The sequence below is a fragment of the Phyllopteryx taeniolatus genome, chromosome 1 (genome assembly GCF_024500385.1).
Source record: "Phyllopteryx taeniolatus isolate TA_2022b chromosome 1, UOR_Ptae_1.2, whole genome shotgun sequence".
Lineage (NCBI taxonomy): Eukaryota > Metazoa > Chordata > Actinopteri > Syngnathiformes > Syngnathidae > Phyllopteryx > Phyllopteryx taeniolatus.
The window spans coordinates 6,271,844-6,557,159 of NC_084502.1; the positions used below are offsets into that span (position 1 = coordinate 6,271,844).

Genomic DNA, 285,316 nt, shown 5'->3' on the forward strand with positions numbered 1-285,316 from the left:
CCAGTAACACTAACACAATACCGTTGGTTCCAGAGATGCTTTCTCCCCCTCGTACCTCCTCTCATTTCAGATCAGTGCAGTCACAATCTCAGTCTGTCAGACTAAGTCCTCTACAAAGACATTCTCCTACTTCCTCAATACTGTCGCGCTCAAATTTAGCTTTACACAACAGCAGCAGCCCATTTGTACATGTAACCCCTACTCCTCTAGACAGGCATCATCCAACGGAGAATCACATTCCGACAACTGACACTGTTTCCCGGGTACTTTCACCGGAAGCATCGCCACAGAGCATGATCAGTAATGGCTCGTCCACATCAGACCTGTGTCACTCACAAGGCAGTGTTTCTGTGGCGTTATCCACCTCGCCAAAGCCTCTTGATCTTAGCAACCATGTTCTAGCGCTTCTTGCAGCATCATCAACTGTACGGCAGGAGGAAGGCAGCTTAGCTGACCATACAACAGATGCAGTGATGTCTTCCCAAGAAAATCACACCGCAGGTGAGTAATGTGCGCAGGATTTACAGTGCCGCCGGAAAGTGTTCCACACCCTTTCACATCTTCCACATTTTGGCTATGGTACAGACTTATTGTAAAGCTGATTTGAAAAATAAAAAATGCATAAAATAGCCCATAATGACAAAGTCAAAACATTCAAACATAATAGGCACATCAATATTTACACCCGCAATTGCATATCGACATATTACGATTACAGAATGATAATGTTTATCCGTACCACTGTGATCTTGCTGAAATAAATGGAAAAAATGGCATTCACTCAAAACATTGCAACAAACTATTCTGCATGCAAACATACAAATATAAACAGCAACCCTATACACGTTTTGCACAATAGAAATAGAAATAGACCCATAGTTGACCTCGAATTCACCTTCTCTTGGCCGAATCACTTCATGGTTTGTAAACAACAACGACCCCCCCCCCCAAGCAGACCAAAATGGATCAAAACAAACCACGTGACATCGTTCTCCTCTTTTATTGGTCACGAGAATGTAAACAGGAAGGTTTGCTGTATGGACTAGCGAGTAATACAACCGGAAATTCAACATTTCTAAATCGTTACAACATGCCAGCAAATGAGCCAAATACACTGAAAAAGAACGACTTGAAGACATCTGCAATGATGTGATGAAAAGCCGACATGCCAATACTATCACGCGCCAAGGCAGTCAATATTGAGCGTCTGTGATGATGCTATCTGCAAACATGCTAAACCAAGACATATGAGTGACGTCAACGGTCTAATCTGTGTACATGCCACTTGTGTGTACGTCACCATTAATGACGTTTTGCGCGGCGGGAGCATATCGATGACAACTCATGCTATCGCTAATGTTCCTGCAGACTGCAAAGAGGTGCTGGCTATACAGCCGTTTAGACTGCTGCTACTCTCAAGAGACACCAAATAGCGTACTAACAATAATTAGACTTTTTCATGCCAATGTACCATTAATGTTATTACACATTATTTCATCCTAGTTCCCCAGTATTTCTGAGACAAACGTGATAGAACCGATTAAGGCCATTTACACAGAGATGACGATGTTTTCCAGGATCCGGTGAATCTGGACGTTTGGACGTTAAGAGCTCCACATCAACAAAACCTCCCACACCCGCCAGCCCAGAAGTCGTGGCCTCCTCTCAGCTCGGGGATGACAGTCCTCAGACACCTTCAGCTCTGAGCGACTCGACTGCTCCTCTGCCCTTGGCAGAGGCCTTCCCGTTCATGAACCAAGATCAGCTGCTTCAACTGCTGTCTTCCTCAGGAGGCCTGCCATCCATCCTGGACCCTACAGTCCTGTCCTCGTTACACCTCGGAGGGCTGTGGTTGGGTGGGCAAAATGCACATGTACCTCCTGCCACTGCTGCAACACAAAATCTCGCAGAGCAGCAGCCATTACTGATACAACCGGAGACGCAGCAGCAAAGCCAGGACCAGCAACAGAAGCAGCAACAAATGAACAGCAATCCTCTCTTTCCGTTGTTGCCCCTGTTAAGTGGTGTGCAAGGGGACTTGCCTCTGAATCTTTTGGGTCTTCTGAACCCAATCCCACCTCCAGTCTCAGCCTCTGCCACAGGACAAGAACCTGATTTGGGGCTAACAGAAAAACCAAGTCTTCAAGCTCTGCTTATGGCTTCCTTGCTGTTTGGGCAACACCAGGCGCCACTGTTACCCCTATCTGGACTGAGTCAGTTGGGTCAAGTCAGCCTGGAGGTTCCTCTTCAGCAGCCGCCACAGCTCCCCGCCACTTTAGAGGGCCTCACCCTGGACAAGGCTGCTGCTCTCCTGGATCCGTCAACTCTCCACGGGCCGGGGCTTCTGGAAGTCACCCAGGGCCTTCCCCTCCCGCCTGGAGCGGAGGGGTCTATTCAAACTCTGCAGTCTCTGCTTCTTCCGGCTGCCCTTCCGCCTCACCCAGCTACCTTCCTGCCTTTTAGCTCCGCCCTCCTCCCAGCTGCTCTGAACACAGCTGACCTACCGCATAACCAACTAACTCCTGTTCAGCATACCCAACCTCAGGTAGGCTCCCTGTCTCCTTAGGTTCTTTCCTCTTACATCCTCATCCTCATAAGTGTCCTTCGATAAACCCATGAATTTCTTTCCTTACTGGGTTCATTATCTCTTATTAGCCCTGTATTTTCCATAATTACCCGCGTGTTGGTGATGGTTACATAATGCGAATAGAGAAAAGTGCCTCTTGAGTTTTTTTCCTTTATGTACTGTAATGCAAATTCTTAGGCCACCTAAAACGGCAGTTGCATTTTTTTTCTTTCATTTTCAAATGCAGCACTGGGGCAGATAATTAGTGTTACAGTGACAAGCTGTTTACAAAACCCTTACTTTACTTGGCTGAGGTCTGTGCGCTACTGAATAAAATTATAGTGATATTGTAAATTATACACAGTGCCTTGAAAAAGTACGCATACCCCTTGAACTTGATCCCATTTTCCCACTTTATGATCACAAACGTAAATGTTTTAAATTGATATTTTATGTGATCGACCAACACAATGTAGTACATAATTGTAAAGTGGAACGGAAATGATACATAGTTTTCAAAAGAAAAAAATCGGAAAAACGTGGTGCGCATTTGAATTGAGTCTCCCTGAATCAATACTCTGCGGGGTATCTTGACCTATTTTGTACAGCGAGGCACTAAGATTTTTGCCCATTCGTCTTTACAAAATAGCTCAAGCTCAGCCAGATTAAATGGGGAGTGTGTGTGAACAGCAATTTTCAAGTCTTGCAACAGATGCTCTATGGGATTTAGTTCTGGACTTTGACTTGGCCTTTCTTTGATCTGTTTGTACACTTTTCCTATTTAGATTTGCTTCAGATTTGATCATTTTTGTTCCACTTCACAATTGTGTGTTACTTTCTGTTGGTCTTTCACATCAAATCTCAACAAGATACATTTCCGTTGGTGATTCTAAGCTCTCAGAAGGTGAAAAGGTGAGAGGGTATGGCTATGAATACTTCCTCAAGGCACTGTACATACATGCATACAAATCTTATGGTGGCCGAAGACTTTTTTTTTTTTGTTTGTTTTTTTTCTTCCTTCTGTATGAAATTTTGATGAATGGATTGCGATTCTACAGGAACTGTCTGACGCTGGTGTGGACACCCTCATCCCCCTTTCTCTCCAAGGCAAAGAAAACCCCCTTCTCCAGCAATTGCTTCCTACTTTGCTTAACCCTGCTGTGTTAGGTGAGTTTGCGATCAGTAATATGTAACTCTAAAGCTGCATGTCCCATGGTTCTTAAAAACTATTGGCTACTAATGTCCCATTATATTACGTATTTACGGAACACTGCTTCGTAGGAGACATTTCTGGCATCGCCGGGCTCCATAACATGGTGGGTATTGGAGCCGGTTCCATCCTCTTACCCTCGGTCCAGACCTCATCTTTGGGCATGCCTCTCCTGCAAGGTCCTGATGGAACCATCAACTTGCTTAACAACGTACAGGTAAATCAATAACTGACGTATTAGTAAAAAGTTCAATGTAATCTCAGACACAACATTAGGTACATCTTCACAATCTAATTGTGGCCAGGGCCTCTTTCTGTGAGTTTTCAGTGGAGATGACATAATGTTAAGAGAAGCACATTGCTTTTTTTTTTTTTTTTTTTTTTTGCATTAGCTTTGAGAGTCCACAGGAAAAGACCTTGTTGTTCTTGCGCTACCGACATCGACGGGACTTAGGTCTCTTGATGTTTGCAGACAATGACTGTAACTCGAATGAGCACTAAAGCTGCGTCTCTGAGTTGATCTGTATAGTGGGAGCGCTTCACTCATAACCTTTGACTTGTCTGTCACAGATGATTAACTTTTATAATGTGAGTTGGAATTCAAAACAATCACTGGTAAAACTGTATCGTCTATGGCCAGCTTTACCTGCTTGCGTTCAAACAGTTACTTTCTTAACTTCTATTTGTATCTTCCTCAAGCTAAATCTCGCACCGTCCTCTGAGGGAGAGAAGTCCGACTCATTGCAGGAAGCACGGAGCCCCGCCTCTCACGGTGACATTCCAGCCTCTCAGATCTCTCCCGAAGAGGTTGCTAGTCCGGCTCCGACACCTGCCCAAGAACCGAGCCGACCGCCACAGCGAGGGTCCGACGGCAGGCCAGTTATCGACCCCTACACCTCTTTCATGGATACAATTTACACCTCCTTCCTTCAAATCAATGCTAAAGAGCAAGAAGACGGGGTCCCCTCTGGGCCGTCTGACCCTACGTCACCTTTCTGTGCCTTACCGCCTGTCACATTCCCCATGGAGCGCCACGCCCTCTCCACGCCTGCCCCAACTCAGCAGCAGGCGAGCGCCCCGGTCTCCCTCAGCCCACGCCGCGCTTGCTCCCTGCGAAACCCCGACTTGTCACGCCTCAGCTTGGAAGCGACAGCCCATTCTCCAGCCCAGGGTACACCCAAACCCACCGAGGATGTGGCCGCATCGCCTTTACAAAGAAAACCAGTCATGGTTGAGGGACACACCCACCCGGAGCCCCCTTTGCCATCCATATACTTGGAGGAAGCTAAAACAGACTGTACTGGTGTGGAGAGACAGGCAGGTTATCTGAGTCCCAGGAATGGTTGCAGTGGGAGGCCCCATGAGGATGCACCAGGGACATTGCTACGCAGTGAACAAGGAAGGGTGAGTGTCTGCCATTTCTGTTTTCGATCAGGCAGGTGTAACTTCCAAAGCCCACCACAATGCCACTTACCAAGACTGTTGAACAATATTCACATTTTGTCTGCGGAACCTATCGTCAAGTATCTGCTGCAAAAGGCACACATTTGCATTTGTAGCGCTCTTTCTAGAACACTCCCAGATGGCCCCGAAGGCCCTGGCCAATAGCAATAGAGTAATTAGGGACAAGTAAGTACGCTGGCAGGATTTGTGAAATAATCATTTTGATAACTGAAGTCACCCAAAGGGCGCTGATCAAAGGTTTGAATGTTTGCCCTAATAATATACACACGTTGACAAGTTGAATTAGCTAGCTATTAAAGGGGACTTTGCTGTGTGAAAACCGCTTGCAGGATTTGAATGTAGCCTTACTGCACAAATCGCTCTCTCCCCCATCGAGTCTTTGACGGAAGCCACGCCCCTCACTCACGTGCTCGAGCGCCATTCTCAAACGTGGACGTTCATAATGGCGAGCGTCATGCGATTATGTGCGTTGCAGTGATAAAAGGTCACAGAGAACGCTGTCCAGTTTCTGCAAAATAGCAGCGTTAGCAATGCTAAGCTAGCAGTCACGCTGTAAACAAAACAGTTGTTAGCCATAGCTGTTACATTGGTAGCATGACTACTTTGTCATGGAGTGTTACCACGATACTAAATGTTAATGGTTTGCAGTTTTATTTTTTGGAATGTACAGTCAATTAAAAATCAAAAAGAGGTGATGAACGTAGCTGTTGAGCAAAAATGTTGCTAATTGTGTCACATCTGAATCCTCACAGCTGCGCGAGGTTGCTTCTGCTTTACGAGTCTTATGCCCAGTTGTTGGCAAATGAGGGCTGGGCATTTTTTTTTTTTTTTTTTTTTCATTTTCTGGAAAGTTTCAACAAAGTTCCTGAAGCCCAAGGTAGCAAGTCAGCGTGAGGCAGCGGTGGTGTGACCGCTATGAGGGTGCCTGCAAGTGCACGGCAAACGATTGAAACCTGATCAGTCACGCCTTTTGTCTTCAGGCATGGTGGTGTCTTTTAAATCAAATGAGAGGCCCAAGATGGGCCAGAGAGCGTGCTGATCGAACTTTTATCCTCCAGAAAACCGATGGTCAGCAGAGGGATTGAAGTTATTCGGCGCCTTGAAACAACGCTGGCCCGGGAAATTTGAAAGGGAGACGGCTGTTGATGCCCCCCAAAACCCGTTTGCCTAATCCCCCCAGGTGGATGCACCCCACCCCCACCCCCACGCCCTTGCACACCACTAGCTTTTTAATACAACCAAGTATTAAAAAAGGAAAGTTTGATTTATGATTTTAACTGCTTAAAGTCAGCAGTTAAAGCACATCTTGTTCGTTTCATTTCAAATCTATTGTGGTGGTGATTAAAGCCGAATAGATGAATTGTTTCAATGTCCCAATATTTATGAACCTGACTATACGACTATGTGCTAAATTCAAGAATAGAGCAGAACATCAAAGGTTGTACAATATGATTTGGTCCTTGGTTGCTAGTGAGATCCATCCATCCATCCATCCTTATCCGAGGTCGGGTCGCGGGGGCAGTAGCTTTAGCAGGGACACCCGGGCTCCCCTCTCCCCAGCCACTTCATCCAGCTCTTCCGTGGCATCCCGGGGCGTTCACAGACATAGTCTCTCGAGCGTGTCCCGGGTCGTCCCCGGGGTCTCCTCCCGGTGGGATGTGCCCGGAACGCCTCACCGGGGAGGCGTCCGGGAGGCATCCGAATCAGATGCCCCGGCCACCTCATCTGGCTCCTCTCGATGCGGAGGAGCGGCGGCTCTACTCTGACATCCTCCCGGATGACCGAGCTTCTTGCCCTATTCTCTAAGGGAGAGCCCGGACACCCTGCGGCGGAAACTCATTTCGGCCGCTCGTATCCGGGATCTCGTTCTTTCGGTCACGACCCACAGCTCGTGACCATAGGTGAGGGGAGGAACGTAGATGGACCGGTAAATCGAGAGCTTCGCCTTTCGGCTTAGCTCCTTCTTTACCACAACGGACCGATACAAAGTCCGCATCACTGCAGACGCCGCACCGATCCGCCTGTCGATCTCCCGTTCCGTTCTTCCCTCACTCGTGAACAAGACCCCGAGATACTTGAACTCCTCCACTTGGGACGGGATCTCATTCCCGACCCGGAGAGGGAACGCCTCCCTTTTCCGACTGAGGACCACGGTCTCAGATTCGGAGGTGCTGATTCTCATCCCGGCCGTTTCACACTCGGCTGCGAACCGCTCCGGTGAGAGTTGGAGGTCACGGCTTGATGAAGCCAACAGAACCACATCTTCTGCAAAAAGCAGAGATGCAATACTGAGGCCACCAAACCGGACCGCCACTACCCCCCTCTATGCTGTTGAGGTTCCACTGTAAATCCCAAATGATCACATGATGAAAATTGTGTATTTAAAGCCGGCAGTTTCAGATCTTAATGTTTGTCAATGTGGCTTGAACTAGATGGCGAAACCATTGAGATTGACTGGAATGCTGCCTTTTTAAGCAACTGACTAATGTCATAATGATGGATTTTGCACCCAAGGAACAATCAGGAGCGGTGTCTGGAGCCCGTCGAGGGAGAAAAAGAAAACAAACGTAAGTTCCTTGCTCAGTAATGCTTGAGCTGAGCTTTGAGATGAGGGTTTTCGTTTCCGTTTGAATGTCTCACTGTTTCATATTTTGTGTGTCAGACTGCAGAACGTGTTGGAGGACTTCAGAGACGTGGATGCTACAACAGCACTCGAAGAAACAAAGGCTACTACGGTATTGATTTCAAAATTAGAAAACAATCACAAGCGATAAATGAATCTGTATTACAATAAATATCAGATTTATTATACATAAAATATTTGGTGTTGTAGGTTAGGTTTACGCTGAAATAAAGGCAAATGAACCATGAATTAATATGAAAGACAGTTTATCTGCGTCAATTACAGCTATAAACTTGGTAAACACTGACTTAATGTTCACTACGACAGCTTCACAAAAGTGACAAAAGTAAATGTCAGTATATAGCTTGGGTACAGAAAGTATTCAGCCCCCTTTCAATTTGTCGCTCTTTGTGAAATTGCAGCCATTTGCTAAAGATTTTTCCACATTCATGAACACAAAGCACTCCATGTTGACAGACAAAAAGGGAATTGTTGACATTTTTGCAGATTTATTAAAAAAGAAAAACTGAAATATCACACAGCCATGAGTATTCTTCAGACCCTTTGCTGAGTATTTAGTCGAAGCCCCTTTTGAGCTAATACAGCCATGAGTCTTTTTGGGCATGAAGCAACAAGCTTTTCACACCTGGATTTGGGGTGAAATCTGACATTCCTCCTTGCAGATCCTCTCCAGCTCTGTCAGGTTGGATGGGGAACGTTGGTGGGCAGCCATTTTCAGGTCTTTCCAGAGATGCTCAATTGGGTTTAAGTCAGGGCTCTGGCTGGGCCATTCAAGAACAGTCACAGAGTTGTTCTGAAGCCACTCCTTTGTTATTTTAGTTGTGTGCTTCGGGTCATTGTCTTGTTGGAAGGTGAACCTTCGGCCCAGTCTGAGGTCCTGAGCACTCTGGAGAAGGTTTTGGTCCAGGATATCCCCGTACTTGGCCGCATTCATCTTTTCTTCGATTGCAACCTGCAGCTGAAAAACACCCCCCACGGCATGATGCTGCCACCACCGTGCTTCACTGTTGGGACTGTATTGGACAGCTGATGAGCAGTGCCTGGTTTTCTCCACACATGACACTTACAATTAAGGCCAACAATTTCCATCTTGGTCTCATCGGACCAGAGAATCTTATTTCTCACCATCTTGGAGTCCTTCAGGTGTTTTTTTTTTTTTTTTTTTTGGCAAACTCCACACGGGCTTTCACGTGTCTCGCACCAAGGAGAGGCTTCCGTCGGGCCACTCTGCCATAAAGTCCCGACTGGTGGAGGGCTGCAGTGATGGTTGACTTTCTAGAACTTTCTCCCATCTCCCAACTGCATCTCTGGAGCTCGGCCACAGTGATCTTTGGGTTCTTCTTGACCTCTCTCACCAAGGCTCTTCTCCCCCGATTGCTCAGTTTGCCGGACGGCCAGCTCTACGAAGGGTTCTGGTGGTCCCAAACGTCTTCCGTTTCAGGATTATGGAGGCCACTGTGCTCTTAGGAACCTTAAGTGCAGCAGAAAGTTTTTTGTAACTTTGGCCAGATCTGTGCCTTGCCACAGTTCTGTCCTTTGACCTCGGGATTCTCATTTGCTCTGACATGCACTGTGAGCTGTAAGGTCTTCTATAGACAGGGGCGTGGCTTTCCTCATCAAGTCCAATCAGTATCATCAGACACAGCTGGACTCCAATGAAGGTGGAGAAGCATCTCAAGGACGATCCGAAGAAATGGACGGCACCCGAGTTCAATCTATGAGTGTCACGGCAAAGCGTCTGAATACTTACGGCTGTGTGATATTTCACTTTTTCTTTTTTTAATAAATACAATTTCAATAATTGTTTTTTCTGTCAATATGGGGTGCTGTGTATACATTAATGAGGAAAAAAATGCACTGAAATGATTTTAACAAAGAGTGAAAACTTTAAGGGGGTCTGAAAACTTTGTCAGATTACAACAATAATGCAAACAAATGTGTGCTTTTAATCACTTCGACTTTTTATGTTTCATGAAACATAATGTGGAAACGTGGACCGCACTTCTTAAACATTGAACTCATCTGGACAGTCTGTCTAAATATATGAATAAATAAAATATACTATGGAAACACGTCGGTCAATGATTTTTGTCGAGTGGTATTTGGACCACTTGGCACACTAGTGGTCCTTTTTTTTTTTTTTGCTAGGCCGTTGTCAGTTGCCAAACAGTGGCTGCCATCTTTGTGAAATGTTCTCAAAAAACAAAACAAAACAAAAAACCTTTCAATGCCTCTAAAAGGGAAAGAAACAATTGAATGGGGAAGTAAACGACCTATTCAACTGCCCGCACTGCTCTTCTTACCAATAATGTTCTATTTGCACGAGTTAAGTCGAGATTTTAGGGCAAATGACATCCGTTAGAAACGTGACGGTAATTTTTGTCTCCGAATTTCGGCCTGTACGAGCAATTGTATATTTGGAACTGAAACTTATCAGAAGAAAGGGTTCCACCAATAGCAGGTGAGACATTGAGACAATCGAGGAAATACCTGTTCGTTGAGAAATATTTTGTACTGTTTTACTCTAATTTGAAGGCCTTTTTTTTTTTTTTTAACCTGATTTTCTCTAGACGATATCACAGAAAAACGTTCCCCAAAAAGGCAAGAAAAAAAAATCCATTTGTCCGGAACCCATCATCGGATTTTCCAAATTCTTGCTGTGTTGCGCTCGGGTTGAAGTGGCGGTTCCAACCAGACCCAGCATTTGAACAGGCTGTCATTTTTGGGCAAATCTCGTCACGTCGCTTACTCGATATCGAATGTTCAAAGTGACAAAACTTTCAACAACACCCAGAAAGTGTTGCTTTTCAACAGCGAGGTCAACTTTTTGATGGAAAGTTTCAACTCGATGAAGCTTTTTCTCTCGGTCCTGTTGCAGACGGCGGCCCTGTCGAAGCCCGACGCGTCGGTCCGAGGCAGGAGGAGACGAGGGGTGAGGTCTCAGAGGCAGTGATGGGTGAAGGGAGCTGTCAGTCACAGCTGTTCGCCAATCACAGATGTCGCTCCCCGGCTCCACCCCTCCGCCCACCAACGTCACCAATGTTTGTTGTTTGTTTGTCATTCACAGCCAGCTGCACTAATTACGCCGTTCATGTTAACCAACCGGTGGAAAATAAAGCATAGGACGAGCTCTAGTCTGGGGGGAAAAAATATTTAATAGAAAGTTAAAAAAAAGAAAATGGAACAAAAAAACAAAAAACATGGATATTTTCTCACTCTTAGGTCTAGTTCACACAATAATGGTTGTTTGACGTGATCACAGGTCTTTTAATGATGTTAGCGTCATATCATTTTTCCACAAAAAAGCAAGAGTACTGTTCTCATCAATGTGTTACTGTGAGTCACAATGAAACCCGTCTACTTGAACCATGCTCTCTGTGGAAAGTGTGTATGTCGTTGTGTGCGTGCGTGCGTGCGTGCGTGCGCGCGCGTCTTAATATGTTGATTGTGTAGGACAACAGTGCTATTGCTGAGCCCCTCACTGTCTGGCCGTGGTTTATTTAGATTTCTGATCGTGTCATGAATCAGACCCTCTGTTTAAATACAGAAAGGACTCTTGTCAATCACCCCCCATGTTTTCAGATGGCGCTGGAATATTAGACTATCAGATTCTATTTTTCTTTCGTAGTATAAAGCCACCGTAATCGGGTTTCTTTATTTCCTCCATTCACAATACACCCATCCGTCATTTACACCACCCTTCATGAACAAACAATGGGGTTTCTTAAAAGCGGAGAGCCATGATATTTGATGTGGATTTGATGAGTCTTTGTCCAACTGTAGATTATGGAATAATATCCTCACACTGCCCTCCCATCAAAATACTGGCATCTCTAGCTGTATTTAACAAAAAACAAAAAACAAAACAAAAAAAAAGTGAAAAAGCAAATTATGCAATTTCTATACACTTGGAGATTTGTATATATGTACAGTTAATGTGTTTTATTATGATTTTATATGGTTTAGAGAAAAGAGATGAGCGCAAACAATTGTGAATTTTTCCGGGAGTATTTTTTCCTTCAACCCCCTTGCTTTCAATACTTATGTTAAAAAAAAGACAATTAAATTGTGGACTGTAGCTTTCTTTTTTTTATATGGGAGTCTTTTTTATTTAATATTAAAACTATTTACAGAAAATCTACTCTGTTGATTTCATTTTTACAATCAGTCACTGACAGTCAAAGTGAAGCACATTCATACAGTTTTATGTGAAACCGATGTTGAATTGAATTGGCTTCCTCAAAATTGTGTTGCACGTCAGTCGCGGAGACCAAATGTACGGCGGGTACGGAAAGTAGTCAGACCCCCTTCAATTTGTCACTCTTTGTTATTCCAGCCATTTAAGTAAATCATTGAAGTTCGTTTTTTTCCCCTCATTAATGTACACAATAGTATTTTATAGAAAGAAACCATACCGAATTAAATTAGGGGAAGGTCAGATGTATGTTCTGATGCGTTACATTAATATCAGAGCTTTTATTTTTTGCTTGCTTCGAATGTCTGCTCTCTTTTGTTTTTGTGGTAATGTATCGGCTGGCTTTAAATCATGGCAGCGATATGAATGCTGACGTCACGACGAGCCGCCTGCCGGTGGCTTTGTCAAATTTCCCTGGAGGAGGATGCTGAGCCGCAGCCGAGCGACGGGGATGAGCTCGGTACGACCATAGACATGTATACGTAGACGCTGCCTCCGCCATATTGGATGTCGCGAATATGCTCGGAAACGACTAATGCAAGTCGGTGGACTGGACGTAAGAAAATGCCAATCTACAAAGTGCACCAAAAAGTGAAACCCTCTAATTCACCTGTTTACAAACACACACACACACTAATATGATTGGGAAACGGGGTTGCCACAGCCGGTTACTACTATTGTTAATAATTTATTACTATTGTTTTACAAACATAATAAAACGGTCTTGGACAGGGGTTTCCTACCTTTTTAAATCTATCAGCTACTTCTTGGGTACAGATTCATGTTCCGTTTGATACACACTTCTGAAATAACACATTTACTTTTAGTGTCATTATTTAGCGTGAATGACATTCATCTGTGTGAAGACGTCGATCACGTTAATGTTTTCTCAAAATAATTGTAATGATTTGACCGATACGTATCAAAATGCAACCTTTTATTTTCTATAAATCGCTGCAAATGCTTCCATTTCCAAATCATTATTTCTACGAAAATCCTCGGAAATCACAATTTCCCTTCCCCGTTGACCTATTAGGAGCCATCAAAGCCGAGCCCCCAATTTTCCACATTCAATATGTCGCCGTCGTCGGCGTACAATTCAGCGACCACGGCGTGATCTAGGTAACGATGAAGTCTACGGGTGGCACTTTCACGGGGATGCAGGCCACGCCCTTCGCAGGCCCCGCCGACAGGGGGCGCTGTAGTCGCCTTGGACCTCACTGCCCTTCCAACAGCATCGCTCACCTTCAGCCGGCCTGACGCACCCAAAACAGGGGAAAGGCAGCCACGAATCTCGAATAGCTCTTCCAGTGCAGCGGAGGGGCCACATTTCTTCTTCTTCAGTTCTTTTAATAATGTAGGCCGGTCGTTTGCTATTTTGACAACTAATTAGCGCCGTCTTGGCTCACTGCGACACGGAAACGCCACCAGGCTTCTTCGCTTTTTCGACGCTTCAATAGTCCAAGGAGGGGAAAAAAAAAAGAACGAACACCCCAAGCTTGTCTGCAGTCCCTGTGGAAGAGGAAAGAGCGACCTCCGTGGATATCCCGTCGTGTCCTGACGCTTCGGGTCCTAGGCCGCCAGCAGCATCTTCGCCAGCCTCCTCCTCCTCCTCCTCCTCCTCCTCCTCATCCTCATCCAATCTGCGCCATGGCCGACGTCCCAGCCGAGTGCAACATCAAAGTGCTGTGTCGCTTTCGTCCTCTCAACCAGTCCGAGATCATTCGGGGGGACCTTTTCCTGCCCAAATTCCAAGGAGATGACACTGTCGTCGTCGGGGTAAGCAAAAAAAAAATAAAAAATAAAAATATATATGTATATATAGAAATAAAAAAAAAACCAGAACACACAAATACAAAAGGGAGTCGCCTTGTTGAGCACACAGGGCCCTTCATCAATTCATCATCATCATCATCATCATCATCATCACCTGTGTGTGTGTGTGGCACGTTATCATCTTGGGTTCGTAATATGTCCGCCGTCGACGCAAGTCAATGGGCCGACCGCCGCAATATTGCGAACAGACCTCAGTATGACGCTTTCGACTCCAAGCTAGCACAATCATAAATATGCTTCGCTATTGCTTTCAATACAGTTTGCATATTAGATTGGGAATACAGTAGAAAGACTACGATGTTGTTAACTGTCCCAACAGGGGTCTCCGCAGCAAATCACTCGCATCATTTCAAGCGGTACCGAAAATGGATGGATGGATGGCGTATGTCACTATGATTAAATGGAATCATCAGGGCTCTTAATCAGGGGGATAAAACAAAACAAAACAAATAACATTTGAATTTACTGTAATTCTCCCCTATAGTTGCATTCCCCCCCCCAGAATTTGTATTTCTTAAAGATAACAATAATGGGCATCGTAATCATGACTTGATGGCGAATAATTGTATTTTGTATAATTGATCGATTGTTGTTTAATAGCTTTACTAGTGTGCTGTCTGAAGAAGGCAAAATGACATCAGCTTTGTAGTTTTTGTCTTGGTGCAAAGAATTCTTTTTGTGATTTGCTTCTAAATTCATTCAACATGTTTGAATTGGTGAAAATGCGCGCAAAGACCGAGAACAATTTAGCGCTCAATTGTCCAGATATAGGTTCGCGTGAAAGTCCGATGCACCATTCCAATGGTCTGTATTTTTGGGGCGTGGCTAAAACCAAGTACGCACTCGGGCTTCCTGCCACGTGACACGAGTCGGCCGTCCGCCGCTAAATAAGGACCGAGCGCCGTCGTTCCGTCAGCGGCCGTCCAGTGCAATTGTGAGCTACTAAGCAGTAATAACTTAGCGTTGCCGTTAGCTGGCGGGAATTTGGTTGGCGTCGCTCAACAAGTCACCGCCTCGTTCTGCTCGTCCGCATCACAGAAACATCCGAGGCAAAGTCAAGTGTTGATGAAGTGCAGCCGCATTCGAGCGCACGCTGCATCTGTCCTGCGGGCCCAAACTATTTGAGTGACAGCTGAAGTTAAGAGGGGCATGTTTTGGGGGCCTCATTTTCTCTCTCATCTTCTCTGCGGTGTGTCAATTTTTTTTTGGTTTCTTTTCAACTTACAGGGATTTTCAAACAACTTTTGCTCATAAAATAATATCTAAGTGGAAAAAGCGGAACTATGTATGCATATACATTTGAAAACGACGTTTCATCCAATAAGTGATTCATTGATTGACATTTTTTTTTTGAATTCAAGTTTGAACTCATTACAAAAAGCCTTCTCGTCGTTCTCTGCGGTTTCCGTCTGGAACTCAAATGACCGCGTAGACGAGGGCCGAGGAAATGCGTCTTTTCTCTCCAATTTCTGCTTCCCGCGTCGTTGTTGTCTCATGAGCACCACACACATTTCGAATACGATGGACTGACTATCTGCGCTATACTACCGGTCAGCAATAATGGATTCCGAAAGTGACTTCTCAAATTAGGATCGATAATCTCCGAGCCTGCGCATTAGTGACTGACCTGCTTTCTCCCCGCTTATTGAATCTCCTGCCGTGCGTCTGACTCGTGATATCCCCCCCTCCCCCCCTTTGTTTTCATGCTATTGGGCCGATCTGCTAACGGCGCCTCGTGTGCCACGTTGGCGAATGACGCTGGGAAAAGTTCACTTTCTGCGTGAACTACTTCAACGTTCAGTTCACCGTTCCAAAAATGAACGTGTTCATAGTTCTTTTTCTTTTTCTGCATTTAAATGACTGAAAATGTCATTCACTCGTTGCAGTCCCCCCAACACCTCCCCAAAAACCCCTAACAGTCTCTGTGTATAACATCTATCTATCGATCTATCTATCGATCTATCTATCGATCTATCTATCGATCTATCTATCGATCGATCTATCTATCTATCGATCTATCTATCTATCGTCTCTAACGTGATGCATTTTTGCCGTTTTCAGGGCAAGTCCTACATGTTCGATCGAGTGTTTCCAACCAACACCACCCAGGAGCAGGTGTACAACACCTGTGCCAAGCAGATTGTCAAGGGTACGCACCCAGACCAGACGATGAGAGTATTTCACACGAGCGAAACGTTTTGCCATTTGCCTCCCTTGCAGATGTGCTGGGCGGCTACAACGGCACCATCTTCGCCTATGGGCAAACGTCTTCGGGCAAGACTCACACCATGGAGGTACAGTTAGCACAGTCGCTTTGTTTTGAATGCGGTTTGTGCTCGGCATCTTATCCAACCTGACCCTTTCTTCTTGCGCAATGTCAGCATAGCCACTGCTGGCGCGTTCGCATTTCAACCCGTTCCCATTGACGACAGTAACTAAAGTGTTAAACCCTTCGCAAGTCTGCCTTGGCATTTTCACTCCTCAGGTTGCTATCCGGCTATATAATAGCAATGCTCATTTAAAACAATATTCACCTACTGAAAAAAAAATAAATACAATCAAATTACCGATCTACATTAGCACTTTTGCTACTGGTTAGCATAGCAATCATTTGCATTTTAGCAGTTGCATTAGCACTATAATTGAGCTCTTTTATGTTTCTCAAATCTCACATTCTACATTTCAACATTGATTGGATGAATTCTTCCCAAGCAATTTGTAGCCAAAGGGTATTCTGTCCAACGTGCCGATTCTACAATGTGCCGACTGTTCCAGGGCAAGCTGCACGACCCTCACCAGATGGGCATCATCCCCCGCATTGCCGAGGACATCTTCAACCACATCTTTGCCATGGATGAAAACCTGGAATTCCACATCAAGGTTTTCATGTCAGCCCCCGTTGGCTGATTTTCTCTTTCCACCTTGTGCCGTTTCCCCGCTCGTGCCGCGAGCTCCTCAAAGCCGCCATTTGTTCGCTCGTTCGGAAAGTTTTCGCATACGCACATCATGTCAAATCCATTTTTCTCTGTCTTTCAAAGGTTTCCTATTTCGAAATCTACATGGACAAAATCCGTGACTTACTGGACGGTAAGTGCCCAAAACAAACATTTCATCATTTATTTTGATTGTCATCATTTGCAAATATATATATATATATATTTTTTTTTAGTGACAAAGACCAACCTGTCTGTCCACGAGGATAAGAACCGTGTGCCGTATGTCAAGGTGTGTGACAGTTAGGCCTTTTATACGACGATATGCCTCATCCCGCGATCATGCCGTGAATGTGTTTTTCAATCTGGTCTCATCCTCAGGGATGCACCGAGCGCTTTGTCTCCAGCCCGGACGAGGTGATGGACTTGATTGACGAGGGCAAATCAAACCGCCACGTCGCCGTTACCAGTAAGTCTATTTAACACAGTACAAAACAAGTGCACGCCATTATCAGCAAATACTGTGTTTGCATTCATTTCACGTCATTTAACTCTCGACTTCCCGTCGTCTATGCGCCGCGCGGATATCGTGTTTGAGGGACTGTGATGCCTCAGCCATAAACTAATTAGGGATTGTGTGTGCGTGAGAAAATGATAAGAACATTGATTGGATGGGGAGAACGTGTAGCCATGGCAACTTACTCACCGCATGACACAGCCGGTAAAGTGTGCCCGTGATGCCGTCGTCGCAGTCTTCTCCCGCTGACTCATTGCGCTGCAGGGACAGCGTTCTCCAACCTGAATGTTGTTTTAGGGAACGAGCTAGTGAGATAGTGCACGATGAGGTCACCTTGCCGCACTTCCTCCTGGGATCGGATGAGTCCATTTCACGTAAAAAGAGTCGCTTCTCAAACCACTGAATCACTCGAATCACCTGCTTATTTTTGCACCATTCACGGTCATTGTGAAATATCTATGAAATAGCAGAATTACATGACGAAGCCAAATCTTTCATCCATTTTCCGTAGACATATCCTCTCCAGGGTCACAGGGAAGCTCGGCCGTATCCCAGACGGCTTGGGCCATCGGTGTCAAACTCAAGGCCCAGGGGGCCAGAAGCGGCCCGCCATGTCATTTACGTGGTCCGCCAGAGCAAATGGTGCTCGTCAACTTCCGTGATTTTTGCTCAAATCTGTGCCCAAATTCCAAATTGTCATAATAATAAACAATAATGTTGAGATATTGCATTTTCCTGTTTCCAAACCCTTCGTCTACAGTAACGTAAACAATACTTGAACAAACTATTATCCTTGTCTTCTGATTTCAAAAGTAGTCATCCCTCAATTTGTTGTGTAATGGTAATAATAATATGATTTGGTGATTAAACATTGATTTGGTTTCACTGAGGGAAATCCTAACTCCAATGCGGCCGGAGCCAAAAATGAGTTTGACACCCCTGCCTCAAGCCAACAATCTAGCATTTCCCCCTCCCTTGGGATCAAAGTCAGCAAAGGCCCGGTTCTTGGATGAGTCTTAAAAAGATGAACCTTAGCAATTGTTCTGCGGTGTGGGCTGTATTAACAGTGATTCACCCCCCCCCCCACCGATCTGCTCGGATAACAGTTGGAGCTGACAATCGTAAACGTTAAAACTGTACACTAGTCACGATCCAACTCATCATTTTTGACCGAGTTGGGCTGAGCCACCGACTCGTGAAACTGAGCGATAGCCGATTCGGAAGAAACCTGGAACGCATCCGGATCCCCCGGAAACGCTGGATTACTTCTAACTGGCTATCACCCCGTTTCAGAATCAGAATCAGAATCAGAATCAGAATCAGAATCATCTTTATTTGCCAAGTATGTTCGTGTCAGATTCTCTGAGTCTGTGGCTGGGCCAAAGTTGGTTCGGACCACGCGCATACATTACGTAGTTGCGATCGTCAATAGGTTCAAGATTTACGATTGCCAGCTTGAATGTTTTCGGAGAAGATCTGCGAGGGGAAAACAAATCTCTGGTGACACACCCCACACCAAAGATTCCCTTCGCACGCTTGCAATACTGCGCACGTCCGAGAGAAGGGGCTGCGCGACCGTGCCCGAAGACGTCAAGAGTTTGGTGCGTTGCTCAAGGGCAACTTAGCAGTGCCGCAAAGCCAATTGGCCTCTCTCTCCGACAGCCAGCATCACATTCCGTAATTTTCCATGTGCAATGGCAATTCAACGGCTAGTCAGGAATATGATAATCCAAATCTTTAAAGTAGCAATAAGTCTGCTTATGCAAAATGACTCGAGCTAACTGTCATTATGCTTTTGTGTTACATACATGACATCATAATTGCATATACACCGTCCAATACATATACATAAACCAATGACACATTGGAAAGACAATATTAGTGTTTATTTGATTTGGTTTTGAAGAAGATGGACGGACGGACGGACGGACGGACAGATCGATGTACAGTATATAAACAACGGTGTTGTGTCTGTGTTTGCGCAGACATGAACGAGCACAGCTCTCGCAGCCACAGCATCTTCCTGATCAACATCAAGCAGGAGCACGTGGAGACCGAGCAGAAGCTTTGCGGAAAACTCTATCTGGTGGACCTGGCGGGAAGCGAGAAGGTGGGATAACTTCAAGTTCAACAGCTCCGAGGCTAACGAACGGAGGCAGATGGCTGTAGATACCTCAGTCTTAGTCAGTCTCCGTCGCAATGGGAATCCATGCGTGCAAGATGCATCGTCGGTAGGACAAAACGGCCGAGTGTGTAAAAGGTTCTACTGCGCTGTACCTTCGAGAATCAGTGGTCCCCAACCTCTAGATAGGAGACGTCAGGCGTTGTATTTGACTTGTGACCATCCACTGTGTGCACCAGGTCAGTAAGACGGGGGCCGCAGGAGCCGTGCTGGACGAGGCCAAAAACATCAACAAGTCTCTGTCGGCCCTGGGAAACGTCATCTCAGCCTTGGCCGAGGGCACGGTGAGTTTTCTCTCCTTTCTCCGCTCGCCCCCGCCTCCGCCTCCGCCTCCGCCTCTTATCCAACGGCGACGTGCCGATTTTCTCCTCTCCCAGAAAAGCCACGTGCCGTACCGTGACAGCAAAATGACCCGCATCCTGCAGGATTCTCTTGGCGGGAATTGTCGCACCACCATGTTCATCTGCTGTTCGCCCTCCAGCTATAATGACGCCGAGACTAAGTCCACACTGATGTTTGGGCAACGGTAGAAACTATATGGATTGTGTTTTTCACTGGGAAATTGTTCCTAAAAATGTGGACAAACTCCAAATCTATGAAGTAGTCAATCATAGTTTGGACTACATCCCATTGTTGTGACTCTTAATTCTTCATCTAAGCTCGATACTTCGGACATCTCCACGCACTAAAAGTCTTTTTTTTTTGTAAACTATTCACTCATTCAAATAACATCTAATTGCTAATCACCCGATTCCCAACAGCGCCAAGACTATCCGTAACACGGCTTCCATCAACTTGGAACTGACAGCTGAGCAGTGGAAGAGGAAGTACGAGAAGGTGAAGGAGAAGAGCAAGACCCTGAAGGAGAGCATCCAAAAGCTGGAGGCCGAGCTCAACCGCTGGAGGAACGGTGAGGACGATTAGAAGCCGACATCCCAGAAAAGAGATGCAATTCTTCTAAGCCTGCGCCATCGTCACTCCCTCCAGGAGAGGACGTACCCGAGACGGAGAGGACCCGGCCGGAGATCGCGACCCGTTACGAGTCGGCGGAGGAGCGGCCCGTTCTGGATAACGACACCTCTTCCATTGTGGTTCGCATTTCCGAGGAGGAGCGCCAGAAATATGAAGAGGAGATCCGCAAGCTGTACAAGCAGCTGGACGACAAGGTAGATGCAATTCCTCCGACGCGCGGATCACGCGTGGACACTTGACGATCGCAATCAAAGCCGGTATGAAAATAATTGGCACAGCCAGAGCCCAGACCTGAATCGACCTAAAATATGTAGAAGGGACCTATGCGCAATATATCAAACTTGATTCACGTAGCGTTAGCATTAGTCTGCCTGTCGCGCAAAGTCAGCTTCCAGCTCACCGTGACAATCAACAGGATAGCGCGGTCTAGAAAACTGATGAAAGTACATGTCGGCGGCTGTTGTCATGGACCTGCGGCGTGTATCGCAGGATGATGAGATCAACCTGCAGTGTCAGCTGGTGGAGAAACTGAAGCAGCAGATGTTGGACCAGGACGAGGTACACACCGGTTTACACGCACGCGCGCAGACTCGCACGCCAAGACCGCCAGAGTCTTCTGACGTGCGGCGCTTTTACCGGCAGCTGTTGGCGTCTTCGCGCGGGGACGGCGACAAGGTGCAGGCGGAGCTCGGCAGGCTGCAGGTGGAGAGCGACTGCGCTAAGGCGGAGGTGAAGGAGGTGCTGCAAGCTCTGGAGGAGCTGGCCATCAACTATGACCAAAAGAGCCAGGAGGTGGAGGAGAAAGGTCTGCAGAACCAGCTGCTGGCCGACCAGCTGGCTCAGAAAATGGTACGTTCAAGAGGAAGAGCGTGACACAAACAGCCTCTATTTACTAAGAAATGGGTACATTTCCATGCTAATGCGTGAAGGTAGTAAAGGTAGCGTAGGGGTCCATGCTGCTGCCTCCCGTGCAACCGGCGCCCCGCTAGCCAGCCGCTGTGGGCCACGTCCCGAGCCCGGATGGAAAAAATGGGTAGGTTGCGTCAGGAAGTATCTGCCGTAAAAACTGTGCCGAACAAGTCTTGCTGGCGACTCGCTGCGGCAGCCCTGCACGGGACGAGCCAAAAGTCCGATCCCCCGCTACAGAAGCTGGCCCTAGGGACGTGGAATGTCACCTGTCTGGCAGGGAAGGAGCCCGAGCCGGTGCGTGAGGTCGAGAAGTTCCGACTAGATATAGTCGGACTCGCCTCCACGCGCAGCTTGGGCTCTGGTACCAGTCCTCTCGAGAGGGGTTGGACTCTCTTCCACTCTGGAGTTGCCCACGGTGAGAGACGCCGAGCAGGTGTGGGTATACTTATTGCTCCCCGGCTCAGCGCCTGTACGTTGGGGTTATGCACCAAACACCAGTTCAGAGTCCCCACCCTTTTTGGAGTCCTTGCTGGAGGTTGCTGGAGAGCGCTCCCGCTGGGGACTCCATCGTTCTGTTGGGGGACTTCAATGCTCACGTGGGCAATGACCGTGAGACCTGGAAGGGCGTGATTGGGATGAACGCCCGGCCCCCCCCCCCCCCCCGATCAGAACCCGAGCGGTGTTCTGTTATTGGACTTCTGTGCTCGTCACGGATTGTCCATAACGAACACCATGTTCAAGCATAAGGGTGTCCACACGTGCACTTGGCACCAGGACACCCTAGGTCGCAGTTCGACGATCGGCTTTGCGGCCGTGTCATCGGACTTGCGGCCGCATGTCTCGGACACTCGGGTGAAGAGAGGGGCGCAGCTGTCAACGGATCACCACCTGGTGGTGTGTCGGCTCCGACGGTGGGGAAGGATTGCCGGTCCGACGTGGCGGGCCCAAACGTATTGTGAAGGTCTGCTGGGAACGTCTGGCGGAATCCCCTGTCAGAAGGAGTTTCAACTCCCACCTCCGACAGAACTTTGCTCATGTTTCGGGGGAGGCGGGGGACATCGAGTCCGAGCGGACCGTGTTCCGCGCCTCCATTGCTGAGGCGGCCGACCGGAGCTGCGGCCGTAAGGGGGTCGGTGGCTGTCGTGGCGGCAATCCCCGAACCCGTTGGTGGACACCAACGGTGAGGGATGCCGTCAAGCTGAAGAAGGAGTCCTGAAGCTCACTATGAGCCAGTAGAACTGAATGAGTTTGCCAATCCACTTAACATAGGAAAATCCTGATTCTAATTGTTATTATGGCAATAGTAAAAAGATCCTAAAATAGAATGAAAGAAAAATGACAGCATTACATGAATGAAGAGTTTCTGAAGCGCAGAATTATTTGCACCTGTGTTTACGAAGGCCCATAATATTTGTTTTCTAGAAGATGAAAATATTTCTCGTGCTATTCTATTTTCCTATTTCTAATCATGAAATGAGTGATGTGACAAGACTTCCAAATGTTGCGCCTGGTTGGAATGGCCACGTCAACCGATCTTTTTGAAAACAGGATCGTAGGTTCTGGAGAAATTGAGTTATTGTGTCGGGAAAAAAAAAAAGGCCTTTTGGGGACTATTTTTGTGTGATATTGTGTTCCAAAAAATGCCTTCGAATGAGTGTAAAACAGTATGACTTCATTATTTCTCAAGGCACGTCGAGTCATTCGAAGTGCTCATTCCATGTTTTCTAGAAAGCTCCGCAAGTTACGTCGCTCACGAGATGACATTGCAGATGTGTCATCATTGTGTTTGGTGTGCACTTGGTGTCCGTGTGTAACTAAACCGTGACATTCTTTCTCCCTTCTGTGGGCTCGCCGAACCAGGCAAGTCTGATGGAGCTGGAGGCGGAGCTATCTCGCATGCAGGAAGTGAGCGGTCAGCAGAGGAAACGTATCGCTGACGTCCTCAACGGGCTGATGAGGGACCTGAGCGAGTTCAGCTCCATTGTGGGCAACGGCGAAATCAAGCTGGTGAGAAGAAGAAGAATCGCATGACCTTCGGGGCGTTCTCTCTCACGGCGAATGGAGCTCAGTGTTTGGGAATCGGTGGTGTTCAAATGGATGTGTGGCACCTGAAAGCTGTCTTTCCTCCCACGCTCAGCCGGTGGAGATCAGCGGCGCCATCGAAGAGGAGTTCACAGTGGCTCGCCTCTACATTAGCAAGATCAAGTCGGAGGTGAAGAGCATGGTGAAGCGTTGCCGGCAGCTGGAGAACATGCAGCTGGAGTGCCACCGCAAGATGGAGGAGACCGGGAGGGAACTCTCCTCGTGCCACCTCCTCATCTCTCAGGTGAGGACGAGAACGAAAAGGGGCGGAGCGAACGAGAGAGGGTGTGACTTCGGCCGCCGCGCTCGCTTTGCTCCGCAGCACGAGGCTAAGATCCGCTCGCTGACGGAGTACATGCAGAGCGTGGAGCACAAGAAGAGGCTGCTGGAGGAAAGTCACGACTCTCTGAGCGAAGAGCTGGCCAAGCTGCAGGAGCGAGGTAACGCGCACCACGCGCTCGCCGTCACAAGATGACGGGAGCAAGCTACTATTTCTAAACTATCCGAATTGAATAATATCACTAGACCAACTATAAATTGCTCTCATAAGGTTTGATAGCGATATACGCATCTGAACAGGCGAGTTCACTTGTGAAATGAACTGAAAAGAATCCTTTTGAATTGCTCATCATGGACACGCAAACTTGGTTTGCGCTAACGTCTTCGGACGCTGCATACACACCCGTAAGGCGTTGCGAGAAAATCGAGGGGAAATACAAACATGTCGCGAAAGTCCTTTTTTAAAAACAACTGAAAACAAGACTTGGTGAGTGCGTGGGAACATCCTTGGGTGAATATCCACACACACAAAAACAGCATCATTTCATTTGCGTGTGCGTGTGTGTGTGTGTGTGTGTGTGTGTGTCCAACCTTTCCCCATTTCTCCTCTTCTATAAGACAATTCTCTTCTGGAGGAGAAAGACGGAGAGAAGGGGGAGACTGAAGATGGAAATGTGAAGGTAAATAAAACAACAGCAACCTCACGCTGCTTTGCATTTGTGCAGTTTTAGAATGCAAAACTGTTCCAAGGTGTCTTCATAAACGGTCGCCATCAAAATTCAATTCCATCCAATTTGGGTTCATAAAAATGTCGAGTTGCAAATTGGTACTGGTGCTCCAGTATTTCAGTTTACAAACTCCTCACCAATTTGACAATGAGCATCAGAATTTTTGTTTCCGTGTGCGCGCAAACCAATGGGCGACTGACGCCATCTGTTTGCTTCAAATGTTCTAGAAAGTCGCCCGTCAACAGGCGGAGTCTCACCGCGGCCTCCATCACAAGCAGCTGGCTCGACTGCGCGACGAGATCAACGAGAAGCAGCGACTCATCGACGAACTCACCGAGTCTGTAACTCCTGACATCCCAAATATTCTTTTCTCTATTAACATACATTGAGCTTCTTGTCATGATTAATGGAACATGAAATTAATAGAAGACGTGTCGTGTCTAGTCGGAATTCCAAGATGGAGCTGGAGCTGGCTCAGGTTCGCTCGGAATTTGAGCGTCTGAAGAGTCAGGACAGCAGCAAGAGCGAGCGCCTGGAGGAGCTCTCGTAAGTCAACTTCCAACTGGACTCAGTTGAGTGTGTGCGACGCCGGCGACTGCTAACGACATCGGGACATTAGAATTCGTAGAGTTCCCCCCAAAAAAAAATTCATTGGAACTCGAATGGTTGGGAAGTCCAAAATGTTGCGAACAAGAATCCAGGCCCGAAATGATGACGAGAAGAAAATATCTTTCCCTGCTTCATGAAGGGCTTACGTTGCTGAAATAGGTCTTTAAACAAGCAAGCAAACAAATATATTTTCTATTTTATTCTATGATGGCAAAGTCCGAATTCTGCTCGAGTTGTGGTTTTCTGAGGGTCCACTTGAATGCTCCTGATGAGTTTGGATATTTTTTTTTAATGTACACTTGAAGATAAATGAGTTGCGGTTCAGTCTGAGTCTTCCAGCATGTAACGACATCTCTGCTGATCATATTTTCTTTGTTTTGAAATACTGTATAGTACACAGTGGACCCCTGCCGGACCACGAATGGGCAAAATCCACGGATAATTGCAAAAGGATATTCATTATAATTACAATAGGAATTTTTACCCCCCCCCAAAAAAAAAAATATATATATATATTGAATACGCAGGGATAAGTGTTTTTGGGTTGGTAAAAAAATAATAATAAAACACATTTTTTTTGGTGGGGAAAAAACAAGTGAAACACAATCTGCAAATAGGTAACTCCACGGGTGCCAAACCGCGAGTATGCCGGCTCCACTGTATGATCATGGTTTTCATATTTTCTGTCAGATTCCGGCACGAGCGCCATGAGCAGACTAAACAGGACCTGAAGGGTCTGGAGGAGATTGTCGTGAGTAAAACTCCACTCAAAGCGCACTTTTGTTCCTCCACATCCACTTGTCACTCGTTGGATATCTTTTCGGATTGTAGGTTGGGCCTTCTAACTTTCTCTTGACTTGCCCTTCCCGCCAGGCCCGCGAACTCCAGACCCTCCACAACATCCGCAAGCTGTTCGTTCAAGACCTCACGTCGCGGGTTAAAAAAGTAAGTCGACGTGCTGCCGAAACTGGCGGCAAATTGTGCGCGAGCGATGAACTGTGCGAGCGGGTTATGTTGAAATGATCGAATGGGAGCGCATAACCCTAACCCTAACCCTATGACCCCAAAGATCCCAAACATTATTGATGGCACGGGACGTTCGAAGAGGACCAGCGGAAAAGTAAACTGTATATTGCTTTCTTCCATGACCACTCCAACCTACAGAGTTCCGAAATGGAACCTGATGATAGCGGGGGGTCGTGCACCCAGAAGCAGAAGATTTCCTTTCTTGAGAATAACCTGGACCAACTTACAAAGGTTCACAAACAGGTGAGCGCACGTGGCAGACTTTTGAAAAAAAAAATCTCTTCATCCATCAAATGACGTCGAGTTTGTCGTCCTCGTCCTCGCATCGCTCCAGCTGGTTCGTGACAATGCAGATCTGCGTTGTGAGCTTCCAAAGCTGGAGAAACGCCTTCGGTCTACTGCTGAGCGAGTTAAGGCCCTGGAGACTGCACTGAGGGATGCCAAGGAGGGCGCCATGATGGACCGCCGTCGCTACCAGCAGGAAGTCGACCGCATCAAAGATGCCATGAGGGCCAAGAACGCCTTGCGACGTCCTCATGCGGCGCAGATTGGTACTGATTCGAGAGTTTGATGAGACCGCGGAGCTCTCTAAGTTGTCTTTGTTTACAAAAGATGTATGTTAGTTTCATTGCAGACTCAAAATTGTCTTCAATGTTTACAAAAACCCGTCTTTTCTGATACGAATGTCTGAACAAGGTATCCTGTGTAGAAAAGGGGAAGGTTGAAAGAATGACAGGAACAAGTGACGCAGTTGTATGACAACCGTCCTCGCTTCATCCCTAGCCAAGCCCGTGAGGCCCAAGCAAATGCCCGTCTGCTCCCCCAGCAACCCGTTCTACTCGTACATCCGGGCCACCGAGCACGCCGACACCTTCAGCAACGCCGTCTTTCAGAGCAACGTGACGCCGACCAACTCCGCGAGCGTCAACTGCAACCCAAACTCTGTTCAGACCAACACGTGCGTTTCAAAGATTCTCTCTTGCCAAAGACCACCTTTTCACCAAGTCGGCTTAAGTTCACCGCGGGACCCAATTCTGATCCTTCCTTTGTTGTTTGCCAGAGTTTCCACAGCACTGGGCTACAGAGCGGGCAGATACAACGGAGACATACTGGAATCCTTCCCGCTTAACATTGACAATGGTGAGCATGCCGCCGCAACACAGGCGCAATATAGCCGAGGATCTTACAATAGCCAAAACTAATTTGAAGGCCAAATTATTATTATTTTCCATCATGTGGATTTCCCTCACCCTGTACTTCTTTAATCAGTCAATTCAATTTAGTAGTGTAACATAAATGATGTGAACATGCTTTTTGTTGTTGTTGTTGTTCCCAGCAGGGAACAGCATCAGTGACACAAGAGACATCAATGACAACAGGTAAGGATAATGATCTCGAACTAGAGCTCGAATAGGAACACGATCGGCAACGATTCGGCACAGCTGCGCAGTCGAGCAATGAAATGTGCACGGAGCGCTGGGGGAGACGTGGTTTCGTTGAGTCTTTGTGTCTTTCTAAACAGGAGCGATGTGCACTGCGGCAGCGAGGCGGACGACTCCAACAGACACTTCCTCGCTCACCGGGAGACGGCCGCGAGTTAATGCCGAGGTAACGACATACGGACATTAACATTCAATTCTTATGCGTTGTATTCATTGGGATTTTGCGTTGGTCTCTACCCAGGTGACGACCAAACTGTGTACATGTGACCCGCACCCTCCGCCCCAGCAATCTGCATGCAGCCCGCCTCTCCGTTCCTCCGCCGCACCGCCGATGAAGATGCTGACGATGGTGATCGATTGCTTTCTAGTCTCTTAAGTAGATAAAAGCTCCTCCTCTTCCTTCTACTAGCGCCATTTACTTCCATAGACGCGTGGCCTCCAATGAAGTCGGTGCAGCATTTTTGTTGTTGTAAATGTAAAACACTGCATGTCCCTCAGCCAATCAAGTTGCCCCTGGACTATTCTGGACTCTGACTACTACTACTACTGAAAAGTAGTTGGTGTGTACTCTAGTCCGGGTTTTTGACCAGCATCTTTTTTGTGTTAAAGCACAAGCTTCCCCTGCACACGTCGTCTTCTATCAGGGCCTCAGTCCTAAATAGGGCCACAGTGTCCAGAACCACACACACACACACACACACACACACACATTACGTACATGTCACTTAGCGGGTTAGCGGCCAAATATTCGCATGTGTTGTGATTCCAGTCAGGGGCGAAGCATCCGAGTGACCTGACCACATAACAGAAAGACGAAGGTGTTTTACATTATATAGAAAAACGACAACACACGGAGTCGGATAGCTTCAGATCTGTCATTCGTGGTAACAAAAATAAATAAAATGCAAAAAAAAGGATATGAACGGGATCTCTACGACTGCAGTGTAATTGGACAGATCGGATATCTCGTGTCACTACAAGGCAGACATCAGCGGAATATGTCAAGCGACGACTTACCGTCATTTGCGTGTCTATCCAAACGACAGCACGCTCAAAGCTCAGAAGACCGAAGAGCGGTGCTGTTTTTTTTGTTTTTACGTTCGCTTTGGATTCTTTTGAGCATTTATTACATGTAAGCATGTTGATCTCGCGTCTGGAAAGTAGAAAGCAACAAACCGTAGGCGCCGAATTGGAATTGGGCCTTAAGATCTGCAGAGTAAATCCAGCCAGGGAAGGCTTTTCATCCCCTATTCTGGTAGCGGTGCTTTGTTTAAGGCAGATGTCATCGCGCGGTATAAAGTAATCACACAAAAACACTCCACTCTTAAAAGGCAAAAGAAGATTAGACCGGCAAACCACTTGTGCGCTTTAATATTGTGACGCTTCAGCTTGTTTCCATTGCAGGGTCCGCTTACTGCGTTCAATGTTGACCGTTTCGGAGAAGTTCAGAAACTAGATTTCACCGTCGATGTTTAATTCATCAGAAAATATTAGAAAGCTGCCAATGAAATCAGAAGAGCGTCCCAGACATTGACTGTTAACCGGTCTTTGGGTCTTGAATTGAGAAGCGGGATAATAAGTCCCGTGCTGGGAGAATATTTGCAAGGAAGTCCCCAGCTGAGCACCCAGCAGTCTGGCTTGGACCAACAGGAGCGCATTTGTTGTATGAAAACAGTCAGGCTGTGATTCTTTCCTCGTAAATCCTGACCAGCCAATCAGGAGAAAAGAACACAGAAGAACATTGTAGGTGAACAGATGCATGTGGACTTCGCTCAGTTTCTCAATGAAAGAACTCGCGCCTAATCATACACATTCACGCATACGCCTCTTCTGCATATGTCGGAATTGTTTTTCATTCGGATTCGTTATTCCTCATTCACAGAGAAATTGGAGCAAAAAGCTTGTCTTGCGCCAAGATTTGACACAGACCCTACCGATGCATCCCGTACGACTATACGTGAGCAGAGCGTCGCCATTCTATCGTAATCGAGACGATATGTCGTATTGTCATTGCTACTTCCGCCGTCTAGTTTAAACATATCTTATAGAAATATATACAATATATATGTGCTATTTATTGCTCATCTTGTAATGAAGACATGGCGACCGACAGGAGAACGTTTCACTGGAAATCTGAAATATCTGTTGGATTTGTTTCTGTATGTCTGTACCGTAGCATCGACATCCTGTGATAATCACCGCGCGAGACTCCTGTATGTAAATACACATATTTACCGCGTTGTATTTCAGCCATTGTGTTGTCGTTAAAAGTTCAATAAACTTGGAGAAAGGGAATCACATTGTTCTGCATGAACGGCGACATCCACAAAAAGATGGAAGCAGATGGGACGGCCAAATCCGTCCCGGCGCTTACATTGTCGTGGCTCTCAAGAAGAACTCAATTAGAATTTGATCAGATGCAGAAATTGCAAAGTCAAGATAGCGTCGATGAAACCTCGTGTGTGCAGCGGTGGGACATAAACAATATGTTTTGACTGTACTTTTTCAGGTAGCTCTACTTTTCCCTGACTTTATTTTTTGATGACTTTGAGGATTTTGCATTTTTTATTTTTTTTTTGGTACTAGCCCCAAAAAAATGACCGTCTTTTGGCGTTTCAAACTTCTGTCTAATTGGACACAAACGTATACAGTTAAGGTGTGTGTTTTTTCCCCAGTAATTATCAGTATGTTAATATTTTTTGTGATTCAGTTCACAATGTTAGCAAAGCTATGGGAACACGTTTTAATGGCTTGTCCAGTGTGTTTTTTTTTTTGAGTACAATGCAAGTTAATAAATAGGGGAATCGGTTTAAGATTAGATCGATATAGATCTATCTATATAAGAGAATTTTTCTTCTTCCTGCTTTACCGAGGTATCCAAAGAGCCATTTTTACTTTTGCAATTAAGTACATTTAAGAGTGTACATTTTGACTTGTACTTATGGATTTGAATCAGTACTAGTAATGTTTACCCAAGTATTTGTACTTCTACTAAAGTACAGTGTGCGTGCACTTTTACCACTTCCGTGTATGTGACAGAAAACACACATAATTATAAAAAGCACTGATGTATTGTATATCAAATGTCTTGAATTCCTGTTGGAGTGCCCGCAGCTCTGGAGGACAGAGGAAATTCCTTTCTAATGAGCAGCTCATGTTTGGTTCTCATGAGAAAGGAAGCGGCGATGTAAACAGCGTTCGGAGAAGCGTCATCGTGAATGCACAATACGGTTTTGGGTCCTAAACTGAGACGCCTGATGCATTTTACACTGTAACGGCATGAGACTAAGCGACAATTGATGAGCAGGATGTTCTCAGAGGGAAGTGGCCACTGAGTTTAGTGTCTTGAGCAGGTTGCAAGAGCGATACGGAGACACTGGAAGAGTCACAGAAAGGCATAGAAGTTCTTGGGGGGGGAATCAGGAATTAAACATCTGCTGTGAATTTTGTTCATCTCCTTGTGAGAGAACCGCATCGAACACTACTGAAAAACTGAACACTGCTCAAATTCAGCTCACGGAGCATTTTATGTTCACCCTGAAATTCCATCCCAAAGCCCAATGCAACATTGGCCGAATAGGGCGTGAATGGAAATCTTGAGGGCATTTTCTTTCCCACGACCCGTCTCAATCACCTGCTCCGTGCTCGTGCACTGTTGCGCGTTCTCGCCGCCCTGTGGTTCCCGATGCCGGGGAGAGCAGCGAGACCGCCACCACCACCGCCGCCACCACCACCATCACCACCAACTCCCACCTCTCGTCCAAACTTCGAGGAAGACAACCACTAACTAACCCTGAACATTTTTGGACGTGTTTGTCGAGCTCCATTCAACTCCACGAGGCGTCAGGTACGACACACACACGCTACAATTCAGTCTGATTAGCTTCTGCTCGCCTTATAATGTCTTTTTCTTTTCAAACGACTCACAAAACTTGGTTTTGAAAGTCAAAGCGGGCATTGAGGAAGCATATTCATTCCTTAACTCTTGGAATGGGTTGACATTTGAGCAGGCTAACCAACTCTGACGCGATACGAACATTTGAATGGTAGCTAATGTGTACCGTATGCTATAACGTGTACAAAAGTATTGGACTCAAACCAACTACAGTAGCACCGTAACGGCATTAATGCGGTCTACCCCGAGATGGCGCTGTTTCCCTGTCTGTCTCATTTGTTTTAGCACTAATGTCCTGAATATGGGAATGATGTCAGTTTTATGTGACCATTTGAAGTGTAATACATACTTTTGATTGGACACTGACAATAGATAGATAGATACTGTATTGATCCCAGTGCATCTCATCCAATTAAAATATGGCAGAAAAGTTGATTCATTTCAGATATTTCACAACTCGTATATTTTATACATTCATTAATCACATTGGAAAATATTTTTTGAAAACCAAATCCTTGCTAATTTCCATATTAAAAAAAAAAAAAAAAAAAAAAAAACATTTTGATTGTTTCTTATGTCATGTTCAAATGTCTTGTGATGGTCCATTGAGTTTTTTCATCAATTAGTATAATCAGCCAAGTGATTAATAAAAATCATGAGATATGTAGTAAAACCGTATAATTTGCGAGTTTCACTTTTTGAATTACCATCGAAAATAATATCGTTTTCCATGATCTCATACTGTATATATCTAATTTACAGTTATGCTTGAACTGCTGGAGTCCGATCATACAACCCCACCCCTTTTTAAAAATCTTTTTTTTTTAATAATGTGCTCCGTTTGAAGTGCTTTTGCTGCCATCTTGTGGCATCTATAGGCAATTATAGTGCTTTTTATGGAGGCATCTGTGACCTATTACTGATGGATTTTCGCTAGTTGCGGCAGGGCTTAGCGAACCTTGTGGTGCCATTATGCTATTATCATTTAAGCTCCATGTAATAGAAGTGTTCAGTGCTCCTCCTGTGTGACCTGAACACTTCACCGGTGGAAGCAGCTGCTACTGTCTGTCTGCGTCTTCTCAGCCGTGAGGGCGAGGTTATAAATAAGAGGCTCGAGGTGTTATTTTTTTGCGTGTGTGTGTGTTGTTTGGCCAGCTGCTGTGAGTGTTTGTTTGTCTCCTCTCAGTGCAGGTGTACTCGCTGGCTGGCCTCTCGATGCTCTTCTCAGGCCTGTTGAAAGCTTACTTCAAGGCTTTGTGCTAGCTGCGCTATTTGTGCTCCATCTGCATCACCTGTCTCTGTGCTGTAGCGCAGTGTTTCTCAACCTTTGTTGAGCCGAGGCACATATTTTACATTCAGAAAAGTCCCAAAGCACACCACACATGTATGTGTGTGCGTGTGTGTGTCATTCACACTTATTTATGTAGCAGTATAGAAGCACCGTTAAAGCTGCCACAAGGATAAAAAAAAATGTTTTCATGTCTGTGTGAGGTGTTAAGCTTGTAATGCGACTGTTAGTACTTTCTTTCCAGTATGGTCAAAACAATTCTATTTTATTTTCCTGTCTGTCATCAGCTCTTCCATTGGTTTGAAGACTAAAATAAACGCTAAAAACCATCAGTGCAAGAGTGCAACCCAACTTTCAACTCATTAGGTGCCTCAATGTTGGCAGAGACGCATTTGATTGTTCCGCTCACCCAATTGGCTTGATTGAAGTTCCGTGCTGTGTAAACTGAGACTCGGAGCGGGAAGGAGCACGTCAGGCTTCTTTCTCCACAGCGTGAAAGCCTCCTTTGCACAACATCATCTTAATCCGAGTGTTGCACTGAGGTGACTGGTCATTTATTTGAACATGGTTAAGACACACTTGTGTTCACCGCTGCCGTTGGGCACAAGCACGTCTTCGAAATTTTTTAACTTGAACGATTCCGGGAGAACCGTAATGTTAGTCGCGGTTCCAATCGGTTCTCGATTCTCGATGCCCAACCCTACGGCTCGGTCTAATTGAATGTCTAATTTTTGTGTGTTTTTAATGTTTTTTTGCGTAATTCCCAAAAAGAAATGAAGGGAATCATTTTCAGATTGTTTTCTGTATGAAGAAAAAGGAGTCTGGTGGAAGGCCTGAACATTGCCCATTTATACTTCGCACTTCTCGACGTTTTGCAAACTTTTGACCCGAGGTATGTGCTTTCACTCTGTAAATATTTTGCTGTGGTTGCCTTACCTCACCTGTACAAATCTACATGAGAAAGGCCATAAGAGAGTTTAAGGGATTGGTGTGTTACAGTTCAATTAATAGACGGACCAGCAGAGCCACGCAAGTTTGATGGTTGATTTTATTTTATTAAATAAAAATGTTAATTTCTGTAGTATCCTGTTGATGTTCATACTATTTACGTGGATGTTGATGCAAGTTCATGTAGGGTGGAAAACTTTTTTCAAAGCTTGTTTGGTATCAAGAGAAATAAAGCAAAACCCAAAGGGTTTTGTTATTGTTGTTATTGTCACTTAAAGCTGAAATCCACAACTTTTTTTTGTTAAAAAAAACATTTTCTAGAGTAGATGAAACTATAATCCAAGAGGAGATGACAAAATGCTGATTAAGCCTGTCAGCTCCTCTAACATCTTGCTGTATTCTTTATATATATATATATATATATATATATGTATTTTTTGGATATTTGGTGAATGCCCAATTCATTTCCCACGCCGGCCCAGTTGGTGGCGCATCAAAAATGACGTAAAAGGAAGTGACAGCACGGAAATTGGGCATCTTGCTGAGCAATCGGCAGAGCGTAGTTGTAAAACGCTCGCTAAAAATATTTTGCGTTTCTGTAGCATAAAATAGTCATACAATAATGACTGTGTAAACAAAAACAATAATAAAAATTGCCGCAAATGAACACTATCGACCTGTTTTCGATGAGCCGTTGGCTACCAGCAGCTGTGTGGGTGGTCACAACCCAGCAACTCCTTTCGTCCTTACTGATCTCTTTTTATTGCTTTTGTTGATCGCAATTCTTTTAACGTGTGTGTGTGTGTGTTAACTTGCTAGTGACCCAGCAATGTGGTTCGGCAGAACTTTTACCCGCTGGATTATAACTTTGAGCGTCGTAACGCTGCTGCCGCTTCACGTCATGATGTGGAGAGGTTCTCCCAGCCGGCTGCTGCAACTTCCTTAATCTCTCTACGGACATCGATCTATGCCTTTGTTTTTTGTTAAAGACCACATCAGCTGCGTGGTTGACAGAGCCAATCATCTCATGATGATTTATGACCAGCAGGGTCACAAGGTTTCACAGCGTCAGTCCGGCGGCCAAAATAGACGGACGGTTCTCCTTTGCTCCTTTTGCGAGATCGGTCTGTCTCTCTTATAACCCCGAGCTGTCACTGCAGTACAAGCGTGTCACACATCTTACATCTCCTCAAGCTTGGTACACACGCACCGATATCGGACCAAATTTGAGCGTTTCCCTGCCTTGCGATCAAAGACCCGATTCTCTGATGTGTCTGAAAGAATATCCTGAGCGATTATCCTATGGTGTGGGCAAGGAGACGGATTTACAACAGGAAGGCAGTTAGCAGATAAGCTAACTATTAGCCTACCTCAGGGGTGTCAAACGTTTTTTTAGTTCACGGTATTGTAAATCATTGTCCCCCCCCATTTAAACATGCAATTTACAGGTCAAAGTGGATTACCAGCATGCACATTATGATTGCTTTCACTGTCACCTTAGCCCACCCAATATTCATAAACAAACACATCAAGGAACTTCAGTGTGTTTAATATTGCAACGTATTAACCCAAGACACAAAATGTATTCAATACATGCCTTTTTAAATGGCTTTTGTGTGCTGTACTCGGTTGAAATAAGCTTTATTGACACGTCATCGCAGTCAACGCGGAAGTACGTCCCGTCAGAGTTAATTATTAACACTCTAAAGCATAATCTAAAACAATGGAAAGTGAACCATATTCATCTGAGCAAAGCTTATGTATGTCTCAAATATTAATGAGAAATCCGACCATCTTAATTGCCAGGCATAAAAGAGCAACTAGAATAGCTTGTAAAAGGGCATCCTGGGCATTTTAAATCCAAACGATCTTGCAAACTCGATTAAAAAGACAACGATTATGAAAAATGTTCTAAAAAATCTATGACATGGGACCTTGAATAAAAACGTGCATTGTGAAATACGCCTTCCCGTCTTTTGTACCCTTCATAAAAAATATGATGCATCCGACTAGAATGTCGAGCCAGGCGCATCAAATCCGCCGATATCACAATTTTCATCATCCAAACTTAGTTATTGTTGCCCCCAAGCCCCCCTGGATACCTCCACATTTCCAGTTCCACTTCTTAAGGGCTGTGTCCCATGTAGTTCTTACATGGATGTGTCTCATGGTGGCAGCATAAACGGGTGCAGACCAACACCGGTGAGGGTTAGGCACACCCCACCCCAAAACATGCCCTACCCTGAAGTCTTGAAGCCTTTCCTTTAAAATACTACACACAGTCGAGTAAAACTAGCTGGGAAGATATCAGCCATAATTGTCTTGAGCTTAGAGATTTTGTGTTTCACTCGTCCAGGACAGTAAAACAGTCGTAGCGGTTTGGAGAGGCGCCGCATTGTACTGCCAGTGGATTGCAACCTCAGTTGTGGTGGGAGAAAAGACAAACGCGGGCACACAAATGCACTGTACCCAAAAAATCTTTTTTTTTTTATTGTCTGCTGACCACATGATTATACTACATACATATGAGGAGACAGCGCTGAAACGTTGTAAGTATTTTAAGTTCAAGCTGAATGCTTTGGAAATGGTGTCTTTTCCCCACCATTCAATTCTTTAGACTGTGTGGTTAAGTTGTGTTTCTTTGTGGTCCTTAGTTATGCAGTTTGCATGGCCGAGTAGCCGTTTTCAGCTAGTTTTGTGGTCTCCGTACAATGATATAGGACTTGTCCCTGTCCCTGTCCCTTTTTTACTCCCGGGCACTATAGGCTGAACGTCGTAACGGTACTTTCCCCCTGTGCCAATGACATTTCCATGTATTACTGTCCTGTATTCGTGAGGAAGAACCCAATCATTCATTTTGAATATCTGACAGTCACGCAACATAGTAGCAAATGTCAAATGGGTACATTTTACTTATCAGTATGCGTGTACCTTTTAAACACCCGAGAGTTGGAGAACCTACTGAGGTCGAATACGGTACATCTTCTTTCTCATCAGTCATCTGCACAGTTCTTCGTTTTCAAGTATCCAATATCAAGAGGTTTAGCTATAGCTATATGATAGACTTTACGCCGATCTGATCGGTGTGATCGGTATCGGCCGATAATTAGCATTTTATGCTGATCGGCTTTCATGTCATAATCCGCCGATCCGATCAATGACGTCATCGATCGGCTCCGCGCAAGAGTTTTAACTCCGCCTTGCCGTCTCGTATGAATCCAAAAGCTAGTTTATTTTTAGCCTTGTCACGTGTCTTGTGGCGAAGTATTGTAACTATCTGACGGCCAATACATTTTTTTCAATCTCGTCGGTGTGGAACTATTTTGTGGAAGTTATTTGCAGTGTGTGCACAACTGAATTACGTCGTGGGGAACGTCGTCTAAATGCTTCAACACAACTCATTTGATCGGGCACCTGAAGAATGTACACGAGGAGGAGCGTGCCGCGTTCAAGCAACGTAGCGTGGGGGGAAAAAAAAAAAAAAAAAAAAGCCAAACGGAGGCAGACTCTGGACAACACCCGTCCAAATAGCCGGGACAATGAGAAAGTTAGAGTAAGCATGTCATTAACAGTATTAATGAAAGTAATTTAATTGCAATAAAGTTATTTAATTACAGCAAATTAGCACTCATTCATTCTGTCATGTTGTAATGTTGATGTGACCTAAACTTATGTCAGTGGCCAATGCTTGAATGGCCCCCAGAGGTCATTGATGTTTTAACCTTTGTCTGAAATGCTAGAGAATCATTTGAGCTGGGACGGACGGCTCCAGCACGCCCGCGACCCTTGTGAGGATAAACGGAAAACGGATGAATACAGTACACAAGTAGATACGATAAATGAACAAGTCATGTAAATGGACACATGACATCTTGTGATCGGATCGGGAATCGTTTTTTTAAATCTTGGTGATTGGTGATCGGCCCCAAAAATCCTGCTTGTGTAAAGCCTACTATACGAGACCCCTATTCATTTTGAATATCTATCACAAGATGGTAAACTGAGGTTAAATCATTCTCAGTTCACCTATATACGTCTCAATTTTTCAACTTGTCTCTTTTGGCTGATTATATCCAACATGGGGGGCACAATGTAGATGTGGATAGCAATCAACCAATATGAATAAGAATTGTTATTTATACAGTATCAATTTCAGATAAAAGGTTTAAGAAAGTAGATGAGATGTTGCCCACAACAAAACTGATGGGGTGCAACACGAAGCCATTTTGGTCCTCAAAGCGTCAACTCCAAGCGCTTCCTACGTAGCCTTGCGTTGACCCCGGCCTTGCTCGCAGTAGGAGATTTATCTGCAGCTATGCTAAGTGTGGTACAGAATGCTAATGAGGTGCGAGCTGCTAAGTCAGAGCTTGAAGATGCAAGCTTGAAGTTCTGAGGATGTTTGGAGTTAAAAATAGACTGCCCTGGCTTGAGGTTAGTTCCATCATTGGCTGGGATTAGCAGCTTTAAGCACGCTGCTCCATTAAGGTTATAAAGCGCACGCACACACAAACGCGCGCACACACACACACACACAAAGCCAATACAGTACAGTCAGGCTTCTTTTAATGTCTGCTTGTATTCATCTCAACACATCAACATCACACATTCGAAGTGAAGATGAAAAAGATGACAGGCCGTGGGTTATATGATCATGCACCATAACAGCTATAAGGATTAAATGCTAGAGGCTGGAGAATACGATTTAGAACTCCCGTTCTCTCAAATGTATTCAAAATTTGCTGAGAAGCTTGAGGAAATTGTTGCCATATGTTTGATGATTAAAAGTAAATATTGGCATCAAAGTTCATGGTGACGTTGGAGTAACTCTCGCACACTTCTTTTCGTTTCCTTTGGGCTTGTCCCGTTAGGGGTCGCCACAGCGCGTCATCCTGTTCCATGTCAGCCTACCTCCTGCATCCTCCTCTCCAACACCAACTGCCCTCATGTCTTCCCTCACGACGTCCATCAACCTTCTCTTTGGTCTTCCTCTCGCTCTCTTGCCTGGCAGCTCCATCCTCATCATCCTTCTACCAATATACTCACTACTTCTCCTCTGGACGTGTCCAAACCATCCAAGTCTGCTCTCTCCAACTTTGTCTCCAAAACATCGAACCTTTGCTGTCCCTCTGATGAGCTCATTTCTAATTTCATCCAACCTGATCACTCCGAGAGCGAACCTCAACATCTTCATTTCCGCCACCTCCAGCTCTGCTTGCTGTCGTCTCTTCAGTGCCACTGTCTCGAATCCGTCCATCATGGCCGGCCTCACCACTGTTTTATAAACTTTGCCCTTCATCCTAGCAGAGACTCTTCTGTCACATAACACACCTGACACCTTCCTCCACCCGTTCCAACCTGCTTGGACCCGTTTCTTCACTTCCTGACCACACTCACCATTGCTCTGGACGGTTGACCCCAAGTATTTCAAGTCCTCCACCCTTGCTATCTCTTCTACCTGTAGCCTCACTCTTCCCCCACCACCCCTCTCATTCATGCACATTCTTCTTAGCTAACCTTTTTCCTTGTATGATTTCCTGTACTGCGAAGTTCCACCCCAAAGTCTCCTTCTCTCCTTTCCTGCCAGAAGATACACCAAGTACTCTCCTGCCTGCCTCTCTGATCACCTTGGCTGCAGCGGTCCAGTCTTCTGGAAGTTCCTCCCCCTCCACCGAGAGCCTCCCTCACCTCTTCCCGAAAAGCTGCACAACACTCGTCCTGTCTCAGCTTCCACCACATGGTTCTCTGCTCTGCCTTTGTCTTCCTAATCTTCCTCCCCACCACCAGAGTCATCTTCCACACCACCATCCTATGCTGTCTAGCCACACTCTCCCCTACCACTACCTTACAGTCGGTAACCTCCTTCAGATGACATCGTCTGCACAAGATGTAATCCACCTGCGTGCTTCTACCTCCGCTCTTGGAGGTCACCCTATGTTCCTGCCTCTTCTGGAAAAAAGTGTTCACTACAGCCATTTGCATCCTTTTTGCAAAGTCTACCAGCATCTGTCCCTCCAAGTTCCTCTCCTGGATGCCGTACTTACCCATCACTTCTTCATCACCCCCATTTCCTTCACCAACATGTCCATTACAATCTGCACCAATCACGACTCTCTCTCTGTCTGGGATGCTCAGAACTACTTCGTCTAGCTCCTTCCAGAATTTCTCTTTCACCTCAAGGTCACACCCTACCTGTGGGGTATAGCCACTAATCACATTATACATAACACCCTCAATTTCAAGTTTCAGCCTCATCACTCGATCTGATACTCTTTTCACCTCCAAGACATTCTGAGCCAACTCTTCTTTTAAAATAACCCCGACTCTTATTCGTAAAATTGCCTTTACGGTTATGACTGTGTACGAACCTAGGGCTGGCCAATATGGCAAAACGGTTTTAAAGCGTTTGTACTAAAAACTAAAGAAACTAGAGGATAGTTCAACATTCTATTAACATATGACGTAAATAAAAAAACAAATGAGATAAACATATACAAATATTAAAACTATATATATATTGATATTCCATGTTCTCTTGAAAAGCCACAAAAATCGTATTTATTTTTTCATTCATATTTTTGTTAAAAGATGGAACCAAGGAGGACAGTCCAGTAAAATGTAATGCTTATGTAATTAAAAATGTTGATGTAAGATGGGAAATGGGACAAGGGCAAAAAGGACTTCACTGTGTCCGCTTGATTCAACAACTTGTTTCCTCTGGCTCACGCACACGCACACACACACACACACACACACACACATGTACACACTCCAAACGTCACTCTCCATTGTGACTAGTGCATATTTGCCATGTCACCCAGAAGAGTCAGTGCATTAGCAGAGCCCGGAGGAGGACCAGAGCAACAATAAAACCTATAGCAACAAAAACAACAAAACATGCAAGAGTTGAGGCTTTATTTCCTTTCCATCACATTAGATATTGTTTTTTTTTTTTTTGCGTGTAACAAAAGCTCCACGGCCAACGGGGTACCAGATGATCAGTTCCACATGTCGTGAAAGGGTAATAAATCCAAACATCCAATTAACTGAACACGCTTTTGGGAGATCTATAGAAAACATTACTACAATTTACGTCAGCGCTTCTTTTTAAAAAGTGCCTCATAGAAAAAGCTTTAAGAGTGTGTTCTAAGAGAAGCTCAAGCACTGATTGTTTTTGTGTATTCCGTCGTTAGATAATTGGATTTGGAAAGAAATGGAAGACTTTTCAATGATAACACGTTCATCCGCAGGTTGCAGCCTTCTGATGGACTTCGGTGCCAGTCGGCGTCTTTTTTTGTCTGACTTTTGTCCGTCTGGTCAGTTCCCAAGCGACGATGATGAGACGTTCTCGCTGGTTCGCAGCAGCTGCGCACGGAATGACATTTCACCCAATACGGTTGCCACAAGTCTTTAAAACCCTTTTTGAGATTCATGCTCACCTCCATCTTAGTCTAAGCTTCATTTTTGGCCCTTTTGTGACTTTTACCCTGTTTCCCCATCACGTTTGTCGGAAGGCTTTAGGGGAACTATATAAACTGTTGTTGTTTTTGCTTAAGTGTTCCCCCTAAGTTGTAAAACTATCAATTAAGGAACTCTGTCAAATCTAACTGGAAAGTGCCCAACACGTATTTGTTTGGAGGCTATTATAGACGAGCGTATTTTGCTTGGTTCAAGAGAATTTAGGCCACTAAATGAGCTGATCTTCGGTTGCCACCGCAGCACCGCAGATGCTATTCTTCTTATTGCATTGTTACGAGCCGGTGTCGCATCACAATGATTCGGAATCTGGTGTTTTAATGTCCAATTTGTACATATTAATGCTTTAAAAGGTGTCCTTTTGTTTGAGTGTAGTTTTCATAGTATGTAAGTAAACCTGCACTGGAGGAGAAGTGGCTTAGTTGTGAATTTGATGCTATATAACTATAACCAGAGGTCATTGAACTTATTTGCATTTGTGCAGTGCCATCAGATGACAAAGCTACCTTCATTTTTTTATGCTGAATATTTCATACAGAGTAGTGATTCAATTGTGTAGTAAGAAACTAAGAGCTCGTCAATCTTATAGTGTTGTTTTTGATGTCATTTCCTTAGTTTGTCATTCACACAGCCTCGTAGGAGTGCCTGGTATCAAAAGTATCTTTGATCAAAACTGCTGTGTAGATTGAATGCATTATTATTATTATATGCCAGTTTGTTCATTGGGGCTTAGAACATTTATTATTGTGATGTATAAATATCTGCCGAGCTGCGCCAATATGATGAGACCAGGGAAAAAATATATAGATTTATTCTATTCTGAAGTTTTATAATGAGACATGAATAATTCAGGTTGTATTTTCTGCTTTTTGCTTTGCGTGGCTCGTCAAATATGAGCATTAATAAGCCCGTGTGTACGTTGAAGTGAAAAGAAAAGTACCAGTGCAAAAGAAAAAATATGTACTTGGACTTACTGCAAACTCTCTCCCTCCCTCCTCTCTCTCTCTCTTTCTCTTGCTCTCTCTCACTTCTACTTATGTTTGGTCACACTGTCACTTTCAGACCAACATAGCAGCCGCCATTCGACACGCAGCCGCAGAAAGAGAGCGCTCAGAGACGGACGGAGATACTGTACATAGAGGATACGGAGCCAGAGGGTAGAATTAAGAAACCACTGACTACATGAAGCTGACGCTGAGGACTTGGCCAAGGCATACAGCTTGTTGAAACTTGTCACAATGGCTCTCGAACCCAATTCTCGAGCTCGGACAGCTCGGGAGCGACGCGATGAAAAGCGGGAATGGCAGCGGGAGCATAGAAAGATGGTAATGTGACCGTCTCCTGTTAGTTGCGATCTTGTGTACCACTGAGCCTCGCCACACTTTCGAGTGACCTGCAACTTTCATGTTCTGAAAGTGTCAATTTTACAAATCACATCTGATTCTTCACTGGGATTCATTGATTCACCCTTTCACTCTTGGAAACACTTTTTTTTTTTTTTTTTAATGACAATTTTTCTATAAAACCAAAAAAGAGAGAGAAATAATTTCCTAGTTTATTCTTCCTGTCTAAAATTAATTTTTTTTAAACAAAAAAAAAAAACTCTAATTGAAGTACTTTCTTAACTTTAGAGGTAATGTTGCGTCGCTGATGTATCGCGATGATTTCTTTTATTAACACTATCGCCGACATCGAACACTAATCGACCTAAAATTGTAAAACCTAATACACAAAAAGAGCACTCTACGGTTTTGCTCTCAATTGACAAGCATATGGCAGCTAGCCAGTCATTGGCTAGGCGCCGAGCAGTCGGCATAAGAAGCAAGCTTACATTTTATCCTGTGCTACAAAAAGATGGACTTTAATGAACACCAGTCACAGAAGGTCCAAATCAAAGTCCTTTGTTCACGAAAGGCTGGAAACAAAAACATAAAGTCGAAAATTGCCAAAAGAAAACCAGTAGTGATCTTTTCCAACAGGCATGACACTGAAACACTTGCCAAAACTCTAAGAATGAGTGCTTTCTTCACCGTAACCTCGGGTTCTTTTTTTTTTTTTTTTTTCCTCTTCTGAAATACTTTTTCTTTTACCAAAATTCTTCTTTCAGAAAGTGACACAAAAAAACAAATTACATACGCACAGCTAATGTTTTGATGCTGGCTAAAATAAGGTTGAGTGAGGTGTACTGATGGCTCTCGTGATATGCGGAAAATGTAGCTGATGAAGAAAGTACAGCAGAACAAAAGTAAACAAAAAAACACTTCATTTATTTGGAGACTTGGCACACCAAAACGTTTGTGAACTGAAGCAATGTTTCCCATTAGATTGAATGGAAATAGAATTCATCTGTGCCACACCCAAAACCAAATTGGGTTTGCTTTTCAGAGTTTAGTCAAAAAGAAATGTAGTATGTAAAATGTGTATTTAAAGCCTGACACGCTGTTTATTTAGATTCTGGGGCCCAACACAATCAGAGTGTGAAAATGGCAGAGGTACACTGATAATAAGTTACGTAGTTTACGGTATGAAAATAAATGAAAACACACTAATTGTGAAGAAATAACTCAAAAATAAACACACAACTGTTCAGAAGGTCTGCCCCGTTTTAGACAAACCAAACTGCATAGCGAGATCAGAAACATGAACACCATTCTAACTTTTAGCTATTGTTCCCTTACACTGTTAGACGTTCCTGTAAATTTACCACATACCTTATAGTGAAATACATTTTGACGATAGTTTCCACTGCATCATGGGATTTTCGTTGACATCACACACAGTTACTGAATCTGCATGCAGCAGAATTGCGAAGTCGTGTGCTCCCAGAATGCATTGCGCCATAACATTTTTCACTGTTCTCGTAATCAAGATGTTAATCCTTTATGTTCAAGAACAATAAGGATTAACGTAACAATGATCATGTGTAGTTTGCTGAATGAAATTTTTTTTCATGAAACCCTGACTGTGGGTTGTGTGCCTTAGAGTGACATCCTGGTCAGTTTTGCAATACGGTAAGTAAAGCTAAACATGCTTTACTCGTCTTAATGATGTGCTTATAACAGTAATATGTTAAAGTTTCATCACAGTGCTATTACTTGAAGGTTTCAGTTTCCTTTGAGCCTTGTTGAGGGCTAATTTACATAAAAAAAAAAAACAAAAGCTCCAGAAGTACAGTGTTTCTCCTGGGTGTTGTGACAGTTAGCAAAATGAAGTTCATGAGCCGATGTACCGATTTGTTAGTGAACAGGGACACTCACTTGTTTGTTCAACAGTATGTTACTGCATGCTTATGAACTTTATACCGCTTTGTGTTTCTTTTTGTATCCATTCATACACACACACACGTTGTTGTTGTGACATAGTTATTGTTGTGAAGATGCCCCTCTGTTCGTGCGACAGTATTGTCTTCAAGTAGCCTGGCCGAGTCCTTTATTTATAACGTCTTGACAAGCGGCCATTTGTGTTGCCACATGCATGGAGTGTGACTGGCTGCCACACAGCGTTACCTCGAGGCTGTTTTGACTCAAGGTAAAGGTTTAACGTTGCTGAGCATCAGGCTGGATTTCACAAGCCTTCCCCGTGCATCTGCCGCACTTCCTGGTATGCGAGTCATGCAGGCGCGATGCCATACTGACAAAATGATCACTCTTCTGACTCTCAGTCCAATGACTAGCTGTCCCACTACAGCGTTACCTTGACTTGCGAGTTTAATTCCTCGCCTCGCTTGCAACTCAGTTTACTTGTACAGTATATCAAAACAATATTCAATATTATATTGAAATTGAAATTGAAACATGTTTTTGCTGCGTGCTGTTAATGACGAAAAATAGAACTGGACTGTATTAAAACATTCTAAAAAAGAATTTATAGCAATATACAGGTTGTAAAAAGTGTCACTACTGTATGTTGGGAAAAGCTGAGCCGCAACAACAAAAGCGGAACAAGCACGAGTCGTTACTGTTGTATGTGTGCCTTTAAGGGCCGTGGTCTCGTGAGTGACATCAGGAACTTTGCCGGGTAGCTTAGTCTACGTGTGAGCTTCTGGACGCGGTTTTTGGCCTACTGCAGCTCCTCGCGAGTGTTCTCATTTTGTATTTGTGGTTTTGGCTTTTTGTCACTTTTGTCCTGATAGTGAAGAAGGGTGTCAAACAAATTTTTGTCACGGGCCTTATTGTTGCCGCAGTTTTCCTCAGAGGGTACTCCCCGACTGTGTTTTTCCTTCTGAGTCGTTCCACCTTTTGGCTGCAAGAAGGGTGTGCCCGGCTTGCACATAAGGCTGATTTGTTTGCCACTGGCTCACTGGAATGATGTTACGCCGGGAAGTGAATTTTAAAATACCCGCCCAGCCCTTCTAGAGGTTTGACTTGGCGGGAACTTGTGAGTGAGTGTGTGCATTTATCCACCCGCCCTAGTTCTTAAATGTTTGCATGCCTGTGCCACCAGCATCCACTATTCCGACGATTCCCGCTTTGGGAGTGACCTCAGTGTTTGGGAATTAGCTCTTGTGCTGACCAGGTCACACAGAGCATCTTTTTTCTCGCTTCCGAAAGACATTCTTTGTGATTTAGGCAGCAGTCTGACTCTGTATGCTTACTTGCACTGTTTATTCATGCAAGCGCTTTAGCTACACTTGGGTCCATATTAATGTATTGGTATAGTATAGGATTATTGAGTCTTAGTTTTGTTCAGTTTCTTCCATTAGCATGCCGTTTCCATTGCTTGTTCGTGTGGGGTTCTTCAGACTCAAGGCCTTGATGCACATGTCTGCATTACTCAACTGTAGAGTCATGAACCTTATCCCCTCTTTTTTTTTTTTTTTTTTCAGGGAAACTAAAGCCAAATGTATTTCTTTATTGCAACGGTGCATTGTATGTGCCCCCACTAGTCTAAACACGGTATTCTGATGAACATTGCGTTGGTGGAATAAGAATTAAAACAGATCAATGAATGAATTTTCATCCATCTCAGGGAGCCGCCATGTTGGGCAATATCCCCCTCTGCTGTCGACTGAAATTAACGTCACAACTACCCTTGCGCGTTGCGTCAGTTACGTATAGTTGGAACGTCACATGGCCAAATGACTATAGAAAGACATGTTCACACAAATATTGACGTGTGAATAAGATTTGCAGCAGAAATTTATCACGCTTTCCTACCTTTAAGTAATGTTTTTGTGGGTTGTCAACTTCCTTGTCACTTTTAATCTGTTTACCATACAATTGAATTTTCCTCTAAAATTGTTGAGCTCGTCTGTCACTCCTGGTGAGGACGCGTGTAGTGTGAGTGCTCTTATTCAGAAATGATGGCCAAAGTGTTAGACGTAAACTCGATAGTTTCTTGACATCAGTTGAGCAACATCATGGAGTAAACACCTGATATTGTCTTTTCTCTGAGTGGACAGCAGAAAAAAAAACAATCTTTTTTTGTAATCTTGGAGGGAATCTCTGTATATTGACTTGTTGTGTTTTCCAAAGCTAAAAAAAGACATAAACACAGGAAATGTTCATGCTTATTTGCAGCCTTCATTGATGTCTGAACTTTTAGCCAAATGCTTATTGTGATTCCCTTCTTTCTCAGGCATTTTTGTCACATGAGCTCAAGATTGTAGAGGATATTTCATCACACTCAGCGCATTACTAGGTAGCGCATTCCATTATCACAACCCTCAGACTTCATGCAAATATGTCAATACTCTCAAGATCCATCACGTTGGATGGGGAGCTTCGTTGCATAAAGTTCAATCGTCACGCAAGGACACTCGCAGAGTTGTCCTGAAGCCACTCCCTTAATATCTTTACTGTGTGGAAAAAATAATTTGATCAATTTTGGATTGAAAAAATGAAGCGCTGGGAATACTTTCAGGAGGCACTAAAACCTTTATACAACCCAACCTCAAAGCCAACCAAAGGTAAACAAAAACATAGCCGTCAACTTTGATTTTGTAAATAAATCATTTCACGGTAAGCAGTTCTGACAGTAAACCTTATCTTTTTTAACTCTAGATTTATTCAGGTAACACAATTGAAAACATACTCTCAACTGGCAGCAGACAGCAGAGTAAAACAAAAACACGCTTTTTGCTAGCATTGAATCATAGTTCTAAAAAAAACATTTAACCCAATAGCACCAATTTCCAAGCAGAATGGTGTATGTTAAATGTGGATATCTTCAGTAGTAAAACCAAAAATGACAGTTTTTCTGGACCTACGTAGTGTTTGATGTCAGATTTTTGCGTAACTGTGATGTTGATTTTTGCATGTTGAAATTTGAGTTGGGAAATTCGAGACTTCTCAGTGTTCGAGAATACAGAATTAGAAGTGTTTTGACCCATTGCAGTGGCGAAAAACTCCCTTAATCACGCACTGTTCTAAAAGCATTATCATGAATTGCCAGTTATTCCATTCATCCGTAGGAAGTGTCAATGGATAATTGCTTTACAGTTGTCGACAGAAACCCCGAGGAAATCCCAAATGAGCCAAGACTATTTCTGTTTCTTATTGATAGCGGACAGAGATATTGAAACCGTCCCCGTTTCCCACAGTGGGTCATCTTATCCTCAGTAATGTGAGTGGTCATTTATTTCAGGGGCTGAGTGCGTGCCAGCTACTGTATACTTATAGAGCCATGTGAATTTGCAAAAAGCGGAACGCTGTGACCTCCGTTCAGGCCGAAGCAAAAAATACTTGATGGTGTAAACAATGTTCAGTCGTATTTAGAAATACAACTGAGCATTACACTGGATGTAGTTGTTGTACTTAGTGGGATCCTTACACTTGTTTCTCTTCAATGAGACTGACCCATCTCGGGGTAATCTTTTTCATTTAAAAAAACTCCAAAGGCTTGTTTTTGCTAGCTTGTGGACTTATTTTTTTCCCTGTGTGACATGACTAAGACCAGCCATTTGACAGAGGCTCAGGTGGATGCACTTGAATTTGAAAAGAAAACTTTCAGATTCTGATGGCTACTGAAATATTTTTGGTTCACTTTCTCTGTGAGACCCGGTACCAAAGGGCCTGCAGTCCGGTGGTTGGGGACCCCTGATCTACAAGACTCACAAGGCTGTAGGAGATGTGATATTCTTCCTAAATGCATTAGTGGAAGTAGCATTTTTTTCATAAATCACTTTTTTTCTTGGATTATTAAAACTTTATTTCTCATGAAATTCACATAACAATTAGATTTTTTTTCTCAGAGTTGTAATCTTTGTTTCTCTTTAAAACCAAACTATGGCAGCCATTGTTGTTGTCAGTCCCCCTTTCCGCTCCAAGTGTGATCCTCCTCCTCCCTGTCATCATGATCACTCGTGTTGTGTCCCGGAGGGGTGTGGCACAACCGAGTCACACGGCTCTGGAGACAGGCCGAGACCGTTTGCGGACAGTAGTCCCAGATGATGATTCAAGGTAATGAGATGGTGAGGGAGGAAATAAACATGCAATGGCAGATAGAGAATCAACAACTAAGTTACACAGAATCTACTGTGTGCTTACTACATGATGCAGATCCTACAATTCTGAGAAGAAGACGGGAGTCATCGCATCGAGATACACGCTTGTCGTCTTCCATCGCCGCTCTTGCTAAAACGGCCTACACACGTGCCAATATTGGGCCAAATTTTCCCCCTTTCTGATCGACATCACCAAACGCCCCATTGTCAGATCTCTCCAAATTGTCAGTCAGGCCAACAATCGTAAATATGAAGTTAAACATGTTCGATATTTACGATTGCAAATCCTTGTGTGTGTGTGTGTGGTCAACAAGGAGTTTGGCCAAACGGGGTTCTGGGTTTTTACAGTATACTGATTTACAGTAATGCAGACTCGCTGACGTGACCTGCCACCCCACCAGACCCCGCCTCTTAAAGGCATGCATGTACATACACATTACAGTATTTTTATACAATTTACGCTTGCTATTTTTTGTGCATTAAAATACGTTTACAATGGCTTTTAATAAGTTTAAATGTGTTTAAAGCATGAGGGAGGGGCATAACCCTTTTTTTTTTCCTAACAATATTTTTTTTCTCATTGTGTGTGGGTTCTCACATTTAGATAATCAGAAGAAATGTTAAGTCCATATTTGTGTACCCCAAATTAAGCTGTGAATGCATTGTGTCATCAAACATGTTTGATTTGTTCGTTGAAGATGATAAATGTTCGTCAATGTTTACCAAAATATACCGTATGTACTTTGGATCACTCGTCATCACCCGCACATCACCCATTCCGATGCCGTACACCTCGCCATCGTGTCTTGACATACATGCATATACATTAATCCTGAGGTCACGAGCGGCCTAAATGTGGGAGGAGGTCAAAGGGGTCAAAGGAAATGTGAAACGCAGGGCCCATGGCAGCCTAGAGAGGCGCCACCGCATTGACCCTGTTTACTGGAATTGTTTGGCTACATTTATGACAGTGAGCAGCAACTGTTTGAGTTTGCTGAGCTGTTCCCTCAACAGGTGGCAGACCTGTGCTATTTAACAAAAGCATGAGGACTTGGCTAGCCCCGGGCATCTACATGTTTCCTGTGCTTTAATAGTTGCTGTTTTTTTTCATCAGAATTTGAAAAGGCATCTCATTTTTGCCAATTATGACAGCCGCCTGCTATGTAGTAGTGCTTGACATAAATATCATTTTGTGGTAATTCCATTAAACATGCCTTGTTTCCTGTATTGCTTCGGGAATGCTTGTGAACATTCTCCTTCATCCAGGTCATTTCATTATCAGGGCATTGATTCGATCACAACGGGACTGTTCGGGTTGTCTTGGAAGATGTTTTGCCTTTCATCCCAGGAGACTTTATTAGTTCATTCATACAACAAGGCTTAGTTAGAGGAGTACGAAGCAGGCTAGTACTGTTGGACTCTCTTCCACTCTGGAATTGTCTCCAGTGAGAGGCGCCGAGTGGGTATACATATTGCCCCCCAGCTCTGTGCCACTATGTTGTGGTTCACCCCGGTGGACGAGAGGATACCCTCCCTCCGCCTTCACTCTTGTTTGTGACTATGCGCCAAACAGCAGTTCATAGTCCTTAGAGGGTGTACTGGTGTAAAATTAAGAAACATTTCTATAAAAGTAATACTGGAGTGGTCGGAAAAAAAAATAATGTGCATAATATTGAATTAACTCATTCACTGCCATTGACGGATTTAGAAGTCAAATATTCATGTTAACTGGGAGGGCTAGCAATTAGTTAACTTCTTCATTCTTATTAGTTTTTTTTGTGTGTGTAATGCAGTGTCCAAATATTACATTACTTACTAATACTACTGCTTACTAATACTTAATACTCTTATCTTCTCTCTCTCTTTCTACTCATTCATTTAGAACCTGTTGTTGGTGCTGTCGTCATCCATCTTGTTCTTCAGTCACGTGACCTCAAAGTGATACCTTTCTGTGAAGCAGACATTTGGCTTTGTGGTCTGCAGCCCCTGGAAGAGGAGGCTCTTTGAAAAGGAGACCCCTATTGTCATACAATTGCCACGCAAGCCATTACCTGCGGACTGTAGACCAAGATGAGATCCGGTTACGACGTGAACCGGAAGCCCTGTCTGACTTAGTGGGTTTACCACAGAGTCCTCAGAGTAGCATGGCCTCTCCCCGTCGTTCTTATGCTCCATCACCTCCTCCCTCTCCTCATGCTCATTTCCCTAATAATTCCTCATCAGGCGCTTCCTTTCGTCCTTTTCTTTCAAAGGAAACTGCAGCAAAACAGTATCGTGTAACTCAACAGACCTCCTTCTTACCATCTTTTTCCCGTCCCCCTTCCTTCTCGCTGGAGACCAGAATATGTCCGGCCAAGCACGGCATTGCGGTGTCTCTCTGCCTCGTGGATCCTAGCACCGCTTCCTCATCCAAACTTGCCAGTGACAAAGATACAGAGACAGAGTCAAAGCCTATTGGCTGGGTGTCCCCGAATACATGGGACAGCCGCTTAAATGCGACACAACTAAATACAAGGATGGAATTTTCCAACCCTACAGCTGAGTGCAACGTTGAAGATAAGGCCGCGGTTGAAAATACAAAGCAAGTAAGTCGGTTTTCAGACCAGATGGCCGTTGAGGGAGACCACGTTGATATTTTGCCGGCGACCGTGCTTTTTGGATGCACTACATTAGCAACAAAGGAACAGAAATCAGAGGTGCAAATGCAACCAAAAACACAAATGGAGTCTCGTATGCAAACCCAAGGCGAGCCAAAGCCCCATAAAGAACAATTAGTCATGCATTTACCTAAGAAAACACAAGCACACAGTCGCGGTAGAGCGGAGGCTACTCCATTACAACATGCAAACATGGCAGCTGAACCTTCTCCCCCTCTCGACCATTCCCAATCCCATCAACGCGACCCTGTTACAGCTGAACCTTTTCAGTGTGTGGGCACTGTCCAGTTCTCAGAGAAACCCTGCACCCCATGCATGGCCAGGAAACAAGGGAACATTGCTTCCCAAAGGTGTCGTCATCGGGAATCCTACAGGGCCGCTCTCCAAAATCCTGTCACTGTTCTGCATGAGAAGGCCAGAGCGAGGATGTTGGGTGTTGTGCAGGAGGATGGGGAAATATCGCACCGCGATGACAGAAGGACCCCAACAGAGACTGTGAGAGGTGGTCCTCACTGTCATGACCAAAAACCTTATGAAAGTGGGACGCAAAATCCACACCCTTCCAATGCCAGCGGTACTGTCTGTAAGGAGTCAGGAGAGAAAAACACTGCTCCATTTTGGAGAGCAGGAGATACAAGCCCTGTTCTCTGTATGCCCGACGACCCCGGACGATATGACGGAAGGCCAGAATTCCAAACTCGCAGGACCACTGTGCCTTTTCGGGAACATTATGACTCTGCCATTGGCTTACAAATTGGGAATGGAACAAACAGTGAAAAACACCTCAGCTTATCATGTAGTTGTTCCGAATGTCCCAAACCTTGTGAAGGACCACTAAGTACACCAACTCCCACTGGGCTGAGTCCAACTGTCTCTGGGCACGTTTCACCACCGAAGACCAAACGGGAATCGGACGGAAGATGTTCCTCACTCTCCACTGCGGTGGTCGACACCTCAGAGAAGTGCCAGTTGGTCCTCGTTGATGGTGCGAATGTCAGGAGGGGCCGAAATGATGACACCCGTTCCGATGTGCCTCAGCTTCACGTGGTCAAGTATAAAAAAAGCACAGCCTTTCGATTAGTTTCACCCAAGATCAATCGAATGAAGATGGCCATTCCAGGTAGACCACTCGCCGACTTGATCTTAACCATAGATTTGAAAAAGAATCATATTTGTGGGATAAATATTAAGCCCTATCATCCATAAAATTGGCCCCATCCTTTTACAGATGGGGCAGGTAAATCCACCACAGGTAGAAAGACCGAGAGCTCCTCGCCAGATGCTTCGGTTTCAATTGCAACAGAAGTTCAGAGGAGCCCTCAGCCATCCTCTGCTCGCCACGGTCACAGACCGGACCACCTTCCTCTAGGATCTCCAGACCCCAGAGCTCACCCGCTATATCAAGGCATAGCAGCGCTCACAGGCAGGTTCCAACAGTCCTCCAATTCTCTGTCCATACATAGTTCTTGCACGGAGCATAAACCTCGCAAAATAGTTAGAATAAATACTTTAAGGTAATAAACCCTAGATGATTTCCCTCTTTCTCTTAACATCTGAAGGAGGGGTTACATTTGAGACACACCCCCTCATCTTTTATTTCATTGATCCCTGCAGGAGGCAGAGACCGGGCAGGTAAGGCGATCACTGAGCTGTATGGAGACCACCAAGGATGGCGATCTAATGTGACCAGCCGGCAGCTCTTGGAGATGTTGCTTTACTTCCACACTATCATCAGGTGAGGCCTAACAGAGCACTGGCAGAAAAGCATTACATTCGCTCCAAAAATATATCGGGATTCGTGGTAATGACCCTACACAAAAAAACTCTGTCCAGGCTTTTTACTGCAATATGGCTAAATGATCGAACAGGTTAACAATAATAAGGAGGAGGGAGAATGTAAATTGTGCTGTGTCTTGTCCATCCATCTTTAGGAGAGAAATCAGAGAAGCTGGGATGACCTTTATTTTTGATGCCAGGAAATCAAATCCTCTTCCGCAGCTGTACAAAGCCTTGATGACGCTTCAAGTAAGAAACACACAATCATCTCTCTGAACTGCAAATTTGACGCCTAAAGTACAATGACAGAGCAAATTATGTGTAATGAGTCATTACTTTTCAGAATATTGGACTTTTTCTGCAAGAAAATCAATGGGCAGGTTGTGGTTGGAAATCGTTTCAAAGCGCTTCCCAAGTTTAAGCATGGGAACACTTGCTGCGTGCTGTCTGGGCATTGCTATGATTTGCTGTGATGTCATACTCCCACTTAGTTTATTTTAACATTTTGGCTCGGCGAGAGTATCCAATGCTCAGCATTTTACATCTTAAGTAGTGCATGACATATAACAGATGAGTAACAAAAAAAGTTCATTGTTTGTCAATTGTTTTTTTTTTTTAATGGATTTTATGGATGGGGGGGGTATTATGGATTTTACTGAGCAATTTAATAGTGCAGCTTGTAAAAATAAATAATAATAAAGCAATATGATTGTGTGCAGGAGCACTCTCCCCAGGCAGTGAACAGTTTGGTGCTTCTAGTGGATAAAGAAAGCAGCACCCGGCCAGAGAAATGTCCCAGCATCCAGGTTAGTCAGTTCATATACTGGGCTGAGTTTTCATCCTTTGTTTGGTTAACAGTTTATGACAAAAACAAAACCAAAAACATAGCCCTTTATGGAGCAAGGAATCATATTTGGTAAGTTAAATATGTATTGTAACGTTTGCCTCAGGAAGGCAGCCGTAGCCAATTCGGAAAGGATCATTAATACTGTTTTGTAATTATTGAAAAAATAGAGAGTATATATATGTTACAAATGACTGTTACTGACTGAAGTAATACAGATTTCTGATGTACAACCTTTTTTGACAATTTTTCTCGAGAAATAATTTGAAAAATGTCCTTGCACTTCCCGTGCATATTTTTCCAAAATAAAATCATCTACAAGGCAATTTTTTATTTTGGAAGATGACTTTGAAATTATATGAAACTGTTTTGGGATATTTAGAAGAAGAAGAAGAATCACCTTTTATTGTCATGAACATGCATGCATGCACATGAAATTTGTTCTGTGCATTGAACCCATCACAGTGAACACATACACACGTTAGTGGAACACACTGGAGCAGGGGGCAGCTGAAGCGTTTCTGGGTATCAGTCTCTTGCTCAAGGACACCACAGCCGTGAGTCCGGGGGATGTCGGCGGATGGTCCGGTCGGGGTCTTGAACCTAGGTCCCCCACGGTGGCTGGCGATGAGCTTAACCATTGGGCCGCGGCTGCCGCTGTTTACCACAGAATAATCCATTTTATATTGGGTTGGATCTCAATAAAAATGAGGATACAGTTTTTCAGTTTGCTTTGAATTTTGGCAAAATTATAAATTAAGCTCGCCCTGACTGTCCTCTTGCTCATTTATCCTGTGAAAAGTTCTTGTCTTACTTTTTTGGACCACACAGACTGAAGTGGTGACATCAATGAAAGCCCTGATGAAGCTGGTGGAGGAGAGTCACCGGACCTTCCGTCTGGACGGAACTTTGTGTCACAACCATCGTGACTGGATGGAGCTTCATCAGGTGAGTAGGCAGGTACATGAAACTGAAATCATGTGACACAATGACCACATCTTTGACTTTTCTAGAAACTCTTTCCATTTGCGTTGGATCTTCATGACGCCTCCAGTCTGCTGCTGAGGGCTATCAGTAATTTAAAAGCTCCTCAGAGGACGGATTCTGTACAGGTACTGTATTGCCCGTGTTTTACTGCAGTCAAACGATGTCATACATCAGTTAGTTCATGAATCAATCATGAGTTGCACTTGACCAGTTTGTCAACATCCTAGAAGGTGGTGCCCCTCTCTCCCCTGCACACGCAAAAAAAAAAGACCTAATTTTTAAGAATGCAAACATGATTAGGTGCAGTTACAAGTATCATCCTAGAGAGAAAATGTTCATATTCAGCCATTTTATTGAGTGGAAAAAAGCATTTCCATTGAGATAAAAAGTAGCTATTATACCGGACCGCATCCCAGAGTGCACATACCAACAGTTTAGGAATCCATGGACTATACCACTTGGATCTTCATTCTTCTGTCTACTAAAGACATTTTGGTGAATTGTAGGGTTCCAACTGCATGGTAACGGAAAGATGTTGATGCTGTATGGATGAGAAAAACTAGGTCCATAAAGTCATGTGGAAGTCCTGTAGATGTAGAAGAACGCGGCCCTAATCCCTTCAAACACCTTTGGGGTGAACTAGAACACAGACTGGAGCAGAGACAACATCTGTCTCAGGTCCCTCATCAGTGACCTCACAAATTCCCAAACAGTCCAAAATCTTGTAGCAAGTCATCCTAGAACATTGGAAGCCACTATAACGACTTTCTGTTTGTGGAACGGGCAGGTGTCCCAAAACATTTGCCCATCTATTGTACCATTGGTGTAATTGGTCAGTCAGTTACGAAGTATTTGTTTGTCCTGCAGACTGTGCAGCAGTGTATGGAGGAGCAAAGGACTCTGATGCGTGATGTACTGGAGGACAAGCGCTTGGTCAGCCTGCAGAGGGAAGGCGGGGCCATCCTGGTGAGGCTGAGAAAGGAAAGTGACCTCAGATACCCTCACTGTGAGGGTCTCAGGTGGGCATAAAATGTACAGTATCCTGTCTATTTCATATACTGATTATATTTGTGTCAGTAGCAGCTTTTGACTGTACTAGTGTGGCTTTGTCCTACACGCAGTGACGCTGTGGACTCACTGACCAGCCTGTACAACCACGTGGAGGAGCAGGTCCACGTCCTTGTACAGAGCTCCAACATGTCTCTGGAACACTTGAAGTATCTGCTGCAAGTCAGAGAGATGGAGGGTCACGTCACGCAAGTATGTGAAGATGTTGGACTAGACTGAAAGAAACATTTTGATTCCACAGTCATCTTAATGATGCATGTGCCTGAGAGTAAAACCATCTTTCCCTTCACAAAGCTGCAACAGTGGTTTTATGTAGAGGGAGAGCGCCATCTGCAGGCAGCTGAATCGGTGGAGGACTCCGGAGACCAACTGGAGCAGATCCTCAACAGCTTCACCGCTTTTCTTATAGAGGCCAATGTGAGTTTGCGTGTGGCCATGATGAGCAGTACAAGAGTCTGACCTTTAGGGGTGCTCAGCGCCCTAACAGAAGCATGTTACGCATGTAATAACAGTGCTTCATGAAATCATTGTGTGAAATGAGTTTGAAAAACACAAACCTAGAAAAAAATGGAATCTAGAATATCCTCAAATAGTGTTTCTAATCGATGCAGTGCCGTAATTTATTGTAAGGTGAACTACATAAACGTCCCCCCTCAAAAAAAAAAACAAAAAAAAAAATCACATTTGGCACCACTAGGTAATCAACTTTATTATAAGCAAGTGTACAATTTGGTTTGCTTTGCTCTGTAAAAGTTGTGTAAAAGTTGTGTTGGTGGGACGCCGATGACTGCATGAGCTTCGTGAATAGTGTGTGAGGTAATACAGTACGTCATGATCCTCGCAGGATCGGAGACACCATGCCGTGTCCCTGGCACAAGAGGCCGAGCACCTCCAGCAGGCCGGGATGTCTCACCCAGAGACGCAGATGTTCGGCAGCCAGGTCGGCGCTTTCAAATCGGACCTGGACGACTTCCTGTGTAGAGCGGAGGCATGTGGCAGGGAGCTGCAGATCATGGTCAATGTGTGTGATTTTTGCGAGCGGGTAGGTTTGCACTCAATATGTGCAATCGGGATGTCAAACGTAGGGATTAGGTGCAAATTATTCAAACAAAACCCCTATAGATGCTGACGTTTAGCGGTCTATTCACTTTTTAAATGATCTATTTGGCGTTGCAATAACTGTGTCTAAGGACCTGTCAGTCACAGGGGCGACAAAGACACAACCATACACACTTACATTCACAGCTTCTGATAAATATGAATTGGCATGTGAGTGCAACAAGTAAAAATGTGATTTAAAAGTCTGATCTTTATTTCATCGTTTTCAACAGGCTACATCTCTGGCTGTTGAATGTATTGATTATCTGAACCAGAATCAATCCAGAATCCTTAAAACCCACAACTGTAGTCCCTGGACAGCACCTGTCAATCAAACCCATCAAAACAAAGACCCTGGACCAAGCGTTGAACACGCAGCGCTCATCTCCGTCCCGAACACCAACACAGCTGTATCACCGTCGGACGACAGCTCTGCCCTCCAACTCTTCCAGGACAAGTTCCTTCCGTTCAGCCTAGAGAAATTTCAAGAGGTGAGGGCCCAGGCCAGTACCCTGAGGGGCTCCAGGGGAATGAGGGTCTGGAACACGGCGTGGCTGCGGTGCCAGGAGGCCCGGCAGCTGCTTCAGGAGAGGATGCAGGGCACCGCCGATGAGGTCTTCGCCTGTCAGCCGCATTGTAGTGGCTGTTGCGGGCGTCATTATGTGGATGTCGCCAGCGCTCAGACAGCACCAGCCGGGAGTCTGGCGGTGCAGTCGACTCCAGGGCCGCGGCACCCGCAGTGGGAGAGCATTGTGTCAGGGGCGGTGGATTTTAAAAAAAGAAGGCCCATCGTGGGCAAGGGCAACACAACTCGAGCTGAATGTAACATTACCATCAAACCTGAAGATAAACGTGATGATGGTGGCAGCCACAGGTCAAAGGTCACACCAAAGTCATCTCACAGGTATGTTATTCACTTTATTAGAGGAGACAGATGAACCAATGATGTAACGATGATGATGCGTATGTATGTACCACCACACTATCAGGGACCTTGTTTGCTGGGTACATATCTTAAATTATTTCATCCATACGCACGCACAAACGTGCCACCACATTCTTTAAGTAGATTGGGAAAAAAAGATCATCCTGCTGGGGACAACATTGACCTTCATTTTCTGCCCCGAACAGGTCAGCGAGGAAAGCGGAGCGCGAGACGAAAGGGAGCAGGGCGAGAAGTGATCGCGATGCGGCTGCTCTCTCGCAGTCTCACGCCGTTGGCTGCCAGTGGTTTCCGTGGGGACGAGGCCTGCGAGCCAAATCCCGAGACTTATCCTCGACAGCAGGAGAGGCGCCCGAGTCTTGCGCGCCTCCAGACGAGCAGGTTAGACCGTCGTCCTCCTGCTCCCACTACGGTCAGCCATCTTGTCGGATCCTCCAAGAGGCTCAGAAGTTTCAGATCTCCCGCCACGGAAGCTTCTGCTCCGAGGGCTCGGAGGGGGCCGGGGCTTATCTCTGCAAACACTCCAGCCTGCCCGCTGGGAGGAGTGAAGGAACGTTTGGTTTGGAAAGTCCACGAGAGAGCACCGACAATGCTCTGTAAGTCGATGAAGTTTATGTTGGAGTTGTGTTATTCAGGGATGAAAGTATTGAGTGTTGACGAAGATTACATTTTGGTTTCTAATCTTGTATAATCTTCTTCATCTTCAAGCTTACGCTGAAGTTCTACAGGTATTGTTTCCTGATTTCCCATGGTCACCTTTCTTTTGGTATCCCAAGGAGATTCACTGACGATACTCATCAAGGGCTGCATCCATAAAGATTCTTAGTCATTTCGGAGCGCTTTAAGCTAACAGTAGTATGGGGCGCAGTCGACAACAAATTGAAACTCACTCCAAATCGACAACAAGGCTTTAAAGCCTGAAAACGCAAACATTTGAAAAGGTGTTGAAAATGACACTACTATTGTTTCCGTGTACTGTAAAAGCTGAAAACAATGCTCTTTGAAAACAGAGCACCTGAATGTGCTTCAACAATCAGACTTCAGTGAACGGTATTCAAAATGTGCCTTTCGGCAAGTAGTTGGTGGTGTTTCTATGTGGCTGGTGGCGAGGCATACATACTGCGGTGTCATTTGTTTTGCATAGCCACTGCAACAGAGCATTTGGTCAACGTCTGAAGATTTTGATTGTTATTATGTTTACTAGCTTGACTATTTTTAGCTCACACTGTACCTTATGAGTATTTTAAGACAACTCACAGAACATTTATCTTATTGTAAGGAGAACTATACACGCTTCATACAGATGACATCATCTTTGCTTGATTTACTACGCTGTTACTTTTGCACTTCCCGTATGTTATACCATACTGCAATTAAATTGGTTATTGTCGAGTGTATTTAAAGAGGAATTTTGCAGTGTTAAAATTGCTAGCGAGATTTGAAAGTAGCCTCATTTCACTAATCCCTCCCCCCTCGAGTCTCTGGCCAAAGCCACGCCCCTTTCTAACATGGACGAGTACGATTCTCAAACATGGCCATGCAAAAGCTAGCATTAGCACTGTAAACAAGGCAATGTCAGTCACTGCTGCTATGGGGGTAGCATGGCTTGGTGGAAATGAACATTAAATGTTAGCGGTTTCCAGTTCTACTTTTTCAAATAATATAGTGTAATATAATCAATACAAAAATCAAAAAGATGTTCTGAATCGTGTCTGATGGTTGAGGTCCGTTCGCTCTGCGTTTGTTTGCTAGTCTTATGCTATGTCGGCAAACGAGGGATAGCCATTTTATTTTCATTTTCGGCAAAGCTCCTGAAACCCAAGGTATCAGGTCAGGGGGTGCGCCGGTGACCAGAGCGTGCCCGTGAGTGAGTGGCAAATGATTGACGCCACGTCAGTTACACCTTCTGTCTCCGATTGGTTATTGCTCCTGGTTTGCAGTGCGCGAATGGTTGTTTGTTTCCATGTGCCCTGCGATTGGCTGGCGACCAGTTCAGCGTGTACCCCGCCTCTCGCCCGAAGATAGCCGGGATGGGCTCCAGCACGCCTGTGACCCTTGTGAGGATAAAGCGGTTCAGAAAATGGATGGATGTATGAATTGCAAATTTCTCCTTTAAGGGCCTTGGTTGGTAAGAAGCAGAAAGCCCAACTATCGTTGAATAAGGAGCACCATCCTCAAATGTCAAATATCCCTTTGGCAGCATTGAGAACGACTTGAACATTGATGCCATGGCACCAGTTTCTATGTACATACTGTAAATGTCATCTTCTGATAGGTGCAATAAATCATACATGGCTCAAATCAACTTTGAACTTCATAACTAAAATAAGTCTCCTCGGTTATTTAATGTAAACAAATTCAGCTAACATGCAATATGCACACAGTATATAATCTATTGTGCTATATTTGCTTGTGTGATGACTTTATTCACAATTTTTTTATGAATACAGCCTCATTTTTCCATAGATATTCAACAGCCAGCAGTGCAATAAATGACATGAAGTATTTCCCTTCTTCGTGTTCGCAGGAGGTTGCAGCGTGTCCTGGAAGAGCTGCTGTTCACAGAGCGCGAGTATGTCCGCTCGCTGACTTACATCCTGACTCATTACCTGCCCCTGCTGGACGGGCTATACATCCCCCAGGACCTCAGGGGCAAGCGGGCCATTATCTTCGGGAACCTGCAGAAGCTTCACGATTTCCACAGCCGCTCCTTCCTGCCAGAGCTGGAGGCCTGCCATCGGGATCCCGCTATGGCGGCCCGTTGCTTTCTCAGACATGTATGTTGGTAGCCGCTCTATATTCCATCCATTAACCGAGCCCCTTATCCTCACGCGGGTCGCGGGAGTGCTGGAGCCTATCCCGGCTATCTTCGGGCGAGAGGCGGGGTAATCCCGGAACTGGTCGCTAGCCAATCGGAGGGCACAAAGAAACAAACAACCATTCGCACTCACGGGCAATTTAGAGTCTTCAATCAAACTACCATTTGAGGCTGTAACCAGTCGTCCACCGCGCCGCCCTGCAGTGAGATGATATTAGCTAAATATACTGTACTATGGATGGGTATTCAACTACATTTCCTTCCTGAATTAATTGAGAAAATTCATCAAAGAATCTCTAATTTTGTAATAAAGTATAAATATTCTTGAATTATTTTGATAAGGTTGGACGACTGGTCGTGGTCGATACTGGTCACGCACATGAGTGGCCAGTATTGCAAATAGTGCAGAGTGGCGAGACAACGACAGTGTGCACGCATAATGTATAATTGGCCCGACAGCGATGTGACTGCAATCTCAAGACAAAATTGGCAGCATGTTACAATGGAATTGTAAGTTTACTGTTTAAGAAGTTAATGGCAAGAGGGAAGAAGCTGTTGGAATGTCTGCTACTTTTATTTTGCATTGTTTGATAGCACTTACCTGAGGGAAGGAGCTGCAAGTGGTGGTGGTGACCAGCGCATATCAAATCTGGATCTTGGTGACAGTGTGCATTTCTTTCTTTCCACAGAGTGACAGTTTTGGCCTTTACGCACTCTACAGCAAGAACAAACCTCAGTCAGATTCCCTGATACTGCATCGTCGACATGACATCTTCAAGGTCAGTTTACAGTATGTCTTCATCCAAACATAGGCGTAGCTGTTTTGTTTTGTTTTGTTTTGTAAATGGCCGAGTGCCTTTATTTCGGTGGTTAGAGCACATGAAGAGAAAACCACACAAGGAAACATGAGAAACCAAATCATCTGATCAGTCATCTGTGGGTGCTCGGCTCACGTGACCACAACCCTTCGTGCCACGTGAGAATTTTTGGGAACTTTTAAGTTTCAATCTTTGTGGTGCTTGGCCATCGTGCTTCCACAAAATGTATGTCATCATTACAAACTTTGTTTGTTTTTGTACAGAACAGAGCTACATGTTTCCTTTAGAATTTAGTTCAGCACCATATTACTTTCTAAAATGAATTTTCCACATGAATGTCACTGCAGCTCATTGAGGCCAATTGAGAAAATAGGCACCAGGATACTTCCAGGTGGCAGACCATGAGTGACTACCGCTGACCTGAAGAAATCCCGCCGCCCACTGTAGAGAGTCAAAAACATTGTCGGTGATCTGAAACTGAAACATTTATAACGAAAACGTGTTTGGGGTTGTGCTACGAGATACACAGTACCTGCCAGATATGGTTTCATCATCACAGCGAGGGTGTAAATGCCCAGCTGAGTAGACGACAGCACACTATCATTTAGCATTTCGTGTATTGCTGTCTCCTGAATTCATTTGCCATTCCCTAATGGTAATATGTCTGAATTTCCATCACATCTGTTCTTTAATCAACCTACAGTACCTGTTCAAATGTAGATTACAGCAGGTGCTGGGGCTCCCTTCCAAGCAATCCACCTCTTGTAGCATCTTATTTTCACCTGACCCTTTACTCATTCAAGGTACAGTGTCAGAGCAGAAGGCAGGCCAATCAGACATGTTTCCGTGTCAAAATTAAGACTTTCTCGACCACCCCGCAAAAGAAAATCATTCATTTGAGACATTTCCCCGTCACTGATGCAATTCTGGTTGTGTTACGGTTCTGCCACAGTCCCTCCACGCGTCTTCACCTATGTCCACAGAGGAAGCAGCAGGAACTTGGGGACTCGATGGACTTGTCCTCCTACCTACTGAGGCCGATCCAGAGGATCAGCAAGTACAGCCTCCTGCTGCAGGACATTCTGGCTCTGACCGCCAGCTACTGGCCGCAAGACATTACCGATGACGCCGCGGGTGTCCGCGATCCTGAGCTGAGCAGCAGAGAGAGGGAGCGGGCTGACATCAAGGCTGCCGCTGACCTGGTTCGCTTCCAGATGCGTCACGGCAATGATCTGCTCACCATGGATGCCATCCAGGACTGTGATGTAAGACGTTACAATGGCGATGCAGTGAACCCCCGTTTATCGCGGCCGATACATTGCAGGCGCTTTTTAACACATTTGACACATGCATTGGAACACCCCAAAAAAATCATTACAACAAAGTATAAAATGTACAGACAACACCGAGTTCTTCAGAGGGAACGGGAATAAAGCATCCTCAATACAACGACCCCGTAAATTTGTACTTCATCTTCTCCGGAATGGTCAGGATCATTTGAAGATGAACTTGAAAGTGTTCTCCCTGAGAATGCACGATCTTACCAGCAGCCAATTAAAACCCATAAATAAACGATGGCTATAAAGTGCAGCTTTTTTGCAAAATAGCAAGAATTTCCGTGACAGACAAGGCAAAAAGTACGTGATGTAGCCGGGCCGCTGTAGGTGAACCGCGATATAGTGGGGGAACACTTCCAAACAAGGTGGTGGTGGTGGTGGTGGTGGTGGTGATTTGATTACCCAGTCGTCTCTTCTTTGCTGACAGGTGAACTTAAAAGAGCAAGGTCAGCTCATTCGGCAGGATGAGTTCACCGTTTTCTTTCGGAAGAAGAAATGCCTCCGCCGCATCTTTCTCTTTGAGCACCTCATTCTCTTCAGTAAGACAAAGAAGGCAGAAGTTGGAAATGAAGTTTATGTCTACAAACAGTCCTTTAAGGTTTGGACCACCGAGGCCCGACTTGCTCTCAAACTTCGCTGTGAAGCTTTTGTCTTGTCGTGTCAGACAAACACACTAGGCACAGATCTCGCCTGAATGCGTCTCTTTGTGTTCTTTCTTTCGCCCAGACCAGTGACATCGGGATGACCCATGACGCCGGCGTGAGCGGCCTGTGCTTTGAGATCTGGTTCCGCAGGAGGAAGAGCGAGGACACCTACACTCTGAAGGCCAGCAGCATGGAGGTGAAGAAAGCCTGGACCTCTGACCTGGAGAATATTCTCTGGGATCAGGCAGCTCACAGTAGAGGTATCAACTGAATAGGAATAAAATGTCCGTGCATTCTGCTATGGATCTGTCCACCGACTGTTCTTGTATCCATCTATCTTTGTGTCCATCCAGGTATATTCCTCAGTCCATCTCTACTGTAGCTGTCCCACTGTCTATTGATCCGTCAATATGTTTTCTCCATCTTGCCATACTCTTGTCTGTTAATCCATGACGTGACAACACGATAGAAATGGTGTGCATTGTTGACTATGTTGCGTGTTGCAGAACTGAGACTGCAGGAGAGAATGTTCATGGGGCTGGGCCTCAAAACATTCACGGACATTCAACCTAGCGACGCTGCCATCTGTGACCGGGACGGAGGTAAGAGCCGGGAACATTTACTGTGGTCGCCACAGCTATTCTCTTAGCTGTCCATGACGTTGGTCCTGACTCAAATACTGTATCTGAAAATATCTCTGGAAGGAATTGCTGAGGCATTCGGCACGGTGATTAAAGCCACAATAAGTATTAATTGTACCGTAAAATGACTTTCATAATTTTTTTTAATGTGCTCTCAAGGACATGGCGGTATTCGTTGATAGGCAGAGGATAGCAGGCCCCATCTAACAATACATTTGTAAAATTTCGTCGCGATATTGCTGGTGAGCAAGTACAAATACAGAGGTGTAAAAAGGGGGGCCACCGCCCCGGTCTGCCAATCCAGCCTCACCGTCCCCACAACATCCAAAGGCGGATCTCATCCACCCCCAGGGTCCTGCCACTGAGGAGCTTTTTAACTTGCTCAGTGACTTCAACCTCAGAGATGGGAGAACCCGCCTCAGATGCTGCTTCCTCAAAGGAACTCCTCCCGAGTTGATGTCCCCTCCTGAGACACCGTATGGTTGACCAGAATTTCCTTGAAGCTTCTGGAAGTCAGACAGCAGGAGTTGAAACTCCCTCTGACAGGGGACTGTGCCAGACGTTGCCAGCAGCCCCTCATAATACGTTTGGTCCTGCCAGGTCGGACCAACATCTTCCCCCACCATCGGAGCCAACGCACCACCAGGTGGTGTTCGTTTGACATCTCCACCCTTCTCCTCACCTGAGTGTCCGAGACATGCGGCCGCAAGTTCGATGACACGACCACAAAGTCGATCATCGAACTGCCGAGGGTGTCCTGGTACCAAATGCGCCTATGGACACCCTTATTTCTGAACGAGGTGTCCGTTATGGACAATCCGTGATGAGCACAGAAGTAAAAAAGCAAGAACAAAAAACAAAAATGCTTGGGTTCTGATCTGGGAGTCCGTTTCTCCCCATCACGCCCTTCCAGGTCTCACCGTCATTGCCCACGTGAGCATTGAAGTCCCCAGCAGGAGTGCTCTCCAGCACCCCTTCCAAATACTCCAAAAAGGGTGGGTACTCTGAGCTCCTGTTTGGTGTATAGGTATAAACAACAGTGAGTACTCGTCCAACCACCTGAAGGCAGAGGCAGGCTACCTTCTTGTCCATGGGGGTGAACCCCAACATACAGGCTCTGAGCCTGTACGTTGGGGAGACTCAGAAGCCACCAGCTCAGGCTCCTTCCCTGCCACAGAGGTCTCGTTCCTCGTCCCTAAAGCCAGCTTCTGTAGCCAAGGATCGGACCGCCACCCTGCTCTTTACGCACCTGACCCCCTTGGGGAAAAGGGGGACCCACGTTGCCTCTTTGGGCTTTACGCAGCCGGGCCCCACGGCCATTGAGTCCCACCTCCGGGCCTGGCTCCAGAGGGGGGTCCTGGTGACCTGCGTCCAGGCGAGGGAAAACAATGTCCAAATGTTGTAGTCATCATAGGGGGGTTGGAGTTGTGCTTGATCTGGTCTCTCACCTAGGACCCGTTTGTCATGGGTGAACAGAAGTCCCAGACAACTTATCTCCTGAGATACAACCCCTCCGCCACGATAAGGTGACAGCTCAGGGTGGGAGGCCCCCTATTGCCATGGTAACGAAACCAGGCCTCACCATTGGCCCAGCAATTGCATGAGACAGGGTTTCTCAAGATGGGCTCATTTCAGTAAGACCAGCAATAGTGTTGTGTAACTGTTGAACCTTGGGGGTATTTCGGAGAAATCATGTCACAGATGTGTTGATAGGACACGAGGAAACTGTTTTGAAATTGTGGAAAAAAAAGCTTCATACATATGATGTGTCATGTTTTAACTGCAAAACCTGTATATCCAAGTCAGAAGTGGAACACAATACCGTCATCCATGCTTGTGCCCACTGATCTTCGTCTTGACGACTGCATGCTTGTGTGTCGTCAGTCCCTGTGGCGTGTCGTTCACACAGGGCTCTAGAATACGCTCGACCTCACTCCACCGGCTCCGCCTCCACGACCCTCAGCCGATCGTCCTCGTCGTCGGGCCGCGGCTCGCTGTCGCCGGCCGGCTACCCCGGACAACCGGCCTCTGGCCCCGCCCCCGCCCCCGACGGCCTAGCGGACAATGAGGTCGACGCCCGTCACTATCTACTTCACCGCGACTGTGAACGCTGGAAAACAAGCCATCATCCACTGAGTGCGTTTGACAAACACCAACTCAGAGTAGGGCTTAACGATTTCGGAAAATAATCCATCTGATTGGATAATAAATCAATTTAATGACCAACATAAGATGAATTCAGCCCTACCCCAAGTCATTTTTCCAAACTTCATTTTATGACTCGATATAACTTGCAGACTTGGCGGACGCCACAGATTCATCTGAGGAGAGCGCCGACGTGTTCTTCAGCGACTCGGAGCGCAGTTGCCTGTCGGCCCTCGGCGGGGAGGTCGCGGACTCCGCGTCGTCGCCGGGCCCCCGCGGTCCCGGGGCCCGCACGTCGTTGCGTCAGACGGATAGCTCGCGGGTGCTCAACACGGAGAACGGCGCCGTCGAAGCCAAGCCTCCGCACCTGGCTGATGCTCAGGTACGTTGAGATGCGGATCCAGATTCAACTCGGTTTCACATTGCAACTTCGGATCCTGCATACACGTAGTCATTTTCTTTCAAATTGGATGAGCTCTGACAAAGATTATATTATAACGTTTAAAAACAAATTGACCATCATAAATAAATAGTTTCCCCAAGTGTTCTGAATGAAAGAATTTTTTTTTCCTTTTGCGTTGCGCGACAGGGAGATGTGCCGATAGGAAAATCAACAGAGGTTTAGGCCTGGATTCCCACGACACGGTAAGCCTGTCGTCTTAATTGCGGCTTGAAATTGTGACGCCAGCAACATAAGTTGGATATATTTTTTTTAAACATCAGTTATTTTGTGCGCAAAAGACAGGTCGCCGTTTTGAATACATATTTAAAGAAACCTGTAAAGTACAAGAAGAAGGTTGTCCTTTTCGAGAGGAAAAAGTCATATTATAGCCCTCCTTGGGACGGCCAATTAATATTAGCTATAAATGCTGTGATGCTGTACATTAGAGATTTGTCCCTCAATTGTCTATGTTGTCGCATCGGTCCCTATTCAAATGAAACATGAAATCAAATATTACGGGAACAAAATATTGCCAATTGAATTTGCTTTTTTCTATTTTGCTGAGATGACATCAGAGCAAGAGAGCATCGACTGGAGTCCAGCAGTCTAACAGCCTCTGCAAAGCCAATTGAGATTGGATACGACAAAGCCTAACGTAGTGGCAAAATGGCGCAATATTGCAAGAAATAACGTTAAGAGACTGAAATAGTAATAATATTTAGAGAGAAAAAAGGTGTTATATTTCAAGATTAATCAACTAAGGTGCATTTTTTGCGTTTTTATTTGTTTTTTACAAGAACAGGCGTACAACTATGAGAGAAAAACTGATGTAAGGAGAATGAATTAGTAATATTAAGGGGAAAATGTTTAGGGGTCAATCCACCGAATTGGTGCTTGTTGTAACTCTCAATATAATAATACACATTGAAATACTCAAAATGTGTATTGGCCCATCTCAGGCAGTTATTGTTTTGTTTTTCTTTTATGGTAATGAAACTATGGAAGCATATCTGTGCCATGAGATTTTGAATTTGAATTACTAACACAGAATTTTCTTTACCATCAAATTATTCATTGTAGATTGCGTAGCGTCACATATTCAGAAAGTCGTGATGTTGATTTCATAATGTCACTACAATACGAGAATAAAAAAGTCATATTACGAGAACAAATCTGCTTTACAAGGATAATGGAAAATTTCTCCTCGAGTCCATCTCATTTCGAGAGGATGCGTTGTGCTTGTGTGTCATTTGTCGTCCTGTGTTGTGACCCAATTTTTGACACTTTCTCTTTTGTTTTCTTTATTGGTGGCCTGACTTGTGTCGTCCTTCCTTTCGCAGATGTCTGGTCTTCTGCTCCACCTGCTTGTTGTTTCATGATTATTATTTGTCACTTTGATTCCTCCCACGTAACCGTTGGACGCACACACGCACACACACACACACGCACACACATGCTGAGTCAGCAGCTCGTGGTGGTGTTGTTGTTTATTTTGTGGTTTTAACATCACCACTCAGAAGAAAAAAAGAAATTATAGAATACAAAACAATAAGTCAAGCAGAAAATGGACCATATTAAATATTTGAAGTCATTCTTTACATTTTTTTATGCTTTGGTTTTTATTTTACAAAAGTGGTGACTATTGACTCTGACAAGTCCAAATGTCAAATATTTTCTTTATTAGAGGGGATCCTCAGTTCATCCACAAGTTCCGCAACATAACCCCAATTTATAGCAGCAGTAAGTCGGAACCTACGCTAAAGCGGTAGGAAAGTCACAATTACATTAAATATTTGTGTGTAAAACACGTCAAAGCCATAAATTGAAAACAATAAAAACAGGAAGTTCAGCGCAAGCTGAGCGCGCCTTCTTGTGCTGCGTGACGAATTATTGTTACGCTGCCTGACCAACTAGTTTATTGTGGGCCATTTGTAACCTTGAAATCGTAAGTCATCATTACGGTAAATATTATTATGAATAATAACACTCCTCAGCCATGTACTGCATCTCATACAGTGGACCGCCACTATTTTCTTTTGAACCCACAACATTCTGGAATAAGCGGTTATTGACCGCCCTAAGCGTTTTCGGGGTTGGTTCCCTCCCAAAAAAGAAATAGCTCAAAGAAAAAAAGATTGAATACATTGAAAATAAATGAAAAGAAACTAGGAAAACATTTTGAAAAAAATCCGCAAACACGGTGCCGAACTGCGATTAATGGAAAATGGTGGTAAGTGATCTCGCATCACATGACGACGTAACCTTCAAAATGCTTTTTCATTTTATACAATTGTCGTCAAATATTTATTTGTGTGTGTATTATTTACAAAAGTGAGAGACCACTTGTTAGCATCCAAATCACGTTTCAACCAGCATGTGGATTTGCGGTGTTCTGTCGGTTAGTCAATCAATGCGGGGGTAAAACGCCAATGGACACTTCTTAGAATTGAAATGACCCCCCCAAAAAAACAACAACAAAAATGTCGTTATGATATTATTTGCTTTTTTATTGTCTGGTAAAACATTTTCAGTGTTAATATTTCCTGTGAAACTGCTACTTTTTTTTATCACATTTTCTTTCTTTAAGGTGTTTACGTAAGTTGAGTGTGTTTTTATTGTTGTTTTTTTAACATTCTGTTTTTTCATATATACTTTGTGAGGTCTCTTGTTAATGTTTTAGTAGCATTAAAGCTGTCCGTGTGTGCCTAGCACAACACGCGGTTGATTTCGTTTGTCATTTGCCTGTCATGAACGATGACTAGAACACAAAGAACTAACTCCACCACGCTAAATAAATAGCATTTGACATTTGAAAGCAAATTACAGTATTCAAAAAAACTAACTACGAAGACATTTGAAAAAAATGCAAATAAAAACCAACACTGCTAATGTGAAAGTATGCTTCATTTATTGTTTTACAGAGGGTTTTTTTGCGATACCACTGACCCAAATGACGATGTTTTTGTGATACAAGCTGTACTTTGATCAAATTTTATCTTTGACTTGCAAGCAAACATTTGAGATATGAGCGCGGTACGGGAGCAGTTCATAACAATTCTTTCAAAAAGAGGCTTCAAGATGTCTAATGCCACTCCCAGATGAAGATTACTCTCCAACAAAATTTAAAAGAACAATAATAGCTTTGCCTTGAAGCCCAGTGTTGGATTTATCTTACCCAACATTATAAAAAATAGACACAAAAGGAATGAAGACGCTGGTTTCTTTTTCTCATGAGGAGGGCGTATGGGAGATTGTTCAGATCACAGCCTCTCAACACGCTCTAACCAATCTCTCCCGTCGCTCCTGCATTTATTTGAAAATAGGAGGGTTTTTCCCAGACATAATGTTCTAAACAATAAGACACAACACAAAACATTGGACCAACACCTGTCACGTCCCCGACCACATCCGATCACGTCCTTGGTCCAGGCGCCCTTCCATCGGATGATGCTGAGTCATCTTTTCGAAGGCGAGACATCTAAAATCGTCCATAATACTAATGCAAGCTAAGCAAATAAATGATAACTTCTAGAATATATTTAACATTTCCCTCCTGTTTATCATGTATTTGCACAAATTCTCATATCATCTTACAGTCACTTCATTTCGATTTTTAATTGTAGAATCATTTTTATGAAACAAATACATTTACACTCAGAGTAAACTTGTCATACATGAATGTTGTAGTATAAACATCGTAATCACCTGGATCAGGAAACAAATCAGGTAAAACAACATCATCATCATCATCGTCATTATTATCAACCTCCAATAAAGGATAAATCTGCTCCATACGGTTCCATGTGGGTTATGGCTGTGGTGATTAATTTACTGATTAATGCCCGAATGCATGGGATACAACAACATCCACACAATGTCAGAATGGCTGCAAAAACAGCAATTGATATCAATATTGGTGAAATTAGGGTTTTATATTTACCAAAAACGTCCATTCAGCTGTTTCACAAGGAGTGTTGATTGAGGGTCCGTAGACCATCGATGGCTCTGGTCAAGCTGCCATCTGAAGCAGTATTGTTTGTTCTCCAAACATACCGCAAACACCTCCCTCTCTTGCGAGGAGCATGTCGACAGCTATGCGGTCTTTGGAACGTCCTTGAGCTGCTCGTGCACAGCTTCCAACCCACTCTGAGTCCAATTTCCTAATCTCTGTACATTGAAGTGGATATAGTTTATCCCATCAACATTTTTATTAATCGTACACCAACAGCATATGAAGTATTCAAATCCTCCTGCAACTTGGTCAGCTAATTTGTATTGATTAGGAACCCCACGAGGAACACCATGTATGTTTTATGTTGGATAATTTTGCCTCTGCCAGGATAAATCTCTTTTTTGTCAAGTATGTCCAAAACACACAAGGAATTTGTCTCCGGTAGTTGGAGCCGCTCTATCTAGTACAACAGACAGTCAATTTACAGAACACTTTGGAGACATAAAGACATTGACAAAAAATAATTGTGCAAAAAGATGCAGTCCTCTAGCAGCAGTTTGAATGACTAATATCGCAATAGTCCGGTGCAAAGATCATTGTGCAAAGGGCGCTGAGACTTCAAGGAGTGTATGCGGTTTAAAGTGACGAGTAGTGCGATAATCTGGGACAATGGTTGTGCAAATGTTGCAGATGCTCCTCAATCAGTGTGCAAATGGAATAATACAATCTTGTGATAATTATGCCGGAACTATGCGCAACAAAGGCCTGGGACCCATGCAAACAACACAATCTTTTCTCGTTACATTTGCTGCTTGTTCCACCAATAATAACCAATTATTATTTTGTCCTGAAACTCCTGTGACAACAAGAAACCAATCATCAGTAGTTATTTCGTTAATCGTTAAAATGTATCCACCTTTATTTGAAGTTTCTGATGGCATTTCTGGTTCGACATGGTTCCCATAACACAATGATACTTGGAAGTGGGGATCTTTTCCGCCAGTATATGCCCACAAGCTCACCGTCAAACACATTGGTTGATTTGATTCGTATTTCAATATTAAACTATGGACCGTTTTGCTTAAGTTAAATTTCTTTCTATGTTCTTTTGCTGTTCTTTTTGACCAACTGGACCAATCATAACCTGTTTCACCAATAAGGTCTTCCCATTTAAAGCCTATAGTTGCATACCAGTCATATTTATATCCCCAATTTTGCCCATTCTCTTGAGCGTCATTTGTGAGAGCCGCATATGGAATTATGATTAAAGCAGCTTGATTTTGGGGGGCACAAAATATTAAACCCTTTTGCTGTGTTTGGAGGCCATGCCCACAAACTTGATCATCAGTTGTACCCCTTTTGACACGAGTTAATGATTCAATTTTTTTTATTATTGGGTTTGTCATATTGGTCCAGTTGGTAGGTGATTTTCTATCTAAAAAATGGGTTTTATCATTGAGGGTGGGACGTCCCATGTACCACAAAAACAAAACCAACATCTTAGTAGCCAAAGTTGCTACGTAACAACTTATCGAATCTCATAACCAACGTGGGTGTGCCTTTCTGCTGAGTTCTCACTAAAAGGGTTGGTGTCTTTTTTCTTCACTGACCAGCAAGCGTTTTCAGAATCTACACATCTGCTCCCGCTTCGTTATCAGACTTTTGCTCACCTTCCCCGTTTGAGCACTCAGCTGAAATGACTCTTACAGTGTGTTAAATGAACCCACGTGTTTCTTTCTGCTATTTTTTAGGGCTGTAAAGTGTCAATCTATCTGTGCCACCATCCCTCCGGTTGAGACGTGACACAGCATGTCTCAATATAGCAGCCCATTTGAATAGTTTTTTTTTTTTTTTTTTTTTTTTCCTGTGCTAATGTAAATTTCATTTTGTAGTTTTGCACTTTGTTTTTCCCAATAATTGCGTTCTTGTTGTGGAATACTCATATTGGCTATCAGTATAGATTGTACCATCTTTATTTATCATTAGTTTGCATGCCTCGATTAATGCTACTAATTCAGCAGCTTGTTCAGCCAATTCCTGTCAATCATGCTGCGTGCATTCATCATTAAGGGTGTTAGTGTGGCTGGATTTAAGGTTGTGCATCGCTCAACAGTCAAATGTGGTTGTGATAGCAAGATGGCAATGCAAGATAAATGTCTTGCAGGTGATTTGCAATAGGAGAGCAGACACTGTATGTGGGACCTTTAGGGTGAACTGCTCTCTAGTTGAAAAATAAGCTATTGGTCTTAGCTTATCACCGTATTGTTGTGTAAGTACGGAGGTCATGCAATAGCTTTTACAATCTACCATTTGAATGAATGTTTTATCATTAAATTTGGAAGGCCTAGCGCAGCACTGGAGACCAAATGTTGTTTAATGTCACAGAAGGCCTTTTCTGCCTCTGTACTCCATTAAACAGGTGATGTCATTTTAAGGTTGTTTTCATATATTAATTTTGACAATGGTGCAACAATTTCTGCATAGTTTGGAATCCATGCTCTACAATAATTTGTCAGACCTAAAAATGATTATTATGTTTCTTCGTCTGTGGTTTAGGATTTTTTAAGACTATAGCTCTCCTGTCTTCTAATATAGTCTTTCCTCCTATACTTAAATTATGGCCTAGATATTTAACTTGTCTTTTACATCATTGCAATTTATTTTTGTTAACTTTATGTCCCTCTTCTGTTAGATGATGCAGTAAGGTCAATGAATCTTTGCATGTGTCTTCATCTGTAGATGCCAGAAGACATGCGTGTTGTCATAACTTGTGAATAATTAGTTAGACTTTCACAGTAACCTTGCGGTAATCTAGTAAATGTATATATATATTTTTTTTTTTCTCAAATGTGAATGCAAACCAAAATTGACTGTTATTTTCTATTGGTACTGAAAAGAATGCATTAATGCATTAATGCATTAATGTCCACTACTGTAAACACAGTAGCGTCTGGTCTTAATGAATTTAACAATGTGCGTGGGTTTGGTACGCATGCTCTGTATTACTGCAGCTCATCACATTCTTTTTTATCTTCTATTTTTGTGATAAGCTCCAAGGCTGCAGACAACAGCCTTTCCCACGTTTAACGGTGGCTTGTCTTTTATTTTTTATATAATTTGATTCCTGCAACGCGGCTATTTTTTGTGTATTTAACCAACCATTAAAGCCGTGTTCGGTTATCCCTGTCTCTAAATATAAAATTTTATCAGGATCCTGTTTCTTTTTTTCTTTTAAATTTAATTTAATGAACCTCCAACCTTTACACTGCAGTGTATTCCTGTTTTTTATTTTACTACTTCCTTTCCCCATTTGAAAGAATTTGGTTCAGTGTAATACTACCTAGGGTAGTCTAGAACACTGTCTTTTTTTTTTTTTTTTCAGTAGGACGGTGATTCAAATTTACTTTCTGTGGTAATTCTCACTTCAACTCTTTCGAGTGGAGAATTCTTGCCTTTGCATCCACAAAAGTCCACCGTTTACTTTCCCACTGTTTTGGTATGGAATGAAAAACCTAGTGGTTTCCCATTTCCCATTTACACTCTCATTCAAACAGTTTTCATTCACACTGGCTCGTCAGAGGACTCCGCCGTCCCATACGGAATTTAACTACGTCTGTCAACAGCTCATTAGAGGACTCCGCCATCCTATACGGAATTTAACTACGACGCCACGAAACTTTCCTAGTTTCTTTATTCTACCCGCCATTGACTAGTATCCACAGGGTTTATTAAACACGGAATTTAAGTACGTACAGGACTCCGCCGTCCTCGCGGAATTTCTGGACTCCGGCGTCCTTTTTCCTAAAAAAATTTTTTTAAATTTAACTCACCAGTCGTCTTCAATCCTGTGGATTGTCGTCAACCTTCAGATCCCAGTTGAGGAGAACGAAGACCAGTCCCGTAAAGGGTCTTACTTGCCGTGGCCACGGTCTCTTAACTGGAAGTCGGCTTCCACAACTGGAATCCTCGGGTGTGTTGACATCCGGCTCGAAGGACCAATTTAATGTTGGATTTATCTTACCCAACATTATAAAAAATAGACACAAAAGGAATGAAGACGCTGGTTTCTTTTTCTCATGAGGAGGGCGTATGGGAGATTGTTCAGATCACAGCCTCTCAACACGCTCTAACCAATCTCTCCCGTCGCTCCTGCATTTATTTGAAAATAGGAGGGTTTTTCCCAGACATAATGTTCTAAACAATAAGACACAACACAAAACATTGGACCAACACCTGTCACGTCCCCGACCACATCCGATCACGTCCTTGGTCCAGGCGCCCTTCCATCGGATGATGCTGAGTCATCTTTTCGAAGGCGAGACATCTAAAATCGTCCATAATACTAATGCAAGCTAAGCAAATAAATGATAACTTCTAGAATATATTTAACACCCAGTTAGCTTAATGCTGACAAACAATGCAAAACGCAAGCATTGTAAATTGTTTTCAATTGTCAGTTAATAACCCTGGAAGCAACAGATACAGTATTTGAACACAGACAGTGGAGCGAGACAGGACCCGGGAAGAAAGCAATGTTCTCTAAAAGAGAAAGAGGAAGTCAACCAAGCCTCGGCGGCCTTCCGACTAAAAACAGAATTATGGGCAGATGAGCTCAGATGTGAACAGCCCGCTCTGGTTTCATGTGCTTCAAATACCCACCAAGACCGGGAGCTGTCGTACACACGCCTCGAGTGCCGCTGCGATCATGAGTCAAGGTAAGCTGAAAGAGGCATGCTTTTCTCTCGAGATGGTTTGGAGGAGGATTTGTTTTACAGTTGCAACGTATCGCTCAAACAGGTTATCTTTGCAGTTTATCGTTCAATTAATACCCTCGTGAGGAGAAGCGGCTCGGAAAATGGACGGATGGATGTACTGTGCAAAGGTCAAGTGTTTTGTGTTGTATCGCCAGAAAAAGAAATTGTCATGTCCGAAGAATGAAGGCGTACTTTTCTGAAAAAGTCATAAGATTGTCAGAGAACTGTTGAAATGTTACAAGAGAAACGTGCCGTCATGTTACAAAATTGAAGTCGCAAATAAAAACAAAAACAAAAGTGGTAACGTTGCGAGAAAAAAACAGAGAGAAACCATTACAAAATGAAAAACATGGGAAATGATAATATTACAAGAGATGTCATGTTGCAACAGTTAACAAGAATGTTCGACGACATGTTACAAGAATAAAGTGCTTTTGTTTTGAAAAGTGGTGAGTAATATTGTGAGAGACGAGTCACAATGTGAAATGAGAAACATGCTGCCAAAGAATGAAGTCACAATTCAGAATAAAGAAAAAAAGTCTTCTTACCGGACAAAAAAAAAAAAAAAAAAAAGAATTACAAAATGAAAATACAATTACGTTTTATTCACTTATGAAGTTCTAATGTTACCGGACAAAAACACCATTATGTTACGGCAATAAAGTCTACATGTGGCATAGATGTATTATTACAAGAGAAATTTAGAAACAAGAATAAAGTAGGATTTTTTTTTTTGAAAGTGCTAATATTGCGAGAAATGTTCCAATGTTGTCCGCAGACCGGTACCGGGCCGTGAGGTATTTGTTACCGGGCCGCAGAGAAAGGATGACCGGTTTCTATCATTTCTGTGTAGCTCCTCGGTGGCAAGGCCCCGGGGGTGGTTGAGATTCGCCCGGAGTTCCTCAAGGCTCTGGATGTTGTAGGACTGGCCTGGTTGACACGCCTCTGCGAGATCGCGTGGACATCGGGGACAGTGCCTCTGGATTGGCAGACTGGGGTGGTGGTCCCCCTTTTTAAGAAGGGGGACCGGAGGGTGTGTTCCAACTCCAGGGGGTCACACTCCTCAGCCTTCCTGGTAAGGTCTATTCAGGGGTGCTGGAGAGGAGGGTCCGTCGGGAAGTCGAACCTCAGATTCAGGAGGAGCAAGTGCGGTTTTCGTCCTGGCCGTGGAACAGTGGACCAGCTCTACACCCTCGGCAGGGTCCTCGAGGGTGCATGTTCGCCCAACCGGTCTACATGTGTTTTGTGGACTTGGAGAAGGCGTTCGACCGTGTCCCTCGGGTGGTCCTGTGGGGGGTGCTTCGGGATTATGGGGTACCGAACCCCCTGATACGGGCCGTTGGGTCCCTGTACGACCGGAGTCAGAGTTTGGTCCGGATATCTGGCAGTAAGTCGGACTCGTTCCAGGTGAGGGTTGGACTCCGCCGAGGCTGCCCTTTGTCACCGATTCTGTTCTTTTGTGGACAGAATTTCTAGGCGTAGAGGGGGTCCGGTTTGGTGGGCTCAGTATTGCATCTCTGCTTTTTGCTGATGGTGTGGTTCTGTTGGCTTCATCAAGCCGTGATCTCCAACTCTCACTGGAGGAGTTCAGTTCGCAGCAGAGTGGACGGGGGAGGCAGTGAGGATGGACTAAGCCAGAAGGAAGTTGTAGGTAGTTCGAAAAACGAGGGAATTGCAGAAAACAGATGAGTCGAAGTGGGAGCGAATGGAGTCTGTTGGGTGTGAAATGTTGCCAAACAGGGAGAAGAGAGCCTTGGAGTTGCCTTCTTTTAATGGACTACAATTGTGTAGAAGGGAGATTAGACTTGAGTTAGACAGATGGCCAATATTTCACTAACAAGCTCAAGTATTTTTTTTTGCTTAAGAAAAATGAAACTGGCAGTCATTTCGAATCATCTGTTTTGGAGCGATCCGTAAATAACTCATAGCCCTGGGAACGCCCCTTTTTCATCGCCATAATCGATACGCCGCCATGTCTTGATGAAATTTTCATGATGAAATTATTGGATTGAAAAAGAAAATCAATGTAAAGCACGGACCATAGAACGAAAATGGAACAATTGAATGTAATAATAAGTTCTTTGTTTTTTTTACTATTCGCATACAGTGGAAAGCAAAGAGCACCAGGGGGCAGTGAGGCTGTGCCTCACTTGCCTACCCTGAGTGCACGTCACCGGCTAAGACGCGTCATTGTTTAGGCGCAGGGGTTAAAGTGAGGTGGAAAGTCACGGTTTATAATCCATACTTTACTGTACTATGTTCTCATTGAGTAACGAGTCGTGTTTGTGTTAGTTTTGGACATCGAGCACTGCGACCTGAATATCGGCGGCAACAAGAGCAGCCATCACACGAAGCTTTTTGCAGACCGGCGTCTGATCGTCAGACGGGGACAAGCCTTCACCATCTTCGTCTACTTGAAACCTGGCAGCAAGACGCTGGAAGCGCACGACGCCAGCCTCACCTTTACTGTCCACACTGGTCAGAAAGCAACCCACCCACCATCGGATGACATATTGTGCATGCGTGTGTCCTGATTTAGATTTGATATGTTCCTCCTGCAGGTCCGGTGCCCAAAAGTGAATCAGACACCAAGGTTTCCTTCTCACTCAGCGACGCCACAGCGGACACGGAGTGGAGCGCCTCGGCCTCTCGTGACCCCGCCGGCAACAAAGTGTCCGTCACCATAGTGTCCTCCCCCAACGCCCCCATTGGACTCTACTCTCTGACTGTAGACCATCACGGGAAGACGACCACCTTAGGGCAATTTACATTGCTCTTTAACGCCTGGTGTCCAAGTCAGTCAGTCAGTCAGTCTTTTTTTTTTTTTTTTTTGAGGAGAAAAAAAAACCGCCCATGGACTTTCCATTCTTGGTCAGCAGTAGTGGACTCAAACAGAGAAACTAAAGTCCTCTATCCGAAATCTTGATCCACCAAAATGATCAAAACTAGCTGTCACGCCCTTGTGCTTGGCAGGCGCCATGAGGCTGTCACTCAATTAAACGTGTACAGCACCAGTGTCAAACTCAAGGCCCAGGGCCCAGATGTGGCCCGCAGAAGCAAATCATGTGCGCGTACTTCATGTTTCTTGCTATCTGTTCCAAAATTGCTAATTGTCTTCACTTTAAATAATTGATTTTATTTTGTTACCAAACAACTTTTAAAAATAAATGAATCAATAGCTAAACAAATCGTTTTCCTTCACTTCATATTTCCAAATGAGTTATCCATCAGTTTCTTAATATGATGAAGCGGTTCTAGATTTTTGTGGTTTCACAGTCATAATGGCATAACTACAGTGTGCCCCGCGACAAAAATGAGTTTGAGACCACTAGTGTACAGTAACACTGTTGACTCTGCTGGGTCCCGCAGATGATGCTGTGTACATGCGCAGTGAGGCCAAGCGGCAAGAGTACGTTTTGGCGCAGCACGGGCAGATCTTCCGAGGCACGTACAAACGCATTAAGGGGACACCGTGGAACTTTGGACAGGTATGCACACTCAAGAAAATTCACTGATTAAAGAATTTGTTATAATTGATTGGTGACACTGTAATACTGGATAGCAAGTTTGGAGATCAAATTTCTAGCTGTCTTGTTTGGATTTTGCATGTTCTCTGGGTTTACATCAGGTTCCTCCCACATTCTAAGACTCTATATTGTCCTTATGGTTGTGTAAATGGGAGTATGAATGGTAATTTGTCTATATGTGCCCAAAGACTGTCTGGAAACCAGTCCAGGGTGTACCCTACCTGTTGCCCAAAGTCACTTGGGATGGATAATAATTCCTTAATGCTCCTTCAAAAATGTCATTGCTGTAAAACTAAACTGCTCCGCTTGCTGTGTCTGCAGTTTGAAGCAGGAATTCTGGACATCTGTCTGAAGATCCTGGATGACAACCCAAAATTTGCATCGGACGCTGATCAGGACTGCTCAGCCAGGAGAAATCCCATCTACGTGACGCGGGTCCTGAGCGCAATGGTAGGTAGCTAAGGCCAATGACTGTTTCAGTCATTACGGCATCAATGTAAACCTCACCCGCCACGCTATTGAGGACGAGCGCTCATGACGATGGGTGGATGAAGACCAACTTTTGTTTCATTAGCACATAAAACATCCATCCATGACTTGGGTCAAACGTTTTGGATATCCTTCCACAAGTTTCTCACAATAGTTGACATCAATTTTGGTCCGTTCCCCCTCACATAACTGCTGTACCTGAGCCAAGTTTGTAGGCCGCCTTGCTCGCACATGCCTTTTGAGGTCTGCCCAACAATTTTCAGTAAGATTGAGATGAGAGTTGTGTGATGGCCACTCCAAAACATTGACTTTGCTATTATTAAGCCACTTTGTAACCTGATTGGCAGCATGCTTCGGATCATTGTCCATTTGGAAGACCCATTTGTTCCCAAGCTTTAACTTCCTGGCTGGTGTCTTGAAATGTTGCTTCAGTATTTCCACATAAAGTTCTTTCCTCATGATGCCATCTATTTTGTGAAGTGCATCAGTCCCTCCTGTAGCAAAACAACTCCACAACATGATCCTGCCATCCCTGTATTTCACAGTTGGGATGGTGTTCACAGAAAAAGATACCTCGTCATTGCTGTATGTTATCCCAGTCTTTATTAAATAGTTTCTGTGTTTGTCGCCTCAGATTAACAGTAATGATGACAGCGGGGTGCTGGTGGGAGAGTGGTATGACTTTACCGGAGGCGTTCATCCCGGCTCGTGGGTCGGTACCGGCGACATCCTGCGCCAGTGGGCGGAGAGCGGCCCGGTCCGTTACGGCCAGTGTTGGGTGTTTGCTGCTGTTGGCTGTACAGGTAGACGACCGCCCTCCACGCTTATAAACGAGTGTCTTGAACTTTGGGAACTATTTCCTCACTGTTGATCAGTCGATGACAGTTAGTTGAAGTAAAAAGTGGTCGTCCATTGATACTGTATAAGAAATGTCTGTATTTTGGATGATTAAATACACTTAACTTAATTTGAATGTGGTCCTTTCAACAAAACGAAAACGGCAATCAATGCAAAGAGTCATGATATTTTATATTTTTCTCAACATTTATTTTTACAACAAAAATACAGCGGAAACATGCAGCGACTCGGTGGACGACCGGTTAGAGCGTCAGCCTCACAGTTCTGAGGACCGGGGTTCAATCCCCGGCCCCGCCTGTGTGGAGTTTGCACGTTCTCCCCGTGCCTGCGTGGCTTTTCTCCGGGCACTCCGCTTTCCTCCCGCATCCCCAAAAACATGCATGCTAGGTTGATTGCGGACTGTGCGCGAATGGTTGTTTGTTTATATGTGCCCTGCGATTGGCTGGTGACCAGTTCAGGGCGTACCCTTGTGAGGATAAACTGGTACACACAATGGATGGAAACACGCATATTTGCGCTTCAGCGTTTCACATTCACCTCTTGGCTGATTTTTAAAATTGAAACCTGTTATTTGCAGGAAGCACCGCTTATCTGCTGTATTTTTTACACGAACCCTCATTCCTTCTGTTTTTTTTTTTTTTTTTTTTGTTTTTTACCCTAACCCCAGCTTCTTTACATTTTTTGGGGGTGGGAAGTAAAAAAAAAAACAAACAAACAAACCCCACTTAAATTTCATGGCAATTATAATGAGTGTTAATTATTTGCAGATTTTTGCTAGTCACGGTCAGGCCAGGTCCCTATCTTCCCTGAGATAGCAGCGGGGGTCCACTGTTTTTGTATTACAGAGTACCATCATATTATACATATTTTACATTTTTGTCAACATTTGCCATAATTTTGATGGGGGGGAAATCATTACAAATAAAATAAATTAACAAAAAAAAAACATTTTCAGAGGCACTTTTGCCGCACAAAAAAAAAAGTTGCATTTAGGATAAAAAGTGTGCGTGGGGGGCGGAGGGGCACCTGCCCTCCAGTCACTACCTGTTACACCGCCTCTGCCCTACAGTATTCGGAGATTTTCCTTTGGACAGCCAGCCAGTCGCAGGACAAAAACAAACAAACAAGATTAAATAATCAGTGAAAATAAATAAGTAAAAATCAATTTAAAAAAAAAAATATATATATATATATACACAATTGAATATAATTGGGTGGGGACCACTCAAGAGGGGTTGCTCCACATCTTGCCCAAAGTCAGCTGGGAAAGGCTCCAGCTCACCACTTATGGATTTAATACAAAAATAAAAATGTCAAAATCTTCTTTAATCTATCGGACAGCAAATTAGAATTCTTATTATAATTTTTTTTAAATCTTACTTTTGAAATAGCGCTGATTGTGTGAACATGAGAGACATATGCAATCGCGTTATTCCTATTAGACAGTACGAACTTATTTGATTCGCTGTCCCTGCCAAATGACAAGCACGTCTCTCCAGATGTTTCCATTCGTATGGTTACAACACACAGACACCCTTACACACACTAAAGACAGCGTCCAACGTTTACTTGCTTCCCGCAGTGTCCCGTGGCCTGGGCATCCCGTGTCGGGTGGTCACGAACTTTGGTTCGGCCCACGACAGTAACGCCAACCTGATGATAGAAAACCTTTATGATGAGGAAGGGGAAAGTATTTCAGACGGGGATTCGGTCTGGTGAGTAACGGTACCCCCAGCCATGATGACGATGACGGTCCTGATGAGCCTTCACCTGCAACACCTCTTTGCAGGAACTTTCATGTTTGGGTGGACAGCTGGATGACCCGTCCCGACTTGGGAGAGGAGTTTGACGGTTGGCAAGCCAGTGACCCAACGCCACAGGAGAAGAGTGATGGTGAACTTGGATTTGCATACAGCCACAACATTAGGCACACCTAAAACAAGCTAATGACTATCCGCTGACAAGCGCTGTTGTCAAAATTCTGCTCTGACAAAAAAGACTATCGTTCAGTTTGTATCGACATTTTGTTTGTAGTGTTCCGTTTTCATCTGAGAGGTGTTCCTAATATTATGGCGCCAAATAATCTTAACTCAACAAATAGAATCAGCTCTCGGGATAATGCAGCACAGTTTTACAACACTCCGTACCACAACCACAAGAATAAACATTAAGAAGTGAAAAGGCAGAATGATTCATACACGTGTTGTTTTGGATCACATTAGATGTCGGTGAGTGAACACACACATTTGAAATGGCTTTCTTGTTGCATGCTAAGTCTTATTGAAATACATTGTTGCCATATATAAATGTATGAATCGATGTGAGGTCAACTTTTATGGGTTGTCAGGCGTTTACTGTTGCGGACCGGCTGCACTGAGGGCCGTCAAGGAAGGAGAGCTCACCAAAAAGTATGACGCTCCTTTTATTTTCGCTGAGGTGAGTCGATGACACAATTATTTGGAACAAAGAATATAGATTATGAATAATACAATTCCAATTCCAATGAAGTTGGGACGTTGTGTTGAACATAAATAAAAACAGATTACAATGATTTGCAAATCATCCATCCATCCATTTTCAACACCGCTTATCCTTGTTAGGGTCGCGGGACGCTGGAGCCTATCCCAGCTGACTACACCCTGAACTGGTCGCCAGTCAGTCGCAGGGCACATGTAGACACGGACAACCATTCGCACTCACGTTCACAACGTCACTGAGTGGGAACTGAACCCACGCTGCCTGCACCAAAGTCAGGCGAGTGTACCGCTACACCATCAGTGGCTTGATTTGCAAATCATATTCAACCTATATTCTTTTGAATAAGATAGTTCTTGTTCAAACTGATCAACTTGATTGTTTTGAGCAAATAATCAATAACGTGGAATTTGATGGCTGCAACACGTTCCAAAAAAGCTGGCAAAAAAAGAGAGAGAAAGTTCATCCCACAGGTGAACAGGCGGGTGCCATGATTGGGTAGAAAAGGAGCTTGTCATTCACAAGCAAAGATGGGGCGAGGTTCACCTCTTTGTGAACAAGTGCGGGAGAAAATAGTCCAACAGTCTAAGGACAATGTTCCTCAATGTACAACTGCAAGGAATTGAGGGATTTCATCATCTACGGTCCATAATATCATCAAAAGGTTCCGAGAATCTGGAGAAATCACTGCCGAAAACCGACATTGAATGCCCGTGACCTTCCATCCCTCAGCATCAAAAACCGACATCAATGTGTAAAAGATATCACCACATGGGCTTAAGAACACTTAGAAAACCAATGTCAGTAAATACAGTTCTACAGCTCCATCCGGAAGTGGAACTTGAAACTCGACTATGCAAAGCAAAAGCCATTTATCAACAACGCCCAGAAACGCCGCCGGCTTCTCTGGGCCCGAGCTCATCCAAGATGGACTGACGCAAAGTGGAAAAGTGTTCTGTGGTCCGACGAGTCCACATTTCAAATTGTTTATGGAAATTGTGGTCGTCGTGTCCTCTGGGCAAAAGAGGAAAAGAACCATCCGGACTGTTACGGACGCAAAATTCAAAAGCCAGCATCCGTGATGGTCACGTCTCCAATGCGGCCCGAGACAAAAATGCGTTTGTAAAGAGATGATCCATCCATCTGTTTTCTCTCGTGCTTTTCCTCATTAGGCCAACAACCATTCATGGAGTAACTAAACATCCCTGGCTAGAGAGAATGATGACGTACTGTACCGCTGCCGTCTTGCATTATTAGGTCAACGCCGACGTGGTGGATTTGGTGCGTCTGTCGAACGGAAAGTTTGTCAAGTTCAGCGGCTCGACCAAATCCGTCGGACGCTTCATCAGCACCGGAGCCGTCGGCTCGGACGAGAGACACGACATCACACATGAGTACAAGTATCCCGAAGGTAAACGCACAGCTAGTGTGTCTCTTTCCGTATACGTTGATTAGCTGCAACAGTCTCTTCCTCAAATTCTGCCTGCTGACGGTTTAGGTTCCAAGGAGGAGCGGAAGGTGTATGAGAAGGCCCAGCACCACAACAAGCTACAGCAGCGAGGAGAGGAACCAGGCCTCCATCTCAAGGTTGACCAAACGTGAATACGACGGCAATTACAACCCAACAGGCGCAGGCGCTCGCACCCTCTTTCATGGCAAAAACCAACATTTGAATACGTTGGCCTAAGCATTCATCAAAATGGAGACAGGTTTCATTTCCAGCCACTAACATTATGCACAGTTTGAACATTAACTCTGCTTTATTATAGATTTTTTTTTTTTTTACTGAAATAATGGTTCAATTAAATTGCATTACACATAAAATCTCGGCACCTTGCAGATTCACGTATTGGCTGATTTAAAAATAATAATAATAATAATAATAATTCCTTTTTTTTCCTAATATGTTTCTTTTTTTCATTTTTGTTTGAAAACTATTGGTGGTTTATCTCCGCTTATTCCAAAGGTTTTTTTCCCCCCCAAACATCAACTATCCGCAGATTTTGGCTATTCGCGGTTGGGCCCGGTCAATATCTTCTCTTCATTTTTTTCATTTGTTAAGTTGATCGAACATGCACTTTTGTGTGTGTGTGTGTGTGTGTGTGTTCAACAAAATAGAATTGCTCGGAACTGGTTGACACAATTAAGTAGAAAAACGTTTTTGTGTCATCACTAACAATAAAAAAAAAAAAGAACTTTGTGGCGGTGGTATGTAAATAAAAGCAATGCAGTATCCTCGTTTTATCTACAGCCCAAACTGACGTGTTTTGCGCCTTCTTATTGAAGATCAAACTGGCAGAAAATATGATCGTGGGTTCCGACTTCGAGGTGTATGCCGTCGTCACCAACAACTGCACGGTGGCAAAGAGCTGCACGCTCCTCTTCTTCGCCAAAGCTGTGGGTTACAATGGCAAACGAGGAGAAAGCTGTGGATTCGCCTCGGACAGATTGGAGGTGCCCACTGGAGAAGGTGAGCACCTTCTCAACCACCACGGTGTTGAAAATATGATTTTACTGGTGTCAAAAAAGGAGTTGGGAACATTCAGAGAGATTCTTCCATCCCATTCAAAATGGTTGGAAATGAAATTGATGAAATGAATAAAATGTAGACACACGTCTTAGAATTTAGACTGATGAAGGAAAAGTGGACTAATTGTGTTTCCAGAGAGACGCGTGTACCTCAAGCTGGAGTACGCCACTTACGGATCGCTCATCACGTCCGATCGGCTCATTGGGCTGTCGGCCATCGCCGTCGACAAGCAAACGATCGACTACCGCAAGGTCGAGAAGACGATTGTGCTGGACGAGCCACCTCTCGAAATCAAGGTACTGATGCATTGAAGTATGATTAGAGACGGATTATTATGCATAGTTTTCCCATTTTCAAACTGGGTCTTAAAAGGTCTCCGACATTCTTCTGTCAAAATTCACAGAGGATAAAGAATAGGTACACAATTAAAATCTACTTGTCACATTTTCAAATAAGACGGTATTGGCTACAGTATGACTTTCATTCCGATATTGCCTACTTAGCAACCTTTCCAACCCTATTTTTCCAAATAGACGACAACAAATCGAGCGACTATTTTGGTGGCGTTATCAGAGACTCTCACCAGGGCAGAAAATGTTCGCCCTTCTACGTCAACATTTCTATTGCATGCGCAAAGCCACCACTGGCTAATTTATGGTTTTTTTTTTCCATAACACCGTATGTTTCCTTTAAGATCTCAACTAATTAACCATCCATTTTTCTGTAGCACTCATCAAATGTGCTTGCGCAGCTGATAGGAGAAGCCAAGGTGAAGCGGCCAATGTCGGCAAGGCCGAGCATGCTAAACCCGTTGCCGGAGACGCTCCAGGACTGCAGCTTCACCGTTGGGGGGGCTGGCCTCGTTGACGGCAAGCCCATAACGCTCAAGTACGTATCGACTCTCAGGGCACTATTTTTGCGACCGGCCGTAAATCCGGCGCAGCGCACGGCGCGACTGTAGGTTTGTTTACAGGCAACTTTGTTTGCCGCCAATCAAAGTGGCTCCTCTCATTCCCTTTAAATGAGGCGCGCTTGTAGCACACTGACCGTCTTTGACATGACGCAATGCAGACCACCAATTTTTAGCCCAAGAAGAAACTGATTTGCTCTAGTCGAGGTCGACCCACACAAATTACGAAGCACGCTGCTTCTTGTCCATAGTCAGGTGGGACAGGCTCCAGCTCAGCCACAACCCTAATGAGGACAAGCGTTGGATGAAGAAACTTTATCTTCTTACTTCGGTTCTTCTTGCAGGATTGGACGTGTGGGCCCCAAACAGGAAGCCACGACCACCGCCGTGTTCACTCCCACCGTGGCTGGCTCCAGCGTGCTGCTGGTCAGCTTTGACAGTGACAAACTCAAGAACATCAAGAGCTCCATCAGTGTTGTGGTGAAGGAAGGCGACACTCCACACATCTAAGCCTACACTCCAAACTCCAACTTTCGGACACTTTGGATGTCATACCGGAACGCTTTGTCAGACAGGGAGGCTTTGCTATAGCTTCCTTTTATTTGGCCTACCCTCATATACTGCAATACAGCAAATAGAACATTAGATTATATTGAATTATACTTGCTTGTCTGAATAAATGACAACTAAATCCATCAATTTTCTAAAGCGCTTGTTGTCATTAGGATGTGGTGGAGCTGGAGCCCAACCCAGCTGACTTTAGGCAAGAGTCGGAGTACGTCGTCGTGCACTGGTTCCAGCAGGGCACATTAGAAACAAACAACCATTCACACTCACATCCGCACCTATGGACAATTAAGTAATGAATCTATCAAGCATGTTTTTAAATGCAGAAAAAAAGCCAGAGTACCTGGAGAAAACTTCCGCAAGCGTGACGAGAACATGCAGATTCAAACCTTATTCGACCTGTGAGGCATTAATGCTAACCACTGGGTCACCATGCTGCCTAAATTAGAACTGTCAATCTACAGACCAAAACAAGGAAGACAATACTTCAAATCATCCCCCAAAAAAATATTGATCAGCTTTTTTTGGGCCCTTAAGTGGTACTTGATACTTTCTCGACAAGCGACAGCAGAAAACTAGCACATTGTGGCCAATGGCGACATCAAACTCACCAAACGGTCATAGAGCATGCAGAACACTATGCACACAGGTTGACACAGACATAGATATGAATGGGTTTATACGACACGCCCCGTTTGAGCTGCGTTCCTACAGCGACACTATGCTACGAGGGGCAAAGTCGTCCAGCGCCTTCAATGTGTGTGGACGGCAAGTAAACCGAAAAATCAAGGAGGCCGGTACACTGTACATTATGTTGCATACGATTGATTACAATCACTAAAAATTACAACACGGGAACTAGGAGCAACCTTTCACAGGAAAAATATAATTTTGGGGTGCTTTTATAAAAATCTTATCTATGGCTAACACACACGTTGGCGTTCCCAAAAATAAGTAAACCTCATGAAAATTCGTTGATAAATGAGCAAGTTAGGACTGAATTTAAAAGCCCATACATTTCCTTTGATGAGTACGTCGACCTTTCCAACATGGCCGCCTGATTGGAACGTCGGTTAAGCGAGCTGCTACACAGCGCTGGGGCTCCACGTCGGCGATCGCTACTGACGTATGATTGGCTCCTAGCGTATGCTTAATACCCACAATCCTTTGCGTCAAAGCGCTTGACAAACTAGATAAAGAACGAGAAACCTGAGCATCTATACACGATCAAATTGTGTTTTTGCGTTGAAATATGAGACAATTGGAGTATATTAATTGTAGCTGAAAGGCTATCATTTGTATTAAAGAGACATAGTGGCACTTTTGAGTTGAACACCGTTTGTCAAATGTGTATGGCGGACAATGACCTAGTCCGCTCCGCTGTGACCAAAGCAGTTCACTCTTGTTTCTCTTCAGATCGTATAAATCTTTCGCCTTTTACTAAAGATTTCCGTGGGGAGGAACAACAAGAGTCTATCTCAATTTTTTGATGCTCTGCGAAAGCGGAGCTTTCTATCCTTGTAAAAAAGCAATTGTCTTGCTTTGTTGTTATCAGGGCGGGAAAAAAATACCGCTGCTGAAAGTTAGGGGAGAGCGATCCTGGGAATTTTGGTACCGAAACTTTTGACTTGAACTGTCATGATCATTGAATAACTGAGATTTTCCCTTGAGTTAGTTGATTATGATTGTTGTCAGACACAGCACAAAGATTTTAGGTGCTGATGACGAGATGAAGCATCGTAACACTTCAGCCATTGGTTCGAGTAATGCTTCATTTCGTGAACACACGAAGCCACCTGCTGGCCATGTGCATAATCACAGGCAGCTGGATCTTTACACATCCATTTTGGCGTCTTTTTGGTACGTATTACAAAACAATGTTTGACCAAGTAATTTAAAATAAAAGTGTAAAATGTACATACTCTGTGTGCTTAAGATGTTCATCATGACTGATATGGCAGGTTGTCTAATGTTTTTCTGTCACTGGGAAAATGGCGTGGGCTGAAACTCAGGCGACCACCGCACCCCGGGTTGAGAGTCAAGTGCACCAACCGGTGGGCTATTCGCTATCTACTGCCCAAACTGCTGTCAACGCTCTCCAAGCTCTATTAGCCTATACAAACTACGCAGTCTTTATCCAAACGGAGCTGACCGCAACTCCATTAAAAAAAAACACACACACACATTTTCAATGTAGCCTGCATGAGGGGCTGCGATTGCTGTCAAACCTCGCGGCAAACTCTGAAAGCGCTTTCCGAATCGGTCACGTGGCGCAGCGAGGCCTCGGACGTCATCACTTCCCGGTCCGCCCCTAAATGAAGCAAGCTTCCATACGCGCGTTGCGGGAACGCCCCCCTCCGTGACTCGACACGCACATCTCGTAACATCTCTCATTGTTGGCGATAAAATTGCTTTTTTTGATGAACTACAACAATACAAAAAAAATTCACGGTATAAAAATAAATACAATTGTTTCAGAAAAAAAGTCACTAGTGCAAAATAACCCAAAAAAGTAGCAATGTAACAAAAATCTAAACATAACAATGTCAACATCACAAAGAAAACTACCTTCCATTGCACGATTTTGTGAGAAATAAAGTTCGTAGTGCAAATAAAGCGTCAAGTACAATTGGCTCTCTGCTCACAAGGAAGAATCCCTTGAGGCTCTGTTCCCATATTGACAACAGTTTCATAGGTTTCTGTTCAGGAACAGGAACATGTTTACATTCTTCTTCTCTGAGTTCCTAACTATGCCGCCCAGTCCCAGTCGAAAATCTGGACCAAGTAAAAGCCAAGCTGGGAAGGTCGTCAAACTGAAAGATAAAGGAAGACCTCAAAGTGTCAAGATGAAAGCGAAACAGAAAGCAATATGTCTTGAAAACAGAAAATGCACAACAAAACTAATGAGGTACAAATGAGCGGAAACTGGAGTCAACGTCTGTGACCGAATGGGATCTTACATACAGAAAAGCCAAGCAAACGCCACTATTAAGACATATAAAAATAAAAACAAGGCTACAGTGCAGACCCTTCTCCTACAGTAGGCTATAAAAAAAAAAAAAAAAAATGGCGAAACTGCGTTGGGGCAAGGTGATGATGCTGGAACTTTTGCTTGGCGTCTTCCCATTGACCTTTATTACATTTCTCTCCTCAGAAAGGCACGTCAATGTCACTTTTGTCAATTTGCATAGACGTTCACACAGCCCGCACGCGCTCTCAAGCAAAAGCAACCTTGCAACCCCGTTACTGTAATTATGAGTAATACAAAAATGAAATTGAACGTTCACTGCTTGCCAACCAATCGCAGGGAAGATAGTGTATCAACAAGCAACCGTTCGCACTCACCTCCGCACCTACGGACAATTTAGAGTCTTCAATTGACCTAGCGTGCATGTTTTTGGGACGTGAGAGGAAAGATTTGAAACCGGGTCCTCAGAACTGTGAGGACCACCGTGCCGCCGAACACATGACGTGACAAGTCAAATATCATTAAAAAGTGTACTATTGATAGTTAATCTGGACATCAAATTATGGGATGGTATATAACCTGTCTTTCAAAACACTCCAGTGCTTGCTGTGTTCTCTACTGCGATGGGGTCAAATCAGAGGTCAAACGTTGTAATGTCACGATGACTTCTCCCAAAGAAACCTCTGCGGCGCCGTCGTAACCCGAGGACCCGCGTACGAACAGCGGGGGAAGCCGCTCGAGTGACGTGACTGTGGGCAAAGAGAGGCGGGCCCGGCGGTGCAGCGGCCGCCGAGCAGCGTGTCTACCCTCCAGCAACATGAAACATGGATGAGGAGGTCGCGGAAAGTTGGGAGGAAGCGGCTGACAACGGGGTAAAGCGACACCAGCCCGCCCTCACAGCCATTTGTACGCCGGCGACTTGAATTCGGCGTCGTTGCGAAAGCGACTTGGAAAGCTTTTCTTCTGTTTTCGGGGTCCCGAGTTCCGCGGGCCAACAATGTGGCTCGTGCTAGCGTTAGCATCGGCAAAGTTAGCGAGCTCGCGCCGAGCGGCTGGCGAGTTAGCTCGGCTCCTTTATACCAAACCAGCTCGGCTAACTCGTGAGCTATTTTCTAACAACTAGTTAGTAACTTATCCGGAAGCGGCCCGTGTATCGTGCGAGCCTACTCCGGTGACATAAAGTTTCCGTTTTGGCTAATGCTAATGCTGCTATGGCTGGCACGGAAAACAGAATTCGGATGCCGGCTCGTGTCGGCTCACCTTTTGGCGAAGTCTCCTCTCACAACGACTCCTTTCAAATAGATTTACGTATATATATTTATCCATTTTGTCATGCGCTCACACAGCGAAGGTTTTATAATGCTCATTAACACGACACCGACCCCCCGCACAGGTCGTCGGCCGTTTAGCTCCGTTTTATTCAGCGTGGTTCCAGTTTTTTAGCCAAGCTTATGTTTCGCTGTTGGCTACTTGTCTTGTCGAAGTTTCGTTTAAGACTGCTAACTAGCTTAACGGTTGGGGGCAATGTCCCCCTGGCAAGCTGTTTGAGAAGTGGCCAAGTTCGCCATTGAACGACGGTCCCTAGCGATGACGTCAGCAACGCGGCCCAACAAGGCGCTGCTAGCCGGATGTGGCTAGCAGTCCACGCTATGCTACGTATTATTCCCCACGTATCCCAATTCTTGTCGAATTTAAACTTGACTTTCTGCCTAATGGCGGCATGTTTTGGTTAACGTTAGCGACCTTAGGGCTTGCATGTCGTGACTTGACAGCTGCCCCCCTGTAACCAATGTATAAATAGCTTGTAACTCAAGCCTGCTTTCCTCCCACTGCAAGACTTGCACAAATACCTTCCACACACTTTTATTTTCACCACTGCCATCAAAATCCTCATTGGACGAATTTGTTGAATTTGAAAAATACATTTGAATTCATGTTTGCCTTCCGCAGGAAATGGAAAAGTGCTTAGAGGAGAAGCTACGAATCAGCCAGAGAGAAAAGTAAGACGATGCAACTGAATTTGTTAAAGTGATACAAATCTAATGTACTCACGTTTCTTTAATTCTATCTAGGGATAAATATAAAAGCTAAAATTGTTCTTTTCAGAAAAAACATCCATCCATCCATTTTCTGTTCCGCTTATCCTCACAAGGGTCGCCGAGGGCGTGCTGGAGCCCATCGCAGCTATCTTGGGGGCGAGAGCAAGGGTACACCCTGAACTGGTCGCCAGCCAATCACAGGGCACATATAAACAAACAACCATTCGCACTCACATTCACACCTACGGGCAATTTAGATTCATGATTCTAATCATTTTTCTCCTAGCTTGGTTAAAGTGATTCTCAAAGTACGTGAGCTCCCTCTAGTGGTACGCGAAAGAGTCACTAAACATGGTACAACAGTGGATATAGCGGGGATAGGAACGGGGCCAGAAAATCCGTTGTAACTGACATCTGTTAGAATTGCATTAAAAAAAAAAAAAGTTTTTTTTCAACACACAAAATTCTTGAATAAACCGCCAATAAGTGTTTTAGGGATTTTTTTTCTCTTTTCTCCCTTCTGTGATATGCTTTATTTCTTTCGATACCATCCGTCCACCCATTTTCTACCGCTTATCCGAGGTCGGGTCGCGGGGGCAATAGCTTTAGCAGGGACGCCCAGACTTCCCTCTCCCCAGCCACTTCATCCAGCTCTTCCGGGGGGATCCCGAGGCGTTCCCGGGCCAGCCGAAGGACGTAGTCTCTCCGGCGTGTCCTGGGTCGTCCCCGGGGTCTTCTCCCGGCGGGACGTGCCCGGAACACCTCACCAGGGAGGCGTCCGGGAGGCATCCGAATCAGATGCGAACTGCGACGGTGTCCTGGTGCCAAGTGCACATGTGGACACCCTTATGCTTGAACATGGTGGTCGTTATGGACAATCCGTGATGAGCACAATAGTCCAAGAACAGAACACCGCTCGGGTTCTGATCGGGGGGCCCGTTCCTCCCAATCACGCCCTTCCAGGTCTCACTGTCATTGCCCACGTGAGCATTGAAGTCCCCCAGCAGAACAATGGAGTCCCCAGCGGGAGCGCTCTCCAGCACCCCCTCCAAGAACTCCAAAAAGGGTGGGGACTCTGAACTGCTGTTTGGCGCATAGGCACAAACAACAGTCCGGACCCGTCCCCCCACCCGAAGGCGGAGGGAGGCTACACTCTCGTCCACCGGGGTGAACCCCAACGTACAGGCGCCGAGCTGAGGGGCAATAAGGATACCCGCACCTGCTTGGCGCCTCTCACCGTAGGCAACTCCAGAGTGGAAGTCCGACTCCTCTCGAGAGGACTGGTACCAGAGCCCAAGCTGTGCGTGGAGGCGAGTCCGACTATATCTAGTCGGAACTTCTCGACCTCACACACCAGCTCGGGCTCTTTCCCTGCTAGAGACGTGACATTCCACGTCCCTAGAGCCAGCTTCTGTAGCCGGGGGTCGGATCGCCAAGGTCCCCGACTTCGGCCACCGCCCAGCTCGCACTGCACCCGACCCATATGGCCCCTCCCACAGGTGGCGAGCCCAGGGGAAGGGGGATCCACGTTACCCTTTCGGGCTGTGCCCGGCCACCAGGGGCTCGCCTTCGAGCCCCACCTCCGGGCCTGGCTCCAGAGGGGGGGCCCCGGTGACCCGCGTCCGGGCAAGGGAAACCTGAGTCCATTTTTTGTCATCCTCATAAGGGGTCTTTGAGCCGTGCTTTGTCTGGTCCCTCACCTAGGACCTGTTTGCCATGGGTGCCCCAGACAACTTAGCTCCTAGGATCATTGGGACACACAAACCCCTCCACCACAACAAGGTGACGGCTCAAGGAGGGGTCTTTCGAGACCAAAGAAGCTTTATTTTTTCCCCCCTTGAGCATTAACTTACATCAACTTTCACAGAAGGAATATCAATTGATGTTCTTACAGATCATGTGACGATAAGGGCTTCTTGCAAAAATACGATCCTTGATAAATGAATATTTGAAATGTTGAACAATTTAAAATTGCATGACAGGCAAGGCAACCTCGGCAAAATGTTTGTGCCTTGGAAGCACACACTTCAGGTGAAAAGTTTACTCCATGTCGATAAATAACTGTTTTTGCAACGTATAAATGAGCACCGTGTCTTTAGAACTGTTCAGCACGACTGCCTCTGTGTTTACTTTTCATCCATTGTAAAACGGCAAACAATGTAAACATTATTCCACGCATGTTTTTCTGATTCTTAGCAGGAATTATAGTTGCTTTTTTTGGATCATCACTCACTGGAGAGGTCTGAAAAGTTGCTAAATAGAGTGACAGAGACCAAGTTGGCAACACCCACGGCGTATGTAAACTAGCTACTAGTTAGTAAAAAGCAGTGAACGTCAGCATTTTAGCTGTTAAAAAAAAAAAAAAATCCTCCTGACAAATAAACTTGAATTAATCGATAAAATGGATTAATGACCCACTCATAATTAGGAACTGCAGCAGTTTCAGTTTGGGAACATTCACATTTTGTGAGTTTGACAATACTTGAAATCTCAAGTTGGCCAAGCAGTCTCTCATCTTTTCCCAATTTTAACACGTTTTGTAAAAGGAATTAGTCACTTGGACTGCGGAGTGCGTTTGTTGTAGGTTACAATCCCGAACAACCCCAGGCTATACTCACTGTGACAAATTATAAAAAGTGAAATGTCCTTCGGCCTTTACCAAACAGAATTTGAGTTTTTTTAGAACACAGATTCATCTCTCTCAATACAAAAAAAAAAACACTGAAATAATTTTTATCATGTACTGTATGTCATTTGTATAGGTTTTTAAAATCTTTAAATTGTGTTATCGCATTGATATTCCAGATATTCCCTTGTACATGATTAAAGGGCATGCCTGTTTTTATGTGCTGCTCAAGAAAAGAATCGCATGCCATTTGATCGTTCAAAAAAAAGGCATTGTATATAACAGTTTCGTACTGTATTTGTTGATTTAAAAAAAATAATAATAATAATAATGTGTCTCATCAGTTTTAATTTGCCGTTCGCAGAGACTCGAGTAACCACCATTGTTCTTCTCGCTCGCCACTGAAGACGGCCATGGTCATCCAGGACGACTCTCTACCGGCAGCGCCGCCGCCGCCTCAGATTCGCATCCTGAAGCGGCCCGCCAACAACGGGTTGTTGGGGTCCCCCCTGAACCAGAACAGGCCCACGCCACAGGTCAAGTCCCTGGCGCAGCGCGAGGCCGAGTACGCCGAAGCCCGGAAGAGAATTTTGGGGAGCGCCTGTCCGGAGGAGACGGCCCAGGATAAGAACGGCGCAGACAGGTAAATGTCCATTAGACACAAGAGTCTCGAAAGGCTCATTTAGACATCTTTGTAGATGTTTGTACATGTCTAATTAAGATTTGGAGCTGAAACGGTTGGTAACCGTTTTGTGAACTTCTAGTGCTATTTGTGATCTCTGTTCCCAACACACCAATATGTTGAACCGTGCATGTAAACATTTGCTCCTGTTGTGTGTTTCCTCCTCCAGGACCGGTCGCATCAATTCTACGTTGCCTTCAGAGGACACCAGATCAAACAATCACGCAGTCCGACAGCCAACCAGCCCGGACGGCACCCAAGGGTTCCGACAGCACAGATAAATTGGACCTAAAAACTCTCGAGGGAGCTCGTTCCCAGGGGGGAGAGCGGACAAACAACACTACATCGCTCCAAACCTTCTTCCTACTGGAGTAGGACGTCTCCTTCTCTACAGGAAGAAGAAACTTCCCCAAAGCCCTCCCCGCTTTCCGTCTTGACACTGTGACTGTGAACGCCTGGACTCACTGTGATGATCCCTTTAAAGGAACGCCCTCACTCCTCCGCCTCTCCAAGCAAAGACTAGCAAAGAGGCGGCGAAGTGAGGGCCATCCCCCAGCAATAATAGTCAAGACGTCACTTTATAGTTGTGCTTTTTTTTTATCTTTCACGTTGGCTTATCAACTTGCCCCCCCCCCCCATTTCTGGACTATTACGAAGGAGTCTCTGCTTGGTCATTTTCACATAAACCCAATGCTTAGAGGACTTGCAGCACAGCCCTTGTAATACATCAATTGTGAAATTTAGCCAGTTTTCTTTGGGGGGCGGGGGGGTGCAAAATGGACCATCTCCTGGTGTTGCAATGTAGCTTTATCAGCGCGCCCCTTACGACCACGTTGCCATGTATTTTGAACCATTTTTGTCTCTGCTTCGTTTCTTGTTGCCAGCCTTGCTCCTCGGACTATTGGGCCCCCCCCCCCCCCAAAAAAGTACATGCCTCGAGTAAAACGAGGACTTGACATTCACTTTTTACGTAGCTTTTCTTTTTAAATAAAGAAATGGCAGAAGCAACAGCTGCAGCATTTTAACCCAAGAACAAATATGGAAATCAGGTTAGCCCGACTTACTTTGTACATATAGCAAGAGTTTTATATGCTTTTAGCGAGCTAGGCTATGCCTTCTCCAGTACAACACGCAGGAAGTCGACTCTCTCAAACACGTCAAAAGGATTGTATGTCTCTCTTTTTAGCACAAACTTATGCCAGCCAACACGGTGGATGTTTGAAATGTTTACGTGACTCCTCGTGTAAAAGGTCACTGCTGGAATTGTAACTGACACGGCTGCGAATGAGGAGGATGTATTCAAACATGATCCAGAGAGGCAAGCAAGTCGCCAGTGAGCTGAGGAGTGATGTTTCATGCTGTTGAGCAGCCCTCAACACACACTTTCTCCATGTTTCGGTTTTGAGAAAGCCATAATTTGTGGTACAAGCCATTGACAGAAAGGTCGAATGCCACCTGTATCGCTCCTTTATTTCCTGGAGGTGCAAGGCAAGCGAGGGGGAGAATGGGAGCGGAATGCCTAGCAAAAGTGCAGCAGATGACTCTGCCAATGCAAACTGCCTGTAAATAAACAGATTTAATAAACTGATTTGCAAAAAAATAAAGTGCTTCAGTAACATTGACAAAACAAATTTATACAGGCCTCCTTGATCTCATAAAAACAAACTATTAAAGTATTCATACATATGTTTACAGTGTTTGTATGTCAGGGGAGCGAGACCGCTAGCTTAAGCTGATGGCCATGTGCTCGGAGGAGTAAAGTGTTTGGTTCAGGGGCGGCCACGATGGGACACAGGGGTCACACAGGAGTGAGTTGAGGTGTTTGAACTTTTTCCTTGATGCGTGCTTTGGGCAGAGGCAGCGAAGATAATTCAGGACACCCACATCTATCAGCATCTGCCAACCATGAAAGAAAAACAATCATTATTCAATTTGTCAGCCACTTTCAAATATGACTGAAAATCAGCCAAAGAGACACTTCAATATAAGCTAACAGTAAACAGCGACGCCCTGCGTATTTGTGGTTTGCTAGTCACAAAGTCACTTCTTTGTTTTCTCCACTGTGAAACCCGAATCTTAGCCATTCACATTTTTTGCACTCTAAAAAGGCCACAAGATGACACCAAAGCCTGGCTAATAGGACCGCAATTGTTCTCAAGGAAGTATGTTGAAGTGCGACATTTCAGCTGAGACGAGCGTCTTTGCATGTCAGAGAAGCTCTAAGTTTAGCCAGAGTGGTTTTGTTCTGCTGAATGGCTGTTACAAAGCAATGGAGAGACCATGCAACCATTACACAAACACATGGCGCAACAGAGGAGAGCAGTTCATTTTCAGCCCAAAAAAGAAAGGACATTACTCTGAGGACAATGACGTCCAAATTCTGGATCGGGAGGACCGCTGGTTTGTAAGAAGCCATGTACGTTCAACTCGAAATGCCGTCTCTCGACAGCGGAGGTGGTTTGAGGTATCACCTATCGTCATCAACGTCCCAAAAGATCGATTTGTATGCGAGATGGTCATTTCACTAATCATCCTGGGCAACAACAACACACTATTGTTGACCAGCCTCAGGGAATTAAAAAAAAGCCAGTGTAGAAGCCAAGTTTCTAAAAGAAAAGGAAGAATATCGATGCTTCCACATTCCTGTTGACACTCACCTCCACCACAAAACAAATGAGGAAATTGAGAGCGGCCAGAGCGACAAGCAGCATCTTGAAATCAAAGTCTGAGAAGTCATAGAGCTGCAGTATCTCCAAGAAGAAAGGTCCAGGATACAACACCAGACAAGTCATCACGGCAAACAGGACGAGGAGCAAACACAGGAAAATCACTGCACGGACGACAACGGACACAATCTTTCAGAAACTCCTCGAGGTAATGCCGGATTTCAAAGCAAGAAACGATAATAGACAACTTACCGTTGTGGTACAGAGGTTTCTTGTGAGGGTGAGCTTTCGTGACCACCACGGCCATGAAGATGTACTGGAAACCAGACAAAGAAAACACACTGGTGCTCTCCATGTTGGGCAGGTTTTCAGTCCCAAACACCGTGGAATTGAGGGGAATGTACCTGAGGCAAAAGCACACGACTTTGAATGGCTGTTGAAATATGCCATCATTTGGTTTGAAACAATCTTTGTCTTTGCACTGACCAGTCCTGTGAGGTGGTGATGAGGAGCGCAGCCAGCTGACCCAAGATCAGCATGGAGATGTGGATGAAGAGGCTGCCCAAGACAGGCAGGGCCAGCAGATTGGCCGGCGGCCGGGAGGGGCTCAGTACATCACCGGGGCCGCCTTTTCCCATCACGATCGCCAGCAGGGTCACCAGTATGACGTCAATGAACAGGAACTGCAGGTCAGCCAGATTGGTGCTTACCTGGTCAGGTTTGCAGCGAGTCACCATTATACGGGACTATCCTCTGTGGGGGATTCGCTTTTCAGTGTTAAATGATGGACTCACTGTGTAGAGGATGAGCACAGAGCAGAATTGGATCATGCTGTACACGGCCATGTATCTGAAGAGGCTGAACGCGGTGACCAGAGAACATCGACCTTCTCTGCAGAGACAAGAACAAGTCAGAAAAGTCCCAATTAAAATCGACAACATTAAAACATAAAATACAATTCAACACAGAATAAAGCTTGCAGCTAGGCAAAAATCTTTTTTTTTTTTTTAAATCCAGTACAGTACTTTACTTTTCCTGTATAGTACATTTTTGACTTCAAGTACAATAGATTTTTCAAATACCGTACAGTTTGTAACTTAAGTACAGTAAATGTACTTTTTAGGACTGAAACCTCTGCCTCATTTTTTGTGTGACCATTTTAATGTTGTGCATTATGGTGGTCCTTGAAGAGCGAAATCTTTTTGGGAGGTGGCGCTTGGGGTAAAAAGTTTGAGAACCACTGATTTAGAGCTAAAACGGAGGTTTCTGAATCGTGCGTGGCAGCCTGAGCGCACACACAGAGATGGTCCGATGGCGATGGGAATCGGAAAGCCGATCTTCTGATGCGCCAAGTACGACTCCACCGCGCTAGCACACCTGCTTCAATTCCAATGCCAAGATCGCTCACCTAATGAGCAGTGGCACACAGCTGATGTTTTCAGTCTTGGAGGTGAAAGGCGAAGCGATGGAGGCTTCCGCCTCCGACAGAGAGACTCCGACGTCAGCGGCTCTCAAGGCGCCACAGTCGTTGGCGCCATCGCCACACATGCCCACCCTGTAGCTGGGGCAAAGAAAGACAACAGCGATTTTCAGTGTGCTCGTGGTACGCAGGCTCCCTCTAGTGGTAGGTGAAATTACACCATGAAATGCAATCAAACATTAGGATGAATGAAAATATTGTACCAATCTATGGCAAGAAAATGAAGGGAGATACATTTATTTGCAAGTGCTTGCGTGTAGCATTCAAAGGCGTTTGACACAGTAGCAGGCTGCGACGGTGATTAAGAGCTCCACCAAACTACTGTCGCGGCAGCAGCCTCGGAAGAAAAAAAAGCGCAGCTCGAGCAAGCGATTTGAGGACGAGACTCGAGTAGAGCGCGTTGAGGCTGGCCCCCACAACCAGCTCCATCAAATGTTAGTTTACTTGGAGCAGGGAGAGCTCAGGCTGCCGCAGTGTGTCAAATGTGGCGGAGCTCCGGAATGCAGAAAACCAATCGCACAGCAATTACAACAAATGTTTTTTTTTTTTAAAAGCCGCCAAAGTCCACAATTTGCATTAGTAAGAATAAAGGGGAAAAAACTAAACCCCAAAAAATTGTTGAATTCCTTGTGGACAAAAAAAAAATGTATTTCCAACAAACCATGACAAGTGGCTGAAAACACTACAGCAGAATGAGGCAAGATGTCCTTCATTTGATCGCATGAGTACACACACACACACACACACACACACATGGCAGTTTTTAGCGCTACCTACTGGTGCAACATGAAATCTAATAATTTCACACAACATAACTCAAAGGACAATAGGCTAAACACAATTAAGCTCATAGAGCATAACATGCAGATGTTGGAGTGTAGTTGCAGTTTCTTCCTTCCATGACGCATTGCAGCTGTAGCTCGTGGCGGAACGCTAAAACACGCTAGAACCGACTGACATCCATCCATCCATTTACCGTGCTGCATATCCTCGCTAGTGTTCTGGTGCGCTGGAGCCAATCCCAGCTGAGTTTGGGCAAGATGCGGGTACTGTGAATTGCTTGCCAGCCAATCGCTGTATCGTTCTTTCCTGTGTGTGTGTGCACTCACTTCAGTTTCTGTAGCTCTTTCACCAGTTGTGTTTTTTGGTCAGGAGCCATACGCGCGAAGACTGTCGTTCGCATCAAAACCTGTGCAACGGCATCGTGACAACATGAAACACTTTGTAGTTTTATGGCTTCGAAAAGCAGACGACACACTTTCGTTACCTTTGGCAGATGCTCAGGGAAGTGGTCGCAGAGGGCGGCAAATGAACTGCCATTAATAGCCAAGTGGTACTCTAATTCTGCCTGGTAGAGACCCTGAGAGGAGGAAAACGTACTGCATGTAACTACTACAACTTTTAAGTACGAATGCTTAATTAGGAATAATCTTGAGCTATTTCACTGATGGAACGCCACATTCCTGTCAGTCCGCACGTAAAATTCAGAACTGGCAAGATTTCCAACCCGAAGGATATCAAGGAAGGCAAAATGTACCGGCATTACCAGACAACTAGCAAGCCTTTGTTGCTCAGTGACTGTTTTTTTTGGTCAATGTCTTTACGTCTCCAAAGTGTTCTCTGTCAATTGAGCATTTATAAATTGCAGCATTTTTTCTTTTGCTGCTGTTCTGTGTCTTTCCTTCATCTGCAGCGCATTTGCCCGTCGGCCATCGTATAAAACAAAAAGAAACACTTTTCAAATGAAACGTTCTCGCAACAGACAGATGAATGCTTTCCGCGACACGCTACATCAACGAAAAGTGGAGCAGGAAAAGGTCGACTGACTCTGCCACGTTTGATCAAGTAAATATGCTCACATCGGAGTGACCTGAAATTGATCGCGATCATATAATCTCAATGCTACTGTAAATTGGGAATTCAGGGTGCACTCACACTGGGGCAAACACAAATGTTCTGCACTCCTGTTTCAGTAAGCGTATTTGTGGGCTTTCGACTTTTGCACGTGCTGTATACAGCATCGGCTGACTTGTGCGCACATTCATCCCAATTTTAGGTATTGTGCATGGAAACAGAACACACTGAGACACACGCATTGTAACTAATTACGGAAGCGTGTAGGAAAATGGAGTCGCGCTTGATAATCTCACTTAAAATTATGCAGACAGAATAAAAAAAAATTATAAAAAATAACAATTGAGATAATTGTGCACCAGTTATCTCATTTACACGTAAATACTGTCATTTCAAACACCAAGTGCTCTTGAGCAATGTTGGCGTGGGGCTGACCTGGGCTGTGATTATTATGCCTTCGCCATCTTCTGGGGTGAACCTCAGGGTGGGTGCGGTTTGAGCCGTGCGGGCGGTGGCTTCAACAAAGATGACCCCCTCATCAGACGCCACCATCCCGCAGCTTTGAGCAACATTAACTGCTGTTAGAATGTTGTCCCCTGTGAGGGGAGGAAAGAGAAGAGGGGGGAAAGAAAAAACAAAACAAAAAAAACTCATTCGGAATCGTTTTACCTTCATGAATAATATAGAAAGGCCAATGCTGACGAGCCAGTATGTTCGTGGGGAAGGACCACGTGCGTCTCCCACCTGTGACCATGACAGTTCGGAGCTTTGCCAGCCTCAACGTGTTGATGACCTTGGCACTCTCTCGCTTCACCAGGTTCTTCAGCATCAGCAAGCCTAAGAACTGCATGTCTTTCTCCACCTCCCCTCTGCGGGTAAATATACACGCGCACAATTTGATGTACGCATTCCAGTAAATGCGCTAAACAGAATTACGCGACTGACTGAGACAGGAATCTCACCGTTCAGTTGCGCTCAAATCACTACTTGTGTCCATTGGTTTACAACCAAGAGCAAGAACTCGAAGACCTTGACTGGAAAAGCTGCGCAGTTTCTTTGAGAACTGTGGCGGCACTGTAAACAAAAATGCATCTAATTCGGTACTGACATATTATCTAATATGGAAACATGCCAGACAACACTTTTAAATACACGATATGGACTTAAATGTAGAGTTGGCATTTGACAAAAAAAATATATGTTCAAACGGTAAGTATGACCCGCTGGTAGAATACTATTCAAATAATCTGAAAATTCATCCCTCTCTGGCGCAATTTTATGCCTCTAATTTAATTTGAATAATTAAGGGGGTTGGGGGGGCTGGATAGGAGAGTTGATCTGAGATGAGTGTTTTGAGTTACTTGTGTGCCGACTGAACGAATTAAACTCGTGTCATAGCGCCACTGTATTCTGTTGTAAGAGTGACACCCGGTGGAGAGACCAAGAGTGCATGCAAGCAGTGGGGAGTCACCTCCAAACCAAATGCGCACGCACATAAAAACACTTACCTGTCACTCCATATTATTCATTCATTCAGCTAACATGGCTAGCTAACATTAGCTAAAACACTTATTTGTGACATGCGGCACGGTTGGGCGTCCGCCTCACACTTCTCCCCCCTTGCCTGCGTGGCTTTTCTCCGGGCACTCCGGTTTCCTCCCACATCCCAATAACATGCATGGTAGGTTGATTGAAGACTCTAAATTGCCCCTAGGTGTGAATGTGAGTGCAAACGGTTGTATGTATACGTGCCCTGCGATTGGCTGGCAACCAGTGCAGGGTGGACCCCGCCTCCTGCCCGAAGATAGCTGGGATAGGCTCCGGCACGCCCGCAACCCTTGTGAGGAGAAGTGGCTCAGAAAATGGATGGATGGATGGATTTATTTGTGACTTCATATTGTAATTTATTCAGCTAATGTAGCTAGCTAACATGAGCTAATGTGTAAGTTTACAGATATCCTTGCTTAATGACGCGACTTAGCCATGACTTGTCCATATTACTTTACAAACTAAAAGAGAGCGGATTGGTGTGGCGGTGACTCCACATGTAAATATAGCTTCTGCCATCTAGTGGAAAAACATTTCATTGTTCTGCCTGTCACTATATACAGTATATTGCTGGCAGTTTGAACAGATACATTATTTGGAGTTAAAAATATTTTTTTAGACCAATTAATAAGTGGCTGGGAATCAGGTTATAATGTATCAAAAATGGCAGCACATCACCAATGTCTGACCAGTTTCTTGTCGACAGAGACTCGCCACCATCTCTGGAGAGCCTTTCATGAAAGCTAGTGCAGAGCGCCCCCCGCAGGCCACAGTCACCACACTCATCCTCTGCAGGGCCGAAGAGAAGGGGAACCGCTGAACGATCGCCACAGGAGCGCTTGCAGCAGCAGACTGAAAGAAAAATGAAGACGCAGGTAAAAGTAAAGAATGAGTGGAAACAAGACATTGACTCTTTTCCATGCTACACAACTAACACCAAGTACTCCAACAATGATGGCACTATAAAAACAGCCGTTGTCTTCAGCCCTGCCAAGGAGGTTACATTTTCTTTGCAGTTTCGTTGTTTTTGAGAAACATTCAACTGGATTAATTGACCAAACTTTGATTGTGTACGGGCCAAGGGCTATTCAATTGTGATACAGATTGCATTGCATTGCATTGCATTTGGGGGCAAGTAACCCAGCAGACCAGAGAACAAAGCTGGAGTAGAACCACACATCAAGCCACCAGATGGGACTGATCAACATTTCAGATTCTGCACTGCTCAAAGATTTCACTTGGTTATTATGTGCTTCATTAAGAAATCTACACAGTGAATATATATCTTTATCAATCACTAGTAAGTCATAGTTTAAGAATGTTTTTATTTGTATATTTTTTTTTTAAGAAAAGCATTAACAGCCCTTCACTCTTCAGCATGTTTGATTTTGATTCGTCCCTCAGGTTCACAACATCAAAGAAAGTGCTTGTTTTAATTTCCATCTTTTAATCAGTTCATTGGCATTCCTTAATTTAGCTTGTGAAAATTCATTGAGAATCTTATCAATAAGCATAACAGCATTAGTCTGCTGGCTTAAAAATATGAATAGTTTACATAATTGACCGCCCAAATATGACTTATGAAGTTCCCATTATATAACACACAAGTCATTGGTTGATTAGACTGTGATGGCAAAGACACTCACAGTTGCATGAAAGGGAAGCAGCCTTGCAGGATGTCTCATTACAGCTAAAACTCGGTGCCCTCCAAAGTCCGCATCCAGCAGCCCACTTTCTTCCCCTGGTTCATGGAGAGTCTGAAAAGGAACATTTATTCTTTGCATTTTTAACTTCTTGTCATTGTTTCTGTTTGTTGGCTTGTCGTCACTTGAAAGGAGGGCAACCTCAGTGGTCCACAAGTTTCAATAAAGACCATTGTATTGAATTGCGGTTCGACATAAGTCTAAGAATGTAAATGAAGTTAAGCAGTCAGATTTCCTCTTTGGCACATTTAACATTGTCAGTTTTCCCATTGTAATTACAAGCATAATATTGACATCATGTGAATGAAATAATAAATAATTTTTTGAGCTCTTACCCAACCAGTGGATTTAAACATTTTGAGCTCCAGAGGGTCCCCGATGGGCTGCCGTTGCAGCAGGGCCAGAGTATGACAGCAGGCCAGGCATGAGCGCATGGGCCCCGGCGGCAAAAGTGTAGGGTCATAGACCACATCTGAAAAACCGGCGGCTCTCCCCTCCATTACTCCCCACACATCCAGTCCCTCCTCTGTCAGAGTTCCTGTCTGGAGAACACAAAGTGGGAGCGAGAGTCCATTTGGGGTGCTACGTTTATTCAATACACAGTAATTCATTGCATGCACACTACAATGCTCTGATCCCCACCTTGTCAAAACAAAATAGCGACACCTTGCCACAAACGTTTATGCGTGGCGGACTAATGCAAAAGATGCCTTGCTTCTTCAGCCTGTGTTGGGCGTAAATGCTGCCGACGGTGATGACGGCGGGCAGGGCTGGAGGCACCACAATGGTGACAATATCCAGAACCCTAATCACCACCTCAAACCAGCTCATCTAGACACATACAGAAAGACTGAGTTGCTTGGGACGTGAAGAATGTCCTGGATTTCTAACCCTGGCAGTTTTCATTGCACACTTACTTTATACTGTGACAGGACAACAAAGCTGTAAATGGTCCCGATAAAAGCTGTAGTAAGAGGGGAAAAGGAAAACAGGGCTTTAAAGTTTGAAATATACTTCTGAAATGATGCACAATATGGACAAAACCTATATCAGGTAATCAACCAGGTGTTGGAAAAGCAGTAACAGTTTGGGGAAGGCCCTTAACTTATCTATGTTCAAATATTGAGGTCTTGAGGACACATATGGGGGGGGGGGGGGGGGGGGGGGGGGAGATGTTGAACAAATTCCCCTACACACACCCCAAAGTTGCTGTAAAAGCTCTTACCCAAAAAACCCAAGATGACCAGGAACTTTGCAGCATCTCGGTAGAAGCGAAAGTAGGTGGGCTGAGGGTACATAATGGAGCTCACCAAGTTACCTTTGGCAGTAAAAAACCCTGCGGATGACACAACTATGGCATGAACTGGTTTGGCACGCACTTCAGCAACTAGGGATGGGCATTTAACTTCTTAGTCAAAAAGGAAAAATTAACACTCAATTACCATTTCAAAAAATATATTTTTTTATGTGATGGGTGAATCTCTGGATGTTCTGAACTCCTGTTTCAATGGCAGCGTCGAATTGAGCAGAATAATTCCGTTTGTAGGAGACATCATAGCAGAGGTCAGAAAGAATGTTGTTCATCATTTTTTATAACCACAAGGTGGCGCCGGCATTTTGGAATGAACGTGGCAAATGTTATTCTCAACAGCTAAAATGCGAAATTGTACACGATACAAGTAATAACATTTATTGATTAATTCAAATGAAAAAATGAAAAAGAGGAGAAAATCGTTCAAGACAACATCGCTGTTCACTTTATTTATTTCATCACAGTTCTGAAGTCCCACTGTGTGCTCCCCGTGCCTGCGTGGGTTTTCTACAGGTATTCCGGGTTCCTTCCACATTCCAAAAACATGCAAGGTAGGTTAATTGAAGTCTCTAAATTGTCCATAGGTGCGAATGTGAGTGCAAATGGTTGGTCGTTTATATGTGCCCTGCGATTGGCTGGCAACCAGTTCAGGGTGTACCCCGCCTCTCCCCCAGAGTCATCCGGGTTAGGCGCCAGCACACCGTGACCCTACTGAGGATAAGCAGGATAAATAGATGGATGAATTTGATCATTTTTCACACTACAGTTCCTACATTCTTCCGTGCAGTGAGCGCTGTGAAAACCAAGTGCCCTTAATGTAAATACTATTCTTCCAATCATTTAAGGGAAAGGTTTATCAGATGATGTGTGTGTAATGATAGACAGGCAGCACAGTGTAATTGTGGTTAGCATATCTGCCTCACAACTACAGTCATATTTATAAAAAAAAAAAATATTTCACAAATTCTGCCTGGTATATCACAACTGTACATATATCAAGTCATACATACCCATCATATAGTGGAGGCTACACTTATAACCACGAGGTGGCGGTGGCATTTTGGAATGAAAGTGTACAGCTTTTTCATAACCACTAGATGGCGACATACAGTTATAAAATGTGAGTTTTTTTCCATTTGCCCCTATACCCATGTATAATGAGGACTATTGACTATTTTTTTTGGGGGGGGGAAATGCGGATTATGCACACGAAATTACGGTAAATCTGAATAAAAAGTGCATCTGCTGGTTGAAACAAACAAATTTCACACAAGTGATACTTCTTAATCAATTACGATCATCTGTATTGGCAACAATAGAAAACATTAACTGTTAAAGGTAAAATGACTTGTCTCACTAAAAACAGACCCCATTTTCACTTACCAGTGCCTGTGACAATGGCAACAGCACCAGCGTCACCGGACGCCCCTCCTTTGGTCTGGATGAGTTGCGTTCCACAGAACAGTGCATGCTTGCGCTCAGAGTCTGAGCTATATCTTCTCTCTGAATCTGGCAGGGGAGTTTTCAGCACTGGCACACTCTCACCTGGACATGCAGTCGGAAAGAGTTAATGTCTTGCATTTTCATATACACACACACACTAGGCAGACCTGCACAATTGAATGAAATCTAAAATCCTCCTTTCAGTTTGTTTTCCAAAATCTTAATTGAATGTAAATTAAAAACTCAATTTTAGAGGACTAAAAATCCAACCTATCAAATTAATTTGAAAAAAAAGGTGAATCTAGAGGTGCAACAATTAATTTGTGTTTGTGTAGAAAATACACACTGTTAGTTTTAAATGGAAATTTTAAAAATCTCTTTTTTTTTTTTTTTACCCAATTCATTATTTAATCGGACAAATCAACAGATTCATCGATGATCAAAATAATAGTTTCATTGGATTGTAGTCATTTTATGTCATGAGCACCAGGAAGCATGAATCATCTTTCTGCTAAAGTTCTAAGATGGCTGGCGTTGCTGACCTGTCAACATGCCCTCATTCATCAGACACTCCCCTGCCAGCAGGGCAGCATCACACGGCATCAGCAGACCATCCTTAGGCAAACGTATGCAGTCACCAGGAACCAGCTCCACCGAACTAACATTCTCCTGCTCTGAGATGAGACATTTGACCGTTTAAAAAAAACCAAAAAAAACATTTGCGGTACATGGAACTCATGTACAATTACATAACCATACATTTTATATTAAAATACATTTGGAAACAAATACCTCCTGACTTTCTTATCACTGTGACATTTGTGACCAAGCGGGCCATGTTGTGAAGAGTGACGCTTTGCTGTGGCGTAGATGAAGTACATATAGTTTTGATCTATTCTTATCACTTAAACAAAATCATTTAAAATAAAGACCAAAGTCTCACCTTGCGGATCTCATAAAGTGAGATACCAATGGAGATGAGAGAGATAATAAATATACTCGTAGAGTAGAAGTAATACTCATCAACCATCCACAGGACCATGCTAAATATCTGGAACACATAGAAGGGGTTGAGGACCTAAAGAAGAAGATAACATTTTGATCAGTATATTGAAACTAAATGATCATAAAAATGCAGTATATACCAGGGATATAAGATAGATATAAAAGAAAATACTAAATAAATGCATTATCCATCTCACCTCCTCAGTTAATAGTTTGAAGAAAGACTTCACAGGGACATCAATCAGGTTGGGCCCATACACTTGTCTCCTAAAAGATGGGGGAACACAAAAAGGGAAACCAACAAAACAAAGGTTGAAAAGGCCGTGACAGTGACTCATATCTGCAAATGGTGTTGTCAACAGCTAAAATGCGAAATTGTACACGATACAAGTAATAAGATTGATCGATCAACTCAAATGAAGAAATGAAAAAGAGGAGAAAAATCGTTCAAGACAACATAGGTGTTCACTTTATTTTGAAAACGATTTTATTTATTTCATCACAGTTCTGAGGTCCCACTGTGTGCTCCCCGTGCCTGCGTGTTCCTACATTCTACCGTGCAGTGAGCGCTGTGAAAACCAAGTGCAGTGTGTAAGCGCCCTTAATCTAAATACTATTGTTCCAATCATTTAAGGGAAAGGTTTATCAGCTGATCTATGTGTGTAATGATGGACAGGCAGCACAGTGTAATAGTGGTTAGCATATCTGGCTCACAGTCAAGATGTGTGTTCAACGCTTCCGTCTGTTTTCCATAAACTTTTGCTTTACAGTCGGCTACAATGGCTGTGCTGCACGCAGTGTATGTTGTGATAAACATATCTACAGGTACAAGTAGATACAAGTATTTGCAGGCACTTAGTGGCACCAGCAGTTTTTTGAAACCTGTATTCAATTAAGTGGACGTGATAATCAGTGATTAACTGGGCAGCGTCAATTTAGAGCAGAGGCCACAAATTAATAGTCTTTCAATATACCATTGAATAAAGCAGTCAAACATTCAACAATGTTGCCATGCTCACCTTACGTTCTGCTCATAGTGACTTAAACCATTTTTGAAGCCATGGAGGTCCTTGCAGGTCCAGTTCTCATTGAGGACACTACAGTCAAAAGAAAAACATGATTGTGGTGGTACTACCCGATTCTCAATATGTAACATTTAACCCGACATTTGTGTGACGTAATACAGGAAGTCCTCGAGTTACGACGCACTCGACCTCCGACGTTTCGACTTTACGACGCCCGTGCCTCGTCCGCCATTTTGTCCCAGCACCATAGTGCTTGACTGCGTTTGTGCGGCGGGAGTATCTTTGCCTTTTTCGCCCTCCTTTTTTCACACTCTCAGCTCCTCTGCACATTAGACGTCAACGGGTCCTCCGCTAATCGCTACTCTTCCTCGGTCGCAGTCACTAGACTTGCTACTGTACGCACTCGCACCGGCACGCACTCCTTCGCAGTCCCATCTCACACACACACACTGAGCTTGCTGTCACAATCACGTGGGACAATACCCAGAACAGAAGTATTTCACAGTAAATTTCGACTAACTGTGAAATCCGACTTACGTGGAAAATTGTGTAACGTAGGAACGGAACTCGTTCGTAAATCGAGGACTTCCTGTACTGCCCAGAAGCTACAGGGACATTGGCCCAAAAATACAGCTGCTCAGTATTCAGTGAATCCTTACACATTACCTCACAAGACGGAAAGCTGCCTTCCTGTCTAGCCATATGTAGCGAAGGCCTTCAAACAGGTAGTAGCGCAGAAGTGTTTTCTGTAAAACAACGTTGGAGAGCACTTGACTAACTCCACATTAAAACTAAAAGTAAAAACAGAACGTGTTCTTCACCTCCTCCTGGTAGAGTTCAACTGTGTCCCTCCATTCCGTAGCCTCTGCATCTCCCAATAATTCTAAACTATTGCAGAGGAAAAACAGCACACGGATGGTAAAAGCATGTTTTTAGACATGCACATCGTGTTGTGTGGACATGAGGCAAAGCTCTCAAAACTCACCTGCCCTCCTCAATCTCCTCTGTGAGCACCTCCACCACATGCTGCTGGCCAAAACTATCCTGAAGGCGAAAAGGCAACAGAAATATTTGCGTACAGTACCTGCTTTTCACATGTATACGCTGCTAAGCGGTAGTTTAACCCAGCAGTCCCCAACCACTGGACCGCAGACCGGTACCGGGCCGCACGGAGAGAGGGACCAAAAATCTTTGTTGATCATCAGAGACCAAAAGTTTGATTTGGAAATTCAGTTGCATCCGCCTGTGCCTCTGTACCATGGCAAACCATCTCGGTCACACGATACAATATATAAAAACGGAAGCCTACAAGCTAGCACAAATGGGTAAAAAACACACACTTGTATACCTTCTTCGGGAAGGGGGGAAAAGGCAAAATGACAAGCCTACAACTTCCGAGAAAAATACATTTGAATCTAAGAGACAATATCAGCAGTCCTATTTAAGATACTTTTATCTCGATTCTCTACAAGTGATTGTCACACGCAAGCAAGCTCTACGTAATATGTGGCAACACTCAGGCCTTCAAAACTGGCAAAAAAAAAAGCACTGAATACCTTGCTTCCATTTCCAACATCCTATCTTTGTGAAGCGGGATTTACTGCAATGACAGTGACAAAAACAACATCAAGGATAAAACACTTCTGGTTTCATTGTCTCCCATTATCCGGAGATGGGACTAGCTCGTTGAAGAAAAACATCCGCAGAGCTCCCAGTGATCCAAACAACCACATCAAGCATCATGGCGAGTTCCGTTTTTAATATCCATCCATCCATTTTCCAAACCGCTTATCCTCACTAGGGTCGCGGGTGCGCTGGCGCCTATCCCAGCCGACTTTGGGCAAGTAGCGGCGGGCACCGTGAATTGGTTGCCAGCAAATCAGGGTATTTTTAATCATTTGTTTTCTTTGATTTTATGTCGGTCAGCCGAAATATTCTTTACATGAAGCCAGTCTGTGACGCAACCGCTGGTTTAAACCACAGATGGACCCACAACAGTTTGTATCACTTCCCAACTTCTACTTCTGATCACAACTATAAAATGTATACGGACTGATTATTGATTATTTCACCACTAAGTTGGTCATGAGGAAATTGATCACTTAGGCCATTTAATAAACACAGGAAAATTATTATTCTTTTTAAGTTGTGGGAACAATCCCCATTCACACAGATTTTCAAAAAGAAAAAGCTTTAAGATGCATGCATGTTTGTAAAGGAACAACGGTCGTTGTATATGCTTGTACTCCCGAATGGGACCCTTTATCGCACTATAGTATATTGTATGTGAATGAAGACTTTGGCATGTGACACAGTAGCAATGCAGTAATTGTACACTTCTCTGAAGAAGCATTTGAAGCACAAGCTATTACAGTGCTGTGGTTCATCGTAGAAAAAAAGTAGAGGTGGATTTATTGTTCTCACTCGTATTAGCACAAAATCTGCGAGTCCCAGGGAACAAGGGCGACAGCGGGCCAGAAGAGCTAGTCGAGGGCGCCAGTGAAACAGAACCAGGAGAAGACCCAGGGACAGCACGGTCATGAGGTGACACAGCCACACCCGCCATCTGACCCACTTGTACCCCTGAGCATCCTGGTGGGGGCAAAAAAAAAAAAAAAAAAAAATGTAAGTTTAACTGTGGACTACAGACAAAGATTTCTGGGGACCATCTTCACATTTTGTGTGTTAATAACATCACTTCGCATGTCATGCGAAAAAGATAAATGCATGAAGTCAAATGGGTTGATTACATTTGAATTCACCAAATCTTAGCACTAGTTCATTTTTGGACTGGTAAATATAGTTCCAAATTTTGAATTCTGAACTACCTCATTTTTGGAATGATGAACTGAACTTTCAACTAGTTGGCGTCAAAAATTAACCTTCCCAACAACAATCCTGTATTATTTCACGTCGCAGGCTTAAAAATAAATAAACATCGCAATGTCATTTCCCCCCCTCCCCCCAATATCGTGCACCCTAAATTGGAACGCTATGTTTGGAGAAAATCCTCTCTCTTACAGTTTCTCTTCCAAACTAGCCACGTAGGGAACCTCATGGAGACATGAGGCTTGCATGAGCATTCTGATGCCTTTTGTGAAGAGGCCCTCACCATCTTGAAGAAGCATCAGCAGCACAGTCAGGCATGGAATGATGAGTTGCTGTGCCTCAATTGAAGTCTAACTTCCTCTCTAGGGAGAAGAGTATCATTTAAAGTACCGATCAAATTGTTTACCACAGTAGTTTCTACTTATAATAATAATAATAATAAGTTTGTTCGATGAAATGTCTGAATTGTAGAAAAACACTACACACACAGTTTCCAATTTGTTTAGCTGTTTGTAGCACGCAGTGAACTGAAGTCATTTTTAGACAAGCGGTTCTTACCATGCGTTTGTCGGGCACGAGCAGGGCGAGTCATGCAGGCCAGCTGTGGGAAGTCCACTCAGCAGATCAACGTCACTTTCTACGGCACAGGTTGCAAACACAATGTCACAAAACAGGTCTCTCTCACAAGGCTTGTGTGAACTGAGTCACTAAACACACACACACGCGCACACACACGCGCAAGGTCAATAAAAATGAGAATGCATTACTCCAAGAACAATGAATAAGTAATTACTTATTTGTAAAAAAAAAATTTTTAAAAACCTGGCAGCGTTTAGGGCAATGCAGACTACAAGGTTGACATACGTAGCAATGGGTGTACTGATTCTGAAATGGCAATCTAATCAGCAGGTGACAAGTCAGAAGAGGGAAGTGAGCCCGCTGAATGCAAACAGTCACGTGTGGATCTATTTGAGTGACCACAGCTGAGACAGAATTGAAATGATAGAATCTGCTGGGATGTTTTGAGGACTCATGTCCATCAGGGCTTCTGTTTGTGCATTGTCGCTCAAACCTGCACCCTTTAAAAAGATACTAAGCCATTTTATTCAATTCAACAAATGAGCAGTTAATCAAGCACATCTACACAAACAAATACAGGAGTTGAGCATCAACAGCCCCAAGTTCATACAAAACAGTCCACGTCCATCCATCCGTTTTCTACAGCGCTTGACCTCATTAGGGTCACGGGTCAGGTGGAGCATATCCCAGCGGACTTTGGTCATAAGGCAGGACGCACCCCGGGCCTGGACTGCTCACAAGTCAATCGCAGGGCACATATATAGACAAGCAACTTCACTAGAACTTTTCCGTTGCTTTTTTTGGGACACCGGATTCAAAAGAAAGTAGACGGGACAAGGGGTGTCAAGAGAAGAAGAAAAACAAACTAAAAATGTCTTTAGTAACTAGTAAGCGGACGCCGGGCACGCAGCACAAAAAAAACATAACACAAATGTCAATGCCAGGCAGCGACAAAACTGAAATAATAATTGATGAATACAAATCTTACAGACATTTAGCTGGCCCCCGTGCCAGATTTAGTGGCGGTTCAAAGGGGTGGCACAGACATCCGAAGAATTGCATTGAATTGGATTTCTTTGCTATATTGCTAAATTTGCTCGACTTTCATTGGTTTCTGTGTACTCATTTTGGAAACAAACACATACAACAAACCTGTATGCTCTGTACAAAAAAAAAAACTATGTTGCATTTATGAAATCAACAAACTGCTGCAGAGAACAGTGTTTTTCTGCATGTAACAAAAAGCATTTTACACTTGGTTGATGTTTACTTTCAAATAAAATACTTAGGCTTTACACGATCAGGATTTTTGATTTAGATGACGTTCCCCACGATGTATTTCAGTTGTGCACAGACTGCAAATAACTTGCGTGTTGTTGTCTGAGACACCGCAAAACAGTCCCACACCGAGGTTTTTTCACCGACAAGATTGAAAAAACTTTATTGGCCGTCAGATATGGCCGTAACTCTCCCGGCCGTCAGATATGCCCGTAACTCTCCCGGCGCTGCCTCCTAGTCTTAGTAAAGCTGCGTTCGCCATCTGTCATCCATCGCTCCCACCTCGCCTTGTTTCCGCGGAAACTCGTCTTCGTCTTCTTGACTTGGCAAAGCTCGTTTTCCTGCTTCCTCCACTTGTGAAACATGGATTTGTTGATCTTGAATTCTCTCACGGCTGCTCGATTCCCATGTTCCTCCGCGTAACTGATAGCTTGCAGTTTAAACTGTGCTTCTTCAGAGCGTCTCTTCGTAGGTGCCATTTTTGGTGATCCTTAGCACCAATGCACATACCCGCACTATATACCTCCTGGGGGCATGCCTTTAGCATCATCTTTCACGCACACCCTTCCCCCTTTAACGTCCGCATGCTGTCCTCAGTCACGTCCGCCTTCCCTCTATCTAAGCAGCGTGTCGGCAGGAAATGCACACAACGACATTTACAGATTTTGGAACTTGGTGCACACTCAAGGCGCGCCGCATTATAAGGCGCCCCGTCCATTTTGGAGAAAGTGTAAGACTTTTAACTGCGCCTTACGGTCGTGAAAATACGGTAGCCGAATATGCTGTCTAAATCCAACCTTGCAGTGGCTTCTGCTCACATCAGCCTTACGTAAGATCTCCGAAACGGCCTTTTTTTCACGCCTCTCTCTCGCGATATTTTTTTAGCAAAGTGTTTGTTCTGGAAATGTCTTCCAACATTCTACTTTTTGTTGTTAGCCAATTTTTCACCACATATTAACTAGACTGGTGAACCAGTTTCATCAGCGATGAAAGCAAAAGAATCTGCCCACGTAGCATTAAATGTTCTGTTATCTTCAGAAATTTTTCTTTTCTTGGATTTATCCATTATTTACCCTCCAGGCAAGGGTCAAAAAGCTCAATAAATCACGATGGTAGTGTGCTGGATTAATCTGGGCTGCTAGACGTGAGGTATGCCAGGTATACAAGATATTCGAGTGTCGCACATTGGCGGATATGACGAATATTTTGGGCGATAAAAATAAAAACGTTTTATTTTAAATGTTACTCGTTTACCATAATCTTCAAATTTAGAATTATATTTAAAAACAAACAAATTAAAATAAAATGTATTTTTAATAAAATACTCTATTTTCCAAAGTCACAGGGAACCACAACAGAAGAATGAAAGAGCCAAACGTGGCTCCGGAGCCACGGGTTGCCGACCCCTGTCCTAGTATAAAGATATCTGAAACATAGGCACATTAATTTTTAAGGTCTACTGGGTGAGTGAAAAAAAAAAAACTGTAAAAACTTGCAGTTAAGATGGTCGGCCTAACAAGTACAAGCTCGGAGGAGCCGTTATATAAAGCCCAAAGAACATTTATCCCACAAATGTTCATTAAACGTTCATTTTGACTTTTCCAACCCCTCTGGCGACTTGTTTTTCTTTCTTTTTTTAAAGTAATGAGCAATAAATCTAGCAAATCTTTGTGATTGGAGACTTCTATAGAGTCTGAGACTCCGTCCAGAGAAGATGTTCTCCCCTCTGCATCCAGACTGCAAATGACCGGTACTTGTGGGAAGCCACCACCGCCTAATTACCGTTACTAATTTACACAGAAGCTCACAGACTCATTTTCAGAAATATGCAGATAATAAAAGATTTCCTTGATTGTTGAATTTCACAGTTGACGGCTGTGCAAAGACAATTTGTATGAAAGCAATGAAAAAGTCAATTTTACATCATATGTCCTCTTTAAGCAGAATAGTTAGTTTCAGTTCAGAATGCTGCTCCTTGTCAAGCGCACAAAAACAACGGCAATGAAACACTTCCTGTTATGTAAAGCCTTCCAAACATAGTCTACGTCTGACCCTCCAGTCCCCGGGTGGAGTCAGGAGACACTGCATATCAGTATATGATAGATCTTAAATCAAAGACAAAAAAAATCCAAACCTTAACAAAACATCCCGCTGTTATCATAGTAACAAAACAAAATGTTTGTTACGGCAATCAAATCGCATCACGACTGGCCTGAAATCATGTGATAGCGTGCCAAGCTGTTGATGCCATGAGACTGATCACATGCTGGTTTTGTCCTGAAAGGCACTACTCTAGAATGCCACAAAGTTCGTAAAAAGGGTTAACCTTCACATGCTTTTAAGTTTTAAATTAGTGGCCATGACACCAACTGTTGAAGCTGTCGGTGCATCTAAATTGGTTTGTGTTCATTTAAAGGTCCCGTATTTTGGCTATTTAGACCTCTATAGAGCGACTCTCTAACATGGACTTAGTATAAAAGTGTCAATTTCATTTCAAAAAACACTTTGCTTTTGTCATCCGAGTGTCCAGAAAAGGCCCCACTGGCGGCTACTTCTGCTTGACGCAGTTTTGTATCCGCCCCCTTTCCTCTGATTGGTTGGCTCCGTGTAGACGACGCACTTGTGAGAGCACGCGTTTGGCGGAGCTCTTCGCTAGTGACGTGAGCTAGTGAGCTTGAGAAATTCGAATGACGTGGTTTCAGGCCTAGGCAGAAAAACGTCTGGACTCAGGCAATTTTAATTCAAATTTCACATTTACTGCGGCACCATAGAGACAATATTAGATCCCAAATACTAGAAAAAGTTGGTTTGGCAAAATATGTTCCCTTGTGTGTGTGAGATGTGCAAGACTTATGACCGTTAGTACTAAAACAAAGACTACCATAGCCTTTACCAATACTGATGTATTATGCCTCCAATGAGGAATACTTTAACACGGTGATTCTCAAAGTGCAGCACAAGTACCACTAGTGTTATGTGATATAATCACTGCTTAAGCACAATTCGGTGTTCATCTTTCACTGCTTCAAAACATTTTATTTAGGTGTACGTAACCTTTGCATGAAATATATTTTCCCCCTACACTAGTAGGTATAAGCGGTACGGCTAGAAATTGATGGATGGATTGATATTTAAGTAGTGTGTTAATGTTCAAACAGCAAAATGATAAAGTGGCTTAAGGTAATATTACATATACTTCTTAGGAGTAAAAGGTCCGACTAATTTTTGATGAACACTTAGGCCTACTTTTCTACTGTATTTTAACGTTGGTCATTATGATGGGGCACGGAGAGCCGAGTACTTTTTTAGGTGGAACGTCATGAAAAAAAGTTAGCGAACCACTGAGGCTTAATATATACCGTTCTACAATTTGGTTAATATATATGCAAGCATGCATTTTTAAAATCATTAATGCATTAAAATGCTTAATTTATTTATTTATAAATAAATAATAAAAAGGGGAAAATTAGTCCAATAAATCAAGACATACAGCACATTTTAAAGATTTTATTTTTTTAAGTACTTAATTATCTATCCATCCATTTCCTAAAGCGCTTGTCTTTTTGAGGCGTGACAAGCTGACAAGGTGAAAGGGTTGAGGACAACCCGAGGCTGGTCACCAGCCAATCACAGAGGACAGAGAGACAAACGTGCCCTACGATTGGCTGGCGACCAGTCCAGGGTGTATCCTGCCTCCTGCCTGAATTCAACTGGGATAGGCTCCAGTTCACCACCAACCCTAAAGAGGACAAGTTTTATAGAAAATGGATGGATGAATAAACTACTGAATTTAACTTTTTTTTTTTCCAATTAAAAATCATATCTACGCATATATGTCCGTTTTAAAAATTGCTCTACTACATATTACAAAATAGCAACACATGGACTAATTTCCACCAATACTGCTGATGACAAGACCATTAATTATCCTACGAACAGTGTTTGTAAAACTTTTTCTATTACGGGCCATTTTAGTTTTTATACATTTCCCAAAGGGCCAAACTTTTAGCCGAATTCGATACAACAATTGGGCAAACGTTTATGACCATAAATTAAGAGCGTTTTCGTTCAAAGTTGACATTTTTCTAACAGTTCCTCTGAGGGTAATGCAGTATATATTCGAAGACCTGCGTGTGGGCCAAAGGTTACCCACCCACGCAGTCAATTATTTCACATTGATGGTTTTTAATAGGAACTGCCAGGCTGTCGGGACTGAAAAGGAGCTCTCATGTCATCAATACAGTACAGTACAGTACAGTAGCCTTAGAAACACTTTGTACAACGAGCATTGTTTCAATACTCCACAAAGATTACGTTAGACACAGTTCAGGTAGCGTCTCGTGTGAAACTAACATAAGCACTTGCTACTGAGGAAGTTGCTAGCCGGAGCGATAGCATGTATTGTCCTGTGCTAATGTTGCCGTATAAGCTAGTCTCGAAAGCGTTCGGAAATGAGGTGACTTTGCATCTAAATTGCACTTACGCCTGGCCGCCGTCCTGCGCTCCTGACGACCGTCGTCTCCTGCTCCGTGGGGACTTGGTTCACTTTTATTGAAGCCATGTTGCCCGCCCAAAACACCGCTGCCGTGACGTCATCAGCAAAAGCGCGTCGACGGGAAGCGACGAGATCCAAGTCTGTTTTCACGCGCTTGTCAACATTTAGCCGAGGACACACAACAACAAATAGATTTCGGTTATTGACTCGACAACCACATTTGAACGTGCTTACACCGCATCAACTGTATGGCCGAAAGAAAGTCGGGAAAACTGAAGGTAAGCTTTAAGGTCGTGAAAAAAGGCAGGTTCCTAATTATACACATCATTTGGCATTGAATTTCAAGGTTTTAACAGTAACCTAACTGGCAACAGTACAGTAAGGTTGAATTACAGTAAATTACTGCAAAAAACAAAAAAAACAAAAACGATAATAACAATAATTCACAACCAAACTGTGACTTCTTTCCAGAAATATTCATGTCAGAAAGACCAAATTAGAGGGAGGCCGTGTCTTACAGTCACAACACCGCAAAGCTTGCAGTCATTATGAAGCTGCATTTGCTCTTTAACCGAGTGTTTCTCCGAATTATCACAATAATCACGTTGAAGAATAGCACATCAAAATCCAGTCCGGCCAACCCCAGGCCGAGGCAAGACCAAGACCTTCGAAATGTGATCTCGAGACCGGTCTTCAGTGTTACAAAACTAGTACGTGGAAAAGAACTGTTGAATTTAGAGAAATATCTCAGAGTGCAGTACAGCATAGTTCAAATGAAGACAGAAATGTTGAGTCGTAATTATACAATTTTGAGTTCAACACATTTTAATGAGTAAAGTACATGTGTCATTATTTACAATTTCAATACGTTTTCATTGACGAGGTTAATAATGTTTTTACTGCCACCAATATTCTGCCCTCCACAACCACACATACGTACAAATACACAGACAAACTTTCAACAACTGGAAATGACATTTTTGGTCAAAGCAAAACCCTCCCAGGGTAGCGGAGTGTACTCAGATGATGACCTCTGACCCCAGACATGTCACGCATCTTACGGATGACTATTGAGAAACTAATCGATGACATTTTAAGATAGACAGCTGACCAGCAATATGTGCTAACTTCCACTTTGACCTCAGCTAAGTCAGCCATCTTGTGTCGGGGAGGTTTTTAATTCCCTAAACGACTTCGATCCTGTAAGTTTAAGAACCTTTGACAGTAGTGACCTCAAATGTCTTCAGGTGCCGGTATCGTTTCGAAAAGTTTATCATTGAGACTGGGAGGGAGATGTGCAAATGAACATGTTGAGCATTTTGGAGCACGGTCAACAACAAAAGTGCCCACATCTGCAAAAATGGCTAACGTTCCCGGTTGGCTCTTCTCTTTCGTTTCAGTCAAATTGAGGAAGTGTTACTGATGGATCTCGAGCGGTCTTAACTCGTGTCTGTTCAGGACGCCGCAGCTTTCTTTCCTTGGTAAGTCGCCATCATTTTCTTGATCTCCGCGATGGCCTTCCCTGGGTTGAGTCCCTGTGGAAGAGCGCAGCCAGTGAGATAGTAGAATTCTTAAGTCTGGGAGAAAGACAATGTTTATGATTCTCAAAGAACCTTGGGGCAGGTCTTGGTGCAGTTCATGATAGTGTGGCAGCGGTAGAGAGAGAAGGGGTCCTGAAGTTTCGACAGTCGCTCCTCAGTGAACTCATCGCGAGAGTCTATCATCCAGCGGTACGCCTGTGTGGCAGCACAGAGAGCACCGACGGACAAAAGCTCAGCTTCCCTGCCAGCGAAGCGACAGAAATAGTTGGGTCTCTGGCGCGCCTGGCCACCCATCAATTGTGAAATGAAATAACTCTTCGGTAATCTGCCCGATTTCTGAAAATGCGCCTGCGAGCGAGCCGTTCCTCACTCTCGCCCTCCAGTAACCTCAAAACCGCCGGCGAGTGTGCTGTAATTCTTCATCCCTGCGTCTACTCTGATGAAAAGCTGTCTCACACACATGATATTAAAACACCTTGGAACTTTATTCAAGTCAGAAAAAAAATAATCATTATTATATTTTTAAGTGTACTCCCAGGAGCAAATATTTTAAGAGTACATATCCTGAAGTGTATTGACAATACCTGCATGAGAACAGCAGGTCCCAAGTATTTGTCCTCATTCCACCAGTAGCTGGGACAACTGGTGCTGCAGCACGCGCACAGGATGCACTCGTACAGGCCGTCCTGTCGGGTCGAACGAACCACATCGTATTTATAATGCGTGCGCGGCGCTGCAGAACATCAGACTGATAAAAGCGAGATGAGCAGCCCAATCAGAAGAGCAACCCAATGGTGTAGCGTGGCTCGACAGTGCCTGCGGCGAGTCAAGCGCTGCGCTGTATAGTTCTCACGCAAAACAACGTACATCGTTCGTTTATGGCATTGCACGTCACTTTGTTCATTCGCAGAAACAGCGCGAGTCTCGAGATGGAAAGAAGCAAAGCGGAAGAGGAAGCGGCGCAAATGGAAACATGATACATTATAGGCCATTTGTCAAATGTACAAGGTAATAATGTACGATAATTGTTATCTGCATTTCAAATATAAGCCACTCTGGAGGAACAGTGACGCATTCCTGTCCTTTGAATTCATTTGATGGCTCGCATTTTGTTGTGGCGCTCATCATGTCGCAAGCAATGCGGCTATCTGTCGAACATTTGCCACTTTGGCCGTTCTAAACCATGCGCTGGGCTCAACTGGTGGAAACATACTATAATGATGATTAGAAGTTGATGTACTGTAATTACCAATTTTTGCCTGTCTTCAACTGACTGGTAATACTGGTCCTTCCCTTCCTGAGATTCGTCCTTCTTTTTTAGGTAGGGCTCAATGGATTTGTACTGCGCGTAGAAGTTGCTCATGTCCTGGAGGAAGTCGGGAAAAAATATATTTTCATAAAGTACATAGATTGTGAAATACCACGCAGCATCCCAACAGACATTTTCTGGATTTTCTCACGCAATTCATTACACACATGCATGAAAACACAATTGAGATTTAGATATAGCTGCTCTCCATAGTGGGGAAATTGGCAGAAGTCATAACTTTATCAAAATTAGAGAAGGAGATGCCCTTCTTGGCTAACGTTTAAACCCGTTTAATTGTTATGTGCAAAAAAAAAAACCCTCGCAACTAAAAGTTGAAGTACTTACAGGCACGAGGTCTTTGACCACGTACATGTGAGGGAGCGGGTAAATTTTGGTGGCTTTGTTTGTGTAGCTGTCAATTTTGTTGAGGCACGCAAGCGTATTGCCTCCATTGATGTTCATGGCACACGAGCCACAGATACCTGAAATGAACATGACGGTTATTAGAAGTTGATATCAAGGCAGGTCAGTTGCAGTGACAAAAACAATAACCTCTCACCCTCACGACAGGAGCGCCTGAATGTAAGCGTGGGGTCCATCTCATTCTTGATCTTAATGAGAGCATCCAGAACCATTGGACCGCAGCTGTATTTTAAGAGAAACTATTCAAAACACGCTCACATCCGCTCATCTACTTTACAATGCACAAAGAGGGGTAGCCACTTAGGTGCGGTGTACTATTGTCCAGCTAAAATCCATCTGACCATACAAAACGCCCAGTGGACAATGTTGCCTAAATTCCTAATCTGTGCTGAATTCAGAATGCACCGTCGTCCATCCTTAGAATGACGTGCTCAGTCAATGAAAAACAGTAAGTACGCCGGTAACTGAATGTCTTCTTTTGCCGCGCCACAACATATCAGTACGCCGCTGTGCAAACGAGTTCATCGTGCGCCATTCGTAACCTCTTACGTCGGGAACCGAGGTACGGCCGCTGGCGTGGCCTCCACCAGGTTTCACATTCGGTGAGAAACACTGCCGATTGTGGAATGGGATGGCATTCAACTGGCACTGCCAAACATGGAGATATGCAGCGTTAAGCACAATTCGGAGCGGTCTCCTAATTTCTGACGGCGCCGTCCTTCGGCAAACTGACAAACCGGAGCGCGGTCTCACAGTCAAAAGGACCCGACTTTGAATCTCTGGAGTTTTCTGTGTGATATGCGCATTGAATTGGAGGACAGTATAGAGTACTGCGTGGTGGAAACATGGCTACAATTGAGGCCATGACTGCTCCATAGTGGCACCGCCTGTTACTTTTGTTCCTGAGGGGATTGATGAAGGAGGCAGGTCATTTAACACAGGCGTGGTCTGAGCAGAGGCCACAAGGTGTCACACGTCTTACGTGTTAAGGTCAACTTCATATGTCTGCATACGCGGCTTGTCTCCAGCAGTGTCCGGATCCCAACGGTAAATCTGGAACTTCTTTATTCTGGGTTCAGGACCAGGCGAAGCCAGGGTCTGGGCATAGCGCACCGTCTGCATTACAGGTAACAAACACGTCCCCATTTCAAAGATTCAGATGTCAGTGATGGATATGTTGATGTGTAATAAAATGTGTGTTTTGGTTTTTTTCCATCCACTGGAATAGAACGCTGTCACACAAGAGAAAGCATAGAAATGTGTTTTGTCTAGTCATGACTTAAAAGCTTAGGTTCACGTGACACGATTGAAGCCCTAATAGCAAGCGCCTGGTAAATCTATATGGCAAGTGGAGCACACAAGGTGCTGCTACATGCAAAGTTCCATCCATTCATTTCCTATAGCGCGGCGCTTGCGGGTCACGAGTGAGATGAGGCCTACCCTGGAAAACTTGCAATGGAACCAACGGTCCCTGGTGGTCTAGTGGTTAGGATTCGGCGCTCTCACCGCCGCGGCCCGGGTTCGATTCCCGGTCAGGGAATGTCTTTTTTTTCTCGAGGCCCTAGTGAGGACGAGCGATCGAAAAAAATAGATGGGGATGTTTTGATAAAAATTGTACATACTATACATGTGTAGAATTGGTCATTTTACTCATATTTTTATTGTATTATTTACAATAAATCAATAATACAATCATAATAAATGATTGAATGTGAGAAATAAATATACTAATATATATATAAAATACTGCGATTGGCTGGCAACCAGTTCGGGGTGTACCCCGCCTCCTGCCTGATGACAGCTGGGATAGGCTCCAGCACGCCCGCGACCCTAGTGAGGAGAAGCGGCTCAGAAAATGGATGGATGGATGGATGGATAGTTTGCAATGATTCAGGAACATAGCCGAGGGTGGTTGCTTGATGTTATATCGACTTTGGTATGTAGCTGCAAGACAGGGACAAAATATTAAAACTAATCTGAGAATGATGGACTACAATAATAAACGCATTGTTGTATTAATTGACTGGGAAAGTGGCATTCAAATTATAAAATATGATCATCGTGTATGATACACGAAGTATCACAGTGTGCCTAATGTTGTGGGCGTTGAGCGACCCATTTTGCATAACTATGTCTCCCCGTAGTGGCCACTTGGGGGAACTGCTTGGTCGTGTTACATCACTTTGCGATCTTTGTTACCCAACTGTCTTTGGAGACAATGCCGGCCGAATTTAAGAAAAGCTCCTCCTTCTTGTTCAGAAATATATTACAAAAAAAAAAAAAGTAAACATTACACTTTTACGTCTTAAAAATATTTCATAACCGACCATAAGCAGAAGCTGGCATTTTTGAATTTTTTTAGTACAGTGACTACTGTACGGTACTGTCCTGTTATTTCCCGTGTTGTTCGAATACTTTTCGACACAAAATTGACATGATGACATGGCATAACATAGCACAGCCTGGTGTAATAATTGAAGATTATTACATAACATAAAACAGTAAGTACACGTCAATGGCATGTCTCGAAGACGACTCACCACCACCATCCCAGAGTTCCTGACGGACAAAGCATTCCGGGTCAAGGCGACACAAAGCGCCGACATTTTTGTTGTAACTAAGTGAAACAAAGCAGCAGACAGTTGTTACATCAAAATCAGCACTCGCGCGTGTACGTTTCCAACCTTAAGCACCGCCCCCTTTATGGTGCATTTAGGTGATGTCAAAGAACGTCGAGAATGTCATGGTTGTTGCCTTCAGTACTCACCACCAGTTCTCTCCTACGATGACTGTTTTGCAATAAGATAGTTAACGTACTATTTCTGGATTTTTGTGTCGTTTCAAGCAGATTTACTAAAGCCTCAAACGACAGGTTTGGCTTTGTCCGATAGCAATTGAATGTAACATATGCCACGCCTTCTCTTACGTCACTTTGCGGTGGTGGCTCAGGGTCAGTTCCAGTGTACAGTGCACTTTAATAACCACAACCAACAATGGCCAATGAATTGAAACTTTCTCGATAAATCCTTATATTTGTTCAATGAATAAAATTTACCATACAAATGACCGCAAGTGAAGTTATGTCCCAGCAATTATTTTCATATTATTATATTAATAACGGTAAAGAAACTCGTTACAAAAAATCTTATTTAGCTTCTTTTTTTTATGCCACCTTAATTTTTTATGTGTAAATGTCTCCCATGCTGAAACCGCCATGCTCGAAGTCCTATTTTCAAAAAGTTAAAGATGAGTTAAAATTTGAGGCCAAGACAAATCAAGAGCTAAATAAACGAATTTCATGGAAATCCAATGCAAATGTAATCCGAACAACAAGATTTTTCAAACTTCGTAAATAATGATAATGACATTTTGCCACAGCTTTGTTGATCGAACCCATTGACAGAGCAGATGGTGGTGACCCACTGAAACAGACTTCGTGCATAACGGCAAAGACATGAAGAGCTTCATAGAAATCATGTGAGTTGCACAATTGAAATTGCTCCGATACGTTCACAAATTCATACGTAGCTCAGAAACGACACCATCGAATGTCCCGTCTGCTATTGCGTGAATGCAAAATGTCTGCCACATCCTGGCGCTTCCGATTTACAGATCGCAACGACACGATGCGGGTCCCTCCAGTGGCATTAACGGCAAAGACTGCTTGAGTGACAAAGAAGGACCGTTCCGAACACAATGGGAAAAAGGTTCTGTTCATGTTTTTGTTTTTGTTTTAATCTTAACGGGTATTCAACTCACTAGTCGCTCATTTGAAAAAAGTCGCTAGAGCGGTCGGAAAAGTCACTAAATCCAGCAAGTCGGCAACACCGACTGCTTTGGTGAACTAGCTCGTCTCATCAGCGAGCCATGATGGACAAATATTACATTACAAAAGTGACATACAGAATTCTGCTGCTTTGCACCGATTCGGTCCGAGCATAAACGGAAGTTCCAAAACCACAAAACCAATGTGAGCTTTTAGCAGAAGTTGAACCCGATTGAAGCGGCGGCCGCGGCAAGTTAAGTCTCTTTATGGTATTTTCCGCTTAGAAGGTAGAATCGGAAAGGTCGGTTATGTGGAGTGGACGTTCAGTGTCTTCCTTTCTAAGTAGGACACATTTTCAGGCTGGGTAAATCGAGGTCAGACCTGTCAGACTGTGTTACACACGTTACTGCAAAGGTCTGTGATATACGATGCGTTTGGAGACCTCTCTGTGCGTACCTTTAACCCGTACTGTTACTAACTCTGTCGGCGGGCAGGGCGGCATTGCAACGCCTACGCCTAGCAACTCATCTTCCTACCTGGGAAAGCCACCACCAACTTTTGGTCAGACCTGGTTTTGACGGGAATGTATAAAGAGGATCTAAAATGAAACCTAGACCGTACATCTCCCATGCCACTTTTCAACATCCAGGCAAATCTCACGTGAGAATATAACACCTATTTGCACAATGTCCCGTGTTTAATGATTCTGGACATGTCATCCAAAAACGACCTTGCATATTTCAAATCTTACTATCCCCCCCCCCCCCCCCCTCCCCCCTCATAAAAAAAAAATAAAATAATCCAAAAATGTTTCAAATGGTTGTGCACAATACACTAAAAGTTGCAGTTTGCAGATGATGCACTCGTGCAAAACCGGGCCAGGGCGCGTTCAACAGCGGTGCCTCGCGCTCGGTGATGAAGATGAGGAAGACGCCCCGTCTTTTTAATCACATATTCCTGAGTCATGATTTTTGGAGCGCTGGAATGAATGAGTTAGATCTTCAGAGCCGCCCATCCATTTGCGTTATCCCGCGTTTTCATTAGGTTGCGGCTGAGCTGGAGTCATCTATGCCAGCTGACTTCGGGAAAAGCCACATAGCTACACTACGCTCTAGATTGGTCACCAGTCAATCGCACAATAATATTGACTCACTTTCTTTCGAAACACATCCAAAGGTACTGTCTACAAAAGCCGCATTTTCCTCACATGGTCCACTTCAGTTGAGTTTAACACCATATGGTTGGGCAGTGTTACAGTACTATTCCATAACAATCCCCTGTTAACAGATATTATCGTGTCCGGGCCCACCCGAGCGGAATCGAAATCCCATCACATTGTTTAGTGCTTATGGATTGTCACGATGTCCATTTCTGTTTCATTCTTATCAGCGGCGCCCACGCACAATTACACGAGTGTGGCTGTACTGATACAATCAAACATCAGAGGTCACTGCTGTGCTTCAATAGCACTTTTAATAAAACAGACATTTCATCCTCACAACAGCAATGTCTGGACAGGGAGAGGGTGGGCGAGGGGGGGATCTGGTGAGGGTTCCCTGTGCTGAATGGCTGATTGTGATGAGTCAAGTACATGAAAACGTGCGCATGTGCTAAGTATTTTTTTTTAGGTCACCGTTGAAAGGTTTACAGCAATTTCCTCTTTCACACATTCACTGCCATTGACGGCTTTAGAAGTCAAATATCCACGTTAACTGGGAAGGCTGGCAGTGAATGAGTTCAGCTCCACGATAAACGTCAGCTTTACAGATGCCATGTAGTACGCTACCGACTGTAAAGGTGTGTGCTGTGGTAATGAAGTCGACAGCGACACAGATGTTATATGACCCGAACTGTAACTTTTTGTCCTGAGGGGGGGAAATGAGGTTTGCCGTTTATGCACACAGTGATCAACTGGGGGCACTATTTCGGGAAACAAATTCATGGCAAATCCATTCCCAAAGTCCCCGCATGTCTTCGAAATTTGACACACCACGCAGAAGAGTGTTGTTAAGCGTGGTCTCCGTGCCCGCCATTGACTTTGCGATGCAAGTGAAGGCGCTTACGCTTAATCGTTAAAAGACTTTCACGAAAAGGCCCCACGATTGAGAACTACACAGTTCTCAGTCTTTGCACATGCTTGCAGCGATTATATTCAAACGTGATGCGTGTGTTTAGAGACACATTTCTGAATTCACATTCAAGGGTCGTCGATCCTCACAGTGGACTGATTCCCTTAGTTTTTGTTATCCTTTCCATCGGGTAGTTATGCTTAGAGCTCTGTGAATTCCGCTCGGCAACAAGTGGCCATAGAAACGACATATGTGAAGACGGAAAGCACCGAATATTCTCCTATTGTAACAAATGATGATCAAATGTAGCAAAGAGAACCCAAACCACAACCCTTTTCGTTCCCTCCCCCTCGCATATTTACAGGGGAAGAAAATATGACATTCAGTTCATTCACTGTCAAGCTAACTTTTTCGGGGTCAGAATTTCACATGGTTTCACATCCAGTTTCGAAACAGACTCATCTCGTTCCGTTGCTGTGATCTGGACCCACCGGGCCGATCGTGAGTGATGTCATCAAACCCTTCGCTACCTTTTTTTTTTTTTAATTATCCCCCCCCCCCCCACCCCCCACCATATTTACACACAAGTAGCAATCTAACGTCACAAAAACCCACCCCCACCCCCAAAGCAACAACTCTCCCACCCAAAATAAAAATGCAAACACTGCCCACATCGTACCCTGTTCTAAAAGAGCATGCCAAGTTAAACAATGAACACAGAAACTGTCTTTATACAGAAAAAGACAGCCTTCAAAATGTGTTGCGTTGTTTTGTTTTGTTCCGACGGGGGCCCGCTTCTGACCGAGCGAAGTTTTCTCGGGGCTTTTCAGAGGGCAACGTTACGCAGGGTGCTCGAGAATTCCCGCGAGGCCGCCCGCCGAGAGGTTTGAGGGCGGCGGACCCGTGGCGGACGGGCTCGGGTTCGGTCGGGTTGACGTTGAGTCAGAGGTGGCGGGGGCTCGGGTGGCCATTGTGGTACAGCTTCTGCTTGATGTGCACCATGTTGCCGCTGGAGTCGTCCAGTTGCCGGAGCTGGGCCCTTCGGCGCAACTCTCGAAGGTTGCAGAACTGCGGCAGCCACGACCAGGACGGCGTATCTGGGGAGGAAAGACCATCATATTATCATCTGACGTCATTTATATCATTAACGGGAAACACAGCGGAAAGCAACTTAACGATTGAGATCTTGTCTACATTACATGTCTTGTCTAGCTTTTCCCTCCGCCAGGTGAGACAATTAGAAACATTGGCGAAACACACAAATGCCACTGCTCATGTAGCAACGGCGCTAATTGAATAATGAAGGCACTCATAAGCAAATCTTCCTTGCTACTTGCACAAAATGGCCGAGAATCACGCGCCTTAAAGTTTCCGTCACTGGCACGGCATCAAAATGACTTCTTGCACTCGCGCAGACTTTGGACTGAAGTCGCCGAGGTCGTTCAGGGCCCGGCGTCATCGGCGCGCTAATAATATTTCATTCTGGGCAGTACAAGGGAGCTTTCTCACACTGCCCTGGCCTGGATTGATTTATTAGTTGAATTTAGATTTCAGTCCAGCAGTCACGAGAACGTTTTTGATATGAACCCTCAACGTACAAATGCCCAATAAAAAGGAGCCACAGTGACTTTTTGACGGCTTCATTTCCTTTTTGACAAAAGGCTCAAATGATTCCTCTTCTTTCCCAAAACATGATATTCAATGTTTTTTGTTGTTGTTTATTTCCTTCTTTTCCATAACTAAATTGATCAATTCTTTCATGATACAAGTACTGAGGCACGCTCACTTCTTATCTTGGCCTTTATTCCCATAAAGATGATTCTGATTCTGATTCTGATTCTGATTCTTTTGCTGTGTAACGCTAGTGCACCGCATACAGCGCCACTTTCTATTCTAAGCCCACCTCCAGCCATACAGACGCCATGGCACGGTCGGCACGGGGGCGTCGCAGTAACGGCGTCTACTACGACGCGGCGATAGGAGTCGCAGTAAAGCTAATTACGGCCGACTAGCGGCAGCGCCGCAAGTGCAAAGGTGTTTATTTGAGCTGGATGACACACTGTGTGATGAACTGACTCGAGCTGTTCTCTAAATTGAGGAAAGAAAGTAAAACGGGGACATGATCCGACGGATGGAATATAGATCGTTACTCGGCCACCAAACGAAACACCAAACCTCAGAATTCCAAATGCGTCAAACATCAAATGAGAAGATGCTGTCATTCGATGGTAGACGTGGACCAGTGGGCATCCGGGGGCGAGTGTTGATGAATTGTGGGGGGGTGGGGCATTTTCGCTTGTCAGGTTATAAAGCGAAGGAGACGAGGCAAGGAGGGAAGAGCCTCGGCCCAGCTGAAGGATGAGTGGGAGTGGGAGTGGGAGGGACGGGGACGGGGACGGCGGCGGTGAAGTTGAGCGAGGATCGGGTGTGCGTGTGCGTGTGCGTGGAGGGGTGGTGAGTTATTTATAGCCGCGAACGGGCCGTGCCGTCCGCAAGGACTGCTCTGAAGGGTATCGAAAGGGAAGCAAAGACGCCCGCTCTCGTTTCAATTACGCGACGGAGATGACAACGCGCGACTTGGAAATTGGAATCGCGCTTGTTCTAATCTTGTACTTTGCAATGACCGCATTTTGCTTATTTTCCGGAGCTATTTCAAGATATACAAGATGTGGGCCGCAGAGGCAATCGGAGGGCGAGTCTTTCCAACTTGCCATTCCAGCTGTTCACTCTCCCTCATTCTAATTTTAGAACGAGGGGAGCGGCGTGTAAACGGGCTTGGGGATGTGACAGCACCTTCATCCTCAACCTGCACGCGCGCACACACACAGAAAATCCTTCCTCTAGTTGTCAGTCTCACCTCCACTCTTCATCGCGTTGAGGCTAAACGAGCGTGACCCGGCATCAGCGTCTCACACACACACACACACAAAGTATATGCTCTTCTTACCAATGATCTTCCGCTGTCTCTAGTGACGTTTGAGTTTTTAGGGAAAGGGACGCCGTTTGAAACGCAACTGTAATTTGGACGCTTACACTTGGCGAACTTGGCGGAATGTTCGTCCATACCAGCTTACCGGTGGTAAAAAAAAAAAAAAAAAGTGGATTTGGGTTTTTAATGGGGAAAATAGTACACTGTAAGACTGTACTTTATAACAAAAAATAGGGCAACGACGTAATGAAACAGAATGTAAAATATGAAACATATTAATTTGTGCATCATGATTTACTGCTGCAATCCACTTGATTGTGCTGCTCCTTCTGGGAGGCGGTATAATACCGGACAGTCGTGCAGACACAAACAAAGTACTACTGTATGTGAATCAGCAAGATATTGTGATATTACTCATTTTTTTGTACAGAGGATAAAGAATGGATGCCTTTGAGTATCGTTACACTATCTGTCTAAATGTGTTTCCCCACCATTTGTGTTGTGCGTTGCTTCTAAAAGCATATCGAATGCTAACTGTCTCGATTCCTTTAAATGTACCTTTTTTTTTCCTTATATTTTGACTATTCTCATAAATTACAAATGTTTTTAATGTAATACAACGACTTGATTGTTGTTCATTTTTGTTTTGTTTTCCGTCGTCGTAAACATTTTTAATATTTCTTTTAGTATTCTGTCTTTAGTCTTGGATTAAAAAAAATAAATTGTCATTATTATGACTTTATTTACGTGTAATTTGTTTGACTTTACTCTTGGACAATTACAATTCATTTGCATCTTCAGGATTCCGACCTGTAACTATTTCGGCGTACTATGCTCCTGTATTCTAATGTGGCTGATGTTAGCGGTATTGTTGTTGAAAATACAACTAGGTTGGGGGTCACCCAATGTCACCGACTTTTCCTTTAGCTTTAAAAAGTGAGAGACTGAAGCCGCAGCTTGCGCACAATTTTCACTCAGCATCTCTTTTTTTTTTTTTTTTTTCCTGAGCTTCCTGCCAGTTTGTGCCAAAAGACTGAATTACATTCCATATTTAGATGCGAAAGCAGATGGTCGTTCAAACATTAGAATGTCGCCGATGTTTTGTTATCCAGCTCACCGGCTATTGTGTAATCGTAGAGAGCGCATTGAACAAAAAAAACAACAACAAAAAAGAAATAAGGGCACAACTATCACGCGAAAGTGGATTCAAAGCATAGGGCCTGAGAAGATGAAGATGACGACGATGACGGAGCAGATTGTGGGACCGAGGTCACTTCCAGGTCATATAAACGCGTGAATGTGGGTAACACAAAAACAAACAAACAAATAAATAAATAGAGAAATAGAGAAATAGACAGGGGTGAGCAGTCAGGGCCAGCATGGCCTTCTCTGCTGGCCTTAACAATATCAGAAGCACTGACCAACAATTCCAACCTAAATTGTAATATTTGTGTGATAGACAGAGACACATATATACGGTCATGGTGGTCAAACCGGTATGCAAGACAGCGGCAAAAAAGTGCACCAAAGTGAGAACTCCCAAAACGCCACTGGAGCAATATTGAGGCTGGCGAGGTTGCACAGATCAACCATCAATTGTTTTGACCGCTGGTCATCATCAGTGAGATTCTGAAGACAAAAGAAAAGTCCATTGTCTCTGCACGCGTGTGCCCGAACCGCGTTTCGGTATCGACTCAAGCCTTCGAGAAAAGGAAACGTCACATCCGACACGGCGCTCGATGAGAGAACAGCTTCATTTGCCAGAACTCTAATCTGCGACTTTTTCTCCCCAGCCTGAACAACAATACGGCTCACTTGCGGCTTTTCTCGAGCCCGGCAGCGCCGCGTTCCTGTCTATTTTTAGCTTCTCTTAAATTCACCCAAACGGTTCTTTTTGTGGACGAACGCCATATCCAAGCGTTAACTGTTGCTGTTCAATCAAATATGCGCACGTTGAAGCGTTCGGACCGGGATTCAGATTTGCTCTGCTTAAGTGCCCACCGTCATTCGTCTTTTCTTAGTTGCGGCACGAGCAGTATTTTCGTCCCTGTTTTACAGCTACTGTACTTAGTGTGTTATTTCCATCAATTTTCTACAGCACCATTGTCAAACTTCGATTCATATGTCGATTTTTTTTTCCCCGATTAATCGATGAATGGGATTTCAGAAAATGTTTTCATTTCCATGTTTTTCATTCAAAAGCAGGGCATTCTTTCAATTTGACAAATTGTTTCCGATTCAGTTATTCGTTTTGTCAGAAAATAGGCCCAAAAAAAATGGATCACGCTTTTCTAATGTCAAATCAGATGTTTGTGCGAATGCCTTATTTGAATTAAACACAAAGAAAATCAGTCTCCTATCATGGACGACCAAAGAAATCTGACAGTATTTGTTGCGAGACTGAAATTATAATATATATATATATATACATTAGACATTAGATGATATATATATATATATCATCTAATGCCAACAAAGCATTGTTAACTTTAGCATAAAAACGGCAGTAACGCAAACGAATACGAGTCGATTACACGGGTGTCAAGCTCAAATTGACGGTGGGACAAAATTCCAAATTGGGACAAACTCGATATTTCAGGAAAAATCACGGCGATGTGCACGTTTCCCTTTAGTGCAGAATTTGTTTCTGCACAAACTTCCATTTTGCTTCAACACTGAATCTGGAAGACGCAAACTTGAATATGAGAAATCAAATTTGCCATAAAAGACATCAGTGGTATTTGTTTGTTTTGTACTGAAATAGAATTCTCTCCATCTTCTATTTATCTTTCTTTTTGGCGCAAATCTTTTTTTCAAAGGCCGACGACAAAACGACCCCAAAAAATACGAATGTCCTTCAATAAAAATCCAAACTTGCAACTATTACCAGTCCCCGCCTTGGAGTGGATAAAGGCCATTCCAAAAAAAAATAAACCCAAGATGAATTCAATGATGTTCTATTCTTTGTTGCTGCGCACACGACAAACAGGTCTGTCTTTTGCTTTCGTCAACGGACAATCTGCCTCCCACCTGTCTTGGAAGTGAACCGTTTTCCGTCTTTCGTTGGGCCATTTTTGGGAAGGGGAAGGGGAAGTGTAAGCGTAGCTTGCTAACGACTGCAACAGAAAGGTTTAACTCTTGAACTCTTGAACTCTCTTGAACTCTTCCACGTTCTGGAGCTTCTGCACCGCATTGAGGTTTTTCAACTGATCCTCATGTTTTTGTCCGGTAGTGCCGCGTCATGGACTCGATTCCTGTAGAGTACAGCAAAACTTTCGCTCCCCAAAGACGACACACGGGTTTAGCGGCAACTGTCATGAAACATATACTCAGCCTCCCATCGCTTTTGGACGATTCTGTTTTCAGAGTCAACTTTTTGTCTTCGCCGTTGTTTGGGGCTAACCGCTAGCTTCAAATTGGTGTTGCGGAAAAGACGCTCGACTTGATTGGTCAGGGACCGTTTCCGGCTAGCGCCGCCGGCCTATCGTCAGCTGTGGCGCTTCATTATGGGATCTGTGGTTTACATGTTATCAGCGCTTCATATTGCCGGGCCATTCGCAATTACAATATAAAATCATCTCGTGGGCCGGATATAATTGCACGCCGGGTCGGTTGTGGCCCGCGGGCCGGGAGTTTGACACGTACGAAATAGAACATCCGACAACTCTCACAGGTATAGTCGGTCTGTTCTGTGAAAACAGAACCGCCGCAGTGCGGCTTTAGTTTGGTGCAACTTCTTCTTGACGTCACTAATCAACTCGACCTGTGTGGCACTACTGCCCCCGTCGGGCCGAGGCCTGCACAACATCTCAGCGGGTGTACTACACGAAGTCGAAACGGTGTTTTCACGGAGCGCCGTCGACGTTCCCATTCATCGTGTACGAGCTGAAGGGGCGCTAGGCACCGGCTAGCTTGCAAGCTAACAGTAGGCATGTGAATCCAGAACATCGGCTGCCATTTTCTTTCTATTTCGCTGGGCCGGAAATTGAACCAAAATTGCGTTTTCTCCTTGTTTGGCGCAAGCTAATACTTGATCTTTTCAGGTTACGATGTTGGGAAATCCCTTTTTTTTTTTTTTTTTACCCCCCTCGTTTTTGAAATTTGCAATCCGGTCGAGGTTTTCTGCGCTTCCGACAAAGATGAACATTTTCCCCGATTTGCGCATCGAAAATCACACGTCCGAAGGATTCGGTGACGATCGAAAACTGCGTGGTGATGATTCACGATTGTTGTTCTTGTTTTCTGTGACGTTTGAAGTCATTCTGACAATTTGCTCGCGTTTAGTCCGGTCATGAAAATAGGGCATCGAGGAAGATGTACAGTCTTTACGCAGTGTAGGGATAGCGAGCTAGCGCACGACATGCTGCAGTAGCAGAATGCGAATGAAGGCGCTTATGTAGCGGGGGAGGAGCAACTCAGCAACATCCAAGTGCGTCACTTGGAGCCATTTGAGTCACACCCAGTAAAATCCTAAAAACTGAAACGGTGAAACACAGCTGACTGCTATGTACTTTAAGATTGATTGGGACTGTTTTATTGGTTTTTGTCTCGCTAACAGCGGTCAAATTGTTGCTACACTTGTCAAAATGCATATGACGTTAATAAATTGCATTTTCCTTATTTTCCGTCGTCGGCGTCACAGGATGACTCGTGTTCCACCTCCATTTTGTATCGAATGCAAAAAGCGGGTTCCGGAAGCAAAGAGCGTCTCACCGTAGTAGCGGCTCGACCTCCAGGCCCTGACGGCGCAGTGCAGGACGCCGTCCAGCCACAGCAAGAGCCAGCTGATGCAGAAGCCCAGCAGCAGGCCCAGCATCAAGTCCATCTCCTGCTTGGTCACGCTGTCGCTCACAAAGTAGTTCTCCGAGGAGTCCACCAGGGAATGGTCCCCGTCGTACGGGATGACATAGTGGACGTGATGTCTGCGGGGAAAGACAGGGGCGCGGTCGTCACTTCGGACCGCGTGCTACGATGACGTGCCGGCGTCCGTGAGCTGAGACTCAAACCCAGAACCTCTCAAGCGCTCACGCAAATGGTTAGCACGACACAAAAACGGAGCTGTTGCTGTCGTCCTCGCGAGTGAGAACCGAAAGCCTTTTAGCGACAAGGTCAGCGTTCAAATCAAAGCCTATACAGAATACTTCTTTTCCAATATCTTTTTATATGAAATCTATAAAATGGTGTAAGACAGAATCCTTTAAATAAATGTCATATATTTATACATACATTTTCTAAGGGTATTTTTGGTAGTACATCTATAACATATAGTTATATATCGTATAGTTATCCATAGGAGGTTCTACTTATTTTAGTATTATATTTTTGGAAGAAATCCATCACATGTTGTGAGAGACAACCATAATATTTAATAGAACATGAATACAGTACATAGAAATCTAACCAATTCAGAAGACTTGTATTTGATATATTTACACCGGAAATATTTGAACATATCGTACATCGCTAACATATTGTAAGACAAAACACACTTGCATTTTATTGCTGTGAGACGGACCTATAATATTGAATACATTTATAAGTCCAAATAGTTTTGTCACAAAGCTCAAACTGGGAACATCTGGGAACACAGAAAATGAACAGAGTGCATATCAAATGTCTACACACCCCTTTTCAATCCACATTACTGTGACCATGTGAACCTATCAAAGGTTTGAAATGTATTTTGTTCCCACTTTTTAAAATCACAAAAGCCTCACATTTGAACAGGGGTGTGTAAACTTTATATCCACTGCACTTCGGAAATGTCGTAGCTTTTGTAACAATTCTCTAACTTGTACTGTGATCTTTTTCGTGTTGTGCTATTTAACATTTTGTACAAGAGAATAGCGGAATTTAACATATGAATGCAATTTTCCTCTGATATTTGGGAACATATATTAATAACAGAATACTGTCATTGAGTCATTGTTTCTACGTTCGATCGTGATGACCTTCTTTTTACACTTGTGTGACACGTTTTGTAAACAAGGTTTGAAACGTGAGATGAGCGTCTGCGACGTGAATTTTCCGTACGCCTTCGTCGTGCAAGTTCGGTCTGAGTCTTTTATGGCTTTTCACGCTTACTAACCAATAGGGGTTAACTTCTTTTTACACTTTTCATCTTGAATATCCAATGAGTCGGATCAACCGCATTGTGCTAGTGCGCTTCGCTGGCAAATGTGTCCTTATCGTCTCATATCATATTCTGATTGTAATATGACATCTGCCTCAGGGTTTTCTCAATGAAGACAATTGGACGTTTTTTTTTTTGAAAAACAGTTACGAACACATTTGTTTTGGCAGCCATTCCAGTAAGACTCGATTCTTTTGATTTCTGTTGGTTTTTCTATTTATTTTCATTAGTTTCAGTGTTTTTTTTTTTTTTTTCTTGTACTAAAGGGGAGTTTGCAATGCCCTCCCCCTGTTTTTTGTCAAATGTGTTCCATGCGCACGAGTGCATGATTAATATGATCTGTGACAAAATCGGCCATCTTGGGCGCCATCTTGGGCCTCCGATTTGCAATAGAAGAAATCACCGCGCCCGAGGAAAAACAACCCATCAGAGACAGCGGGCGTAACTTGCGCGGTGTCGCCCGTTTCGTCACAATCGCTCCTCCCCTCACAGCCTAGCGCTGACCTGTTACCTTGTCACCCCAGAAAATCATCCTATTCTGTTGCAAAAACACCAAAGGTTATTGGTTTGAAGTTTGTTTTTTTGGTTGTTTGTTTTTGCAAGGCCGCGGAGATTTGGCCGTCAGCGCGCGACAAATGATTGCCACCTCGTAAGTCAGACAATCAGCCTCCGACTGGTTATTTTTCCCGGGGCGCGGCGCGGTTTCGAGGCACAAGATGGGGGCGGAGCCAGATGATTTGGGCGTTTTTCATAGATGGGCAACTCATAATGGGCGTTTTAACAAACATGACAAAACGTTTCTGTATTTGCAAACTCCCCCTTGATTGCAACATGTTGTACTTCTGTATTGCATGCACGTACGACTATTTCATATGTGAAGCAGCGTGGGAAAAAAAAGTGCTGCATAAATAAAATGGACTTTCTTGAGCGGGTCCAAATATTACAAAGCGTTCTCTGCGATGCAATGCGGTCGAGAGCCCAATCCCCCCCCCAAAAAAATGAAAACTGTTGTCGAATTAACAGCATTGCTCCGTTTTTTGTTTTTTTTTCTTCTGTTGAATCTCACTCGCGCACTTAATGACGTGACAAGCACCGTACCGTTTAGGCGGCCTGCCGCTTTCATGCCAAATTCAGCGTGAAAGGACGCAACAGTCCAGAAAAGAGGACAATGTCTGCCCTGCAGTGTCTGACACCCTTGCACTTAATGCCAATGCATTCTAGTGCACGTTCATGAATCCACGGATGAGTTGATTGCTGATTGCTGCTGCTGCTGTTTTCCCTCCAACACTCAACATTGCACTCGCTTCGCACACCTTCAGCCTCATCCACCACCCTTTTGCCTTTTCCCTTTTCCCTCTTTCTTCCTTTGCAGGCCCGCACGGGGTGCATGTGCACTTGATGCTCACACTCCATCACCTATTTATGGCGCCTCGGGCAAGGCTGCATGCAGCAAAGGCGCACAGTCGACGCATGCAAAACACGCCTCGAACGCCAGTGCATGCTTTCTGTGGTGGAATAAACGGAGGCAGCGGGCAGCCCCCCCCCCCAGCCCCCTCCTCTTAAGAAATCGACGGGTAACGCATGAAAAAAAAAAAAAAAAAAAGAGCATCGTACACACACACACACACACACACACACACAGACGACGGCGTTTATTACCTCCCACAGTTGCAGTGACAGACGCGGTCCTCCCCTCGTAGATGTGGCAGGATGTAGTTGTGGAAGCGATCCAGTAGTGCGTTCATGTCCATTAAACAGGCGATCGCCTGCAAACACGCGCGCCGGTCAGCCGGGACATGACGAGCAAAAAAAAAAAAAAAGAAGCAAAGGGAAAATCCACAATAGAAAATAAGCCTCACGATGTGAGGCTCGAAAGAGAAAGAAGAAGACGAGGAGCAGGGGGGGAGGATGGGGTGGAGGAGGTGGAGGAGGCGGAGGAGGAGGCGGAGGGGGGGGCATGGCTGAAAATGGATTCTTTATTTATGAAGGAAGGTGATTATAAAGGCGAGCAAACTTGTCTGGAATTGAGCTGCTGCAAGGTTACATTTGATGGAGTAGACCCCCCCCCCCGCCACCCCCAATGCGTGCACGGGTGCGCGCGCGCGTGCGTGCGTGTCTTACCATTACAACTGAAGCACCCAGAATCATAAAAATCATGGTGGTTGTGATCATATGCATCCAAAGTTCCGAACCGGCCCGCCGCTGGTGCTCTCTCGCGCTCCACTCCGGCTGGGCTCCCTCCTCATGGAGCCGCCGCACGGCGCCCGGCTCCCGGCGTACCCGGCGTCGGCTACCCGGGGTACCCCTCCCTTCGCCGGGAAGCGGCAGCCTGCCCTCGCCGGTGTCTCCGAATTAGGGATGCGAAAGGATCCGATCCTTTTTCAACCCCATCTTGAAAATCTAAATGGATCAAACGAAAGGCTATCCTCGCCAACAACAAAAATCCAAAATCCCAAATCCAAAATCCCAAAACGGGCAAGCCTCCGTATCCGTTCTCCCACGGCCCGGGATATTCCGCCTCAGTACCGGCAAATGCTGGCCTCCGTGGGGCCGAACGGCGACTGTCCCCGGGACGGATGTGTCGCGAATGCGCACCGACGAGACGACCCCCCTCTCGGTCGGCGTGAGGGGGCGAACTGATTAGAGCCACGCTGCGCCTCGAGACCTGGTCCCGATCGAGCTGCGTCGACGCCCGCAGCCAGACGCACATGAGCAGACTAACCCATCCTGGACCCCCCCGGCGGCAGCTCAGACCGAGACCCGCACCGACTCCCACCGCGGCGCGCGCGCGCCACTGCGTGGTGGGCGGCGTGGACGCGCGCGCGCGCGCTGTGGTCAAACTACGGCACGGCGGCAACTGTGTCAATCAAACATTTGACAAGCCTCACACTGACAGCACGAAAAATGAGGGTGTCAACAAAAAGTGGGTGTTGCGACACCCTCATCCCACGTGGACTGCGACTGCACCTTACTAATAACAAATGGTTCTCTTTTTATAGACGTTGGATACCTACGCCGAAAAACTAAGCAAAACTAACGGCCCACAGCGTCTCGGAGCGACACAAAAGCTTGATTTTGTTCCCAATTTGATGCTTTAACGATTCAAATTTGGGAGGGTTGTTAACAACACTCTGCTCTGTTTTGTGCCAGATTTAGAAGATACTTAATATATCTTATATTGCTATCATATAGCAACATCAGCACCAACACCTCCACATAACCATGTTCAATTGCCAATTTAGTTCCCCCCCCCCAAAAATGTGTTACGCTGTCATTGATTCTAAAGTTATGGGCACGTTGCCTCTGCCACACATGGCAGAGGTGGCACACATTTTACCAAAAAAAAAAAACATTCACACTTACAATTTAGAGTGTCGTGCGTGTCTGTGGAAGTCGAGCGAATACGTGCAAACTCCACCCGGGAGGGCCTCGGTCGCCGAGTGGCGAAATCCATTTGGAAAGATTAAAAAACCCAAAAAAATGACACAATTGCACGTACGTATCGGCATTGACTGAAATTCTGATCTCGGTCATCTACGAAGCAAAAGAGCAACGCTAAACTGCAGAAAGCCGTGTGAGAGAAACAAATTCCAAGTCATTTGTTCTCACACATCAGCGGTCCAATCTGTGCACTCTTTCTTGAGTTTACTCACTTGGCAGGCCTGTAAAATGAGCTCGTACGTGCTATGTAGCCACGTACGTGGATATCAAACCCTGTCAAGCGGCCAAGCAGTTATTTTTACACTCACGCACACACACACACACACAGCATGTACATGTACATGGAGAAATATGACGACGGGTCGCCCACACTCGGCCGCCCGCTCTTCTGTTCCGCTCGGGAAGCCGACGCTGATTGCAACGCACGCACGGGTGGCCTTCGAGGCTGTGACAGCCGCTTGGCCGAGATGCTCCTCGAGAACGCTCAGCAACGCGCGGCGCAGGTATGTAGCGCACGCTTCCGCCGATGCGGTTTCTACGCTCTTGTCTCACTGCGAATTTGTCTCGGTCAACATTCGGTCGATCGCTTCTCAGCCCACGCCTCCTCCGCATCGTATTCTCCGACCGCGCGGAGTCATCAGGAGGAGAAGGTGACGAGTAGATTCGCTAAGAGCTGAGAACAGCAGAAGGTGGGCTGCTGTGTCAAAAGGTCGCGCTGCCCTAGGCCTCGATATACTACTCGATACCACCAAATGAACAATGAAAAATGTAATGTCAATGAAAAGGTGTGAAGTTGTGGAATAACATAAACATAGAAACAAACGAGTCAAGCTTAATGAATAGATTTAAAAAGCTCATTCAATGAAGGGGGATTGAAAAAAAATGTGAAATGGTTAATTAAGACAGCGTTCAGCAGAACAGGTTAAAATCATTTAGAAGACTTTGGTGATTTGTTTAAATAGAGAGACTAAAGGAAAATTTCAAAGTGAAATGTAAATGTTTCTTCTGTAAAAAGGGGCAGAAAATATAAGAGGTATTCTTTCCTCTGCTCCTTTTCTTTCGAATATTTTTTTCATGTAAATATAAGCCTGTTTACTTTCCTTACATGCAATGAAATTATATTAAATTTGAAAAAAGGAAGTTTTTGTTGAATTTGACTCGAGTGTTGCTCTACTTCCGGGTGACGTATGCGGAAGCAAAAAAAAAACATTTGCTGTGACGTAACAAGACAATCCAAAGCTTACTCTCAGGAACGCAAACGCTGTTTTTTTTTTTATTTTTTTTTTACCATTAAATCTCGTCAAAGTAAGTAAGTATTATGAACCGTGTCCAATCCTCCATTTATTTATCTTTCGAAGTAGATTTTCCTTAATATGATTAGTTACGTAATCTGTAGCCGTCGTACGCTAGCATAGCTGTGAAAGTTGATGCGACTGAATGCACGATTTTACCCAACATGAACAGTTTTCTTTCATTATCAAGCCTTGTGGCGTTCGTAGTATTTCGACAAAATGTCAGTGCTACTCAATTCATTGTTCAGCTTGTTGATAAGTATGATAATTGAGGTTATTACAATGAGGTCTTTCAACAAATGCCGCTTCTATTTATTTGAATTCGTAACAAAAAAAAAATGGAAGCAAACACATGTATTGACTTTGATAAATCTAGCTCAGTGGATTTATTTTTCATTTGAAATCACTTTGACTGTTGCTGTGGTGCCTGTCGATGTTTGGCATGTTTTAAGAAGTTTCGTTTTGTTTGATTTCCTTTTCGTATATCACTTGTTGTGTGCACGTTAAGGTCTGTAGACTAATCAGACGCAAACTGCAATTTGTTCGCTATAGATTCATGCCATTGAAATGAGGTTCGCCTCAGCCTCGGTTTGTTTCCGTTGCTTGTTGCCCCACCTTGATTTCTGTAGTCCTGTGACTGGTTTTGCAGGTCTGTAACTGAACATGTCACTGAAACACACAGCCAAGCCTTCGCGGGGCAACAAGAAGAGTGAACTGGAACGAAAGAGGGACGAGAGGTCAGCGCGCAGGGCCCTCGCCAAGGCCCGTAAGAATCCTCCTCAGGATGGCGAGGAAGACGCGGAGTTTCTCACTTTCTCCACTCAGCTGCAGGCAATGGGGCTGAAGCTGAGAGAAGTCCCCGGTGATGGGTAAGTCACAAAAAAAACATACAGCAATAGCGTAGAACGTAGCGAAATTAACAAGTCTGTGCGTCATGGTTCTACGGATTCATTGTGTGGCACCTTTTGGTGTGCGTGCCGTGGCCACCGGGGGGCAGTATAACATAGGCGTTCCCAAGATATACTTGAAGAAGCGGTCACAACTGCCCACTAAGCTGCAGTAGTATAGTCGTTTTTCACAGAGGATAAAGAATATATGCCAGTAAGTATTGTTTTGTTGTCTGTCTATCTGTTTGCTGCGCTGTTTGTGTTCAAAAATCCGTTGCTTAAAGGGTTATAGTACGGAAGCGTACTGCTGCCACCCCCCCTCTCCCCAAAAAGTTCTGTACATATGTTGTAAGGTGACAGTTTGTTTTAACGTGATGACCTTTCACGTTGTAATGTGATCGATTTCACCAAGTTATATTGCAATAATCATTCACTTGTGCATTTGGCAATACAAAATGATGCAATTTCTTCCATTGCAGGTAACTGGTGGAGCCCCGCAAAGGTAAGTGTGTCTTCTTTTTGTCTTGGAAATCAAAGTCACTAGCTAGGTAACTATGCTGTTCTTCTATGATGATGTAACAAAAATCTAGATATAAAACCAAGATTTAAAAAGAAGACACACATACCTCCGAAGGGCTTCCCTAGTGACCTGAACCGAAAGAAACTGCTTCATTTTGTTTAGCCCAATTGTGAAAGTTGAAGTGTGATGAGAATTGAATTGCTCGTCTGTCAAGGTTCTACTGTCACATGGGTCCATGTGTCATGGCGGTTTGTATTTTGTTACCTGCAGGAACTGCTTGTTCAGAGCTCTCGGAGACCAGTTAGAGGGTCACTCCCGATCTCACCTGGAGCTACGTCAGGAGACCGTCCAGTATATGATGTCCCACCGACAAGACTTCGAACCCTTTGTAGAGGACGATATTCCCTTCACGGAGCACTGTAAGAAAATGACCCCGTTGTTCACACTGTTGAATTATTTTTTCTTTAAGTCAGGGTTTCCCAAACTTGGAGTACTTGCGAGAAAACTCACTCAAGCACGAGGGCAACACGCAAACTCCAAACAGGACGAGCTGAGAATTTGACTGTGAGGCAAGTTCGACATTTTGTTCCTCTCCGAGTCCCGAATGACTGAAATGGAGCGCATGTTGCCATAACAAAGAACACAAAAGAAAATAATTGATTCCAACAGAAATGAAGCAAAAAGCCCCTTTGACAAGTCGTCGTGCGCGTGCTCGATAATCCGTAAAATAGCTCACGGTATATTTACACTCGACAGTGGGTGACCCGATCAAAATTTGACCCGGCCGCAACCCAAACGTTGGGAAACCCTGCATGACATGAAAAGACAAAATGTGTATGCCTTTATTCCTTTTACGCGTAGTATCCAACCTGGCACAGCCTGGAACATTTGCAGGCAATGACGCAATCGTGGCTTTTGCCCGCAGTCAGCAGGTGAAAGTGGTCATCCATCAGCTGAACACACCACTTTGGGAGGTGAGCCCATGACTTTTTTTTTTTGGAACAACCGCATGCAACCGAAAGTCTTTCGGTTGACCGCTTTGTGTTTCGCCTGTCAGATAAACGGTACTGAGAAGCAGATGTGCAGAGAACTACACATTGCGTACCGCTACGGGGATCATTACGACAGCGTGAGGCGCATCGGCGACAACTCAGAGAGCCGTGGTCAGCTACGCATTCAGGTAAATATTGGATGCCGGGAATGAACTGTACGTTGTGTTGAACATAAATGAAAAACAGAATACAATGATTTGCAGATCATGTTCAACCTATATTTCATTGAATACACTACAAAGACAAGATATTTAAGGTTCAGATTTGAAAAACTTCATTGTTTTTCGCAAATAATCATTAATTTTGAATTGTATGGCTGCAGCACGTTCCAAAAAAAGCTGGGACAGGGTCGTGTTTACCACTGTGTTGTCGGTGGAATTCTTTCCCATTCTTACTCGATGTACAGCTTCAGCCGTTCAACAGTCTGGGGTCTCCGTTGTCGTATTTTACCCTTCATAATGCGCCCTACATTTTCAATGGGAGACAGGTCTGGACTGCAGGCAGGCCAGTCTAGTACCCGCACACTTTTACTACGAAGCCACGCTGTTGTAACACGTTCAGAATGTGGTTTGGCATCGTCTTGCTGAAATAAGCAGGGGCGTCCGTGAAAAAGACGTCGCTTGGATGGCAGCATATGTTTCTCCAAAACCTGTATGTACCTGTCAGCATTAATGGTACCTTCACAGATGTGTAAGTTACCCATGCCATTGGCACTAACGCAGCCCCATACCATCACAGATGCTGGCTTTTGAACTTTGCGTCCATAACAGTCCGGATGGTTCTTTTCCTCTTTGCCCGGGAAGACACGACGGCCACAATTTCCAAAAACAATTTGAAATATGCACTCTTCGGACCACAGAACACTTTTCCACTTTGCGTCAGTCCATCTTCGATGAGCTCGGGCCCAGAGAAGCCGGCGGCGTTTCTGGGTGTTGTTGATAAATGGCTTTTGCTTTGCATAGTAGAGTTTCAAGTTGCACTTACGGATGGAGCGCCGAACTGCATTTACTGACATTGGTTTTCTGAAGTGTATCCTTTACACATTGATGTCGGTTTTTGATGCAGTGCCGCCTGAGGGATCGAAGGTCACGGGCATTCAATGTCGGTTTTCGACCTTGCCGCTGACATGCAGTGATTTCTCCAGATTCTCTGAAGCTTTTGATGATATTATGGACCGTAGACGATGAAATCCCTAAATTCTTTGCAATTGTACGTTGAGGAACATTGTCCTTAAACTGTTGGACTATTTTCTCCCACACTTGTTCACAAAGAGGTGAACCTCGCCCCGTCTTTGCTTGTGAATGACTGAGCAATTCAGGGACGCAATCATGGCACCCACCTGTTCCCAGTGAGCCTGAGCAACATTTACCATATAATTTTTTGTCCTTTCAGTTAAGTGCGATATCCACAAAACACTGTTGATATACAATTGTTTTTAAAGTGACATTTATTTATTTGACATTGGCCCGCTCCAGCCCGTCGCTTGAGGCGATGCCGCCCATTTGCCACTTTGAATCGTTGAAACCGAGTCCGTCTGTCTGTCTGTCATTCTCAGGTGTCAAACAAGCAGAGAAAAGAGGACAAAAGACAAGACAAGAAAAAGCGTCAAGAGGAACGCAATCGACTCAAAGTCCTCAACAACAGAGGCGACCAGAACCGGAATCATCCAGAGGCGGTCACTTTAATACCAGCTCTGAACACGCTCAGTATATGAGAATGATACATGGACAACAAAAAAAAACTAACTGCAGGTGGATGATGCTTCCCCACAAGAATTTGCACAGTCAGATTTGACACAGTCCCAGTGGGTGACTCTCCGACAAACGTTAAGAGTGCCTGCAAACCGGTTTTTCGGGGAGCTTGGAAAAGACGCAGCTGGACAGACCTCAATTTGGAGTGTTTTTGTGTCTGCGTCAAATTCAATACATTTTTTGTTAGGATTTGTGTGCGCGTGGTGACGGGTAACACACAATGATGATTTCATGAAGAATGTTTTTGGTAGAATTTGCCACAGGCTGAATTCACTGTTTTTCAGATGTGCATATCTTTGTTTGTTCCGTCAGACGAAAGGAAGAAAGGCAAGAGCCGGACAACTGTTAGGCACCTCTTTTAAAAGGACGTGTACTCCAACAGCAAATTATATATTCCATATAATCTAGAATTTGTCATACAATATTCATTTATCTAGTCTTATTTTCAGCATTATTTTTGTATCAAAGTTCATAGCAACACAACTAAGCATTGCAAAGTGGATGCCACATTCTAAAAAAAATAAAGGAAAAAAGACCTGATTGCCCAATAATATACTGCAATGGCATTCTTAGGCGTAGCGTGCCGACCTTTGCCAAGGACAGTTAACAAGAGAGAAAAGAAATGGTGTTTGTTATTCAATTGTTTGAATGTTAGTTAACCATGACTTATGGTTAATGATGGCGTTGTAAAGTTCCGTCATGACCCAAATGTCAAATAGAGAAAAAAATCCTCAAACAAAAGTAAAAAGCTCCGTATCGATTATTAGCAGGCCAATTCTCATTTCAAAGGAATGCTTGGACCCTCACTCAAAATGGCCAAAAGAGAAAATATTTTCTCCGAACAAATGTGGAAAAAAAAAAAGTTTGATTTGCAAGCTACTTTCTGATTCATGGACAATAATGTAGACTGACGTTGGTGTGGCATGATTCCATTTTGACCCAAATGGTATATTTCGCCAGGATTTTATTATTATTATTTTTTTTTGCAGAAATCCAAAAGTGTGATAAAATATATAACATCCATTTTCTGAGCCGCTTCTCCTCACGCGGGTCGCGGGCGTGCCGGAGCCTATCCCAGCTGTCATCGGGCAGGAGGCGGGGTACACCCTGAACCGGTTGCCAGCCAATCGCAGGGCACATACGAACAACCAACCATTCGCACTCACAGTCATGCCTACGGGCAATTTAGAGTCTCCAATTCATGCATATTTTTGGGATGTGGGAGGAAACCGAAGTGCCCGGAGAAAAGCCACGCAGGCACGGGGAAAACATGCAAACTCCACACAGGCGGGGCCGGGATTTGAACCCCGGTCCTCAGAACTGGGAGGCAGACGCTCTAACCAGTCTTCCACACTACTCTCAAAAAGGACATGGGGATCTGGGGTGAAATTTCGAGGAATCTCAAATGCAGAGTAAATAACCTTCACAGGTGAACTTAAATTGACCTCTGAACTGTTTACTTTTATTGTACTTTTTGCACAACTTGCTGTGCTCTTAATGAGCTGCATGGCAAAATTCATAAAAAGATGTTTTGTTTTAATTTCCAAAGACATCAAATTCTATGCCTTTGCATTTTGCATGGAAACAGTTCCGAATGTTTTATTTATTGGACCATGATCGCTGTGTTGAACAACTTTGTCCAGTAAGACGTTAAGAGGGTGTCTGGTGGGATACGCTACGGTCGACTATGACCACATTGCCTTTGCCATTGGAGAAAAACATTTGTCTTTTATCTAAGCCAGGGGTTGGGAACCCTTTTGACTAGTAGTGTACATGAATATCATTAATTAGTAATGACTTCATGCAAATTTGTCAATTAAGTGTGTATCAAACTGGTAGCCCTTAATAACCAGTATCCGATATGTAGCACTCACTTTCCAAAAAGTTGGTGACCCATTTTTCATACTTATATATATATATATAGAGAGAGAGAGAGAGAGACAGTTGTCATGTTCCTTCTCATTGCTTTGAATACTACAAACCTACAGTTGAAACAAGATGTTTACATACAATATATAAAGAGACATACTTTTTTTTTCTGTGTCGGACATAAAACCAGACTAAGCGTTTCCGGTTTTAGGTCAATTAGGATTAGCAAAATGATTTATATTTGCAAAATGACAGAATAATGGGATTTTTTTTTTAGACCATTTTTCATTACTTCGTCAAAGTCAGAAGATTGCATACATTTCATGATTAAAGGTACTGATGCGTCTCTTCGATATATTCAATAGTCGGTCGGGTTCTGGACTGCTTGGAGAACGTGTTCTTTCTGCTGAGGTAAAAGGCAGGTAACAGAATAACATCATTCTGAAGGTACCATAAAGCATTCCCACACACATACTGGATGGAAGACGCGAGTAGCTGATGTATGTAGAACAGAGCCTCTTAACAGTACGCACACTCCCTTTTACAGATTGAGGTTTAGATAAGCCGACCAGCCGGTGATAGAACCGAGTGGATCCGAAAGTCCTGGTATGCATGCTCGCTATGACAAACTGCACATCTGCACGTAACGGATTCAGAAACTTCCCACTGCTGACCTCACAAGCTCAAAGTCTTCACAAAGTATTGCACGTGCTGGAGCGTGGTAAAGGGAGATGCAATGATTCCAATTCATCTCACTCAGGGTCTGCAGAACTGGTGCAATGGATTTGCTTGCTGACTAATTTCTCTGTTCAACGAGCAACGTATTCACCGTGATCATCACCAACCAGCGCCAGGAATTTGGGCTCGTTCCTTCTGACAGAACTGGCGTCGCTGAGCCGCGCTTGTAGGCTGCCTTGCTCGCACACGCCTTTACAGATCTGCCCAGGAATTGTCAATACAGGTACCGCTCAATCAATTACAATACAGTATATTTCTATCTGTAGTGTATGTAAACATCTACATTCAACTGAAAACTTTTTTTTTTTTTTAAAGGCCTTGTTTGTGAATTGGAATTTGGCCCCTACACCTCAGTTCTTTGTGCTGTGGAATGCATTATTTTATTTTTTTAAAAGATGACATGTTTTCAAAGGCTACTTGTGAACAATAAATGAGGTTTTCTTTGACTTCCATAAAAGTGGGTTCATGAGACCTGTCATGTGTGCACCATGATGTCCTTACACGTTTTGTGAACTTTACATTCCATTGTCATATTCAGGTATAACACCGCTACTTGTTGCATGTTGTCCTGTGCGATATGCCCAAATTTGGTAATTCTTTTTGCAGCTGAAAATACAAACATTTTGGATAAAAAATTGAAATGAATGCATTTAATTGGACAACTTCCACTTTTCTACGATTCGCTAGACTTGTCTTCTGCATTTTTAAAACACGAAAGATGGATATTATAATTGTAGTGCTTGTTTGTTGTTTTACGTAAGCAGTAAAACCACAGACTGCCAACGGGTTTGGTAATGGTCGTAATAAAAATAGTCCAATTTAGGAAATAAACATTGACTTTATTAAAATCCCATAAAAAAGAAGCTGATGACGAGAGCTGCTGGTAAAAGGCAATGTGACCGGAAACAATCAATCAGGTTGACCTTCTTCATTCATATCGATTCAAAGCTTGAAATAGAACGTTAACTTCCCTCCTTGGTCTGCTCTCAAAGACTCACCTTTCCAAATGTTGGCTTTCCTCCAGTTTGCCTCGCTTTTGTCATTGTGTTTATATTAAAAAAAAAAAAGGGGGGGTCCGTGTCTGACAAAGGAATAAGTTTGTAGGTAATTCCGGGATGAAGTCAAAAATCCTGCCTGATGTTCTCCTTGTTCTCATCCCCCTGCTGCTGTTTGAGCTGACCGATTTCGTTTTCTAGATGCACGATGGCCCGCTCGATCTCGTAGTTCTTGCTGACCAGCGACACCCAGCTGTTAAAAGGGCGAGGTGCGGCAAATCGTTACATACCTCGAATGCAAACAGAGGATCGTCAATGAAATGCAGGCGGCTCGCCACGCTACGTACTTTGACTCCAGCTCTCGAAGTTTGGCTCCTCCGGCTAATTGGTCATTTTTACGTTGCCAATTCAAATCCTGAATTTGTTTCCTGTGTGTGACAGAAGTCAAATAAACGCATAAACATGTACATGACATTTCACTACAGAGAACCTTTGCAGGTGACTGTTCACCTGAATTTCTGAAGTTCCTTTTGAGCCATCTCGATCATGAAGGCTAGGTTACTGGAGGAGAAAGAATGATTAAAGTCCTGGTTAGTGGCGTTTCCAAATGTGATTGTTCAACAGGAAGAAGAGGAGTCCTTCACATACTCGTTGTAGACCTTCCACGCATTGGTTCCATATTGCGACATGAGCTCCAGGTTCTCGATGCGAACCGCCTGGTGCTCTAGCTGGGCCATAGAGTTATTCACGCACTCCTGCCAAGCTGTGATATCGTTCTTCTGACCTGCAGACGGTGCCGGCAGCTCATACCTCCACAGGAAAGAGGACATTATATGATGAACTTCAAGTCAAAGGACAGCGGTCTAAAAAGTATGGCAGTCCATCCGCTCTGTCGTGTCTCCACACACCTCATCGAGTTCCACTGGGTGCTAGTATCAGACAGCATATGTTGTACAGTGGGAGGAAAACGTATGTGAACCCTTGGAAATGTCTGTATCAAGCGGTCATAAAATGTGGTCTGATCAGGGGTCTTGATTTCTTGATTTAAACTAATACCACACAATTCAGTTTTAACTTTGTTTGTTCTTGATGACCACTGCATGCAGAAAGGTTCCCATACTTTTTCCTCCCACGGTAGATCTGCCTCTGGGTCTCCAGTCTCCTCTCAGTTGGACATACCCAGAACTCCTTTGAGCCACCCGTACTGCGATCTTCTTCTTTAGCCCACTGCTTATGAAGGTGGGAACATACATTGGACTGGATTGGACTAAATTGAGAGCATCGCCTTTTGGCTCACGTTACAGCGACCACATTACTGCAGATTACAGATCCTGAAAATCTCAAAGTCGCAGAGGCAGGACTCATCCAGTTCCTCATCCAGAGTGCGCGACGTTTACATTTGCTGTTCCCAGACACGCTAACAGTAAGGTTAGCATCTCCCATTTCTTCTTCTACAACTCTTTTGTCTTGTATATTCCAGCAGTCTGGTTGCCCCGTGGCACCGCAGTCTCAGGTCAAGCTTAGTACTATAACAGATCACATTCACGGGAGGTGACTCGCGATTTTCGGACGAGATATGGTTGTGTGTGTGTGTGTGTGTGTGTGTGTGGTGTGCCGTGTTAGTCGTCTTGAGTACACCACACAATTTGAGGGCAGTAAGCACACACGTGGCATTTTCTTCCTTGTCATTTGTGGGGTCTCTCACATTTAAAAAGTCAGTTGAGATGTCAAAAATCCTGCGTGTACCGTGCTTTAGGCTCTCATCTGTTATTTCAGGACATTGTTCCTGACCAAGCTGTGACCTTCAGTTTTGGCTGGGGCGGTCGAGATAAATGAGGATCATTTGCGTCATGTTTCTCAGTCGGAAACGGGTGGATTCTGCCTGTTGGGTCTGGGGGTGACATTTTACTTCAAACATATAAGGGGACTTTTTCATGACTAAGTTAGTGGAGCCTTCGCTGTATGGGACTGTCGACTATGATAGAGGAAAAAGCTGAACCACAATGCAAAGCTCTCAAGTTACCTTTTTTTGTTGCTTGTTTGCACCACTCCCACTAATGCCGATTTACATATTCACACTTGTAACTAGACTTTTTCAAACGGCTTCGCTCCGAGTTGTTGTGTGTATTAATCCCCAATTAACACAAACGGGGATGTTAACTGTTAAGCATAACCTCAGGGGGGCACGTTATTCAGTCAATAGTTGATTGCCTACAGCGAACGTCAACGTATATTTGAGTGACAGGTGAAGGGCCCGTCTTTAGCGGACCAACCACACAGTAGCGGGGTTGACATGGAAGCTTTTGTCGTCATTCTGATGGAAATCATTCCGACTGAAGATCTCTGCTCAGCTGTTTATGCCGTATGGGACCTGATCTATTCCGATCGTGTGTATACACGTGCACTAATCAGAACAGCCGTGTGACACGCGTTCCCCAACCTTCTTTGCACCGCGGACCGGTTTAGAGTAGGCATTTTTCTCACGGACCGGCTGTGGCACGTTGGACGACTGGTTAGAGCGTCTGCCTCACAGTTCTGCTACATGTGTTATGTGTGTGTATGCTACAGAACGTCATTTTTTTTTTCTTATAACTTAATCCGCCGCCAGCTATTTCCAATACTACGTCAGGATGCGACAAGGATGAAAAATAAACTAGCTTTTGGATTCAAATATACTGTGCATGATGGCGACACGGAGTAAAATGTTTTTGCGGAGCCGATCAATGACGTCATTGATCGGCTCGGTGAATTATGACACTAAAGCCGATCAGCATAAAATGCTAAATATCGGCCGATACCGATCAGCCCGATAAAATCGGTGTAATGTCTAATATATATATTTACATACATACACACACACACACACATACATATATATATATATATATATATATACATATATATATATATATATGTATATATACATACATACACACACACACACACACACGCTTGCTTCGCTTCCTCCTTCGCCGTTTGTGGCGCGTCCGCTGTGGGCGCGATGGAGGAGTCGGAGTTGTTGTAGGCAGCCAGACTAGACTGCAGTTCCGTAGCTCTTCAATGAGAGTAAACTTTTAACTCGGTAACAAGTAGTTCTGCCTGTGTCGCGCAGCAACCTACAACTGTATCTGTATCAGAGCGGATTTGGTGCGTGAGAGTTAACTGTTCCGATAAACCCGTATTTTAAGTAGGACTCCCGATATCTATATACCGTTTCGTTCAAAAGGACAAATCTTTTCAGTAAACGTAATGAACTGAATTAGTTTATGAAATGATTTTGTTCTTTGAGCTCTGCAGCCGTTAGCCAGAAACAGAAGCGTTCAGTGCAGTCTCGACGTATCAATTGAGACGCACAGCTGTTGCGGCGGAGAAGATCCGGTCGATTTTTTACAATATAATACACATTGACACGCGAATTGCAATACAACAGAAATTATATAAATTGGTCACTCTTTCTCTGCGGCCCGGTAACAAATGCCTGACGGACCGGTGGTTGGGGACCACCGGTGTAGGTCACGTCATTTATCAAGATGGAGGTCCGTCGTCTATTCAGCACAGTAGTTGGGATTGTTTTTATACGTTTATTTAAAGACCACTTGATAAGAACAATTTATAAGTATTTAAAAACAAGATCGCCGTGGCAATAGAGCTCCGTCGGGACCTGCCATATTTAAGCCGTGCGTAGACCATGACGTCACTGCACATTTACGTCGAGACGAAGCATGCGCAGACATAGCTTTTTCATTCCTTTGGCAAAAGGAATATTCCACCCCTGTCAAGTCGAATGAAATTCCATTCGGATTCAGCCTGCTTATTCGGATTAAGGTGTTTGTTTATAAGGCGCATTTTCATTCGGCTGCGATTGGCCGGCGACCGGTTCAGGGTGTACCCCGCCTCCTGCCCGAAGATAGCTGGGATAGGCTCCAGCAGCCCGCGACCCTAGTGAGGATAAGCGGTAAAGAAAATGGATGGATGGATTTTCATTCGGTTTGGGGTTCTGAACCAATTCTAATCAGAATAGAAGGCTCCATGTAAACCAGGCTGGTCTTGCAGCGCTTTATTCTTTATGTCAGGACCAGGGGATCAATATCACAGAGTAAATGAAAACAATTTAATCGAGAAACAAGAAATTATAACAACAACAATACTGATTTAAAAGCAAACAAAAAATAAATGTATAAAAAATATAAAGGGCAGGCCTTATTTTTCAGGATTTTAGAGGCATTCAAAAACAACATCATTTATCATGATAAGTTTTAGGGACAATATATTGTCTGAAAATGAATTGTTACCGTGACAGGCCGAGTCATCACCAAAACTATCCTCTTGCCAAATTTTGAATTAAAGTGACTTTTATATTTATTTTACATTCTAAACTCAACCAGCGAATTTAGACTAGGTTAAGCAGGGTTTCACAAACAGATTTAGGACTCAAAATAAGTCAGCGGTTGTTTTTTTATTGGGTCACTGCAGCAAATAGCTAAGGATAGGTTCAAAAGGGGAAAAAACCAAAAATGTTTGCAGCCAATGTATCAGATCAGCCAGGACACCTCTCATGTTTGGTTGGTGCTAGCATCTGTGGTAATTTGCTGGCATTACAACAGTGCAAATCTTACCTCTTCATGCTGAGGAGCTCCATGGGTTGCCGAGATGCCAGGCGATCGAATTCATTCTTCATAATTTCAGTCTGGACAATGACGAGAGGCAAGGTTTTTAGTTGTCACCGCTGCAGGAGGTCTAAAGGGAATTTTCGGGACCTGGAGTGTTTGTCACCTCAAAAGTAGAAAAATCAGGCGTAGGCAGGTAGCTCAGGTAGTTCTTGGTTGGTCTGTATCTTCTGGTCTCCTCCTCAACTAATGCTGCAGCCTGAGAAACACAAGATCACGTTTTGAATTAAAATAGGGCTAGGAAATTAATCGATTTTATTGATTACTTTCGGATTTTTTTGGGTGGCTTCTGTAGTTTGATGTGCACTGCTTAAAAGCTTTCACATAGTATGCAGTTTATTATCTTTTAAACTGCATTTGATTTATTCTATTATAAACAATACGGGGGGCGCGGGGGTCTAGGAAATTTTGTTAAAGCCAAAGCACCCGTCGCGGTCTAATCCTCCTTCTCAATGTCAATTAAAATATAACGACCGATAGGATCATACTGAACAGCTTGGCATGATAGAAACTAGTACTGCAAATTAATCCAGTCATTGCTAATTTAGCACATGCCCAACTTTAGCATAATTGCTCTCCAGCTAACAACACTTTACTCACAGCTTCTCTGACACCGGTAGCATCGTAACCTTGGTCAAAATAAGGTAAGGCATCAACAAACACTTCACCCGCAACCGAGGCAGTTCCAGACATATTAATCTAGGCAAAATTGCTCAATGAACGATCAGAATTTCTTGCTGAACCGAGACGCTTTCTTCTGTGTGTGTACTTCCGGTTCCGGTCATCTTCTTCTTCGATTCAATAATGCAAACTTGATATTCAGATGCATCACTGCCCTCGAGCGGTGCGCGTGTTTTCCATCCGAAACCGAAATCATTTGCGCAACTGAGATGGAACTCAAAATTCACTAATAGTAAGAATAATGTGCTTGACTTATTTTATCCATCCGCCGGGTTTCTATAGCGCTTGTCCTTATTGGGAAATAAAATTAAAAAAAAAAAACTGTAGCAAGTTGGTCTTCAAACAATCATGTAACCAAACCGTAGTCATGCTAGTTAGCAAGCTAACCTATTTGCTGGGTTTGGTCACGTGACATTCCGCATATAGCGGCTTCAGTACTAAAATATTCCGTCTTTGCACATGTTTTCAACACTTATCTTCAAACATATTTAATGTATTTCGAAACTAATCACCAAAATTATTTTAAAGGATCTTTAACGTTCAGAAGCCAAAAACATCTACAGTACAGTATTAGAAAGAAAACAGCGCTTCCTAGTGGAAACAGGGAGCACTGCACTGGCTAAATTCGTCACTGTGTTTTACTGATTTAGAAATCAGAACGTTTGCGATTTCACGTCATTACATTGCGAACATGATGTAGGTGACGTGACGTTTAAAAATGACGCCATACGGAATGTCGACGTACTTTTGTTTGAAATGTCATACATGGATTGAGAGCGTCAGAAAAACGGAAACTCACGAGGTTCTCGCTGTGATGTCATGACGCACGGACGTAGTCGTGGTTTGACAAGTCACGTAGGACGTGCAAGCGGTTCAAAGAGGAAGGAAGATGGCGGATAACAAAGGCGTCGATGATATGGACCCGTCGCCAAACCCGGAGCCACCTCCTTCGGCGCAGGACAACGTGCAGGCGGAGACCCAAGCCGAAATTGCGCCTGCGGTCGTAGAAAGCGACCCAAAGGAAGCGGAAGAGACCGAGCAGCGTGTTCCCGCTCATGAGGCGACAACAGCCACCGGCGAAGGAGGCGCCGAGGCTAGCATCAGCAATGTTAGCGGCAGCAGCAGCGCCGCTAGCCCTACGGACGGCAGCCCAAACGATACCGAAGCCCCGGCTGCCGGCGGCGGACTCGCCTCGGAAATGTCTCCCCCACCCACGGCCCCGGCGGCCACACCGGTACCGACTCCCATTAATTTATTGGATACGTGCGCAGTGTGTAAACAAAGTCTTCAAAGCCGAGAGTGCGAACCAAAACTTCTCCCTTGCCTGCACTCGTTTTGTCTTAAATGTATCCCGCAACCAGACAGGCAGATCAGCGTGCAGGTGACTGGACCGCACGGGCAAACCAACACACATATCGGTGAGTTGTTCATTTATCCCCCCGGCTGCTGCTGCTGCTTTGTCGCATAGTAATGTAAGACGACCGCACATCTCTATGTATTTACAGTATTCTTCAGCTGGTTGTTGTCATGCGTGTGGTGATGGTAGCTTTGATCTTGACCTCAAGAGTACGGTAACAAATGGACATCAATGTACGTAACGTAGCATATCGACGTTAGAATCGTCACTGATTTATTAATTGGCTGGTCGTGCCAGCGTCCACTACTCGGCATTACGGTTACGCGGGTCAACAAGTGCCCCCCCCCCAAAAAAAAAGTCCTAAAATACATGGATATGGTGGTTTTCATTTAAACAAACGAAATAATTCCGTTTGTTATCACGCAACCATTCTACTTCTGGGAGATTCTGGACTATTCCAGGAAGTCACCCAGGAAGTTTCATTAAGATTGGTGTTGCACTTTCAAAATAAAGGTCCTTTTGAATCAGCATGTCAATTTTGGTTAATTTAATATTTTTTCGAACGTTTATACTGTTGGTGTCCCTACGTGGATGTTATTTTTCTCAAATTATTGACCAATATCAAGTGTTGAAAATGACTTGCTCTCTTGGATGAAACAATGTTTAACGGCCCAACAAACGTGCTGTATTTTTTTGGTTTCCTGAAAAGTGATGATTTTGGAGATACCAGTAATATGTAACTAATTACATCACATTCAAAAGTCCCCTTCCATCACTGTCTCTATTTGATTTTGATCATCTTTGATGACCTTCTGTCTGATTTGCATGATATTTTGGGTTTTAAGTGCCAAAAATGTTCTTTCATTCAGCCATCCATTTTTTGAGCCGCTTCTCCTCACAAGGGAGGCGGGAGTGCCGGAGCCCATCCCAGCTATCATCGGGCAAGAGGCGGGGTACACCCTGAACTGGTTGCCAGCCAATCGCAGGGCACGCATAAAGCAATTCTATTTGGTCTTTTCGACCTGGCATTTGAGACAGCTGGATTTCTCATTATAATCCGACATGTAAATGAGGTTTGTTTTCATCTCAATTTAAATATGGAAAACAGCTTGGGTCGGATTGATCCATATCACGCAGTCTGGTAGACAGATGTCACGTGACACAGACTCACTTTGACCTATGTTATCCATAAAACAAAAGAAAAAATGCATTGTGATGGGTAGGGCACTGTTAAGACAAAATATGATCAATTATTCCACTGTTGTGTTGCAGCCATTCCACTTATGGGAGATAGCCTAGGTACTCAATAGGTGGCCACTGCTAGCCTATTTGTGGCCCCCGAACTATTATTTCTTAACTAGGTTGTAGTTGAGTCGGCACAAGTATACCAGGACTTATCTCCATGCCAACAATACACAGACATCCTCTACAAAAGGCCCCAATGTAATTTCACCCATCCATTTTCTACACTGCTTATCCTCAATAGGAAAGTTAAGTTCGTCTATATAATTAGGTGCCTTAGGCCCACCATACACCAAACGACGTGACTGAACACAACTGCAGTGAACCATCTCCCCCAAAAATTATAGTTGGCTACTCGCATCACGCAAAGCCATTGAGCACCGCACATCTACCGGTACGCTGCAAAGGGGAAAAACTGTGCTCCTGTATGGGGATTTGATGCTAATCCACATACAATAGATAGTTGAAACCAGAAGTTTACATACTGCACACTACACACTGCGTTTCAAATTATGCAAATTGTATTTTTGTCATTTTCATAAATGTTCGATACAAGTGACAGTCAGCATAATTTAAGTCATCAACCGTTAGAGTAAAATTTGAATATTTTTAAACAAAACTTCAAATGATAGCAGTAGCTTTTTCTGAAATAATTTTACAGTGGCCTGGAAGTGCAAAACAATATAATAAATTGTGAAACACTTTTACATTTCAGGAAACAAATTAACAAAAGCTAAAACACTTTTACAAAAGACGAAACAAATTACAAAAGACGAAACATCTGGAAAGGGAACCTCCCATTTCACGTGCATTCTTAGAAATCCCACGGCCTTTCTCGGCAAGACCCGCCCCGCTTCAAAATGATTGGCTCCTGCATCGCAGGAAGGGTAGGCTGCGCAGATGTAACGAGATGTCCATCCCAAATAGCGAATGTATATATGGACGCCCTGAACAATGAGCCTGTATAGGTGTTTGATGCTGTATATCCAATATATTGTTGTACTTGGTCACATTTCTTAAACCATAAAAAGATTGATTAAGGGTTAAGAAAGAAGCAGGTTGTCAAAGAGAGGGAAAGTGTGGATATTTGCAAGGAACCTGCCGGCTCCATTCATTTTTGAACATACCGAGCGAGGGATCTACCTTGCATACATTCTGGCCACAAGCTATGCTTTTTCATTGACGGGCACATTATACATTACGAATATAGTTTAGCATTGAGGTTAAACAACATTTGTATGCGTTGCGTACTATTTATATGGCTTGAGCCGAGGCAACGTGGCGGCACGGCTCGCAAACCCGGAAATGTACAGTATTTTCACCATAGGGGAAAGCTTCTGTGCATTTTGGTTGAATGTAAACTGGGATAATTCTTATTATAATTTTGAATTGCGTCAAAACCAGTGGCCGACCGATCGGCTGCTCAAGGAAACTGTTGCCAAACCACGCACACTGCGCCATAGTTGTCGGCTTTGGCGTTCGTGTGCGCCAGCCTTAACCACCATCATGCTAACCTTAACTCATTCTAAACCGCCTTAACACCAACCCTACTCCTAAACCTAACCATCATAAACTTCTGAGTAAGTTATTTATTTTTATTTTTTTTAAATTATATTTGGGATGGACATCTCGTTACATCTGCGTAGGCTACCCTTCCCACGACGCAGGAGCCAATCATGTTGAAGCGGGGCGGGTCTTGTCGAGAAAGGCTCTGGGATTTCTAAGAATGTCTGTGAAATGGGACGTTCCCTTTCCGGGTGTTTCGTCTTTTGTAATTTGTTTTGGCTTTTGTTAATTTGTTTACAGAAATGTAAGAGAGTTTTGGCTTTTGTTCATTTTTAAATTGCACTGTTTAGAATTATTAAACACAACAGTGTTTTCAAGAAATGAAAAGTCATTTGTTGAATATGCTGCTTTAGGAGGTCATATTTACTGAAATCAAAGCCTATTTCAAACAAAAACCTCTTACTTATTACCCTTATTTGATAGCATCTTCACAGTTCTTTCATCCACTGGACTCCTGAGTTTCTGCTTTAATTTCTTTACAGATAATGTCCGAATAGCCCCTTAGAGCTGCTGTTTGGACTTTAACTGCCTCCCACCCTCACAGATCTTTTGCTTGGGTATGCTCCAAATGTTCTCAATAAAGTTGATGTCAGGGAGGAGGGAGGGCCACAGACTAGCTTCTCTCTTTTGATCCCCATAGCAGCCAATGATGCAGAAGTTTTCCTTGCACATTACATCCAAACAGCAGCTCGGCAAGGCTATCCTGACACGCTGTAAAGAAATTCAAGCACAAACTCTAAAAAAAAACTCAAGTTCACTGGATCTAAGAATTGTGAAGGTGCTATGAAATACGTGGTCCTATGTTTAAACGTAGCTTGACCTTTTAAAATGTTATTGATTGAAATAGCTTTTGATTTTAGTAAATGTGACCTCCTAATGCTGCAAATTCAACAAATGACTATTTTCAATTCTTTAAAACTAGTGATGGACCGAAATGAACATTCTTGACCTGAACCAAAAACAAACTGAAAATGAGGAAACAAAGAATGAAAACTGAGAGACATTATGACAATTATTAGTAAAATGTAATTTATGGCTATGACTGCACTTCCACAACAATTTGTCTAAATTTCCAAGTTTTAAAAATTATGTCAAGAACACTACCGTAGGACAGTTATTGGATTCTATTATGTAATATGATACAAATATTTACACATACTATTCAATTGTGCAATCAAACTCCTGTTAATTGCTCCTCGTCCTCCCTTGGTGATTCGCTGCCATTGAGGTGATGCTTAGTGACTTGCGCTGCGTTGACACCGGACGCGAATGTTCCTTCGTGGCTTCGCATCTTGTTTAGCAGTGTTACAAAGCCAGCTTTAGCTCAGAGGTAGGTGGGGCGGTGTAAAATAGCATGCATGACCATTCCCCTGTAGTACCCGAACAGCGGAAAGCAGACGGGAGGTTGGACGACTGTTCAGTTTGGAAGTGCCTATTTAAATGTTAATTTTTTTATACAATATAGTGTACACAACCACAGTGTTTATGATTATTTTTTGAATGCTTCCATCGTCACATCCTTTTTCGGCCGTTTTGCTGCGGTGACAAAAGTTTTTGGACGAAAACTTTTCCACATTTAGGGAACCGGCGGAGGAACCGTCGGCCCCGGAGGAATGGAGGGTGTCCCTATCCGGAGAAGGGACACATTTCGAGGTCGCCCGAAATGCGTCGAAGTGCCCCCTCACATGTGCCGCCGGGTGCGGGGATAGGTTGTTTGTGGCGATTTCCCGAAATGGGTTTTATTGCCCCGGAGTAGCCCTAAATGCAGCCTTAGTCGTTGGTCCCGCAGAGTACGGAAGGTACACGTCAGACTGGTGATGTGGTATCGGCACGGATACTCGATACTGGTATTGGTATCTTTTCATCCCTAATTAGTTGGCGTGGACAAACTTCCTTACATTATGCCGATAAGTCTGAGAGAGAATTTCTTTCTTTATAGGACCTTTCAGGCCAAGTCTGTACCATTGCCTTGGAAGTGTATGCCATTTAAAAGTTGTGTGACATGGTATATATGTCATTTACATTACACCCAAATTTTGCCTGTCCACACCAACTCGGCTAGTTCTGTCCAAACTAAGCCTTGTTGCATGAACTGATGAAGCCTGCGCTCGGATGAGAGGCGAAACATCTTCTAAGACAACCGCAACAGTCCAGTTGCGATCGGTTCGATGCCCTGAGTGCGAATTAATTTCCCGTCTCCAGTCCTGTGTGGCTGTCTAGGGTTATTGTGTATTACAGTATTTTCTCTTTCGACACTTCTTGATTTGCCTCTTATTTTGCTGTGGGAAGTTGGTTTCTGTCTCTCTTTTGGGTCGTTGTCGGCCGAAACATTTTGGTGGCCGAAAATTCAGTGTATCTCTACACCTGCCCACTAAATGGATCATTAAGCGATGCTTGCTATGCACCACCGAATCTCTCCATTAGCAATTATATTTTACTATCCATCCATTTTCTACACCGCCTTTCCTCACTAGGGTCGCGTGTATGCTGGAGCCCAGCCCAGCTAACTGTGGGCGAGAGGCGGGGTAAAGCCTGAACTGGTTGCAAGCCAATGGAAGGGTACATATAAACAAACAACTATTTTCCACTCACATTCACACCTACGAGCAATTTAGTCGTCAATTAACCTACCGTTCATGTTTTTGGGATGTGGGAGGAATCCGGAGTACCTGCAGAGAACCCACGCAGGCACGGGCAGAACATGCAAACTCCACACAGGTGAGGCATGTTCAATAGGAGTAGAAAGAAGTAAAAACCTTATTGAATCCTACCCCTAATTTTGAGTACAGATTTGACTTTTATAGTTATAATAAAATAGAGAGATAATCAGATACAATATACTCTTTAAGTATCCAAAAATAACAGGCCCAGCTAACGTAATCGACATTGCCAACTGCTTCATCATCCTGATAATTTTTTTTAATATATATATTTGAGCTTATACCTGATTGGTATAATCATATCTGTCACTCTTGTTTTAAACAATTTTTAAACAGGGTAAGGGAGTTCCATGTTTTCAGTTCATTATCATAGTCATTCCACAAGTTAACTCCTCTAACAGAGACACATCTCTGTTTTGTTTGTTCGTTTTGTGGATTTTTATTTTAATACACTTGTTCCCCTCAAATTATAACAATTATTGCAAGTTATTTCTCTTGCCTTGGCTAGCAATTGCATTTTTTTGTTGCGAATTTGGCTTTTGTTTTCTCTTCTCGCAATCCTTTAAAGGCCCTGTAAAGTCTTAAGTTAACATCAAAATAAATTTGACCCACCACAGAGAGGTTTGTTAGCAGCCTGCCAAATTTGAAAGAATACCAAAAAAAAATAAATCGCCAAGTATGGACTGTAAAACAAGGCTCCAAAATCATGAAAAATGGAGCCCTCCTTCAGGCTGTTGGATGCTGCGTGTCAGGTAAATGTGCTGAAAACACTCCACTCATTTTTCAGCAGTCGGACAAATAGCTTCGTACAGTATGTGCTCAAATGTCTGTAGTCGGCTACAGGCTAAATAACGTGTCTAATATACAGTTAACTTTGCCTGAAGTGTCTCACACAACACCTTATCGCCCCCCCCCCCCCAATTTAGCTTTGCTAAAGGACTATACAACCTGATATTTCTTGTAATGTGTCATTCTGTCAATAAAAGTGGCACTACCATCCATCCATCCATCCATTTTCTATACTGCTTATCCTCACTAGGGTCACAGTAGTGCTGGAGCATTATACATTACTCGTGCACTCTCTGTAGTAGTCTCGCCACGCTGCATATCTGTTGTTGACCGATACTGGCCACTCATGACAGAGTAGCATCTGCTCCATTTGCACACTGATTGAGGAGTATCTGCAACATTTGCACAATCGACATTGTCCCAGATTATCGCACTGCTCGTCACTTTAAACCGCATACACTCCTTGAAGTCTCGGCGCCCTTTGCACAATGGCCATTGTTTAAGTGCTAGAGGACTCTGCATCTTTTGTCAAAAACTAATAATAATTTAAAAAATGTACCGGCATTACCAGATAACTATTAACCCTATATTGCTCAGTGACTGTTTTTGTCAATGTCTTTCTGTCTCCAAAGTGTTCTCTGTCAATTGACTGTCTGTTGTTGTCGTACTAGAGCGGCTCCAACTACCGGAGACAAATTCCTTGTGTTTTTTGGGCCATACTTGACCAATAAAGATGATTCTGATTCTGAGCCTAACGCAGCTTTCTTTGGGCGAGAGGCAAGGTACACCATGAACTGGTCGCCAGCCAATCAAATGGTGCCAAGACATCCTATTGAATAAATTAAAACTGAAATAATAATAAAAAAAAAGCTGTCAGTATTTTGTCTCAAAACTATTCAAAGAAGGAACATATAATAAAAATAAAGAAACTAGGGGTGTTCATAGTTTTTCAGGTGGCATGTTTGTTTTGGTTGATGTTCCTGACAAAATCCAAATGTTTCTCACAATATACTGTATCCAAAATGTTCCTGAGAAGTGATGATGAGGGTTGGCATATCTGGAAACAAAACAGAAAAGACTTTAGTTAACAATTCTTTTTCTGATTGTAATTGCTTCTTTGGCTCTTTGCCTGTTTTGACTCTTCAGTTGTTTAGTTGCATCACCAGTTACTTGTGATTCAGTTAGTATGTCTATTTTTCTAATGTTTCATTGTTCTAGATATATAAGTGTTTACTTTTCTCATCTTGTTTACAGTTAGTGCTTTGTCTTCTTTTCTCACGCCCCTCTAGAAACTTTATTCCGTTCGACTGATCGACTCTGATTCTCAATAAATATCCATTATAATACTAAGAAACCTCAGCGGCAGCTTAAAAACTCCACTGTGACACAATAAAACAGTTTTGGCATAAAAGGGGTACAGATCCTCCATTCTGCTTGCCCTAACAGCCGAACGGGACAAAAAAAAAAAAGGAATCGCTTTTGATAGCAAAATAGTAAAAAGTACAGTATATACTAGGGATGTAACAATGTCTAAATCTCACAATTCGGTTTTATCACGGTATTACTCTAATTATACGATAATGATTTCAATATTGTGGGAAAGCTCACGGTATTGCAGGAAGGTTCATGATACAGGTGGGTGGAGAGGTGCACGGAGGAGAACCGAAAGATTGTTTCTTAATGCCAATAAGCACAATATCAATTCCAAGACGAGGCATACAACTGTCTGAATGAAGAGTTGGTATTCCAAATCTACCTGTTGATAATTCACAAATTCGTGGTACAAAAATTCTAAAGTTCTGTGACTTAAAATGTCATGCATAATAAAACAGCATTAATTATAATACATTTAAGTTTTGTTATTTGAATTGTCTCACGTATGAAGCTGTATAATATGTTTTTAGACGTCAATGGCGGTGAAAGTTTCAAGCCTAATTGACATTTTTCAACTGCAGCACAGCAATAATCACAACAAATTGACAAAGTCAAGTTAAAGATGTGAAACTAGCTACATTTAATTTTAACACGGCAATAAAAGTACGTGTGTGTGTGTGTGTATTTATATGTATGTATACATGTGTGTATGTATATATGTGTGTATGTATATGAATGTGTATATATGTATATATGTCTATCTATATATATAGCCGATCAATGACGTTATTGAACCTGGGGGTTATTTTCCACTCTGAGCACATTAAGAATTTTTGAAACAATGTTTATCACTTGAATATGTATATATGTCTCTCTCGGGCCAAGTATTTGAGATGCTAATGCATGCTTTTATCATGAATCAGATTGATGACTGTAATGCCCTGGTTTCTGGTCTTCCTAAAAAGAGCATTTCATGTTTACAATTACTACAGAATTGGGGCGCACGTGTCCTAACGAAGACAAAAAGGCGGGACCATCTTACACAAATTTTATAATCACTGCATTGGCTCCCTCTGTTTTTCAGGATCGATTTTAAGGTTATTTTACTGTTTTTAAAATGTATTAATGGTCTTGGGCCTTCCTGTCTCTCAGAACTCCTTTCACCGTATGAGCCCTCATAACCTATGCGATCCTCCGGCACTGGCCTTTTAATCATTCTAAAATTCAGGACACACACTAAAGGTGATTGTTTCAGTTGTATGCCCCCCCCCCCCTGTTTGTGGAACAGCCTGCTGGAGAATTTCAGAGCTGCAAAAAATGTTCTTGTTTTTTTTTTTTTTTAAAGAACAGGCTCAAGACGTACCTTTTTAATTTAGCTCTTTACTAAATATTAATTATTTTGATTTATCTTAGCTTTTATTTTTAATTTTTTTTCTCTGCGGAGAGAAAAGTCCGTATTACAACAAAGGCTTGCTCGCCTTGCATTTGCCATTTGTTTTGTTTTCTCTTTCACTTCTAAATTTGGGCTCGCATTTTGCCACCTTTGTATTCCTGCTGCTCAATTGAACAGCTTCCCTTCCGTGTCCACGCATCGGTGCTGTAAGTGCCTTGTCACATACGTCCCTGCCTGCTTCCGTCTTCGCGACCGCCTCCGTTAGTAAAACTGATTCGCAGTTTTGCTTTTCAATGTGTTTTTTGATGCGTAAAATGTAAATTTTGACCCGCAAACTGCAATGCAAGACCGCTTAATTCCAGCCTTGTGCTGTATAAATAGTTTGATTGATATGGATGGTATGATACGATAAGTTTCAATTACTGATGCACCGAAATGAAAATTCTTGACCATAACTGAAAAGCGAAACTAGGGAGCCCAAGCTGGCAGCCGAAACGACGAAAGAACTTGTCAGTCAAACTGAATTTGTAAGCACTTTTCATACAAAAAAATGTGCTTTTAATTAAAATATAAACCTGCAAGTTACAAATTATAAAACGATGCCAATCATTTGTAAAATTGCATCTATGGCTATGACTGCAGAGCTGCCAACCAATAGAAAATCACTTCCACAACAATTTGTTTGAATTTCCTTGTTTTTAAAATTATGTCTATAACATTACAATAGGACAGTTATGTAGTAGGATTATAATAATTCAGCATACTGTTCAGTTTCACAACATATTACTCTATAATAGCAATAGTTAATAAATTATAGCGGCAATATTTTATTTATTGCATTAATTTTGTAATGGTGGACACATTTGCAGCCAGATGGTATCTCGGGAATGCTCTTTGCTAATCTCTGCTATAATGCGCTTCCCACCAGACCTATGGGACAAGTGTACTGTACCACCAAATCACTTATTTAGTTTTGCGACTTCAGCTGATGATAGTTTAACAACTGGCTTTCCCTCTGTCTTCCGTCTCATACTCCCTCCATGATTAGGTTAATTGTCAAAATGTAGTTTATTCGCTGCCACAGAGACGATGAGTAGTGACTTACGCTGTGTTGACAACTGATGCGATGCACACGTTCTATCGCAGCTCGGTAACATATTTAACCGCGTTCACTTCTACGGCTCGGCATCGTATCTAGCCGCGTTAGCTGTAGCTGGGGCGGTGCAAATACATTGCATGCAACAAGGATTCCACCTTAGTAGCGGAAAGCAGCAAGATTGGGTGGGAATAGAGAAGCTGCTGTTTGGACTAGCTGCTGGCTAGCATAATGACAGGGTCCTACATTTCATTGTGACATGCAAATTTGAATTATTGACATAATGTTAATTTTTGTTGCTAATGTGTGCTTGTTACCACGAGTTGAACGTGTACCGAATTTAACCCTGACATTTATTTTTGATTTATAGTGCATGACTATGTCATTATCCAACCGTGACTGTAGGCTGTGTATAAATTGGGGACGTCCCATATCGTCGGCAAAGCCCAAACGGCATTTCTGCCAAGCTTATGGGGGCAAAGCCTCCGTTCATTTAATGATCATAAAGAAGCAACCTGTATCAGTAATAAGGTGACAAAATCAGGGCTTTACTGTTTTGCCTCTGATGCACCAATTGACCGGGAAGCAGCGCATAAGTGGCTTCTGACGCTGAGTAACCCGTGTTCATAAAAGGAGGTGTTTACCACCACTAACTACACTGCGTTCCAATTATTATACAAAAAATATTTCTCAAGTAGTCTATGCAAATGACATTCAGCATAATTTTCAAGTCGCCGACCCTTGGAGTATAATTCAAATACTGTTTAACATACCTCCCAACGATGAGAGTATTTTTTTTCAAAATCTTAACAATTTTAACTTTTGATGATACAGTAGAGCGCTGTAACGATACAGCAAGGTCACGATTCGATATGCAGGGTCCGACGTTAAGCCTTTTTGAGTGGTGGCCCGGTTAGAACCTGTACTGGCGCCGTATATTGATGATATAATCGGTTGGTTTAGTAATTATTTTGTGTTAAGCGTCTTTATACTTTATTTAAAGCCCTTTTAGGAAATTATGAGTACAATTGTATTCATAGTTGTGACTCTGTACTAACCTCATTAAAATCAAAGCATTGCAATTGCACATAGCATTGGTTAAAAAGAATAAATCAATTACACATTTAAAAAAATAATTACTTAGCACTGACATTCCAATAATGCTTTATCTTGTGTCTCGAAGTTGTGCACACTATGTATAATTAGGGGTGCTCCGATCAGGGCCGATTCCTGTATCGATAATCCATGAGTGAGGTCTGCCTGTCACTTCCGATACCGATCATATAGATTAGCTGTAAATTTTTCCATTTATTTATGATGAGTGCTATTGGCTATATGATCTGACATGTTTGTTTGGGTTTGCTTGGCAGCTCTTGTCCACCTGCGCAGTATGAAGGAGGATGGGGATGCTACACTTGGGCTGGGCAATGCTGAAAAAAATAAGAATCAATTATTTTGATTGATAGTGAAATCATGATTAATAAACATGATTATTTGTTTAGTTCAAAACTTTGTATTTATTCAACGACCAAAACTCAGCTTTAATTATAACTTGAAAGAACAACCAGAAAATAAATTGGTGACGAGTAAAATAATAATATATGTAATTAATAGAAATTGGAAAAACAAAATGTAAAGAAAAATAAATACATTCATTGCTAAAAACGTGTTTTTAGCCGTGACTGTTTTGTCGATTATAGTTGTCTAAAAAAATCCTCTAATAATTCTGGCATTTTGCAAATAGAAATAATTTTGGTCATCCTTATTGACCCAAAACTGGCAAAGTTTAGTCTGATTTCATGTCACAGTCAGGAAAAAGCACTGTAGGCATCGAAACTGAGAACTGAACTTTTTAATTTTGAACGATTCCGGGAGAACGGAATGTTAGTCCCGGTTCCAATTGGTTCTCCATTCTCAATGCCCAACCGTAGTAACGTTTCATTTTAGGCAGGTAAAATCACGTGGTGTCGCCCCCCCCCCCCCCCCCCACAGTGCAAGCAGACACGCTAGCCCGAGCATCCACAATCCATTCACAAATTGTGGCGTAACTCGCCCGGCGCTGCCTCCTAGTCTTAGTAAAGCTGTGTTCGCCATCTGTCATCCATCGCTCCCACGCCGCTCGCAACTTCACTTTGAACGCCCTGTTTACACCGATGTCCAGCGGTTGGAGTTCCTTCATCGAGCCTCCCGGAAAGATGGCAAGCTCCGAGTTATTGCACTAGTCGAATAGTGACTGTAGAGACGCTTCTCCCAGCTGTTCTTTGCCCATTAATCCATCGCTCGGGCCACCGCGCCTTGTTTCCGTGGAAACTCCGCTTCGTCGTCTTGACTTGGCAAAGCTTGTTTTCCTGCTTCCTCCACTTGTCAAAAGCATGGATTCGTTGATCTTGAATTCTCTCGCGGCTGCTCGATTCCCATGTTCCTCCGCGTAACTGATAGCTTGCAGTTTAGACTGTGCTTCGTAAGCGCGTCTCTTCGCAGGAGGCCATTTTCAGGGGTCCTTAGCCAAACCGATGCACATACCGGAACTATATACCTACTGGGGCCGTGCCTTTAGCGTCCTCTGTCACGCGCACGCTTCCCCCTTTAACGTCTGCATGCTGTCCTCAGTCACGTCCGCCTTCCCTCTATCTAAGCAGCGTGTCGGCAGGAAATGCTCCCAGTCAGTCAAGCGGAGCGCTCATCAAAGTCACGCAACAACATTTACAGATTTTGGAACACATAAGGCTCGCCGCATTATAAGGCGACCTCTGCCCATTTTGGAGAAAATTTCAGACTTTTAAGTGCGCCTTATGGTCGTGAAAATACGGTAATTAGAATTTTCAGCATTAGGCGGGTGTTGGATCTATCTCGCCCAACACCTATAAAAATAGACACAAAGGAATGAAGACGCTGGTTTCTTTTGTGGGAGATTGTTCAGGTACATTCTCCTATCTAAACAATCTCCCCCGTTGCTCCTGTACTTATTTAAAATGGGGAGGTATCTAAGTTACAAGACATAACATACTAAGGGGAGGGTTTCAAGGTGAAGGAAGATATGAGATTAACACCTGCCTATGTGTCCTTGGTCAAGGTGCCCTTTTCTGATGATTCCTGCTGAGTCGATTTCTTGAAGGCGAGACATCTTCCTCTCCCCCACGGTCAGCAAGCAACCATCAATACCAATGCAAGCCAGCAAATAAATGATAAACTTCCTACAATTTATTTAACAGCGGACCTCACATTTACTGAAATCAAAAGCCATTTCAGTCAAGGACCCCTTTTTTAATAGCATCTTCGCGAATCTTAAACCCAATGAAATTGCGAGTGTTTGGAGAGTTTCTGCTTAATTTTTTTTGCAGGATGTCAGACTCCTCTCACAGAGCTGCTCTTTAAATGCGAACTGCCTTAATAAATCAAATCACCATTTAAAAATGGCGTTCTTTGTTTACTTAGGTTCTCTTTGGTGGATTTGTATTTTTTGGATGATCTTAATCACTAAAGTGGGGAAAATGCAAAAAAATTAGAATTTGAAAACTTTTAACTTTTTGTGTTTTGTGGGTGTCACTCCCTTGAGTCTACTCTTCTTCAGGTACAGTTCATACTTTTTGTGATTTTATTATTAGGCCATATCGCCCTGTCCTATCATCTTGCATTTTTCTTCATATTTTTAGACAAAATTTTTTCTAGACTGAGTTAATTTGGTTGCTTAGTTTAGTTTGTGCAATGTTTTTGGGTTATCCATTGCTCTTGCTCTCTCTTAGTATATTGTGTTTAGGCCTTTCACGATAGCACATTCTTTTGGACGAATGTTCCCAAAAACTGTCACGACAAGCCATAAGAAGTTGTTTTTTATGCCACTGATATAATGATAGTAGAGCATAATAATTGAAGCACATCCTCTTTAAGAACAATTTACTTTTAATTCTAATTCAAAGAATAATGAACAGTAGCATTTTAATGTAGAACAATAAATAAAATATTTTGGATAAAAAAATAAAATAAAAATAAAACCGACTCAGGCTCTCTTCACAAAAAGTGCACTTCAGCAAACATTAAAATTTATTACAGAGGTATAAACAGTCATTAATGCCTTAACAGTTGGTTAAGAAAATGTGCCAAGTAGCATCATTAACGTCGCAACAAGTAGATCAAGGGAACCTGTTTTGATTCAAGATTTGTACTACTATTACAAATTCTGCAGCCTTTCTTTAAATGCAGCTTTGTCACCATGTTCAATGGCTACATCTCTTTATAATAGTAATGCTTCACGTTTGTATTTACATTGTTGGGCAAAGAGTTCCATGATTGCAAGCTGATGGGAAATGTCCCGCCATGCTTTTTTGTTCCCAGCTTGAAGTTTTAAGTTGTGTTGTCTTTGTTGGAACTTCATATCAATTCGACATACCAGCTTGATGATGTTGGCGGGATGCCCGCGTTCATCTGGCATGAATCCAAAATGTTCCCACATCGTCGCGGTGGTGTTAGGCTTTGGAACTAATTCCGTTAACTGTGCAGCTACTGGCTCGCTGTCAGAAAACTTAGCTTTGTCTATGCGAGCGCCCGTATTTCAAACGCACACACGCGGCCAATCAGACGGTGTGGGGGGGTCCCCGCTCTTCACTATCTCTCTGATTGGTTTAGAGACCACAATAATGAAACCCATCATGTGTCTGCTTTCAAGTCGAGGAAATTTTATTTATTTATTTTTTCTTTCTCAAATGACTGGGCACCTGTACGCAGCCTGTTTTTTGTTTTATTTTGTTTTGCTTCACCTTTCAGATATTAGGCTACATATGCGACCAAATAAGTCCCACTCTAGACTCCTCAGTCGTCAAAAAAAAAATAATAATAATAATTCATACGCCGGATTTTCAGCAACACGGCAGAATACTAAGCCATAGCTCTACTTCAGAAGATGTAGATTGAGCGTACTTTATGCGACCCTGCTAATTTTTGTGCGTCTCAGACGCAGGACGCGCATCAAACGAGATCCCTGTTGTATTAATGGGTCAGTAGTTGAAGGGCACCAACATGTTCCTGAAATGCATGCCATATTTTGGTAAACCTTGTATCGGAATCCCGGAGGCAGTACCTAATCTTTTCTAACTTCATTAAAAAAAAAAACGCATCCCTTACCCAAATCGAGCGAGCGGGGCGGCAGGGATTTTTCCAGCGCATTAGGCTATCCCTTGTTGCAAGCAAGCTGAGAAAGGCCACAAAGTCAGCAATATAGGACGCATCAAATAAAGCCACTATGGGTGAGGGACTAATTTGGAGAGAGGTAACAGCCAAAAGTGAAAGGAACACTAAGTTCCAAAACTGGCACATGGCAGGACGGGTCCAAAACATAGGGGTGTGATCATCTAACATGGCATTTATCACAAGTTGGATGTAACACAGGGAAGATGCGAGCCAGTGTCTAGCGCAAATTGAAAAGAATTGTGTATTGTTTGCCAGTGTCTGTTTAGACGTGGGAATGGATATTTCGACTTTAACGGTGAAATCCGACTTACGCGGAAATTCGTGGTACGTCGCCAGCGTAGGAACGGAACTTGTTCGTAAATCGAGGACTTCCTGTACATTAACAGAGAAACAGCTTCATATAACATGATACATTTGTGCTGTTCAAACATCTGGACCTTCCCCCCCCCCCCCCCCCCCCCCCCCATAGCCTGCTTCGTCTTGAATCCTTTCTTCTCTGGCGTTTTGGTGGAGGCAATGCATACTGCCACCTATTGTACAGGCGTGTAATGACAGTGCAGTCACAGAGCGAGGACGAACAGATGGCACCAAAATCTATTTGTTGTGGGCAAAATTCATTTGTGGCGACTCGCCAAAAATAATTATATATGTGGGAAGCCCTGATATTACAGTACTCCGTCGTTTATCGCGGGGGAAGCCGGACAATCTCAATGTCAATTCCACACCCGATTACATATTAGTACCTTACGGCTTGTGGGGGAGGGGGGGCGGGGGGGGGGGGGAAAGCTGTGAAAAGCTTGCTTTCATGAGCAGTTTGAAAGGCGCTTAAGCCGCTCAATGCGGAACGTCACTTGACCAAACCCCGGTTAGCGGGCTTCCTGTATTCCGCAATAACTAGCAAAACAACGATTTGACGTTTGTTTGTAGCTGAACTTGCTACAAAAAAAAATATATTTTATAGCTATGGTCTTTATTTACACAAATCTTTAGGATGTATGTAAACACGAACAAAGCCTAAGCATCAGATAAAAAATTTTAATGAATAAATAGCTTAGAAAATGTAAAAACAGATTGTAGACATTTAAAGTTCCTAGGAGTGCTTTGTCACGGTCCCCTTTACCATTCACCCAAGCCGGGAGGAAGTGTTTCGACCTATTTTGCCGAATGCGGAAGTAGGTCACACATATACCGGATTGAACGGAGGAGGGATTGTCTAAAGAGAGAATACCTATTTTCATGGACAGTCGTTGTGGCCAACTGAAGTACATTGTACATTGTTACAATCATAGTGGTGTAAAACATGTTTTCATTGTTTTGTTTTTTTTTAGCAACACTTAACGATGTATGCGGGAGAACATTTAAGAATCACATCATTTTAAAAAGTGCAAAGCATTGAATAGACCACAACGATCTATCTTTAAAAAAAAAAATCTTGTTCTCGTATCTGCTGCGCTAACATGTAAATTTAGCTCAAATTGTTGTTAATTCTGCATTAATCCTGGTTAAGGTTTTAATGACGTGGAGGTGTTTTTTCAGTGGGCAGCGGGGGTTTTATGGTCCTGTCCAATTTGGAGCAGCTGTGTGTGTGTTTGTGTGTGTGTATGCGCGCGTGCCTGCATGCGCTCACTTAGCACTCAATCATTCAGGGACCCGAGCAGATGGCGCTTCCACAAACTGGCTGTGGGCTGCTCAAACCAGATCTGGCCGGCTCAAACCACCTCACACGAGTTGTTGGCTAAGATGGCTTGTCAAGGACTTGTTTATTGGTTTTTACTTTCAAAAGTCACGTGAGGTTTAACGTGTAAAATAAGTGGCGGTCCTACCATGCTCATGGAATTACTGGCATGCCGGTGTAATTTGCGCATTTATTAATTGAATTAACGAGCTCAACTAAAGTCATTTAAAATGGCAGATTTAATTATCTTGTAACGCTATCCGAGCATACCAATATTGAAACCTCATGGGAGAAACACTAACTCAATGAATTTACATGGGAAGGCTGTGAGAGCTCCACAGAATAATTTATTTCAAGGAAATTAGGAAAAAAGATGAATACTGAGCTCAGAATTTGTATTGTCTGGCTTTGTAAACTGTGAACTAATGGTGATTGTTTGCCATTTTTCTAAATGTTCCTTAAAGGAAAAAATGAGACTAATTAACCCCAATTGGCTTGACTCACATTGTTTTATTCTCTCTCTTCTGTCCACAGTAAATGTTATGCGATGCTCGGTGTGCCACCAGGACTACAAACAGAACGATATTGTTGACAACTACTTCGTTAAAGATACCTCAGAGGCGGCCATCACCTCGGATGAAAAAGCTGCACAGGTAAGTTAAGAAAAGGCTGGTCCTTGGTGAAATACTATGGGAAATTGACTTTATGTATAAAAATAGTTACTGTCTGCCCACCAAGTGTGAAATTAAATAACCAACTCTTTGGTTATCTGCCTATATCTGAAAATGTTACTGTTAATGAACAGTAGGGCTAATTAACATAATAACCACCCACACACCGTGTGTCTCGGCCAATGGCAAATAGGCTGGCTGTGTTCCGTAGCAAAGCTGCAGTGTTAGCTCATATTAGCGTTAGCGAACAGCATTAGTGGGCGGCGTGACTAAGAGGGTAACTGTACGCCCTGCAAGTGGAAGGTCGGAGGTTGCCTGAGCGCATGTGGTGGCTGGGTCCCTGGGCAAGACACTTAACCCACATTGCCCATGAATGAATGTGTTTGGATGTTTGGTGGTGGTTGGAGGGGCCGTAGGCGCAGAAGGGCAGCCACTATTCCATCAGACTGCCCCAGAGCAACTGTGGCTACACAAGAAGCTTACCACTACTAAGATGTGACTGTGGAGTAAAAGTGTAATGCAATTTTATTAGCTCTAATAATGTTAAATTGTCCGCGTAGGGTTGGGGTATTTGGCCATGTCATGTACCACACTGCTTCATTAACTCATTCACTGCCTGTCATTTTAAAAGCAGAGTTCCCCTTATTCCCAGCCGTTTTGGAGCATTTTTTAAGACCCACACAATCATGTAAAAGTAGAGTAGCTTCTCTTCTTTGACCAGGAAAGAAGTTTGAAAAAGCTATCTTTTTCTGTTCTTTAGCAATCTGGAATAAAACATGGGTTGTCTTCATCAAAAACGCTGGTTTCTGATCGAGGGAGCGGAGGGTTGGCCTCCATGTGTTCCCCGGTGGATCTGCTCATGTACCACGAGTGCTGGGGTTGTGCTAGCTGCTGTCCATTTGGGTTTCCTGTTCCGGTCTCCGGGTGGAGGCTCAGGGGCGCCTTCTGTCGCTCTTTGGGCTTGCTTCCTCCTTTTCCCTCAGGCCTTCACGTCGAGCAGAAGTCACCTTTCCTTCTCTCTCCGGGGAATGTGGGGTTCCCTGCTGGCCTTGGAGCCTGCTGCGGGGTTTAGCGCCTCTCGGTCTAGGGGCGTGTCCACCTCCCACGCTCTGGCAGTGCTGTGGGGCTGGGTGTAGTTGTCCTGTCTATCTGTGGTCGTCCCAAAGCCTGGTGGGAAGCAAATTCATTTTCACAGTAGTAGATGTCTGTTCAGTCTTTGGCTTTTCTTAAAGGTCCAAACTTCTATGTTTATACCTCCTGTGTCCAGACTGTGATGCGTTTTCAGAACAAGGCTTTTTTGTGATTCGCTTGAAATATTTTTCAGTATTCATCTGTGTAAATGAGACGAGTGAACATTCACATCAACTGAAGGAACCGCTCCATGCAATACGAGAGTTGTTGTAGTGTCACCTATGCGCATTTACCTTCCAACTACAGGAAGTACTCGAATTACGACGCACTCGACCTACGACGTTTCGACTTTACGACGCCCGTGCCTCGTCCGCCATTTTGTCCCCAGCACCATAGTGTTTCTGCTTAGCTAGTGCATCGTGCTTGTCTGTGTTTGTGCGGCGGGAGTAATTTGCCTTTTTCGCCCTCCTTTTTTCACACTCTCAGCAGTAATGGTAAGTACAGCATCTTATTTTTTTATTTGAATGTATTTTAGTTTCTTTATACGAAGTGTTAACCTTTCCTGCTACGGTCACCTGACCGTGGTCGGGAGACGCCTTCTCCAGGCCCGAGGTTGTCCTCCTCGGGGTTAACTCCCTTCTCTCGCTGCACAGCCGAGCTGGGTGGCGGCAACAATAAAGGCACGAATCACCGATTTGCTGCTTGAATGGCTTTATTAGCTCCTCTGCACACTCAACGTCAACGGGTCCTCCGCTAATCGCTACTCTTCCCCGGTCGCCGTCACTACACTTGCCACTGAACTCACTCGCACATCGACGCACACGCCCACACACACTGAGCTTGCTGTCACAATCACGTGGGACAATACCCGTAACAGAAGTATTTCGCCGCGAATTTCGACTTTAACGGTGAAATCCGACTTACGCGGAAATTTGTGATACGTCGCCAGCGTAGGAACGGAACTTGTTCGTAAATCGAGGACTTCCTGTACATTAACAGAGAAACAGCTTCATATAACATGATACATTTGTGCTGTTCAAACATCTGGACCTTCCTCCCCCCCCCCATAGCCTGCTTCGTCTTGAATCCTTTCTTCTCTGGCGTTTTGGTGGAGGCAATGCATACTGCCACCTATTGTACAGGCGTGTAATGACAGTGCAGTCACAGAGCGAGGATGAACAGATGGCACCAAAATGTATTTGTTGTGGGCAAAATTCATTTGTGGCGGCTCGCCACAAATAATTGTAAATGTGGGAAGCCCTGATATTACAGTACTCCGTCGTTTATCGCGGGGGTTATATTCCAGAAAACCCCCGCAATAGACATAATCTGCAAAGTAATTAGCAATTATTTACTGCATATTTATATACATTTTAGTTTCATATATTATGCAATATGTGAATACTTACAATATGCGATACTTTAGAGAGGTGGAGGTTTTCGTCCACTCGGGGTGCCATCCACACACTACACAAGCACATGCCTTTAAAAAGGCTGCTGTGCTCTGCTTGAGTGACATGAAAGTCAACCCATGCAGACGGGCACTTTGCTGGCTAAAGCATTAGGTAGTGCGCCTCACTGACAGTCTCGATGTTGTAGGCGGTGCAAAGCATGATGGTGCTTGCTGCTGATTCCCAGAATTCCTTGTAGTGTTCTTTTTAACTACAGGTTGTAGAAAATCAACCTCAATGTTGCTTTTGACTTGTACTTGTTCCATGTTCTTGGCCGAACCAATTCGATATGGTTCCATATTATGAGTGTGTGCGTTAGCTATATTGTACGTTATGTACGCTAGACTGTTGTGTGCAAATTGATTTGATGAAACCCACTGTGGCTTGTGTCTTAACCAGTGGCTTGCCAGTCATATTCACTGCATTATTCAGCATTTTGGTAACTTACTAAATGTTACCTTATGTTCTCAAGGTGTGCACAAGTTGTGAGGACAATGCAGGAACCATAGGATTTTGCGTGGAGTGTGGAGAATGGCTGTGTAAGACCTGTGTGGAGGCTCACCAGAGGGTCAAAATAACCAAAGACCACAAGATTCGCACTAAAGAGGATCCTGACACCGCTTCTGGTAAGGGCAGGCAACAAATGCTAGTTGAACCTGAAATGCTCACACTCAAATGACTGTAATTTCATTGAGTCTCGAATGATGTTCTCTTGTTACACATTAGCGAGGTGCTCTTCACCGGTCATTCCCAACCGGTGTGCTGTGGCTCACTAATGTGCTGAGAGAAGTTTCTCAGGGGTGCTGGGGAAATTGTCCAATTTAACGTCATTTCTTTGAAAATATTATCAATTACAAATACATCGTTATCTATCTATACCAGTGATGCATAGTAACAGGCAGAACAATTAAATACTTTTCCAATTGATGGCATAAGTTCCAATAAACCTGTGCATCCACCTTTGCATTCATGCAACAGAAAAAGTCATAGCTTCCTGAGCATACAGTATACAGTATCATCTTTGTTAAATTAAACGGGCCGGATTTCACAAAAAGCCAATTAAGACGCAATCATTCTTATTTCAGTGTATACACTTTTTTGTGCCATTTTTGTTTGTGGGTGTACCAGGAGATTTTTCTAACATAAAATGGGTGCCTGGGCTCAATAAAGGTTGGGAAACACTGCTCTTGAGGATTGAATTAGATTTATTTGTTAGCTGGGGTAGTCTCCAGCATACGCGCGACACTAGTGAGGATAAGCGGTGTAGAAAAGGGATTGATGTTTCAGTGGAAGTATGCAATTGATCAAGAAAATTACTGATAAATAATTTTCCATATTAATTCTAGAATGTGGTAATGCAAAGCTTTTTCCACACTGAAGAAATAACTAGCTCACTTGCGCAGTTTCTTTCACACCAATTACATTGAAGGTATAGACTGCATTGCAGTATACACAACGAAAGTCATCATTTTTTTTCCATTTAAAATGCCCACTCCAAACATCATGCTGTTCCTGGTATCAATTTCAGCAGCTGACTGCCAAGTAGTAAAACCCATTATTTATGCCTTTATTTCTTCACTATGTAACAGCAACTGCGCAACATATCTTGAATATGAACACCAAAACATATTGATTTAGCATGAGATGGTCTCACTCACACTCTCGTCCTATCGACGTTTGTAATTTACATGGTCACTCCCACCACACTTCAGTTGTACAGTCCTGCATGCTTCCGCTCTTGTCCTTGTCCTGTCCTGTCCTGTCCTGTCCTTCCGTCCGTCACAGGGTGTAGCACTACTGCCCCATACAACACTCATATCTAATGCTTCATTGTTCTAGATATGTAATGATTTTCTTTTCTCATCTTCTTTACAATTAGTGCAATTAGTCTTTTGTCTTCGTTTCTCACTCCCCTGTGGAAACTGTGTTCTGATCGACTCTGATTCGCAATAAATATCAATTATAATACTAAGAAAGCACAGCGGCAGCTTAAAAACTCCAATATGACACAGTAAAACTGTTCCGGCATAAAAGAGATCCAGATCCTCCATTCTGAACAGGACAAAAAAAAAAAGGAAAAAGACAATTATCTGAATTACTGTTGCAGGTTAAATTATACTGTTATAAAAAATATTTGATTGCTTTTAAAAGTATTTCTGTACTTTTTCTAGTCATATTTTGAGTTTCATAACATTTGATCATGAGTTTCTTCACATCAATCAATCGCTACAATGTGATATTAACATCAAAATGTTGCACCGATATTGTTTACTGTTACAGGTTAAATTATACTGTTATTAAAAAATACTTGCTTACCTTAAAGTATTTCTGTACTTTTTCTAGTCATATTATGACATAACATTCGATCACGTGTTTCTTCAGATCAATTGCTACAATGTGATATTGCTATCGACATATGATATTGTATGCACGCAACATCTCTTTAGTTCTCGCAGTATGATTGTGTTAGTATCAAGCTGATGCTTTACACAAAGTGCTAAAAAAAAAAAACATGAACATGCTGTGATGGTACTCTTCATACAAAACTGGTAAAGGTACTGGTATGTATCTCCAAATGTCATTATAATGTTTACAATCTATCAATTCGCTTGAAACTCACCCATAGCTAACCAATATGTGGCCAACCTGTCTCCAGGTGTGACAGCTGAATGACTTTTCATCCTTGTATTCTGTGTTCTTACTCACAGTCATAAATATAGTAGCTTAAATTCTCTGGAGACCTGAAGGGTTCCAAGGGTTCACTTACAAACAATCATAAATATAGCACCTTTAATTTTCTAGAGACTTGAAGGGTTCGAAGGGTTCACTTCTGGCAGAAAGATGAATTGTATTCCTGTGTGAAAACCCCTTTTTTTTCCCAATGCCACCTGGGTGGTCTCTCTGTCAATAAACAGACATACATGACAAGGTCTAGCTAGCCCAGTGATTCCCAACCAGTGTGCCGTCAGCGCTTTTCAGGTGTGTCGTGGGAAATGATCGACTTTTACTTAATTGCGCCAAAAATGATTTATTTACAAGAAATAATGTATCTTTCATCTATTTATGCCAGTGAGACATAGCGACAAATAAATGCTCTCCTATTAGATTGCAGGAAGTACACAGAGTGAGTAATATATCCATTTTTTGTGACACTTTTGTTTGTTTGTGTGCCGTGAGATTTTTCAATTGTAAAACGTGCCGTGGCACCATAAAGGCTGGAAATCACTGGTCTAGCCACACGCTTGACTCGGGCTAAGAGATCCATTGAGTTCCTTCAGGACGTTTTGGACGAGGCTGTACCTCTCTGAGGCTATGGTGGACAACGCGTGTGTGCGTGCGTGTGTCCCTCCCTCGCTCCCTCCCTGATTCCCTCCGTTTGGGTGAAAGAGAGGTCCTGGGACTTTCATGCATGAGCTTCTGGAATTCCAAGGTCTCCAACCCATCCCCCACATCCATAAATTACAGTCAATATAATTCCAAGTTACTTCAAAAACCTTCTCAGGCTGCTTATGCCATCTATTTAGCCTTAACCTAAGCGGGAGAGATGGTCTCGAAATGGGCATAGGACGATACAGTATGGTCAAAAAGTTGTATTCTGGTACAAATTGAATTTTCCTGATGTTTTCTATGAAAAATAAGTCAATAAAATAAAACTCAACCAGTATTTAACAGTTTACCTTTAGTTTTCAACCAGGACTTTAAAGCAACAAATGAGTGGTTAAATCATTGTATTTATTAATGCAATTAGTACACATATGCTGACTTACTAACATCCATTAGTTGAGGTTTTAAGGGTTTTGACAGGATTTTTTTCAAACCTGAATTTTAAAATCAGTATTTTATAATTGACAATTGAAATAAATGTGACTTCTGTTTCCTGCATCTCCTGAGTATTAACAACACGTCACTGGCATTTAACAACAAATGTTTATTTCATCATTTCAAGAATACAGTCGTCGTATTATCAGGATCTCATACAGGTTGGCCAGACGGGGGGGATAGAGATGGGAAGGATGTGCATCAGGTTAGGGTGATTAAGGATAGAGATGGAAATATGTTGACTGGTGCCAGCAGTGTGCTAGCTAGATGGAAAGAATACTTCGAGGAGTTGATGAATGAGGAAAATGAGAGAGAAGGGAGAGTAGAAGAGGGAAGTGTGGTGGACCAGGAAGTGGAGATGATTAGTCAGGGGGAAGTTAGAAATGCAGTAAAGAGGATGAAAAATGGAAAGGCAGTTGGTCCTGATGACATTCCTGTGGAGGTATGGAAGCATCTAGGAGAAGTGGCTGTGGAGTTTTTGACCAGCTTGTTCAATTCTAGCGTGTGAGAAGATGCCTGAGGAATGGAGGAAAAGTGTGCTGATGCCCAACAAGGGTGATGTGCTGAGCTGTGGGAACTATAGAGGAATAAAGTTGATGAGCCACACAATGAAGTTATGGGAAAGAGTAGTGGAGGCTAGACTCAGGACAGAAGTGAGTATTTGCGAGCAACAGTATGGTTTCATGCCTAGAAAGAGTACCACAGATGCATTATTTGCCTTGAGGATGTTGATGGAAAAGTACAGAGAAGGTCAGAAGGTGCTACATGGTGTCTTTGTGATCTAGAGAAAGCCTATGACAGAGTACCCAGAGAGGAACTGTGGTACTGCATGAGGAAGTCTGGAGTGGCAGAGAAGTAAGTATGTTAGAATAGTACAGGACATGTACGAGGGCAGCAGAACAGTGGTGAGGTGTGTTGTAGGTGTGACAATGTATCAGAGATCAGCCCTGAGCCCCTTCCTGTTTGCAGTGGTGGTGGATAGGCTGACAGATGAGGTTAGACTGGAATCCCCCTGGACCATGATGTTTGCAAATGACATTGTGATTTGCAGTGAAAGCAGGGAGCAGATGGAGGAACAGTTAGAAAGATGGAGGCATGCACTGGAAAGCAGAGGAATGAAGATTAGCCGAAGTAAGACAGAATATATGTGCATGAATGAGAGAGGTGGTGGGGGAAGAGTGAGGCTACAGGGAGAAGAGATAGCAAGGGGGGAGGACCATAAATACTTGGGGTCAACCGTCCAGAGCAATGGTGAGTGTGGTCAGGAAGTGAAGAAACGGGTCCAAGCGGGAAGGTGTCAGGTGTGTTATGTGACAGAAGAGTCTCTGCTAGGATGAAGGGCAAAGTTTATAAAACAGTGGTGAGGACGGCCATGATGGACGGATTAGAGACAGTGGCACTGAAGAGACGACAGCAAGCAGAGCTGGAGGTGGCGGAAATGAAGATGTTGAGGTTCGCTCTCGGAGTGACCAGGTTGGATGAAATTAGAAATGAGCTCATCAGAGGGACAGCCGAGGTTCGATGTTTTGGAGACAAAGTTAGAGAGAGCAGACTTGGATGGTTTGGACACGTCCAGAGGAGAGAGAGAGTGAGTATATTGGTAGAAGGATGATGAGGATGGAGCTGCCAGGCAAGAGAGCGAGAGGAAGACCAAAGAGAAGGTTGATGGACGTCGTGAGGGAAGACATGAGGGCAGTTGGTGTTGGAGAGGAGGATGCAGGAGGTAGGCTGACATGGAAAAGGATGACGCGCTGTGGCGACCCTTAACAAACAAGCCCAAAGCAAAAGAAGTCGTCGTCGTATTATCAGTAATGCGATTGTTGATCTCCTGACTTACTAACATCCATGATTGAAGTTTTTCTGAGATACATCCACCCCAACTTTAAAAACAACAATGGTATTTTTTTGCAGTCTGTTTGTTTTTGACCTAAAAAAAAAAAAAAGATTTGCTGGATTGGCTTTAAGATATTCTGTCTTTGACTGTTAAAATAAACCTACCACTGAAATTACAGACCAATCACGTCTTTGTCAGAGGGGGAATTTACAAATTCAGTGAGGGATCAAAGAATTATTCCCGCCACTGAATATTCCGAAAAATATAATAGTCTATATAATTATGGTGACTGGTTATGGTTCAAATTATATATCACACCCAGTAATTTATTGAACTTATAAAAGATGATCCTGTCAACATCGGGGTAATGAAAACTGTACATAAATGAACTTTGCAGGTCGTGTTTTTTGTATGTTACATTGTTTTAGTAATGAGGAAAACATACAAACGGTTCAAAGAATAGGGTTTTGGGTTTCAGCAAATGAGAAATACTGTATACTATACTGTAAGAATAGAATACCTAAAATTTAATAACTTCACAAATAAACCAAATGGTAAAAAGAAAAAGGATTAAACAAAACTAAATGAATAACTGGCGTATCATCATCATAGTGGCTCGTGGTATGATTTGTAATTGGGGGGGGGGTTCCTGAGTTGGCTTACTTGGATATTTTTACTCCCTGATGCAAGTAATTACCCCTTATCCCCTGTAGTGCATCATCTCCTGTAAGTTTTCTCGTAATTTATGGAATGTGTATGTGTAGAGGTAGGTTAAGTAGTCAAAAACACAAAAAGTAGGCTACTGATGGAGGAGTACATGCTCATACTTAGGATAATGTGACTCAAGTAAAAGTAAAAAGTAGTCTACCAAATAAGTACTTGAGATAAGAGTTGAGTATTCAGTGAAAAAAAAACTACTGAAGTAACTGGTGAGTGGCTTGTATTAAATTTTTTTTTGAACCCGTGCATGAATATCATGTAGATGCAAATATATGATACCACTGTATTAATTCAAATACTGTCATTTGATGGCTCGTGCTATACAGTTGATCATACACCCTCATATTGATATACAGACTCAAATTGTCATCACCTCAGTATGCTACGGATTAACAAGCAACTGGGGTATTTTTAAAATGTAAGATTATGATCTTTCCCAGTTATATATGAAGAGAACCATCACATGTTGATGTTGTTTTTTAACACTTTTAGTCAAGCAACAGGTTGATACTAACAATCATACTGTTGAGTACTAAAGAGGAGAATGCGAAGAGTTGCGTGCATACAATATTGTGGTAATATATCGATGATATCATATTGTAGCAATGAATTGATCTGAAGAAACCCTTGATCAAGAGTTACTAAAGTCAAAATGAGTAGAAAAAGTACAGAAATACTTTTAAAGGTAATTATTTTTTATAACAGTATAATTTAACCTGTAACAGTAAACAACATCGTGGCAATATTTCTATGGTAATATTCCATTGTAGCAATTAATTGAGCTGAAGAAATGTTACTGAAGTCAAAATATGACTAGAAAAAGTACAGAAATACTTTTAAAAGTAACCAAGTATATTTTATAACACAATAGTTGAACCTGTAACTGTAATTCAGGGAATCTAACTGTACTTTGTAAATATATTGATTTGAGTTGAAAGCGATGGACCATGATCGGCATCTGTTTCGTTTAAATAATGTAATATCGTACTGTGGTAAGAAGAGTGCTTTAAATACAGCAGTTGTAACGTAAGCTGTGTAGAAATGCGTCGAAACTGTCGAAAAGCCCCAGCCCTAGTTAGTTGATGAACATGAAAATGTTGAAATATTGTAATATCCTACTGCAGTGAAGGAGTTAAATGCTGCAGCAGTAAAGTAAGTCACACTTCAATCATCTGTTATGTTTACATAATGAAGTTTAATATTGTACCGTCATGACTGGTGACGTCGCTTGCGGGCATCCATCATTTTGTCATTTGCTGAATATTAGCATCTCAAGCTGGTGTTGATGGTACGTTTGCAAGCATCTTTTAAATATTTCATTCACGGGGGCGTTTCTCCTCTGTGTTGCCAGAGTCTGTGAGCGCATCTGGACAGAGGCCCGTTTTTTGTCCCATCCACAAGCAAGAGCCACTCAAGCTTTTCTGTGAGACCTGTGACACTTTGACTTGCCGGGACTGCCAGCTGCTTGAGCACAAGGAGCATCGGTAGTCTTTTAAGCTATCTTAAGAAAATGGACAGTATGCCTGTTAAGCAGAGTTGCATGATTTGTTGTTTATTAGGGATGGTTCAATATTCACTATCACGGTATTAAAAGTGCCTTGATATCGTCGCGGTCTTGTCTCGGTGTAAAATAATGAGGCGTTGTGCTTACAATTTTGTTTTGGGTCGGCTATGCATGGCCGCGTCGCTTAACCAGTCTGCTACGGCGCTCGACTTCTTTATGAGAGTAACACGCACCCGATTGGACGGCTCGGTGACTGCTACCAGGAAGCCCTGTGAGTCGGCCCTCCGCGGGATCGGAGACAATCCTCCAAATTTAAGCATATTGTGTCAGTAACATTCTCTAGTGGAGTCGTGAGTGTTATCCAAAGTGGAAGGTCCTGGGTGAAAGAACATCTCGCAGAGAGGAAATAACGATTCCCACTCCCCATGACACTTGGGCTCAAACAAACATCTTTTTCCTTGTTAGTACCGTTCCTGTAGTGCCAAAAATGAAATAATGAAAAAAGGTCGACTCCATACAAGTAGAGAGACGTTAAAGCAAAAATAAATCTAAAATACTTTGCTCTCGTTAGACGACATGTATACATTTCAAATGAAAACATATTACAGAGGCTGCTTAGGAAAATATATCTTCTTACACCATCACATCAGTTATGAATTCAAAAGTATGACAAATCCTGTCAAATTGGTAAACAGACAATTTCTCAATTTGATTATTATGAGCATGGCATGATTATTGCTGCAGCAATAATAGCATTTTGCAGGTGTATGAATGTAGACATTGGATAGACGGGGATAGAAGTGCACGGTAATATCTGATTTGAAGATATCTTTTTCCACAAAATCCTGTGGGAAAACGCACAAACTACTAAAACCTATCGGTCGGGGAAAAAGGTCTTTCGGGTCTCCTCTTTGCCCCACCTGTACTGCGAACATTCCTGCAATACCGAGTCTTACTGCAACACTGTCAGCTTTCCCACGATATCGCAACAATTACCTTACCTTGAGGCTAATACCGTGATAAAACTGAACCATGAGACATAGATATCCGTCCATCCCTATTGTATTTATTCATCCATTTTATGAAGTCTTGCTTATAATTAATGATTCTGTTAACTGAAAGTTGTCGGTGACAAAAACTGTTTTTTAGGTATCAGTTCCTGGAGGAAGCTTTTCATAACCATAAAGGCATCATTGAGTCAACCGTGACCAAATTACAAGAGAAGAAAAACTATGTCCATTACTCAGTATCTCAAGTACAAAACAGGTGAGTAAAAGTCACTCTTTGTGACCAATTGACATGCATTGGTAAATTCCTTACCAAAATAACATGAATTACCAGTACATGGTTTACCCAAGGCTTTTCATGTTTTTTTTTTTTTTTTTTTAATCCAGGTTAAAAGAACTGTCCGAAACCCATAAGAAGGTTGAACACGAGATCAAGATTGCGGTGTTTACTCTGATAAATGAGATTAACAAAAAAGGGAAGTCTTTATTACAGCAGCTGGAGGTAAGATAATTTATCTGATCAACTCGTCTTTCTTTGTGTCTGCTACTTGTATGCATTAAATGTTGTTGGACTTTTTAAACAAGTTCATTATTTTTTTTCCCCCCCTTGTTTTGGATCAAAATGAGGGGCTGTAGGATTTGCACCGCTGCTCAAACCCTCCTCGCTGTCGATATTTGACAATGTTCAACTGTAATTTGATTTTGAAATATTCACGTTTGTGTCTAGACTGTGACCAAAGAGCGCAGTGCAAGGCTGATGGCCCAGCATAAGGATACAACTCAGCTGGCCCAGCAGATCCACCATGTGCTGAACTTCTGCCAATGGGCCATTTCGACTGGCAGCAGCACAGCACTGCTTTATAGCAAGAGACCGGTATGTTGTTGAGCAGCATCTTACGTGGAATGTACCGTAGTATTTTATTGAACCAGAAAGGCGTCTGCCTCACAGTTCTGAGGACTGGGGTTCAATCCCCGGCCCCGCCTGTTTGGAGCTTGCATGTTCTCCCCGTGCCTGCGTGGCACTCCGGTTTCCTCCCACATCCTAAAAACATGCATGCGAGGTTGATTGAAGACTCTTAAATTGCCCGTAGGTGTGAATGTGAGTGTGAATGGTTGTTTGTTTATGTGTGCCCTGCGATTGGCTGGCAACCAGTTCAGGGTGTACCCCGCCTCCTGCCCGAAGATAGCTGGGATAGGCTCCAGCACTCCCGCGAGCCTTGTGAGGAGAAGCGGCTCAGAAAATGGATGGATGGATGAATTCAGGTCAACAAATTAGTGTGTTTCTGTCTGTACTTACAGATCTTGTTCCAGCTCCGCCAGCTCTTTAAGGCGAGACTAGAGCCAGTGCCCGTGTCCAATGGAGAAGTACGATTTTTCTGTGACCCCACCTTCTGGGCCAAAAATGTGGTGAATTTAGGTATGGGAGCGTATGTTAGCAGAATTTTAAAATGTTCAATTTTTAGTCCTTATTTTGCCACCACCAAGCACGAAAGCAACACCATTTGGTTGTTTAACAGCATTATGCGGTAACACCGCTGGTTTCCAGCAAAGGCTGTAGACGTGTAGCACTTGCATAGCAAGAACCTATGAAGTTTCACTGTCAATACCAAGGCATGATGACAATATAGCATCCCACAACCCTGTATTGGCTCCAGCCTCAGCGAACTGTAAATTGCTGAATTGGTATGTTCATACAATGCTGTCAGAATGCGAGGCATTCCCAATGGTAGCCCAGAATCAAGATGCACTTTAATGCAAATTCCAAACATTTAATCTGGGATCAGATTGGTCTGGATAGAATTACATCTAAAATGGAGCATTACAAACCACGATATGTGATCCTGATCCAAGTAAAATTGGGATATGGATTTGGTAATCCAATCCTACCCAGAAGCCTGATCAAATCCTGTTCTTGGATATTTTGAAATTCCAATGTTGGGATTAGGATAGTTTTGTTGCTAAACATCGTGATTATCCTGATCCCATTGGTGTGTGAATGGGTGAATGCGAGGCTTTGTAAAGCGCTTTGGGCACTGTGATGATGTAAACAAAGCGCTATATAAGTGCAGGCCATTTACAATTTACCATATATTGTGTAATATTACAGAAAAATAGGCCTACCGACCCAACCAATTCACAGTTATAAAATTTAACTTCAGATTATTACACTAAATATTATGGTTACCTTAAACATCCCCATCAAGGGCAGTAGGCTATGACTGTGATTGTCAAACTGTGGTATTAGTAGCACTGGCGGTACGTGGGTTCTCTCTAGTGGTACACAAAAGAAGTTCAGTTCAGTTATGTTTAACCTGTAAATTCAATACATTTGTATTGAATCTTTTAAAATGTTGTTTTTAAACATTTAGGTAAACATTCTTTTTTTTAATGTGCAATACATTTTAATTTAGGCATTATTAAAGTGCAGTTTTATATTTTACTATATTTCAGCACAGTGCTAATGTTAAAACCTTTAAAACCTCTCTTGTTTTTCATGAATCTTTAGGCCTACTGCGCTACTGTATTTTAACATTGGTCATCTTGATGTTACTTGCAGAGGAAAGTAATTTTTAAGTGGTACTTGGTGTAAAAAGTTGAAAACCACTGGGCTGTGTAAATCATTATTTTGGTCAATAATTGCATAATCCCTCATAAGATTAACATATTGACCTGACATCCCCAGACACTTAAATCCAAAATACTTTGTCTAAACGAAGTGATAAATAGCATATCGTGCTGAAGGCAACTTGTAGAATAGCAGAATAAAAATTAAACAGGCGAAGGCTACAAATATAATAATAATAATAATAATAATACTGTAAAACCTCAAATCTGGATTCTGTAATCCTGATTTTGTAGTATCCAGATCAGATTGAGCCTATTTGAAAGTTCCTTTCAATACCATGACAAAAACTAGAAGACCAATTTGATCCGTGATAGGAGAACAAGGGATTACAAAATCCCAATTAATCTTGTCCAGATTCTTTTTTTTTTTTTTTTTTTTTTTTGAAATACTGGGCCCTGTTCATTTGCTGCCCAAACCTGCGACTTTGTAGTTATACTACACTGATAGCTTTGAGGCACTGGATGCAAATATTGATCCAGCATCTGATTTCAACATCTAAAGTAGTTTTAGCTGCCGCTGGACTGACCATGTAGCGTGGACACTTGGAACTCGAACAGATAGATGATCAAACAACTCAAAATCTCATGTTAAACTTGCAGTGTAAGAGTTCAACAAGAATCCAGCACTTGAACAATTTTCTTTGAATTTTCTTTGGCTTTTTTGTTTTTACCCTTTAACAGGCGTATCAGTGGTGATAAACCAGAGTAAAGAGAACAAAGGCCATGCTCCTGGATCAGATTGTGTTCAAGTTCCAAAGGTCATTGTATAGCTAGAAAATTATGTATGCTGTAATAAATTAATTCCTAACCATCCACTCCACTGTTTCTTTGATGACCTTTTCCAAATCCAGGTAATCTGATCATCGAGAAGCCACCGCCCCCTGCGCATCCACCCAATATGATGGGTGGCGGCGCTCCCATTTCACCAGGCCAAGGTCAACACGGCAAAAGTCAAGGGCAGATCAATCTGGCCCAGCTCCGTCTGCAGCACATGCAGCAGGCAGCCTTCGCACAGAAGCAGCAACATCTCCAGCAACAGCACCACCACCAGCAGCAGCAGCAACAACAGCAGCAGCAGATGCAGCAACAGATGCGCCTTGCTTCGCAAATGCCTCAGCAACATTCCAGACAGACTGTCCCACCCATGGTTCAGCAGCAGGTAACGGTGTCATAGTTAGGAGCGCCCATCAACACTGTAGGAAAGCTGGAGGCCTTCTACATCACATTAAGTATTATTCAAATCAAAAGGTCTTCGAGTATAAATGTACAGTTATCACCTGCGGTTTGATTTGCTTGTGTGTGCTTTTTCAGTATTAGACGTAAAAGTGATAATTGGTTAGAATGTGTCATGGTATTTTGAGATGCAGAATTAGGCATGAAGACTTGCACAAGACTAATAAGTGCATTGAGAGAACTCTCCCAAGGCATTTGTCAATGAGTCAGTGACTAATGTATTAAGATTCTGTATTCACAAGAGATGCTTTATATACCCCATTTCTTCAAACAATAGTCTCAATGCTCATAGGCATAGATCGTTTTATACTTGAGAGTGTTAGTCCCGGGATGTACGTCATGGAAACAATGAGTTGCAACCCGGGAACAATGAATCCCTGCAATTTATCTTTCCGGAATACAGATACAGTAATCCTATGCTATATCACGGTTCTTGCTTCGAGGACCCACTATATTGCAGATTTTTATTACAGGAGTTACTCTATTTTTTTTATACTGTTTGTACAATATTTTTGTGTTATCCATTGCGCTTGCTCTCCCTCAGTATGCAATGTGTTTAGTTAGGCCTGTCATGATAGCAAATTTCTTAGGACGATATATTGTATTTTCCCAAAACGACAAACGATAGTATTGTTTTTTGTGCAACTGATATAATGACAATTCAAGTAGACCCTTTTTTTTTTTAAAGAACATTTCTCTTTTAATTCTAACAATGAACGTTGACGTAATGTAGAACAATAAATGAAGTATACATAAAACTGTTGACAAAAATTGCACTTCAACAAATATTAAATTTTGGCACAGAGCTATAAACAGTCCCTAATGCCTTAACAGGCAATATACTGCCAATCAAGTTTCCAGTTGGTTAAGACAGCCGTGGCCCAATGGTTAAGCTCATCGCCTGCCACCGTGGGGGACCAAGGTTCAAAACCCCGACTGGACCATCCGCCAACATCCCCCGGACTCACGGCTGTGGTGTCCTTGAGCAAGACACTGATACCCCGAAATGCTCCCCGGGCGCTTCAGCTGCCCCCTGCTCCAGTGTGTTCCACTAACATGTGTATGTGTTCACTGTGATGGGTTCAATGCAGAGAACAAATTTCGTGTGCATGCATGCATGCATGTTCATGACAATAAAAGATGATTCTTCTTCTTCAAGAAAAAGTAGCAACATTAATGACAAATGGATCAAAGCAACCTGTTTTGATTTAAGATTTGACTTTTTAAAACTGTGCAGCCTTTCTTTAAACGCATGTTCAATAGCTACATTTCTTAAAATAGTAACACTATACTGTATAGTGAGCATACGTGTGCGATATTCACGTATGTATTTGCATTGTTGGGGGAAAGGGTTACATAATTGCAAGCTGATGGGAACCTGGAGATGTCCCACCGTGTTTTTTGTTCTCAACTGAAGAAATTAGGTGGGATGGCTATTTAAAATTGATTTTGTCACTTTGAGGTTTTAAGTTGTTGTCTTTGTTGCGACTTCATACAAAGTCGACTTATCAGCTCGTTGGTGTTAGCGGGTTGGCAGCGTTCATCTGGCTTGAATCCAAAATGTTCCCACATCATCGCGGTGCCGTTAGGCTCTGAAACTAATTCCATTTATGCCGCTCAATTTTCTGTAACTGCAGCTACAGGCTCGCTGTCAGAAAACAATTTAGCTCCATGTACGCGAGTGCCCGCATTTCAAATGTGCACGCACACGGCCAATCAGACAGCGGGTCCCCCTCTCTTCACTATTTCTGATTGTTTTAGAGACCATGATGAAATCCATCATGTGTCTCCTTTCAAGTCACTGAAATGGTTTTTTTTTCTTCCTCAAATGACTAGGCACCTCAGTTGTTTTTTTTTTTGGGCTGCACCATTCAAAATTAGGGCGCATATGCCTAATGACTAATTGACTAATTAGTCGCACGCTGTAGTCTTGTCCAGTCTTAAAAAAAATAATTTAAAAATGTGTGTAAAAATAGTTGAACAGTTAAGGACAATGTTCCTCGACGTTCAATTGCAAGGAATTTCGGGATTTCATCATCTACGGTCCATAATATCAAAAGGTTCAGAGAATCTGGAGAAATCAAAGCATCTAAGCGGCAAAGCCGAAAACCAACATTGAATACCCGTGACCTTCGATCCCTCAGGCGGCACTGCATCAAAAACCGACATTAATGCGTAAAGGATATCACCGCATGGGCTCAGGAACACTTCAGAAAACCAATGTCAGTAAATACAGTTTGGCGCTACATCCATAAGTGCAACTTGAAACTCTACTATGCAAAGCAAGGCCATTTATCAACAACGCCCAGAAACGCCGCCGGCCTTCTCTGGGCCCGAGCTCATCTAAGATGGACTGACGCAAAGTGGAAAAGTGTTCTGTGGACCGACGAGTCCACATTCCAAATTGTTTTTGGAAATTGTGGACGTCGTGTCCTCCGGGGCAAAGAGGAAAAGAACCATCCGGACTGTTATGGACGCAGAGGTCAAAAGCCAGCATCTGTGATGGTATGGGGCTGTGTTGGTGCCAATGGCATGGGTAACTTACACATCTATGAAGGCACCATTAATGCTGAAAGGTACATACAGGTTTTTGGAGAAACATATGCTGCCATCCAAGCAAAGTCTTTTTCATGGACCTCCCTGCTTATTTCAGCAAGACGTTTGTCTTTTCTTGATTGCCGTAGTCTGACAACATAATAATCGCATGACACAGCGTGACCGATGTAATAATTTCGTGACACGACTCAATAATGAAATTTGTTGCGCTTTTAAATATCGATTTTATCGATTAGTTGATGCAGCCCCTTGTATGGATTTAAATTAAATTCCATGATATTTTTTATTAAATTAGAATTAAATGTGAACATCCTTGGAAATCCAGGTTGACATATCATGTATTGATGGGAAGTTCAGTCACCAATTATAAACCAACACTTATGAAAGCACACACGTGTTGGCGCAATTAATACAAAAGGGCTTTGATTTGACATTCTCCAATTAAAAAAATAAATAAATACATTTTCATAAACGAGGATACTGCTGTGATCTGTGTGTTCACTGGCTTGTGTTTCTAACCTGCTATCTGTACATTATTTCCTGACCAGCCTCCCAGACTCATCAGTATGCAGCAGCACCCAAGGGGGCAAATGGTCCTAAACGGTGGGCCCGTTCCCTCCATGTATACCTCGTCCCACCACATGCGTCTCCCGGGTCCACCACAGGGCAGGATACCCACAGCTCAGCCGAGACACAACGGGCAGCAATATCCCAGTATGATTCAGTCTCACCTACAGCGACAGGTTTGTACATGCACACACACAGAGACAGACGCGCAGAACTTTTTGGAAAACTTATTTTGGGGCGTTGGGTGTCGAAAATCTTTCCATTCTCATCTCTTGTGGCACCACAAATTATTCCAATTATCTCCTCAGATGAAAGTTTTTTTTTTTCAGTGTTATATATTGCAGTTCATCGTTTGCACCTACCTCTGTTTTTTTTTTATTGGGTTTTAACTATTTGTGCACCAAAATGAAAATTCTTGGCCGAAAACCAAAGCAACGCAGAAATTACTGTGACAATAATTAGCACAATTGCATGGCTATGACTGCAGAGCTGCCAACCTAGATAAATAAATTTCTATATTTTCAAATTATATCAAGACCACGGGACAGTTATTGCCGTACAGTATATCATGTAATAGAAAACTAATTCTGCATACGGTTAAATTGCACAACCCAATCATTACTCTATAATCATAATTGTTAATAAATGACGGCTTCAGTATTCATTTGAATATATTTATTACATCAATGTAATGGTGAACGCAGTTGCAGCCAAACGTCCTCTCTTGCATGCTGATTTTGTATTTCCTGTATTAACTATTGCTGCTGTAACGAATAAACTAATAAATGTTATCTCATAAATATTCATTATATTGATGTACTTTTAAACTTCGATGCCCTTGTTCTCAGGTGACGTAACGGTGACGTACTAATTCATTTCTGGTTGTTCATTGTCCTGTGTGGCTGTGTAGCGCTATTGTGTATTGTTTTTTTCTCCAGACACTTAATTTACCGACGATTTTGCCTTTCAAAGTTGGCTCCATTCCACTGTAACGCGGTTCCAGCCAGACCTATGTGACAAGTGTACTGAATCACCGAATCATTTATTTTGGTGTTTTGCGACTACATGTCACAATAGCTTAGCAATCAGCATGGCTTCTACATCCTTCTCCTGTTAATTACTCCTCATCCTGCCTTCGTGATAACAATACTTGTAAAAGGTGTCATTTATTCACTGCCGTGCAGGCGTTTATAGAGACTTAACGCCGTGTAGGCACCTGACACTAAGCGAACTTTCGCTTTTGCGCCTCCGCATCTTGTTTAGCTGCATTAGTTTGCGATGCATAGCTCGTAGGTAGCTGGGGTGGCACAAGATAGCATGCAACTAGCTAGCCCTAGTATGTACAGCAAATATCATAAAATGCAGTTATTAAATGACTTTATTTATCAAAGAAAAAAAATTCAAAGCTACCTGGCCCTGTGTGGAAAAAGTAATTGCCAGTTATTGAATTAACTGTGGCTAATCACATTTTTTGGAAGTTAATTTTTTTGGGGAGGAAAGTTAATTTTAAGTTAACCACACCCAAGCCTGATTACCCAGACCTGTTCAATCAAGAAATAACCAAAATAGAATCTGTCTGACAAAATGAAGTCAGTCAAAAGATCTCAAAGTTGCAACAAAATGCCATGATGTGAAGAAATTCAAGAACAGATGAGAAATAAAATAATTGACATCTGTCAATCTGGAAAGGCTTACAAAGCCATTACTAAAGTTAGGACTCCAATAAACCACGGTGAGAGCCGTTATCCACAAATAAAGAAAACATGGAACAGTGGTGAACCTTTCCAAAAGAAACCGGTGACGATTCATCCAGGAAGTCACAAAAGGTACCCAGGACAGCATCTAAAGAATTGGAGGACTTCCTTCCCTCAGTTAAGGTCAACAATATGGAAGAGACTGGGCAAAAATGGCAACCATTGCAGAGTTTCAAGGCCAAAACCATTGCTGATCAAAAAGAACAAAGGCTCATCTTTTTAAAAAAACAAAAAAAAAAAAAACACAAATCATCTGAATGATTCCGAAGACTTTAGCGAAAGCATCCTATGGACTGATGAGAGGAAAGTTAAACTTTTTGGAAGGTGTGTGTGTCTCGGCGTTACTGTAACACAGCATTTCAGAAAAAGAACATTACCCCAACAGTCAGACATGGTAGTGGTAGAGTAATTGTCTGGGGCTACTTTGCCAATTTAGGACCGGAACGTCTTGCTGTGCTGTGGGTTCTGCAGCAGGACAACGATCCAAAACACACCAGCAAGTCAACTTCTGAATGGCTTAAAAAAAAAAAAAAAAAACCAGCAACAACAAAATGGTTTTGGAGTGGTCTAGTTAAGTCCGGACTTATATCCAATTGAAATGCTTAAGAAGGCCGTTCATGCTGGAAAACCCTCCAGTATTGCTGAGTTAAAACAAATATACAAGGAAGAGTGGGACAAAATATCTCCATCTCCACAGAGATCTGAAAGACACATTTTTATCAAAAGAAAAAAAACACTCGATTCGAGTTGTTGCTGCTGGGGGTGGCCCAACCAGTTATTCGGTTTACTTTTTCGCACAGGGTGAGGTAGTTTTTTTTTTTTTTTTTTGTAAATGTGTTTTAACCTTTTGTAAGTTAAAATGTATTTAGAACATGTGGGAGTGTTAAAATGTTACAAAAAACATATTATGGTCTCTCTGTATTTTCACCTATTACGGGTGAGTCTGGAACGTATCCTTGGTGATAAACGGGGTTTCGCTGTATTAGTTTTGTATTGCTTTATATTTCATGCTTCGATATCTCATTGCTTACACTGGTAACTTGTGTCAAATATTTGGGAGGAGCTGTACTCCACTCTTGGTACCCCCACCGTCTGGTGGGAGGGCGGGGGGGGGGGGGGGTGGCGGTTTTGCCATTGTTGTTGTTGTGCCTTTTCTGGAAATAATTTTCTTCGGGCTTCTGATTGGTCGTATGTTCTAAAGCGTTATAGGACCACCAGTTCCTTTGGCATGCACTTGACAGTTGGCAACTGCTTTTTATGTGGACAGTTTGTTAAGCACCATATGTTGTTTGTAACCCTCATTTTAACGATATCCATGTTCGTAGCAACATATCTGCGTGTGTTCGTTAAGCTACCGGCTACATGTTTCTTAACAATATGTAGAGGTTTTTTTTAATGAAGCGATTAAATATTCTATATAATGAATTCATCACATTTAATGTTATTTAGTTTCAGTCGGAGTCAATTTCTTTGACTGTACAAAAAATACTGTCATGGTGTTATTCACATACTTGTTTTGATGCTCACCCATTAGTGATATTTATACTATCAAATAAAATATACCAGAATTATTTACATGTTATAGTTCTGAAGTTCTCAATGTCAAATTGCAAGTTGATAGACGCTAGTTATGGAAAATTAATAAATAAATAAATGTCTAGAATAATCAGTATTTTACCAATGAGTGATTATTTGAGTTTTACTATTTTAGTCAAGGTATGCATTTTATGAACTGGTATATGACAAAATTAAAGTATGATGTTTTTTCAAATATAGCGGATATTGATTAACCTTAAGTTTCCTCAGTCATTATAGCAATAAATATGCCATATACAGATATGTATATGTACACTTACTTCCTGCATGTAAGACTGGTAAGCGAAACCTCCACTATACCCCGCCATGTTTGTTTCTGTGTCCAGATATCGTTAGAATCTGAGATGAGCCACCAAAGATATCGTTTCTTACTGCAATCCGGGGTTTGGTACCTTTTTCCTACTTGTCATTCGTGCATTTTGTGACGCATGTTTGTCATCCAAATGCATGATTGGCAACCATCTTCGCACAGCAAACTCAATGTTTAATGTTATTTTTTGATAGAACTCACTGAGTGACCTGCTTTCTTGTTTTCCCTACATTTCTCTTCTCCTCTGTCTTCCTTTTCCCCCCCTGAATCCTTCCTGGTTTTCAATCAGCATTCCAACCCAGGCCATGCCGGCCCCTTCCCAGTGGCGTCGGGCCACAATGCAAACCCCACAAGTCCCACCAGTGCCAGCATGGCAGGAGCACACGCTCATCGAGGCCCTGCCAACCCTGTCATCGGTCCCATTGAGCTCATCCCCTCAGTCACGAACCCAGAGAACTTGCCCTGTCTACCGGAGATCCCGCCCATTCAGGTGTGCTTATTAAAATGATTTATTCAAAGCAAGATAGTGCCAGTAACCGCTTAACAACGTTAATTAAATCCTAAATTAGAATTTTTGTTTTCTGTAATCCTCAAATAGGGAGCTGTGCCTTAGTAGACATTGTCTCATTTTACGGCTAGGCGTGTTGTCCACTTCAATAAATATCTCACCACATTTTCCACCCTTCCTTAACCCCCTGAGGATTAGCCCAAAAGATAAGTTGTGCCACTAAGTGGCTGTAATTTCCTTTTACTGATGCCACGTGGCTCACGACACATCATTACCACAACATATACAGTGGAAATAAAAGAAAAAGTCTACACAGCTCTGTTCAAATGCCAGGTCTTTATGATATAAAAAGAATTAGACCAAGATCAGCCATCCATCCATTTTTCTCTGCTTATTTGGGTCGGGTTGTGGGGGAGGTCCTGACTTCCCTCTGCCCAGCCAGTTTGTCCAGCTCCGCCAGACTGTAGATACAGTCTCGTGCCCTGGGTTGTCCCCCGGACCTGGACCTGGTCCTGGAGCACCTCACCAGGATAGGTATCCGAGAGGGATCCTAGCTAGATGCCCGAGGCACCTCAACTGGCCTCTCCCGATGCGGAGGAGCAGTGGCTCTACTCGTGAGCTTCTCACCCTATCTGAGAGAGCCCAGACACCCTGCGGAGGGAACTCATTGCAGTTGTTTTTTCAGTCACAACCCACACCTTGTGAGCGTGGCATGGGTGGGACCGTAGATCGATCGGTAAACAGAGAGCTTTGCCTTTCCACTCAGCTCCTTCTTCGTCATGTCACACAGATGCAGGGTCAGAATCAGCCTGTCATTAACCTCAAATAAAGATCAGATGTTCTAGTTAGCTTTCCCTGTCATTTTCGTAGTCACATCTTAGAGCGCATATGTCTGGGTTATGGAGTAGGGTGGTAAAATATGGCCTTATTTTAGGGGGGCGGGACACACTTGAAATCTCCCAAATGCACGTAGAAAAATGTCTTGGTGCGATGAAATGAATGTTGAATTTTTTGGGCTATAATTACAAAAGGTATGTTCGGCACAAGCACAACACCGCTCATCACCAAAAGAGCACCATACCTACAGGTGGTGGTAATGATGGTGGCAGCATCACGCTTGTGTGCTCTCGTAATATGACATTTGGAGTGTTTTTTTTTGTTTTTTTTCTCCCACCAAAGAACGGGCAAATATTGCCACATCAATATGTGCCACACTGATAGACTCCTTCCTGAAAAAGACTGAGTGCTGTAATATATGACAAAGGTGCTGCAACAATGTTAGTTGGACGGTGTGCATATTTATGCAACCAGGTTTTTTAATTTTTTATTTTAGTAATCCCCTTGTTGTGCAGGTTAAAGGTCAATTTTGTCAGTGGTAGAAAAGGTTCTGAAAGGATTTATCTATTGCGAAAACCTGGCATTTGAACACGGGTGTGTCGACTTTTCATGTCCACTGCACCTCGTGCAGAACAGACGTCAGATGTAAAGATGAATTTTATAGCGCAGTTTAAAGAAAAGTGCTACTACGTGCTGCGTGGTTTTTCAGAAAATACTTTACAGTATTTAAAGAGCGCAGTTTAAGGCTCATAAATCTTCTCTTGATTAAACCGGTCACTGCGCTCAAATGATTGGCTGATACCTGATGTTTGCTGGCAAACACTGAACTTGGTTAATGTGCTTTTTATTTGTCATCTGCATTTATCTCTAACACCAACAAAATTGAACACAACTGTCCATTTATGTTTCCCTAGCTAGAGGATGCAGGTTCCAGCCGCCTGAGCCACCTCCTGACGCGCGTCATCACTGCCGGCCCGCAACAGCAGCCAGGTTCAATGGACATGAACCCCTCCCCTGGACTTTCTATACACTCGCCTGGATCGTCAGGTACCCAAACCCTTACATATTCATGCTGTAATAGTCCTAATTAGTCGTCATCAACTGAAATTGTATTATTATTAGGGATATCCCGATAAAAAAATTTTTTTGCACCAGAGTCTTTGAATTTAAGGATCTGCCGATACCGAGTCCCGACCCGATCCCTTGACTCGACATTAAAAAAAAAAAAGAGCGTGTATCCACATTTTCTCATACATGTATACTCAAATACTATATATGTGAAGAATATTATATTTCCTCATCATCAGCCACTGCAGGATGAAGGCCTCTTCGTCACGTTTCCAACTACTATGACATTTTGCTATTTGTGTCCCGTGTATTCCGGTGTGTTTAATGATTTCATGGATCCATCTACTTTTAGGTCTTCGCCGTGGTCGCTTTGTGTCCAGCGGTATCCAATTGATAGTTTCTGCGGTATCCACCTTTTGTCGGCTCTTCGGGCAACGTGGCCAGCCCGTTTCCATTGAAGGCTTTTTATTTTTGGAATGACGTCGGTAACTCTCGTCTGCTGTCCTATCCAACTGCCTCTTTTCTTGTCGCGAATGCTTATTTTCAACATTTGGCGTTCCATATTCCTTTGGGTTACACGTGGTCTTTGTATAACCAAGTTTCACTACCGTAAGTGAGTGAGGACTGGTAAAATACATTGATCGAAAACTTTTCTTTTCAAGCAAATGGGAAGATTGTCCTTGAATATAACACTCAGCCTTCCATAAGCCGTTCAACTTAAGTGTTTGTATTTCCATCCACTGTTACAAATTGGCCTAAATAGATGTAATTGCCGACGGCGTCTAGGACATAGTCCTCCATTTTGATATCTTTTTGTGGACAGTAACCATTGAACATGACCTTTGTTTTGCTTTTGTTCATTTTTCTAATTCCTGAATACGACGCTGTAGTTGTTCAGCGTCGTAGGAGAATAAAATGTCTGCAAAACGAAGATTGCTCAAATAAGCGCCGTCAATTTTTAGTCCCTTCTTTTTCCCAATTGAGCTTTTTAAATATTTCTTCAAGGCAAGCTGTAAATAGCTTCGGAGACAGCGTGTCGCCTTGCCTGTCCCCGTTTCCTCCACGTATTCGCACTCTTTCATCATCAATTGGTATTGAACCTGTAGAATCGTTGTATATTGATTGTAGAATGTTGATATAGGTCGGCTCGATCCCTCGCTTTACTAGCGCCTGCGGTATCGAAGTGGCGGTGACTGAGTCACACGCTTTTTAGGCTACACACGAGAGGCGTTTCGTACTCGTGTCGTTCAATTATTTGTTGAACTGTCTGTATGTGGTCCATAGTATGAAAACCGCTATGAAAACCCGCTTGTTCTATCGGCTGTGCTTCACCGAGTTTGATTCCAATTTTTTTGACCAATATCTTTGCAAAGACTTTATAAATCGTTGAGAGCAGGCTTATTGGGCGATAAGTTCTTAGGTCCAATGTCTTTCCGTGTCGCCGGTACTTCTCGCAAGTCCAAGTGGCATTGAAATAGTTTGACAAGGATCTTCTTAAGTTCGTTCCCTCCTGCTTTTAAGTATTTCAACAGAAATGTCATCCAGATCACAAGCTTTACCGGCCTTAAGTGAACTAATAGCATTTTCAACCTCTTCATTCAGGATACATGGAACTGGGTCTGCTTCTAGCTTTCCAGTAATCATTCGGTGAGGGTCACCGTATAGGTTTGTATCAAATTCTTTAACTCGTTGTACGATTTCTTCTTGGCGGCTGTTAAATATCGTTCCAAAAATTCTTTTCTTGTGGCGAATTGCACGTTTTACGTTTTTGTTTTTTTTATTCCATGTCCCGCTTGAAGTGTTTTCTGAACAAGCCGAACGTTGCAAGTTCTCAATTCTTGTATCTTTTTCCGAATCCTCTTGCACAATTCCACATATAAAATGTTGTTGATAATTTCTCGTCGCTTTTTCATTAAGTCGAGAGTAGGTTTAGATATTCTGGATGTTGATGGCGCTACTTTGTGTGCAGTTTGAACAATCCCGTTTACAGTTTTGTCGTCGTGTCTTGACGGATCCGTCTCTTCCAGCGTTAGAAGAGCTTTAAAGCGATTAGCCAAACGTATTTGAAACTCGGCGCTTCTTTCTTGAATGAAGTTTAATTTGCTAAGCTTGCTCTTTCGTTTCTTTCGTTCAAGTTGGCAGTTGATTTGCACTTTGACCCGAACCAATCTGTGGTCACTTCCAATGTCAAATTTGCTTAGGGTGGTGCAATTCAAAAATACCCCTTTGTCGTTGGACAGGAAGTAAGTCTATGACGCTAGTGTTACCTTTGGGCTTATCCATGTCCATTTTCTGTTCCATTTCTTGTTAAACAATGAATTAATAAAGTATAAGCCTTCTTGTTGAACAAATTCTATTAAGCGTTGTAGCTCTTCTAATCAAGAATCGTCCTTTAGCGTTGGCACGTTGAGCGTCCCAAAAATAGGATTTTGTGCGTTATGTCTCTTAAGTGCTACAGGACTCTGCATCTTTTTGCACAATTGTCAAAAAAAAAAAAAAAAGTACGGGCATTACCAGATAACGAGCAACCCTTTATTGCTCAGGGACTTTTTTTTTGTCAATGTCTTTGTCTCAAAGTGTTCTCTGTCAATTGACTGGGGGCCAATACTTTTTCACGGCACTCTATATATAGTGTATAATGTGCATGAAGCTAAGTAGTTGGTGGTATACTTCATGTGCGTGACTCTGCGAATCTACAAACGACACTATTGATTTATGATCACAAGCTTGCGTCTCCCAAAATAATTCCGAATTGTTAAACTTCTATGTGAAGTTAATTCGTTTGAATGTGCCACAATTGCTAACCTGTCCGACGTTCTCTCGACTCGTTGATGACGCCGTTCGGCGAGGGGCTTTGCAGACTTATTTAGAAGTACAGTATCTTTCAGGTTGCGCGGTCTGTCTCCTTGTTCTTCATGAGCGTGGTGCAACGGGCCAATAGAATCATAGCAGACTCTGTGTGTGCGTGTGTACGCGCGTCACACACACCAGAGGTGTGGACTGGAGTCATGAATTTGATGACTTTAGTCTTGACTTGACAATATGTTAAAAGACTTGCAACTCGACTTGGACTCGACCAGCACTGACTCGTGACTTCACTTGGACTTGAACTCATTGACTTGAAAATACTTGATACTTTGACCAAAGCACTAAGAAACCATCACTTTGCAGCTTTCTCTTTCTATAGCTACAGTATATGTGCAACCTACTGTTTTACTGCAGGAAAATATGATGTGACAAGATATTGCTGAAGGTCTTAATGATTATTTAATAAATATAAATCTCCCACGCCATTATTGGCATTGTGTAGATAGTTCTTATTTCTTAACAGTTAAAGCCCTGCTGGAGGAATTGACCCCCACTGGCACAGCGAGAACATGCAAACTCCACACAGGAAGGGCCCGGGTTTTGAACCCAGAACCACTAAACTGTGAAGCGAATGTGCCAACCTCCCACCACGGAGCTAACCTCTCAAACAATATCAAAAGGGCGCAATTTAATAAAGGTAGAACAGGCATCTGAGATAAATTTCCAAGTAACACTGAATAGGCAAATGAAGCTGAACTTTTAAGCAAATCAGACCAGGTAAATGCACATTTCAATTAAAAATTGCTTTAGTTTTCCTTCGAGAAAAGTCTCAATAGCCGCATTGAAATATTTCCTTCCGACCGAAATGTAGTTAGATGCTTGTTTATGTTGCCCCAAAATCAACGCTATCCAGAGCGAATACAATAAAATCAAAAATACAATTAAAACAGCATACAGTGCAATAAATATCATTTAAAAGTGGAAATGCTCTAAAAAGCATGGGGAAAAAGTACGAGTTTTTAACCTGGACTTAAAAACCTGCACACTTGGGGCTGATGTCACTTCTGTTGGCAAGTTATTCCATTTGTGTGCAGCATAATAGCTAAATGCTGCTTCACCATCTTTGCTTTGGACTCTGTGCTCCACTATTTGACCTGAGTCTGTCGATCTCAGAGCCCTACTGGGTTTATATCCCATTAGCATTTCATTCGTGTATTCAGCACTTAAACCATTTCGTGATTTATAGACCAGTATCAGAACTTTAAAATCTATTCTAAAACTGACTGGAAGCCAGTGTAAAGACTTTAGAATTGGAGTAATTTTCTCTGACCACTTTGTTCTAGTCAGAATCCGAGCTGCAGCATTCTGAAGGAGCTGCAACACTTAATGCTCTTTTTTAGGGAGTCCAGTCAGAAGACCATTACAATAGTCAAGTCTACTTGAGATAAAAGCATGGATGAGCTTCTCCTGGTCTGCTTGACACATGCAAGCCTTCACTCTGGATATGTTCTTCAGATGGTAAAAGGCAGTTTTAGTAATTGATTTGATATGACTGTTGAAAGTCAGGTCGGAATCTATCAGAACACCAAGTTTTTGGACTTAGTCTTTGGTTTTTAAAGAGGGTGGCTCCAGGTATTTACTAACATCAATTCTCTTTTCTTTATTGCCCAAAAAATTATCTCATCGTTGTTGTGGTTTAATTGAAGAAAATGTTGGCTCATCCAGATATTTATCTGTTTTAGACAGTGACACAAAACCTCAATTGAACTGTAGTCACACTGCTACATATAACTGTGTGTCATCTGCATAGCTACGATAGTCAAACGTTCTGAAGAATTTTACCCAAGGGTAACATATACAGGCTGAACAGGAGGGGTCCAAGAACTGACCCTTGAGGGACCCCATAGGTCATTGCCATTCGATGAGACAAAATAACTCCTTTCCTCCAGGTAGGACCTGAACCATTTAAGGACTGTTCCATTTAGTCCTACCCACGTTTCCAACCTGTTCAGCAGTATATTATGATCTACCGTATCAAAAACCGCACTGAGGTTCAACAAGACCAGAATTGACCCCTTTCCCGAGTCAGTTTTCAACCTTACATCATTTAGCACTTTGATAAGAGCAGATTCTGTACTGTGACGAGTTCGGAACCCGAAGTAGAAAGATACTCCATCCATTCTGAGGTTCTTTTTCCGAGTCCACTTTGCAAACTTTGAAACGGGCCATGCCGCCTTGCAACATCTCCCGCAAATCTCCCAGACTCGCTAAACAAACGTTTTGATAGGATCATTATGGTCACGGGATCACAACAGGAGCCACCGTAATTTTCGAACACAGTCTGTGACGGTAGCCTGTCTGGGAGAAAAAATGCAGCATGACATACTTGATCTGTATTTAACGGCAACTAACCGTCGGTCTGCATGACACCTAGACTCATTGTGCCATTTGAAGATGTCCGTCAAATACTGTTTAAATGGCATTTTTTATATTATGCCATTTGTGTCCGCAGGTCTTTCAAATGCACACACGCCAGCACGACCCTCCAGCACGTCCAGCACAGGCAGCAGAGGCAGGTGAGGTGTCACTGTGGTCTTACTTAATTTTGCAGACCGGACAGAAGCACGGCTGGCGGGACATATTTGCTATCCAGATTAAGTTCCTGAAGTTTTTTTCCGACCCATCTACTGACTATTTTTCCAAAAAGCGACTGGCGGCAATGCAAGGATTCCTTTTTTCTGCACGGTGGAGGCGGATTTGCCCTGATACTGATTTGTTTCCCAACTGGGAATGGCGATCCAAATGTCAGCACACTTTAAAAATATAGGAAAATCGATGCACATTATAGACTTTTTTTTGTGTGAATGTTGATTAAATACTGACGTTAACGTATGTAATTTCAGCATTACTGCTTACAATTTTCTGTTTTGATGTACTGTTATAACTAGCTCCTTATTAGAACAATACATTTACTGTTTTATATACCGGTAAAGACATACAATTTATATTGAAAAATCAGTTAGCGTGGTGTAACCCTCAACAACCGTTCCAGTTTCTCACATGGCCCATTTGGAAAATTCATTAGCAGCCTGTGCTCTAGACAGTCTAGTTAGACAGTCGTCACTGCCCCATTCATTTTTTGGGGAGCTTAAGCTTTACCGAGCTCGTCCGTTGTTAGCGTGCTACCTGCACGCGGGAGTGGTAAATGGGGCTTGTTATTGAAGCTGAGCACAGTTGACGCTCAACGGCGCAGCCAAACGAAATGTCCCTTTCCCCTTATATAGTGGGGGAGGGAACTCGCGCTAGAAAGTATACGCCCCCAACCCCCGTGACTGTTTTAGCCCTGCCCACAAAATCAGGAAAATTCAAACGGTGAAAAAAATGCTTCAGATATAGCTCAACAATTCTGCACTATATTGTTATAAGTCTTTGCATATGTTTTCAGCACTTCAAACATATTTGATGTATTTCTGCTTAGAGCCCCTTTAAAGCTCAGATGACAAAAATGTCATGGGGTCAGTTAAAAATGTATATTTGCATTGTTTTTATGTTATGTAATACATGCACGTCTCTTGTCAACTATAGTTGAGCTAAAAATGAGGTTTTTTTATTACGCGTATTGAGCACTCCCCGAACATACCCGAAGCTCAAGACACCGGGGTGTGGTTCCTCTATCCACCGCAAGGGCTACCAAAACTGACGTTACAATTGCCAAACACCGCACACTATACTCTATACGCAATGGCGAGCAATGTGTCGGAACACGAGGAGGAGGAGGATTTCGGCATAACTTGGCATCGTCAAACCGTACGTGTCTGAGCTGATCGGGAGGTCAGAACCTGACAGTGACGACGACGAGCGGCCAAGTAGCAGCTCTACAACAGAAAAGGAGAGGGGCCGCGGGCTCCATGTGACGGCATCGCCTGCAGAAGAGACGACATAATACCGCGCATAGCGGATTGGAAATACAGACAGGTATGTTTGGGCAGCCCATAAAATCAGAATTGACTTGCTCCGGCATCCTCGCTTGTCGATAGAAACATAGTCACGAACAGACGCGGTATGAGCAGTCGGCCGTTCGTGTGAGATTCATAGCGTGTTGGTTCATCCGTCCGTCTCTGTACCGCTTACATTTATTTTTTGTGATATGATTATTTTATTGTACGTGCATTATGCACATTTGGTCAGTGTTCGTCCGGTTTCTTGGCGAGAACACACTTGACAAAGAGAGAGTGGTCTCAAGTGGGGTTTAATTTCTGGTTGAATAAAGGTATTGGTTGTTTGGTGATTGTCACTGTTACAGTAACAATGAAAATCCATTTGGGATCCCATCATAAATAGCACTGAAGTAAATGTTTTTGAAATGAAATGAAAAACACACAGCTATGCACAAGGAAATTGTTTACAAGGTGGAGGATGCCTATCGTGGGATCGTGAGCAGAAATGCCAGAAAACAATGTCAATGGGAACCACTAAAATGTGAAAAGTAACATTCACGTTCATGGTCTAATATTAATTCCAAATCATTTCAATTGCAGGTGTTCCTGTGGAGAATGCCACCCGCTGCCGACAGGGTCGGTCGGAGAGTGTCTGTTGTCGGTAGCAGAAAGCTTGACTGTTGGAATGAGTTGCATCATTGGAACATGACGGATTTGAAGCCAACTGTCTAAATCGATATGTGCTGGAACGCAGCTTGTGGGAGTACGTGCAGACAAATGGCCCAATTGCTGATGAAGACCCAGTAAATGAGCAAGTTTTACACAGAGAAGACGAGGTAGACCGGGGCTTCTCTGACCAACCGTTTTGCACCGTAAAAAAAAATACTTGCCTCGCCATAATGACCAGCATTAAGACACCGTAGCATAGTAGGCCTATGTGTTCATCCAATAAAAAAGGCAGGTTTTATTCCTATTTTTAATATGACTGTAATAGTCAAACATTATGCACAGTTCCAGCATCAACACTGCGCTTGAAAATAAGAAAATGGAACGTGCGTTTCACTGACTTGTTTTTCTTTATTCTGTTTTTAATATTCAGGGTCTACAGGTACATTGGATGCAGACGATTCACACAGTGGATCTGTCACATCCTTGGGAAGAAAAATAGAAGAGTTCTGCCATCCTCTGTTGTTAGTATAATACGTGCTTAGCTTCGTGGGAGAGTGAGAACTACAATTATTCGAATTAAACCAAAACTATGTTGAACCTGGTGCGTCCTATTTTTTATTTTTTTTTTCAACCCTGTCATATTTCTCAACAACATTTCGTGGCACACATATCTCACTTACATCAACCCCAGCTGCCTCCATGGTGGGAAATTTCTGTCTCCTTTGCATGGCTTCATCCAGCAGCGTCTGGACATAGTCCAGAACAAAAAATGTTTGACAAATCTGAAGGAGCAAGTATTGTTATTTAACGCATACAACGCTGACCATACTCACCATAGGTTATTGGCACCTTGACCTCCTTGGCCACTGGCTTACCATCCTTCCCTTTTGGGTAAGAGATGCTCCACTGTCGCTCCCCCATCATTCCTCCTTCGCGGTTGCCGTCTCTTGCGGTTTGCATTGAAATGCAAAGCTGACAAAAGCGCCCCAAAATGCAAATGAACAGAACGATTTGTAGGCTTGAGTTTGATACACAGGAAATGTACCTAACTGCAAAGGATTTTAATCAATGGGTTATTTAAAAAAAAAACAATCTCATATTTTAATTAAGATGTTTGTTTTTTTTTAACGTGATTTAAATCACAGATTTGTAATCACCTTATTTGAAACAAAAAAGATGGGGGAGACCAAGCCACATCATCCTTATATTATTACTTGTATTTACCGTCGAGCTAAAAAATATTGGAACCCCTGCATTTTTCTACTGCTTCTCCTCACGCGGGTCGCGGGCGCGCCGGAGCCTATCCCAGCTACCTTCGGGCGGGAGGCGGGGTACACCCTGAATTGGTCGCCACCCAATTGTAGGGCACATAGAAACAAACAAGCGTTCACACCTACGGGCAATTTAGAGTCTTCAATCAACCTTTTAAGCATCTTCTCAATTGGCAATTTGTAATTTAAGGTGGTTTGTTCTCTCCTACCCCCTTGTCAAGTTGTAGCTCTACAGGAAGAGCAGCAGCAGGTGGGGGCACTATGGAACCTGTCCGGGTCAAACAGGAGCCTGATTCAGCTGAAAGTTACGGTTGTCCAGGTTCTTCCACAAAGTCGGAGCGAAGTCAAGATTCTGGGAGAAGTGCTTGCATGGTACGGAAAACTGCAATTAGTGTAGTTGTTGGAGAGACACCAGTCTTCTTTCTGCTTACTGTCGAGGTGACCTCAAGCAAACACCAACCTAATTTTGGTACAACTGAATATATATTTTTAAGAGGTTAATGCTAGGTCTTCAACTTAGGTCAATGTTCACATTTCAAGACACAGTAGGAAATTCTAAATTCTGTTCCAGGGTCAAACGCTGTGATCTTCATAAAACACTTAAGTCTACAGGACATTTTTATATGACAAATTGATAAATAGAAGTACATTTTAACATCTGTCAAACATGTAAAAAGACGTTTACCACTGTTTATCGTGAAATGCAAAAATAATCATGTAGACAAAGCCGTAATGCCTCACAAATCACACTTTCACAACCTAAAAGAACAACTGTAAATAGTAAAAACAATTGAACTACTTTTGAAGGCAAATGTATATTCTTAACTTCACCAAAAACAACAATCATTGTTCAGCCTGGCTGCTTTGGAATAAATGTCAACAAATGGCCACAAAAGGCAAAAGATGCAGCAAAGAACATGTGGTGTTGATCCTGAACTGACCTCTTCTGACTGAACGCAATTTGCACATAGATCAAGGAGGAAAAAAATGAGCAAAAGAATAGACGCTATTCTTTACGTTCACTTTGAGGGCTCAGGATGAGGCTTGTGTTGTGACTTTGTATTTGGCGGGCGTTAGAAAGTTTCGATCATGACGGTCTATTAAGATTCCGTTTATCAACGCACAAAAGACTGCATTTGCTGGCGATGCAATTTGAATAGAAATATTTTTTTTTCTGTCCAACACTAGAATAGGATTCTGCACAGGTTTAAATCATCTTAAAAGTCTGTTGACCAGTTGGTTTGTGTTTGACAATGGAAACAAACCTGCCTTTCTTTCTTTCCTCTACAGATGAGCAGTCCCGAGAGCAGCACAATTGAGAAAATTAAATCGGAGCTCGAGTCTGAGACCTCTTGCTCCGGGCTCAACGGCTCCAGTACACAGCTAACCAACGGATATCCGGCCAAAGGGCAGGGGGTGTCAACCGAGACGGGCAACCCCGATGGGAAGGAGGACGACCCGAATGAAGACTGGTGTGCTGTTTGCATCAATGGTGGCGACTTGCTGTGCTGTGACCGCTGTCCCAAAGTGTTCCACATGAAATGCCATGTGCCCACCATCAAAATATTCCCCAAGTATGTAGTCCATAAAGAAGACTGAACTTCCAATCTTCCTTTTATTATTCATTGAATTTTGTTCATGATTGTTTCTCAGAGGTGATTTTCTGTGCACGTTTTGCCGGAGTATATCGAGTCCCGAGATCAAGTACTGCGACGACAGCAGGAAAGTCAGTGGAGAGAATGTCCTTACTCCCGAGGACCAGAGAGTGAGTACAGCTAGCACATCTGCAGTGCGTTTGTCCCTCTTACTGACTGACTCTTACCTTTCTGCAGAGATGCGAGCGCCTCCTGCTGTACATCTTCTGTCATGAGCTCAGCGTGGGCTTCAGGGAGCCCGTCCCTAGCTCTGTGAGTTGCTATGCATGACACGAGCACACCCACCGACAGTACACTTCTCCGTTCATTCCAATGCCGAAAATATTTGGTGAATGTAAACTCGAACGCAATCTATTCTGTATTACTCTGCCGATTTGAGATTGAAACATTTTTTCGATACCAAATATTTCAGTAAAATGTTAACATTCTTAACCACTTTGATGATAAAGGCATTGTACTTCAGATGTATATTCTTCCCTTCGCACCTTATTAAAAAAAAAAAAAAAAAGACACAAAGTGGAGAGTTAAGTCCTTAAAGGACGGCTGCGGTATTGAGAGGTGGTATACTGAGGCCTCAGGCAGTATGCATGAAATCTCACGCGATGGCAGTTCCTTCCAAAATTCTGGTCAAATTCCTAGTTGTATGACCTCACGGGCATTTGACCTTTTAGAGGTTCTACTGTATTTGTCACCTCTATTTTTTTTGTATTGTTGTGCAAAATTGTGGTTACAACAGGGAAATTGTAAAGCAAGATCAACTATTGTTGTTTAATGCGAAGATGTTTTATCCAAAGCTGCAGTCCAGTTTTTCCATCACAAATGAAGCTGTTTTAACTTTTTTTTTTTTCTTTCTTTAATTCAGGTGCCAAACTACTACAGAATCATTAAGCACCCTATGGACCTGAAAAAAGTGAAGGAAAAGCTGCAGCTACGGAGCTCTCAGTACTACAAATCCATCCAGGAATTTGTGTCTGACATGCGCATCATCTTCCAAAACTGTGCAAAGTACAATGAGGTGCGCAGCATGACTTTTTGCCTGCTTTGGGGATAACATCTGGTGTGTGTGTGTGTGTGTGCATGTCTTGAAGGCATGGTTCAATGAATAGCTTCTAGTCTGTGGTTTAATTTGGTGGAAAGTGCATCATCATTCTTAGCATAGCAAGCGTTGCTAGTGTATTGAGCACTTTTCTGACATCGTTGTTGACCTTTCTGGGGCCAGAGACAAACGTGATCTGAAACATTGCATGGAACAAAAATGACAGTAGGGGAGGGAGAGAATACTCCATGCAAAACAGACAACAACAGTTAAGATGAGAGAAAGCATGTCATATGAAATTGAGTCCAAAGATGGTGGTTGATGGAATGGTCGTACATTACACACAAACCAGAAGTGTGTTCCAGGACGCTAGTCAACCTCTGATTTGTTCTAATTTCAAGACTATTTTTCCTATTGGGAAGCACAGTGGAACGTCAGCTTACCAATAATAGTGCACCTATAGGTCAAAAACAGCATCCTGATGTTGTGCTGTTCAGTTGTAATTAGCTTCCTGATAACACTATTGCTAACAGTTTTCCTTTTCTTCGGCGCCATTCTGAGGGCTAATTAAGAGCAAAAAGCAAAGATACGGTAGCTTACTTGCAATGAGTGGCGCTTAGAGCAATGATGGTTACGCAGCACCAAATGAAGCACAACTCATCCTTCCACGTGTCCATGCCAAGATCATTCACAAATCTAAAATAGTTCAGTATGTACATCGAGGTAGTTTATTATAAAAAGGCTCATCGACTGTACAGGCAATGTTTTAAGATTTGAACATATTTTTTTCCCTCAATAAAAATGCTCAAACGGGTTTTCGATCTGAAATGACTCGTGGACACGTTTGGAGAAGTGTCGTGAGAGATTATTGCTTGGAAGGCAAGTCAAGTTCGATAACACTGTTCACCTTTTGTGATAGTGTAATTAGAAGTGACTGCGACTGTGAATAGTGAAATATAAAAACTATATATATACAGTGGGGCGAAAAGCTATTTAGTCAGCCACCAATTGTGCAAGTTCTCCCAGTGGCCTGAACATATTTTTTCATCGGTATACCTCCTCACCTACGAGAGACAAAATGAGGGGGGGGGGGAATCCAGGAAATCACATTGTCTGATTTTTAAAGAATTTATTAGCAAATTATGGTGGAAAATAAGTATTTGGTCAATTAAAAAAAAACCAAAAAAAAAAACGTTCATCTCAATACTTTGTTATATAACCTTTGTTGGCATTGACAGAGGTCAGATGTTTTCTGTAAATCTTCACACGGTTTTCACACACTGTTGCTGGTATTTGGCCCATTCCTCCATGCAGAGCTCCTGTAGAGCAGTGATGTTTTGGGGCTGTCGCCGGGCAACACAGTCTTTTATACCGGTAACGAGTTCAAACAGCTTCCATTAATACAGGTAAGGAGTCGAGGACAGAGGAGTCTCTTCAAGAAGTCAGAAAGCTTGCTTGTTTGTAGGTGACAAAATGTGCAAATACATTCTTTAAAAATCAGACAATGTGATTCTCTGGATGTTTGGTGAAAATGCCAGACCTCTCTCATCTTTTTCAGTGGGGGAACTTGCACAATTGCTGGCTGGCTGAATACTTTTTTTGCCCCACTGTACACGCTGACCCTTATTGACTTATTGTCACTTTAGTGGTTTTGTACCCAACAGACTTGCGCACTGCTCTTCATGTCCCATAGGTTGTATGTCCAATTTAATGTTTTGTCATTTTTGCATTCCTTCTGTGGTGGTATCACAAATACAAAAAGCCAAAGAAAAAGCAAAATCAAAATGAAGTTAATCCTTTAGTTGCTCACTAAGATCTTAAGTCGTGTGAGATTTGCATTGGAGTAACACCAATACAGCAGCGACGAGTGGTACCGGTAAATGCATTCTCTTTTTTGTTGTTGTTGTTGTTGCTTGATTGTTTTTAAGAAAGCACATCTCAAGTGAAAGTTGGTGCGTTTTAGAATGTTAACAACACTCACGAGCAAAGTTTCTTTTTCCTGCTCGGATGATACGGGGATTGCCCGGACACAAGAGTTCCAATCTGTTCTTACCTCATCTGCCTAAACTGTGAACGCTTCTCCCCCTGCTACTTGACTGTCTGTGTTGTAATGCTATTGCCCCTTTTTAGATGTCTCGAATAATCCAGGTTTATGCTGAGGAGAAAGCGATTAATACGCAGGTAAGATGTTTGAACCAGAGCACAGATGTCCTGTCCCCTCCCGCTGTTGCTTTAAGAAATGTTTTTGCCCTTCGGCATCAGGCTTTGTTTGCATTTATTTCAATCATGCTGAATTGTTCGGTGTGTATAAATGTTGGATTTCTTCTGTTTACTTTGAAAATAGTCCAAGGGCTTTTGTAGGCAGTCCTCAAATCCATGTATGCGCAGTGTTGCTGCTGACAGAAACATTTAGTTGGTGCTGTATTCTCTCCAGTCACATGCTCATATGGACGGACACGCATAGTGCTTTTGTGGACCCTGAGAATTAGAAACCAAAACATTCACCCAGTCTGGTTTGTATCCTTTATTTTATGTTTGCGGGGACCTGGTGCAGGACTCTACACTGTGAGCTTTGACTGTGGATTATGCAGTTGTTTTGTCAATTTTTGCTGGCAATATTGAGATGCTCAATCGTAAGTGGTCTCATTCATTGGGTCCAACGCGGGTCCAGACTAAACGTGCGTGCCAGCGTAGCGGCTGAATTGCAGCGATGTTTCCTGGAGCCACAGTGGGTTGGGATGTGGTGACATGTCGTGGCAGGATATCAGTGCTCTGTACAGCAAGGTTGAGCTAGGGCTGCCCTGTCAGCACAACTTTTAACCACGTCTAATTTGTCTCCTCCTCTTCAACCCACCCTATCCCCCATCTCCTTCTCCTCCTTCCCTGGCAGGACGGATCGGAGATGGCTGTCTCTGGTAAGGCGGTGGGTTTGTACTTTGAGGAGAAGCTGCAGGAGATCTTCCCGGGACAGAGCTTCCCCGAGCCGCTTGAAGATGAAGTCGTGGACACAAACGAGAAGGACAGCGAGAGGGAGGGGGACGAAACGGAGGACTCTGAGGATGACTTTCAGCCCCGACGCAAACGGTTAAAAACAGATGACAAAGCTGTCCACATCAAGTGAGAAGAAAAGCTGCGTTCTCTCCAATTTCATAAACATTTCACAACTTGCCTCTTCAGATTTTCAAGTTGGATTTGTTTGTTTTTGTTGTTTGTAAAGGACTTACTTTTGGGGTTTTTTTTTTTTTTTAGCTCAAGCATTTTCATTTGTATATTTGTTGTGACAATTTCTTTATAAAACAACCCTTCCCCGACCTGAGTGTAATATACGGTATCTTTGCTTTTTGACTTGGAATCTGTCAAGTGTTGACTTGATGACTGTGTGTGTCTATAAGAGAATCTAGCCCACTGAATGAAGATATTCCCGCAGTATTCATGATTGGGTGCGTCAACTGAAATATATTAAAGGAAATATATGTTGTGAAATTGTCCCTCTGGGCATATTTAAGTCATCTTTTTTTTTTTTTGTATCAGGTACAGATTTTGTTTCCAGAAGCGGTCAGTTCAGTTTGGAACGTGATCACAATTTGGGTGTTCATGTAGCACTCAGCCTTCCAGCCATCTGTTTTTAATCGCGCCTGTCCTCATTAGGGTGACGGGCGAGCTGCAGCAGAGTGAGGCGAGAGGCGGGGTACACCCTAGACTAGTGGTGAGCGGTAGCGTTTGCTACTTGGGACTTGGGACACCACTGTCACGCCGCAATTATACAAACCGTCAGTATTACACAAAACAAAGCAATATAACAGCACCCAACAGCAGAGTGGTTGAGCATCAATATCTACTAATGTGACAAAAAAAATTCAAAAAATAGATAAGGTCCATGTGTAATATGTATTAACGTTTGCAGATCAATACAGACATTTTGCAAGTTGACCTTGGCTTGCACTGACCAGTGGCTTTGTTTTTTTTAAGTACTGCGAAAATAAAAAGTCATGTAATACTTTTGTTGCTGCCATGCAATATAAAAAATCAACAAGGGTTCTTTGTGTGCACGTACAATATTTGGCTAGAGAGGGAGTGCTAGCCATCGCAAATTCTTATTCAGTAGGCTACTCATGAAATTACAATTTTTTTATAAGCCAGTCCTTAGAGATGTGCCGTGGATTCATGATTGAATGTTTGAAGCAGATCTTTCGTCTTCTGTATTGTTGTATGTTAACTAGTGGCCGGTTTAAGCATCTCCTTTGTATTTCTACATCAAAGTAGTAATTGAGTTCCTGAGGCCGTATGTTTGTCTGCTGGGTCTCCCACGCCTGTTTTCCATGATAACACTTCCTTGGTTTGCATTGGAGTGCCAAATCATAAAAAAGAGGCGTGCATTTTATGGCCAGAGAGAACGATTAGCATTTGCTGGGTACACCGGACATACTGGCGACAGTCGGGTGTACGCTTGATGCATGGATGGTGGACAGAAGTGAGGCCAACTCTTCTTACGGGTGGAGGAGGGTCTGCACACGCCCTCATCTGCACTCCCTTTTTCAACTCGTCACCAAGAATTCTAGGCGGGCTTTTTGAGTTGACTCATGCATTTCAATTGCAAATCCCCTTTTAGTAATTCATTTTATAGCAAAAAAAAATCATAATAACAACCGTAAGATATTTTTAAGGTGTCCGTGAACGCACCTCAGAGACTAGCTGTGAGCTAGTATTTCCTGTACATGACCAGGACACGTGGGGGGAAAAAAAAATAAAAAAATGACATGCATAAATGTTGCCCGCTGCACAGTAACACAGTGGAATGGTACGATGGTTTTGGTCTGGGGATATGCACAACTAATAAACAGTAAATAATTGGCCAAACCTCTTGGCCACAATTCGAAAACAGCAAGTCCTGGAATGCGGACGTAATGACAGCACGTGACCTGTCGAGTGAACGCTGCGCGGTCAGCTGACACTTGGGGAAATTAGCCTTTTGCCTTGACGACGCTTTTATTTATTTGTATTAGATGTGGTTTATTAATTTTTCAGGGGGGCTACGTCGTGTTTTGTAGGTAAGGCAAACTCCGCGCATCTTAAATATTTCTTTTAATTACAGTGTAGTTAATGGTGTATAAGCAACGCATAAACAAGCTCGTTTTTGCATGAAGCAGTGGGCGTAATACAGCTGACAATAGGCAAAATATTATTTTTAATATTATTTGTACACCTCATTTTACTTTACCTCGTCTACAAATGAGCTGGCCTATGTGTCCGTTTTAAGAATCGAATGTTGGCCTTGAGCACAAAAGCATCCTCACCCCTGCCTTAAACGCAGCGCCGCCCTTCATGGGCCCAAAGCATCGCTTCTGCTTCCCTGCTACTGATGATTTGGAATGTTTGTGCCGCTGCTTTCATTTCTTCTTCATATATTTCATGTGTGAAATACAATCCTCACACTGTTTTGGGGGCCCCCTAGTGGCCAAGGGCCCCCAAACAGCCGCTGAGTCGGCTTGTGCTTTAACTTTACAAACAAATCAACAACGGCCCTGCAGCATTCTTTTTTGCACAGGATGGCACATTGTTACAGCTGTTTCTTTCGCGACCGTGTTCCAAAAATATAAAGCGGGTGACATTGTTAACTAATGACCATATTGCCACGTGGAGAGAGACGATAACATTTTTGCCAAGGTTTGTGGATATGTGACAAAGCCGTGTGAAATGTTTGCGTGCTGGTCCACGACATGCCCCGCCGCACTCACTATGACACTTTTCTGCAAAGTGGCATTTTCTTGGAAAGCATAACACAGGCTTGTTCAACAGCCTGCACAAAATGTCACTTTGTCTAACCCTTTGGAAATAACAGTAACTCATCACTCAACAGACGTACACAAACACATCGCATACGACATTTCGAAGGCACGTGTATGGGTTTTCTTATTCGCTCAATATCGATAAAGCCCACTGGATTTCTTTTTGAATGCCAGTTCATTTTCCTGATATGGAGTATTCGATTCATTTTTATCTAGCAAAAGTTTTTTGTTTTTTTCCTTTTTACATATGCCAAAATAATATTGTTCAAACTTTTCATGCCAAAATGTCTTCACCGTTCGGTAACTGAAATGAAGTTTCATGATTTGCAGCATGTTTCCTGAAGATGCTATTTACATTTTTGGATATATAGGAAAAATATGCCTTTTCCATGAAAACTAACAAAAATGCATCTCAAGTGTCTTCAGAGTTCCTTCATTGGTTCTTTTACAAATGATCCTTCTATTTCACTAAAGCTGTCTTTACCGTTATGCCACTAGAGAGAGCCTTGTTATGTCGTTGCAATACACCAGTATGAGGCAGCCATTTTGCATTCACACAATAGAAAAAAAGATAAACAAATTGTGTTGTTTCCCAGGTACAAATGAATATGTATTAATCTGTGAACGTGTCGGAACTCTTGCATGTCTTTTTTTGCTATTATGTTTGTATAAAGACAAGATTATCATGGGTTCAATCTGTCGTTCGGATTATTTATGAACCTGTATCTGCAGAGCTTGAAGGGCAACACGTAACTTGTGGAACTCACACGATTTTTATGAAACCTTTAATGCTGGTATAAAAAAAATGCTAAATTACAATTTGATTTTACCTGTCTTTATCATCATTATTGAGCAACACATTATATATATGGATGGATAGATTTTGTTCGCTTCAGGACGCATTTGTTTTGGCGCTCGCGATTGGCCCAGTTGACGTCACGTGACAGGATACATGGATTTTGTTCGCTTCAGGACACATTTGTTTTGGCGCTCGCGAATGGCCCAGTGTACGTCACGTGACAGCGTCGCTCCAGCCAATCATCTCGCAGCCAGCGTGTTTATCAAGCAACCGCTTGCTTGTTTTCGCCTCAGCTCGGCTCGGCGCGACACAACTGTGGAAGTCTCGTCGTGCTTCGTGTTTGTCATCTCCGCCGTCCAGCTACCGCAGAGGCAAGACACTTTTTTTTTTTCCCCCTCTTCCATTGCTTATTGTAGTTTCACGTGGTGTGTTTTATTGGCGTTATAAGACGTCAGACAAAAGGAAACATGGTTACGTATTTGTTGCTAGTTGTGAAGCTAGCTAAGTGGCTAGCAAATCCTTTATCTTTTATTTGTTGCTACCTGCTGACGGCACAAAACGCGAGCATACATATGTGTCATTTTCATTTGATGAGTGGTCGGTTGACGTAATCAACACCGGCGTCACGCGATTAACCTTTGTCCTTTGTCGCCGGTTTTTTTTAATTTGCAACTCTGCTTTTATGAATTAGGTCGAGAGTATTGTGCCCGTAGAATGTCAAATTAGATTGGAAAGTTCAGATTTTGAAAATAAACGATTGCGTCGTTTGATCAGATAATGGAAAGCAGAGCTGTTAGCGATGCCAGTGATTGCCAACCCATCTATCCAGTTATGTTTTTGAATTGAATATTCACGAAAATGATCATTTCTCGACAAATAATGTGTCTTTGTTGCTCTATGCAAGCCAGTGAAGAACAAATAAACGGTCTTAGATTAGAAAGCACAACTTTGTGAGTAAATTGAGACGAGTGATCATTATTTCAGTTGACTTTTAGTGAGGTTTCTGCTCTTACTGGTATGCCGTGAGATTTTTATTTATTTTTCCAATTTATAATATGTGCCTAGGCTCAATAATGGTTGGGAAACACTGTACTAAATGTTGTTTACCAGTTTGGAGACGATCCATTACAATTGATTTTCACAGCTATCGTTGTCTGTAGAATATGTTGAAAGACGGAGTCCTCACAAATGTGCCTTTCGGATGGGCCGCGGGTGGAAACTTGACGATATTGTGCCCCAACGGGTCTAAATGGGTCTGGGAAGGTCTGGGAGAATGCGCCCAGGATGCAAGAGACATGGCCAGCGTCTACCTGGGCCTGCTGTCCATCCTCTGCTTCATGATGTCCTCCCTGCCGTAAGTGTTGACCTCTCTTTCTTGGCCTTGCGGAGGCCAATAAGCATTCACCTAAACGCAGAATCATTTGTGTTTGGATTGTTCACAGGCAGTACTACAGCTCGTGCAAAACCGGGAACATGGACAGCGCGCTGTCCATTTGGTTTCTGCTGCTGTGGTTGGGAGGCGACAGCTGCAATCTGGTGGGCTCCTTTTTGGCAGACCAGCTTCCGCTTCAGGTGAAAGATCTTCCAACGTACACAATTTTAATTCCAATTGCAACGACATTTGTAAAGTCCAACACAATCGGTTCCAGGATGCTGGTCTGCCTCCGATTTGTCCAGATTTCAAATTCATTCGTTCATTCCATAGAAAATAATGGAAGTGGACATGATTGGTCCCTGTGTCAAACTGTCATAAAACATAACAGTAAAGGCAGCGTTTTAAGTAGCTTTTTACTGTCATACAAGTGTAAAAACAAGCTAATAACTGTGAATATTAAATTGTACAAACAATATGTAAAGAATAATTAATGACAAAGGCGTTATGTGAAGATGATTTTTTAACGCTATTAAGTGTTGCAACTGAAAAAAAATTTTTCAATTCCTATCAGTAGTGAAGGTGAAAACAAATCAACTTGGCACATACGGTGATTTTGGAGTCTTGCCTCTTACCACGAAACTTCCTACGTGTGTTATTCTCTTCTTACTATATTCTCTTTTAATACCTCTTGTTTAGGCAGCTCAGTCATTGAGAGTAAGTGGCCTATTTTCAAATTGTTTGACTTGAAATTTCTTTGGAATGTCTGTGATATTGTTCAAGGCCAGAGAGATGAGTGATCACCACGTAATCATCTGTTTGTTAATCATCCTATTAGAATACAAGTTGTCTTGACCAGTGATGATGAATTGGTTTCAACATCATTCGAATGAGAGCGCCTCAGCAATGTTGTTCATTTATATCAGGGGTGGGCAAACGTTTGTACTTAAAGCCCACGTTTAAGTTTAAAAGCAAAAGATTAGCCAGGTATTTTATAGATGAGGTAAAAAGAAAGTTAAAATGTCAAACACAACCCCCATTCCAATGAAGTTGGGATGTTGTGTTAAAACAGAATACAATGATTTTCCAATCATGGTCAACTTATATTTAATGGAGTACACTACAAAGACAAGATATTTCATGTTCAAACTGATAAACTTGATTGGGGTTTGTAGTTTATCTTAATCAAATGATAGTTTTCATTTTTTAAATGCATTATTTATAATTCAACTCGTTCACTGCCAGCCTTCCCAGTCAACATGAATATTTTACTTCTAAAGCCGTCAATGGCAGTGAATGTTAATCAATTGTATTCTATAATGCATCTTAATTATAATTCATGAACCAATTATTTAATACAAAAATAAAACATGAATGAGTTGGAGGAACTCGTGCTTTCATATTCTTTACAATAAATGATTTCACTCATTGTTTAATGAGATGCATGAAAAAGAAATAAAAAATGAATAAATACATTTTGATCAACCAATTTTTGGAAATATTCCACGACGCTCGATGATGTAAATGCTCGGTGGGCCGGATTGAAGATGGCCGGCCGGACTGTAGTTGAATTGGCTCCCTGATTTCTTTTTTTGATCATGTTTCTCTCTTGCTCTTCTTCTTCTCTTTTTTTAGACCTACACTGCAGTTTATTATGTTTTGGCAGACTCGTTGATGTTGACCATGTATTTATACTACAAGATGAAGAACAGAATGGGTGAAAGTGAGTCATCTCATTTTAAATAACATTTTTTCAATCACTTAATTTTGAGCATAACCACAACCCATATGATTGCTATACATCTACAAACAATTGCATAAGTGTACCACCTCCATTATACAAGTTCTGTTTATGATTATTCGCAATATTTTGGAAGTTATTTACGAGCAAAACGAACCAATTTATCTATATAAAATCATAGTACCAAACAGAACATGGATTAATCATTACTACTGGAATTATTGCACTTTATTTTAATGATAGGATGCGATTGCAGTGGAATAAACTTTCACGCGTTAAACATGTAGTCTCGCAAATATGACGATGACATTTTTAGCGCACAAGCTGAAAAGATTTTGGTCGCAGTCTCGAGCCCTGATATTGTATAAAAATGACTTGTTGCTTTTGAATGACTTTCACATAACTGTTTCATATTTGTATTAACATAACATAACATAACATAACAAGGCATTCTATTGCCTGGTGGTTATGTGTTACGATAAAGAGTGTATGAGCTGTAGTAGTAGTAGTAGTGTTACCGGTATGATAGACCACCCCATTGATCGCTTAAAAGCTGAGCTGCTCAATGACTTGACTGCGACACTTAAACAGAAATGCAAGCCAGCGCAGAGGGGAATAATCTATGCCGACTGAGGTCCTGAACTCCTGGATGATTTTAAAGGGAACGCGCAAGAGCGCCTGCCCACCCTTTACGTGTGCAATTGCGCAACCAAGTCACTCTTTTTGTCAAGAACAAATGTAAATCTGCAGCCATGTGCTCGCAACAAAATTGTGAGTCATCAGTTTAGATGAACATACGTATTTTTTTCGGGAACTTATTTGTGCAGAGTCGAGTCTTTGTTGCACTTCCAGACAGGAAGATGAAATCCTGACCTCATCACAAGCCGCATGTTGCTGTCACGTTCTTTCCTTTTAAAGAACGTGCTGAAATATCTCTGACTCGGCGGCTGTTCTGCCCTTCGCCAGGCAGGAGTGTTTTGTACGCGGTGGGCGTGGCCTGCGTCCTGGGCTTCGCCACAAACTTCGCCTACCCGCCAGGGCGGGTCGCCGCCCAGCACGAAGCGATGCCCGCCGCAAGCAGGGGACGCGCGCTGCTCTCGACCGCAGATGCTGCCGCGGTCAGTATGAGGCTTGCATTTAGTTTGGACGTCTTTTCCGAGCAATGCTCCATTGACCTCGACATTACTTTAGATTTTTCATCGCGTGGATTTCTTAGCATGCAGCTCGTTGCAGGACAAACTTTTAGGAAAGCCCATCTGGATCACATTCTGCCAAGTCCGGATTGGAAATTTCTGAGTCCATGTTTAATGAGATTATTGAAGATGGTTTTTAAAAAATATATATTAAAGTCTGTCAACCTGTATCTGAATGCAATTGGTTTTGCTAAGATTTTTGAATAATTTGATCTTGCTGTTGTTTCTTGTTTTCCAAAACTACTTCTGTCAAAAGTGTCATCTCAAAGATATAACTTCTCATAGTCGCCCTTCCATTTCTTCCAAAAATAGACTTGCTCCTTTAATCATGGAACATACACCAAAAATATGACAACATATGAATCAATTTTAAAAATGGGTAGTTACTTTTCAATCACCCTGTAGATTATATCAATATTATTATTGATCGTTGGTAAAACAAATTGTTGCAAGGTTTCATCCAGGAGAAATTCTTTTCAATACTATATTCTATACTTGAATCTCGTCTGTGGCGCTAATGGAGGAGCTTCATAGCTAAAAGGACGCCAAGTTGAATTCCAAAGGAACAAAATCGCTCATTGACTCTTGTGCGATTCCCAGGTTATAACGTTGAAATCTCGTTTTTCTTGCTTCAGTCTTTAACCCCCAAAGAGATCATCGGATTCTCCATTGGCTCGATATCGTCAGTGCTCTATCTGTTTTCCAGACTTCCTCAGATATGCACTAATGTGAGTATGACTACATATACTCTGCGTGTGCATATTTACATTACATACTGAACATTGTTTTTGTTTTGTAGCTGTCTGTGATTTAAAAAAAAAAAAAAATATATATATATATATATATATTTTTTTTTTTTGTCTTTTGACGCTAAAAAAATATTCCACCCTATTCACCAGCAAGTTGCGAGTGACCATGTGATGTTGTCTAGATATCCCATAATTACAACCCCCAATTCCAATGAAGTTGGGACGTTGCGTTAAACATCAATAAAAACAGAATGCAATGATTTGCAAATCGTGTTCAACCTATAAGACAAGCTATGTCAGGTTCCGGCTGATAAACTGGATTGTTTTTAGCAAATAATCGTGAAGTTGGAATTTGATGGCTGCAACACGTTCCCAAAAAGTTGCGGAATGCTCATGGAACACGTGTTTGGAAGATCCCGCAGGTGAACAGGCGGGGGCCACGATTGGCTAGAAAAGGAGCTTCCCAACAGTGAGTGTCCTCCGTTCCCAAACGTTGATTGAATGCTGTTCAAAGAAAACACGACGCTGTCGCAGCTTTTTGGGAACGTGTTGCAGCCATCAAATTCCAACTTCACGATTATTTGCTAAAAACAATAAGGTTTATCAGTTTGCACCTGAAATAGCTTGTCTTTGTAGTGTATTCAATGAAATCTAGGTTGAACATGATTTGCAAATGATTGCATTCTGTTTTTTATTGATGTTTAACACAACGTCCCGACTTCATTGGAATTGGGCTTGTACATCTCTTCATTGATGTTTGGATCAAGCGGAACCGCAAAGGTGCACTATTATCCATTTCTCCCATGGGAAATCGAAATCATCTTTCCCAGAGTCAAGCTGTTGCCATTATAACGGCCAATGTTTTCGGTCACATTTGAACATTCTTGACAGTCACGCAAGTGGGTGAAGGTGAAGGTGAAGGTGAAGGTGAAGGTGAAGGTGAAGGTGACCACCCCGAAAACAATGAAGCACTAAAGCTTGATAACGAGCGATGGCACGTAACCTCCGGTATGGATTCGTCTCTTCGCACCGTCTTTTTCTCTTAATACTCGTTGTTAAAATACATGTTGCAAAAAAGTCAAACATGGTCCAGATTCATCTTTCGAAGTTTGGTGACCGTCATACACTATTGCGCTTCGCGTGGCGTTAATGGCTGTTGGATTTGAGAGCGCAGGTGTCAAACTGTTTTTTTATCGCTGGCCGCATCAGTTTACATTCTTTTCAGTGCGGGTAACAAATGCAAAACAAGCTGCTCATCTTTATGTGTCAACGGGAACACTTTGAAGCACTTTTTACATTTCCAAATAAAACATCCATCCATCCACTTTCTGAAGCGCCAATCCTCACTCGAGTCGGGGGTCAAATAAAACCACAGCAGCTTAAATATTTTCTTTTTCGGAACCATTTGTGTGAAAGGAAGCGAAGTACGCAGGCAAGTGCACCGGTAACAGTTTGAACAGTGCCAATGATTGTTTTTCGGATGATGATGATGATGATGATGCTATGAATGTGAACTGCCTCCTACCCTCACATCTTTCACTTGAGGATGCTCCAAAGGTTCTCCATCGGGTTGAGGTCGGGTAAGGATGGTGAGTTTCTCTCCTTCTTATGCACATTGCAGAGGATGAGAAGATGCACGATAGTACATCGACACGCTTTGTCTTGTTGTACGACGGAGGAAAGCGCTTACTTTTCAGTTGTCCTTTTCACACCTTCAAAGAACCCAACCAAAGGGTTCGCTGATGTCGCTTCACGAGTCTGGCACAAATTATGACTCGGCCTCTTCTCCCTCCGGTGTGACACGGCGCTCATCGGTCAACAACGTCACGCTGCGAGGAATCCAGCCGCTTCATTGGCTGCTACGCGCATCAAATGAGAGAAACTCAACCCTGTCGAGAACCTTTGGCGCGGCCTCAAGCAAAAAGATCTCCGAGGGTGCGAGGCAGTTCACATCCGAACTGCACTCGTGGGAGGCGAGCTCGACATCCTGCGAAGAAGCGCAAACTCTCAACGTGCAAGTGCAACGGATGTCGGAATGGTGCGGCGGCTATCGAATAAGGATTATCATGTTCAAATGGAACTTGCCTTGTTCAGATGATTTTGTTGAAATCAACTTATCCTAATGCGCCAAATTCAGTGAATGACTGTTTTCAGCTCTTCGCAATCTTTAAAATGTCACGAAATGTTGTTGTGCGTCATCATTTTTAGCAGGGCATTTGAAGTTTTGAAGGATTGAGGAGGAAATAAAAAAAAAAAAAAAAAAAAAAAAGTATCATTGGGAGGTTTGTTGTGAGGCATTTGGACTTTGTCATTTGTGTTGACGAGTTGGGAAAAATGAGCGTACTATTTGGGATGCGTTGCAGTGAGTGCCGTGTCGTAATGCTGTTGCTCAGAATATCTCCCCTTCTGTTCACATCCCGCAAGTTGTGAGGAGTTGTTTTTCTTGAAAGAAGTGATTGCAGTTGTCCACTCCGAGCCAGTTTACTCTCGCATGCGCTGCTGATTTGAGTATGTCCCCACAGTTCAAGAGGAAGTCAACTAAAGGGGTGTCTTTCTTCCTGTTTGCTCTGGTCATCCTGGGAAACATGACGTACGGCCTGAGCGTGCTGCTAAAGAACCCCGACCGGGGTCAGGGCGAGAACAGCTACGTGATCCATCACCTGCCCTGGCTCATCGGAAGCCTCGGAACGCTCGTCTTGGACCTCTTCGTATCCTTTCGCCGCCTTCCTTACAGCCGCTTGGTCGCCTACTTTGCGACGTTTCAGGCCGCGGTCTTGCGGTGTCAAACATCCAAATGCTGACTCGCTACGTCTAGCGGCGCCTGAGAAAGCGCCAGCGCCCCCACTGATGCCGTTAAGACAGGCACGGGCTAAACTCGGCAGCCCTGACACACACAACAAATAAATGTTCTTCTATTAGATGGCAGCAAGGAAGGAAGGAAGGAAATGCACTCATTCATGCGTCCACATTTTTGTTTCTTGCTGTGCCGTGAGATTTATTTATTTTTCCTTGTAAAATATGTGCCTTGGAAATCCCTGGGTTAGACTTTTAAGGTTTTTGTGTGGGCCGCCGCCTTCGAAGGCGGAGCTAGGCACCCCGCAGTCCGATTGGTCCCGCTCACTTGTTGTTGAGCTCGTCGGTGGGTGGAAAGGTGACTTTAGCTGATGCATCACATCACATCTTACCAACACAATACTGAGGCTTTATTTTCCTAACACACCCTTTATAAAACAAAAGAAAGCAAAAGCAAAAGCATGATCATCTTGTTGGTCCATCTTGTTGTTGTCGCGTTTCATCTTTAACGTCGCGCTCCAGATCAGCATCCAGTTCATTTGCTACCGCCAAGCTGCGGACGGTCTGAACGCCAGCGACTCGGAGACGACGCCGCTGGTGGGGAGCTAGAAGCGTCCCCCGAATCACTCCTCTGCTATTGAACGCTTACCAAAAATCACTAAATCGGGATAAAGACATTTCTCTTTTCAAAATCTATAGTTGTATTTATTTCACTCCTTTCTTTCAGGTAAACATTTGATGAAATAGCGCAGACAGGCGATGCGTATTTCTGGTGCGGCTTCAGCTGCAGCGGTGACATTCCGTCTTAGTTTTAAAGGCAATGCCGAAGAATCCTCTTTTCGACGCCTCCGATTTTTCTCTCCAACGAGTTGCCAAACACTCTGTTTGTTTACAGTACAACTGTTTTTTTTTTTCCTGCTCAGAAATGTAAAAATTGTACATTTTTATCAAGTCCCGTAATCTGAAAAAAATGGTGCTTTTGTTTTTGTGTATTGTAAACGTTCAGTTTGATTGATTTAGTTTTGAATCCCGACACATTTGCACGGGTGATGAGGCATGCCGCTTAAACCGGTTGACACTATATCGTGCACGTTTAATTTACAGATTTCTCGCACAGTCATTTTTTTGCACACCTTTTTGTACTTTGAGGGAGAACACATTTTTATTGTGTCAGTGTACTGTACTGTTAAAAAAAAAAAAGTATAAAATCCAATGGAAACAATGAAATTCTGCTTGCTGTTCATTTGCTTGTTTTGGGGTGCGGTGAATGTTTAGTCACGAAGGATTGTACTTTTCCTCTTCGTTAGCAGCCTCACGTTGACGTCTTCAAACATGCACTTTGCTGCTCGGCCATCTCGCACACGCTGTACGAGCCCACCCGCTTTGGGTGAAAGGTCAATGTGAAAATGAGGCTTCTGTGCGTAGGGTTGGGAAACGGTGGCAGAGAGATTAGGAAGATGGATTTTTGGGAGTCGCTGAGGGGGAAGCGCCCGTCCATCACAATCTATAAACATCAGTGGGAATTTCTTAATGAGATGCTTTCAGATCTTGAGTTCCCCTCTCAAACCAAAATAAACATATCAGGACATATAGTGTGATTTTCTTTAACCCTGCGATATATATTGCAATGTTTCAAAAAAAAAATAAAAAATACAGGATAACTTACTCTTAAAGTGAAAAGCAGCACAAGTTTCTCTTTTCCCCTCGATAGAAAAAAAACGATGCTCAGTAGAGCCCAAAAGCCGACGGACTCGTCTGTGTGTCGAAAGGGCGCGCTAGTATCGAGCAGTCGTCCAGCCGGGCATCAAGTTCAAATCGTTTCTTTTCATGTCCAGTTAGACTGCCGTTTGAGCACTATAATATACACTATTCATTTGTTCTTCATCAATCTGTTTGAACACATTCGTTTGTGACTCTGCAATGTGCACACATACATTGCGATGCTCCAACGATATATTGTGCAGCCCTAATATACACACACACACACACACACGAGTCACTGGTGTTGTAGTGGCACGCTCGCCTGACTTTAGTGCAGGCAACGTGGATTCGGTTCCCACTCAGTGACGGTGTGAACGCGACTGCGAACGCTTGTCTGTGTCTAAATGTGCCCTGCGACTGACTGGTGACCAGTTCCGGGTGTAGTCTACCTTTTGCCCCAAGTCAGCTGGGATAGGCTCCAGTGACCCTAACCAGGATAAGCGGTGTTGAAAATGGATGGAAGGATATATACATATATATATATATACATATATATATTGAACTCGGGTGCCGTCCATTTCTTTGGATCGTCCTTGAGATGCTTCTCCACCTTCATTGGAGTCCGGCTGTGTCTGATGATACTGATTGGACTTGATGAGGAAAGCCACGCCCCTGTCTAGAGAAGACCTTACAGCTCACAGTGCATGTCAGAGCAAATGAGAAACACGAGGTCAAAGGAACTGCCTGAAGAGCTCAGAGACATATATATATATATAATAATATATATATATAAGAAAAACAGTGCGGTCTGGTGGATTTGCTGCCCTTGCGGAGTCGCCGGTTGTTTACGTTCCTCCTCCTGACAGACACATTCACATGTTCTGAAATCAATGTTGGACTTAACTTGCTGATGGTGGGTCACGGTTATCGTAACGTTTCCTCACTAAACACTCAAGGCCAACCAGCACTGATAAAAACAAATCTAAACATGATTTAGGCTGTGTTGAATTTATCTCGAGGTTTATGCTGTGAGTGTTTCACAACTGATGCTCGCGTTGTGTCCTCACTTCGCAAACTGTTCGACTTTTAAGAACTAAATCCCGTTCTTAGAGTTTGTGTTGACTGATCCTCCTCCTCCTCGTCATTCTTTTTCATCTCCTGGGGACGAACGCTAGCTGTCGGGTCGGAGTTCAAACGGTGCGAAACCAACCGCTCCAAGATCCAACCTCCAAAAACATGGCCATTTTTTAACTGCTGTCTTGGTTCCTCAGAGGTCAGAGGTCGCCGGAAGAGGGATTCTTTCGCCGCATTTGGCCCAAATGATTGGAACGCTCTTTTTGATGAATCCATTCATCGCTAAGATGTTGCCTTAGAGTTTTCAAACTTTTACAGCATGTTCCAGCTGAAAAATACAGTAGCGCAGTGGGCCCAAGTTTTCATCCAAAAACAAGACAGATATTTGGATTCCTAAAAAGTAGCTTGGATATTATTGTAATCCACTGTAATGTTAAATTAAAACGAAAGCATTCAAATTGTGCTTTCATGTAGGAATATCCAAAATTGTGCTTAAACAATGATTCATTTCAAATGTATTGCACATGAATCGAATGCAATGTGAGCAAGGATCAAGACCTGCCCCATATTTCAAGTGCCCCGAGGCAACATTTGATCAAATTGAACGCAATCGTTGAATTCAAAAGCTGGTTCGTAGCTTGAATGAACCGTGTTACACGAGGGGGCTTCGTCACAAAGTGTCAAAATCGCTTCACCGCAGCATCGCACTCTTTGCGATTTCACCACTGAATCACCGCTCTGTATTAAATATGAAATACTGAACGTGACTGCAGTTCCGCTGTGATTTATTTGTTGTCCACGCGATAGCGCAGCGTCGCTCTGTGTTTGCGCAGCGACCTCGGCACGAAGCAAACTTTGGCCGAGTCGCCAAAGTCGGATGCGCTCCAAAAGCGCAGCTCGGGCACGCTCAACGTGGCGCTCGGATCGACACGCCGCGCTGGGCCTTTCTCCCTCGCTGCCCGCCGTGGACCTCCGCCCGTCCTCGGGGCCAGGGGGGAGGAGGATTTCCTCGAGCCTTTTGAAATCTTAACAACTGTCCAATATTAACTGCAGCACAAACAGACGAGCGATAAACAAAAGGCAAAGTAAACAAACTCCCAAGGTTTTGTCACAACAAACATGTGCGCACACGCAGTCAATAATTAGCAGAGCTTGTGCGGAAAATCCATCTGCTCAACTATTTGTTTATAAGGGTATATATATATATACACGTCTAAATCCAAATTACGCAAATTGACTGTATGTTTGCTATGTTCTAACATATACTAATGACAGATTTACAGTTGATAAATTGAATGACACGCAGATGTTTTTTTTCAAAAGTATGTTTATTAGGAGGTATGCATATGTACAGATGAGTATAAGAACACACTTGGAGAATATGTAATGTGTACAATAACTTTATGACCAATTTATTGAACAGACAAAAAGCGCACACGTAGCAAGGCTTCTTTGTCAAAGCCAGAAAACAAATATTTGTACTATAATATAAATAATATTGATTATTCATACACAAAAACCACGAGACAGGATTTTTTATTTTTTTTTCTGAACGCTTCGATGCCATTTACACCAAAAGATTTTCTATCAGGAGAAGCCATTCATCAATATTCATAAATCCATAAACCGATGCACGTATACAGACACACACGTACATGCACAATATAAAAAGATGCAGGCAAACACACACACACACGTAAGTGTTACGCATCCGCCATGATGTTGCCAACAAGGTCAAAGTTCACCATGTTTCCCTCCATGTTCTGATCTCTGAAGTCGCAGTCAGTCGCAGCTGTTTGGATCCCAGTGGCATCCCAAGTCCTTCCTGGGTGTCCCCTCCGCCCCTTTTGGTCTTAACCTCTGGGGGGCCGGATTCGGACCTCGTCCAACACATCATCTATCACAGAACCCAACAAGCCTCAGCTGGACTTTTCCTCTCCGCTAAGAGACCTGCTCCTGGGGGATTGTGGAATGTTATTATTGCCCCCGCCCCCCCCAACCCCCCTCAGCCTCCCCAACTTCCCAGATACTTCATGAAACTTGACATGCGTGTGGAGATCGTTGCCTGAGTTGTGTCACTCTTGATGATTTTGTGTGCGTTAGAGCAGTCGCAGTCTTCAGCGCGGGGACGCTCTCGGCTTCAGATGAGAGAGTGGATCGACTCGGACATGAACTTCTCAGCGGGAAGTTTTCTCGCCTCCTCGGACGCTTACTGCTCCGCGGAGCAGTTTCAGTTCTACGGTGAGTCTAAAACCAAATGTTCTTCTTGTGGGGCCGTATACAAGAAGGACGCTTTGAATTTTGGGGGAATTGGCGGATTTATATCAGTCAAAGAGACAAATTGCATTCTGGCACTGACTTGAACGCTTCGGCCTCGTGGAAGTGTAACGTGAAGGCGAGGGTCGCACTGGAGTTTTGTTTTTCTTCAAAACTTCAATATTATTTTGGAGACGTGGGTTGATGAAGAGATTTGATGCTGTAAGTTCAATGCTATTCTTTCCCAGGTTCGAATTGGTCATTTTGTAGCAGTCTTTTAAAAAAAAACTCTTTCCTTGATTCTTGATGCTCATTGAACTTAAATCTTGCGGGATATTGCGGGATGCTCAATTTGGGAACGACATCACGGTGTGTTGTTGTTTTCTACTGAATGGCGTTCCAAGTCAAAAGTATTCAACCGGTAGCCACGCTGATCAATTGTGTTGTATTCGACGCTTTTTGGGGTCAAACAAATCGTTTATACACGTTGTATCAGCGATGGCTATCACCGTCACTGCCAGTGCAAACACAGTCATGGCGCAGACCTCCGCCAAAGCCCAACAATCCTAAACACGTCCATCTAAATCGTCTGACAAAATCCAAATCGATTTTTATTTTACCGTCACAGATGCATCTGCTGGATCTGGTTAGTCTTGTTTGTCTCTTGGCCTCGATGCAAACAGAGCGTCACAGCCAAAAGGGAAATAAAATTGCTGGACTGGCACCTTCATCCTGAAAAGGATTATTACCGTGATTGCTTGTGTATAACACTCTCGAGTATCCTATGCACCCCCAAAATCACTCTTGACCTATTCAACTGGATTTTTCTTGTAACCTATGTCTAATACGTAGTTTTATCCGCATAGTAATTTCTGTTTTATTAGGATTTTCAAAGAAATTGTCATAATGAGAAACACGCAGCCAGTGCAACGTGGCGAACAGGTGAGCGAAGCCATTGTTTTCCCCTTCGGCGTGCACGGCGCTAGGTTTAGAATTGAGAGCTAGTTGCGGTAGTAGTGGCGGTGAATGTCCAGTAGCGCACTTGCGCGTGAGGCCCACAGCGTTGGATGAGTCGAGTCGTCGGTGTATAGTCCACTAGGCGTTGTTAATTCGCCGGCCGGTGTTGTTCCGCGAGTCTGGAGAGTTTGGCGGCTGCGAGCTAGCAGAGTAGCGATCCAAGAAGGGCTACGTTTCCTGAGCGAAATGTTTAAAAGTAGCCAACTGGAGATGGCATTGCGATGGAAAGTAGGGGGAATCATCTGATAAATAGGAAAAGATATGATATGATAACAAATATCAAACATGGCCGCGCCCACAACACCGCTGTGTTTCTTGGCGAGCGGTGAAATTGATCTTATTATATATATATGGATTTGTAACATTAGACATTACATATCATGTTGGAATCAAAGTACACTTTTTTTCACAACCTCTAGGTAACCTACCCGTACGTGTCTCTACAATGTGACATTTGTTTCCCCATTTTCTTTGTACCTATGTATAATACACACCCTCAATTTTTAAGAACATTTTTAGCAAAGAACCACACGCGTTTTATTACATGGACTTGTGAGTTTTCTCTCCAGGGAAGCAGTTAGTATGAATCCTATTAATGGAGCAGTATGAATCACATGCACTGCAGGCTGTAAATTAACAATACAGTCCAGCGGCTTCTTGTGTTATTCAGGAGCACATTACATCATTTGATGAATTGTATTTATTTGCTCACTCATGAGGGTCCGACATGCAGGAAAGCAACACCCCCACCCCCAAGCATTCAGGGTGATGAGGGCGGGGACCGGGGGCAGATTGTTGTTGGCTCCCAAACGTGTGGGATGGAAGGGATGCTGAGGGGTGTTTAGACAGTTTTCTAATGGTTTATAAACACTTTGGTCACATGATACGATCCCCCCCCCCACACACACACAAGCACGGTCCGATAATGACAAGAAACATCTGGTACCAAAGCGAAAGTGAATTGGACAAAAGGGGGGTGGTGATAAAGCGACTGCTACTGTAAATCCGTTCGACTTATCAAATGAAAAGCACTGACTGGTGAAACACATCAACATTATTGATCTTTTTCATCCGTCCATCCACCCTTCAGATATATCCATCCACCCAACCATCCACACGTGCCGGACGTCAAGCGGATGGAAGGACACCGGATACAATATCCTTCCATCTGCTTCAAGTCCAGCGTCTGTCTATTCTCCCACCAAACATCTCTCTGTCCATCTGTCACTCATTGAAATCAAGCCATCAAAGCTGAAACCATAAAAGGGAAGAATCTCAAGATGTGTCTCAATCTCTGCTCCTTGTCCCACCAGAGGTAGTCACCCATCCATCTACCATCTAGGTCTATCCTTCCATAAAACTATTCATCCATCCAATATCCATCCATCCGTTTTAAATCCAGCATCCTCCCATTCTTCCACTAAATACGGTAGATCCATCCATCATCGTTCAAATAGATCCAAGAAACCCCACATCTGTCTATCCAATATCTGGCCATTTCTCCACCAAATGTCGTTATCCGTCCATTCACTCGTCAATCCACCGCTCAGATCCAACCCACAACAAACCTTTCACCCGTCCGATATCATACGTCACTTTGAAGTCCGATATCTGACCATTGTTCCATCCATCCGTCCAACTATATACCCATTCAATATCCCTCCGTCTGCTTGACGTCCAGCATCTGTCCATTCTTCCACTATATCCTTTCTTCCGTGCATCAGCCAATGAAAGGTCACTGGCCCCATTCAATGACCGCCTCCCTCATCGGTCCCAGTCGGGATGTTCCAGCTGCACTTCGGGAGGCTGCCAACGGACACAAACGTTTTCTCACTGGAGACGACACTTGAGAATGACCGTCGCGTCGAACCGAAACGACAAAGGCAGACGGGAAAATGTGGCCGACGTCACTGGGACCTCCTCAGCTGCATCCTGTCCTTTGTCACGTTCACAAGCTTTCAGCTTTCCAGTGAAGGCACAATGAGGAAGAACAACACATTCCGACTACAAATTGTTAGTCATTTGCGGATGCGAAGATGTCTTCACACGGCTAGAATGCAGAAATGAATCGCAGAATACCGATGCATGCTACCATGCTTCCGAACATGAATCACTCAATGACAGTGATGCTATGTTTCTCTCACTAGTCAAATGTTCTTTTTCAATCAGACATGTTGGCTGACCCTCTGGGCTACCCACTGCCGGACCCTGACCTCCAGCTGCTCCCTTACGGCCCACAGCAGTACAACCTTGCCGGTCGCTCCTTCCCCCCCTACGGCTCCCCGTCGTCCTCCACGTCCTCGTCCTCGTCGCAGCCCCGCCACGCTCTGTATCACTTCGGCTCCGACTTCCCGGAGGGCCCCTGCGATCCCGCCCCCCCCGAGCCCCACTGTGCGGGCTTGCCTCAGGGCCTCGACTTAGCGTGTCTTCCTGCGGTACGGAGACCACGCGTGGCCTCTGTCGGGAGGATCCGAGGTCACGACGAGCTGTGCGTGGTGTGCGGCGATAAAGCGTCGGGGTATCACTACAACGCTCTCACCTGCGAGGGATGCAAAGGTGACGTCACAGCTCGCGCAATTCCGCCGCCGCCGCCCTTGTCAAGCTATCGAGTCTTTCCTATTTCTCACCTAAATGTCGCAGGTTTCTTCAGGCGTAGCGTGACCAAAAAGGCCGTCTACCAGTGCAAGAGAGGCGGCGGCTGTGAGATGGACATGTACATGCGGAGGAAATGTCAAGACTGTCGCCTCAGGAAATGTCGCGCCGTGGGAATGCTGGCTGAGTGTGAGTGGAGACCGTGCAAATTGATTGTTTCGCTGAAGCCACACAGGGCAACTATAAGACAACGCTTCGATTCCTAAAAAGTGCATTCATATTATTGTAACATCATGCCGTTTGAACATCCAACCGAAAGATAGGAAAAGGAAGAACGTGTACTGACATTCAATTCAAATGTATTGCACATAAAAACAGGTTTTTATCATTTTTACGAAGAAGGGAATGAAAGATGACCCGAAATGTTCTTTATGACAGTGTCTGTTGGCGAATGTAGGAGAATGTTCCAGACTGATCATTTGAGAAGCATGTTGGGGAGTTTTGGAAAATGTGTCGGAAAGTTGCTGAGTGTTGAAGAACGGGCTTTAGTTTTTGGAGAATATCGTAAAAGTATGAAGCATGTCACCAGATTGCCGAATTTTGGACTATGTTAAAAAATACTGCAGAAGGTTTAAAATGGTGGCGGACATTTGAAAAACGTTACAGTCGGAGAAAGATTGGACAATGTTGAAGAACACAACAGAACGTTTAAAGAGGGTTGTAGAATATGAAAGAACATTGAAGAATGTTAGATAATAATTTTAGAAAATATTGTAGAATGTACTACAACGTTTTAAAATGAACACACATTTGTAGAATTTTGGAGAGCGTTGGCGAATGGTTGAAAATGTTGGAGAACCTTGAAGAACGTTACAGTTAGAGAATGTTTGCAAATGTTCTCGAAGTATGGAGAATGTTAAAGAATGTTGTCAAGTAGAAGAAAGTTCATGCAACATAAAGGTGGCCATTTTGGGGGGAATATTGTAAAATGATGTACAATTTACTTTGGACAATGTTGTGAATGTAGGAAAACGTTAGCGAATTCTATACATTTGTAGAAATTTGGAATGTCGAACATGGTTGAGAGCGTAGAATTTTGGAGGATCTTTCAAATGATGATAGATGTTGGTAAACATTGAAGAATGTTGGCCAAAAATATTAGATAGTGTTGAAGCATGCCGGAGAACGTCGAAGAACATTATGGAATTCGGGAGTCTGTTGTGGCGGTTGAAGAATGTGGAAGAACATTGAAAATGTTTGCAGAATGTTAGATATAATTCTGCAATGAAAAAAATATTGTCCCATGTCAAAGAAGTTTGAAGAATGTTGAAGAACATTACACGAGGTTGCTGAATTTTGGAATTTTTGTTGAGAAATGTTATTTCCTATTTGCGAATGGTTAGTGTTTGGCACCTGGGCCTTCAGTGGGGAAATCGACCAGTAGGCCTGCGATACAAAAACGCAACGTAACAGCACACAACTGTGCCACGTAAATCACCTGGAGGAGTTCAGAATCAATATTTACATGATAAAAACACAGAAAATGTAAATAAAATGAGCAGACATTCTAATTGTTAAAATGTATGAATGTGTGCAGATCTAGTCGAACTTGGCTTGCTCTGACCAACCAATCGGAACCTTCTGCAAAGTATCATTTTAAATAGGGTTAGGGTCGACTTTCTACAATTTTTGGGGGGAGAAAATGCGCATTATACATGAGAAATGACAACAGCTGTTTTGTGTGTGTGTGTGTGTGTGTGTGTGTATATGTAATATGAAGTGATCATACATTGAAATGGGTTCACAGTCATAGCGGCCCTCCGATGGAAACCACAACTCCAATGTGGCCCGTAGCAAAAAACCAGTTTGACACTCCTGTTTTAGATGAAGTCCACTTGGTCCAATCCTGCAACAACAACAGGAATCCTGCGATGGCGAGTTTTAGACGCCTTCCTGCGTCTTCTCCGCAGGTCTTCTGACGGATGTTCAGTGTCAGTCCAAACGACTGAGGAAAGGAGGACGAGGAAGAAGACAGGAGGAAGAGGAGAGTGTGGCCAGCAAGCAGGTCAGCTCCACCAGCAGACTTCACGGACAGGTACGGACCGGCTTCTTCATTTAGCACACAGTACAAATTCTTTGTGACTGCACTTCAGTAGAATTTTCACATATCTGTACTTATACTCGACTACAGTTCCCAACTACCGTATTTTCACGACCATAAGGCGCACCGTATTAGAAGGCGCAGTCTCAGTTACGGGGTCTGTTTCTGTATTGAACGCATACTTCAGGCGCACCGTATCATTGGGCGCAGGCATGGTAAAACAGACGCTAGCTAAAAACGCATGCACGCTAATACAATGTTTTTAAAAAGGCAGCGGGAGCAAAACTGAGTACGGTTGTACTTTATTGAAGTATTTAACAAGGTACTCACGTTATTTTTTGATCAATCCTCATCCACAAATCCACCAAAGTCCTCATGTTCTGTATCCGAAATGAAGAGCTGAGCAAATTCTCCATCAAACACGCCAGGTTCCCTCTCGTCATTGTCGCCGTCAGTCTCGTTGCCGCGGGGCTCCTCAGAAACGATGCCGGCTTTCGCGAAAGCTCCAACAACAGTGCAGACACGTTAGCCCAAGCCCGTAACTCTCCCGGCGCTGCCTCCTAGTCTTAGTAAAGCTGCGTTCGCCATCTGTCATCCATCGCTCCCACGCCCTGTCTACACCGATGTCCAGCGGTTGGAGTTCCTTCGTCGAGCCTCCCGGAATGATGGCGAGCTCCGAGTCATTGCACTAGTGGAATGGTGACTGTAGAGACGCTTCTCCACATAAGGCTCGCCGCATTATAAGGCGCCCCGCCCATTTTGGAGAAAATGTAAGACTTTTAAGTGCGCCTTATGGTCGTGAAAATACGGTAATATGTGTTCTTTTACTCCGCCACACTTTCTGTAACCATCGTTACTCGTTACTACAAATATCTAAAGAAATTGGAGCACAAAGCAGAAGAATAGTCCTGCCTATCCAGAGCGAAACACATTTTAAAAATTCATATTTATCCCTTATGGACAAAATGTGAATGTTCTTTTAGTTAGCATGAGCTGGTTGAGGCATACGGCTAATGTGGCGGCCAGGCTAACCTGTGCGAGCTCACTTTGCTCATTAGCCAACATGTAGACCTTTAACTAGTTCAGGAAACTACATCAATAAAAATATAATTCAAATATATAAAAACAATTCTTCCCAATTCTAACCGCTTTTCCAATACTTTTCTTTTGGCTTTCAATAATTAAGTACCTTTCATATCAGGAAATGATTTTCTGTTAAGAGACCCATGTATTGACTTCCATATTTATTTCCGTAATTGGTTTGTGTAACGTGAATGACTGCATAGAAATATTGGCTTTAACAAAAATAAATAAATGAACCTGAATTGGGCATGATGCCGTGCTGCGTCAACGCTGCTTCACCGTAGTTGAGTGAAACTCTTCTTCGTTTGTCTGCATGACTGTAAGGCGCTGCAATGAATTCATCACAATGTACACATTGTTGAATTCTTTACTTTCGTTTTCATTATTACTATATGTTTTGATAAAGTACAAAATTGTAGTGCTGTTTTGCTCATTTAAAAACATAAAAAAACATTGGGGGGGGGGGGATGCTGGAACGGATTAAGGGCATTTCCATTCAATTCAATGGGGAAAGATGATTTGAGCTATGTTTTGAGTTAAGAGTGTGGTCATGGCATGAATTAAACTCAGCTCTCAAGACACCACTGTTCTTTATACAAGGCAGCCGAGGACCCAGTAGTAGTCAGTATCAAACAGTTCGATGATTGTGTGCCATACCAGGTGGTCACGTCCACTTTAAGCCGGGAACAGAAGCACACGGTGGACAAGATGGCGGAGGCTCATCGGGTGTGCCGAGCTCAGTACAGCGACCGCTGCAGGGTGACGACATAACCGTCCGAATGCATCGTTTTCGTGTGTGTGTGTGTGTGTTGCTCTCACCTTGTATTTGTGTGCAGATGTTTGATTGGCCGTGTGCAGAGGAAGGGGCGGAGCTTTCGGAGGTTACGTCACCTCACCTGCAACGAGTGCTGCAGTTTGCCAGGACGCTGCCTGGTAAGATGTCACCCGCCAACCTTTGACCTCCAATGAGTGAAGAAGAAACCTTACGCTTTAGTTTGAAGATCGATTGAAAACACCATTTTTAAAGAATACATAAAAGCTCCCAACTGCTTTGACAGCATACTGTGCACTGTAAAAGGGCACGTTGTCTTTGGAAACGTCTGCACTCAGGTTTTGACTTGTTGGACCTGTCAGACCAGCGCTGCCTCCTGTCAGCGTCTTCACTGGACCTCATGTTCCTGCTGTCCGCCCAAAACTTCGCCAGTAACCCGACTGCAAAGCCTGCCGCAGGTGAGAACGCAAGTTGAGGCCAGCCAGGAGGTGGCCACACCCTCCGTGTGTCGTTGTCTCAAATTGTGTGTATTTGAGGGGCAGAACATTTCTAAAAAAAAAAAATAAATAAATACATTCTTGTTGACGATTGGTGTTCAAGGGCATCCCCCAAAACGTTGGCCAGCCCTCAGAATATTTTCTGGCTGCGACACTGGAGCTGTCAAACAAACTTTTCTTCGCGGGCCACTTTGTTGTTAGGATTTAAATACTGTACACAACAAAATGATGGAGAACTCGTTTTGAAATCAGACATCAAGGAAAAAAGTCACTTCAATTATTTAAAAAAAAAAAAAAAAAAGGGGTTGATTAAAAAAGGCTGGCAATATTCCAATGTTATTAAAATTGTAGACTATTTGCAATTTTTGTTCAGATTCTTAGCAAGAAACATGACTTAGATGCAAATAATGTGCTTCATTGGGCCACATAAAGTGATGTTGAGGGCCAGATCAGGCCCCCGGGCCTTGAGTTTGTCTAGTACGAGACCAATGATTCTTAGTGTGGGACGCGTACCACTAGTGGTACAAGGGCTCCCTCTAGTTGTGTGCGAGAGAATCACCGAATCAAAATTTCAAACTGTACAATATATTTGCATTTAATCTTGATGATCAAACACCTATTTAGGTTAACTTTTGATTTAACTCCGTGCACCACATTTTCTTTGAATAATGATTGAATAATTTGACGATATTGAGTCACAGTTCAAACTGTGCATGATGTTACAGTGGCTTGTGACAATCTTAAACATACATTTTGGTAATAAAACTTCCGGCCCGATGTTTGACGTACACTTACCATGCTATACAGTATTATATTGTCGCTCATGATGTTGCAACATCACACTCAGTCCCAGTTGTCTCTTTATCATCAGCATTGCAGCTTTTCAGCACCTCAACGCACGACTGTCTGAGATGCGCCGCCTCAAAGGACAATGTGCAACGTGGGTACCATTCGCAAGTGATATTCATAGTGGCAAGCTGTAAAAAAAAAAAAAAAAAAAAAAAACAGAAATAAGTGTGTACGTGTGTGCGTTGGACAGGACGTAGCGAGGAGCTCCTGAGCCCCGTGCTCAACTTCTTTCACAGCATGGTGGCGTTGCAGGTGACCGAGGCCGAGTACGCCCTGCTGGGCGCCACCGCTCTGCTCTGCTCAGGTCAGAATTTGAAGAATCAGATGCAAAAACATGATTAGAGCATACTGGACCCCCGCATGTTCGCGGTTCGGCACCCGCGGATTCACCTACTTGTAGAATTTTATTTTACATTTTTTTCCCCCAATATTTTTTTCCCTCTTTTTTTGGAGGGGTGGAACCAACCCCGAAATATTGGCTGTTTATCCCAGTTTATTCAAGGATTTTGGGGATAAAAAGAAAGAAAGAAAAATAAAACAAATCAAAAGCCTGAGCCAAAACAATATCATCACCACAGCAGGGTACAGTACAAGCGGGATCGGTGCTTAATCCGAGTGCGCTTGCGCTTGTGCTGTGTCCGTCCCGCAGACAGCGCGTCGCTGATGGCTGCCAGTTTCGTGGAAAAAATGCAGGAGCTGATCCTGGACCTGCTGTCTCGCACGTGCGGGACCCGGGCCGGAGCGGCGGGAGGCGGGCCGCGCAGGTTTGGTCATCTTCTGGGCCGGCTGACGGAGCTTCGGACCCTCCGTCACAACTACCTCCTCGTGACCCGACAGAACCATGGACCCTGAACGTCTCGTTTGCGTCCTGTATGCTCCAACACCGGCAGTGTTTTGCCCTGCTCTCACATCAGTTGCGTTGGCTTGCGCATCTTTTTGCCTTTCATTACTTTGACACATTTCTTCTCGAGCACGGGTGGGCAAAGTATGGCCCGTGGGCCACATGCGGCCCACCTCCTTCTTTATTCTGAACCACATTGCATTATTCAAAGTCCTGTAATATTTGTTGAATTAATTTGGCTATTTTACCTTGAAATGTATGTATTTCATTCATTCGTGTAATTAAATATTTGTTAATTCAGTGATTTGCAACGTGCGGTACTAGTACCATTCGTGGTACGTGTGCTTCCTCTAGTGCACAGGTGTCAAACTGGTGGCCCGGTGGCCGGATCCGACCCGCCACGTCCTTTTATGTGGCCCGCGAAAGCAAATCAAAATTGCTCATTGTGTTCTGGTGTAATACCAGAGATATTTGCAAGCATTTTTTTGTAAACCAATCCCCCTTAGAAAACAGGTAATAGTTGAAAAACATGTTTTTACAGGCTTCTGATTTCAAAACTGACTATTCACCAATGTGTTGTGTATACTGTATGTCATTACAGTATAGGAGGTAATCTTTCATTGATATGGCTTCACAGTGGTAGTGGTAGCGGCCCTCCGAGGGGAGTCGTAAGTTCGATGTGGCCCGTGACAAAAATGACTTTGACACCCCTGCTCTAGTGGTACACAAAAATCACTGCCTAAGTACAGTTCAGTTGGTAGTTCACTTCTGAGTTAATACATTTGAATTTAATCTAAAAGAACAGCCCCCCCCCCCCCCCCCCCCCTCCCTGAAACTTTTATTTAGGTACAATTTATTTGATTCATGCACAGTTTAATGAATCACTATTTAAGTGCAATTGTTTTCCTCACATATTCCTATATTTAGGTGCAGTGCTAATGCAAGTATTTTTATGGTGGTACTTTGTGTAAAAGGTTTGAGAAACATTGGTTAATTTAGTCATTGATAATGTAAAAAAAAAATAAAATAAAAAAAATACAAAATTGGCTAAAATAAACAATTTTACCACATTTAAAATGTTAAATTTAAATACGTTATCACTACAATAAACTATTTTACAGAGACTGTACATTTAAAGTATGTAAATGGAAAAAGTATTACAAAATTGGTTAGTTATAACTAAATATAGAAACTACAAATAAGGGTTATTTTCTCACTCACAAAAAATAATCTGTACTGAACATTGTTTTTTATTAATTGGTTGATTAAGTATAACCAAATTATTTCAAAATACTTGTTTTATTCAAAAAATTTTCAAAGGTGTTATAATTTGTAAATACAATAAAAAAAAAAAAATTTTTTAGCATTGAAATAAACAATTTTACGTATACCTTACCTCATTTTTACATGCATTAAATAATGGATTAATGACTAATATAAGTAAAACACTTACTTTAACATGAAATATTTTGTACTTTTTCCCCACCTCACGTGCAAATGACTGACCCATCCGTTAATTTGAAAACTCAAATGTGGTCTTGAGCACACGTTTGCCCACCCTTGTTCGAGAGCAATCATTTCAATACCGTACCACTGAAACAAAATAAACGCCTCCACTTCATTCCAAAAGATAACAAGCCAGTTATATATTGCAAAAGGTTTTAATAGAGCATTTCTTTCCCGAATGAGGAACTATGGATTGAAACAAAGTATTTGGTGAGTAGTGAAAGTATGCACAAGCTTATGAAGGTGTAGGTTGTTATATTTCATAATACTAATAATAAATATTTGGGTTGGTATGGATCTGTCTTGTTGGGAGCAACAAACCAAATGTGTGAATTTACCTGTTAAAAATTATTTTTTAGACCTCACAATTTGTTTTTAAATACAATTCTTGCTTTTACCAATATAATTTTATTTCTATAGTTGTGTCTTCCATAAATAAATTATTTCTCTCGTATCAAAAAAGAGAATTCATAATTAGAACAATGGCTCATTCATTGTGTTCACTGACATCAACACACACGCACACACACGCACACGCACACAAAATGCAGCAAGTCAGGAATTAATTCTCTCGACAAAAATAAACAGCCTCACGTTGCCCCTTGTGGATTGATTAAAAAGAGCAACACAAAGTGACCAAGACTTCGTCTTACAAACATAATGCACACAGAGTGTACCTTTGAACTGTACAAGCGTATTTCATAAAAGATTAAAATGTAAAAAGCTATTGTATAAAAGATGGCAGTGATCCATGCATAGGTCCTCTGCATTGGTATAAATATTGTTTGAAGTTCGTCATCGCACACAAACACGCCGCAACTGATTTGCATGACATACAGTAGAAGCGGACACACGACTCAGTCGAGCGCAGCGGACCACAAAAGGAACCGGGCGGAGAGGGGCGTGGCTTCACGTTGGCGGAGACAACCGCGACCTCTACAGGAAGTTGGAGGTCACAAAGCCTTGGCTGTGGCTCACTCTGCTCTGGTGGATCATGGCGCGGTCGTACGCCACCTGCACAGACTTGCGGAGGCTGGGCTTGCGGCCCTCCATGATGCGCAACTTGTCCGCAGTGTTGTCCACTCCCAAGGGGGTCACCTTGTCACGTGTGAGCCACTGCCTGCGGGAACAAGGACGGCTGTGTGAGAAGAGGGGAAAGGTGGCGCCATCTGGCGGTCTGAAGTGCAACAACTAGAGGACGTTCCGACAAAAACACACAACCAAACAAATGTACAGACAAGGTGACTTGAAGCCCAGAACCTCAAAACTGTGACCAAGGGTGTCCTGGTGCCAAGTGCACGTGTGGACACCCTTATGCTTGAACATGGTGTTCGTTATGGACAATCCGTCATGAGCACAGAAGTCCAATAACAGAACACCGCTCGGGTTCTGATCCGGGGGGGGGGGGCCGTTCCTCCCAATCACTCACTGTCATTGCCCACGTGAGCATTGAAGTCCCCCAGCAGAACGATGGAGTCCCCATCGCAGCTCCCCTCCACACGCAGCTTGGGCTCTGGTACCAGTCCTCTCCAGAGGGGTTGGCCTCTCTTCCACTCTGGAGCTGCCCACGGTGAGAAGCGCTGAGCAGGTGTGGGTATACTTATTGCCCCACCCGGCTCGGCCCCTGAACATTGGGGTTCACCCTGGTGGACGAGAGGGTAGCCTCCCCCCGCCTTCGGGTGGGGGGACGGGTCCTGACTGTTGTTTGTGCCTATGCACCAAACAGCAGTTCAGAGTACCCACCCTTTTTGGAGTCCTTGGAGGGGTTGCTGGAGAGCGATCCCGTCTGGGGACTCCATCGTTCTGCTGGGGGACTCCAATGCTCACGTGGGCAATGACCGTGAGACCTGGAAAGGCGTGATTGGGAGGAACGGCTCCCCCTGATCGGAACCCGAGCGGTGTTCTGTTATTGGACTTCTGTGCTCATCACGGATTGTCCATAACGAACACCACGTTCAAGCATAAGGGTGTCCAGACGTGCACTTGGCATCAAGACACCCTAGGTCGCAGTTCGACGATCGACTTTGTGGACGTGTCATCGGACTTGCGGCCGCATGTCTTGGACACTCGGGATGGATGGACGTCCCAACTTCATTGGAATTTGGGTTGGAATACGATACGGCTCGCAAGCAGGCAACAAAATGTTTTGTAGCCTAGCAAGCTAGTGCTAGCACTAACGGTTGTGCGTCAACATACCAGGGTTCTGTCGAATCATGCTCTTAAGTTTCGGTGTGTGTGAAGTAAGTTACTTACACCAAGTTAGGACTCATTATTTCTGTCATGTTGTAATGTTGGTTTGACCCGACTGAAAACTTAAATTTATGTCAGTGGCCAATCCTTGACTGCCCCCTACAGGTTATTAATGTTTTACGTTTTGTCTGAAATGCGAGAGACTACTTTTGAAGATACTCAGTATACAGTACACAAGTATATACAGTAAATGTCATTTAAATAGACACATTGCTCCATATTGTGATCAGATCGGTGATCGGTTATCGTTTTTTTTTTTAAACTCGCTGATCGGCCACAAAATCCTGATCGTGTAAAGCCTACCTATTAATCTCTACTGAGTGCTCTTGTATATATGAGCGCAACATTTCTTGAAGACCGGAACGCGCGTCCCACCATGTTCGTTTGTTGTCGAAGAAGAGCACCAAGTAGAGCCTCTGGCTGCTCTCCTCCTGCCTCCGCTCCCCCAGTCGGAGGACATCTTTGGGCGGGACTGGGATGGGCACTCCGTTGAGCAGCAGACCCTCTTCCGGCATCTCCGGGTCGATGATCTGGAACAAACTTACTGATGATCTAGCACAGACCTGAGATGGTGCTTGATGAATGTTTACAAAGAAATTAGAGGCTCTATTACCAGGGCGGGATAAGAGGGATATCCTCGACACTTGGCCCAAACCAGGTCTAGAGGCTCGAGCTCAGTCTCATCCTCAGATGTTTGGCTGCCGTTACCTACGGTTCATTATAAAGCACGTAATTTTAATGTGCAGAGACGGAAAAGATGAGCGCGAAGAAAATCAACACACACCGGTGTAATCAGCATCTCCATTGACGAACTCCAGGAAGGGAACTTTGGAAAGAGCAGGTTTCCCCAGGCTTCGTTTGGGTGCTGCAGCACTATTAAACATCATGTCATATTAGTGGAACAAGCAGACAAATACGACGCGCAATGTTTTTACATTTCTTTGCGGAGGACCGGACAGGGGCTGTATTCGCCGTCGGACCCGCCGTCTTTGCGCTTGTCGAAGCCATTGGTCAGTCCTGAAAGCGAAGGACAGCAATGTCAAGAGAGTTGGAAGCAGGCAGCGGGGATCGCCAAAACACATTCACTTGCACTGATCAAGAGTTATATAAAAAAAAAAAAAGCTACTTTAACAATAATTTTAACGATAAAATGTATATCGAACATGTAGTTGAAGTGTCACTCTTGCCAACAGACCCCTTCAAGCAACACACAACTATTTGGAACACAAAAATGTGTGTACCATTACCAGCACATAACCAATATCGTTCCTACTTTTCTCATGGTGTGAACTTGTTCATGGCTTGTTCGTGAGTAGGTTAAGTCGCCTTGCCGGGCCATTAATCGATTGTCCATCGTCAAAGATGCTACCATCCCCGCACACCCTCTCTTCCAACCTCTCCCCTCAGGCATGAGGCGACAGAGCATCTGCTGCAGGACCACCAGCCTGAGGAACAGCTTCTTTCCGGAAGCTGTTAAAACCCGAACAGTGCCAAGTAGCCTCAAAATCAGCCCCTGCCCCCTAGCCTATTCATCCCTGCACGATGAACACAAGTTCAAATGATCATGTAAACATCATGTGCAATTCCAGCCTATTGCATTTCCGCTAATATCCGCATCCTTGCTCCATTTGCATCTTTGCACGCACCCACATCTCTAGATAAGTATGATCTTGTCCGTCTTATTTTATTTTTTCCTTATTTTCGTATGGTATTTATATTTCACCATTCTCAGGACTTATTGGACTAATCTGGGACATTGGGTATCATATTTCGTGACATATCACGTGTAAATGTGTGTTGGTATGACAAATAAACTCCTTGAATCTTATCGCCCAGCCCTATCGCTAGATGTTAGGTGCATTACAGCGTCGATCGCAACGATCTACTGTGGTCGAGAAACGCAAAGTGAAGCGTCAATAAGAATACCAATCACACTGTCCATGTATGATTGACATGCTGTATACACCTACCAGCTACATTATGAGGCACACCTGTATTTATACACAGTAGCATGAGATCCAATACAAGAGCTGCATGCTTCCCATTAAAATGAACGGAAATAGAATTAATCCAGTTATATTTACTTTAAGTTTAACGGTGTGTGGTTAAAAACAAATACTGTACAATATAGAAATAAGAGAAGGACCGTTGATTATGGCAAAATAATACGGCGTGTTTGCCAGCAAATCACTTTGGAACGTCTTGGCCTTTACGCATACACTACTGTTTACATTTACCATGAATACAGCTAGCACAAAATGGCCACCAAATCCCACAATGCAACATGAAAGCCGCATTGCAATGTGACCCGGCTTGAGCTAGCAACTGCGGAGGGACTGCTTCACCCCCGCCCCGCCACTGCATCCACCAAGGTTCAAGTTTTATTTACTTGTTTCTTTGTGTGTAGCCATGTTTAGAGTCTTTGGGTGCTGAGAAAAGTGCTATACAAAATTGATTTATTATTGGTAGACTTTAACAAATCAAACTGCGCAGCAAGATCACAAGCAGGAACACCATTCTCATGGTCAGCTACTATTTTTTTTTAAACAGTAATACGTTTAGGCTTCCTAATAATGTTGCTACATGCTAGCAGTTTCAATTTTCTTTGGGGCCATACTGAGGGTTAATTTAGAGCAAAAACCCAACAAGATACCTGCAATGTGTGATGCATAGCCAGGAATAGCGCACGAACCAAAGTCATTTTTCTCATTTTTAAACAGGGGTGCCACAGTACTTTGTATGGGAAAATGATTTCAAATCTGACACTAAGCAATTACTGAATCGACAACACTAAAGGTCCACTGTATAACAGCATTTGTAGCGGCCTGAAAAAAAATCTAAAATTGGTAGTTTATCTCCCAAACATGAAAAAAATGTTTTAGCCTAATTTTGATACAATCAAAAGCCCCGTGACACAAAGAGCGATAGACACACAAACTGCCCTGCATCCAGATCACAATCTCAAGAGGGTCATGCAGATCTGTACAGGTACATTCTGCTGTACGTGACAATCATGAATGTAATTTTACAACAAAACAAAGGTAAAGCTACTTTATTATGTACATTGTACAGCAAAATGTGTTACCTGCATTTGGCCAACGTGTAGTGTCAGCGGACTAAGTCTGAATCTGGTGTCAGCAACTGTCATGTGAACTGACTAGAAATGTAGCTTACATGTTTTTGCTGGTGTGTGGGGGAAAAGTAAATCTTACCACTTTTCAGACTTTGATTCAGTGCTTTGTCCAGTTCTCCATCTGAGCTCATGTCTCGCCTGGGGGTCCATGGGTCATTCAGGCAGGGGGGTTCTATGGCTTTTTGAGGGCTTTTGGTAGGAGTGGATAAAGGTGTACTAGAGGGGGTGCTGGACGCGGAAAGTGAGGAGCTTGTACTGTCGTCCTGCGACCCCTTGCCATCGGGCAAAGGATTGTCTCTGAACATCTTTGCACCATTTTTTGCCTTTTTGAATAACACAGAGGTCCTTCGTCCAACGCCCCCAGCGTGCGGACTCGTGGGGGTGCTTAGGTCTGGGAGGCCGTTGGACACCACCTGCCCCTCGCTGTGAAAACTTTCCGGCGGCGACGTCTCCTGAGCTTTAGTGCAACCGATGTGCTCTGCGTCGCTGTCGGCGAGGCCGTCGACTATCTTTCGCCGTTTGCAGGGCCAGCCTGAGAGCGGCGGCTCCTTGGATATCGGCCGCAGCGTGGGAGGCTCCAGGGGTGCGTCTCCCAGTCGTGGAGGAGGGGCCGGCCCGGTGGGTTCCAGTGTTGGGGGCGAGGTGGATTTGAGGTCTTCTGGAAGAGGGGAGGAAACGTGAAATTCACTTTCACTCTGCATGCAGTTCCATGAAATGGCCATTGAGTATGTAGTGTGATGTGGTGGTGTTGTAGTCACACTGGAAAATGGTGTCTTGTCTGTGATCCAAAATTCTACCTGTCTAACCACAGGCCAACGAGACTTGAACTTCAGTGGAACCTCTAAAGTCAAACACAACCAGCTGCAGGACGCCGGTCAACTTCATATTTGTTCAAATTTAAAATGGATTTTTCCCCATAGAAAAGAATTTACGTAGATAATAAGTTCTTCAATTCATTGAAATGCAGATGGAAACAATTTGCAATAATTCAATATTAAATAACGTAATGTTGATGGAAAGAAAAATGTAGAACTCGGAAGTGCATAAGTGCAGCGCCAACTGATTAGCCAAGGTGGCTCACACAGCAGGGTGCGCTGCAGTGCCCGTAAACAACAGGACTGTGCCATGTCAGACCAGCACCAATAATACCAGTACTTTTTTAGTGGGCTTTAGTGGTGGCAGGACACACAATAAAATACCAATACATCCTTGAGATGCTCACTGAGCTGAACTCACACGAGCTAAGCATGACAGCGGTTCAAATTTTCACCCAAATTTTGTTCAAATTCCAAATTTTATGACCACAGAGGGGTTTGATTTTATGGAGGCTCCACTGTATTCTGGGGGACGTAACATCATACACACACAATATTAAGACGAGCGAGGAATAATCATTGCTCTCACAACTGTACACCAGCACCATGGTACCAGGGCTGGATTGAAATGGCGCCACTGACACAAATCAGTATCCTCCCGCCCTCCTCTAGACGGCAAGAGCCTGCCCGAACCGGACAGAAGTGGGATGATATGGCATGACTGTACAGTATGCGGCCGATGGAGAGTGGTGAGTCCATGAGAGTGATGTGCAGAAGAGGTGCAGAGTGCACTTGGAAAGAGGAGTTGTGAGGCAGCCATGGCTAACGAGACTCTGTGGGCCCCTACTTACTAGACTGGAGACAGTGGGGTGGTTGGGGTTGGTGCGTGGGGGGGACCCTGGCTCAATAACCTGAGGACAATTTGCTGTTAGCTCATGTTCACAACTGGTCTCATCAAAACAAAAGTGGGTTTAAAGGGGAAGAAAAAGGACATGCACTGTCAATTTCTCTTACGCGACAGCTTTTCATCACTCACCTTTGTCGGAAGTTAAAAGGCAGGTTTCTGCCTTTGAGCCTTCGGCCTTGTCGTCTTCGTCGTCTTCCTCCTCTTCATCATCCTCATCGCTGTCTTCTTTTCGACGACCGTTGCGAAGGCCTTGGCGGTGCGGACCCTGCCGGAACCGAATGTTGTGGATCTCGCGGCGGAGCAGGCGCATACGTCGCGTGCGAGCACCGCTGCATCGCATGGAACTGACGAAGTCCAGCTTGTCCAGCAGCTCCTTCAGCTGCTCCTCCACACTCATATGAAGCCGGTTTTCAGGGTTCAGCACACTGTCCACTGGACAAGGAGGAAAGGCCACGTTAGCTCCTCCGTGACATGCTCATTATACTGTATACAAGAGTACCTTGAAGGTTGCACATTTTAAAGCTTGGAAAATTTGGAGTTGGCCTTCATTTTCTGGAAAAAGATTTGCCTAAAATACAAAGTTTTGACATCGAAAATGTATCATATTGCGTGACGTCAGCGTGCCTCACTAGACCCAACTCTAGATTTTCCACTTTCCTTTGGCTTTTTGAGAACCCATTCTGAATGAGGAAATGTGAGAAGAGAAGACGACTGTGCACTGGACGTTACTGTGACCCAAGTGGACTGAATCTAAAACACTTAAGACTCTTGAGTTAACCTCCTTTTGTTCAGGGTAACCGTGTTTCAGTGCCATGCAGATGGCCGCAGAGTCATTTCTGGTTTTATTTGGGTAGGTTTCTACTTCCTATTTTTGTTCCTATTCCCATGTGTGCCACGGGACTCTTAATCAAAGGCAAAATTTACCAACTTTTTGTGAGCCAAGGAGAAAACTGGCATTGCGCACAACCCCCGGCCGGGCAAGCGGAAGGAAACGGATGTATAGATGCTTGTGCTGTCTGAACGAAGAGTACTGAGTGACAGTGTCGACTGCTATCTTAGCTTCTCACGCTAGCCACTAGCTAGTCGGTAATAGACGGGATAGCGGCCATATCGTGAGCCTAATAGCATAATTGCCCAAGTCATTTTAACTTCCTATCACAACATCAATGAAAAATACCAATGTGCTTGCTAAAAATTGTGTTTTTTTTTCATTTTGTGTGTAGACAGTCTGAGTCATCCAGGTCATGGTAATCTGCAAAAGTTGAATCGAGGAAACTGGACTCTTCTTGTTTGTTAAATTTGTTTTATTTATTTTTTAACTTTGTTTCACAAAAAGTTCGAAAAGGATTGAAGCAATGCCCGCGCAGGTCTGAGGTCTACTGGCAGCCGATCCCGGTCCGATGTAACTGTGCTCTGCGCATGAGTGCAATCTAAGTGTCGTTGATCAACAAATCTTGGAATTGATATAAATTCTCTCAATTTTTTATTACTATTTTAATATTGGGCAATTAACGTTCGCCCCCAGCTACATCCCGCCAAGTGGGGTTTTGTCCACATTACTTCCTCATCGAAACGCAGCATTTTGGTCATGTGGTCCAGTCAGCCAGTCAATCAGTGTATTTCTTGTGACGCACTCACATGGTCACATGGGTTACACGTCCGATTGGGTGCGTATATACTGTAATCAGGAAGTGGAGCGCTGTAGTGCCTGGCTAAGCGACATGCCTGACCCAAAACTACATTTCAAGCATAACGGCTCATTGTTTTATATCGAGACAAGCCCATGACAGGAAGCCAGGACTTAATCTGTTGTATGAATGGAAAGAGGTGGACACACAGGTTCATTGTACCTAATAGTTATGTTTCGAAACTGCACAGGTTGTGCTTCAAGGAGAAGTAGTGACTGGTTTCAAGGACAATGACAACCACTCAAGATCCCATTCACCGCCACCAAAGAATAAAATACAGAAGTGGATCAAAGATTGCTAGCTTTTATGCGCAAGTTCATAAAAACTTGGACTATTGAGCAAACGGTAGAGGAGGAGAATTTGGAAGAAAAGAGTACAAGTGTCGGAGCCCCCTTTGTTCATGCATTTTCGTCTAATGTAAATTCTGTACAGTTATAAACTAAATATTTTTTTCTGTCAAAAGTACTTCTTCAGTCTTGTTTTATGTTCAGATGTTTGAGATTTTCACTAAAGAAAACAAATATTGGTGTCAAAGTCATTGTTGTGCTTGATGCGTCTGCTTTCACAAAAAGGCTGTTTTCTCTGTTTTCTTTCTTCCAGAAAAAGATTTGGCTGAAAGTAGCCTATATTTGACTGCTGCTTACTAAAGAATGGTTAGCTAGGTAAGGTAGAGACAAACCTTTTTTTTTTCTGATGAAAGAAGCGAGTCTGATCTTTCTTTTGGTGGCTTTGGTGTTTACATAGCCTCGGTACACGAAATTCTGTGGGGCTTGAAAAATGAGTGAAATTGCTCGAAAATGCCTGGCAGTCTCAGGGTTTCCTGCTCAAGAAACGGCTGACAGTGAACGAGTTAAATATTCTGTCTTTCACTACGTTGCCGGCATAGATGAACAAAGGTATATTTGTCTGTTATACATAATTTTTGGACAAAAATTCAGTGAAACTGGATAAGTTGCTGCAGCACCCTGGTGGGAACCACTGCATTAGTAGGTGAGATCATTTTATACTTGTGTGAGTTCATATTTATAAAAAAGACTACATTAAGAATGTTTTATGTTATTGATGTATTAGTATGTATGTGTAGTGGTACGTATTCATGTTCATTGTTTATTTTGAACATCACCTGTACAATGAATCAAATTATGGGCTCTGTAATTATATCAAACGCAATTGATCGGAGGTCGACAAGCGTCATGGAATGTATTGGTTGATTTTTGAGGGAGCACAGTACGCAAAAAAAGAAAAACCTCCCATATCATACCATCCTCCCATGTGCAGCTGTAAAATTTGCGCTTCTGCAGTGACTCAGGTAGGTGCATGCCGGTCTCCAGCTCCAGGCCCATGTTGGTGGCTTGTCGTTGGGCATGGCGCAACACGGCTCCCCCAAGGTCCCGAAGACGCAGTGCAGCGCGGTGGAAGATGGTGTCCTTGCTGTTGTACAGGAGGCAGTTGGACACCATCAGGTTGAAGTCCTCTTCCAGGTCAGCCACAGAACGATAGGTATGATTTTCTAGCTTGGAGCGCATAGTTGTAAAGTCCATTGGACGACTTATGAACTCCATGTAGTCTGGTACCTGGGGAGAACACACAGAGATTAATGATAACAATAAGCAAGATCTGCATGATTCTTGGGATACACCTCTTCACCAATTAACTAACTAGACCCCTTAGTTCCTCATGAACCATATCCCTTAATCTCACCAAAACATCTGGGATATGTGCTTCCTACTTGATGGGAATGATGGGAGAACTTGACATTTTAGGATGTCTAACCTCCTTGATGTTGACTGGCTCTGCAAAGATCTCAGCTGTGTCCTTCTCCTGCAGTTGGTCCATAGTGGAGCGGAGCAACAACAACATCGGGGTCAACTCCAGCTCCAGAGCTGCTTGATGGACTTTGATCTACAATTACAAAAGGGCATGCAGGTGACTGGCAAAGTCAGATAGAGTACATTTATAAAGAACCTGTCTTACAAGAGAGGAAAAGGCAGAGCCAATTCAGGAGAATTCAACATTGACATATTGGTTTTCTTTATTAAATAGTTTAACTCAACTCGACAAGTCAAATATATTTTAAAAAAAAGTTCGAACCCATTCAATCAACTCCAAGATAAACTTGCAACCATTTCCAGCCACCAGCAGCTGTCATACATTACAAAAATTACACAAATGTATTCTAAAATCCTATCTTATCATTTATATACAACCCCAATTCCAATGAAGTTGGGACGTTGTGTTAAATATAAATAAAAACAGAATATAATGATTTGCAAATCAATGTTTGGGAACTGAGGAGACTGAGGAGACTAATTGTTGAAGCTTTGTAGGTGGAATTCTTTCCCATTCTTGCTTGATGTACAGCTTCAGCTGTTCAACAGTCCGGGGTCTCCGTTGTCGTATTTTACGCTTCATAATGGGCCACACATTTTCAATGGGAGACAGGTCTGGACTGCAGGCAGGCCAGTTTAGTACCCGCACTCTTTTACTATGAATCAGAATCATCTTTATTTGCCAAGCATGTCCAAAAAACACACAAGGAATTTGTCTCCGGTAGTTGGAGCCGCTCTAGTACGACAACAGTCAGTCAATTGACAGAGAACACTTTCGAGACATAAAGACATTGACAAAAAACAGTCACTGAGCAATAAAGGGTTAATAGTTATCTGGTAATGCCGGTACATTTTTGTTTTGTTTTGACAATTGTGCAAAAGATGCAGAGTCCTCAAGCACTTAGAGCAGTTCGAATGACTAATATAGCAATAGTCCGGTGCAATGACCATTGTGCAAAGGGGGCCGAGACTTCAAGGAGTGTATGCCGTTTAAAGTGACGAGTAGCACGATAATCTGGGACAATGTTGATTGTGCAAATGTTGCAGATACTCCTCAATCAGTGTGCAAATGGAGCAGATGCTACTCAGAATCTTCTTTGGCATGAGTGGCCAGTATTGGTCAACAACAGATATGCAAATAGTGCAGCGTGGTGAGACTACTACAGTGAGTGCACGAGTAATACATAATTGGCCCCACAGAAATGTGACAACGAAGTCAAGTCAAAAAATTGCCAGCATGTTGTAATGGAATTGTAGGTTAAGTGTTTAAGAAGTTGATCGCAAGAGGGAAGAAGCTGTTGGAATGTCTGCTAGTTCTAGTTTGCATTGATCGGTAGTGCCTAGCTGACGGAAGGAACCGGAAGGGCCGGTGACCAGGATGCGCAGGGTCCGAGAGGATTTTGCACGCTCTTGTCTTAGTTCTGGCAGCGTGCAAGTCCTCAAGGGCGGGTAGGGGGGGTACCGACAATCCTTTCAGCAGTTTTGATTGTCCGTCGCAGTCGGAGTTTGTCCTTTTTTATAGCAGCACCAAACCAGACTGTGATGGAAGAACACAGGACCGATTCGATGACCGCTGTGTAGAACTGCCTCAGCAGCTCCCATGGCAGGACATGCTTTCTCAGAAGCCGCAGGAAGTACATCCTCTGCTGGGCCTTTTTGAGGACGGAGTTGATGTTGGTCGCCCACTACAAGTCCTGAGAGACTGTAATTCCCAGGAACTTGAAGGTCTCGACCGTTGACACAAGGGAGCTGGACAACGTGAGGGGCAGCTGTGGCGAAGGATGCCTCCTGAAGTCCATGATCATCTCTAGTCTTGAGCGTGTTCAGCTCCAGGTTGCGTCGGCCGCACCGCAGCTCCGGCCGCTCCGCTTCCTGTCGATATTCAGACTCGTCACCGTCCTTGATGAGGCCGATGACAGTGGTGTCATCTGCAAACTTGAGGTGTTTGACAGCCGGGTGCGCTGAGGTGCAGTCGTTCGTGTAGAGAGAGAAGAGAGGACACAACCTTGGGGCGCCCCAGTGCTGATGCTGCGTGTGGATGAGGTGCTCTCTCCCAGCCTCACCTGCTGTGTCCTGCCCGTCAGGAAGCTGTAAATCCACTGGCAGATGGCAGGTGAGACGCTGAGCTGGAGAAGCTTGGATGAAAGGAGTTCAGGGATGATGGTGTTGAACGCTGAGCTGAAGTCCACGAACAGGATCCTCGCGTAGGTCCCTGCATTGTCGAGGTGTTCAAGGATGAAGTGCAGTCCCATGTTGACTGCATCATCCGCAGACCTGTTCGCTCGGTAGGCAAACTGCAGGGGGTCCAGCAGGGGACCTGTGACGCTCTTGAGGTGGTCCAGCATGAGACGTTTAAAGGACTTCATGACCACAGATGTCAATGCGACAGGCCTGTAGTCATTTAGACCCGACAGGATGGTACTTTGCACAGTTCCAGAGATCTATTGAAGATCTGAGTGAAGACTGGCGCGAGTTGGTCCGTGCAGACTTTGAGGCAGGATGGAGACACATGGTCTGGGCCTGCCGCTTTGTTAATCTTTTGTTGTTTGAAGATGCGTCTCACATCCTGTTCGTGGATGGTAAATGCAGAAGTCAGAGGTGTGATTGTGGGGCGTCTGTGAAAAAGACGCTTGGATGGCAGCATATGTTTCTCCTAAACCTGTATGTACCTTTCAGTATTAATGGTGGTCTAAGTTACCCATGTCATTGGCACTAATACAGCCCCATACCATCACAGATGCTGGTGTTTGAACTGTGCGTCCATAAGAGTCCAGATGGTTCTTTTCCTCTTTGGCCCGGACGACACGGCGTCCACAATTTCCTAAAACTATTTGAAATGTGGACTCGTCGGACCACAGAACACTTTTCCTCAGTCCATCTTAGATGAGCTCGGGCCTAGTGAAGCCGGCGGCGTTTCTGGGTGTTGTTGATAAATGGCTTTTGCTTTGCATAGTAGTTTTAAGTTGCACTTACGGATGTAGCGCCAAACTGTATTTACTGACAATGGTTTTCTGAAGTGTTCCTGAGCTCATGTGGTGATATACTTTACACATTGATGTCGGTTTTTGATGCAGCGCCGCCTGAGGGATGGAAGGTCACGGGCATTCAATGTTGGTTTTTGGCCTTGCCGCTTACATGCAGTGATTTCTCCAGCTTCTCTGAACCTTTTGATGATATTATGGACCGTAGATGATGAAATCCCTAAATTCCTTGCAATTATACGTTGAGGAACATTGTCCTTAAACTGTTCGACTATTTTCTCACCCACTTGTTCACAAAGAGGTGAACCTCGCCCCATCTTTGCTTGTGAATGACTGAACAATTCAGGGAAGCTCCTTTTCTACCCAATCATGGCACCCACCTGTTCCCAATTAGCCTGGTCACCTGTGGGATGTTCTAAACAGCTGTTTGATGAGCATTCCTCAATTTTTTTGCCACCTGTCCCAGCTTTTTTGGAGCGTGTTGCAGACATACAATTCTAAGTTAATGATGATTTGCTAATAACAATCAAGTTTATCAGTTTGACCATTAAATATCTTGTCTTTGTAATGTATTCAATTAAATATAGGTTGAACATGATTTTCAAATCATTGTATTCTGTTTTTATTTATGTTTAACACAACGTCCCGACTTCATTGAAATTGGGCTTGTACATCCATCCATTTTCTATACTGCTTTTCCTCATTAGGGTGAGCTGGAGTCTAACCCACCTGACTTTGGGTGAGAAGTGAGGTACGCCTAAGTGGTTGCCAGCCAATCGCAGGACACATACAGACAAACAACCATTCACACCCACAATCAATATATTTACAAGAGAGAAGTAAAAAAAAAAAAGGATGGAACAGGTTTTGTCTTATTTCTGTTCAGCTATTTTTGAATGAAATGGCTGCTTTTCAATTCATTCAAAAGCTAAAATAAATATAATAAGACTAAAATGTGAGCAATAAATGGAAGCTCCAATATTTTTTGCTCAATAAATATGTCCAATAATGGCTTCCATAAACTGTACTTTGACACCATAAACACTCATTTAGGCGGGATTTACACTAGATGGTTCGGGTGACATAATTGTGCATCACTGCAGCGTAGATTAAAATAAATAAATAAATGGGATTTGATCTCCTCAGATCAGAACGGGCCTCTCCATGAATCTGAATGGACAAATTCTGATATGAATCCGATATTTGCCAGGGCAACTGCAGTGCAAACAAAAAGATCTGATATAGTGCATCACTGTGCGCCCAACGTTAGGAATATACTGATGTATAAACATTTGCGTCTACCCAAACACAAATAAACGCATTCAAAAACACCGCCTGCCACCGTGGGGGACCTAGGTTCAAGACCCCGACCGGACCATCCGCCAACATCCCCCGGACTCACGACTGCGGTGTCCTTGGGCAAGACACTGATACCCCGAAATGCTCCCCGGGCACTTCAGCTGTCCCCTGCGCCAGTGTGTTCCACTAACATGTGTATGTGTTCACTGTAATGGGTACAATTCTGAGAACAAATTTCGTGTGCATGCATGCATGCATGTTCAGGACAATAAAAGGTGATTCTTCTTCTTCTTCACACATCACTGGCCAAACTGGCTCGTACGTTGTTATTACTACCCACCAAAATGAATTTTAACCCGCATTTGACAGCTTGTCGGGTGTTAATTTAGAACCCTGCAAGTAATGTTTTATAGTTGTATTGTTATTTATTATTGCTTACTTCTGTAATGTGGCTGCCCGGTGTTTACCTTTTAACTGCATTTTGGACATCTGCGCATGCAAATGTTTTTCTTACGTGTTCAATAGATGTAAATGGTGATATCTGAAATGATCACTTCAAAAAGCATGTACATAGACACCAATATGCATAAAATCGGAAATGGGCACTTCGACCTGCAGTGTAAATCCAGCATTACGTAGCCTTGCTTGATGTTACCTGTTCTCGTTTGAGTTTCTCCCTTTTACGGATGAGCTCCACCAGCAGCCTGGCCTTTTCAAGGTCATGTCGAAGCTTCTGCCAATATCTCAGAGCCCCTCTGGCTGCAGATACTTGTTCATCAACCACCTCAGGCTACAAAGAAAAATATTTACAAAATATATATAGTTTAAAAATCCCCATTTGATCAACTTTACATCTCAGAAATATCCAATTAATTTTAGAAAATTGCTTGGAAAATTGAAAAAATAAAGTAAAATGTATTCTTGAGTCCCGGCCTGACCTCTTCAGTATTCCGTTGGGATTGGACATTCGAGTGCAAATGGCGGACCAGCGGCACACCGTTCCTGGACTGACGCTTCAGTAACCAGTAGCTATGCAGCCTTTGCATGAACTGGTTCTTCTTTTGAAAGAGAATACCTTTGCAGATGGCATTCAACCTGGACAGCGGTAACAGATTCAAGTTGACAGTTAAAAATGTACATTTTGACAGTTTTGACCATGATAGCTTTACAGAAAGTTTGATGAACACATACCCTTCTTCATTTTTTAAATATTTCTTCCTCGGTACTTATATAAAAATTATAATATTTATACAGTGATATAGTATAGTCACCAGCTGATGGATAGGTGCATCCCTGGTGAAAAAAAAAAAAAAAAAAAAAAAGACTAAAAAAAAAGAAGATTTATTACAATATAACATACATACAACATAACATCCTGTTATAATAACTGCGGCGGAAAAATTCCAGTTTGAAGGGAATACGCCAAGCAAATTCAAATCCATTGCAGGATCACCGTGTCTTAGATTAAAGCTTTATGCCAGATTTACTTGCTGTAATGTAACTCACATATGTTGCGCGTACACATACACACAAAGAATGAAAACCCAATAAATAATGAAACCCAATAAAAGATACCTGCTTGTGGGTATTTCAGGCACTAACACTTTTGGCGAAGCATTCTTCAGTGTTGGGGAGCCTGTGTCCTTCTTCCCTTTCTTTTTATCCATCTTGCCATCACTCTCAGACTTTCTGCCTTTTTTTGGTGTCGCGGGACCGTCTGTGTAGGCACTGCGCCCTCGACTGGCCCTCCCTTTGCTGCCCACCACGCGCCCTTCACTCTCCTCGTCAGAGATGCCGTCTTGGCCTGCAGGTGAATGACTCTCACAGAATGCCGTCTTCCTGACCGAGAATGTGGTCCCGTTGACGCTTGTCTCTCGCACTGGGTCGATTTTCATGAACAGGCCAGCACGCTGTGCGCAAGTGACGTGAAACGCAGTGTAACAGTTGGCCTTGTGGCACTGGATGGATGCCCCGCGGCCTTTCTGCTTACACAGGTAGCAGGTAAGTTTCCAGCGTGCTGGGGGAATGTTACTGACACCTTCCACTGGTTCCAAAAAGACTGTATTAGCAAAACAGACTTCGGGGATCCAGATAGCGCAAACTACATGCGCCCAGCGACCATCGCTGGTTTGCTTAAAGGCTCCGCCTCTGTTGGGGCAAAGCACACAGTCAACGGGTTTCTGAGGGGACTGAAGGCAGCAGCGGCACAGCCACTGGCCCTCGGGGATATAGGGAACGCCGTAGCATTCCTGGTGCACGGCTAAATTGCACGCGTCACAGAAGAGGATGACGTTGCTGTTGAGGCACTCGTCGTCCAGGCACACGCAGCAGAAGGCGTCGTCGTCGTCAATGGCGTTCTGAGAGGGCACCCGGGCGCGTGCCTCCCGGTAAGCCTCGTCTTCGAGGCGGTCTACCAGCAGCTCAAAGATGTCTGCGGATAGCGCAGCGCAGCCCTCCTCTGTCCGGCCAGCATTGATCATCTCCAACCAGGCCGAGTCTTCCTCGTCCATGTCGTATTCAGCCAGAGCTTCCGTCTCCTCGGCCGAACGTTCGATGTAGCGGTAGTATGCCGTGGGCAGAGGCGGTGCCTCGACTTGGGTGAAAGTGTCTACAAAGTGAAACGAAGGCTCAGGGAGGGGTATTAGGTGATTGTGTGTTGCATTTAACTTTTCAGGCGTTTGCGATTGAACACGGGCGCAGTGGTTTTTCGACGGTGCCGCAGACTTGAAAGACGGACACTTAGAGTCTTTTCGGCGGCCGCGGGGCGTGATGGCTTTGCCGACAGCTTGCGTAGCACTGACAGTAGGCGATGGCTGCTCGCTGTTTTCTTTGTTGCTGTTACACTCACTAATGTCCTGCGCCATCATTTCGTCTTCGGTGATGACGGCCAAGGGCTCCAAAACGGAGATGCGGTGAAGCCGGCCATCCAGCTCCACTTCCACAACCTTCTGAGCCTGTGCATAGCTCAGTGTTTCTCTGCTCGGAGATGCTTTGAAACTGTACGGGGATGGGGATCGCTGGCGGGCACCAACACCGCAACCACCAACTGGTGTGCCCTTGTACTTCCTGTCATCTGTGCCACTTCCTGGGCTCACCAGGCCTTTTCGGCGTGGCTTCCTCATAGGCCACCAATCACACGTTCCTGCCTGTTTAATCCAAATTTAGCAAAATAACACAATGAGGCATCTAGAAACAAATAAGAGGACATATAATTGCATCAATAAATGAATGGCGGAGCAAGACAACCTGAAACATCTGTTTTTCAAACGCAGGGGTGTCAAACTCATTTTTGTCACGGGCCACACTGTCGTTATGAATTCCCTTGGAGGGCCATTATGACTGTGAAACCATATAAATGTATAATTGCCTTATCATCACAAAAACATTATGGCTAACAAGTTTTGAAACATGAAGGCAAGTTTTAAAATTATTTTAATGAGTGGTTTGTAAAATAAAATAAAATAATAATAAAATAAAAATGCTAGCAATCGTGAAGACAATTTGCAATTTGGGAATTTCATTTTGCAAAAAACATGAAAAAGATGTCCATGATTTGCTTTTGTGAGCCAGACAAAATGATGTGGTGAGCCAACATAACCTATTTTCTGTCAAATAAGTTTTGTTTTTGACGAAAAGAAGGCATTTAGTTTCATCCATCAATCTATGCTGGCCTGTGGACGACATACACGCTGACAATAAATACAACAAAAACAATAAAATGAGAAAAATACATAAAATATTAAACAATACAAAAAAAATCCTCCATATTGTGTTATGTGTAACTGAATTGAATTAAAAACACTTAAACATATCGATAAAATAGGTAATATATAGAATGTATTATATACTGTACTATAGTAAATGGAAAAATATTTTTTTAAATGGAATGACAACAGCTATGTTATTATTAACATTATTATTTACAATGAATTACCTATGTCATACTACTTACTTTTTTCTTTGGTCAAGGTCGACCGAGGACCACAACATGTAACGTTAGACTTATTTTCTTAACTTAATTAACTCCTTTCCGGGCTAGCCACAACACGTGAGCGGCCATCCCATCAGCTTTCAGGACTACATGACTGATGCGCTCCTGAGCCAATCACCTCTAAGAACGCCGCAGCCTCAATAGCTCTGTGTCCTTATTCCAGGAGTACACTGTCAGCCATATTTACAGTTTTAAAACACCATAATAAGCACTTTATATCTTACTTTCGCCGTTGTCATTTCGAGGCATGGGCACACGTCCATTTTGAGTGACAAACGTGTTATGACAGTTCTTCGGAGAGGTCGCGTCACAATTTTGATTTACAGCTAGCTCAGCCGCTAACTTCGAAAGATACCCGAGGTCTTGTTTTTTTTTTACGCTGACACGGAAAGAACAAAACACATCGTCGCTGTTTGGTAGACGTTTAAAGTGTGTAAGTAATACCCGCTTAAATAGAAATAAAACATTACCTATTATTGCAAGCGGGTGACACAAGTAGCTCCACAGCCGGCAGTCTGAGGCGTTTCTTCAGAAATGGTTGCCACCTAGCCTGTGGTCTTACTTGGTGAACTCCCGTAGCTAAACGCTAACTTGCTCTTAGCCAGCTACAGTTTGTTGCTACAGCCGGCCGGTATGTGTCGTCATTTATTAACGCGTCCGTCCCTGGGTAAAACGGCAATTAAGGAGTTGGGGACTGAAGCCCATACATCCAACGGGGATACGAGTTACATGTCTGTAATTATACTTAAAGAGACTATCTAATGTCGACCTAGTTTTGTAGGTTAGCCTCCTCCGGCTAGCTTTGCGAAGCCAGGCTAACTCCATTTGTATTGACATGCAACATCCGAGCATGTCTTTCAAAATAAAATGTATTGTTTTTATTAACGCTAATCTCTGCCTTCATTACGCTTTTTTCTGTCATCGTTATTCATGAAATCGTTATTATTTGAAGTTGCATCTTTATTTTAACTGTCATAAATCGGGTAGGTTATGCCTTCATTACGCTTTTTCTGTCATCGTTATTATTTGAAGTTACATCTTTAACTGTCATAAATCGGGTAGTTTATCAGCGTCAATTTTAATCATCTTAACTGTGTTTTAATATGATCACGATGTTTCATTTCCGGTTTGTGTGTAGTACTTAGAATTGATGTACGTGTAGCCTTTCCCCCCTTGACGTCACTGCATGATTTTGGCGCCCAGGGTAATAAACAGTCAAACGTGACACTTGCCCTGCCTGCCATCGCACAACACAAAACACACGTAGACAGGCAAACTCACTCGAAGAATGATATATTTTGTTGGTTCACACAAGGCAACCACGTGGCCACTTTAGCATCCGAAATATAAACCAAAGGGCTACAATCAAACAATGTTAACACCAATGTACAAGCTGGGAGCAATAATCTAGCATTCTACAAGCCTTGAAATGTAAAATATGTGTCAGCTCATTGAAATGAATAACTAAAATGTTCATTGATATATTCATAAATGCGTAAAACATCCTCTGAAACAATTATAGAAATTATTTTATGACCAGTGCCTGTTAACGTATTTGTAAATACATTATTTTAAGATATTTCGCACTTAAATACAATGACTGACAATTTAATACATTTCAGAATTTAGTTCATTTGTTCCAGCTTTTATCATTGAATTTACTTTATATGTATTGAATTTTGGAACAAAAACATGCAAATGCACCTGTTCATTTCACATAAAAAAATAGCAACATTGAGCAGGGACGTGTTTGTCTTAAAATTAAGTCATAAAGTGCAAACAGAAAGCACAATGAAATAACAAATGACCAAAAATAAAATACAATCATCATACCAAGACCCAAGGTCATATAATGTGCTTGACAATTACATTTCATGTACTCACTACATTTGTGATGTGGTGAATATTGCCTTATAAAGTTAAAACAGTAATAACACTATAATTACCTGGTTACGCGCAAGTACATTTGTTTTACTGAAAAAGACTAAAAAAAAAAAAAAAAAAAAAAAAAGTTACAAGGCAATTCACCGAAAGGAAATTGAATGAGTAACATGAAATGTCTCTTTCACAAACACCTACACTTGACTCAAAATAGTTTTTAAAAAATGATTTGAAATGTAAAAATGATCAGGGTGAAAGAAATAAAAGGAATGCTTAATTGTAATTTACAAGGGCACAATTGGCTGTGCAGTAGTTAGGACATGAGCATACGTGTATGTTTCTACAAGACATTTATCAAGTCAGGGAGTCATAGTCAACGTGTTTTTCCTCTTGGAGTCTCGCCGGGGGAACGGCACAAAGCTCTTCACCCCTCGGAAACATAACCCTGTAGACCAGAAGAGAACATTTTCATACAGAACACCGTCAAAGAGCATTTGAACATCAATTAGTCACTAACAATTCTACTACAGCGTGATCCAATAGCTTTAAGCACAGAGAGAGACTGTCCAATTTGGGCAGTGGTTAATTATTTATTACAGTTGATTGTACCCAGTATAAGACAGAGATGTTTTCCCACTGCCTTCACTCTTCTCTAAAATTTGGGGAGGGGAAAAAAAAAAAATCTCAATTGCAAATATTAAACACAGTGAGCAAACTAGAGAAAAAGTTCAATTCCCCAAGAAATTGCGTGTGAATGCTGAGAAATGCTGTGTCACGGCCAAAATTACTCACACAAAAAAAGAAAGGACTTAAGCACTACAGTGTTAAAAAAAGAGAGCACTTTACACCCAAACAGATTTGTTAAAACACTGAGTTTCTTTTCAGATTTTTTTAATAGCATACTGCTTCAAAATGCCCACAAATTCAGACTTTGATTGCAAATTACATTTGCATTACATTACATATACCAAAAAAATAAATAAAAACAATCCCCTTCGTTAAAACTGGCACCGCCTGTTCGTTGGTTATGTCTTACATCATCCTCGACTCAGATGGAGAACAAACAAATCCGATTTTGTCCCCTTCGCTCAAACATCTTGGATTTACACGAGCTCTGCGCTAAATAATGTTTTTGTCCATTGGACCTGTTGCAGATAAAGTTCCATATTTTGAAAGCTATGAGGTTAAAACAACACTCGCTAACTTAATTCACATTTTGCTCATCTACTTGAGTATTTAAAATGTGTAATAGAATCGTAGCACGTATTGAGTACTATAAGGCCAACATAAGTTTTTCTATGCATTTGTTGTCACATAAAAAAAAAAAGAAAAGAAGAAATGTAGAATAACGTGCGTTCGTTTCGCCTTGATGCTGATTTTAAACATGCTAAAGAGAACACTTGTACAGCTATCAAAATATGTGACTCAAACTGCTGCTTTGGTTGCTTTATCAGGCTTCAATTGGCTAAATATCACTTGACTTGAGGTATACATTTCCTTTTGAACAATACTCGTCTCAATTGTGAATGACAAGTCGAGAAATTGTGGAGTCATCTTATAAACATGCCAATTTCCAGATCTCGCCTTTTAAAATGATGCACGCTAACGGTTAATACTTACGCTTCCACTCCTCGAGAGATAACGTGGCATTGTCGTGGCTGTCATCGTACGGTTCGGGCTCAGGGAGGTCATCTGGGTCCCTGAGGCTGTCGAAGTACGGGTGCTCCAGCGCCAGTTCAGCTGTGGGTCTCTCGTCAGCGTCCAGGACCAGCATCTTCTCCAGCAGGTCAATGCCTGCCAACAATCCGATTGTCAACCACGTGCACGGAAGAAAAAGACTTCAGAAGAAATTCAACCCACCGTTTGCACTGGCTCGGGGAAACAACGTCGAGAAGTCTTTTCGAGGATAGTGAGGAAGAGCCTTCACATATTTTTTGGCCTGTGTTTTTAATAGAAGAAAAAAACAGTTTCATGGGAAAACAGCAACAATAAATTCACCACTTTTGTATATTTATCTGGGTAAATATGCAGCGTGATTATCATTCATGATGAATTATTGACGCAGAAAAAGATGAGAAAGGCATGCTAGGTCGGGAAATTGTCTCCGAATTGCAAGTCCGTGCGATTATCTCGTGCACACACCAAAGAAATTGGTAAGCGCCCTCATCCCGCCCCGCAATGATGAATGAGCCTTGGCCTTCAGAAAATGGATAAACAATGGGCCATTACTTTTGTTTTTCGCCCGGCGTGTGGAATAAAAGCATTTGAACTTGTTTCTATGTGGTCACGTCGCCAATTTCGCTGAAAAACATTCTTTTCAGAAGCTAATCCTAGTCCCACTGTTAGCTAACGCTAATCGGTGCCAACAATGCGGCTCCTTTTGTTTTTGACACGACAGCTGCCACTTCAAAGTGTTTCTTTCTCAGTGGAACTTCGTCCAAGCTAACTGGAAACTCGGCGTGAAGACCGCTTCGCTCATATACGCATTTTCAGAAATAAGCAAGTTATTAAAAGATTTACTTGCCAAGAACTGTGGCGCTTCATCTCATTAAGTGGACCCTTATGCCGTTTTAACTAACGTGATACGCGATACATTTTTCCCACTCGACATCCATTGCAGCCTGGTTATCCTGAAAGATGGAGCCCTCCATCTGTGGTCCCTTCCCAAGGTTTCTTCTTTTTCCCCCTAATGGGGGTTTGCCCGATTTGGGGCGGTTTAGATCAGGAGATGTTGCGGATCTTTGTCAACTTGATGCTCTTCTGTGATTACGGGCTATACAAATAAACTTGACTTAACGTGGTTCATTTCACACGTGTTGGCAGGCACTCGGCACAGACAACTGTTAACTGTGTGTATACTGCATTACACATTCAAATCCATTCCCCCCCCCCCCCCGGCCCAGTATGTCCCATTTAATATTCAATTGTGTAACCGCTTGCACCTCCGCGCTGTCCAGCTTCTGGATGAACTCTGGTCCAGGCACTCCGGTCACTTTCATGATTTGTGTCAGCTGGTCCATGTCTGGTAGGGTTTGCAGTCAAGATTTTATCAGGCGGCTGAAGGTTTGCGAGCAGCCGAGAAATATATCCAGTAGGTACGTTCAACTTGTTAAAATGATGGCACTGTTCGTTACCCAAGAATGGCTTGCGGGGGAACAAAAGAGCATTGGACAAAGCTGAAGTGGCCGTCTATTATTTGCCCTGATCCAAATTCAAATTCATGCAGTCAGGGACGAGGAACCCTTCGGGCCGAGACAGCAGTTACAGGATTGTAGTGACTGCCTTAAAAGGTTCTGCGATAAAATGTTACGTCAAGGGCACCATCAATTTTGTCAAGGCCAGTGTGACTTGTTTTGTTTTATGATATACAATATAGTAATACAGAAGGCTGTTGAACCGCAGCAAATGGCAATGCAGGATTTTATTCGTTTGTTTTATGATATGCAATATAATCATACATGTCTGTTGAACCGCAGAAAATGGCAATGCAGGACTTTATTGGTAGTAGATCTTTATTTATTATTACGTTTGCCAGTTTCAGTCGATTTCGGTGACTTGTGGAGTTTTCATTGTTTAATGGAAGTTTTTGAGTTTGTTATGTGTATGTACTGTATGTTGACATTGGCATTCAAGCATCATTGGGAATAGAAGGAAAATCTAAATCCCTTTCTCGCTATGTCAACAACCGTGACAAAACAAAACAAATCTGTGACCCACACTAAAATATAATGGATACTTTCTCGGCTCAGCCGCACTTATCCACAATGTTTAGTGAAAATCAGATCTTGTCATTTGAACTGCATATATGGCGGCAGCAGCATGGCCTGACTAGAAAAATACAAATCTGCCCGCTGCTCCAGTGTGTCACTCTTGTTCACTACTGAAATTGCTTAAAGGTGAAATGTGTTTGTTTGTATATGCTCACTGTTAAGTGTACATGGCAGTAAATAAGAGCTTAAGTTCTATTATAAATAATACAAAAGGTACAATTAAGTGTAGTGGTTGACTTGAAGCGCAAAAGGGGTGACGTCATGCACGCCAGTCAAACTCCATGACCCTCGACCCCAAAAATGCAGAACCCATTTGAGTATTTCTGTGTACTGCGAACACACACGCGCGCATTATGATCACCGTTTGGATGGCGGCGCTGCCGATGCAGACGAAAGGATACAGTCTTTCCCTTTGAAAAGGGTTTTTCCGTTGATCATTTCGGCCATGATGCAGCCCACAGACCAGATGTCCACTAGAATCAACAACACAGGAGACAAGTGTGAGTGAGGAAAGACACATCTGTGACAACACTTCATCATTGACTCAGTGCTCCAAAAATGGAGAAAAGGATTACGTACAAGGAAAAAAAAAATATATATATATATAATCAGTTTTCAGTGTTGAGAGGAATCTATTGTGCTCCTCCTCATAGCGAGGTAGGATAACAATATGATTCTATAAAGCCTTAGAAGAAAAAGCTATTGCTTGGAGAAGCCTAAATCCTTAGGAAAGTTATTGAATTGAAATTGGCAGCACAGCGAGTGTCTCAACATTATCACTTGTCAACAGTCGGCCGTCAGGAGCATCCATCTCCAAAACCGGCGGAACAAAGGGAGACAGTTTCACCGTCAGTGTGACACTAAAGCCGCCTCAAAAGCATTTCCCATTTTCAAAAGAGAAAGACATGAAAGCCACAATGTCAACTCAAAAATCACAGACAAACCTATCTGAGCACTGAGACAATACCAAGGACAGAGGTGAGAGAGAATGTTAGGCTATGTTCACACTGCAGGTCAATTGCTTTGTTTTTTGTTTAGATGCATTTAACTTTTTAATGTCAATGTGAACAGCACAATTCTCAGTTTTTTCCCCCCCACATCACCCAGGCCTCCTCCGTACGTAGATATAAATCAGGATGTGCGAGCGCAGGTCACGCTCATTCAACTTATACGTCTTCGCAATTGTTTGACAAAAATAGACATGTGACAAAAAGGAGCAGAAAACGGTCAATGGTGAAAAGATGCTTTCGAACTGAGAAAATGTTGGCTCTGGTCGCACCAAATTCTTGAACTTGCCACAAATCCGTCAGGATTGAGACCGTCACGCTGGGTCATAAACTCAGGGCGCCTCGTGTTTGTGCGCACGTGACGCCCCGTTTCGTGCACATGCGAGTCACTTCGTGGAGACATTTTGTTCACAGTACAAGTCGCATTTGTTTTTGGAAACGACCATATAAAAAGATCCGATTGAACAAACAAATCTGAATTGGGCATCATGCCCTGGAGTGTGAACGTATCCTTAATAGCTGGGATTGTCTTGCCAGTCTGTGTGTAGTGCATCCAGTTCAGGATGACCTCAGGCGCCCGGTACCAACGGGTCACCACATAGCCTGTCATCTCAGCGTCGGTACTCCGAGCTAGCCCAAAGTCTAGGATCTGCATTGGGAGAACACCTCAATTATAGAAAAAAAATTATAATAAAACCCCTTAACAAGTACCAATATTTATTAATTTCCCTAAATGTACACAGATATTCTTCTTTGCTTTTTACTGTTGTTCATCGGCGTTAGCATCATGGAGCTCCAGGGCCGACATGCCACTTGTGTGACCTAATGCTACAATATGTCATTTCGAATAACGGCGTCGCACAATCAAGAGGCTCCTGCACGGGCGGGGGTGCAGTAAGACCACCATCTCTGTTCTTCCCATAGTCAACTTGGGTTACTTCCTTTCGTGGTCTGCAAGGGGGTGGAGCAAATATACTGTATAAATAATACCATTTACCTCACTGAAGCTAACACATTGGATGGGACTTTGTAGACTAAAGTGTTTTCATAGTCGATAATGTTTTGTTCGCTTGATGTTTTTATATATATATATATATATATATATATATAAAAAAAGTTTCCTTTCCGCTATCACACGACAATAGATTGAACACACAACTTTTCCGCATTAAATCAACTATGCAAAAAAACCAACATAAAACCATTCACAGTTTTCTGTGGCAAATACTATTTTCACTCCAGCTTGATATAGATTATATTGTACTCAAATGCATTGATTGCCAGCAAGGTTGATTCCAAATACAAACCTTCAGCTCACAGTCTTGGTTTACAGCCAAGTTTCCAGGTTTGAGATCCTGCAGTAGAGGATGAGATGAGTGAAGGTGACTTATTGCGCATGGAGAGTTTTTGGTACTGTGATCTTTGGTATTTTCTCAGTATGAGGAGACAAAGGAGACAAATATTAGCTGACCACTTGTATTTCCATGGTTACCCATAAAATTCCCCGACGCGTGTCGAGCTTTGGACTTTGTAATTGTTAGCAACTTCACTGTGACGAGAGCGACAGCAGCAGAGTTGAATCAGACAGACGGTGGGGGGGTGGGGGTTAGGGGCAGAGGTTTGAATCCAATTCCAGCTATATAATACAAAAATGCTGGCTATACCATCGTTTTGGGCATACAAGATGAGAAAATAAACCATACCCGCCTTTCTTTTTTTGGAATGTGGGAGGAAGACGCAGTACCCGGAAAAAAAAAAAACATACAAACCCCACACAAAAAAAAAAAAAAAAAAAAAAGAGCCTTAACCCAGATTAAACCCTGAAGCTCAGAACTGTTAGCCGCCGTGCTGCCTGCATTCCAAAGTACTCAAAGTAAATAAGAAGTGCAAATAGCCGCCACTTAAAGTGGCGCTACACCAGCTATTCAGGTTTACACTAAGAAGCGCAATTGCTTCAAGTACATTGGACTTGGGTGGAGCTGAACTCGGAAAGGCAGAATTGTATCACCTTACGTAACGTGAAGTAACAGTGTACTACTGTACGGGTATTCATTTGCACCTTAAAATCCATGTTAAGAAAACTCAATGAAAATACTTGAACGGCTGCAGCGCATTCAGAAAGAACTCTCCGTCTCTGATTCTGAGCAGAACAAAGAAATCCGAGCATATCATCGGGATTCTAAAGTCTCTACACTGGCTCCCTGCCAGCTACAGAATTTACTTGGGAGTTCCGCTACTGGTCTATAAATCGTGATCGTGATCGTGATCGTGGCTCATTTGCGGAAGAGAGCCAGTAGTAGGCCGATATTGGTATACAGAATATATGTAATTTTTTTTTGTGCTGTGCATACTTTGTTGTGCAACGAGCAGTAATTTTGCTTCTTCTTCTGTTTCTTTGTGCTATTTCCACTTGTTTGGTTGGCTCTTACAGTAAGGTGAGCAGTTTGTTTTCTTTCATATTTGCGTGTGTAATATGTGGCTTACATGTGGGAAGAAAACGTTTTTTTTTTTTTTTTTTCTCTCCTTTGCGCCGAGTAGACTGAATTTTCGAGAGTTGGAATTTTAGGCACTATTGAGTGCACAACGCGGCTGCAACCAGCAAAGTTGATTCAGTTTCAACTAATCGGAGGTCTAAAGTACAAGAACATAACATCAGCTAAGGCCTACATCCATGGACCCGTTCACTACGGCAAAAACCAAAAACTAAATTGATTGATTGTTGATTTTCCCCACAGTCGACAAGGAAATTCTTAAATGGTCACACAGGTGCAAAAACGCAAACCCGTGATAACCTTGACTTTGATGACAAGTGACACTTGCGGTTGACACCCGTGCTTCTTGTTTAATAAATGCCACAAAATAAGAGAAGAGAAGCCAAAGAAAAAGCTCGGTGGGCATTAGTTATTCCTTTGACGTTTGCCGAACGGAGCAGCCCTCGTCAAGTGCTGTATGTCGATGTCTCGCGTGAATCGGTGCATAACAGTGGCTGAAGCTCCAGCAACTTTTGAGGCATATTCCCACCCCCCACCGCCCCAGATTCTGGTCAAACTCGGAATTGCACAACCTCCGTGCCATTCAACTGCAGCATTTCCACTGCATTTACTGTGTGAAATATATGAGAAACATAATTGACCTTTCCTTTAGTAAAACAAACTAAGTGTGCATGCTCTTACCTGTATAAGGGAAATAACAAAAGGAAGCCTCCACAAATATCTGATTGAGAAATACAGTACGATTTGGGAGTGAGTTGTGGCCAATTAACTTCTCTCCCATCCATTTTTTAGACAGTCTTCGCTCCACACGTGCACCCGGAGGTGTCGGGAACGGAGGCGAAGGGTGTGGCCTGACAACTCCAGACATGCAGTCAGCGTTAGCTCATCCTACCTGTTGGTGCAGGTGCAGTTTGATCTGACTCAAACACAATGAATTCAATCAACTTCCCCATTTGTTTTTGCAAGTCAGCTGCGTCTGAGTCAGAAAAAGGAGCAACGCAACACAAAGCGCTATCCTGTAATGCTACTAATTAGTTTCGACCCTGGAATACTGGAAACACAAGACGACTATCTTTACATTTGAATGTGCACTTACCCTGTGAATAATTCCTGCCTTGTGAATGTACTGCAGAGAGAGAAGACAGGGCGGATAACACAATCACAACGCACACTCACGGACATTTTTGGCAATCTTACAATTTATCTTCTGTATACAACTCTTTTTTACAATCAATCAATATAACCCCTAAAGTCAAAGAAAAGGATGTCTGCAAACTACAAAAAAAAAGTGAAACAGAGAAAAGTATGAACTGACATTTTCATAGAAGGAAGACATTTTGAAATGGTGCCGAGCTTACCCGGAGTCCACACAGCATTTGGTAGACAAGAAACTGGACTTTGTCTTCGGAGAGATGACCTCGCACCTTTGACAGGTCAGTAAACATGTAAGGCATCACCAGGTAGCTGAAAAAGGATGAAAGGTAATCATTTTGAAGAGCCCGAGGCAGGTGGGAAGGCAATGACCTCATCAGGCCAGCCGCCAGACTGCGCGCATCTTTGCTGACTCACTAATCCACACAATGAAGCTGTTTCAGCCCATCGCAATTTGGGACATTTGCATGCTTTGTTTGATTATGAAACATGCTTATGGAAATGTTCTCCTTTCCATCCTTTGTTCATAGCGTAAAGGTGCTTTGAGGTTGGTCCCCCCCCGCCCCCCCCCTCCCCCATCTGCTTTCTCTGATCAGAAGCAGATTTTCTATAGCGTTGGTTGTCATTTGGGTCGTGTGTGAGGTGGAGTCTATCCTGGCGTTCAACAACTATTTACATTCACACCTATGGGCAATTTAGTGTCTTTAATTAACCAACCATGTGTGTTTTGGACACCAGAGTCAGTGCCTCGTGAAAACCCGAAAGAAGCAGAGGGAGAACGTGAAAACGCCACACGTCACGGCCCGAGCCGAGATTCGAACAGAGGACGGCGTGCCAACTACATTAACGTGCTGCGTAAATCAAATAACAACATTTTCGGATGTCTCTTTCACATCTCGTCACATAAGGTTATCATTTACGAGTTACACTTCATCGAGCTATTAAAATTAAGAATGAGCATTTGGCTAAACCTCATAAATAAATACATCAGCAACGGGGAACCATTCAACTGAATAGATTTGAGTTTGATTGTTTTAAAAGTGTTTTGCCATAGTGGAGGTCTGTGTGGACACACAGTAGCTCCCATAGTCAATGTCAGGTTTTTGTTGTTCTTTAAGCAGCAAAGCGATTGTTTGATTTTTAAACAGTCGTCAATTCCACACGACGACCAAATTCTCAACAAAACGATTTGTTTAATACTACGCCCGGCGCTAATTAAGCTCCTAGATTTACATGCCGCTTGTCTGCCTAGAAAAAGAAAACACTGAAATCAACAAATACGCCCAACACCACAATCGTTCCGAGATAAAATGTTCTTTTCAGACCTTGTTGTTGTTACCAGAGCCAGACAAAACTGCACCGTAACCTTCCGTTAAGCCGAGGAGAACACATAAACCGCAAATCCAAGCTGTGAAGTAATATTGCCAGCATTTGGCCAACATTCCAGCCATGTAGGGGAGGGGGCTTGGAATTCATGCAGCCATGCAACTGACTCTGTGTACTGAAGATGAATTACAATGTGCCGAGTTTTCATCCATCCGACCCATCTCAACAGAAGCATTCATTTCGAGGTGTCGCTAACAAACATCAAATAAGACGACGACGACGACGAATGAGCTCTGGCCTGTGAGTATTTAGCAGCGCAATACCCAACGCAGAAAATACTCACAAGTCCTGGAAGTCATCGAGGCTTGAAACGGGTGTAAACACATCAAGAAGTCCTATCACCTAGTTGGAATGAGAAAATGATGAGCAGCGGCAGACTGGGAACACACATTCGTTCTTCGTGGTGCTTAACAAGCCTCTTCCAGAATAATAAACATAGGGTTGCAACTTTCAAAGTATCACGTTGTTAAAAGCCGAAACACTGATTTGATTTATGGAAAAACCACATACTGCAACATACAACGGCTTCAACGATAAGCTTCCTTTTTTTCCCCCCCTCTTTAAAATGTTCATTATTTCATGTCATGCAACTTTCAATCAAGTAACAAATAGATCCAGCGGGTGAAATAGGATATTTTATCGTAAATGTCTACTATTGTGCTGGTCAGAATGAAATCGGTTGTTCCTGGGTAAACCCTACAAATAAAATGTCAACTCCTGTGTCAAATTGCAATTAGATTATATTCTAAATCGCTTGTCCTGCATACTATTCAGAATGGTAATCGATAATGTGTTACTACTAATAACTTGTTTTCTTTTAATATCATTTTTAACGTCATAGTCTCCCGTCTCTCTCAACGAAGCAAAATGTACAAAGTAGTAGAGACCGACTCACTCCATTTCGCCTCGGTTGCTCGACGACGCCATTAATCAAAGAATCAATTCCACACGATCGACCAAATTCAGAATGAATTATTGATTCACCAATCATTATGTCCAACCGTAATTGCAGTACCACTTTTTTGGCCCTCTTCTGTTGGGGAACTTTTTACAGTTGTACGGGGGAGCTAGATAGACACACCGCTGCCTTTTCATTGGACGGAAAACTACGGCTTCTGTGCCACAATGGGAATGAACTGGCAACAATACAAAACACATAAAAGAGGGATGGGAGCAGTATTTACATTGCGGAGGCAGCTATTAACATCACGACACTGCACTGAAAAAAACATTTGAAAAACATGTTTCTTTCATGTCTAATGTTCACATAGTCAAAAGGAATGACGAGCGCTACTCAATGTCAATACGCAGGCTCCAATCGTTGAAAAACAACGGGCACACTATTTGGAGTACCAAGAAACATTGCGGCTTGGTCAAGGAAGTGTGTTGGCTTTATTCGACTCACATTTTCATGCTTCATGTGTTTGAGCAACCGCAGTTCCCGATATGCCCTTTTAGCGAAGATCTCTGATTGGAAGGGCCTGTGGAGCTTCTTGATGGCCACTCTCTCCTTGATCTTCTCATTTGTTGCTGAGCTGTGGCGAATAATGGCACAAGACATCATTTGATTGCATTCTGAGTGTGCATTTGCCAGTGCCCAGTGCTCAGCACTTTGGGAGCGAGTCCTGGCTGTGGGCCTTCACAGCAGCATTGGACACTTTGTATGATCTCCCTGTGCTTGAGTGTGTTCTGCCTGGGAATTCCAGCTTCCACCCGCAGCCTAAAAACATATCTTAGGTTCACTGAAGACTCAAAATTGCCCATTGGTGTGGATGGTTGTTTTGCATATTTTATTTATTTTTTTAATATATATTCTATATTTTCTATTTGCTGTGTTTGGCTGGCAACCAGTCCAGGGGTTTTTCTCCCGCCTCCTGCCCAAAATCAGCTGGGTGAGGTTCCAGCTAACCCGGCGGGACCCTAACGATGAAGCGCAATAGAAAACAGGGGGACAGTTGGCATTTTTGGCATCAGTTAAAAGGGGCTACTAATGTGGTCCACATGAGTATAAAGACAAGAAATGTGTGTCATGTGTGTATTATTATTGATCTGCTGTGCACAGAAATTGCATTTCCTTCAGAGACTGCACCTGTGCTATAAGGTCACCGAGCTGAAATGCCGCTGAAAACCAAAATTAACTTCAGGCCATAAGCGATGCAAAAATTCCCCGCGAAGCCATCAGAGTTGATCGAATTGATCCATTTCGCACGTGCCCATGTTCTTCTGGAGAACACATGACATCATTGCTTTACTTTGTCCATGATCCTGTAACATCTTAACAGGAAAAAAGTCAAATACTGAACTATATATTCCCTTCATCCCTTCGATTAAAACATAACATTTCATGTTGCATTAAAAAAAACAACAACTGTGTGAATGCTTGTCCCTCACGATACATAAATGCAAGTATGTGCAGATTAGAGGATACATACATACATACATACACATACACACACACACACACACACACACACACACACACACACACACACACACACACACACACACACACACACATATATATATATATATATATATATACATATATATATATATAAATGTGCAAGTGTCGTCGTAGTGTGCGTAGGTGTGTAATGTAGCTAAGCTACAGCTCTCCAATGACCCGACCCAAGCCAGTCAGTAGTCTTCGTACGACCCCACGGTGATGTAGTGGCAAACGACTCACCAAACACAACCGTACGCCCCGGTTCCGATCTGCTTGAGATGGGTGTACTTCTCCGGAACCTCCCACACGGTGCTGTTGATTTCCTCGCGGCAGAAGGTCGCCCGAGCCTCCATGACGAATAGGAGAAGGCGAAGGTTGGCGAGGCGAGGCGAGGCGAGGCGAGTTCTCCCTCCTCATGAACGCCTGCCTGCCTGCCGCTTGCCAGGAAGTAAGGTCAAGCCAAAACATTGGCCAAACATCATTTCCGGCTATGGGCCGTTCACAAAATAAAAGCGCACCGCAATAAACCGGAAATGGAATGCTCAGCGCAACAGAAAACGACACGATTTGATCGTTGGGTGTATTTTGCATATGAACCATTTTACAGCATGAGTGGAAAACAAGCAAACTTAACACTCACAGTCAAAAGGTGACAAAAATAAAACATGAGCAAACGAACAATACTGCTGTCTGCAGAACAAACGGCTTGGCTAACTTGGAATATGGAGTGGAGAATGTGGAAGGTCCTGTAAAAGAAAAGAAAAGAAAAAAAGGACCGAGTAGCCAAATTGGGGACTATAACGTGTTAAAGGAGACGTTTTGTGTATTTTTCAGAATTTAAAACAGTTCCCAGGGGTTTCATAACACGACCCCCCCTATTTCTTGCCTTGCTGAATTAATCAAATAATAATAATAAATAAATTAGGTTTATATTGCACCTTATAGCCTGCCTACCAACTCGCAGTCATAGAACAACATAAACGACGAAATAGGACAACAGATATTCAAAACTATGTTGAGTTGAGTAGTTAGCAGCGCGTCCGTCCGCCTCACAGTTCTGAGGTTCAGGTTTGACATAACAAATTTTGCTCAAATAACCTTTAATACCCTGTGATTATTATATGGCATCATTAATAAATAATGACCGTCATTTATGTGAAGAGAGTGATCATGTTATTGATTTCTCACAATAATTAGGAAACAGGTAAATATCAACATGCAACAGTCATTTGACATTTACATTTGCAAATGATCCCTGATGCAACATTCCTAGATAATCACAATGGCCCATCACTCGTGAGCAGTTTTGAGAAGAGGCCGGTGGGCTGTCACGTCTGCAGATTTGAATTTCAAGAACGATCAATGACTGCAGCCAGTGATCTTTAAAGAACAATTGAATACCTGGCCCAAAAAATTATGAGCTCAGTGAAAGAATGAACCAAATGATATTATAGGTCACTTAGTTCTTGATCTTAACAACAACAACAAAAACAGTGTTTACCTCACAAGCTAAAAGCAAAGCATGAAAACCTACTTATTTGAGTTATTAATACTATTGTTATATTGTAATGTATATTATTGTTACACGTGATTGGCTGGTAATCAGTCCAGGATCTCAGTTTGCCAAATGTTTGCATTTTTCGTTTTCCTTAGTCCTGTGTGAAAGCAGACAAATTGTTTGTCCTTGTTTTTAATTCACTGCCAGCCTTCTCAGTTAGCGAGATTATTTGACTTCCAGAGCCGTCAATGGCAGTGAACGTGTTGAGCAAAACAAGACATTCATGCACATCAGCTCGGATTTAGGAAAATGGATAAACATGGCGGAATGTACCGTTTCCATGCCCTCCCCACCCCTTTTCACGGCACTGTAACGTGTAACACCTAGACATCATTCACATTGTTTGTTTGGAAAAATCCACTCAGCATTTTTTTTCAGCATAAACGTCTCATCTGCCGTATTGGATTGGTCGTCTGCACCACGACTTGATGCGTTCAAAGGCAGCCCGGAACCGCTCTACGGTTTTACGAACTGGAATTGAGGGTCCACCACTGAATTTGACCACATCATAGATTTCCCCCTGTGGTGTCGAGCTTACTATATAATGTAAGATAAACCACAGACTGTCAGCACCAGTTCCAACAACACAGCAATGTTCCAGTACACACCAGGAGATGGAGCTGGCGTTTTGCTGGATTTGTATTTTATTTTATTTTATTTGTGTGTGTGTGTGTGCATGCGCCATTTCAGTGGCAAAGTACATATTCGAGCATTCATATGCATGTATTACTGATTGTCTTCACGTGGTGTCCTATTACGATCACGAATGTCGTCCCAAAAAGTGTCATGTTTTTCAATTACATTGAGTGACTTTGTGAAAGGCAAAAGTAAAATAACAATAATAATAATAATAATAAATCACATCCTGTGTGCAGAAGTATGATTCCCAGGCTTATCGTTTGAACCATTTCTCCTGTTCTCTAAAACAAATGGAGATAAAAGCCGGAGCGATAGTTGCACGTTGTGACACATTCATTAAGGTGAACACGTCACAGCATAACATTACTGAAGCAAATACTCTGGGCGGTACAATGCGCCCCCCACTCCCTTTCCATCATACAACACAGATTGTCAGATCGTAAAACATTATGACATGTCCTTTGAATTTGCCTTTGGTACAAAGTCCATGGCGTGACTGGTGGCATGCGTGTGTCTCAAGACAAATGCACGTAAACACACGAATGCGTGTGTACGTCACAAGCCCAGCTGTGCGTCTTGCGCCGTCGTTCCCTGCGCTTTAACCCCGTCTACCGAAATCCTCTCAAGCGAAATTTGACCTGACATTTTCCACTGACACTGAATCGGCACACAAAGTGGGCTTTTCGAACGGGAAAACACGGATTCCCAAAAGGCCAAAGCCAGAAGAAGATGTCGCTTTGCCTCCGCAGCCCACAATAGCATTAACCTAATGAGTCTTTACGTGGTAATTGAAGGTTCTCAACCTAATGATACTCTCTGCCCATCTGTTCCGGCGGACCATGAATGATTACTATCAATGAATCACGTTATCTGTTGCTGGGTTAAGGACAGAGATGGGCAGCCATTGGCATTCGGCTTTGATTAATGAAGCGACCTTCCCTACAGCCTTGGCTCGGATGGAGAAAAGAAATCTATTCCATTTAAAAGCCGCCTCCGGGGACAATGTCTGCTTTCGAACACCCATACGCTCAGCCTCCGAGAGACGGCGCATGCACTCTCAAGTACTGCATCACCTTCACCACCGGGACAGGACGAGGGCTGCGCTTCCACAAAGACAATCTTTCTTGAAAATGCAGTGATTCAACTGCAAAACGCACGTGTGTGTAAAAACTTGGCTTCCCTCGTCTTCCCTCGTCCTGTTCAGTCATTACTAAAACATATTTATGCGTTACAGACAAAACTCCTCCATCCACTTTGTATACTGTTTGTCCTGTTCAGGGTCATTCAGACCCTGGCGCTCTTCTCAGGCGACTTCAGGCAAAAAGGCGGACTCCTCCCCGGACTGCTCGTCAGCCAATCGTAGGGCACACGAAGAGACCGACCGCCATTCGCACTCAAAGAATGAAAATCCTTTGCAGCAAATGACTGAAGTCTGAACATCACCAAATGTTCCTGCCCGGAGACGCTCAATGGAAACGGAATCCGTCCGTGGAAGTTAAGCGAATGAAGGATTAGCCCTCGAGTGACGACAGACACGACTGTAATCATTAGCATTTGAAGATTCAAAAAAGAAGGAAAAGAAAACATGCAATCGTGTCAAACGGTAAGCTAAGAGTGCTGACGGTAGTTGTTGGTCTCCCTAAATGGATGATGCCCCCGTGGCCCTCAGAGCTTCAGAGCGCCCGACGCTGGAATGCAAACGGAAATGTCCTTATAATGATAATAGTGGGAGCCCAGAGACCTATCTGAAGAGATTTCCATTTTTTGGGTCCCCTGGGCCTCCGTTAGTAGAACATGGCATTAACATTTACCCATCGGTCCCGTTTCCACAAGAACAGTCACTATGTCGACTTTCAACTTTGTACAACAAATGACAGAATATTTGTGTACGTTTTGGCTATTTAAGACTGTTAGATGCTGACACTGGGGTGGCCCTCACTGTAATGACCTGCAGTTTTACAAATGATTCCACACATTTACAAGTGCTTTGTGTGAAAATGCATTAATAATGAGCATCATCCAGTTTTTAGTCAGTAATGCTATTCGTCCATCCATCCATTTTCTACCGCTTACTCGAGGGGCCGCGGTAGTCATGGTATTCGTACTACATAATGTTAATTTGTAATTGTAATGTATTCAATGTGGCTTAAATTGTCATTTTATTGCAACAATTCTTATGAAATGAAAAGTGCAGCTTTGTCTAATCGACAACAATATTGAATTGCCCGTCTCGCCATGAAAGTCAAACTAAATTGGAGTATGAGACTTGCTTTTCCAACTTCCACAATCTTAGACAAACAGCAGTCAGTAGTCAATAGTCACCAAAATGCGGACCTTTCTTGGGGAAAAATAATGTTTATCAGGCTTTCATCTCCATTTTATGCATTTCTTCATTGTCAGGCGGAGAAGCGTGATCTTGATTCTAAGTGTTCGTGGACAACGGGGGCCCTCAAACGTCATCATTTTGAAAAGGTGGGCCTCAAAGTGATATTTTGTTCATGAGGCCACGCTGCCGGTAGCGCTTATCTGCGTCGACTGCAGTGACGGTCAATCGGCGGGAAAGGTTTTGTTTTTCACTTTCTCAATCTTTCCGATCAACGTTGAAAAGGTTCGGAAGCTGTTGCAGACAGCGGCGCTCTCTTTGAATTCCACCGTTGTAACTTCAGCTTTACAGATGGCATGTCTGCTCTGCGCTAAGGATGTCTCCCACGTCACACGAGGGTATCTGTCACGGGAAAGGAACTAACATCGATTTGAGGTGCGATATTTATTTACGTGGATGACAGCAAAGCTGTGGCCGCTATTTGAGGCGATGCTCTGTTTGCTTTGGCTAGCGCCGTATATACAAGAGGCTGCTCAACTCATAATTCAATAGAATTGTGAACAAAAAGTCATAGTACGGTAGGTCCTCGTTGTTCCTACAACAGCCAGGAGTTTCTACCAGCAACCTATGCTAATGCAGTAGCATGAGTCGTAATTACAGTATGAAAAGGACTTCAAGTCCAAGTATAAAATAATGAAATGAAAAACCGTAACCACAAAGAACAAACGCTTACCTTTATGCCTGCGGTCGGCTTGCGCAAACTGCTTGGTTACGTAACTACCAAACATTGCAGGTCTGCAGACCGAGTAGCCCTGGAAAGAAAGCTCGGTCTAAGTGGTAGGTTGTGGCTTCGTCCGACAGAATAATGACGCAAAACACGCAGCCAACGACACCCACGAATGGCAAAGAAACAAGACTTTGGACTATTCTGAAAAGCGCTGATCGAAATCCTTTGGAATAGCTGCGGAAGGAGCCGAACAATGATGTGTGGGGAACGCACCCTTAAAGCACACAAATACCCGTCGATTACGTCAAATATAGATACATTTTCTTTTCTTTTTCAAAAAAAAAAAAACGATTCCATTTGTCATTTTCCAATGATTTCAGTGAGCGTCGTGGGGTCTTTTTCTTTAACAGAAGACTGTCCCAAAGCTACCCGCGTGTGCGGGTGCTTGTCGTCAGCCCGGAAAACACGGCCCAGTTGGACTTTACCTTTCCTTTCTAGTTGATGCGCTTCGGCGATGGTAGCCCATCCAATTTGCATCTTTGTGGCTGCATGTTTCTTGACCAGCTGCTTAGATTTGGCTCCCATAAAGAGTTTGCTTCTTCTTTACTCGAGATAGTCCGATTGACTCCAGTCTTCATTTTAGCTGGAGTTATTAATTTAGCGACAGGATGTAGCAGGTACATTTTGTCTGGCAAATTTGTCTGATACTTCCCTCGAGCAGGATTGTGTCCTCCAGCAAAGCGGGTCACAACTCAAGGAAGACCATTGGCCCCGTTTGTCACCTCTTCCAATCCAATCGGCTGGAGGTCGCCGGGACCTATTCTGCCCCATGTGACCGTCGGGGTCGTCGGCTGTAATGAACCGGAACAATCCTCGACTTATGCCAGTGGTTATGTTGATTTTCCAACACCAGCTCATGCTACCAAAAAGCCAGTTTAACATTTTGCATTTTAGGAAACCAAACAAAACAGCGAAGGAAAGACCAAAGAAAATGACAATTTGTGGGTGGATGTCTTTTAACTGAACCAAGAAGTCTGGTTGTCCTGCATTTTGTTTTGTTTGTTTTTTTGCAGAAAAGCGATAAATGTTATTCTTTTACTTTTGTTATCGTGCAGTTCATTGTCCTTGATTTCCGAGTAATTAGTGCATGAATCTCAACGGCAAGTTTCCAACACATCGTTCGGCCTCGGCGGAGGTCCGCGCCCCCGTGCGTGTCACTTCAAGGTGGAGCTCCAAACACATTAACAGTACAGCCATCGTGCGTGCTGGCTGTAAAAACTCCCAAACTAAGAGATATCGCCACCAAGTCCACCGAAAACAAAGACGCGGTGCCTTCAATTAGTGCGGCAAGTGCACATGCTGCTCGGGCGGCTCGTGCGCTGGCATGCGTGTGTCGAAGGTTGTTTGCGTCGAGGCTAAAACGCGTTACTTACGCCTGTCATGGTCGCTATGGCTGCGTGTCAGACCGATGCGACTCGTCTGTCGAGCTCGGTGGCCCAGAAGATCCGCCACCTGTCCATTCACACACCCGTGCACGCGGCCTATCGCCGTTGCAACGGGACGCACACACCAACACGTGTTTTTGGCCATTCGGATGGAATACAGCGCTGCGCACATTTATTAGGCTAGCTGTCGGAAAGAAAGAAAAAGAAAGAAAACATTGACCTTCAACGTTGGCTCACAATGTTTTACCATGTTGAACAGGAATGAGGAATTCCAAATTAATTAGACCTTTTTATTCTTACATTGAAGACAGCTCACCGGAGAAAACGCAAATTAATCAAGCATTGAGTTTCGACCGCTAACTTAGGTTTTTATGTATAAGTACGATCACTTGTTATCTAAATCCAGATGTGCTTACTCTTTTTCAGATTGCTTTTTAAACAGAAAATTGAGTTTGAATTCACTTTGGATTTTCTTGGATCCAACATTATCAACATGATACAGCGCCACGAACATCGGGTTAGTGGTGGTTTAACCACTCTTCTTTCCAGAATATCGGCGGAGTTCATCGAAACTCCCGGCACGGATGTCCGATAAGGTCGCAGGTGGGGCTCGGAGCCGATTGCGGGCGGCTTTTACACTGCGCTGACAGCGTCGCAGCTGCGTTTGAGCTGAGGCGTTCGAGCCTGGCAAGTCGACTTTGCCATGTCTGAAGTGCATTTAACACAAAGGGGGCAGTAAGTCTCAGGTGTCGCGGCAGTACCTCAGAAGCTAACATATTCTCGGGGTGACTTCATTACCGTATCTCTGCCTTACAGACAGACAGACAGACAGCGAGGGGAGAAAAACTGCCTTCGATGGCCAGCGCGTAAGGAGCAATGCTGTAATGACACGTATTTTCACGTTTCCACTGCTGCACGTGGTCATATGGAAATGGCGACTTCCTGTTGTGCATTCTCCAGAATGAGCCCGCAGCACACCCACCGCGCTCGACCTCTTCCCCCCCCGCAAACACACACATACACAGTGCAGTGGCCCTTGTCTAAGTATGTTGCTCTCTGAGGCCCAGCGTGTTAGTGCCACGTGACCCCCCAAAGTCACCCACGGCCAGTGGCCCAAAGCCAAAACAATCCGGATGGAGACTCCTTTCCTCACCACCGCACTTTTTGTCATGAACTTTTCCTTTCCAAAAGTCAATGTATCCTTTTCCATTGCGTTTATTGCCATTAGTTCGGTGGGTGAGGCGGAGCCTATCCCAGGTGACGTTTGGTGAGAGATGGCTTTACTTGAGTTCCGAGTAAAGGCAATCCTCATTGTTGGTGGCCCACTGAAATAGACTTCTTTGTATGACGGTGAAGGCAAAAGTGCATAATAAGAAAGGTAACAGCTTCCAAATAATTGTGCGAGTTGCATTATTTACATGTGTTGCCCTTCGAACTCTGAATAAATGATCCTAACTACTATTTAAACCCATTAGTCTCTTGTCTTTATACAATCGTAATAATCATTTAGAACAAAAATGTACAAACCCGTGTTCCGATGAAGTTGGGACGCTGTACGTAAAACGTAAATTAAAACAGAATACGATGATTTGCAAATCCTTTCCAACCTATATTCAATTGAATACATTACAAAGACAAACATCTAAAAAATATATGTATTTCTCTCTGAATTGAACCGTAGTGCAGAGAGAAAGGGTAAAATAAAAGAGCAATATATCATCGAAAATAAAAACAACAATGTTGTTAATCCAAGAGCAATGGTGTTGACTAAATTAGGTTGATATGACAGCATACAAAAAAAACAAAAAAACGGCAGATATGACATACACATTATAAAAGCAATAACACTGCTGAGTGTTGTCCCGCAAGTTATCGATATTATTTAATATTGTCTTGTACATATTGTAATATAAAACAGGTTCGACTTGCCATATGGCCCCACTCTGTCGACATTCCTCACCGCGTCAACGCTTTGATAATTATGAGGACCGCCCCTTCAAATCGAAAACACGACTGACGGCTTCCTGCAATCTCACAAGTGCACAAGTGAGACTCACATGCAAGAGAAAATGCGATTAATGGCGCTCATCTCAGTCTCCCGAGGCTGTCCAAATGTAAACAAAGGACTCGACTGTTTGCTTGCGGTGTAATTAGTTAGCGGTGACAGTTTGTGTCTTCCCCGCTCGTCACGTCAACAGGAGGACACATACGCAGCTCGCTGTCGACGGGCCTGATAGGCAGCGCTGGCGGAAAGGTTCAAATTTACATAAAATACAGCAATCTGCGTCCACACACATCATGTTCGTGCCCTGCACTCGCTCCTTCCATTATTGCAATTTACCATTTCTGATTGCCACACAGATTGGCTGACGCCTCGCACATCGAAAGCCAGAAACGTTCCTCATTGTTGAGCAGGTCGACAACGGAGTCATCCGTCATAGTCAAGGTAATGCATGTTGTCCTATATAATGCTGTTTGGTATACTGTGTACCATACGTTCCCCAATGCATCATTGTGCTGCCCTTGACTCACAAAACCACCGAGAGAGTACCGTTTGACTGAAAAAAGTGAATTTTCCCGACAGTGTAGTGAGGATGCATGTATAGCAGTTCTATGCCAGCATCATAGAGCGAGGCGAAGAACAGCAACAACAAATCTAGACGAGTAAATCGATGCGAGATCACCATTTTGCCAGTATAATGTGTGTGTACCTGTCGGGACATCGTTGTTTGGTGGTCTGCGGTGAGATTGGCCTAATAAAAGTTGGGAAACGATGATTTATGCTGGGGAAACAACGCTGACAGTGTCAATTGATTTTTCAATCTTAATGGATCAAATCCGACACAAAATGTAAATATGAAGGATATCATATTTCATCACACAGAGAGTTGTGCCCAGGCGGCGGTAGAGGCGCCAAACTGTTTTGCATGCGAAATGTCAGCTCCTCCGTACGTGTGAGCACGGCGAGTTCCATTTCGCATTAAGACGAGCTTGCCCTTGACATTTTGCACTTTGCTGAGTGTCTCCTTTAATAGGCGCACAAGCATTTAGTGGAAAGGCCTCTTCCACACACATACTAAATAAATAAGCACAAAGTGTGCATGCTGTTGAGGAGTTCCTTCGTAAGGGTAAACGAACAGTGAGCATGCCATTTGTAAAAATGTGACTGTTAATTACTGCTTTTGGTAGAACATTCTCAACAGTTTGAAAAAAAAAAAAAAAAAAGTGAACTGCTGTACAATAAAATGCAATAAAAACAATACATTGGGCATTCAACCTTTTTGCTGACTTCAGAGGTATATTTCCGCCCCGAAATATCTGGTCAAACCTCTACGGTGCTTGTTACTTGCTTAGTCTCCCTTCTTCCAGAAAGCTGGACGGAGCAAGTGACAATTTCGTCAAGGAAAAGTGCAGTGGAAAAGTGGAATGCCTGTCAAAGTTGGAGTTGCTATTTGACGTAGCATGAATGACCTCAGCAAGCTAAAGTAGTTCGACATCACGCATAAGTGGTCACACTCACAAAGAGCTATCTGTATATATTTATCTGCCTGCGCGTCTGTTGTTTTCTTCATTTCAACGACGCAATATTTGACTGCAGTTGATCTACCATTGATTTTTCGAGCCACCAGCTCACACTACAATTGAGCACATACTTTCTTGCGAGTTAGCTTTGTGTTCCAACCTATTACGTGAGCCGCAATAACACAGAATACTGTACATAACACTTGGGAATTTAAATAATGACACTGAATTGTTCTGTAAATTGAAGTCATCCGGGGAAAGTGCATGTTCGGGGTGTAGCTAGCTAGCTAACTGCAGTTATAATTAAATAACTTGCAATTGCCAGGATAACCTGTGATGTAAATGTAGTCCTTATATAGTGGGGGATGGGGCATGCACTCCCGATCTGAAGTCCTTCACTCAGCACCGTTTTGGCCATGCCCCCCAAAAATCTGGAAGATTTAAACAGTGAAAAATGCTACATCTCCATAATTCAGTGCTACATTTACTTCAGCACTACATAGTTCTGTCTTTGCAGGTTGTCTGCAATTATCCTCAAACTTGTATGATGTATATCAGAAGAATTCTCCGAATTCACTTTACAGGTTCTTTAAATGTTGATTAATGTTCTTATCAATTGCGGTAAAAGTGTTGAGCTTGTTCACTTGTTTGATAGAAGAATTGTAATGACTTTAAGGACTGACTCGCCCAGGAAATATGAGAATTTCTCAAATTGACATTTTTTTGGTGGACATAAATATTAATATTCAGAATTGTTGCAGTACACAGACGTGGAGGGCCCCACGACTCGCTTTGGGCCCCCAAATGGTGAAATAGGCCCGAGGGCTCAGGAAGAACTGTACATCCTTCTGGCACGTTTTGCATCAAATACATATTTTTGTCTTTTTTTTGGAGTCCAATGAATATGTTTTTGAAAGTCATATGTCATATTGTACCGAAGATGAAAGGTAGTGTATATGAGCCGCCTGTGAGAAAATGTGTCCATGCAATATCTCATCCGAACTAATTTTATTGTTCATTGTCACCGAAAGGATAAATGAGAAAATCTTGCAGTGAAAGGTCATTTTTCAAGTCAGTCTTTCGCGCCCCCCCCCCCCGCCCCCCCATCCTGTTTTCCTTTCACTTTGCCAGAGTGGGGCTTCTCACTTCATCTTTTCAATATTGTTTCCCCCCCATCATTTCTCCTCCCACTATCCTGCCCTCCACTCAATCTCTGTCATCATCTCATCCCTCCTGTTCCAGCGCCCCCCCCCCCCCCCCCCCCCCACCAGCCCACCCCCCCCCCCCCCCTTACCCTTCTTTCTCGGCAGGAGCTGTGTTGCTCATTAGTTTGCTCGCCACACTCTCTCACGTCAGTCTGTCCTTCACATCTCGCTGCTCTCCTAAGAAGTCATTTTCAATCCACCCGTCCTCCTTTCCTCCTGCTTCTCCACCTTTTTTCTCCCGCTACAAAGTCTCCATATGGTTTCATGACCATTTTACAGGAGCTCCCCCTTCTCTTACACCCTATAAGACACAAGTATTTGAAGGGTGAGGCTGAGAAGGGGCAAGGGAATCGGGATTATCTCTGGCATAATGATTCAGCACTTTGACATATCAGAAGGAAGAAGAAAGAGAGGAAAGGAAAAGGCGGGGAGATGCAGGAGAACGCAAAACTGAAGAAATTCAGCCTAAGTTGTTTCCTACAAAATTATGGAAAAAAAGGCTGGCAATCGAAGGACTGGCTGCTTGGCATTCATGGGGGATATGCGTGGTACATCATCGCGGCGAGGTCTTGACGGATGCAAGCCTCCCATGTTTAAGAAGCAGTGGACAAAGGTGGGTTGTGATAGTCGCAATTAATGAATCCAAAAGTCAAAGAAGGATACATTTGACACATTTGGACACACACACACACACAGCTACAATACTGCCAATACAAGCTTATTAAAT

The 285,316-nt window shown here is 43.4% G+C and overlaps 13 protein-coding genes and 2 non-coding genes across 67 annotated transcripts in view; 10 read left to right on the top strand and 5 right to left on the bottom strand.

The window, feature by feature from the left end:
- mbd6 (methyl-CpG binding domain protein 6) overlaps positions 1-12,025 on the top strand; it is a 26,677-nt gene extending 14,652 nt beyond the window's left edge. For all 4 annotated transcript variants that reach the window (XM_061766779.1, XM_061766760.1, XM_061766754.1 and 1 more), the window contains exons 6-13: positions 1-501; positions 1,578-2,545; positions 3,625-3,733; positions 3,848-3,993; positions 4,476-5,180; positions 7,755-7,807; positions 7,903-7,975; positions 10,763-12,025. The exon at positions 1-501 is cut by the window's left edge and continues 1,875 nt beyond it. In XM_061766779.1, coding sequence (XP_061622763.1) covers positions 1-501; positions 1,578-2,545; positions 3,625-3,733; positions 3,848-3,993; positions 4,476-5,180; positions 7,755-7,807; positions 7,903-7,975; positions 10,763-10,837 — 2,630 coding nt within the window. In that variant the 3' untranslated portion in view covers positions 10,838-12,025. The remainder of the gene's footprint in view (positions 502-1,577; positions 2,546-3,624; positions 3,734-3,847; positions 3,994-4,475; positions 5,181-7,754; positions 7,808-7,902; positions 7,976-10,762) is intronic.
- Positions 12,026-12,817: 792 nt separating this feature from the next.
- kif5aa (kinesin family member 5A, a) lies at positions 12,818-29,889 on the top strand. Of its 2 annotated transcripts, none has more exons than XM_061766898.1 (29): positions 12,818-13,858; positions 15,977-16,064; positions 16,136-16,209; positions 16,691-16,795; positions 16,954-17,002; positions 17,085-17,140; positions 17,230-17,317; positions 19,351-19,475; positions 19,727-19,831; positions 19,925-20,073; positions 20,309-20,457; positions 20,535-20,713; positions 21,009-21,077; positions 21,162-21,368; positions 23,289-23,435; positions 23,566-23,754; positions 23,833-23,950; positions 24,408-24,469; positions 24,745-24,854; positions 24,962-25,063; positions 25,817-25,877; positions 26,000-26,071; positions 26,291-26,395; positions 26,487-26,703; positions 26,936-27,110; positions 27,213-27,292; positions 27,492-27,531; positions 27,675-27,760; positions 27,836-29,889. In XM_061766898.1, exons 1-28 carry the CDS (start codon positions 13,730-13,732, stop codon positions 27,751-27,753), a joined length of 3,129 nt encoding a protein of 1,042 aa, XP_061622882.1. In that variant the 5' UTR covers positions 12,818-13,729; the 3' UTR covers positions 27,754-27,760; positions 27,836-29,889. The 2 variants fall into 2 exon arrangements, with proteins under 2 accessions (XP_061622882.1, XP_061622875.1); XM_061766891.1 differs by having other exon boundaries at positions 13,258-13,858; positions 27,489-27,531.
- A 135-nt stretch (positions 29,890-30,024) lies between these two features.
- Positions 30,025-87,050, top strand: LOC133474725 (protein-glutamine gamma-glutamyltransferase 2-like). 11 transcript variants are annotated; one of them, XM_061766683.1, is made up of 24 exons: positions 30,025-31,441; positions 50,525-52,419; positions 52,528-52,722; positions 52,914-53,034; positions 53,231-53,324; positions 53,795-53,881; positions 54,751-54,867; positions 54,933-55,031; positions 55,774-55,925; positions 56,028-56,166; positions 56,269-56,391; positions 56,819-57,016; positions 57,306-57,976; positions 58,204-58,611; positions 60,543-60,792; positions 61,523-61,612; positions 62,635-62,916; positions 63,416-63,586; positions 63,715-63,892; positions 64,139-64,234; positions 66,158-66,409; positions 66,571-66,800; positions 67,008-67,063; positions 68,201-69,749. In XM_061766683.1, exons 2-23 carry the CDS (start codon positions 50,787-50,789, stop codon positions 67,041-67,043), a joined length of 5,622 nt encoding a protein of 1,873 aa, XP_061622667.1. In that variant the 5' UTR covers positions 30,025-31,441; positions 50,525-50,786; the 3' UTR covers positions 67,044-67,063; positions 68,201-69,749. The 11 variants fall into 11 exon arrangements, 8 of the variants coding, with proteins under 8 accessions (XP_061622667.1, XP_061622673.1, XP_061622658.1 ...); XM_061766689.1 differs by lacking the exons at positions 30,025-31,441; positions 68,201-69,749 and adding exons at positions 42,266-42,523; positions 77,859-77,978; XM_061766674.1 differs by lacking the exon at positions 30,025-31,441 and adding an exon at positions 42,266-42,523.
- Positions 87,051-88,318: 1,268 nt separating this feature from the next.
- Positions 88,319-88,432, top strand: LOC133465606 (U5 spliceosomal RNA). The gene has a single exon (XR_009784681.1). It is a non-coding gene; the product is annotated as a U5 spliceosomal RNA (small nuclear RNA).
- A 2,174-nt stretch (positions 88,433-90,606) lies between these two features.
- On the top strand, positions 90,607-96,245 carry szrd1 (SUZ RNA binding domain containing 1). Of its 2 annotated transcripts, XM_061766925.1 has the most exons (4): positions 90,607-90,762; positions 91,841-91,890; positions 94,920-95,198; positions 95,407-96,245. In XM_061766925.1, the coding sequence occupies exons 1-4, from the start codon at positions 90,715-90,717 to the stop codon at positions 95,516-95,518; spliced, it is 489 nt and encodes a 162-aa protein (XP_061622909.1). In that variant the 5' UTR covers positions 90,607-90,714; the 3' UTR covers positions 95,519-96,245. The 2 variants fall into 2 exon arrangements, with proteins under 2 accessions (XP_061622909.1, XP_061622915.1); XM_061766931.1 differs by lacking the exon at positions 91,841-91,890 and having other exon boundaries at positions 90,624-90,762.
- A 605-nt stretch (positions 96,246-96,850) lies between these two features.
- On the bottom strand, positions 96,851-124,452 carry atp13a2 (ATPase cation transporting 13A2). 13 transcript variants are annotated; one of them, XM_061766818.1, is made up of 30 exons: positions 118,443-118,600; positions 112,661-112,739; positions 112,386-112,464; positions 111,698-111,865; positions 110,259-110,317; positions 110,095-110,161; positions 109,940-110,019; positions 109,268-109,345; positions 108,446-108,515; positions 108,187-108,321; positions 108,036-108,102; positions 107,786-107,917; positions 107,184-107,345; positions 105,714-105,824; positions 105,406-105,452; positions 105,131-105,319; positions 104,881-105,030; positions 104,432-104,506; positions 103,475-103,637; positions 102,200-102,311; positions 101,982-102,106; positions 101,673-101,833; positions 100,651-100,743; positions 100,493-100,572; positions 99,312-99,464; positions 98,698-98,794; positions 98,390-98,613; positions 98,156-98,307; positions 97,895-98,067; positions 96,851-97,133 (listed from the first exon to the last, which is right to left on the bottom strand). In XM_061766818.1, exons 3-30 carry the CDS (start codon positions 112,386-112,388, stop codon positions 96,960-96,962), a joined length of 3,300 nt encoding a protein of 1,099 aa, XP_061622802.1. In that variant the 5' UTR covers positions 112,389-112,464; positions 112,661-112,739; positions 118,443-118,600; the 3' UTR covers positions 96,851-96,959. The 13 variants fall into 13 exon arrangements, 10 of the variants coding, with proteins under 10 accessions (XP_061622802.1, XP_061622793.1, XP_061622777.1 ...); XM_061766809.1 differs by having other exon boundaries at positions 98,390-98,586; positions 104,432-104,542; positions 104,824-105,030; XM_061766793.1 differs by having other exon boundaries at positions 104,432-104,542; positions 104,824-105,030.
- trnae-cuc (transfer RNA glutamic acid (anticodon CUC)) lies at positions 123,196-123,267 on the top strand. Its single transcript has one exon. It is a non-coding gene; the product is annotated as a tRNA-Glu (tRNA).
- A 2,495-nt stretch (positions 124,453-126,947) lies between the features above and the next one.
- Positions 126,948-139,877, bottom strand: tmem240a (transmembrane protein 240a). The gene is made up of 4 exons (XM_061767223.1): positions 138,746-139,877; positions 138,284-138,390; positions 135,205-135,413; positions 126,948-128,659 (listed from the first exon to the last, which is right to left on the bottom strand). The coding sequence occupies exons 1-4, from the start codon at positions 138,800-138,802 to the stop codon at positions 128,505-128,507; spliced, it is 528 nt and encodes a 175-aa protein (XP_061623207.1). The 5' UTR covers positions 138,803-139,877; the 3' UTR covers positions 126,948-128,504.
- Positions 139,878-140,433: 556 nt separating this feature from the next.
- Positions 140,434-146,103, top strand: otud3 (OTU deubiquitinase 3). Of its 8 annotated transcripts, none has more exons than XM_061767191.1 (6): positions 140,434-140,568; positions 142,007-142,226; positions 143,035-143,183; positions 143,626-143,738; positions 143,822-143,944; positions 145,372-146,103. In XM_061767191.1, the coding sequence occupies exons 2-6, from the start codon at positions 142,021-142,023 to the stop codon at positions 145,528-145,530; spliced, it is 750 nt and encodes a 249-aa protein (XP_061623175.1). In that variant the 5' UTR covers positions 140,434-140,568; positions 142,007-142,020; the 3' UTR covers positions 145,531-146,103. The 8 variants fall into 8 exon arrangements, with proteins under 8 accessions (XP_061623175.1, XP_061623158.1, XP_061623137.1 ...); XM_061767174.1 differs by lacking the exon at positions 140,434-140,568 and adding an exon at positions 141,244-141,370; XM_061767153.1 differs by lacking the exon at positions 140,434-140,568 and adding an exon at positions 141,249-141,370 and having other exon boundaries at positions 142,040-142,226.
- Positions 146,104-148,591: 2,488 nt separating this feature from the next.
- Positions 148,592-154,643, bottom strand: bcas2 (BCAS2 pre-mRNA processing factor). The gene is made up of 7 exons (XM_061767213.1): positions 154,437-154,643; positions 153,943-154,035; positions 153,786-153,856; positions 149,818-149,979; positions 149,680-149,730; positions 149,517-149,597; positions 148,592-149,422 (listed from the first exon to the last, which is right to left on the bottom strand). Exons 1-7 carry the CDS (start codon positions 154,527-154,529, stop codon positions 149,296-149,298), a joined length of 678 nt encoding a protein of 225 aa, XP_061623197.1. The 5' UTR covers positions 154,530-154,643; the 3' UTR covers positions 148,592-149,295.
- A 38-nt stretch (positions 154,644-154,681) lies between these two features.
- On the top strand, positions 154,682-213,418 carry trim33 (tripartite motif containing 33). 7 transcript variants are annotated; one of them, XM_061767045.1, is made up of 22 exons: positions 155,798-155,935; positions 156,023-156,107; positions 173,388-173,506; positions 176,579-176,732; positions 183,831-183,963; positions 185,133-185,249; positions 185,378-185,492; positions 185,718-185,864; positions 186,290-186,407; positions 188,467-188,774; positions 191,953-192,147; positions 195,648-195,704; positions 195,921-196,121; positions 197,891-198,023; positions 203,365-203,428; positions 206,952-207,102; positions 208,021-208,304; positions 208,384-208,495; positions 208,563-208,637; positions 209,248-209,400; positions 211,552-211,602; positions 212,312-213,418. In XM_061767045.1, exons 3-22 carry the CDS (start codon positions 173,396-173,398, stop codon positions 212,540-212,542), a joined length of 2,910 nt encoding a protein of 969 aa, XP_061623029.1. In that variant the 5' UTR covers positions 155,798-155,935; positions 156,023-156,107; positions 173,388-173,395; the 3' UTR covers positions 212,543-213,418. The 7 variants fall into 7 exon arrangements, with proteins under 7 accessions (XP_061623019.1, XP_061622989.1, XP_061622997.1 ...); XM_061767035.1 differs by lacking the exons at positions 155,798-155,935; positions 156,023-156,107 and adding an exon at positions 154,682-154,749; XM_061767005.1 differs by lacking the exon at positions 156,023-156,107 and having other exon boundaries at positions 155,322-155,935.
- A 2,761-nt stretch (positions 213,419-216,179) lies between these two features.
- Positions 216,180-225,081, top strand: slc66a1 (solute carrier family 66 member 1). Of its 3 annotated transcripts, none has more exons than XM_061767135.1 (8): positions 216,180-216,377; positions 217,151-217,360; positions 217,449-217,578; positions 219,014-219,101; positions 220,038-220,237; positions 220,948-221,040; positions 223,584-223,769; positions 224,377-225,081. In XM_061767135.1, exons 2-8 carry the CDS (start codon positions 217,170-217,172, stop codon positions 224,461-224,463), a joined length of 975 nt encoding a protein of 324 aa, XP_061623119.1. In that variant the 5' UTR covers positions 216,180-216,377; positions 217,151-217,169; the 3' UTR covers positions 224,464-225,081. The 3 variants fall into 3 exon arrangements, with proteins under 3 accessions (XP_061623119.1, XP_061623110.1, XP_061623124.1); XM_061767126.1 differs by having other exon boundaries at positions 216,187-216,377; positions 217,167-217,360; XM_061767140.1 differs by having other exon boundaries at positions 216,204-216,377; positions 217,167-217,360; positions 220,086-220,237.
- Positions 225,082-227,909: 2,828 nt separating this feature from the next.
- Positions 227,910-238,937, top strand: nr1h5 (nuclear receptor subfamily 1, group H, member 5). Of its 3 annotated transcripts, XM_061767076.1 has the most exons (10): positions 228,319-228,870; positions 232,072-232,458; positions 232,543-232,683; positions 234,465-234,589; positions 236,339-236,437; positions 236,515-236,611; positions 236,789-236,908; positions 237,819-237,887; positions 237,987-238,100; positions 238,446-238,937. In XM_061767076.1, the coding sequence occupies exons 1-10, from the start codon at positions 228,714-228,716 to the stop codon at positions 238,646-238,648; spliced, it is 1,512 nt and encodes a 503-aa protein (XP_061623060.1). In that variant the 5' UTR covers positions 228,319-228,713; the 3' UTR covers positions 238,649-238,937. The 3 variants fall into 3 exon arrangements, with proteins under 3 accessions (XP_061623068.1, XP_061623051.1, XP_061623060.1); XM_061767084.1 differs by having other exon boundaries at positions 227,910-228,870; positions 232,072-232,683; positions 238,450-238,592; XM_061767067.1 differs by having other exon boundaries at positions 228,244-228,870; positions 232,072-232,683.
- A 1,269-nt stretch (positions 238,938-240,206) lies between these two features.
- brpf3b (bromodomain and PHD finger containing, 3b) lies at positions 240,207-259,926 on the bottom strand. Of its 7 annotated transcripts, none has more exons than XM_061766951.1 (14): positions 259,507-259,924; positions 258,292-258,384; positions 256,621-258,191; positions 255,984-256,140; positions 255,701-255,835; positions 250,710-250,838; positions 250,198-250,510; positions 247,378-247,680; positions 245,606-246,181; positions 243,329-243,410; positions 243,178-243,266; positions 243,007-243,101; positions 242,697-242,923; positions 240,208-241,263 (listed from the first exon to the last, which is right to left on the bottom strand). In XM_061766951.1, the coding sequence occupies exons 2-14, from the start codon at positions 258,298-258,300 to the stop codon at positions 241,080-241,082; spliced, it is 3,870 nt and encodes a 1,289-aa protein (XP_061622935.1). In that variant the 5' UTR covers positions 258,301-258,384; positions 259,507-259,924; the 3' UTR covers positions 240,208-241,079. The 7 variants fall into 7 exon arrangements, with proteins under 7 accessions (XP_061622979.1, XP_061622935.1, XP_061622928.1 ...); XM_061766944.1 differs by having other exon boundaries at positions 240,210-241,263; positions 245,606-246,184; positions 259,507-259,922; XM_061766977.1 differs by having other exon boundaries at positions 240,212-241,263; positions 242,769-242,923; positions 245,606-246,184; positions 259,507-259,917.
- Positions 259,927-260,312: 386 nt separating this feature from the next.
- Positions 260,313-273,626, bottom strand: mapk13 (mitogen-activated protein kinase 13). 3 transcript variants are annotated; one of them, XM_061767097.1, is made up of 12 exons: positions 273,411-273,626; positions 272,130-272,259; positions 271,008-271,066; positions 269,545-269,650; positions 269,283-269,312; positions 267,002-267,049; positions 266,229-266,343; positions 265,089-265,160; positions 263,860-263,939; positions 262,778-262,856; positions 262,538-262,711; positions 260,313-261,362 (listed from the first exon to the last, which is right to left on the bottom strand). In XM_061767097.1, exons 1-12 carry the CDS (start codon positions 273,521-273,523, stop codon positions 261,277-261,279), a joined length of 1,092 nt encoding a protein of 363 aa, XP_061623081.1. In that variant the 5' UTR covers positions 273,524-273,626; the 3' UTR covers positions 260,313-261,276. The 3 variants fall into 3 exon arrangements, with proteins under 3 accessions (XP_061623081.1, XP_061623091.1, XP_061623099.1); XM_061767107.1 differs by having other exon boundaries at positions 272,130-272,947; positions 273,411-273,524; XM_061767115.1 differs by lacking the exons at positions 271,008-271,066; positions 272,130-272,259.
- Positions 273,627-285,316: the final 11,690 nt, after the last annotated feature.

Bases quoted from the DNA above. Each gene is read 5' to 3' on its own strand.
- nr1h5 (XM_061767067.1), top strand. From the start codon at position 228,714: ATGATTTTGTGTGCGTTAGAGCAGTCGCAGTCTTCAGCGCGGGGACGC. The intron at 236,909-237,818 runs GTGAGAACGCAA...CTTTATCATCAG, and splicing joins GACTGCAAAGCCTGCCGCAG to CATTGCAGCTTTTCAGCACC. The intron at 237,888-237,986 runs GTGGGTACCATT...TGCGTTGGACAG, and splicing joins CTCAAAGGACAATGTGCAAC to GACGTAGCGAGGAGCTCCTG.
- bcas2 (XM_061767213.1), bottom strand. From the start codon at position 154,529: ATGTCTGGAACTGCCTCGGTTGCGGGTGAAGTGTTTGTTGATGCCTTA. The intron at 149,980-153,785 runs GTAAGATTTGCA...TTTCCTGTGGAG, and splicing joins GAGCTCCTCAGCATGAAGAG to GTATGAGCTGCCGGCACCGT. The intron at 149,598-149,679 runs GTGAACAGTCAC...TGTCACACACAG, and splicing joins AAGGAACTTCAGAAATTCAG to GAAACAAATTCAGGATTTGA.
- otud3 (XM_061767153.1), top strand. From the start codon at position 141,253: ATGCGGAAGCAAAAAAAAAACATTTGCTGTGACGTAACAAGACAATCC. The intron at 143,739-143,821 runs GTGAGCCCATGA...TTCGCCTGTCAG, and splicing joins TGAACACACCACTTTGGGAG to ATAAACGGTACTGAGAAGCA. The intron at 143,945-145,371 runs GTAAATATTGGA...TGTCATTCTCAG, and splicing joins GTGGTCAGCTACGCATTCAG to GTGTCAAACAAGCAGAGAAA.
- mapk13 (XM_061767097.1), bottom strand. From the start codon at position 273,523: ATGGAGGCTCGGGCGACCTTCTGCCGCGAGGAAATCAACAGCACCGTG. The intron at 263,940-265,088 runs GTATCCTTTCGT...AAACCCTACCAG, and splicing joins CCTTTTCAAAGGGAAAGACT to ACATGGACCAGCTGACACAA. The intron at 261,363-262,537 runs GTAAGTATTAAC...TCTGGTCTACAG, and splicing joins ATCTCTCGAGGAGTGGAAGC to GGTTATGTTTCCGAGGGGTG.
- slc66a1 (XM_061767135.1), top strand. From the start codon at position 217,170: ATGTTGAAAGACGGAGTCCTCACAAATGTGCCTTTCGGATGGGCCGCG. The intron at 217,579-219,013 runs GTGAAAGATCTT...CTCTTTTTTTAG, and splicing joins CAGACCAGCTTCCGCTTCAG to ACCTACACTGCAGTTTATTA. The intron at 221,041-223,583 runs GTGAGTATGACT...ATGTCCCCACAG, and splicing joins TTCCTCAGATATGCACTAAT to TTCAAGAGGAAGTCAACTAA.
- szrd1 (XM_061766925.1), top strand. From the start codon at position 90,715: ATGGATGAGGAGGTCGCGGAAAGTTGGGAGGAAGCGGCTGACAACGGG. The intron at 90,763-91,840 runs GTAAAGCGACAC...TGCCTTCCGCAG, and splicing joins AGGAAGCGGCTGACAACGGG to GAAATGGAAAAGTGCTTAGA. The intron at 95,199-95,406 runs GTAAATGTCCAT...TTCCTCCTCCAG, and splicing joins GATAAGAACGGCGCAGACAG to GACCGGTCGCATCAATTCTA.
- tmem240a (XM_061767223.1), bottom strand. From the start codon at position 138,802: ATGCATATGATCACAACCACCATGATTTTTATGATTCTGGGTGCTTCA. The intron at 138,391-138,745 runs GTAAGACACGCA...GCGTGTTTGCAG, and splicing joins TGGGTGCTTCAGTTGTAATG to GCGATCGCCTGTTTAATGGA. The intron at 135,414-138,283 runs GTAATAAACGCC...CTTTCCCCGCAG, and splicing joins TGTCACTGCAACTGTGGGAG to ACATCACGTCCACTATGTCA.
- atp13a2 (XM_061766801.1), bottom strand. The intron at 103,638-104,431 runs GTGAGTGTCTTT...TTTTTCTTTCAG, and splicing joins TGCTTCCCTTTCATGCAACT to TCTGCTGCTGCAAGCGCTCC. The intron at 102,312-103,474 runs GTCAGACATTGG...TTTTGTTTACAG, and splicing joins TCTCTGTCGACAAGAAACTG to TGCCGCCACAGTTCTCAAAG.
- brpf3b (XM_061766944.1), bottom strand. The intron at 246,185-247,377 runs GTGAGTGATGAA...CCCCTCTTCCAG, and splicing joins CCTTTTAACTTCCGACAAAG to AAGACCTCAAATCCACCTCG. The intron at 243,267-243,328 runs GTAAAAACATTG...GATGTTTAATAG, and splicing joins CCGGTCCTCCGCAAAGAAAT to TGCTGCAGCACCCAAACGAA.
- LOC133474725 (XM_061766683.1), top strand. From the start codon at position 50,787: ATGGCCTCTCCCCGTCGTTCTTATGCTCCATCACCTCCTCCCTCTCCT. The intron at 52,723-52,913 runs GCAGGTTCCAAC...TGATCCCTGCAG, and splicing joins AGGCATAGCAGCGCTCACAG to GAGGCAGAGACCGGGCAGGT. The intron at 58,612-60,542 runs GTAAGTCGATGA...TCGTGTTCGCAG, and splicing joins GAGAGCACCGACAATGCTCT to GAGGTTGCAGCGTGTCCTGG.
- trim33 (XM_061767005.1), top strand. From the start codon at position 155,407: ATGGCGGATAACAAAGGCGTCGATGATATGGACCCGTCGCCAAACCCG. The intron at 186,408-188,466 runs GTATGGGAGCGT...TTCCAAATCCAG, and splicing joins CAAAAATGTGGTGAATTTAG to GTAATCTGATCATCGAGAAG. The intron at 196,122-197,890 runs GTGTGCTTATTA...ATGTTTCCCTAG, and splicing joins CGGAGATCCCGCCCATTCAG to CTAGAGGATGCAGGTTCCAG.
- kif5aa (XM_061766891.1), top strand. From the start codon at position 13,730: ATGGCCGACGTCCCAGCCGAGTGCAACATCAAAGTGCTGTGTCGCTTT. The intron at 24,855-24,961 runs GTCTGTAACTCC...TGTCGTGTCTAG, and splicing joins CTCATCGACGAACTCACCGA to TCGGAATTCCAAGATGGAGC. The intron at 27,111-27,212 runs GTGCGTTTCAAA...GTTGTTTGCCAG, and splicing joins AACTCTGTTCAGACCAACAC to AGTTTCCACAGCACTGGGCT.